General features: G+C 40.6%; 2 protein-coding genes, 1 long non-coding RNA gene, 2 other non-coding genes and 2 pseudogenes across 14 annotated transcripts; 3 read left to right on the forward strand and 4 right to left on the reverse strand.

The window, feature by feature from the left end:
• The first annotated feature begins 30,589 nt into the window (after positions 1–30,589).
• Positions 30,590–38,222, forward strand: Ccn3 (cellular communication network factor 3). Its single transcript, XM_034515957.2, has 5 exons — positions 30,590–30,789; positions 30,895–31,120; positions 32,310–32,561; positions 33,632–33,846; positions 36,688–38,222. Exons 1-5 carry the CDS (start codon positions 30,724–30,726, stop codon positions 36,982–36,984), a joined length of 1,056 nt encoding a protein of 351 aa, XP_034371848.1. The 5' UTR covers positions 30,590–30,723; the 3' UTR covers positions 36,985–38,222.
• Positions 38,223–48,965: 10,743 nt separating this feature from the next.
• Positions 48,966–49,939, reverse strand: LOC143434210 (glyceraldehyde-3-phosphate dehydrogenase pseudogene; annotated as a pseudogene).
• An 11,067-nt stretch (positions 49,940–61,006) lies between these two features.
• Positions 61,007–61,150, reverse strand: LOC117719417 (small nucleolar RNA SNORA48). The gene has a single exon (XR_004608153.1). It is a non-coding gene; the product is annotated as a small nucleolar RNA SNORA48 (small nucleolar RNA).
• Positions 61,151–117,981: 56,831 nt separating this feature from the next.
• On the reverse strand, positions 117,982–232,741 carry Enpp2 (ectonucleotide pyrophosphatase/phosphodiesterase 2). 9 transcript variants are annotated; one of them, XM_076911355.1, is made up of 26 exons: positions 232,319–232,477; positions 200,750–200,849; positions 188,691–188,846; positions 186,013–186,138; positions 180,959–181,019; positions 178,679–178,776; positions 178,239–178,318; positions 176,983–177,102; positions 167,681–167,736; positions 163,399–163,464; positions 162,552–162,624; positions 156,020–156,128; positions 149,901–150,026; positions 146,350–146,381; positions 145,500–145,627; positions 143,595–143,682; positions 143,333–143,420; positions 142,076–142,260; positions 139,579–139,630; positions 130,447–130,521; positions 129,088–129,224; positions 127,271–127,406; positions 126,287–126,364; positions 124,727–124,859; positions 123,602–123,758; positions 117,982–118,609 (listed from the first exon to the last, which is right to left on the reverse strand). In XM_076911355.1, the coding sequence occupies exons 1-26, from the start codon at positions 232,337–232,339 to the stop codon at positions 118,439–118,441; spliced, it is 2,652 nt and encodes an 883-aa protein (XP_076767470.1). In that variant the 5' UTR covers positions 232,340–232,477; the 3' UTR covers positions 117,982–118,438. The 9 variants fall into 9 exon arrangements, with proteins under 9 accessions (XP_076767470.1, XP_034372152.1, XP_034372151.1 ...); XM_034516261.1 differs by lacking the exon at positions 232,319–232,477 and adding an exon at positions 201,071–201,286 and having other exon boundaries at positions 142,088–142,260; XM_034516260.2 differs by lacking the exon at positions 232,319–232,477 and adding an exon at positions 201,071–201,286.
• LOC143434075 (uncharacterized) lies at positions 146,111–156,873 on the forward strand. 2 transcript variants are annotated; one of them, XR_013103268.1, is made up of 3 exons: positions 146,111–146,249; positions 146,776–146,868; positions 156,746–156,873. It is a non-coding gene; the product is annotated as an uncharacterized LOC143434075 (long non-coding RNA). The 2 variants fall into 2 exon arrangements; XR_013103267.1 differs by lacking the exon at positions 156,746–156,873 and adding an exon at positions 150,267–150,371.
• LOC117719457 (U6 spliceosomal RNA) lies at positions 182,670–182,776 on the reverse strand. Its single transcript, XR_004608181.1, has one exon. It is a non-coding gene; the product is annotated as a U6 spliceosomal RNA (small nuclear RNA).
• LOC117718553 (low molecular weight phosphotyrosine protein phosphatase pseudogene) lies at positions 195,517–196,194 on the forward strand (annotated as a pseudogene).
• Positions 232,742–275,230: the final 42,489 nt, after the last annotated feature.

The following is a 275,230-nucleotide window of genomic DNA, read 5'->3' on the forward strand; positions in this document are numbered from 1 at the left end:
TTCTTAATCTGATGTCTCAGGCTAGCAGAGTCAGAGACACATTTTTTTTTTTAATATACCCAGACAAAACTCAAACTCACATTGGCCACGCTCATAGCACTAATATATAAAAGCAAACTAACTGGTCCTGACTCACATTGACCTACATAACATCCAAGAAGCTAAGACAGAAATCACCAAATGAACATAATCAGCACTGTGAAATACAACTGTAATTTTCTTCTCAAACCTTTTGATGTTCTTACAGTTAAATCTTGGATAAAATATAAAATTTGAGTTAACTTCCCAAAATAAAAATAAGTTTATCTTTAAGGTTTTTGATGGAGATTGCATAATTGCTTTCTAGAAAGATGGCATCATGTTTGATACACAATACACACAGTGCATTGTGATACCTCTTTCCCCAAAACTGTGTCAACAACTTACACTGTGAAATGACCACATGCTAATTAACATAAGAGATTATGCTATGTCTTTGTCGCCACATGATTGCATTTTTCTCTTTTGAGAGAAATACTTCAAATACTGTCTTAGCAAATTTCAAGTATACAACACATTAATTATATAATATTATATTGATTGCATTGTTGTACATTACAGTATTACATTATTGTATATTACAATATTATTACATTACTACACAATGCAACATTAACTATCAGTGACAAGAGTCCTCTCAAACTTACCTAATGACTGAACATATATGTTTTGCAACAAGGATATTTTTGGAGAACTTTCCAACCGCAGGGGGAAAAAAACCAATTACAATTCTACAATTTTATTTGTTGTTAGTATGGGGTTATTTGGTTGGTTAGTGAGATCTCAAAGGATGGTTAGCTTTTGCTTTTCTAAGGGTTTCATGCGTCTCAGGCTGTCCTCAAATTCACAATGTAGCCAAGGCTGGCCTTGCATCTCCTGTGCTCTTGCTCCTATCCCTATTTCCCAATGGCTTTTTTATTTTAATTGGAAATTTTAGAATCGCTAATCATGACCTTTTCCCCACTCTTTTATTGGCAATTTGGTTTTCTTCTCTTTAAAAATGTCTCTGCATAAAACGAGGCCATGAATTTGAAAGACAGCAAGGCAAATGCATGAGAAGAGTTAGAGGGTGGAAAGGGGTAAATGATTATACTATAATCTCAAAAAATAAAAAATACAATTAAAATGATTATTTGTGTATTCAGATGACCTTATTAAAACAATGTCATCTTTGGTGACATTCTTAGAAATTGGTGCTCAAGGTCAAATATTTCTTCACCCTTAACTATTTTCCTACAAAATTTGTTGGTTTTACTTTTTCCACAGAAATGATTAATCCATCTGGATTTTATTTACCATATGGTGTTAGATAGAGATATGCTCTATTTTTTCCAAATTGTTAGCCAGTCATACCAACACCACTTACATAGTAAATGAAGAACATCTTTCAGTCTAACATCTCAGAGTTCACACCAATTGTATGACCGATATTTGAATTTTTTCTCCTAGTAGTAGTGTTATTTTGATTTGCCCAGTGTTCTCATGATTTTCTCTTCTTCTCCTAAAACTATCTCTAAAGAAAAAGTCTTACCAAGTCATTTGTAATAAGAACTAATTATGGTAACTCACTTAGTCTCCAATTACAGAATACTTTCTGTAAGCCACACTCTAAACTGGGTTATGCATGAATGATGTTAATTGTCAACGTGACACAATGTAGAATCACCTGGAGAAATACTCTCAATCTTTATTGACTACACTGGGTTGATCTATGAGCACATTTGTGAGGGACTATTTAATTATGCCCATTGATATGGAAGACCCAGCCCACTGTTAGTAGTACCATTCCCTAGGCAACAACAGTTCCTAGACCATGTAAGAGCAGAGAAATTGAACTGAACACAAGCAGCCAAGCAAGCAATTGAGCATGCATTCATTCATTTCTCTCTGGTCTTCACTGTGGCTGTGATGTGACTACTTGTTTTCAGTTTGTCTTGACTTTCTGAAATGGCAAGTAAAAATAAAGCTCTTTTACTCTTAAATTGCTTTTATCCTGGTCTTTTACTATAACAATAGAAGTGAAACTAGATCAATAGGATGGGACTGAATCACAAGAGTTTATTTTGTTTATTTAGTTAGTCTTGGGTTTGGAATTTTTGTTGTTGGTTTGGTTTGGTTTGGTTTGGTTTGGTTTGGTTTGGTTTGGATTGGTTTAGTTTGATTTGGGTTTTTTGTTTTTTGGTTTTGGGTTTGGGGTTTGGGGTTTGGGATTTGGGGCTTGGGGTTTGGGGTTTTGGTTTCTGGAGACAGGATTTCATTATGCAGTCTTGCTATGAGCTCACTATGAAACATACACCAAACTGGGACCTCGACCCACAGAAATCCATCTGCCTCAGCCTCCTGAGTGTTGTGATTAAAGGTGTATACTACCTCACCCAGCTCAAAGTTTACTTTAGATAACCATTTACTTAACTGAAATACATAATTAAATTCAGACAGAGCTCTGGTACAATAAACACATTATTATTTATGACTATTTATTAAATGCATACTGTGTATTTCTCACCTAATTAAGCATAGCATCTCATTTTACAAAGACAATGTTAGCTCTGCATTGATTCTAGTTTGTCAAGACCTACTCATTTATGAATGATTAAAGGAGCATAAAACACTGTCCAGTCCAAGTCATCTGTCCTAGGGACTAGGTAAGACATCTACAGAAGACCATTGGTTTGAGTCACTAGCACACAGAAAGGCAACTGTAGATCATCCTTGCTAATAAGCTCCCATCATGGATATCCTGCATAGAGAGTTTTAGTACTGAAGCAAGACAGCTATGTAGAATATCAAACAGATGATGATGAATGAGGCCCCAACCAATGATCTGCTTATCTGTCTCCTTCTGTTGACTCATATGAACTAGAAGTGGTAGAAAGTCTTCTTGTCCTTAAGTAGAAAATTATCTAGCATGTTCACTCTGGTGCTTTTAGCCAAAAAGGAAATAGCCAAAACCAACCTAAATAGTTTAGGAGGAAAGAAATTCACATAATTCTAAGGTCAGGAACTAATTTCTTGAGCATCAGCAAAGTGCCCAAAAGTGCCCTGTGAATCTGAGAAGAGGGCAAATTTAGAACCAGTGTGGATGCTGGATGTCTCAACCACCAAAGAGAGAAGACAAAAAATCAAGGAGACCAGGAAGAAGAGCAGAGAGGAAATACAATAAATACGTTGTACAAATGCTGTTCATAAGGAACTTGTGGTTATTCAGATGAAGAACACTGGGGCAAGGGAGCAAAGGCAGCTGAAGCAGAGGTGTAACTGGCAGCAGTGTTATCCTTTTATGATGGACATATAATATGGGAAGGAGAGGGAAGTGAGAGCAAACTACCAAAAAATGCAAAAACGCAAGTTAGCAGAGAAAAGACTTTTGAAAAAACCGAAACAGACTTATTAGTGAAAGATTTTTTTTTAAGTGATGACAAAAAAGGCTGACAGGGAAACCAAAGGAGATGAAAATTCTAAGAAAGAAAAAAACAGCCAAAAAAAAGAAAAAAAAACAAAACAAAAAAGAATGTACTGGTATTTTATTAGCTACATATAAAAAGTGACTTATGGCACATAAAAATAAATTTAAAAAGAATTAAAACTAAAATATGAAAGTCATAATTTTAGAATTTCTGAAGGGAAGTAAGAAAACAACTCAATGAATTATGGGTATAAAATTTAAAAAAAAAAAAACAAGGACCAATAAATTTGTCTCAATAAAATAAAAATCACACTTTCAATAAAATAAAAAACAAAAAATAAAATATAAACTGAAGACTAAAAATAAAATTATATTTAATATATGCACTCATAAGTATTCAAAATACATAAAAGTTCCCTCTAAGTCTCTATCACACACATACACACATATGAACAATGCACACACACACAAACACATAAGCACACACACACACGCATACACACAATTTAACAGAAAAACAGTGAAGATGTGAGTAAAATCTTGTAATTAAATTTGAATCTGAACTAAGTACTTGAAGAACCTCTCTCAACTTCAGTAAAGTTAACAATTAAGGTAACAGGTCAAATTTTGCATTCATCAACTTTTATTTGTATAATACATTATAAAATCCTATATGTTGTAATGAAATAAAATGCAAATCTTTGCATTTATTTCTTCCGGCGGGGGACCAGGATGCATGTGTCATGCTGCTCATGAGGGATTTAGCACTTAACATGTGAGAGTCCTGTGCTTTCCCACTGTGTATGTCCCCAGGGTCAAATGCAGGCCACCAGGCTTGGCTGCAAGATTTACCAACTGAGACTTCTCAAATTTGAGTGTCTCTCAAATGGCAAATTATTTTAAATTTTTTTCATTATTTCTTTTATTTTTGATATTATAATATACTGTCATTTTTCTCTTCCCTTTCCTCCCACCAAGCATTCCTAAATACCCCTGCTTTCTTTCTTTCAAATTCATGGCTTCTTAAAAAATATAAATCTCTTAAGCTGGTTGCTGAGTACACAGGGTAATTCAGTGGGCAAATGTGTGACAATTGGCAACTTTTTACATCCTTAATTCTTTTCATTTCTTTACCTGTAAAATAATATGAAATTATGTGCTTTCCAGGATCCAGACTATCAATATAATATACTGACTTATGTCAGAATTAAAATACCTATTTTCAAATATTTAGAGCTAATTTAGAAGATGGTGATTCACTCAACACTAGATTGTTCTTAAGGAGAATGTAAGAATTAATTTCTCACAAGGCAAAATAAGCCAGCAAAGGAAGATGTCTTTGGAAATGATGTATCTACTCTTCCAGAACAATCCAGCCAGAGGACAGATAACTATTTATCATGGGGACTACAGAAAAATGTACCAGCTTGGGAAAGTGAACAACTTCTCCCTGAACTCAAGTTGGCTATGCTTCCATGGAAATATTTTCCATTTAAACTGTTAGTTTAGATGTAACAAAAGAATAGTCAGGATCCAATTATTTTTTTTCAATTGCAGTAGATATAACATTACAGTTTGCAATAGCTGACCAGAGAGCATAAGCAATTTCTTTCTTGTTAATTTGAACATGTAGCCAGAAATAAATAGCATACAGTATGCGTAATGCAATCTTAAAAGTGTTTTACTGGAACCACGCTTAGACTTCATACGAAGAAACAAAAAAAAAAATCAGAAATGTAAATGAATGTGATGTCAGACTGATGAAGCAAGTCCCTAGAGGTTCTTGGAAGTTAGAGGGGGTTTTAAATTTTCATTATGATTGAATTATAAAGTAAATGAAAAACAGCAGGGTTAAATATGAAGTTGATGTGGGCAACAAAGAAAATTGTTTGGATGCCCCATTGCAGGAAGCAAGGCAATCCAAGTACACTTCTAAGGCAGAGAGGAGCTTTCTTCCGTTCTTCTCTTTCACTGTTTATTGTGTACCACTGTGGTGGTCACTTAAACACAAAGTTAAGAAGAGACGGTGTTGACCACTCTGAGGTTCATGTTTTCAAAGGAGAAACAGACAGAGAGGGTTCAGTAAACTAATATTAAGAGCAGTAAGCTGTACTAAACACTAACCATGTACCAGGACGGTCCTGAGTGTGTTGCACATATTAATTTATTTCACTGTCTAATCAACCTCCAGAGAGGGGAATGTCTACTCTACCTGTAGCCCAGATGCTGAATAGGAGACCTTGTTGGGATAAGTGGCTTCAGTCTAGATCTAGAGTTTGTGACCTCAAGATGGCATGACTCATAGGGTTATACTCTTAGCACTTGGGAGGTGTTGGCATGAAGATCAGAAGTTTGAGGCCGTGCTGCATGAGAGCGTGTCTCAAAGCAAAGCAACAGCAAAATCAGAGCCTGTGCTCCTGACCACACACTTTATTGCCTTGTCATGTTGCAGTGTTCCTTGCAGAGATTGCTCTTCTAAAGATCCTTCTATTCATCAATGGATATATGATTTTGATGATAAAGTAAAAATTTCTACTGTAAAGAAGACCTGGACATCCTTTAAAACATAGTTTAGAATAATATGGAAATGTGTGTAGTCCTAATAGTTCAGGTTCCCCCAGATTCATAAGCCATTTCTATTTTATGCTGAAGACACTGCTGGAGGAGACAAGAATGAGCACAAAAAAAGGGGTTAGAGAAAGGACTGAAGGAACTGAAGTTTGCAACCCATAGGAAGAACAACAATATCAACCAGCCAGAACCCCCAGAGCTAAACCACCAACCAAAGAATACACATGGAGGGTCCCAGGGCTCCAGCCCCATATGTAGCAGAGGATAGTCTTGTCAGGCATCAATGGGAGGAGAGGCCCTTGGTCCTAAGAAGGCTTGATGCCCCAATGCATGGAGGCAGAATTGGGTGGGCAGGTAGGTGAGCACACTCATAGAAGCTGGGGGGAGGGAGAAGGAATGGGGGTTTCTGGAGAAGAAACTGGGAAAAGGAATAACATTTGAATGTAAATAAATATCCAATAAAAATATTCTTCCTAGTTTATAATAAAATAATGTATATGTCTATTAAAAAAAAGAAGAAGAAGAAGCAGCTTAACCCTACCAGGTAAGAAAAGGCAAGTTATCATGACGTGGGTCACAGGAGTACAGTAGATGATGAGAAGAGTGTTCAGGAAGAAACTTGTCAATCACAGGGCAGGTGGGGAGATGCAAAAGGCTTCACAGAGAAATGGACATTGTAAGTGCTGGGCTAAGAAGTGAATTTGCCCTGCTAAAGAAAGGAATAGAGTGTAAATAGGTAGAATCCAAAGAACTATGCTTAGTAACACATTGATCTTGTTAATTAGTTGGAGAAAGTGGATAGAGAAGAAATAGTGGGTAAGGAAACTGTGGAATAACCATAAGGACATGACTCAATAATGTTGTGAGGAAAGAGGCATTTTTCTGAGGCTGAGTAATATTCATGTTCATGTTTTTCTATTACTTTATTGTGTCTTTTGTTTGATGTCTCTTTTCATCAAAGAGGAATCCAAAACAACACAGGCTATTGTCATTGCTCTTGGTTATCAATCATACTTACATGGTAAGATCCTATTGATGAAAATACTACATACATTGATTTCAGGACACAGAGAAATCCAACTCAAAGGACCTACAAAACTTCCTCCCTGATGGAGATCTTTCATAGTACCAGAAGGTCTAGGGGTCTACTTGTGGATTAGAAACATCAATAATCTTACCTAGTTCTGGCATCTACATGCTGCATTACCTACCAGCCAGGCAGGATACACTGGTACAATAATGGAACACTTTCTGATTGGATTTAAGGACTACTCCATTGGAGAAAATGTCATGGCATGTACTGTAACCCTAATCAAAATCCCATAGATGGTAGGTCATATGATCTAGAGTAGAATCTGATATTGTTATTTTGTTCAATGATCATCTAATATTTATATCCACAGATTTATATTTCTTCCAACCGTGGCTATGGAAACTTCTTTTAGCAATGGGTAGCAGTTAATGCAGAGACTCATAACTTGTCAAATTGCTCAGAATAACAGACTGAGTACTCAACCCTACATTATACATCTTTAACCACCCTACCACCAACCCCACCTGCAAGGCTTAGAGAACATAGAGAAACATAAGAACCACATGATGGAGAGGAATGCTGTCAAACAATGACATGGCTACAATACTCAGAAACATAAAGCAGCTGATTACTGCACAGGATGAAGCCATCCCAAATTCTGGCATATATGAGAAAGGTGCTCTCCCTGCCCCACTTTTTAATGAGGGGCTATTGGCTTCTGATAGCTGCTGGGAAAGGAGAGAATTGTTCTTCTTCAGGATAGCCACAGTTATGTTTCCCATAATGCATCAGATGGCCCCAAATCTAAACACACATGTTGGCATCACTAACTAAATTTAATGGGTCACCAAGAGAGAGAAAGAGAGAGAGTTGGGAGACGGAAAAGGAGCAGATTGGTAAAGGAAATGGAGTTGGAGTGAGAAAATGGGGTTGATATGATAATATTTTGTTGTATATATGTGTGAAATAGAAGTGACATTTATAATAAAATTAATAAATAGAAATGCAAACCAATAAGTATTTAGTCAAGTATGACAAATGTCTAGTAGAGTGCTACAATGTTAACAAAAGTGATGGGCTTCTCTCGAGAACATAAATGATAAGATTTCCACCAAGGTGTGGTGATGGAGATTCAAGGTGAGCTTTCCAGGATAGTGTGATGGGTGAGCCATTGACATTGATAGAGTGGGAGAAGGGTCATCTACAGGTTTCATAGGATGGCTTAGAAGTAAGATGGTGGGGTGAATTCTAAATGTGTACCTAACCAATTTTTACTTTTTACTGCACAGTTGTTAAACTCTGAAGAATACACTGGGACAACATTGAGTGCCAGAGCTACTTAGTAGTGCTACATCCCTTGGGAATATTCAACACATCTCCTCTAAATTATCAACTATCTTTGGGATATTTGGTCACATATTGGTGATGAATAGCCCTGAATTTCATCTTGCTACAAAATTTTTCAGACAACCAGAGGCCAAACAACCACACTTTAAATCAAAGGATGTGTTTATCTCTCTTCTTTTCTGAGAATTTGATGTTCTTATTTATTTTTGTAGTCTTACATTGACCTTACATTACAATATAGTCTTACATTGAAGAAACAGTTGAGGGGACAAAGGCATGAGAAAGGCTAAAACTAAATAGTTAAACTACGGATGAAAAGGGGCTGCAGTTTTATTGTTCATAAAGTAGATTCAACCAAAGGGGAAGTTTGAATGACATACAAGGAAATGACCATATACTGTGTGGTGCACACCCTATGTTCTTCCTGAAGTAGTCCAACACTCTCTTTACCTCCTGTTTTAACCGAGAATCTTGAAAGAATTCTTTCCACTGTAGGTTGGTTTATTGCCTTGTCTAAGTTGTCGTAAGCTAAGAAATAGAAATTGAGACAGTTTAGAGGTGGTCATAAAATTATTAGCTTCAGTCAGCTCAGATCAAACTACCTAAGGGGGATGTAAAGAATCATCTAAGAGAGAAATCCTGCAAAGCTATGATTTAATAAATAATTACAAATGATATTCAGAGAGATTACGAAGGGGATAAGAATACAGGAGATTAGAAATAAGGAAGGCCAGAGAGGAAAAGGAGGTTTGGAAAGCAGGGGAAAAGAAACAGTGTAGGATTCTTAGAACTGTCAAGACCAATGAGGACATGTTGAGTTTTTCATTGATGTTTCATTTTTGTTTTGGTTTAGCAGCAGGCAGATGCAATGATATGAGTGTGTTAGATCCAAGAGAAACGTAAGTAATAAACTGTAAGATCCAATGGAAGCCATCCTATCATAGATCTCAGTTAAAACAGGAGGTGAAGAGAGAGCTAGAGTCATCTGGGGAGTGTCTGAATACAATCCTTAAGACAGGAACAAAAGCACTGCTCTGAAAGCCAAAGTACACTGGTCTCTTTCCACTTTAGGTCTTGCTTATAAAGCATGTTTCCTGTGCTTATAACTAAATTTCTGAATGAGAGATGTCAATAAAAAGTGTATGAGACACATTATCATTTCAATTGTGTAAGTTAATAAAAAATGTTCTCACTGATTCCCATGTGATCAGATTTACGTAATCCTAACATTATACCTTGTATCAACTCAGTCTAATTGCAATTTATTCATATGAAATATCTATTCATAATATTCTTAAATTACACAGAGAGAGAGAGAGAGAGAGAGAGAGAGAGAGAGAGAGAGAGAGAAGAGTAAGCAGAATTAATATTTTTAGAATTTACAATGTAAGGCTCTGGTGGCTTGAATAAGAATGGCTCCCATAGTCTCATAGGCTTATATGTTTTAACTCTTGGTTCCTAGTTAGAAGGATTAGGTGGTGTTGGAGGAGGTGTGTCATTGGGTGTGAGTTGGAGGATTCTAAAGTTTATTCTTTCTCCACCTCTTGGTAGTTGTCTCAAAGTCTGAGCTCTCAGTGCTACTGGTCCAGTGCCATGCCTGCCTCCTGGCATGCTCCCCAGCACAACGGTCATGAATTCTACTGCCTTTTTAAACCACGGGCCCCTGAAGTGAAAAATTTTGGTTGTATCATGTGATACAGACTCATGTGATGTTTTGCTGAAGCAGACCCATAAGAGGAGATTGATGTGTGGAGAAAATATAAGTAAGACCCAACAGATGGTAATGGGGGGCTTGTGTTGCTAGTTATGCAATGCTTCCTTGGTCTTACGTCTTCACTAGTCTTCTCTTCATTTAGAGAAGCAAAGCAGAGAACTTACTGAATTTCATCTGGTTCTGGTCACTCCCACTGACTCCTGCCAATTCAGTGGCTGCCTGGCTGTTTCTGCTGGATCGTGCAGCCACTGCTGATTGGTGAACTGGACTGTTGGTATCCTGACACTACTAAATTGGACTGCTGGTATCCTGACAACAGAAATTGGAGTTACCCCCGCAAAGAACTACTTCTAAATAGGTCCACATCCCCTTGTCCTATTTGCTATCTTTTCTCTCTTATCTTTGGACAGTGAGCTAGAAGAGGGGTTGAAGCATTTGAGAACCCTTGTTAAAGTAGGCTTTGAAAAATCGAAGCCTAAAGGTCCCAAATGCTTCCTTTTATAAGTCACCTTGGACATGGTGTTTTGTCACAGCAATAAAAAAATAACAGCCTCTGTTACAAGTGTTTCTGTTTTATTTATCTTTGCTTCCTGCTTGTTACCTCTACATTATAAAGGCATGCAAAGAGACTGCCTCTTCCTAATATCTCTTGGAGAGTAACTGGCAGCTGGGGAATCAAACCCAAGACACCAAATCCAGTGTTTTAATCATGATCCCATTATGATTCTGGCTTCTAAGTGTAACTACCATACCACAGAGAAGCACTGCAGAAGGCAATGTTTTGTTTAAATACTTTAGTCTTTGCTGCCTTTCCAAGGCTAATTTCTCCCTCCTGATTTAACTTGCACAATAAAAAAGAAGACTCATCACTGAGGCAGTTGTACCAGTTTTCAGAGGAACTTGGGTATGTTTATCCCTGTGTTTGATGAGGTTCCCTAGCTACTTCTACTCAGTCTCCAGCTGGGAATGGAGGAAGAATCCAACCGGCATGACCAGGTCAAAGCCATGAGGCCTCTGAGCACGACACATAAATAAAAGATCTTAGTGGTTTCTCGTTGTTTAAGTCAGAACTGAGATCCAGGGGGAAAGGTAAAACTTCTTTTGTGTGAAAATCATTTCAAGATTATTTATAGAAAGAAAGAAAAAGGCACTATGAAAGACAAAGGCCTTCCAGCAGACTTCACATCCAAGTGTTGAAATTGTTTCAAAACTAAGAATAAAACAAAGGAGGAGGTACTTCTCTCTGTGTTCACATTAAGTGGGCAGTTTTCAGCTTGACTGCACACATGTTTTTTCGATTTCCTTATTATGAGCTACACAGTTAGCAACACAAAATAATATGAGGTCAAAAACTCAATGAAGCAACATGAGCTTGCCAACAAACCAAAACAGGACAATATACAAATAAGCTGATGTATAGATAACATGGTGGGGACCTAATTCAAAGTCCTCTCTGTGCTCCTCTGAAATACATAATGTTTCCTGTACCATGAGCATTCCTATAATGATCCATAAATATACATCATTCAAAGCCAACATAAAGGTGACATAGAATCGTATAGAGCAAGGACCAAAGTAAAACCCATCATTAGCCATTTTTCATGAGGTGTTTAGAATCTAGTAAAGAAGTCACTCAATACTTTTAATTTTAAAAAATACACCTGCTTGGTGTGCCCTTATGATAAATATTTTGCATTTTAATTGGAGACAGTGAAGGAAATGGGGCCCTCCAAGCTTTGAAGTGTCTTTCCAAGGACTAAGAGCTTCACATGACCTCATGTTTCTCATTGCATATCCCTTGGGAAATCAACCTGTCATTCCCAATTTATGAAGAAAAACTTACGACTCAGAGCTAAATAAATAACTCATGTGTTCACTGAGCAAGTATACAGCAGGGATGAGTTCAGACCCCAGGTCTATCCATCTTCAGATTTCATTCTCCCTCAAAAGTTTTCCCCAAATAATAGAAACCGTGGTCTTTTAAATTTAAAGGCTGTAGAGACACAGAAGATATTAAAGAGTAAAATGTTGAACTCAGCTTTATAATGAATAATAAAATAGATTTGTGTGATACAGTTGTTTCGTATTTAAAACTGAAATAAATCACTGAGAAAAACTAATTTGTACATAGAAATATAATTGGCCTAGTCACATGAGAATTGTAGCATAACTCTTTCAAAAAGACAATGAGTTTCAAAATATTACTTTGGTCTAGAAGTTTAACTTATTCTGAAATAAATATAAGTAGTACTTAATGGCCTAATATCTATTGATTATTCTAGAAATGGAATTTCTACATGAGATTATTAAAAGAATAAATCTTTCTTGCTCAATATAAGAATGAGGTAAAAAAATCACATTTGTAATGAAAATTATAAATCAATTATGAATGCACAGTACGCATAACAAAGTCCTGATTTAACTACTTTAAGCAGTAAATTAAATGTGCTAACTCACATAATGGGAGATCTGGAATGCAGTCAGATTTGTGTAGGTTTGATCCAGGAATTCAAAATATTCTACCCAAGCTCTATCCTCTGTTAGGTCCTTTCTCGGGGTGCCCCTGAACCAGTGGTCCTCAACCTATGGGTCACTATCCCTTTGTGGGTTGAACAACCTTTCACAGGAAAATACAGAGATTTACATTACTGTTCATAACAGTAGTAAAATTACAGTTATGAAGGAGCAACAAAAATAATTTTATGGTTCGGTGTCACCGCAACATGAGGAACTGTTTGTATCGAAGAGTCCTGGCATTAGAATGGTTGAGATCCTCTCCTCTGATGCTTGTTTTGCCTCTCTGAAATGACTTCCACAGACACATATCATGGCTTCACTTCAAATTCTCAATCATATGGAGAAAACTAAAGCTATATATGGTTTCCACAGAGGAGAGGCAAGAGTATTTTCATCATTTAAGTGCTTTCAGATTAGTTCACAATTTCATTACAGATGCGTGGACAAGTTAATCCAGTGTGACCAGAAGGATATAATATGGGCACTCACACACTCTGCAAGGGTCCTATGAGAGACTGAAGCACCATATCCCATTCATATGGATCCAGAATTGGGGATTGTTAGCCTTTCAATGGAGAACTTGTGTGTGATACAATCAGGATCTAAAAGATGTTGGTGCACTCCAAATTGCCCAAGCCCTACTAAAAATGGGAAGATTTCTAGCTAAGACAGTGATGATAACTGTCTAAGAGATTAATAAAGTACATCTTTGGGTATGTCTGGGAGAAGTTTATAGAGACAATTAGAGACAATTGTGAAAACTCTAACCTCATTGGTTGGACTAATAGCAGACCAACCTAGAATCCATACTCAGTAAGTGTAAAGTAAATATTTGTTGAATAACTCTAGCTAGCACTTTTGGAGAAAGAACATCACTAGAATGTGTTCTTGTTGTCTCTCTCCACCCTAGCCTCTTCCTATATCTTGTTATCTGCGTCCTTCTACCAGGAAATGGAGACTATACACCTACAACCAGGGAGCAAACAAGCAAGAACTGGTGGCTCGGAAGCTAGGAGCTTCCGTACATCTGCTCTTGAGTTTTTCTCTCAGGTATTTTGTCTTTGCAAGAAGAAAAGCAGCCAATACGAACAGACAAACTCACGGGTCAGAAGGATGCCCATAGCAATAAATACATAATAATTCTATCGTTAATAGATATTGACTGACTACTAAGTCAGAAACTAAATACTACATGCGTAGAACTTGGTTGAAGCTTCACAAGTACCTATGAGACAGGTATTATTATTATATCCCTGATTTTTCAGAAAGTGATACTGAGACCCAGAATATTTAGACATTTTTAACATAAAAATATCTCAATCATTAAGCTAAAGAAATTGAGCTAGAGTGCTAATTGTTGAAAAGAAAACCATTAGTTATCACACAGATAAGACTAGATTCAGTAACCATATACTTACTGCACCGGGCTATGGCCTGGTCACCACAAGTACTGTACTGAGTGTGAATTGCAGCAAACCCAACCTCAGACTTCATCTTGTACTTAATGGAACCTCAAACTCTCCCAAGCTCTCCTACTTTAGGGAATTTCTCTAACCCAGAAGAATCATCTCTCTGCAAAACTCTTCACCCTTAATACACATGGTCCATCTCTGTTGGAATCTAATATTTAAACCCTTGGTAGCTCAACACTTGGGTGCCACACTCTCTAATCATTTCTGTCTCCATTCAACTGCCATTTCAAAACTTGAAACTCTGACTCTTCATCTTCGGATACTCTCACAGCAGTCCATCTTGTCTATTGCTTCAGGAAAGATAAAGTCATTAAACTATAAATTCCTCATGAATATGCTTAATACAAACCTTAGCCCCAGAATCTTGGCATTTACTATAAAACATCCTTCCAAATCCACCATCAATACTGAAATTAATCTATTTGAATTTTTAAAAATAGAGCATTTAGTTTGTACTTGCTTCTGAAATTATCTTTTCTTCCCATCTCCATTGTCAAAAACTGGCCCAGGTCATTATTATCTATTGGTTTCAATTTCTTCTAAATGGGTTCCTCATCTGCCCTTGTGCTCTGTTCAACCCATTCTTGAAACAGAAACTGGGAATTATACAACTCTACTGTGTAAAATTTTTCAATTCTTCTCCTTTCTAAAAAGGTAAAAACTCTTAACACAAACCACACAGACTCCTTTATCTAGTTTCTAAATACACAGTACATTTCTCATGGCTCATCATCTCACCTGATCTAGAACTCACTGCATCTTTTTTTTTAACTTACTTACTTTACACCCCTCTTAGTCACTCCCTCTCACAATTCTTTCCCCCAGGCCCCAGCCCCCATCTCCTTCTCCTTTGAGTGGGTGGGGCCCCTGGCTATCCCCCCATCCTGGCACATCAAGTCTCTGCAAGGGCTAGACACATCCTCTCCCATTAAGGACACATAAAAATGAATCAGAAAACGTAAAATCAATAAATCATCACATCAAGAATATATCATGAAAACAAAGGGAAGATAGGAGTTAAAATATTTTTCCCAGGCAAAAAAAAAAAAGAATACAAGAGCCTGGTAGTGATAATAAATGCCTTTAATCCCAGCACTCAGGGTGGGGGCAAAGACAGGAGGATCTCTATAAGTTGGAAGATAATCTGGACTACAAAGCAAGTTCCAGAACCAGAACTATACAGATAAACCCTGTCTTGCGGTTGGGGTGGATGGTTGGGGAAGAAAAAGAAGTAGATAGATAGATAGATAGATAGATAGATAGATAGATAGATAGATAGATAGGACAGACGGATGATCTACAGAGTTTCAGAGCAACCAAGGCTACAGAGAAACCCTATCTGGAAACTCATACACACAAAAGAAAAATATAATTTACTAGAAAGAAATTGTTCATATGTATTATACATTTAACATGTTGAAAGTGGTCATAAATATACAAAGGCTAAAAATAAATTTAATGGAAAATACTAACATAATCTTTTGGCACAAATAACATTACTGTGTATAAAGCACTGATACAGAGAAATCTAGTAGCATAAGGGATAATGTTAATTACATATGCTAATTTTAACCTTAGAAAATAAACTTTTCAAATTCTTTGAAAGATAAGCAAAATTACGGGACTCCTTCCCAACTTCAGGGGAAAGATGATCCTCAGGCAAAACAAACTTTCAAAAACTAAGAGGAAGGACTTTCTAATTCATTTGCATAAGATAACATTTCACTTACAAATATGGAGATGATAATTCTAAATATAAAGCTAATACATCAACTTAGCATTGTATCCTGTAAGCAACTTAGCTTTTTCCAAGAACACAAAATTATTTAATAACCAAAGGGTCTGTTGATGTTATGCAGCATAATTTAATGGAAAGTCTATGTAATGCTGCAAATCTACACAATGGCATGCACAAATGGACTTGGTGAGGTGGACCAAACAACATGCACTTACAAGATTTTCTTTACATCAGCAGGACCCTGATTGCAAAGTATTAGAGGAGTTCTCATGAAAGTCTTAGAGAAGGTAGAACCCTCTGCCACTGGTCCAGTAACTAATACTGGTGTGAAAGTGTAATCAATTAAGTGTAATCAATTCATCAGAACAAGGAGAAAGAAACAGGAAGAGCAGAAACCATCCAGTGCAGCGCCCAGATCTGCAGTTAGTAAATGTTCACCTAATGCTGCAAGGCCACAGAATGCATGAAAGGATTGAGAACTGAGAATGAATGTTACAGATTACATATATCAAATAGGCAACAAACGTTATGTTTTACAAAACATTTTTGCTACAGTAGTCAGAGACTATAGTTAGGAACAAATTTAGCCACCAAAAATTAGTCTTTAATGAGGTCAATGTTTACTTTGAAGAAAGACTACTAAAAAAGGAAGTTAAGTCATAGTGTGTTCTTGGGTGGAGAAGAAAACAATCGTAGCAAAATAACAGAAGGTTCTTTTTGTTTTATTTTGGTGTTTCCCATATGCGATGATCCTTAAATTCTTATAAACATTACATCATTTATTCTTAAAAAAAACCCTTGAGGCCATTTAATAATTATTTCCATTTTAAAATGAGTAAACACTTTTTGTCAAGTGCACACAAAATAGTCACCAGTGTAGCTCATAGTTTTGTCCCTAAAACAACTGATAACTGCTTGCAAATAAAAATTTAGCTTTTTCCAAGGGAGGCTCATGGGGGAAACAAACTACTCAAGGGTAGATGCATGCTCAGCAGTAGATGGACAACAGAAAACAAACTCATGGGCATCTTTGTGGGTATCTATCTCATTATGTTGTGCCAAGGCTTTTCCTTTTTTTCTTTTCCTTTTTAACTTTATCTTTTTCATTATTGATTTGTTTGTTTGTTTGTTTTATCCTGCAGATCTTTTGAGTATACATTGTGGCTTCTGAATTTCTATGGGATTCCTGACTACATGAATGAGTGGGTTTCTGTGTCTATATCTGTTTCTTGTGATTTGGGGAGGCGGGAATCTTTTCTTTTGTTTGTTTCCTTGTTGCATCTTATTCTGGTGTGTTAGTTTTTATTTTATCTCATCATATTAGATTTTGTCTTATTATTAACCCTTAGAAGCCTGTTTGTTTTCAATGAGAGACAGTAAAAGGGGTAGATCTAAATATGGAAAAGGGGAGAAACTGTGAGTACAGAAAGAGAAAATAGTAATCTGGGTATATTATGTGAGAAGAAGAGTCTTTTCAATGAAAAAAAATCATTCACTTCAAAATAATCAGCAAATCATGTTATTTATTAATTATGTGAATAAAGAAACTTTAAAATAAATCCATAATAACTGATAAAAATTTAAAAAGTAAAACACACAGAAAAGTTGAAAATAGTTGAATTATACACAGTACATTCTCTAACCATATCTATTTTAACTAGAAATAACTAACAGAAAGCTGTCTGGGAAGTCACCAGGTATTTAAGATTTGAACAATATTTTCTATGTAGGTTATTGGTGAAAGAAATCATCACCAGAGAAATTGAGATGTGTCTATCAAAATATTTGTGAATCAGTTAAACCAGTGCTTAGAAAAGAATAGCATTTAATGATATATTAGAGAACAATGAAATTCTCAAATAAAAAATATAAGACCCACATTAGGGACCTGTAAATGAATTTAAAAAGAGAAACAATGTCATTGAATAATCGATGGATTCAAAGTTTCAGTCTTTGAAAACACAGATAAAATTATAAACTTTTATCCAGAATGATAAATAATTAAAAAAAGAGAAGTACCAATATCAGAAATCAAAGGAGAATTTTCACTATAACAACCAGAGAACTAAAAAGATAGCAAGGGAGTATTATAAAAGGAGGGAGGGAAAGAAGGAGGGTAGAAAAGAAGGAAGGGAGGGAGGGAGGGAGGGAGGGAGGGAGGGAGGGAGGGAGGAAGGAAGGAAGACCCCAGCATGGCTGGAACTCACCAGGATGATGTCTTCCATAAACTCATAACACTGCTGGACTGCAAGTACCCACCTGAGTACATTAATGATGTAGAAAAGTGAATCTAGCTAGAGTGATGCTAACATTGCATCCAAGAAATAAAAGAGAATCTGGTCTGCAGATTCCTTTGGATTCTATGGGGCTTTAAGATTAGGAAAACAACTATGAATGGCCAGAAAATGGCATAGTAGAAGCAATGTTCTATCAAAACAATCAAAAATATAGTTGAGTTGAAGGAAACATCTACTTCTAAAGTTTCTAACTTTGTAGCCTTATTGTATAATGATCCATAATTAGTATAAGAAAATACCGATTAATTATGAAAGAACAGCTTTCTGGAAACATGCGGACATGTCACAGGCACTCTGTATTATATAGCTCTCAAAGATTAATCTCCAGACTTCAAGAATCACAACTTCTTCCATGCAAATAAATAAACCTTAAAGAAAAGTCCAAGTCCAAACAACTGTATCAATAAACTCTGCCAAACAATTACATACAGTCACAGTCAATATCAACTCTAAAATTTCTTCTATAACAAAGAAGTTTCTCATTTTTCAATCTGAGGCTGGCAATTTTCTGCTATGAAAACTAGACAAATTATTAAACTAGAACTGAGAAGAATGCAAAAGGATATTTCTTATCAGTATAGTTATAAAAATTGTCAACAAGACTGGCACATTGAATCCAAAACAGTATTATAAACAAATGAGATTTCTGTTTGAATAGCAGACATAACATTGAAAGTTGAACAAAGTAACTTTTACATAACATATTACATGATTAACATAATACAGGAGAAAATAAATAATAATTTTTCTAAATTCAAGAGAAAGCAACCACATCAGTCAACATGAAAAAGGCTAACAGCCTTTCTGTCCCTCTCAGTTGAAAACTTTGCATAGAATACGAAAAGCAGTGTTCTAAAAACACCTGAAGCTTCACATGGCATTCCAGAAAGGCAAAACTAAAAGAAAACAGAGCATACAAGCGGTGCTCAGGGACTAGCTAAAAGATGTAGAAAAACACTTGGGGTGTGATAGGTCTGCCTTTCTGTGTCCTGGTTCAGTAATGACTACATAGCCATTATGAGATGACGTGGATTTCGACATTAAATTATGTCCATAAATTTTAGTGTGTATAAAATCACCCCAAACTGGGCATGCTGCTGCACACCTACTCCAGTATAGAAGATCCTGAGCTCCAGGCCAACTTAAATTATGTATGAAAACCTTGGCTAACCATAACAGGTAGTTAGCCTGCATTTTTTTAAAAAATTAAAAATCAGTTAGAGTTTTGTATATGAAGTCAAGGTATAGGCTTTCTAGAAAGTAGAGAAAAAAATCACTAATTAATGGAAAAAAGTCTGGAAAGTCCTTTTGTAATTTGTTTGCCAGTATATATATTTCATGTACAGCTTTAAAAGAAATTTGTTTGGTTTTTTTTTTTTAGATAATAGAAATGGGAAATTTATAGCTGGGGACTCAAGTGCTCAGCAACAGAGCACTTCCTAACAAGAGTGAGGCTCTAGGTTCCATCCCCAGCACCACACAGAGTGGACATAAAGATTTCTGGACTGAAGTTTCATCAGATCCTCAGAGAACACCATATGAAACCAGGCAGGTATGCAGATGGGTAGATAAATGATAGATGATAGAAAGTTGATAAATGATGATTGATAGATATATGATAGATAGGTAGGTAGATAGATGACAGATAGATAGATAGATAGATAGATAGATAGATAGATAGATAGATGATAGACAGACAAAAAGATAGATGATAGATGATAGATACATGATAGATGAAAGATAGACTGACAGACAGATAGATGATACCTGATACATAGATAATAGATACATATATACATGTATGCATTTATACATACATACATATACGCACATAGATAAATGATAAAGGAAGAAAAACATGGCTTAATGAAATTTTAGAAGTCTAGATTGAAAACAGTCTTCTAGAAAACTTCTAGAAACATTCAGAGAAGAAAGGAAACATACCATGTAAAAAGATGGAGGAGTATGGGGAAAACTGAAAGCTGGAAGGTAATAGAGAAATTCACTTCATCATTCATAGTTTCCAGTAATGCCATATACTTATCCACCAGAGACACTAGTGAGATTATTCTAAGATTTGTGTGCTCTAGAAAAAAATCTACTTTGCATGCCCACTTGATGAACACTCTACTACAAGAGGCATTTTACCAAAACAAGAGAATAAATTATGAACAAGTAGAACCAGAGTTTCACAGAACAGAAAGCCAGCGCTGCCACGTGGGAATGAGAGCTCCCAGATGCAGGGCAGCCTCAGTAGAACTCAAGGCAGCATATATGGAAAAATGACACATGCAGGCCCCCAAGCAAAACACAATCAAGGAGAGAGAAAAGGAAAGTAGCAGTTTATCAGGTGTCCTTGGCCATTTTTTAAGGAATGTTATGATTTGGCCCTAAAATTTTTAGTTTAAACTTTTATGAATCAAAATAGAATTATATCACTTTTTCCTCCCTTTCCTCCCTCTAAACCATCCCACATACCCTCCCTTCAGACCTTTCCATGCTTCTCAACTCTCAACTCAATAGCCTCTTTATCTTTGATTATTAATGTAAATTATTATGTATGTAATAATAATATTATTATGTATGAAAATAATAATATTACATAACACACACACATACACACACACGCACACACACATACAGCCTGCTGGATCCATTTTTAATGATTTTGTGAATATTGTTTCAGAGCTGAACACTTCACGTTGGACAATCAATAAGAGAGAGGTCTCATCCCTGGAAGAGGCTAACTCTCTTTCTCACAACAATCATTAGCTAGCTGCCTGTAGAAGGACCCTGGGAAAATACCCCTTTCCATGGAAACATGCCATCTGCAATTTTCATTGTTCTGGTCTGGTTTATGCCATCATTTCCGAGAAAGACTGTTCCACAGCACACTTCTTGGTATTCTGGCTCTCAGAATCTCTCTTCCTCCTCTTCTCAATGTTTCCTGAGCCACAGAAACAGGAACTGTCCTGGGAAGCCCACAATCATTAGATTTCCATGTTGTATCCAATTGTGGTGTTGTGTGATGGTCTCCATCCTTGGATGAGTGGTACTATCCACACTTACCTACTTACCTGATTTAGAAATCAGAAAGAAAAAAAACACGCTGGTTTAGCGAAGTAAGAGTAGTAGATGCTTTTCTAAATTCCATAACTCTCCTAACCATGAAAAGCTGCCTAGGTTTCTAGCACCACGCACGATTCTTCTGTTGGTTTGACTTTAAGTCCAATTAAACAGCTGTTGGCTGCCACCTACTTGGAAACGCCACTGGGTATGTCTCTGTGAAAATCTTGACATGCTAGTTATTGATGTCATTCATGGTTGTGGCAGCAGTGTTGAACTTAATCTTTGCTCCCTTGGAAGCTTGCACTTTCTAGAGCCATGGAAGTGAGACTAAAGAAAAAAGGCTATCAAGTCAGATCTGGCTTTAATCATCTAAATCCTGTGTCCTAAGCGTGTGATATTTTCAGCAATATGTGTTCACTCTCAACCCCTGAGAGACAATTAAAAGCTATGTCAATAATCTGTATGGTTTTTGGAGTCACTTAGACAACTATGACCAACAAGTCAAAAGGTAGTTTCTCCTGCTTTATACTGGTGTTTTTTAGTCTATGGATACTGTGGATTGTCAGCCCAAGTATAGATAGATAGATAGATAGATAGATAGATAGATAGATAGATAGATAGATAGATAGATAGATACATAGATACATAGATACATAGATAGATACATAGATAGATACATAGATAGATACATAGATAGATACATAGATAGATACATAGATAGATACATAGATAGATACACAGATAGATACATAGATAGATAGATAGAATTATTTTTCTATTTCTGTGAAGAAAGTTGTGAGATTTTGGTTCGAATTGTGTTTCATTACGTTTGGTAGATTAGTCATTTTCACATATTAATTCTACCAATCCACGAACAGGAAATGTTTTTCATGAGAAAGACACTTTCCATAGCATCTTCCTCAATTCCTTTCCTCAGGGCTTTGAAATTTTCATTGTAGAGGTTTTTCACATACTAAGGATGTGAAAAGGAAAGGTTTATTCCCAGATATTCTGGTGTCTTGGTGTGGTAAATGAAAGTGTGCCCATGGTCTGTTTCTCAGTGTGTTTGTTGTTAGGGTCTAGAATAAATATTGATTTTTATAAGTTGATTTTGTACCTGTCACTTCCTGAAATTGTTGACTTGCTTCTGGGAGTCTTTTGGTGGAATTTTGAGACCTCATGTCATTTGTACACAGGGATAATTTGCCTTATTCCTATTTCTTTGCTTCCTCCTCTTATAATATTGCTTCAGCTACTGCTTACATAGAAAAGGAGTAGGGAAAGTGCTTAGTCCTGTCTCATCCCTGATTTTAATGAGATCACTTCAAATTTCTCTCCCTTTAGAATGAGGTTGTTTGGGAGAATGTTCCCTCCAGTCATATTCTCTCTAGCAGCTTTATCACAAAAGGAAGTTGGAATTTACAAAGACCTTTTCAGTATCAGGAATGATCATGATTTTTGTCTTTGAGCCCATTAATGGTTTATTATATTTATAGGTACATGTATATTTAACCAAGCCTACCTTTCCAGTATAAAACCAACTTGATCGTGTTGCATGATTTTCTTGGTATTTTATTGCATTTGGTTTGCTATAGTAATTTATTGAGGATTTTTGCATCTATGTTCATCAGGAATATCAGTCTGTAGTTTTGTTTATTTATTTATTTATTTATTGTCTTTACATGGCTTGAGTATTAGAATGATAAAGGTTTCATAAAATGAGTATGGGAGTGTTCTTTTTGTTCCTATTTTTTGAAGAGGATAAAAAGTGTTGGTTGTAGTTTTTTGAAAGTATGGTAGAATTCTTCTGTGAATTCATCTGGGCCTAGACCTTTTTTTCTTGTCAGAAGACTTATTACTGTTTCAGTCTCCTTCTTTGTTATGTGGCTCTAACCAAGGGACTTAACAAGGGATGTGAAGAAAAATAAATAGTAAGTGTAGGAAATACAGAGTTTCATAAGAAAGAGAACATATTGCAACACATCATCAACTATAACTTAACAATAAACAGCATTTATTTAACCAGATATTCTTGTGGAAATCTGAAAATGGAGAAATGGTCAGTGCAGAAAAAAAAAGCATAGAATTGTGCTTTGTTATGATGTAAAAGAGTTTAAGCCCCCATTCACAAAGAAGTAAAATGAATGCTAACTATGGAACTTTTGAGGGAATGATGTTGAATGACACAGGAATGGAAACTGGGAATAAGTAGTGCTGAAAAACTTTTAAAAGATAAGATAAAAGTTAATGTGGAATCAGAACAAATCAGGAAAATACCAGTAAGCGTGCTTATGGCGGGAAAAGGGAAAGCTTAGGGAGCCTCAGCCCTAGACAAAGAGCTTCATGAACACAGCTGCAATTTTCCCCTCCCCCTCCCCCTCCCCCTCCCCCTCCCCCTCCCCCTTCCCCTTCTGCTTCTTCTACCCCTTCCCCTTCCCCTTCCCCTTCCCCTACCCTTTTCTCTACCCCTTCCCCTTCCTCTACCCTTTTTCCTTCCTCTACACTTTCCCCTTCCCCTTCCCCTTCCCCTTCCCCTTCCCCTTCCCCTTCCCCTTCCCCTTCCCCTTCCCCTTCCCCTTCCCCTTCCCCTTCCCCTTCCCCTTAAGTTCCTCCTGCTGCAAGACAGCATGAATTTCTGAAGAAAGACTTTCCTCCATGTACCCTGAAATAAGGCAAATGTTTAAACCACAAACTCTCCCACTGGTTGTTGAGAGTCTTTCAATAGGAGATGACTGTGACCCTTTTCCAGTCGTATCTCTTGCTACCTTCATTGGCTTCAGACACATTCAACACTTGCGATTTCTTGGAAAAGTTCTGAATCTCCCTCATCACAACTGTGTTCACACTGTTTATGAGAAACACACATTTCCAAGCTTAATCCATCTTAATGGCATTCAGTCTCCACGGCAATGTTTGTTAGTGGGATGATAATGAATGCAGAGCTGTCTTTTCCAACATTCTCTGCCCAGCCTCCACCATTCTCCAAAGGAATCTCTCTGTCTTCTCAATATTGCCTCACAAGTTTGCTTATGTTTATTTATAGGAATAGTAACATGCTGCCGCAGAGTAGTTATTTTACCTTCATTATCCTGCTAAGTTATAAAATCCTTGAAACACAAAACATTGTGTTCATCCTCAACTTACACTGTGAAATATAAAATGGTTATCCAGGACACTCCAAACACTCACACTGTCAACGTCACCAGAGTTTTGTGGTCATACATCTTCTAGTATTCCCAGATGAAAACTCAGAAATTTGAGTGGGAAACATTATGCTAAGTATTTTCAGGCTCTAAATATAAATAAGAGATCTCTCAAACACAGAATGTAGTTTTTATCTTCATTTTCTGAGGACAATAATGAATTAATTAGGACTTAACCTATATTTAATTATGACTTTCTTTTTTTGTTAAACACTTTGTCGTGTCCCCAATATTTATGAACTGAGTTTCCCATCGACCAGTATGAAGCACTGTAGATAGGCTATCAGATAACCTGATGTGCAGTCCATACATGGGTGCCTTGTCTCCAGTACCAACTCATAGTCTCAGTAGTTCAAATCTTGGAAGTAGGACTGGCTTGACTCTGCCAAGTAGTCCAAAGCTACTTCAGTTGTCCAAAAGAAGGAGAGTTTTTGTAACCAGAATCTGTGAGTGTGGCCTGTACATAAGACATCCAGAGTCCTCTCCAGTGAAGGAAACATTAAAAACACAATTAGAATAGCACCATTTTTCTAAAAGGAAGTCATCCTTAGCTAATGAGAAAAATAATTTATTTTTCATACCTTCAGCAACTTTCACTTGAATAATCTCTTTTCTCACTTTCTGAACATTTTTTTCTTTAAGAATTTCATTAAATTCCATCCTAATTTTTTAGTGTAAGCAACTTAAAAACACTGGTAAAGAGAAGATTAAATGTTAGGGTGTGTGGGGTGTGTTTGACTATATGTGTGTATGTTTGCATGTGTGTACATGTGGGTGTACATGTATGTGTGTATGTGTATGCATGTGTGCATACGGGTATGCATGCATGCACGTGTATATGTAGAGGCCAGAGGTCAAAATTAGGTGTTTTCCTTCATCATGTTTCTTCTTGCTTTGGGATACAGGGTCTCGAACTGAACCTGGAGCTCACTGATTAGGCTAGGCTGGTCGGCCAGTGAAGTCCTGGGATCTGCCTGTTTCTGTCTACTTAGTGCTATAAAAGTAAAGAAAGTTCTCCAAGTGCATCCTAGGAAGATGTATTGGCTAATAAGTAAGGAGATTATATTAGATGAAGAACATATAGACAAGAGCCTCTAGTGTCAAATATAGAAGGAGGGAAAGTGAAGAGAGAAAGAAATGGAGGAAGAAAAAATTAACCAAAGTTGCAGCTTCTGACCCTATACCATGTTGGTTGGCTATCTAGCCCAGCAACTCAGCAAGAATATCCAATAAGGACTTCCCAGAGACCTCAACTCTCACAGAATCTTAATTGTAATAAGAGACCAGCAAGCCATACCGATTGGCTTCAAGGACAACACAAAGCCTTATGTGACATAGGTACTGCCAGATGGTCTTGTCTTCGGGTCATAGTTGTTTCGATTTGTGGATCTTTATTCCGACCTTCTTAGCAGGTCAAAGAATGAAGGTATAGCGTTCTGTTTGCCGGGTTATATCTCTTCCTAAAAAACAGTCCCCCTCTCCTAAGAAACTGCTTTTGCTTTTTCTTCCAACAAACCTCACTTCCTCAGATGATCCCAGAATGATTCTGGATTCCTTTACCTCAAATTTTATCTAAATAGAATCTAAATTGAATCTAAGAAAGGGGGATGTTTCTTCTATGGTGATGCGGCCATAAAAATCAAAGACTTAAAGAATCATCCTTCCCTTTGTAGGGAAGAGGCTGGCCTATTTTGTCGCAAGGCAGAGAAGCTATAAGGAACATTAAAGACATTTGGTCTTGGCAGTCTTCAGTGCCCTGAGACCAAGCTGCAATGGTCCCATTCAGTTACTGTGGAAATATCGCAGCATCCTGTGGGCTTAGAGTTTTCAGAACCTACTTTACTTAGGGTTCTAAAATCCTTTAACCTCCTTTCTAGCTCGCCAACCTGAGGTAACCAAGAAAGAAGGTTAATAGGGAAATGGGATTGAGGACTAGTTTAGTAGTTCTTAGGGGCAATTCCAATCTTCATTGTCAGGATATCAGCAATCCAGTCCAACACCAAACATGAATCAGGAGCAGAGGCTCATTCCGGCAGAAACTGCACGGCTCCACTGAATCGGCACAAGTCAGCAGAAGTAGCAAAAATCACTCAGAATACCATGAGACATTCTTTGATGCATTTCTCTCTACAAAGTGAAGACCAGCAAAACCCAGCTAAGCGTTGCAAGGCATAGCAATGCAAAAGCATCCTTTCACTGTCTGTGGGGTTACATTTATATTTTTTCTAAACATCACAAGCCCTCTCAAGTGTCCTTCCACTCCAGCAAAACATCACATGCCGTCTCACGTGTCTGCTTCAGCAAAACATCCTCTCGTGTGTCTACTTCAGCAAAACATCCTCGTACAAGACAGCTTCCAGAAAAACATCATGTGACACAACTCAGCTCCCAAAGAAACCAGAAATTTTCACTTCATATCCCCCTTTCTGTTAAACAAATTACGTTTTTCTCTAACATTAACCATCTACACACAATAGAAATACTTATAAGAGCCATAAAACCAGAACTTTATGTTACATTGTAAATAAGCGGCTGCGTATGTACAATATATCAAACAGTAGTCAAACAAAACAACCTTAAATTTTTATCATGATACATTAATCCATGCCAAAGTAAAATATTTAAGACTTGCATACTTAATTTTTATTTTAAAAACTTTATTTATTGTTATTCCATTTCCCCCCTCTTTTTCCCCATCATAAGATAAGAAAGTTTAAAAAGAAAAACAGAGGAGTAAAATCCCTGATTTAAAGTTTATTTTGTTTCCTCCCTGATCATAACCAATAACAACCTACCACCCTAGATGATTACAATCATAACACATGAAACGACCAAAACCATTTAGCCCAACTTAAGGGTCAGGGACCACAGTCTTCTTACAATTGCTTCCTGCTGAATTAGGGTGAAATATTTGTGTTTGCGCCCCTCCCCAAAATGGTTAGACTTTAAGGAGCTAGCTGTATCATTTGTTGCCCAGTGTCTGTGTTGTCTGTCCAGTCTCTGTGTTGTCCAGTCTGTGTGATCGATCCTTCAGGGTAGTCTTTAGAAGTTTTGCATTCATATTTTGGAGAAATTCATAACTGAGACAGTCTGTGAGAGTGAACCACCTGGGCTATTTGCTTCGTGGTGACATTCATATCTCAGCTGATAAATATTCATATCTCAGCTGATAAAAGGTTTTCCCCGGTCAGATCTAATCTTTATAAGTTCTGTGAGTAACCACATTTTTTATTCCCTATTGATACATAAGCATAACCATGTCCTCATCTTAAAACTATTGCAGGTTTCCATACTAACGTCAACACATCCTTATAGTATATTGGTTGGCTTACTACCTCAGGTTGTTTTTTTTTTAATAACCCAGTGTCTTTCAGCTGATATTGTTCCTTTTTCACCAGTATTAAGAAAACTTAGAGTTAGAGGAGAAGCTAGGTGATGAGAGAGAGAAAGAGAGAGGGGGCATGGAGGCAGATGTTCACAGGTCTCCACCAGTCAAAGACAGTTTTTATATCTAGGTTGGGTATTGGGTTACGCTTCTGATTGAGCATTACCAAACTTATAAATCCTTTGATTAACATTTTTTTAAAAATTATATAAAAGCAAAAAGGAAAGGGGGCATGGGACAGGGGTTTTCTAGGGAGGGGAAATGGGGAAAGTGGATGGCATCTTAAATGTGAATAAAATAAAAAAAGAAAAAAGAAAAAAAAAAAAAACAAGAAAAGAAAACTTAGAGTTAACAAAGCGTTGTTTAGTCGCCCCCCTGGGGTTTTCTACTCTTCCTTTTTGTTTAATAAGCACCTCTTTTAAGGTACAGTCGGCTCTTTCTATAACTGCTTATCTTGTGGGATTGTGTGGTATACCAGTAATATGTTTTACATTGTAGTATACAAAGAATTGCTTCATCTTATTGGATACATATGCGGGAGCATTTTCAGTCTTAATTTGTACATACCGTCCTACTAAAATCCTCCTTTAGCAAAGCTCAGTCAAGTTTCGTTTCTAGGATTCACCAGCCGGAGTCTTAAACGGGTCAAATGAATTATATTATTCTATCTATCCTGTATAAAAGACACACAGTCCAGGTATTTTATTTACAAGCTATAAGCCTAGATTGGGCACGTTTGGAGCTATTCTAACTTATATCCCAGTCATATGTCCCTTGTTACTTGCTGTTTCTCCCAGCCAAATGTTCATGGTCCATGTCCTCTCATGACGGCTTCTTCCTCTGTCAGTTTCTTTCTTCTCTCCCAGTCTCTACCTGTGATCCCCACACAGGTAACTGAAAACCCACCTGCCTCTATCTATGGCCCAATGATGGGCTTTAGCCTTTTATTGACCAATTAACTTGGGGAACAAGGTTACATAGTATCACTTGGTGTACATGAAGATCTACTCATTGGGTCAACCAAGTCTGGGGGCCAGTATTCAGCATTTGAATACATAGCAGCACTAGGCCAACCACAACATAGAAGCAGTGACTCTGCCACTTCCTTGTCCTTAAATTACATCTTTCTTCCCTGCCTCGCCCTTTCTCAGATTGAAGCCCAACCTCAGTGCTTCGTCTACTTGCTTTGCCCCAAGTTAGCTTCCATTTCATCACGCACTAAAATTCAACATCCCAAGAGCCACCCTGGAGAGGGTCAAGGGTCAGGCTCAGGAATCTGTGATTTTGGAAAACATCCACTCTCATTGTCTCTGATGTGCAGCTGGATGGAGGTGTGACAGAGCCCAGCGGTGTGTGAACCTCACTAACCTGAGGGGCATATGGACACCCTCAATCACATGTGCAAATTAGCGCCCCTACTTCTGCCTAAACTTTGCCTGCTTCTCAGCCAGAGTTTGCCAAACAAAAGCCTGCTTGTCACAGTTGTGGGAAGGCATCCAGGCAATTCCAAGCTCTCAAAGAGTAACCATAAAGGAGGTGGGAGTGATTTTGCCATCTTGGAGCATTAGAGGGACAGCCCAGGCCCGCTATGCACTCTGCCATTGATTTCCCCCCTGCTGAAGGTCACTAATGTAAGGGCGATTTGTTTCTTTGTAAAGTCTAGAGTTATATATTACAAGCCTGTATAATTTTGCTTACCAAGTGTTTTTGTTGTTGTTGTTGTTTTGTTTTTGTTTTTATTTTTGTTTTTTCTTTTGTTTTGAAGTAGCTATCTTCCAGAGAGCTGCGCATAGTCCCCCACCCAGGAGGCGTAATATTGAAGTACAAGGGGAAACCCTGTTTTAAATCTGTGTCCCTTTTGAAGGTGTCAAACTAGTTCTCTATTTCTTCTGACAGAAGGGAAGCACACAGAAGATCACCTTTTTCTTTTGCAAATGAAAGCCAGTTGGAGAGTCAAGTCAAGCAAGAAGCCCCCTCCCCCCCCCCTCAGTTCATGAGGCACTGAGTGCAACCCAGTGAGGTTTCATAGGACCTTGGACCGTTAGAAACAGTTTTACATTTGATGCCATATGGCAGATGCTTCAAGACTTTTCCCCTACTACGAAATGACTCCCTGCTCCCTTTTTAATTTGTGTTCATTTGTTTTATGTTTATTTCTACCGAACATGTAAAACTTGGGTCTTAAGACTTTGCAAATCTTGGCATGATTGCGATCAGAAGAGTTTGTCCATTTCGCCAATTGCATCCCCCCACTCTGACGAAGTGATTCTTTTCTGTTATTTCATTTCCCTCGTGTGTGTGTGTGTGTGTGTGTGTGTTGAGTTCTTTCCTCTTACCCACTCCCTCAAAACATTTCAAAGAGTGCCCCAATAAAGGGTGACAAACTTGCATGTGCTTCCCTTATGACTAAACCTCTGGGCCTCTGACCAATCCCTGCCCATCTCGGATGGCTCCAAACTTTAGGCATCCCGGTCAAGAGCTCCTCATTTGTAGCCCTGGTTAGAACTGCAAGGGCGGAGGGTGCTAGGGAGTAGCGGTGTTGGAGGGAAGGTGAAGCAACCACACTCGGAGGAAGAGGGCGTTTCCTTCTCACGAGCTGTAGCTGGCTCCGGGTCTTGGCCTCCGGGCTCCACCCAGTCCCTCCCTGTGCTCAGGGAAAAGCCAGTCGCCACACACACAGGCATTCTCAGGCAGGGCGCCACGCCCTAAGGAGAGCGGCCTTGGGGCCCATCACCATGGCAACCGCAGAGCTCCTTCCACTTCCCCACCCAGCTGATTTCCCCCACCCCACCCCCTTCTCCCAGCGCAGCCAACCGGTTTTGCGTCCCCGGAGCGCACTATAAAACCTGCACCGGTAGCGCTCGCCGCTCAGCCAGACCTGGGTGAAGGGACAGTCCCACATCCAGCCCGTCACAGACCTAGCCGGCAGAATATGAGCGTCTTCCTGCGAAAGCGATGCCTCTGCCTAGGCTTCCTGCTCTTCCATCTCATAAGTCAAGTAAGTAGCGAACGCTTAAGATGCCCCTGGTCCGTCCCGGGCTCACTCTGCCTTAGTTTTCCCCTGATAACCTGATAAGTTTTCTTGTCTCTCCGCTCTTCCTAGGTCTCTGCAACTCTGCGCTGCCCACCTCGGTGCCCGCCCCAGTGCCCCAGTATATCACCGACCTGCGCTCCCGGGGTGCCCTCAGTGCTGGACGGCTGCTCCTGCTGTCCGGTGTGCGCCCGCCAGCGCGGGGAGAGTTGCTCTGACATGAGACCATGCGACCAGCGCATCGGTCTCTACTGTGAACGCGGCGCAGACCCCAAAAACCAGACTGGCATTTGCATGGGTAATCCTACACCCACCCCCACTGTCCCCCTCCTCTGGTAGCTAGGTGAAACTTTGCCTTCTTTTTTACTTTCCCAGAGAACTAAGCAAAAAACATTTGTAGCGATAGTACAGCACATAAGTGACATGTGTAGAGAGCTTTCAGTATAGGAAGCACCAGGCTGAGAGGAAACGCACCCGGTGCAGGTACGTCACTTGCCGCCTAGAGAAGGCACTAAAGCAGAGTTAAGGGTCAGTGAAATCATTTTATTTGGCCAGCTCCAGAGGAACTCTTGGGGTGATGGAAGTATGAGCTTACTCCCGGGCTTATAGTTCCCCTCTCCCGCCCCTCCCCTCCGCCCCAGCCCTCCCCCACCCTGCAGCAGCCCAGAGCCTTTGTTTTCACACCTGTAATTGTCCTAATTTGAGCCAAAGCAATCCCTTCTCTTCGGAATTCACTCCAGTCTGAGCTGCAGTAAAATAAAATGCAGGCAACTAGCCAACCCAGGCTCATGAAAATTAATCGATGGGAAATCAATTTCCCATCAGGTACACTGATGTGATCAGGGTCATACCTACTACCACCCTTGGTAAGAGTCTGAAGCAAGCGCTCTCTCTCTCTCTCTCTCTCTCTCTCTCTCTCTCTCTCTCTCTCTCTCTCTCAAGTTAGTGATGATGTACTGTGCTTCAACGCCAAGAAAACTTAATACCCCTCCCAATCTGACCAGTGAACCTATTTGGTTTTAAATCCTAAACTACTGCAGAAGATGACTCTTTGGAAACGGATCTTATCTTTAGAGATCAGATCTCTCTCGTGCGTGACTTCAGCGTTTATTCTTGTCTTTGTTCTGTGGTTCTGTCTTAGAAATGAAATCATTTCAGGTAGGTGCTTTCAAAGGGAAGTAGAGACTTGTTAGAAGCCATCCAATTAACCAGAATATGTGTATTAGCGTGTCCAGAGTCTGCAGTATCTACACTCCTCTTTGCCCACTCGTGAGAACTAGGTGAAGAAAGAAGGACCAGATGGGATTGGTGCTTTCTCCTCCTTCTGGAAGCAACCACAAGGACTTAACTTTCCTTAAAATGTACAATAAGCACTAGAAAAAAAGGAACTTCTGACCATGTCCTACCATTTTACAGAGCTTCCAGTTGAATTCTGTTTTTATGTTTCTCTCTCCTCTTCCCCCTGCCTTTCTTCCCAAATACTCTAGCTCCAGACGGAGACAACTGTGTGTTCGATGGCGTCATTTACCGCAGTGGAGAGACATTTGAGCCAAGTTGTCAATACCACTGCACCTGCAGAGACGGGCAGGTCGGCTGTGTGCCCCGCTGCCAGCTGGACGTGCTACTGCCGGGTCCTGACTGCCCAGCTCCAAGAAAAGTCGCAGTGCCAGGGGAGTGTTGCGAAAAGTGGACCTGTGGCTCAGAAGAGGAGAGGACACTGGGAGGCCTGGCCCTTCCAGGTGAGAAACTCAGCAGACACGGGGCAGTTAAGGAGAAATGCAGTCACACACAAAAAGCAGATTTGACTCTAGGATTTAAGATTAGAAGCTGCTTCAAAAGCTGTTCCATTGTGAACTACAGATCACCCAAATGAGATCAAAGGCATCACTTTTTTAACTCTGAGCTAGATTACTGAAATATGCCCACAGCCTCTTTTTTAAAGGGACCCAAGAGAGATAGCCACAGTGTTTCATTCTTGCCTTCTGGGATAGATATTATTTGACTCTCTCTCTCTCTCTCTCTCTCTCTCTCTCTCTCTCTCTCTCTCTCTCTCTCTCTCCTGATGGGCTCTTAATTAAAAAGAAAAAGAGAAAAATCTCTTTTCTTTGATAGATTTTTTTTTAATTTGGCTGGCTCTGCTTACTTGTCAGAATTAAAATGTGGCATTGGGGAAGTGTCTCAGTTGTTAATTACAGTGTAGGTGTGAGGACCTTAGTTGGACCCTCATCATTCTTTAAAAAACAAAACAACAAACAAACAAACAAACCTGCCTGTAATTCTGATGCTGAGAAGGCAGAAATCTGCAGGTCTCTTGGGGTCACTGGCCAACCTAATCAAGTAGCCCCAGATTTCAGTGAATACGCTCTTGAGGAACAGCACTTAAGGTAGATCTGTGGCCTCTGTACGCATGTGCATGCACACCTTCAAACAAGTGGACACACACATATACACACATACACACACCTGAACACATATACAAAACATTAAACTGTTAACATGACCTTTCTATGTACCAAATCATGTATTAAAACATTCAGCTTTATGATGGTATATGTTCCTATGTTCATATAATTACTAAGTTTCTTAGGACAAGTTGCCTTAAGCTTCTTAGGGTTCGATGAGTAAAAATTTCTTGAAATCCTATATTGTGTGCTACCCATTAAGGGATTAAAAATAAACCTAGTCTTGTGCTCTACAGAAACTGGTATATATGAGCTACAGAACTGAAATTCACAGTCTAATGTTTTCTGCAGGACAGCACTTAGACCTCCATCCTTGATTCCAATGACTGTATTTATGCCTCTGATAGCCTACAGACCGGAAGTCACCGTAGGAGTCGAAGTCTCTGACTCCAGTGTCAACTGCATTGAGCAGACGACGGAGTGGAGTGCGTGTTCCAAGAGCTGTGGGATGGGCTTGTCCACCCGGGTCACCAACAGGAACCACCAGTGTGAGATGGTAAAGCAGACTCGTCTCTGCATAGTCCGGCCTTGTGAACAAGAGCCTGAGGAAGCAACAGACAAGGTAGGAGCCTATCCCCTTACAGCAGTGGCCTCGCCTCCTTGGAGGGTGGCCTCCAGAAAGTCACTGTCACACTAGCTGACTGTAAAAAAAAAAAAAAAAAAAAAAAGCATAACCCAAACAAAGAGTGTGGAGTACCCTGAATCAAAATCAGTACCTTCTATCTTTCATTTTTAATGTACACAATGCCTCCAAGCAACTCACATCAGTTCTACAAACAAATAGGAAAGGATGCAGAGCTGAGCAGAAATACTTTATCCCAATGAGGATGCTCTAGTAAATTGCATCCCATACCTGGAGGATAAAGAGTAGCTTTCCAAATGTGAAGAAGAGCTGACCTTAGTAAGGTTAGTTTTTAAATAAACCAGATGTGAGCTGTAGGAAGAACCAGGACAGAGACTATGTCTGCTTTTATTCACTTTATTGTCCGAAGATCCTACTATGTGCCCTGGAATATATTGTGTACACAGTAAACATCTGCCAGTAAATGCATGAATGGATAGCTGGACATTGTGAACAGTATTTTAAAAGCCCGGTAGAAGCAGTGCATTGGCCATAGTAAGGCAACATGAGCCAAATGAAACAACGTGTTTCTTCCCATTTCCTTTTTTTGTTGTTGTTGATGGAATTATGTCAACACAGTATGTTGACTCTAGGTATAAAGTGTGCAGATCAGGAGTCCTAATTGGTTCCTGATGACATAAAAGGTCTTATTGCAGAACTGGATCAGATAAATATATCAGATTAACCATTACATAAATTCTTATATCAGCCTGGGGACAAAATAAAACAACCCCTGAAATTCAAGCTTTGTATATCTACTCTGAAGCAGTATCATATATAATGTTTAAGGGGACAAGACTAGAACCAGTTCAGCCTGGCTTTAAATCCTTTAAACATGACCTAGCTTTGTAATCTTGGGCAACTTACTTTAAATTCTTTCCCCATCGACTGTGACCACTTATATTTCTTCCTGGGAATAGTTGCATACACCATTAATCCCAGAACTCAGGAGGCAAGGACAGGAAAATCTCTTGTCAGCTTGAGGCCAGCCTGGTCTACATAGAAAGTTCCAGGAAAGGCAGGGATACATAGAAAAATTCTGACTCAATGAGAGAGAGACAGAGACAAAAGGGTTAAACAAAATGAATGTATAAAATGTTGGACAGAAATTAAATATTCTGTTAATGTTAGCTATCAAATACTTAAATTTTGTTTCCCTGCTGCTAAAACCAGAGACCCTGGTGATCTCACTGGTTATGTGTCTGTTCAGCTATATGATTTTAAAGACTTATCACAACTTTATGTTGCTTCTGCAAATGCAGAAAGAACCCCTAAAGACACTTTTTCTCCAAAATTATACCCTCATCTTCTGACACTTTAGGAAACTTGTGTGGCTTCACAATGAAAGCTCACCCACGTAAGCATTCATACATTTACCTGTACACACACACAATTCCGCAGTTTCTCATGGCCACTGAAAAGAATATATCTTGAATAGTAACTACAAAAAAAAAAAAGAAGAAAAACGGGACCTTCAATATTTTCATATTTCCTATTACATATTTCATAGTCACTTCTTTATTAAATAAGGCCTCTTTACACAGTACTTTTAGAATCTGTTCTTCTGTGTTATTCTTTCATACAACTGATGTTTCTTTTAGCACATCACTTTTTATGGGGAAATACTATGCTTAAGATGTTTATATGGTATACATATTTTATACAGGTTCTGGAAAGGTGTTTGGAATATAGGACTAGATGTTTTCTTGTTTCTGGGATTTCTTAAGTCCATGACTGAGGCTCTTCTTTTGTAGTCCCCAGGTAAACAGCAGTGTCTTCTGATTCATGGGCCTTGAATCACATGTGCTAAATCCAAAACTCAAGTTGTAAGGACCAAGAGTCTGTCTTATAACAAACCCCTGAAGCGGTGCATATACATGAGAAACACTGACATAAAAAGATTCCTAATCATCACATGCTATGATCCTTATCAGGAAAGTGTGCAGTAGAGAGTTGTAGAAAATTCATGGTGGAATAAAAAATAAAAGTCAGTTGTTTGCTTATTTGATGAAACTGGGTTGGTTTCTTTATTATCTGAACTGGTAGGATACTGAATAAAGTCTCCACTCAATTCAGTTTCTCGGAAGGGATCTTGAATTTTCACTGTCCCAGAATTTCCAAGGTCATTATGTATTGGAATGAACTGGTTTTGCATCAGACAAATTCCGATGCTTGGTATTTTCTGATCATTTCAGTCCTTTGAGACTTCATTTTTCAAATAAAATGGGTCAGTTGTGCCTTGTATAAACAGGTATTCCTTGAGTGAATGAATGCTGTTGAAGTTAAATGAATTAATGCCTGGGGAGTCCTTGAAACATTAACAGACTTTACCAATGCTACATTTGGTCCTTCTCTCAAGAACACCAAAGAATGCATTTATCTATATAAAAACAATGTCCTTAAATAAGAGAGTGATGCTTTCTTCTTCCTGTTCATAGCCTCAAAGACAAAAAAAAGGGAGTTCTTCATATTTGGCATTATACTCAAAGTCTAGGTAGAGAAAGAAAAAGAAATGTAAGAGACGAGTAAGAACTGTCCAAAAGACAGAGGCTTGCCCAGAATTATTGGACTGGTGTCATTATTGGCCAGATTTTATCACAAGTTCCTAGATACTCTGAGGAAGCAATTCAGAGTTGTTAGCTGACAACATTGTACAAATGAAGCTGATGATTTATTTAGAAAGAAGAAAGACCAAAGGACATTGGGTGGGTAACTGTTAAGGTAGTCCCTTCAGAAAAACTGCGGAATTTCCACTCAACATTCTTCTTTTTCTTTTCTTAGAAAGGTAAAAAGTGTCTCCGCACCAAGAAGTCACTGAAAGCCATCCACCTACAGTTCAAGAATTGCACTAGCCTGAGCACCTATAAGCCCCGGTTCTGTGGGGTCTGCAGTGATGGCCGCTGCTGTACCCCCTACAACACCAAAACCATCCAGGTGGAGTTTCAGTGTTCCGCAGGGCAAACCATCACGAAACCGTTCATGGTCATTGGAACCTGTACCTGCCACTCCAACTGCCCTCAGAACAATGAGGCCTTCCTCCAAGAGCTGGAGCTGAAGACGAGCAGAGGAGAAATGTAACAGGTGCCCAGGGAAGCACATTGATTGAGGGAAACTGTTGCTACTGCATGACCCGCCATCACCTGTATATAAGAAACATAATGAAGGAGTTGTCCCATGTATGTTTCTGTGATCATATGAGGTCATTTATATTTGTCTCTTTTTTTTTTTTAATGAAAGATGTTCCAAATGTAAATTTTAGAATCAAGGTAAGCTCAGGATATGGCTTAGGGGGTATCTCGCTTTCCTGTGCTGTTTATTACAAGTGCAAATTTGTGTAAATTTAAGTCATATAGATATCTAGTTGGTAGAATGTATCACATCACACTCATTTTCTGTGCACTAGTTAAATCCCAATAAATGTTACAGAAATGATTGGCATAGTGAAATCTAAGATCATGTTGAACAAATATATATATATATATATATATATATATATATATATATATATATATATATCACCATATAACAAAGTTGACTTGAGGGATCTCTACTGAGCTCCTTGTTGGGGGTAGGTCAACCTTGTGCTTCCAAGTGTAAGATCAAAGGAAACATACAGCTCTTGAACATGAAGTTCGGAGACTGATTGTCTACTTAGTACACTAGGAAATGTGCTATAGCTACAGCAATGGAATGATGTCTCTTAATTAAGTGGGCTGGTGTCATGGACTTTCTGCATTATAGACAAACTGACTCCTTTCCAATAGAAAGAAGCTGAACCAAAAACCCCCAAAGCAGAGATGACAGGGCCTCTCAGGGCGTGGTTTGTATCCCGGAGGCTGCTGAGGCCCACTTTTAAGCAGGGATTCTTTCATAAACAGTACACTGAAGACCAGGCCACCTAATTCACAATCTCTGATGACTTTTAAATGTGCTTTTAGGGCAATTTTGAAAAGGAAGAGCAGAAACTACAAAATTTTATGAAACTTTAGAGTTACTGAAGACCTGTTCAAAATACATCCTTTGGTCATAGTTATGAAAACACAAGATATACATGTGTACCTGTGTATACTTAATAAACAAAAATCACAAAATGTACTAGAAAATACAATTTGTACATCACACAAGTTCCACTCTTCCTTTTAAAGTATTTATGAAAATATAAATTATACATTTTGTAAAATATTCTCTTTAATTTCCCTAGTTGTTACAAACAACTTTAAAAAAAAAAAATACAATGTTATCAGTTCGTGACTCTGGTACTAGATGTGTGTTACCAGTTTAATGTTGTTTACTGAAAATAAAAATCCATGAATTAAGTAGGACATCAATCAGTAGTGTCTGTTGAAAGCAACATGGATATTTTGCGATGAGCTCATAGCTTTTTATCAGAGGAAAATGATCTTCATCACCAAGGTCACAAACATTCTCTGTGCTACTTACTTGAGTCATCATCTTCAGCCCCAGTCAGACATTCTCGTACACTGATTCCTGAATATGTGATCTTAGAATCAAAACTCACTTTACCAAAGTAAAAGACAGCCCAGCCACGACTCCTAATACCCAGGTAAAATCATGAGCATCTTCTTTTCAGTTTTCACTTGCCACATGCCCAGAAAAAGATGCGGCTTGCCATCCAGATCCATCAGTACTGTGCCAAGGATGCAACCAACCAATCTTGTACTGAAGAGATTGGAAGGGGGGTGGGGGGGGGGGAGACAAACGTTGCTTCGTAGCTAATTTGTACCATGTAATTGGCCTTGAGTGGTTGCATGGGTAACAACCGTTGGCACAACATAAGTGTTATGTTGGCCTATTATGAGTCATCCAAAGATGATAAGTTATAGAGGAGGGTGGGTATATGCTTTAAGCAAATACTACTGTTCTGTATGAAGGCCTTGAACATCTGTGAGTTATAGTTTCCACCCTGGACTTTCATGGTCCCTCAGGGATACTGAGAGGCACCTGTATTTCTAGTGATGACGTAGAACAGGATTATGACCAGGGTTGCCATCTGGGTGATATAAGAGCCAAGACACAGTTAATATGAGCTTTTATAGTTTGAAGTTTCTATCTGGTGCAGTATGAACACAAAAAGATGGAATTTTTCCAACTTCATTTCCTCAGATATCACCTCCTTCCTATCCATCTTTACAGCTAGTTTATATTTACCTTCAAGATAAACTGGAAAGCAAATTGGACTTCTAGGTGTTGATTCAAAGTAGATTATCAAGAAGGCCATCTAACATGTATTGCATACTTACATTGGTCTAAGCACTTTGCTTGTATCACTTAATTTGCATAATAGTATAAAGTCAGTACTCTTCACGTCTTCTGACTACTCATGAAAAATCTTTTTTTAAAAAGCCAGAAAGTTAAAAGAAAGAACTATGGAGAAGTCTTGCAATGAGCTAAGTGCTTACTACACAAGTGTAGGCATCTGAGGTTGGTTTCCCCAGCACTCCTGTAAAAGCTGGGTATGGCAGTACACACCTGTACTCCCAGCACTATTGGAGAAGGATGGTGGAAGAAGGATCCCTGGGACTCACTGGCCAGCCAGTCAAGCTGAGACATCAAGATTCAGGTTTAGTGAGAGACCTTGTCTCAAAACATAACCTGGAAAGGAAGAGAGGAAGATGCCCAACATAGGACTTCTGGCCTCTACCTGTGTACACCTACATACACAAACACACAATTTATACAACTATAAAAACAGGAGTCTGTTATTGTTTGAAGATACCTAAGAACCTACTGTGGCTGGGCACCCCTATAATTTGAGTTGAGGCTGAGGTGGGAGGATCACAAGTTCAAGGCCAGCCACTGTTACAGCAAGACCTTGTCTTAAAACATCTATGAACATTAATCAAAAGAGATGTAGAAGAAAAATGTACAGTATAATATTTTGAGTGTAAAAAGGTTAGTGATAATGCTGTTTACATTTTTATGACTGTCAACCTTTTTTAAAATAGGACTACTTATTGTTGTAACTAGAAAAAGAACAATAAGCCTGGATCAAGATGTCCCTTCAAGCCATCCTGTGACAACTGCTTCATGCAGAATTAGCTACACCTTTAAGAATCAAAAACAGTTGCTAATTAATTCATCTTCTTCATCTAGCGAATGCTTAGTTTGCTTCTATGGGCCTAGCATTGTTTTAAATTCTGAAAATATATCCGAAGCCAAAACAGGAATAAATTAAACAGGTTACCCTTCTTTCTGTTATTTACAATGTTTGAAACGGCTGAAGCAAGAAGCAATAAATGCAGAAAATAAAAATCTAGCAGCAAATACATATTTCCTATAATCAAACCAGTGGCTAATGTAGCTTGAGGTAGTATCTTAGTTAGGTTTTCTATTACTGCAATGAAACACCATGACCAAAAAGCAAGTTGAGGAAAAAATGGTTTAGTTGGCTTATCATAGTTCATCACTGGAAGAAGTCAGGACAGGAACCTGGATGCAAGTGCTGATGCAGAGGCCATGGAGGGGTGCTACTTACTGGCTCACTCCACATGGCTTGCTTAAAACCCAAGACCACCAGCCCAGGAGTGGTACCATTCTCGATAGGTTGGGCCCTCTCCTGTAAGTCACTAATTAAGAAATATCCCCCAGGCTTGCTTACAGCCCAATCTCATGGAGACATTTTCCTAATTGAGGATTCCTCCTCACAGATGGCTTCAGCTGGTGTCAAGTTGACATAAAATTGTCTGCCACAGGTTTCCAGTGACAACTCTACAGTTGTTCCTAAAGAGCTGACATTTTGTCTAAGTAACAAAGAAAAAGAGAATGTAACTCTCAGGTCAAAAAGGAGAGAGGGCAGAGGAAGGAGAGCCAGGGAGACCCATACATACATACACACAGAGAGAGGGGGGAGAGAGACAGAGACAAAGACAGAGAGACAAGAGAGATAGAGAGATAGCGAACTAGAAGCATGAAGGGAGGCCCATGTAGTTTCATGTAATTCAAGCACCTCGTGAAGGTAGGCTGCACAACTTCCTTTCAGGGAATTGGCTTGAGGACTCGTCACTACTATCAAAGTTTTAGCAGTATTTTCTAACTGATTCTTCACGCTCCTGTTACAGACACACTGAGTGTATTAGCCGTCATTATATCTCCCCAAGTATCTTATGCACAACATACCTCCCTGTAGACCTGTTGAATGAATAAGCAAATAGACTAATGAATAGTTTCTGGATTGACAAAACACATGATGTTCTTTGAAATAAACGCCAGTATTTTAGACTTTCATTCTTATCACTACTTCTCACTCTCCAACACATACAATTCCTGAAATTATAATTAAAGGTTTGAAAAATGTGGTCTGACATATGAAGTTTTGAAAAGTTCAAAATGTTCTTATAACACAGTAAGGGAACCAACCCTGACTTGAGCCAGTTTAGGACCACAGACAGCACTGTCTTGGGACTCATTCAAACCCGGGTTTGAACACCAGACTTACTTTCTCCTAGCTCTGGCATATTAGGCAGTTTGTGCCTGAGTCTCAGTTCCCAGACCTGTAAAGTCTACATATCAATGAGTGAATCACAGCTTTCCTTTAAAAGAATCAAGACTTGCCATTGTAAACTCAGGCCAGTCTAGGACAAGTCAGTCACTTTACATACTAACTAGAGAATTAAGACAGTATGTGCTCAAAGCACTTGATTGTACCTGCCACGTGGTGAGCTTGTAAATGACAACTGTTATTGTAATAGGCACAGTTCTTTATTCTATATAGTTAATGTATGAATAGATTATTGAGCTCTGTGTGTGTGTGTCTCTGTCTGTCTCCATCTTTTACTCTGTGTCTCTGTTTCTCTGTCTTTCTTTGTCTCTCCCTGTTTCTCTGTGTATCTCTGTCTCTCTGTCTCTTTCTGTGTGTCTCTGTCTCTGTTTCTGTCTCTTTCTCTCTAGTGTTTGGGGGTGGGGGATGTTATAAGTGTTCATGTATTGCTGAATGTGTGTGTTGGCCAGATCAACAAGCTGTCTTTCTCAATTGCTCTCCACTCTATTTGAGGGGAGATGCTCTTGAACTGAACTTGGAGCTCATTGATTTGGCTAAACTGAATGCCCATCAAATCCAAGGATCTTCCTATCTCGCACCCTCCAGCACTAGGATTGTAGGGTACATTGCCATGCCCGGCATTTTTCATGGGTCCTGGGGGTCCGAGCTCAGGTTCTCATGCTTATGCAGCAAACACTTTACCAACTGAGATGTGTCTCCAGCTTCTGTGGAGCTCAGCTTTGCAAGGAGAGGAAGAGACACAAAACACTGAATGACCTATTAAGGACAGAGTGCATGAGATGGGGAGAAATTCAAACTTGGGGTCTGCCTAAGCTCAGAGCCAAAGCTGTTTCCTTTCAAGAGTGCCAGAGACACTGAGGCCAAGTGTATTTTCAGCAACCAAAACAATTCCAACAGTTCTCATTTACTGAGCTATTTTCCCAAACCATAAATGTTCTCTTTTAGAAACAGCATTGCAAAGTAGTGACAGTGTGAGGTCATTCTGGGAGTGTGAAACTTTGAAAGCACTTGGTTGCTGGACTTGTGATAAGGCACATTTCATTGAAAACTATCATCAGAATTTATTTCAGGAATTTTCTTTTCCCACACAAGGATTCAATTAAAGAATGAGGCAAGAACACCCTGACTAGACAAGGGGATAATTTGTCTTATGCAAAGCTTTACTTGATGAAATTTTCAATGAAGTTTTTGATAAAGATTTCTGGGAAGTGATAGATATAGCTCTGAATAGCCTTCATGTAGGTACACATTGCCACGCTTCTGAATGGACCCCCCCACCCCCATTCCAAAATGCTCATTATCAGAAGTCAAGTCACCAAATCAATATATCCTTTTTGGCTGGTTTCTGTTGAGCTTCAGCTGAAGATACTGTTAGACATGTATTCATCTTCAGCATATCACATGGTTCTTGGAGGCAATGCTATGCTGGCTGGACCACAGAGGGTTCAAAAAATTCAATTACCACTTCAATAATACTTCTGGCATCTGCTGAACTATGGATAATGAATAATTCTCTGCAGCCTTCCAGCTGGGGACTGTAAATTACTGTTACATTAAGCCAGTTGTTCAATGGATAATCAGGAGTTATAAAGGGCAATGTTGGAGCACTCTTCCTAAAGGATGTTTTCTCTTTAGATATAAATGTCAGTCTGAAAATCTGCATACAGTGCGCAGCTCCATTCTAACTGCAGGGCTTCATACCAGAGACAGATTTTTATTTCCACTGGAAGGAGTTTAAAAAATAAATACTGTATAATTCAGAAAGAAGATGTTACTTGGACTTATATTTTATTAGCAAAATCTAAGAAGCAAGTTTTGCTTGTAACATTTCAGAAGTTCTTAACTTGGATTAAATATGGGTCAGTGTGCTCCAGACTGACCCAGATTTATCCTAATGAAACAAAGCCTTCTGCTAGGGCCTTGGAGGGTATTGACATAGAAGGACCCTGTAGGAGGTGATTCTAGTTCCTCTGTAAGTTCAACAGTGAAACCTTCTCTGTTCATCTGTATAACACAGCATACAGAAAAGAGGATAGAATTGCAAAAATCAGACTTCATGTTGTCTCATGAAGATATGTTCAGGTTACATAAGATACTTTTTTTGGCCAGCACACTTTTGCACCCAGCTAAACTAACTACCACTTCTTTTAAACAACAACAACTTTAAAGAAAATTATTTAAACACACACAACAACATACTAAATAGAGGTCAGACAATAACCTTCAGAAGTTGATTCTCTCTTTCCACTATATGGGACTCAGGGATCAAAAACAGGTCATCAGTCTTAAAAACTGCTCTTATCCATTTTGCCATCTCACTAGCTCCAGTCTCTTTTTTGTGTTCAATTATTTTTTGTAACAATTATTATAGATCCCTATCTGTTACTACTTTCATGTTTGTCTTTCACTAAACTCCAATCCATGATTGCAAGGGCCAGGTATGGCTTTCTCTTCATTCTTTTACATGGTATCTCTTAACCTTTTCCAGAATAACACATCATACAGAAGAATATGCTGAGCCGTTGCCATCTGAAAATCTCACGTTAAAAAAAAAAAAAAAAAAAACTGTTGAATTCATGTTAAAGTTTGTGAGGCATGTTATGTTTTCTTTTAAATTTCAAGCAAATTGAGATTTCTACTTAGCATACTTATTTAAATAAGTTTGTTTAAATATAAAAACAATCTTGGCTTGAGTACAAAAACATTTCCACCAAAATATTCAAAGGAAATTGGTGCTTTATAGAAATATAACATGTTCACACTGAAGCTTTTGTACATCTCCTTTTGAACCTCATAATGTCAAAACAGCCCTAATTTCTTCCCAAAATATCACACTGTAGGCATCACTGATTTTAAGAAGAATTATAATCCATAGATCAAAATGAAAATGTAAAAGTTCTATCAATGGACACAGAACTCATTATTTGTAAGTCTTCTCTCTCTCTCTCTCTCTCTCTCTCTCTCTCTCTCTCTCTCTCTCTCCTGAAATATAAAGCAAAACATTCAATGTTTATTTCAAGATATGTGAAATTAATAAATAAAATGGAAAAACATATAGGAGAAGAAGTAAGAAAAGAAAATGGGAAAAGATGTAGAGGAGAAGAGAAGCTAATGTATAGCAAGATTATTAGTTAGCAAGCACTATATTTTACATTCATTGCCTCATTTACTTTAGTTTTTCTAAGTAATTCCATCAGACTGATACTACATTCTCACAAAATTGCAGTTAAGGAAAATCAAGGTTTGAAAATATAAATAACTTGTATGAGGTTGTAAATCTATTACATAGTAAAGACAGGACTTGAATCAATCCTCCACAGTCTGAATTTTAAAATATACACATTTAATAACCTGAAAGAAGGAAAGGAACTAGACAGAGGGAGGCAACTGGCAAGTGAGAAGCCGGTTAGAAGGGGAATGAGTGAGGGCAAGGAACAGTGACAAATGTCTAAAAATGCCATGGCGAAATCCATTAATGTCTGTGCTGATGTAAAAAATAAAAAATAAAAATATGTTTACATTTGATCCTTCTGCCTCATTTCCCACATCTTGGACTGCACTTTCTTCAGTCAGAAGAAGCAAACTTTGAAAACGCAAGCGGGTCAGTCAACTGCTACTGAGCTTGAAGGATTTATACTCTAGATATTGATCCCCACTGAAGGAGTTTCCACAACCAGAGGTCACGGAGGCCGCGCATATCCTTTTGGCAAGGAAAAGTGTTGACTTCGGTGAAAACTCTGGCACCAAGAACTGCTGAAGTGGGGGGAGAAGTCAATATTATGCTCACAAAGCCTATGCGATTAAATGACTCTTTCCTTTGTCCTTGATTCACAAGACCAAATCCCCTTGTCATTTTAGCTTTGCCTCTCTCCTAAACGCCATTTGACCATGATCATGGTTGTGGACTTCTTACAGCTAAGCCCAAAAGATCTCTCTGAGACTGGGTAGTCTCTGATCATATGTGAGTCAGCCTCGGACATGAAGCTCCCTTTGAGGCCAGTTTCTGACGTGACACAGCATCATCAGCTTGAAAAGGTTACACTCCTCTCCTACCTGTGACATGCCTCAAAGATTCTAGAAGTGCACAGACAGAGGAGCTTCAGATGATTTCCTTCATTCATGAAGGGAAAGGTATCATTCCAAAGCCATGTTTAGTGGTCTGTGCAGATGCCGTACCTGGTTCAGAGGGTTCCCGTCTTACTGTGGTCACATCCTCTATGTTTTCCACCTAGTGTCCTCCTTCCTCTAGCTTTATGTTTCTCATTCAAGACCAATCCCAAACATCTTCTAGCAAGACTCTCACCAATCCCAACATAGCCCAACTGAAGCAAAGCTATGATCAAAGTACCAATTAGGAAACAATGCACTTAGAGTCAGAAAACTAAACATTTCAAAGTTGCCTGCTGTAAGAGCATTTGTATCTACAAACAAAGACGTTCAATTAAGCAACTTCTGTAGCCCCAATTGTGTTAAGGCTTATGAGGCAGCTAAATGTAATAGACTGTGTATCCTGGTTTCGCTTCAGTATACCCACCAAGATAATATCATTGTCCCACTTATAGATAAGACTAGTAAGGACTCCTACCCAGAGTGCCTGGCTCTAGACCCAACCCCGATAGACTGCCAGCTCCCAAGATCTGGAAGTGCCCTCCCCACCCTGCATCTTGTCTCTATCAGGTACACACGTTTCTAGATTACTCTCCTGTGGCATAGCTCTTTTAATTTCTCAACTAAAAAAATAACCACAATGGCTTTGGGGTGTATTTTGGTCTCTCAAGGCACAGAATAAATGGCACTCATAAAATGACAAGTGAGACTATTCATTAAAACTGTACCATTAGCATCTCCAAAACTGGCAGGAGAAGCTGGGAAAAGTCACTCTATCTTACTCATCAACAAATTTGACCTGTTATTTTTTTATAGGGCCACTTGCTTTGTTGAGGTGCCCAAAGGAGATATGGAGGTACATCGTAGATATGAAGATTTACAGAAAGACTCATTGAATGAGTCAGGTCAGCTTTGGAAATGGGTCGTTATAGCCTAGCAACCTGTGCAGATGAAAGTTATTCATTATTTAATGATTCCCGTCCAATGTATCAAGGATAATTACTCCATTTAGCAGAGCCTCAGTGGCATTTCTAAAATTAATCTACAATATTCACACAAAAAGGCTACAGTTATTATTTATTACTTTCATTCAACCGCTCGTCATCTGACCCATAACAGATAAATTCTTGCATTATATTGTTGGTCACAGATTCTTTGACAAAAGTGTTGCATTTTTATACAAAGTAGGATCCTTATACAATAGATACCTCCAAGTTAGGACAAAAGCAATAACCAATTATGATTTTATGCCTCCTTAATTTTTTCTAATTTTATAAAATAAAGGGATTTATTATGTCATTTCCACAAATGTATAAAATTTATATATTCACCCCTACCGACTACTTTTTCTTATACTCTTTCTTCATTTCCCTTTTCCACATTCTTAATAGTTCTGTTTTACTTTCGTGTCATTTCATCTCTGCTGGACTCTTACTTGTAGAAAAGAATCTGTCATATGGTCCATGAGCCTGGCTTACTTCATTAAATGTGATAATAGCCATGTCCACCCATTTGTTTGAAAAATACCAATTTTATTTTTCTTAAATTTGTGTTTGTTCAGTTTGTTTTTAGTAACAATTTCAGTTGTAGCACTGGCTAGCCTCAAACTTGCAATCCTCCTGCTTCAGCTTCCCATGTGTCCATGTGCCCCTTTGCTAAGCCTTCATTCTTCTTAATGACTAAATAAAACTCTATTGTGTGTGTATATACATATAGATGTATATATGCATAACATATATTTCCTTCATTCAACTACTGGGAGCACCTAAGTTGATCATTAATCTGAGTACTATGAATAGTGACACAATAAATATGAATATACTGTTATCTCAATAGTAAGGTGACTTTAATTCTTTTAGATGCATACCAAGAAATACTACAGCTGGATTGTATAGAGTTTTTGTTTTTAATTTTTGATGAACTCTCATAATGATTTCCATAGGATAATAACCTGTAGGCTCACCAGCTGTTTATAAGGAGCCCCTTTCCTCACCGCTCTTGTCAATATCTGTCACTGATTTCCCTTAGTGGCACATAGTCTGGCTAAGGTAAGATAAAATCACAACGTAGTTTTGATTCGCATTTCCCTGATAGCTAAATATGTTGAAAACTTTTTGGCATATTTATTGAACATTTGCCATTTCTTCATTTGAAAACTGTATGATTCATACAATCTGTAAACTTGAAAGAACTCATTTATAAGTTCATTTGAACCATCAGTCATGTTTTTCACAAATGACTTAAATCTGTAATTATCTTACTTTCCCAAAGGAATAGAAAGGCATCCTTTCGGGTTTTGTGGCACTTACCCTTTTCTAGAAAGCTCTTCAGTGCCCATTACAGAACTTAGAAAAGATGATTACCATTCACTCTACATCAATCCATCATCGTATGCTGGCAACATCTGATTTCTACAGGGCACTTCTACCAAATCTACAAGTCATAACCCATTTTGCAGATGATTGACCTACGCAAGAAAAATGAAAAAATGGGAGTGATATTTTTATTTCCTATAAATCATGCCTTGTTTCAATTTATCCTCAGTATCAGAAGAGAAGTGATGCCGTTTGGATGAGCTCACTGAAACCTGTCAGGTCCTCTCCACAAAGATTGATTAGGATGTGTCAGCTGTGTTGGTGGCAAAGCTATCTTGTTTAAAGACTTCAAGGACTAATATACAGAGCAGAACTTCAACTGTTCAGTCTTTAACATGGCATGCATAAAATCAATATTTCAAGCTCCTTTGGGAGTTACAGTTCAACATGCTCTTTATGAATCATCATAATGACCTCAGCCAGCCCCTCCTGTCCAGTGGGGGAAATGGAATTTCTCAGCCCTTCAGAAGAGACTCAAAATCCGGGCAGTCTGCAGGGCCAGAGGACAGGTTAATGGTTTTCTAGAAGACAAATGTCAGATGTAGGATTTTCCTAGATGCCACTCCATAATCAGTTCCGTGTGCTCCACACTCACAGAGCCAATCTTACTCACTGGAGACAATTAGATACAGCGAAGTTTGGGCATGCTCAGAGGCCATGCTGAAAGACTCTTCACTCTCCAGGATAGTACAAAGCATCCCATGCAGATGAGGGACCTCTAATTTTATCAGTATTTTTTTTTTATTTCTGGCATGTGGGGGAAAGTGAGGGTTAAAGGTGGGGGTGCAAATGGAAGCCAGAGGCTGATATCAGTTGTTTCACCTTCCAACTAATTTCTTTTGTTGTTGTTTTTGTGGGTTTTGCAAACTTTATTGATTGTATTCAAAAGAGTAGGGACTGTATTCAAGGGTACAGGCCCCTCCCACTATTATGGAGGTCTGGGATGGAAACTGTGAGATGCTCAGTGTTGAGGACTGAACTGGGACAGGGACTCCTCAGTAGCCCAGGGCCTTTTTCTTGCTCTTGTGTTCCTGCTAAAGTAGGTGGTCCAGTGTTTCTTATTCCTTGGAGGCCATGTAGGTCATAAAATCCACTATCATGTTGCTATAGTATATTCATTTGCATACTAGGACATGAACTTTACAAAGTTGTCATTGAGAGCAATGCCAGCAACAGCATCAAAGGTGGAAGAGTAGGAGTCACTGTTAAAGTCACAGGAGACAGCCTGTTCCTCAGTGTAGCTCAGGATGCCTTTTAGTGTGCCTGCCCATGACTGTTTCATCACCTTCTTGATGTCGCCATACTTGGCAGCTTTCTCCAGGCGGAATGTCAGATGCATGACAGACACATTGAGGATAGGAACAGGAAAGGCCACAACAGTGTTCTTTCCATCAGCTCTGAGATGACCTTGCCCACAGTCTTGGCAGCACCAGTGGGTTCAGGGATGATGTTCTGGGCAGTCCCATGGCAATCACACCACAGTTTTCCAGAGGTGCCATGCACAGTCTTCTAAGTAGCAGTGATAGCATAGACTGTGGTCGTGAGTGATTCCACAATGCCAAAGTTGTCATGAATGACCATGGCCAGGGGAGCTAAGCAGTTGGTGGTGCAGGATGCATTGCTGACTATCTTACTTCTTGCAGTTCTCACCCATCACAAACATGTGGGCCTTGGCAGAAAGGGCAAAGACAATAACTCTTTTGGCCCCTCCCTTCAATTGGACCCCAACCTTATCCATGGTGATGAAAACACCAGCAGACTCCACAACATACTCAACATCAGCATCACCAGATTTGATATTAGCAGAATTTGGCTCCTGGAAGATGGTAATGAGCTTCCCATTGATGACAAGCTTCACATTCTCAGTCTTGACTGTGCTGATGAACTTGCCATGGGTAGAGATATACTGGAACATGTAGACCATGTAGTTGAGGTCAGTGATGACAACAATCTCCACTTTACCAAAAGAGCTGGTAGCCCTGGTAACCAGGCACCCATCATAGCCAAATGCATTCACTCTGACTTTCACCATCATGTCTAAGGGCCGAGGCTGGCACTGCATGAGAAGATGCAGCTATCTCTGAAACAGGGAGGAGCAGAGATCCTTCAACTTTTTTCTTGAGGTAGGATCTTTCCACGAACCTGGAGCTTATTGATTTGGCTACACCAAGTGGCTGTTAAGCTTTAGAGATTCTCTTGAGTCTGCTTCCTCAGTATTGATACTAAAGGGGTGTGATGGTTTGAATATGGTTGGCCCAGGCAGTGGCCCTATTAAGAGGTTTGGTCTTGTTAGAATAGGTATGGACTTGTTGGAGGAAGTGTGTCATTGTAGGGGTAGGCTTTGAGACCCTCCTCCTAGTTACCTAATAACAGTCTGCTCCTGGCTTCCTTTCAATAAAGAGGTAGAACTCTTGGCTCCTCCAGCACCATGACCGCCATGCTCATGCTTTGATGAGAATGGACTGAACCTCTGAACCTGTAAGCATTCCCCCATTAAATGTTGTCTTTTATAAGAATTGACTTGGTCATGTTATCTATTCACAATAGCAAAAGGCTAACTAAGACAAGGGGCTTACTGAAATACATGGTGTTTCACCTAGGTGCTGAGGATCACATTCTGGTCATCATGATCATGGGGCAAGCATTTTATCTAACCCTAATTGTGATCCTTGACCTTTTCAGTCTTGGAGAGAGAAAAATAAGCTGATGTTTGCAATTTAAATAGTCAATATGTACCCTTTCTTCCATTGGCATCTGAAACTTGATTTCTAACTGAGGATAATCCAAAGAGAACACGGTTGAGGCCTTACTACTCCATAATTCTCTAGCCGAGATGATCTGATAGGATTCCCAAACTGTCATATGGTTCTGTCTGAAGACAATTTTGATCATAACAATGTGAAGCTGTCACTGGCATTAGTGGGTAGGGATCAGATCTGATTCTATCGCTTCACAGAAGGGAACTATTTGTCCCCATAATGTCCACAGTGTCGTTTGTGATAGCTTCAAATTAACATAATGGTAAAAGACTAAATTTATCCAATGGCTAAAGTGTATCTCAATAGATTAAAAAGTGTTTCACATCCTGTTACAGGAAGCAAAGAATAAAATAAAGTAATTGTTCTAAAAGTAAAAAATAAGAAAGCTCTGAGTCCCTGCCCACAACATCTCTCTGTAACAGAGAGACAGACAGACAGACAGACAACTCTGCTAAGTCTAACATGGACTCAAATCCTTAGATGGGTCTGGAGTGCCATCAGAGCCTTGGAGGTGATGGAAATTCTTTGAGGATATTTTATAGTCTGAGATAGTTTGTACCATGTTGGGATCTTGGGGGGGGGCAGGGGGAAATGGGGAAACTTTGGAACTTTCAGATAGTATCGAAACTATTAAAGATTATAGGGAGTTTTGATGTCAGACCCAATACAGTCTGCATTATGAGTTGGCCATGTGTCTATGGGGCTGTGAGGTGGGATGTGACAGTTAACATGAGGAATGTCTTCTATAGGCTAATATATTTGAGCAATTCCCCTGTTGGTGGCACCACTTGGAGGGATTGCAGAACTTTCCGGAGGTGGAGTTGTCCTGGAAGAAGTACCTCACTGGTAATGGGCTTTGAGAGTTTATAGCCTCACACCATCTCCAGTTCTCTCTCTGCTTTCTGTTTGCTGTTGAGATGTGTTCTCTGAGATTCTTATTCCTACCATGTGCTACCATGCCAAGATGAGCTCTTATACCTCTGAAAACATAAGCCAAAACACACAGTTTGATCTATAAGTTGCTCCTGATTGTGACATTTTGTCACAGCTAGAGAAAAATGACTAATGCATGCTCCACCCATGGGTGAAGACATGGTGTAGGTAGTATTTCATTCACAAAAGTGAACATACTAAAGCGAGAAGGTCTTCTTGACTTTGAAGATCCAGATGGAACATGTGTGCTTCTCCCTTGTGAAGATTCCCAACTAACCCCTGATACATCTGAGGGAAACCAGAATCCTTAAGAGGAAAGAAATTACTTGGTCAAAGCTAGTGGATGAGAAGAGTGGATGACTGTATACAGGATCTGAGCCTGGGAAGACCACAGCCTCTTCATACTCCTAGTCCTGATTCCCCCACTGACCTGCACAATCCAATATAAGTTATTTTGGATCAGATGCTGTATTGAAAAAGTCTTGGAAGGAGGAGGAAGGTGATCAAGGAGCAGATATAAGAACCTGAAGGCCAGCCCCAGCTGGCTTTTCTTGGGGAAAAAAAAAAAAAAAAAAAAAAAAAAAGCCTAGTTTAACCAGGGTGCTCTAAAACACTCGACATTTTGTTTGCAGCCAGTACCAAGCAGGATAGAGGAGAGGTTGAGGGGCTAGCCTGGATCTTCCTCTCTGAGAACTGATCCTCTCCTGCTCCACAGCTAACCTTCTCCTACTGCAAACTCTCACCAGGTCTTGACTTTACTTCAGACTTGGAACATGAGACTGAAAAGATAGAAGTTGAGGTAGGAAAAGATGTCACCACTTTCCATAGTGCTCCCCTAACTGTCCTGTAGTCTCCCCATATTCTCCTAAGCTGCTATGTTTGGGTCCTTCACAGTTCACATGAGGTGGTACTCCAGCTGCCCCACCTCTTTACATCCTTTTGGAATCAGGGCCCAGAACAAACCGGCAATGAAAAGAATTACTACCAAAACCACCCATGTGACCAAATCAGACAGACCAAAAATTCAAATGACCTTAAAGTTACCATTATAATTTAGAAAAGTAAATTTCAGACACAACTGGACAGAAGAAGTAATACTGAGAAAACTTTCCCTCCTATGATGCATTGTAGCTGACTTAAGAGTCCCCAAGTCCCTTAAGTGTTAAGTTCAAGAGAAATTGAACGAAGAGGCTGGGGGTTAAGATAAACATCGGCTGTGACTTACTCCTCAGCCACAGTTGAAGAGAGGCCTCCAAACATGTTTTTTTCATTCAGTTTTCTCTTTGTATCTCCCCTATGTGAGAAACATGGCACGCACAATTGGCGCCTATATTATCCCCTGGCCAATACTTTACCCCAGTTGCCTTAGCAACTGTCAATATTTGTCTGGTATGTCACAGCACCAGTTGGCTCAAGGCTGGGTCAGCATGGGCTTTTGTGAAATTTAGGGAAGAGAGACACCCAGTGGTCACGTTCTGTTTCTTGCTGGAGACATTTTTAATAATTTTAAAGTCTAATCCTCTTGTAGTGATCAATAATGCACACAGAAAAAAGTTAGGAAAACATGGAAGGACATGGGTAGACACACTAACCTTCTCTATAAAGGCTTGACAGTAAATATTTTAGATCCTGTAAGACATATGTTATGTTTTAAAACTCCTCAGTTCTGCTGTTACCATGCAAAATCAGGGGTAGAACTGATGTCAACAAGCATAGCTGGGTTCCAATAAAATATTTATGTGTGTGCATGTTCACGTGTGGGGGGGGTGCACCCACATACAGAGTCCAGAGGACAATCATGAATGTTGTTCCTTGGGCACTACCTTTAAGACTAGCCTGGTACTGGCCGAGAAGGCTAATCTGACCTTGCTAGAGGGCCTCAGAAATCCACCTGTCTTCATCACCCCAGCACTGAGATTATAAGTACATGCACTCATGTCTGACTCCTTTAAAAGAAAAAAAAAGGTGGTCTTGGGGATCAAATTGAAGTTGCATGATTATTAGAGAAGCACTTTACCACCTGAGCCATCTTCCCAGCCAGGAATAAAATCTTAATCAACAGAAACATACAGCAGGACAGATTAATTCCACAAGAAATGGCCTCCAAACCTTGCAAGGAAAATTTGAGTCTCCCTTCTTTCAACTTGCACAGGCAATTGTGCCTTCTTCATCCCCAACACTCAAGACAGTTGGGGCATCACTGTGAAAAGATAACATGTCAACATTCAATTTGTAACATGCAGCTATTAAACTTGTCCTAGGCACCATGCTAAGGACCACACTGTAACAATAACGCACTAAGCTGCTGATTTTGCAACTCCTCAAACTCAAATATTAAAACCCGAGCCCACAGTATGATTATGTTGGAAAATGGGGTCATTGAGTCATGAGAATGCATCCCATAAACATAATTGGTGGTCATATAAAATGAGAGGTTGCTGTCTTGTGTATACTTGCCTCTCTGTGCATGATAGAGCACAGAAAGATAACAATCTGCAATCAGGAAGAAGAATGCCTTCACTAGATTCCACATCTGGCACAACTTTGACCTTCGACTTTCTATCAGACCATGCTGGCTACTTTTATGCTAAGCTGACACAAACTGGAGCCATTTTGAAAGAGGAGACCTCCGTTGAGAACTGTCTCCAGTCAGCTGACCTGTGGGCAACCCGTGGTTCATTTTACTGATGGACGACTAATATGGAAGGACCCAGTTCACTGTGGGCGGTGTCACCCCTGATCTGGTGCTGTTGAGTGCTATGAAAAAGTAAGCTGAGAAGTCCACATGGAGCAAGCGAGTTAGCAGTACTCCTCCATGACCTCTGCACTTTTCCTCCCTCTAAGTTCCTGCCCTGACTTCCTTTGATGACGTACTGTGATATGAACTGTACACCGAAATAAAGACTTTTCACCCCCAAATTGATTTTGGTGTTTTACCAAGGCAATAGAAACTCCAACAGACTATGGTAAATAAATGTTTCCATTATTCCATAACAGTGCCCCAAACTAGGAGTCAGTTACCTAATAAAACGACAAACTCTCATTTAACTCAAATGATAGTAAATTATACTGTCAGAAATTTTTAAGGAGAATCAGGCTAAGGAATATTGAATTGAGGAAATTTTCTATTCGAAAGACCACCTAAGACAGAAGTGATCATACAAGCCAGCAATTCCAGCACTCAAGAAACCAAGAAAAGAAGGTCATGTGTTCAAGGTCAGCCTGGGCTACATATCAAGTTTATGACTAATTTCAGCTAAATGGTGAGTCCCCTGCCTCATAAAACCAGAGTTGACAATGTAATTTGGCAACAGAGCGATTGCCTAGCCCTTGTGAAGCCTGGAGTTCCATTTCCAGCTGTAATGTATCTTTTATTTGCCTGATTTAATTGTTGTCTCCAAGACTTACTGCCTCCATCTGCTAACCTAAGCCTCATCCTGGAAGCTTCTAGCTTTCATACAATCTAATCTAAGCCTAGACGTTTTCAGCCTCTGCAAATTGCTACTGAATACACTCACCCTTTCTAGTGCTTTCTGAGCTCTGGCTGGCTAGTTCAAACTAGCTGTCCTGTCTCAAATTCTTCTCAAAGCTGACTGATTCAATCTGGCTTCTCTCAGTTTCTTACTGAATTGTTCTTCTTGGCCTGGCAATACGCTCTACTCTTCTGCCTCCTCATTCTATGGATCATTCTGTCTTCACCTGTGTCTACCTTGTTCTCCCTTCATCCTGTCTCTGTAAAACTCTCCAGTAAAACTGGGAGTTCCTTTTCTCTCTCTCTACACTGCTCTCTTAAGTAGTTTTCCTTTCCTCTCTCTTCTCATGAGAGTTGGGAATATCCTATTCTGTCAGATCTTTCTCTGATTCATCACTTTGACTGACACTCAATTAAATATCACCTTTCAAATGCGAAGACTTCCTTCTACAAACTAACTTTATCTTTATTTTTTGGAACTAAAGGTGTGTGCTAAGGCACACCAGAACTAGAAACATTTCTCTCTTCAGTAAACAGCACAATCTTAGGTTCACAATGTGATCAAATATCCTGCAATATCCAGCACTGAATGTAAATAAATAAAAAATATAAAGTACAATTGTGATGTTATTTTAAGGTGACAGTTACTGACATTACTGTGATGCTCCAAAATACTGGGCCAAATCTTAGATTCAATATTTATAGGCCAAGTCTAACTCAAATTTTAGGTAACATCAGAAAAATAAATTTTAAAAAGGTCAAAATGTATATTGTCAATTAAAAGCGGTCTTGCTTAAGTCAACCCAATGTCTATAGCCTCTTAATCATTCTTAGGCCAGTGTGAAAGCAATGGCAATTATTCCTTTCTTGAGAGGTATTTTACACGTAAACCAAAGGCCTGCAGTCCTCCCAAGTCTAAGGTCCTGTATCCAAGTCTGCTTGGCTTTATTCAGAGCAATGTCTTATCTCAGTTCTGCACAAATGACTCCCTGGATCTAGCCCTGTGGTAACTCAAGGTCACCAGAGATTTCTTGCTTGGAGATAAAAATGAAATGCCTTTAACTCTATAGTCATAATTTCATTTCTTGACCTCTAATTATATCACTGGTGACATGCACAAAAGTACACATGCATACATCCATATGCATGCGTGCCTGTGCCAGTGCATACACACACACACACACACACACCTTTTCCTCATGTTGATAATTCTCCAAAATAAACATTAATATATGTTCACAACCTACTATTAACTACTGACACTGTTTAAAATCTTGCTGGATTTGTTCCTATCTGACCGTGATTTCCCCAGAGTCAATACTTGTCCAGAAAATTACTTGAAATAAGCTTTTCATTCTCACTGTCAAACCAGCATGAGAATGCCAATTGCTTGCTTCAACCTGACTGCTTTGAAGAATCAGAGGCACTGGGCTCTGAACAGAGATGAAAAAGAAGAGCTCAAATATGGATCCTTTTACTCTTCATTCATTCATTCATCCATTCATTTATTCTCTCAACACTAATTGAGCATCTGCAGTGGAGCTGAGTGGTGAGAAGTAGGATTTCAGGGCCAATGTGGTAGCATCCATCTTTAATTTCATTGCTCTGGAGGCAGAGGTAGCAACTCTCTGGTAAGTAGGAGGCCAGCCTAGTCTACATAGCTAATTCCAGGACAGCTAGTGATAAGCAGAGAGACCCTATCTCAAAAACAATAGGGTTCCTCATTAGTACTCCTGGGTCCAAATAATGACTGGTTTCTGCCACCATTTTCAGGTCACTTATGGTGGTTTAAATGAAAATGGCCTCATAGCTTCAAGAGACTGGCACTACTAGGAAGTGTGTTCTTGTTAGAGTGGCTATGGCCTTTTTGGAGGAAGTGGGGTGGTGGGCTTTGAGGTTTTAGAATGTGGGTTTCAAATCCAGTGTCTCACTCTGTCTTCCTACTGCCTACCCAGCTGGATGCAGAACCCTCAACTACCTCTCCAGCACCATGTCTATCTGTGTGCTTTCATGCTTCCCACCATGATGACAATGGACTAAACCTCTGAACTTTAATAAGCCAGCTCCAATTAAATGCTTTCCTTTTATCAAAGCTGCTATGGTCATGGTGTCTTTTCACAGCAAAAGAAACTCCAAGACACTTACTCATTTTGAACAACAGGTTACTTCTCTGTAAAGCAACATTCTAAGCCTACCTCACGCAAATGCCACCAGACTTATATGCGATCAGATGTCAGAACACAGCAGCTTTTGCCCTTAAATTGTCCCACACTGTAGTTCATCCCTGGGGATGAAAGCTGATGTACATTCTGCACATTGCTCTGAACCACCAAGTGCACTTGAGATTACAGCAGGAGCAACCACAGTTCTATGACGTTAAGAATCAGTCTGAGCTCTCTACTCTAAACCACTTCACCTGCTAACCTCAGAACACCTTGTCCTATTTGGTTTTTTTGCATGGGCCTCTTCTCTGTGCCTAGAGCATACTCTTTCCCCATGTTTTCAAATTGTTTGAATAAATACACTTCTTTCCTACTCTTACTTTTACAGACCAGGTGTACTTTGAGTGTTTTTGCATTCATCTCGTTGCTTCCACTCTGGCACGAACATCTCTCATCTGAACTACTTCAAAGACTTTCTAAATAACCTTCCCATTTTCCCTGTCTACACACATACATGTGTGTATGCACTCCCTAATTCTTCTTCTGGAATGGTAGGACCTTCTGTTTACCATAATCTAACAGTTCGCTGTTATAAAAATGCAAGACCATTGATAGAAGGTGAGAAAGACAATTAAATCACTGTTTATTTAAATCCTTCTTTCTTTTTCATAGTAATAGGATTATACCAAGCTACAGATTCAGCCCTCCCTTGAAGCTGCATGTGACCAGTGTTTGCTTAGCTGTTGTTGAATAACAAATCATACTAAAAAAATTGTTTTAATAATTAATTCTTATTTATAAAGTTGATTATACAGTTATCATTAATTTATTATCATTGAACTGTTCCTATAACATACACACACACATGCACATGCACATACACACACAGATTAGATTAAATAAATAAAAGTTTTAAAAGTTGCTAACTTTGTGAGTCTAGAGAGAGATCTGTCAGTAAAGTCTTGAGCTTGTTTGCCAAAAACCCATATAAAAAGATAGACATGATAGAATGCTTATAATTCTAGTACTGATGTGGGGGGTGGGGAGTAGAGACAAGCAGGTTTCTGGGTCTATGTACCCAGATAGTTTAACCTACTTGGTATTCCAGGCCAAAGACCCTGAATCAGAAGACAAGGCATGTGCCACCTGAAGAATGACACCCATGGTTATCCTGTCCTCCACAAAGACACACATGCAGAGCCATACTCTCACTCCCCCATTTCTACTTAAAGCCATACCCACCTTCATAGTGTGCCCATGTTTTTGCATAATCTGACACCAAATCTGTACTTGAGTCACTGGTGCACATTTTAATCCCCGGCAGACAGTTCCTGATTGTCTGTGTCTTTTACCTTCTGAGCTTTTGTGCCATGCATTTTGTTGTCCACCTGGAATGCCCATCCACTGCTCTCCCTACAAGCAAAGTATTCTTCAAGGGTCACCTTCATGAGTGTCTAAACTTTTGACATTGCAACTCAAGTTTGTTATCTACAAAGTTCATACCAGTGAACCATACAATCAAGTTAAACACACAGACACACAGAGACACAGTCTTAGTTATGATTTTATTGCTGTGAAGTGACACCATGACCAAAGCAATTCTCTCATTTTTGGTGTGTGTGCGTGTGCGTGTGCATGTGCGTGTGCGTGTGCGTGTGCGTGTGTGTGTGTGAGAGAGAGAGAGAGAGAGAGAGAGAGAGAGAGAGAGAGATACTTTCATTATTTTCCTTTTACGAATTCACCTCATATATTTTTAACAAGTAAAGACTTTTGGACACTGGGAAAGAATCACGTCAAATATTAACTCATTCTACATATTAATGTATTAGTCTCCTTAGTAGTCTTACCGTGAAAACATTTACTATCTAAACCAATGTAAGACATCTAAAATATGGATTTACATCTATTTTATAAACATTTGCACATAATACCAAGCAAAATTAAAAGTATAACATGCTTTTCTTTTAACAAAAATATTAAATCATATTTTAAAACCCTGTTATGTATTGTTAGGATTTAGATTTTATTTTTTATTGTTTCTTTATGAGTTTCCCATCACGTACCCCAGTCTCCCTCATCTCCTCAACCTATCATATCCACTCTTTGCCTTTGTGCTCCCCCCAAAATAAAACACACACACACCCCAAAGCATCTCATCATGGAAGCTCTGTTGTGTCATGGTTTGTTCCACAGTGTATCCCTCTGTCCACACATCTTCACTTGCAAATGTTCATTGCAAAAAGTCATTGGTTTGTTTCAAGTCTGGTTTCTGTGACACCATCAGTGTTGGATCCTCGCTATCCTGTTGCTGCTCTGTGTCATGGAACTCCTGCAGCTTTGAATCTGTAGGACCCGCCCCTTCACGGGTTCCAGCAGTTACTAGATGGGGTAGATGGGCCTGGGTGGTAGCTGAACTGGGCAGGGCCCCAGCTCTCCCTTATCCTCATCACCAGAGCAAGCTCTCCAGCACTGCTCAAGCTAGGCTATCATTGTGACCATCAGTAAGAGGCAGAATCCACTCTCCTGCGCTCATGCCCTTGGGGCCAGCTCACTGGAATCCATGCCTCTAGAACTGTCTCCACCTTGCTGCCCAGTCAAGGTGTGGGGCCCACTCTCCCAAGTGCTGCAGCCTTCAGAGACTGGGCCAGCTCTCCTTCTCACACCCTTGGGGCTGGCTTACAGTGCCTTTATCATCAGAGCTAGCTCCACTGTGCTGCCCAGGTGAAGTACAGGCCCCCCTCTCCTGAGTGCTACAGCCAGTGAGGGAACAGGGCAAGCTCTCCTGCTCTCATGCCCTTGGGCCCAGCTCTCTCAGCTACCATAGTCGGGGGGAGAGGAACAATACCCCACACAACTCACACCACCTCATGACAGACAAATAGCAGGGCCGGCTCTACTGTACTCATGCCCACTGATCCAGCTCACCTGTGCCCCCCGCACCAGGGTCAGCTCAGTGTTGCCCAAGCAAGGTATAGGTCTGCAGCCAGCAAGAGACGAGGATAGCTCACCTGCTTTCAAAACCCTGGGGCCATTCTCCTGACCTCCACACGTGTTAAAGGATAAGTCCTGGAGGTCATTACCAGTGACATGGCCAGCTCTCCCCAAACTCTTGCCCTCAGGGCTGACTCACCCGTGCCCCCACTACCAAGGTCCAGGCAAGGTGAACTCTCCCAAGAGCAGGGATAGTTCTCCGGTTCTCATGACCCCATGGACATATCCTAAACTTTTCCAACTGCTGGAGAGAGGAAGGAGAAGGACATCACCACTGAGGAGAGAGGTGGGGCCAGCTCTCCAGAGCACCACAGCCAGTGAGGGGCTGGGCTAGTTCTGCACAACCCTTAGACTGTGGTCCCCAACCAGAAATATCCTCATGTTCTCCGGTGATAATATGAGTCACAGACATGACACAGACCCCTGCTGCTGCGTAGCCACATACCTAGACATGGCCTTCAGTGACAGCTCAGGCTGGAACCTCACCATGGCCCCAGGTGTTAGGGCTGGCCATTCACAACAGGCTACCCCTCTCCACCCTGGAGTTCCCAGTTCCATCTCTTTTTATAATGCTCAAGCTGCTCCCACCTGTTTCTCTCCCACCTGTCTATCACATACTAGCACATTGTGGTAGTTGGACTTTCATCCCTGCTGCAAGGTGTGGTGACAAGCAGGTCTATGTCTGCCTGTGCTGTGCACCAGAGGGCAGATGACATGGCAGTCCACAGGTCTCAGTCTTTCTCCTCCCATGTGAGCTGCCTGGATTTGATTTGATTTGATTTGTATGTTTTCTGGCATAAAACAGTTCTGGCCCACCAAACCAGGCACGAAACTAGGATGAACAAAGGATGACCGTCTGCTCTGCTCCTGGCTGATATAAGAGCAAAACCACCAACAAGGTGGTTCTTTGCCCATTGCCAGGGGTTGGGGTGGGGGTGACCAAAACTCTTATAAGGGAAAGCATTTTATTAGGGCTAGCTTACATTTCAGAGGTTTAGTCCATTATCAGCATGAGAGGAAGCATGGTGGCATGCAGGCAGCCCTGGTGCTGAAGAGGAGCTGAGAGTTCCACATCTGGATAGGCAGGCAGCAGGAAGAGACAGTGAGCCACTGGGTCTGGCTTGAGATCTGAGACCTCAGTGACACGCTTTCTCCAACAAGTCTTTAACAGCGCCACTTCCTGTAGAGAGAATATCTTACGTCTGTATGGATGTGGCACCTGTCAATAATAAATCTGATGGCCCACGGCTTAGGCAGGAAATAGGAGGTGAGACATCCAGGAGGCAGAAAGGATTCTGGGATAGAGCCAGGCAGGAGATCCTCCTGGGAAAATGTGAAGAGAAGAACTCATGGTCCCGGGGCACAGGTAACCAGCCACGTGACAGAATGTAGATTAAAACAAATGGGTTATCTTAAGTTATGATTCTAGTCAGAGAAGAGCCGAGCTATGTGGCCAAGGTGTCTGTAAATATATTTTGACTCTGAGTCTTATTTCTGGGACATGGGGCTGGGAGGAAGCACCTTGCCTAACTTCTACAGCTGTCTATGGGTCTATGGGGACATTTTATTCAAACTGTGCCCCCCACACGTACACACAGGACCATAACGAGTTTATGATTTTGTGTTGGGCTGTACATGACCCATGTGCCACAGATGGGACACAGTTTGGTCAGTCTTCTCTACCTGCCACCACTCCCTTTCCCTTTTATGGAAACTCATATTTTAAAGTTATCCCAATGAGGAATAGCTTTTGCCTATGAACCTGTATTTGCCCCCACAATATTTCAAGCTCCTTTAAAACATGGGCTATCCAAATAAAGTTGGTATGTTGGTAGAAAAAGAATTATCTAGACAGGGCGCGCAAACACAGGGACCTGAGCTGGATTCCCAGAAGCCACATAAAACCTGTGCTGGTGCATAGTGATAGTCCCCATCCTGTCCTGGGGCACGGAGAAGTGGAGACCAGTGGATCCTGGGGTTTCAGCCTAATTGCAGGGAGGGACTGTCTCAGAGTACACGGTGGGTGGCTTTCGAGAAACAACACGGGGGGGGGGGGGGGGTTGACTTCTGATCACCACCACCCCCCAAAAAAAGATTTTAATATGCATTTTAAACCATATTTTACTCCTTCAGACAATATTATATAATTTTAGGAGGGAGTGGAATGCGTTCTGGGAGTTAGAGGCTTTCCTGACTTTGTTTTTGCTTACAAAGGCACTGCAGCCGGCAATGATGAACGCTGGTGAAATACCTTTAGTGAATGAAGCCTTCATTTTGTGCTGCTTATGACAGAAAGGAGACACTAGGGGGCGCCTTTGTTACATACTTTTTTGTCGATGGTCAATGATTTTTTTTTTTTTTCGGTAAAATTAATTTTGAAAACAAGAAGGAACTAAGGTTTAGTCATTCTGGCTTTTCAAAAGCAAAATAGAAAATAAAGTCGCTATCCTTTGTGCTCACCTTCACTGCACTGAAAATGCTCAGCTTCTCAAACCTGTGACGACATTCCTGAAGGAACTGAATTCCTCGTTCTCCTTATCTCATTCCAGAGAAGTCGTTGTTATCAAACATCATCTTCAAGTCTGAATGTAATTTTGATAGAAAATATAAAAGACAGAATTTCCAATCATATATGTAGCGGCATATTCCAGAGTTTAAGGGTTTGGGATAGTAGAATAGAGTGAGTCGCTACGACACTCTGTTCATGCGCGAATAGAAAAACGAGAAGTCCCTTTGTGCATCTTACAGAGGTGAGCAATGCAATTCAAAACTGCCCATATCATTGTTCTTCTATTATGGAGACGGCAGCAAAAGAATAATGTGGAAATGACTGGGTTGAATCCTTACAAGTTGCCTGTGCTGAAGATCGAGGCCAACCTGTAGAAAGGCTACGTACAGAGAGATTTAATGACCGGACAAATATCAGCTGTTAAAGGCCTATCTGTTCCACAGCGGTCTGTCCTCAGTAAAACATAAACGTCCTGAATTAAAGGTGTGCTGGAGGGAACCTCCATGTTCTTCCTGTGTAAAGTTTTAAAATAAAGTAAACTTTGCACAGGATGAGTGACAAGTTAGGAGAGGCAGAGTTGAAGCAGAGGCTAAGGCTGAAGCAGAGGCTGGGGCTGGGGCTGGGGCTGAGCCTGAGACATGCCACATACATAGTAACTCACATTTTAGGGGGTACCAGATAAGACATATCACATATATAACACCTTGCATATGTGTAGGTGAAGCCTAAAATGACACATCAAGCTGATTCCAAGTTCAAGCAAGCTCGGGAAAGGTAAATTTTATTCTTCATCACAAAAATACAAGGCAAATACAATATTCCTATCATTATACAGCTCTACAGCTCAAGGGAACTCTGGGACAAGGCTCTGTCAACTTGAGCCTGTGTGTCCCAAGCAGTGGTCTGACAGCCATTGATTCCCACCCAATACGAACACATCGTCTTCTAAAGAAAGAGTACTGATACTGTGTGCACCATTTCGAGAAGAATCTAGCTCAACTTTTGAAAACCTAGAAGATCAGCGAGTCACAACGTAGACTGCTCCAATGAAAAGATAGCATTTTCCATCCTGTCATGTTGTCTCCTGGGGATTTTCTGGAGTTGGCAAGTGTCTGTGAGATCAACAAATGGCAGACCCAGTCGTGACAGACATCCAGAGCTAGAGCACCAAAAGCAACTAGCTTCCTTTTTGGTCTGTTAAATGCTGTGTCCTTGGGACGACCGTCATATGTTATGAGGTCATTCACATAAACCATATATTATGAGGTCATTCACACAAACCATTAGAACTATGTATGTAGCTGTAGCTCATGCCTAGTGTGTGCAAGGGCCTGGGATCGATTCCCAGCAGAGGAAAGAGAAGGATGGAAGAGAAAATATAAACAACATCCACACTAAGCATAAAGGAAAAAACTAAAGACTGGAAGTGGGCTAATAAAATACAGACTAGACAGAGCACAGAGTGGGGACCCTGGAGGCAGGGTGGAGAGTTCAAGGCCATCTTTGGCTGAGGCTAGCTCGGGCTGATTGAGACTCTGTCTCAAAAAGTAAAAAAGCAAAAACAGCTGCAAGAAGCTATAGGAAAATATTCCAAACAAATGTGCTGTGACAAATTACACCAATAAAACAGGTAGATTCTTAGAAATGCGCAAGTCTACCGAACAAAGAAGAGAAGAAAAATGTGCGGAAAAAGTAGAGATTTAATAAATAAAATTGCAAACAACTACCCCCTCCCTGAGTAAAATACCAGGTCCAGATTGAATCACTGGAAAACTAAAATACTCAAATAAAAATTAATACCAAGCTAGGTTGCATGATACAAGCTTGTAACTCGAGCTGTTCAGAAGGCTGGAGCCGAGAAGGTCACAAATCCAAGTCCTGTTTGGGCTATAGAGTGAGTTATAAAATGATACCAAAATAGATTTAAATAACATTCAAATTTTTATATGCAATGACAATGGAAGAGAACAGCTGTTTTAAAAAAAAAAACAAAAAGCCAAGAATACTCTGCTTCACAACGTTAGCAGAGAACACTAGGCTTTGAGCAGAGGATTGGGGAAAAATAAACTGACCTAAATACCCTTGTTTAAAACAATATTTATTCTTACACCATCAAAGACAAACACTGTAAGCCACCCCAAGTTCTAGTTGGAGGATGTATTTTTCACAGGGCTACTCTTCGTGGCTATTATTCTAAAGGTGCTTTCAAGGTGTTTACCAGAAGTGAACAACTTAGTTAATAAAGTGTTCATGACGAGACTCAGAATCACTGTCAGAAAAGGAAATTACAAATAAACATAGGAGAGATGCATTGGAGACAGGGATATCAGCGCCACCTCACGTTTATTCATGTTCATATGTGTGTGTGTTAGAATCTATAAACTTACCTTTATCTATAGGTACCTTTGTATTTATCTGTATACTGTTATATATAAATGGACAAATAAAATGCAGGTACTCACAATGCATGTGTGTTTATATATGTGTACATATGAGTGTGCATGGATGTGTATGTTTGTTTATACGTGCATATGCATGCATGTGTGTATATGTTTATGTATGTTTGTATGTGTGTGTGTGTTTGTGTTGTGTGTGTTATGTATGTGTGTTATGTTTATGTATGTGTGTGGATGTTTGCATGTGTGCATGTGTGTGTGTTCTTCTATTGTGTGAGAGAGCCTACATGTAATGACACTTGAGTAACAGCAAACCCATTTATCTGATGGCCACATTTTGCGTTCTAAATTTCACTCACCCATATAAAGCTTGGATTCTTTACAGGAATGGTCCATTCTGGGCCTTAAATGATGGGTATATAATTTATACAATTTATCCTAGAGAATATTATGACAGTAAAAACTAAGAAGGTGACAAAGAAATAAAAAATAAGTGGGCACCTGCCAAAGGGGCTCATGGTATAAGCAGAAAGAATTAGGTGACCCAATACATAGTGATATTGACAAATAGTAGAATTGACAAATAGTAGAATCATTGGGCTTGTTGGCACAGCCTCACATTATTTTACTGATCATACGATCAACTTAATGTGTCCAAAAGCCTTTAATATTTCTCCATCCAGAGGCAGAACTTCACTGTCCTTGCCTTGAGTGTGAGCTAGACTTGCTACAAAGATAAAATTTGAAGACAGAAAATCTTTACCTAAAAAAGTAATAATAATAATCTACCAGGCATCATATAAACAAGTGGCCCAAATTTGTCTGTGTCATAAACACATGGAAATTCTTCATCCTGGGCACCACGTCTCAGTGCCACTGTGAAGTTCTCCACCAGCCAGTGACCTCAGTCCTGACAAGAAAATGCCTCATTAAAACGTAAAGCTGATGAAATCGAGTAAGAATTTCTACATAACAGTTTGCATCTTTTCTGTAAGTCTAAGTTGTTTCCAAATAAAATGTCCAAAATGCAAATTATATATGCTTATAATTCAATAAATCAAGCTAAGATGGGAGAAGACAATAGCGAAAGACTGACAGATGCAAAAACACGGACGGTTTTTAGAAACGTGTTAAACATGGGGAGCCTGACAGGAAAGAGGGCATAGCGTGTGTTTCTAGTTATACAAACTGCTAGATGGGCAAAGCCAGGACTGAAACAATTTACTTGTGGTGTCCCCAAACAGCGAGAGACTTAGAGCAAAGGGACAGGGGGAGGGGTATGTCCTGGAATAATGGAATATTCCATGTCTCAATGGAGGGGATGGTTACATGGGTGTTTACATTCATAGACTCTCATAAAGTCTCTGTTTTTTAAGGTGAGTTCATCATATGTGAATTCCACCTCAAAAAATAAAAAAAGCTTCTTTTAAAAGAAAGATTATGAAGTGGAGCAATGAGCTAAAAAGGGCTATTTATAAAACTTACAGGGCACAAATAAAACAGCACTACCTTGATCAGGAAAAGATGCAAGAACAGGCAATCATCTGTTAAAGCTTTGAAAATAAGCAAAAACACCCCAATTAACCCCAATGCTCTGAGCACTGAAACTGGGAAATGTTCTCAATTTCCAGTCAAAAACGGGTGAGAGAAGTCATTCCTACACCTCCGGCTATTTCTGGCCCCCATGTATATTTGAGATTAATTTGCAGTAGTAAAGCACTAATAAATGATCAGAACTCATGGCGCCCTTCAAGGGTTCACTCTGAAATTCAAATCCCTTCTCCCCTCTGCTTGGAACCACTTGAAGACAAAGATGGCTGTGTTCTCTAAAGAAACAGGTAAGCTGATCCCCAAATGAGCCTGGGTAAGGTCAACTAAAGGGTTCGTTTAAGTGCAACATGGTATCACCCTACCCACACATCCAGCCCCAAACAAGGCTCTTGGGTGGTTTCCAAGCTATTGACAGAGTAAATTACACAAGAAGGGAAACACTGGAGAGGAGATATGAAAATTACTTTGACCGTGCAACCTTTTTCTGCATCACGAGCAAGAACAGACTAGGGGAGTGGAAAGGAGATGAACCTGATTGGGTAACAGAATCTGGGCTGAGGTATCAGACATATCCCTAACCTGGAAAATGCAAGCCTGTAAGCCATCTGGGCCCCAGTCTCCTAGTAAAAGAATTGATAATATTCATGTCATAAGGAGAATTCTCCACAGGTCTGCATGGAGTGCAAAAGGCTTGCGGTTTCTCTGACTCAGTGATGGCGATTGAATGTGGGTGGGTGTGGTCTGCACACTCACCACTAGTTGACAACTTCTTTGTTACAGTATGCATCCCATCTTTCCCTCAGAATTTGGGGCCTGTGTTCTCCCACCCCCTCGGGAATCTCACAACAAACTCTCAGGATCAGCTTCCCAGGGTATCCGTCAAGATTCTCGGGAGATGAGATAAACAAATGTGTGGTTGGCTTTTTTTTTTTTTTTTTTTTTTTTTTTTAAGTACTTTCCTAGCAGGGAGATATGTTGGATACCTGTAATCTCAGCACTTGGACTTGGCAGGAGAATTGAAAGCTTAAGGACAGCCTCGGTTGTACAACAAATTGAAGGTTTATCTGAGTTATATCACAAGATCACGGTTCATAAAACCATAAATTGGAAATGGAACTTAGCAGTAGAGCATTTGTCTAGGATGTGCAAGGGAATAGTTTCAATTTACAGTGCCATTAAACACACACACACATACACACACACATCCCACACATACCCCATATACATACCCCATATACATACAACAACACACACATACAGCACACACACAGCACACACACACTTTTTTCTCCATTGAGAAGTCATTTGTTATTATGATGGATTTTCCCTTATATGTGACTTGTGGTTTTTCTCTTTCACTTTTCTTGGGGGTGGGGAGCAGTGTCAGGAAAGGGTTTTTCTGTGTAACCGTGGCCATCCTGGAACTTGCTCTGTAGACCAAGCTGGACTCAAACTCACAGCGATCCACCAGTCTCTGCCTCCCAATTACTGGGCTCAAAGGCCTGTGCCACCACCTCCCAGCTGTCTTTCAGTTTTCAATACCCTTTCTATGCTCTATGCTTTTATTGTTTTAACCCACAGTACACCAGGGGGATTTTCCTTTCTCCCCTATTTGCTACTCTGTGTGCTTCCTCTATCTGAATGGGTGTTTTCCCTAATTTACGTAGGATTTCTTCTATTACTGACTTGAAGGTATGGTCTATATAATAGACTTGTTATTCTTTTCTTTCTTCTATGACTAAAATTAATTAATTTGTTCTCGTGGTATCTCAAAGTTCTGATATGATCCTTTTGTATGTTTTCATATTCTTTGACTAAGTGGTCCTATTCTTCTACTTTGTCTTCAAGTCCTGGTGTTCTATCTTCTGTTTGACCTAGTCTACTGCTAAGGCTTTCCTTGGGATTCATATTGGCTTGTTGTGTTTTGCAATTTCATCATTTCAGTTTGAACTATCTTCATTAATTTTATCTCTACTGAATTCAGTTTTTAAACTCTGAATTGTGTGTGTGTGTGTGTGTGTGTGTGTGTGTGTGTCTGTGTGTATGTGTCTGTGTATCTGTGTGTTATACACATGCCACATCGTGTGTGTGAAGGTCAGAGAACAACTTGTGGGAATTATTTCTGGTTCTGTCCTTCCACAATGTGAGTCCTGGGGATAGAACTCAGGTTGTCAAGCTTGGTAACCTGTATCTTGACACAAAGATCCATCTTGACTGCTCCAGTAAAAGGACTTAACAGCTCAGTTGAAATTAGAATGTAAGCATGATGCCTCAGCCTTATTCTGAGTGTGAAATCCTAACACAGAGACACACAGACACACAGACACACAGACACACAGACACACAGACACACAGACACACAGACACACAGACACACAGACACACAGACACACAGGCACACAGGCACACAGACACACATCCTCCTCCAGGACTGCCGAACAGTCATCAAAAGCAGGACGCAGACATGTACAATGATCAAGTTTCCATTAATCTTTTCCCTGTGTCTAACAAGGTTCTTGACACCAAAAGGAATCATCTTTTGGTTTAGCAATGGAGGTTCTTGAGATTCACTTGGGGTGAAACCATTTCTCTCCTTTCTTCCCCCTGGGCTTTTATGAGCTCAACTCTTTTGAGTCTGATATTCCATGGTTTCTTACCTAGTGGAAGCAGATCACATCCTTACTTTGACTCTGTCCTGGATCTTTCCACTTAGAAGCAAGATTCCCTCTTCACTCTCCCTGTGTGTGTGCAACTTTAACACATGCAGACTCCAGCATGCCATCCTTCCAAGGACGATCCCTTCACCAACCTTTGGGTGCCACACCTTTTATAAAAAGCTCCATGAAGATCCCCACATTCCACCTAAACTAGGTTAGAGGGCAAGATAAATAATCAAAATTGAGCATTTTAATTGTTTCAAAATCTGTTAGCATAAAGTCAGCCTGATCAAGGCTCCTGAACTATGTCACAAAAGAAGCTGTGATGGCCACAGTTGAGTCAGCCCTTAACTAAGTCATCAGGTCCTTGGTTTACTTCTTCCTTTAGAAAATGGTTAATGGTTGCCAAGAAGCATATTTATTGTTACCACTGTTACCACTGTGAGTTCTAAGGGGTCTCCAATCAATCCTGCCATCACAATGGTTGACTTTATCACTCTGAGAAAAATACTAATATCTCAGAATTCTTTTATTACAAAAGGCAGAAATCAACTTGCTATAGACCCCATTTGCCGGATTGTAAATAGCAGCCCTTTCTGGGGAAGTAGGAGTGCTGTCTGCAGGCCTCTGGTCCCTGTAAGGTTCCAAGGAACCACCCCAGTTAGACATATTTGCTAATGATGCCTTCTGAATGCCATGAGCAAAAACAGGTAAAAAGCAGGAGCTGAGAGACAAGCACAAAGTGATACTGGGAGTAGCAAGGGTAAATAAATACAGAAGGACTCCGTAACAGGGCCATCTTGCCACTCACACAATAGGTCATTCTGTCACTTGCATCCCTACCATCTGATGCCACCTTCACCTTTCCCACCAGCACACAGCATTTCTAAGCTCCTTCCACGTGTAAAAATCCCTCCTCTATCACATATGACCCTCTCCTGCTGACCTTTACCTTACTTCCTTGACACCCAAACAGCTCTCTTAAGGTACCATTAAGAAAGCTGACCATTTCTGCTTTCTCTCCCCCATTCATTTTTCCCAGTTTCAAGCCAGATTCCCTGTCATCACCCTTAAAGACAGCCATGAGCAAGATCAACTAACACCGTCCCATCATTTGCCACTGTCCCAACAGACAAACGTTTGTTGATCTCTATGTATCAGCCTGTTAAACAGTGTTTGGCTCTTAGACCATCTCCTCCTGCTTGAGATGCTCTATCTTTTCATTGAGAGCCATCCTTACCTCCTGGTTCCCCCACTGAGCTCTCTGACTGCCCTGTATTTATTATTTCTGCATTCCATCCAGCCCATGGTTACACCAGAGCTTAGTTCTCATTCTGCAGTGATCGCATGTGATCATGCCGCAGCCTTTAACAAACACCCAAAGAGCCCCAATCGGGACCTCCTGCCTGAAGCTCTCTAACACCCAGAAAAACACTGTGTTGCTCACTCGATGTCCAAAACCAAACTCTTAAACATCCATTACTAAATCTCAACCATAAACCTCTCTCCACCTTTGGAACCCAGACAACACAGTCTATCAGAAAGCTAGGAGTCTTTCTGGAGCCTTCTCGCCTCTCCTAGCAAGTCCTACTGAGGCCAAGTATCACGGAAGTCTCCATCTCTGTTTCTACATTCACTGTTGTAATAGAATACTTGTCTCTCTTTCAAACAACACTGAGAAGCCTCCAGCCAGCAGGTACTTGTTCTACATCTGTCCTTTTTCCATCAGAAAGGGCTCAGTTTCAATTTGATCATGCTGAAAATGAAAAACTCTACTGTAATTCCCTTTACAAATCTTATTGCCTTCAGAATATGCTGTGAAATCTTTATGAAATATGAAAGCATCTTTATGATCTGGTGCTAGCCCAGCTTGTAAGTTTCATCCTACAAAATTTCAGGTTACCCTCTGTACTGGCTGTTTTTTGGTATTCACTCGACACAAGCTAGAGTATCACAGAGAAAGGAACCTCGGTTGAGAAAATGCCTCCATGAAGTCCAACTTGAAAGGCATTTTCTCAATTAGTGATCAGTGTGGCCCCATTGTGGATGGTGCCATTCCTGGGCTGGTGGTCCCGAATTTTATAAAAAGGCATTTGAACAGGCCAAGGGAAGCAAGCCAGTAAGCAGCACCCCTCCGTAGCCTCTGCATCAGCTCCTGCCTCCAAGTTCCAGCCCTGCTTGAGTTCCTGGCCTAACTTCCTCCAGTGACGGGCTACGATCTGGAAGTATAAAGCAAACAAACCCTTTCCGCCCAACTTGCTTTTGGTCATGTGTTTCATCCCAGTGATAAAACCCTGACTAAGACACCTTGAAAACCATGATCCCCCAATGTCAGCCTTTGGGGCTTGCCTCACTGCATTGCTTTCTACCCATCCAGCTCTGGTCAAGTTGCAGGCCACTTTGTTTAGTAAGCATATTCCAGCCTTGCCACTAGGCTTACACAGCACACAGGCCTCTCCTAGCCAAGCACACAACCAAACTGCTTTATGTCTGCTGTTCTTCCCATCTCCCTGCCCTTGGGATTTACTAAGTGGCTTCCTATACAACGTGTTCAATCCAACGTATATATGTCTTTTATTTACAGAAACACGACTAAAATCCATACTTTAAATCAGCTGCCAACAAGAAAACTCTAGAGATTTTTCTTTGATAACAACAACAGAAGGTGACCTAGATGTCTATTATTTCTGGGACACGGGCCCAGGTTTCATCCTCCTGAACTGTACCGACTTTTCTGAAGTCAAGCCATGGATGCCTCTCTTTACAAAGAGGAATTACTCCTCAAAGCACAGTCCCTATATAACCTCACGGCCTGTCCCCACGTACTTGGCTTTGTACTCCAGCTTGTAGACCATGTGCTCCCTTCAAACATGAATGGCATCTTATGATTTTATGCCTAATGACGCTTAATAATTTCATGTCATTCTCTCTCTTTCCCTGACCACAGATGAGCCCGTCAGAGTGCTCTGCAGTCAATAGCTTCTGACCAGGCAACTCGACACAGGCTGTTGATCCCTTTAACCATGATTACATGAAACCAACCAAGATGACTGTGCCTAAGGCTCTGTAAACACAGGCCAAGTGGGAAAGGGTGGAGCTGGAGACACTGAAGGAATTGTGGAAACGAAAATTAGCCAGCTATTGAATTCCGGCTACTGTGACCCTGGCTTCTGCTTTGGTAACACTGGGTGTTTGGTGAATGAAATCTTGACCCAAAATAAAATGTCTACTTTTCCCCACTCTGGAGAGATGACTCTCTCTCTCTCTTTTTTCCTTTTGCTTTGGAGATGAGACCACATGTAAAGAGATCAGTTTCCTCAAGCAGCTGTAAGAGGGTTTTGTTTTTTTTTTTAAAAAAAAAAAAAAAAAAAAAAAAAAAAAGCTGTTTCATATTGAATCCATAACAGCAGTCTGTCTAACTCATTGCCAAATGAGTGTGAGGCACTATTCAAGAGTGATACTCAGAGCTGTGGTTTGCTGGAGGAGAAGTAAAAAGCACTCTGAAGAATAACAAATTAGCATTTGAAAAGAACAAATGTTGATCCAACAACCTTCCACCACACCAACTATAGACTCCTGCTGTGCACTTGGCGGATCTCACCAGACCGAGCATTATCCAGCCAGACTCTCCCTTTTCTGGCAAAGTGGAAGACTCCCTACATCCAGAATGGCAACATCGCTGAGGCCTTCATTCCCAGATAAAGAAGATCCTTTGCTCATCCTTCCTCACCCAGCTGGTCCAGGCATAACTCATCATTTAAAAACTTTCTTTAAACCATACTCAGCACACACAGATACAACATCATCGCCATATTACATCAAACACAAGCACACAATATCCCTAATACCACACAGTACTCACACACACACACACACACACACCTATCCCTGGTTGAGAACATCCACAGTTTTAGGATTATCCTACAGGATCACTTTTTATTCATTGTCTCTGTAGTTGAGAGATAAGGATTTCAGACAGCTAAAAACATGGTCATTTCCACTTCTAGACAGTACTCCATTAGTGCTGTGAGCCTTGAAATCAAAGATAACTGTGTGATGATTATAACTTGGTGCTCAACTTCCTGACTGGCCTAAATCAAGTCACTTAACTGCATCAGAAGTGAATCATGATGCATTGGTTTGGAAAAATACTGGCTATAGGAACAAACATGAGAATAAGTTACAAACATAAAACGTATTTCATTATGATTAAAAATAACATTAGTAAAATGTTTCTAGTATGTAACATTTTTTGTACATGTCATCAAAATCAAACAACTCTTCACCATGACCTCTGCAGGGTGATGCCATCCACATAAGTCTACCTTCACAGGTTGGGAATCACAGATGACCAAGAGCAATTCACTGACGGTTATACACTAAACAAATAAAAGTCTGGACTGAGACTGCTTAGCCTGTGTGATGCTTTTTGCTGGGGTCCAGAGATTGTCTCACAAACCACACAAACCACTGATCTCAAGTCACATAGACCTTAACATCTAGGCCTTAACATTCCATCTAGGCCTTAACAATCCTAGATGGATATCTAGGCTTTAACACTCCATCTAGGCCTTAACATTTTACCTAGGCCTTAAAATTTTCCAATGTCAAAAAGACTTAAAAAATTTAAAGGCTTAAAATTACACCAAGCCCTGGACTGTCAAAAATAACAAATGACTCCTTTGCCCCCTCCCTTCCATCCATTACCCAGGATTCTTCCCCACCGTCCCAGTTTCACAGTCTTTCTGTCCCCTCTTCCACAGTCTTTCCTGAGCCTTGTAAGAGTTGACATAGAATGCTCCCTCCCTTCAGGGGTGAGCATTCCGCAGTTACTTATTCTTACCATTTTAACCACTTATGGAACTCTTCATTAACAACTACAGCAAGAAGCTTCTCTGCTTCTCTAACTAAGGTAAAAAAAAAAAAAAAAGTATATCAAAATAAATGTTTAGAAGGTAGTTTGACAAGATGACTGTTTCTTAGAACAGTAGTAGGCTCCTACTTAGGATCTAAAACACCACCCTCTTCCAGCTATGTTTTCTTAACCAGGTTTATAGTATGAAGCATGAGTTTCCTCCTAGGGAGCAGACCTTAAGTCCAGTTGGAAAGCGGTAGGTTACCCCAATAAGAGCTATGCCATTATTGTATCGTCTGGCAGACTGGATTTGTAGCATAAAGAATCCATACTGGGTAAAACCATTGATTGATTTTCTCCATCAATGTCCCACACAGCAACTACTGGTACTATGAGTGCTACCATGAAGAATATTTTTTCTCATTCCAAACTGACTTTTCTTTGTCTTGTAACCAAAGTGACAGCAGCTGTAGGTTCTTCCCAGACAGTTTTCAAACTCCTTTTTTTTTTTTTTCATTTTCCAATTATAGTTTTCAAGTATCTTCTAAAAGAGTAGGTTTACATGAGGCTTTTTGTTTTACAATCTTTTGTCTTGGTTAACCCACTACAATACCCTCTTCTCCTCTGGCCAATGAACTACATGCTCATTTAAACCTCTAACCTCTGTGTATCATGTGTCCAAAACTTTTAAAATTGCTTTTATTATTTCTACCCCACAGCTCTACCAAGAGCGCGCGCTCTCTCTCTCTCTCTCTCCCTCTCCCTCTCCCTCTCCCTCTCCCTCTCCCTCTCCCTCTCCCTCTCCCTCTCCCTCTCCCTCTCCCTCTCCCCACCTCTCTCTCTCTCTCTCTCTCTCTCTCTCTCTCTCTCTCTCTCTCCATTAGTTCTCATACCTCCATATGCTAATATATAGGGTAGGGTGTGGTTCCTCTAGTCTTTTGCTTTAACTCTCTGTTATCCTTTGTCCACATTCTTCACAGAGAAGAAGGGACTAAATATGATGCTATTTAATTTTTCCACACACTTCCAATTTGTTCCATTTTTCTAATTACATTAACTTTTTTCTACCTATACAATATAAGAAACAAAATTTATCAACCTACTGACAGGAACAGAAATCCTGAGCTAGGGAAGGGATGAACTTGCTGAATGCATACAGCAGTCTCTCACACTTGGAGAAGTGAAAATTTCTGAACTGCTACATGTGCCAAACACAAGGACTCTCTAAACTTTAATTATGTGTAGTCTGAAAAAGCGACTATGTCCCTAAATTCTCATCTTCGCAGCTCTCTATTTTCCGCTCAGTCTAACCCTTGGCCCCTGGGTCTCTTCCTGTTTTCCTCATATTTTAATTTCTCCTGGCTTTGCTCATCTCCTAACTTCACTATTTCCTTCCAGTCCAAAAACCCCTGTTTCTTCAAAGTTCGCTTCTTTTTCTTGCAAAGGCTAACAATAAAGGGGATCCAGATTGCAATATTTTTAAACCCGTGGTTAAAACCTTGTAACATTTAATCTCTTTTTTTAAAAAAAAAAATTATAAATGTACACTATAATGTTGTTAGCTAGGAGCACAGTACTGTGTGGCGCTCTCTGGAGCTTTCTCACCATGCATTACTGCAGTTAGCAGTTCTCTCACCTCCTTCCCTCAGTATCTGGCACCCACTGTCCTATTTTCTGTTTCAACAAGTATCTAATTGTATGTACTTCATACAAGGGGAGACAACCTAAAGATCTACTGATGAATATATGTATAAATAAAATGTGATTCTGAGCAGGATATGAGTCCAGCCATATGCGCGTGTGCATGTGCGTGTGCGTGTGTGTGTGTGTGTTATCTTTATCACATTACTGTGATAAAACACTCTGACAAAAGCAAGGGAGAAAGTGTTCATTTTAGTTCAAGGAATAGCCAACACAGTACAGAAGTCAAGGCAGCAGAGCTTGAAGAAGCTGGCTGTACCACATCTGCTGTAAGAGAGCAGAGAGAGATAAATACATGCATGTATTTATCATATTCAGCTCAATTTCCCATCTTATATATTACAAAATTTCCCTTCCAGGAAATAGTTCTGACCACAATTAAAATGAATCTTCTCGTATCAATTAACACAATCAAAATAATCCCTTGCAGACATTCTGGAAGGCTAGCTTTGATCTTGGTAACCCTTCACAGGTGTGCCTTGAGATGCATCTCACCAGTAATTCTAGATGCTTTCCAGTTAATGATTAGTGCCAACCATCACACCATCCATAAGGGATTCCTTATTAACTGTCCACAACTACTCTAAATCTTTCCCACATGCCACACTCTCGTGACCACTTCCTCTACCATCTGCACGATGCTTTTAGTCAGCTTGTTCTCTCCTTTGAAGCTATCTGTTGAGAACAACCTTGCATGTAATTATTCAAGATTATGCCTCCCAGTCCCCAGCTACTCTCCAGAGTTTTGTGCTGACAAAAAAAGAAAACAGAAGAGAAAAGAAAAAAAAAAAACTTTTCCAATCACACTGTCATGATTAAGTGCACACTTTTCCTACTAAATGTTTCAAGCATATTCAAACCACATGGAATGGTTTTGAAACCCAGTGTTTTATCACAGAAGTCTTTATTTCCCTCTGACTTTACCAGCCTTCAAAATGTGCTTTATAGGAAACTGGGAAAAGAAAGAAAGAAAGAAAGAAAGAAAGAAAGAAAGAAAGAAAGAAAGAAAGAAAGAAAGAATCAATGGAACTATATGTACCTAGGTCACTCTGTAGATACTTGCTTCTGAAAGCCTATCAGTTTCAAAACCAGGTCACTCTATAGGATGACTAAATTCAATTGTCTTTTTAAAAATTATTTCATTTTAATTAATTTTAAGTTTTCGCAAAATGTGTATAATACACAGTCTATTCTCTCTCCTACTACCTGCCCTTTCTTTTCTTCCCCTCCTCCTTTTCATCAGTTGCTTCTACACCCCCACACAGTTCCACTTCCATGTGATCCATATATGCATACATTATTTTATTCATCTATATAAAACTCTAGAAACCACCAATGAGAGAAAAAAAAAACATACTATGCCAGTCTTTCTGAGACTGGCCTATTCACGCGTTATGATGACATCCAGTTACATCCATTATTCCACAAATGGCATGATGTCATTATTATTCCTTTTGACAGAGGAGGCTTCTCTGGGTTTCAGGGGTGGCCTCACGAAGTGCAAAGCCTCTCAAAGATGAGTAGCAGCCAGAATCCCAAGATAATCTGTGAGTCTTCAACATTGGAAGGTCAGTTTGCTTCCTGAACCCAGCCCCCAGAGTATTCACTTTCTTATTCACTTTCTTATTTCCATGGTTGGGGGTGGGGGAGGATAGGGAAAGGTGAAGATCAAATTAAGAAATACGTGTGCAAGTGTTTGGTGACTCTAACGACTTAATCTAAGGGGACATGCACTCTATTTCTGCTAGAATCTTTGTGATGTCATTATACAAAACACCTTGAAAGAAATAAAAATTGACCTATAAAGGCTATGTTCTATCGGGTTATTCTTGTTATGGTTAATACATATTCCAAAAAAACCCATTTTCTTTCTAGACACAATTCTTTAAATGCAGTCACCATGCTATTATTGACCTTTGTCATTCTATCACATAGCCTTGATTTTCTGTAAAGCTAAGTAATGGACTCATCCCCTCCGTGATCCCTGGGTGGTAGGCTCCCTTTCCTCCCATATACTCTTCCTGATTTGAGTCTATTTCCTCCCAAAACCTGACTCAAAAGATTTTAAGAATTTGAAGTCAGCTAATTTTTAGGAAATAGATATAACTGGAAATTGTTGTTGAAAAGAAGACAAGGTCAAATATCACATGTTTTTTCACATATGCTGAAATCTATAATAAAATTATATGTGTGCATACACATAATTGGATATGTTTACGTATGTGTGTCATAAAATTAGAAGTGTGGTCACAAAGTAAGGGAAGAGATCACAAGGAAAAAGAGGGAAAAGATAAGAGTGTACATGTGACTTGAAAGTAGACAGGGTAGGACAGATCTGAGGGAAGGAAGAGAACCAGTCAGAGGAAAAGAGAGACCCTATAGAAGACAGAGGGAGAAAGGCATGAATGAGGCCTTTTGTTTTGTTTTTGTTTCTTTGTTTGTTTTTTTACTTTTTATTCATTTTTTGTGTATTTCACATTATGGACCCCAATTCCACTCATCATCCCACCTTCCACCCTTACAATCGCCCCAAAGCAAAAGAAAAATCTCACTGTAGAAGCTGTAGTGTACAGTACACCCTGTATCCACACATCTTTTCTTTCAAATGGTCATTGCAATGAGTCATTGGTCTGGTTCAAGGCCCCTGGCTTCTGCTTCATTATCAATACTGGATCCTCCTCGAAACTCCTCTCGGATATCTTGTTGCCTTGTGTCATGGAGATCCTGCAGCTTTGGATCTGTAGGACCGGTCCCTTCATGGACTCTAGATGTTCATAGATGGGGTAGATGTTGGAGTGGACCAACTCAAAGCCCTGGATCTGGGCTTAGGTGGTAGTTGAGCTCGTCACCTTGCCAGCTCTCCCACGCCCACACCACCAGGGCCAGCTCTCCAGCACTGCCACAGCTAGCTCACCCAATGCTGCAGCCAGAAAAGGGCAGAGCCAACTTTCCTGTTCTCATGCCTTTAGGCTCTCCTGAGCCCACGCCAGCAGAGCCAGCTCTATTGTGCTGCCCAGGAGAGGTGCAGGGCCCACTCTTTCAATTACTGCCACTGGTTAGGGACAAAACTAGCTCTTCTGCTCTCATGACCTTGGGGCCAGCTCTTCCCCTGGTATAGGTAGGGGAGAGGGGGACATCTCTAACTTGCACTTAACCACCAAATGGCATACAAGTAGCAGAGCCAGCTCTCCAGCACTCAAGCTGTTTGGGCTGCCTCTTCCCCAGCTCTCAAAATCAGAACCACCTCTACTGTGCTTCTTGGGAGAGGTGCAGGGGCCCACTCTGCTGAGTACTGTAGCTGTTGAGGGTCGGGCCAGCTCTCCTACTCTCATGACCTAGATCGAGGCCATGATGGCCAGGCAAGGGGTGCACACTAGCTCTGCACAGCACTTAGACATCAGTATGGCTTCAGTCAGCAGCACAGACCAGAAACATCTATGTAGCCTTTGGTTGTAACATATCTTCTCTGCTGGAAGGCCACGAACACATGGTCTTTGGTGGCTGCAGGAGCCAGGATCTCACCGTGGCCTTAGGTGGCATCTCACATCTGGCTGTTCCTCACTACCCTGGAGTCTCCAGTTCTGCCTCTCTTCACTATGCACACATCCTTCTGCTTCTCTTTCTCTTCCATCTCACCACCACTCACTTGCTCCTCTTAGTGGCACCCTGGGTGTCTGGGGTCATCTCAGGAGTGCTATGCTCTGCCATTCCATGTGGTCATCTCTAGTGTGGTCCTATCCTGACCCTGTAGCACTGGGTGGGTTGATGTTGAGGTTGTTCTAACCTCCTTGGCCCCCACCAGGCTGGGGTCAGCTTGAGAGTGGTCTGCTAGCCTGGGGACCCTTGTTGAGAACCAAGTCTAATGACACATATGTACAAAAGAATGCCATAATAAAACTGTCATTTTATATATTGGTATAAACATTAATTTTAAAAAATAAATATCTTAAAACAGCCTGTAAAAATTAAAAAAAAAAGGGGAGCCAGCAAGTTAGTGCAACAGGTAAAGAAACTGGCTGCCAAGTCCAGTGATATAAGTTCAACCCACAGGATAGGGAAGAACCAGAATCCATGTGATGCAAAGAGAGAATGACTTCTGTAAGTAGTCTAGTCACACACACACACACACACACACACACACACACACACACACACAAAGGAGGAGAAGAAAGAAAGAAAGAAAGAAAGAAAGAAAGAAAGAAAGAAAGAAAGAAAGAAAGAAAGAAAGAGGTGGTGCTGTTTTTTTATTGAATATTTTATTTACATTTTCAAATGTTATCCCCTTTCCCCATTCCCCCCATCTCCACCCAGGAACCATTTTAATTCCAACACTCAGGAGGCAGAGGTGAGCAGATCTCTGTGAGCTGGAGCCCAGCCTGGTTGGTTTCCACATAGTGAGTTCCAAGCCAGCCAGAGCTGCATAGTGAGACGATACCAAAGATAAATAAATAAAAAGTCCCTTCATGAGCTGCTCAATACTTTGTTCATAGAGGCATGCTCGAGGTCAATGTTACAAAAGAAGAGTAACTGAACAAATGTTTATTTAGCTGCAGCTAGGTAACAAATATAAGATTACTGATGAAAAAAAAAAAAGTCATCCCACAATGCAGAAGAGTAGAGGGTTATATTAGTTATATAAGACTAAGTAGCACTGTTTACAATACTGGAGCATTGAAAATGACTTCAGTCTTTAGCATCAGTGGAATGGCTGGCTACTTTTCACATTGTATACACTGGAGGTCTATTAAGTAAGTTATGTCAGCAGCTATAGACAAGAAAGATCAATGGTACATTATTAAAAAGACATTTCTGATTAGTGTGAGTGACTTAATGCCATTTTTATAAAGAAAAAAAGAAATAGCAAGATCTATCTATATATGCATGTGTGTGTTTGGGTATAAATGTGGAAAAATGTTAAAAAGAGGTATTAAATTACTTTCAACAATTACCACTTGGTCACCAGGGGAAACGGAATTTTATTAGTAGTCACATAGCTCTACAATAGGTCAGTGGAATGTGGAGTGAGATATATACATCATAGAAAAATTCTGTGAGGAAAATGCAAAGAAAAGAAAAGAACAAGATATACCCCCAAGTCAGCAGTGCTCCTCACAGCTTTTGACTAGAAATTGTGACCCAGTTTATGTAAATTTTCTCGATGCTGCGTGGAACATAAAGAGATTCTAATCTAGTTTAACAACTAGGAGCACAGACAGCATGCAAACAGAACTGAAATGTCTAAAATATTGTACCTAATTTTATTTTCTTAACTTATTCACTTATTCTCTTTACATCCTGATCACAGCCCCCCTCCTCCCAGTCCTCTCTTGAATGGCTCCTCCCCCCATGCCTACCTCCCCTTCATCTCTGACAGGTTAAGGTCTCATCTGGGTACCAACTCACCCTGACACCTCAAGTAGCTGCAGAACTAGGTACATCCTTTCTCACTGAGGCCAGCCAAGACAGCCCAGTTTGGGGGACAGGATCCACAGACAGGCAAAAGAGTCAAGAGAAGCCCCTGCTCCAGTTGACTGGGACCCATATGAAGACCAAGTTGTGTATCTGCTGCATATGTGTGATGTTGAAGTAACTATTTAAAAAACGGCCACCAGTCAAGCCTAAGCTGCGGTGGCTCTGGCTAGCTCATCCGCCATGTTCAGTGGCTGGAGGCCATGTGGGCACAGCAGCTAGAAATGACCAGCCAGAAGCACCAGCCCTGCCACCCATGAGATGCCAGTGTGGGAGATGGCTCTGCCAATCTTCCTCGCTGTCTCCCCAAGGCTGGGCATTGCCCAGACCATCCTGCCAACCACACGGGCCCAGTAAGATCTAATGCTTAAATATTAATCAATGGCTTTATAAGTTTGGTAATGCTCAATAACAAGATGCCCATACAATCAGAAGTATAACCCAATATCCAACCTAGATATACCAACTACCTTTGACTGCCAAGGACATGTGAACATCTGCCTCCATCCCCCCCTCCCTCTCTTGTCTTCTCTCTCTCTCTCTCTCTCTCTCTCTCTCTCTCTCTCTCTCTCTCCTAGCTCCTCCTCTTCCTTCTCCTTACTCTTCCTCTCATTATGCCTCCCACCCTAGCTCCTCCTACAGTGTGAGACCTAGGTCCAGCCCTTATAGGTTCTTTGGTTGATGGTTGAGTCTCTGGTAGCCCCCAAAAGTCCAGGTTAGTTGACTCCGTTGGTCTTCTTGTGGAGTCCCAAACCACTTGAGGTTCCTCAGTCCTTCCCCCAAATCACCCACAAGACTTCCCAAGCTCTGTCTAGTGTTGGGGTGTGGATCTCTGCATCTGTTTCAGTCAGCTGTGTGTGGAGCCTTTCAGAGGACAGTTATGTTAGGCTCCTGTCTGGAAAGTATCATTGTCAGGGATTGGTTCTTGCCTATGGGATAGATCTCAAGTTGGGCCAGTAATTTGTGGAGCATTCCCTTGGTCACTACCTCTTTGTCCCTGCACTTCTTGGAGGCAGGACAAACTTTGGGTTGAAGGTTCTGTGGGTGGGTTGGTATCCTTATCCTTCCACTGGGAGTCTTGCCTGGCTACAGGAGGTGGCCACTTCAGGCTCCATATCTCCCACTGCTAGGAGCCTTAGCCAGAGTCACCCTCAGTCTCCCACATCCCAGATCTCTGTCATGTCCTAGAGATGCCAGTTCCCACCCCACTGCCCTCTGATTTCTGTTCTCTCTTGTCTTTCTCTACATCTGATCCTCTCCCTTCCACTTTCCATGCCTTTTTCCACACAGTTCTCTCTCCATCCAACTCTGATGACAATTTTATTTCCCATTCTAAGTGAGGGTCAAGCATCCTCCCTTTCCCAACTCCTTGTTACTTAGCTTCTTTGGGTCTATGGATTATAGCACTGGCGTAAGTGCAAACTTGTACAACCATTCTGGATATCAACTTGACCATTTCTCAGAAAACTGGGAATATTTCTACATCAAGAGCCAGCTATACCAACTCCTGGGCATATACCCAAAGGATGTTCCACCATACCACAAAGACACATGTTCAACTATGCTCATAGCAGATTTATTCATAATAGCTGGAAACAACCCAGATGTCCCTCAACTGAAAATGGATAAAGAAAATATAGTTCATTTACACAATGGAATATTACTCAATTGTTAAAAACAAGAACATCATGAAAGTTGTAGGCCAATGTATGGGGTTAGAAATTATCATCCTGAGTGAGGTAACTCAGACCAGAAAGGACACATATGGTATGTACTCAGTGATAAGTAGATATTACCCATAAAGTACAGAATACCCATGCTATAATCCACATACCTAATTTTCTTACATAAAAATATTTCTCTGGGTGATAAAGAATTTAGTGCTTACTAAAAGAATGTATTAAGTCCTGAAACATGTGCTATTGTTGGCCATTATCCATTCTCCTGGAACCCATAAACAACCATTACCAGCAAACAATGGCTTCTCTAGCCTGGTATAAGCTTGCTCTACATGTCCAATCTTGCACTGATCATGGGAGAAGGGAAGTATGATTATGCTAACTAATTTAAGCAAATGACCCACACTGCAAGACAGAATCAATAACTCCACTATAGCACATGACAAAGGGGTTCATTGGAGTCTGTACTCTATCCTGTCTTAAGCAAAGGACTTCAGTTTGATAATGGGAATGAGTGTCTGTCTTTCCTTTGGAAGATAAATAAATAAGTTCAATTGAACTTTATAATCATGGACATTGATATATTTAATTTATTGATTATACCAGTTTATGCTAAGTTTTTCTTTGCTATGTACCACCATAATATCTGTTATGCAACCCCAAGTCTGTAAAAGTCATAAAGAAGAAGGAGGAGAGGGGGAGGGGAAGGAGAAGAAGGAGGAGGAGGAGGAGGAGCAGGAAGGAGGAGAAAGAAGGAGGAGGAAGAAGGAGGAGGAAGAAGGAGGAGGAAGAAGGAAGAGGAGGAGGAGGAGGAGGAGGAGAAAGAAGGAGTGGAAAGTTGCATTTTTCTATATCTGATGCATTATTGAGAGTGCACTAGCCCTTTCTAAATTATCTTAATGAAAGTATCCACACACAATAGGCAAAGGAAGAAGCCATGGACCAGCAACCAAGGAAGATAGGGAAGAATAAAGTGCAAGAAAACTATTGTGCAACGTGGTATTTAATAGTTAGCCCTGCCTGGCCTGCAACTCCATATGGTAACCAGAGTGGCCTAAAAACGAAGAGATCCACCTGCCTCTGTCATGTTTAAAGACATGTGCTACCACATTCTCTTGGGAATTACAAAACAATGAACCTTTATTACTCATATTACAGAAGTTAATATATGAGGTAATACATGTTAGTTTTAGTCATCGTGTGTGTGTGTGTGTGTGTGTGTGTGTAAGTCAAAGGATTTTATTGTATACCAACAGTATATGTAATTTTTATATGAAAATTAAAATAGTATTTGAATCAGGGTCTTAATTTTGTATCCCAAGCTGTCCTTGAATTTGATATGTAACAAATTTGGTCTTGAATTCCCAAACTTCCTGCCTCAGCCTCTGACCTGCTTAGATTATACCTATGCATCACCAAACAGGCTTTTAAAAATTATTTTTAAAATTAGTATACATATTAAATAAAATTTTAAAGCCCAGTAGAAGATATTTAGATGACCTAGAATGTGCTCGATATCAGATTTTACATTTTATTGACTCATATTCTGTTCCTTGGCACTTGTTTCTTTCAGCAATAGGAAGGGCTACAGGCACAGGACTGCTTTGCTTTGCTTTGCTTTGCTTTGCTTTGCTTTGCTTTGCTTTGCTTTGCTTTGCTTTGCTTTGCTTTGCTTTGCTTTGCTTTGCTTTGCATTTCATAAAACTCTTTTCAGCACAGTACATCATTGTTTCTATTGCTAACAAATAAGATGGCGGTCAGAACTATCGAGAAGTAGGGAGTGTCTGTTCAGGAAACTCTTCACTGTTTTCTCAGTCTCACACCAGATTTTGGCTAAAAGCTCATGGGTGCCAGGCAAGTGCTCCCAGAAGGGATGAGAACCATGGCTGGATAGCTGGAACCTGCAGACAGTTTGAAACATTCTCCTCAGCAAGCAGACACCTTCAACAGCTTCAACGTGGAGACATTTAGTTAATTGAGTGTTAAGTGCCTTCTCTGGCATCAATGGCTTAGTTTTTGTTAAGTCCAGAACAATGGACACCTGTGCATTCTTTAGCACCATTGTCTTTTAAAATCGAGATGACAATTAGTACCCACCTTAGCATTTTAGCACTTTGGCTAAATGAAGTCCAGAAACCTTTTAAGCAATGCCTCACATGGGTAGTGGGCACTCTGGAGTTGTTATATATAAAGATGCGAGAGAAATTGGTTAAAAACATGAGTGACTGACAAGGAAGTGGGCAGAACAGATGTGGGAGAACCAGATTCAGTCTGCATAAGGGGTCCACAATGCTACTGCATTGTCTAATACTTTGCCAATTTTTCCACATTATCAATAATGAGTTTGCCCATCACATCTGGAAACAATCAGACCAAGGGCAAAACTTTCCAGCCAAAGACACAGGCACTTTCCTGCCCCCACCATGAATCAATTGAAATTGCTTTTCCAGTCTCCAAATGCCATAAACACACACACACACACACACACACATACACATGAACACACACATGCACACACACATGCACCAACACCAACATACTGAGATAATTTTTGTGCACGGCAGTGGGCAAAAAGAGAAAAGAAAGTGTTCCCAAGATCAAACATTGTTTTCAAGTCTAGGTTAGGATTCCTGGAAAATCCATCCCCAGTGTTTTTCAGGCAGGTTAAAATTTCTAAGCTGTGATCAAATAGTGCGCCAAGAACGTGGCTAGACATACAGGCTTGGAAAACTGGAGAGGAAGGCTTATTTCCAAATGAAAAGCAGAGCAAAGTCATGCAGACAACTCAGCCTGGAGGCTTCAGTGTGGAGGACTGCTTTGTGAATGATTCTGACCTGCAGATGAATCACTATCTGGGAGCAACATCAATTTTTTTTTTTTTGAGAGATGGTCCTTTATAATCTGGGTTGGTCTTAAACCTGCCATATAGCTGAGGATAGCCTTGAATTTTAATCTTTCTGCCTCTACCACTGGAGTGCTGAGATTACAGGAAAGGACTATCATGCCTAACTTGAGATGCTGAGGATCAATCAATACATCCGATTATACATACAAGGCAAGCAATCTACCAACGAAATAAACCTCATCCTAGCAAAAAATCCACACTAAAGTCAGTAGAGGTGGTACACTTTGGTACTGTTACTTGATTTTCTTGTTCCTACCTTAGTAGTTAGTTCATTTGAACCTGTGATGAAAATTGTTCCTAATATGGAAACAGTCCCCTGATGCAGGCCTGCTTCAGGCTTTCAGGAAAGACTGCAGAGACAGTCTGCCTAGAGTCTTTCTCTTCTTTAAGCCATTTGAATTACAACTTAGTCCTTCCTGGAGGCCAAGGCCACAACGAACAGTCAACAACTAATCCAGTCATTGGCGGCAGCATGATTGGAGCTGGGTGGCACAGATTCAGGCAGAATCTGTTGAGTCAGTTCTTTAGATGCAAGAAAACTCCCTCGTGCAAGTAGAGGGTTTATGAAAAAGAAAATGAATGCACTCCCTCTGGAAAGTGATAAACAGGCCCAAGAAACAAGCAAAGAACTGGACAAGGACAGCAAAGACAGGCATTGTCTAGACTTACTTAGCTAAGACCTAGAGCTGAGATTGGTCCGAGCTGTTTTTTGGTTTTGTTGTTTTATTGTTTGTTTGTTTTGACCTGGAGACACTAGGTGCTTCAGGGATGAATTCTGAACCACGCCCTGTGACTACGTAGCACTGTGTCTCCAATCAGGCCATAATCTGATACCACGGCTTGCAAGGCTGCCAAGGCTGCCAAGGCTGCCAAGGCTGAGGATAAGAAGACGTTTGATGGCAGGCTTCCTCGTCAGGAGACTAAGGTCCTGACACCGAATCATGTAAAAGACAGTTTTCAAACAGTTTTCAGACAAGAGTTTAGACAGTGGGGTGGGGTGTGTGCGTGTCTGTGTGTGTGTGCGTGTGCGTGTGCGTGTGCGTGTGTGTGTGTGTGTGTGTGTGTGTGTTTAGATTGACATGGTGATATAGACATAAAGATAGTTGCCATATTTATATAGACTTCAAAAAGTCAGCATTTAAACTTGGCTTATCTCTAATGCTGCATCATGTATGTTGTATCACATATGTATGCAAATATCCATGTGAAACGATTTAAAAGGGTTAAATGGGGGGATTTATCTGAGCAAGTGATTGTAGAGATTTTGTCCATACTATGTGACTCTATTGCTGCTGGGACCAGACATCATGATGGGGAGAGTATAGGAGACCCGCACAGGTCGTCTCATAGTAGACCAGAAGCTAAAGAGGGACAGGAAAATCTTTTGGGCAAGGAATGTTTCCAGGCTGTCTCCTGACCCACCTTCTCTAACTAGGCCCTAGTTTTCATCATGTCCCAACATGCTGTCTTATGAAAAGATTCAATCATTGTGAATATCATAGCTCTCATGAGCAAATTACATGGCAATGCCTGGGTCCACCAGCTAAGGTTCATACTTTCAGTGTACAAGTCTTTTAAAGGACATTTTATATCAACACCGTAAGTAAAGCACACTCATGGGATGTGATTAGTCAGAACTGTGCAGATGTCAACGCCTTCTGAAACAAAGACATTTATATAGTAGGTGAAAATAATGAAGGTGGTGAATGATCCCTAAAGACCAGGCCACTGCTTGCATTCCACCTCCATGAGAAGGGGTTCATGAAAGTTAGGCAGGTGCAGTATCCGCAGGAGGTTCCAGTCTTTACAAAGCAATTGAAATTCATTCAGGAAACCAAGGGGGAGTCCCAGTCAGAAGCTGGAGATGAGAGAGGAGCCAATGTCCACGGCCCATTCCCAACCCAGTATTGACCACAATACTGCCCATGGGCCCTTATGATTTAGCCGGGACTGGTGTGGGCACTAAGTGGAGATTGACTCTTGAAGTCGAAATTTTTCCTCTTCCAGCAAACAGGTGTGGTTAAGAAGGCAAAGCCAGGAAGATAAATGACACAGAATGAAGCACTAATGACTTTCGTTTCTTCTCTCTCACCTCCAGAACCCTGCCCCAAATAAAGAAACAGACAGGCAACATTTCTTCTCTGCCAATGGGCTAAACACTGAACTACTTGAAAACCTCAAAAAAAAAAAAAAAAAAAAATCCGTTGACTTCATTTTCCCACCGCAGAAGCTGACTACCCAAGATCTTTTTTTTTCCTTCTTTTATTTTTATTAGATATTTTCTTTATTTACATTTCAAATGTTATCCCCTTTCCCGGTTCCTCCCCCCCTCCCAAATCCCCTTATCCCCCTGCTTCTGTGAGGGTGCTCCCCTACCTACCCACCCTGGCATTCCCCTACACAGGGGCTTTGAGCCTTCACAGGACCAAGGGCCTCTCCTCCCTCTGATGCCCGACAAGGCCATCCTCTGCTACATATGCAGCTGGAGGCCTGAGTGCGCCCCCCATGTGTATTCTTTGATTGACCACCTGAGATCTTAAGTAACTTGTGTTGAGTCCTACTGATTTTAGACACAGATTCATGAGTGTGTACTACCTACGATCAGTCTTACCCCTCCTTTTCTTCTAGATCCCTTTATCTGCATCTTACTCTGAAAGGTACTTCCTACTTTTTAGAATGGTTTTCTTCTTGGCTAAAACACACATTCTCATTATACTGTGTCAGGTAGTATAGGAGGTGACAAGATTAGAATAAAGTACATTATACAGGGGCAATTTTATGTGAAGTTTTTTAAGGACTGGGGTTGCAGGTTAAAGCCAGAAAGGGCTAATTTAATTATTCAGAGATTGCAACTTTTTGTACTAAAGGAATGAGATTCAAGGTTAGTTATAAATGGATGGGACAAAACGTATGTTGCCAAGTAAGTGGAGAACCATTTTGACCTTCCCCACGAATCCTCCAGATAGCTTTTTATCCGTCTCTATCATTAGAATACATTTATCTCAACCTGTTTTGTGCGCATGCACTCATCCATGCTCGAGTGTGAGTGAGTGAGTGTGTGTGTGTGTGTGTGTGTGTGTGTGTGTGTATGTACATGCGTGCAGAATCATGGAGTTGATTTTGAATGTCTCCCTGGGCAGTATCTACTGAACTTATTTAGGCACAGTCTCCTGCTGAGCCTGGAATTTGCTTCTTGCAGCTAAGTGAGCCAGCCAGCTTATCCTAGGGATTCTCTGTCTCTTCCTCTCGAGATCTAGAATTACAAGTGGCTACAATGCCTATTGAGTTTTTGTATGTAAGTTTGGGGTCTTCATGCTTTGGGGGCAAGTTCTTTATTCACTGAGGTATTTCTCAGCCCTGAGAATCACAATGCTAAAAAATAATACGAACTGGAGAGCTAAGTCAGCCAGTGAAGTGACACTCCCCTCCCCACCCCCCCATGAATATGCTAGGTGGTTTGCCACCTGCTTATAATTCCAGTTCTGGGGAGTAGAGACAGGAGCCTCAATTACCTGGTGGGTTAGAGGCTAGTAAAAGACTCTGAGTCAAGGTGAGGAATGACCTGAAATTAACTTCCAACTTCTATATGTACACACACACACACACACACACATCTTATACACACATGCATACATGCATACAAAAAAATTGTAATTATGAAAGGGGAACCATGAAGAAAACTCAGCTAGGCTCATTTGGGGCTCTGGACTCCGGGCTTCACTCTTCAGGTCCCCAACATAAAAGCAGATGAAGATGTAATGACCATTTAGGACAGCACGGATGGACACTAGGGAAATTCCGATGGAAAAAAGTCCCTAAAACTTTCAGAGTTTTTGAAAGAATGGAAACTTCTGAAGCCAGAATGAGTCAGAGACCCAAGAGTATAAAGGAGGAAAAATAAGATAAAATGGCACAAAGAAAAACTTGAGCTCGGAGTCAGGAAATTCCCAAGCTTGGGAGAACGACTAGGTGACTGACTGGCAAAGAACTGTGGAGTCCCTGACACTTGGCTCATCCCACTGGGTGATCTCCATGTCAGGAGTGATTGTACAACTCCTGAAAGGAAGGTGACCATGCAAGTCACCTTCAGCTTTACTTTCAAGCTCTCCAGAGAACATGGGTGATTCATACTGCATGCCCTTACAGCCATTCTTCATTTACATGGCTCGGATTATTTTAAGGTGTCATGTGACTGGAGTCCTTGTGACAAAACAAAGCTCTCACAAAGTTTGTTTCTAACCCAACTTTCTTATCTGCGCTCTACTCTGCATGTCAGGCCATGTACTTTCTCTTAGAACTCGAGCCAGCACAAATTGGATTGATGTAGTGTTGTTTTGTAAACTGTGAGACCAAAGAACAGAAGGATAGGAAAGCTCTCACAGTGGGCCAGATCAAATTGCAGGGCAGCCCAAAGTTCTGCATCTGACTTTGGTAACTAGGGCCATGTGGTAAAGAAACACATCGGTTGTTGTTAACCTCAAAAGGGCAAGGACCAGCCCTGAGCAGGAAAAAAAAAAAAAAAAAGCATCTATCTTGTGCACAGATCTTGAATGGATGTCTTACTCCATCTCTAGAATGCAATTGTGAAAGGCTGGGCTACAGAATCAAATATGGATGCTGAGTCCCCATGGGATATGACGAAAAGATGTCTTCATCTCTGAAATGAATACTGTGAAAGCTGCACTTAGGCAAGGTAAAGAAAGCAAATGTGAAGAAAAGATAAGAAAGTGGAAGAGGGGCTAATTGAGAAAGAAAGAGATGAACAGGAGGAGGAGTGGAACAGGAGAGGAATGGGAGGACAGGGAGGTGACAAAATGTGCTACAGCCATGTATGAAAATGTCACAGTGAAACCCATTGTTGTATATAACTAATAGAAAACTTAACATTACCACATATAAACATGAGATTGGTATTCGATACAGGACTACTTGAAAAATAAAAGAGAAAACAGAAAATATGCATGCAGTACAAAGCACAGTGGCTGGTACACAGTAGGTACTGCATAAATCATAATAGTAATGGGATGGGGGTTTGTTCTAAAGTATTCACTGGTGCCTGCTCAGGTATGTGTGAAACCCAAAGGCACTGTTCAAAGCATGTCTCTTTAATGAGTAATTTCCCACTGAACCAAGAGAGGCCTTAGCTGGAAGGGGAGGTTAGTATTTAACTAACATTACCTCAAGCCCAGATTGCAAGGAAAGCCCCCACTCTATTCACTCTTGCTCCCTGGGACACACTTGACCTCTGACTTCTTCTCTCAACTCTTTCCTGGCCCCTCAGCAATTAGCCTATTCCTTGCCTCCCAGATGCTACACATTAACCTTCCTCTTCGATGGGTTTATTTAAACAAACATCACACTCACTAACATCTGACAACCAGCAAGAGATTTATTACTCTCTTGTTGCAATGAGAATGTTAGGAGAGTCAACAAGGAACAAGCAACAGCTTGTAGTGGCCTTGGCAGTGGACTGTGGTTTGCCAGGCAACCTCTTTACCTTCCGTGCTAAGGTATTTGTAGATCTCTCATGGAGTCTTGAGAGTGCATCTAAACGAACATGTCAGAGAACTTCACTGACAGAGAGGCCTTCACTCTATAGTGCCTGCTTCTGTTGATAATAATTCTGTCACGTAATTATAAAGAGGGCTTCAGAGATTAGCCTGGACCACATTAATCATTTAGTCCAAGTCTATGCTGTCTACACTCCTATGAGTCCTTGATATATTGGGAATTACCAATACAATTAGAGATTTGCTCAGTGAGAAGGGTTTTTATACAGTGAGAAATATCTGAGTCGGACTAGTGATAAAATAGATAAAATATCCTGGTATCACCGATGGATATGGAACCTAGAGACTCCAAGGAACACAGTGGGGAACTCGGACAACAATAAGTGCTACTTGTTCATATTTGCTGAACAATCACGGTGTCCTTGCCCTCGCTGCAAAGGCCCCGGCTTTGCAGAGCAAAGAACGAGAATGCTATTTTCTATGGGAGTCTCCATAGCAAAACTCTTGTTCCTTTCGGCTTCCATCTACAGTGCACTGAATTGCCCTTGAGTTTAGTTGCCAGCCCCATCAGGTCTATGTAGAGCTAAGATATGAACGTCTCAGAAGATCTATAAATTAGAGTTTGGTAGAAAATTCTAGAAATAGATATGCAACGACTCAAGTGGAAGAGAGATTGACTGCACAGGTGCCGGATATCTTACTGACCTGGCAAAAAGATGTGACAAGCAGACTCGGCAGAGACCAAGGGAAACATTACCAAGGACTTTCTAGAAATGGTCTGCCTAGAATGCCAACACTGTTTTTCAACAAGCAGACCACAACACCTACCTTATGACTTTGCTTTAGCCTCCAGATATTGAGTGTGTGTGTGTGTGTGTGTGTGTGTGTGTGTGTGTGTGCACGCGCGCGCACACACCATTACATATGTGTGCATGCATATAGGGGCACACAAACATGTGTATGCGTGCATATGGAGGTTACAACTCAACGTCATGTGTCTTCCTTAGTCTATTCAACCTTATATTTAGAGTCAAGGTCTTTCATTGTACCCAATGCTCACCAATTTAGCTACACTGGCAGGCTAGTAGGTTCCAGGAATCTGCCTGACTCTGAAGCTTCCCAGATGCAGGAATTATAAACATGTGACACAATACTTAGCTTCTTACAGGGATTCTGAGGGCTTAAGCTCATTTCCTTACATTTGCATAAAAAACCATTGTACTAAATGAAGCATCTCTGGAGCTCCCAGAAATAACTTTGGACTGTCTTTCTTGCCATATTTCTCAGCAGTCAGTCTGACATACGTAATCTGATTGGCTACGTGTGGAACACCACGAAACTGGACGGTTGAGCAAGGCTGAGCCTTCAGCTTCTATACATAAGTATCTTCCATGGATCTTAGAATTTTCTTCGGGACACCAAAGATATTTTTCTTTTTCTGAGCAGTCTGAGTGACTAACAATGATCACCGCCGACCCCCTTAGTTGATCTCCTTCCAAATCTTCCATCTTTCCTTAACATTGCCAAAAACATTTCTCCTGTTTGACATAATGAAACTTAGTACCTCCCCCGAATAGAAGTCAAGCAGGGCCTCATCTGCTACTCTTACCAGCTCAGGGTATGATGGTCATTCTCTTTCCTGACACCCTATCACTTTAAAGAAATGAAAACTTGGCACCAAACAACACACAACACATCCCTACATGCAAACACATGGTAGAGAAAGGCAGCAGAAAGGCAAGGAGAGCGACCACTTCCAACCAAGGAAAGAAGTCTGGTTCGAGCCTGGACTCCTCATTCCTTTCTGTTCCTGAAGTGAAGCTGCAGCTTGAGCTAGAACCTGGGTACTTCAGCGTGTGTAGGCCTGAGGTGAATGATAGCTTGTACCAATACCTTCCTCAAGAGAGGCTCTTGGAATCAATGTCTTTTAGAGTAGTAAAGAAGGACCTAGAAAGAAAAACAAAAAGATTATTCAAGTTACAGTGTTGGCCCAGCAGCCTGTCAGTCCCCAAGGGCACCTTAAGGGCTATCGTGATATTTTGGAGTTCTTCCAAGTTGCGCTAACGTGATCAGGCTTTTAAACCCTGCACCGATTAGTTACTGTATCTGTGCCAACATAAAGAAATGGAAAGAACCTGTGTGAAGCAGCTGTCCATAGGTGAGCCAACCTGGGTAAGGATTGGAAACTGCAGGGTATCTGCCATCTCTCGTCAGCTAGGCAACATTTTTTTTTTTTTTTTTAATGAAGGGTAACCTGGATGCTGATCTTATTCTGCAGCATAGCTAGTATTTTTATCTCTTGCTCTCTTTTTGGTTCCTTTTACCTTCCAAAAGCACTTCAGTTAGCTGAGATTATATCTCAAAATGTTAAGTTTAAAATCTCACTATTTTTTTCCTTGCAGGTACAACTGAGACTTCATAGCATGGTGTATAAAACAATTATTTATTTGAGGTGGTAAGGAGATGTGGCCTATAAAATTCCTTGAGGATCCATCTTCTGACATCTTTACACTTACGTGCATTGCTGGTTGGGGACCACAAGATGGTGGGTACATTCAGAGGTTTATAAATACCTTTTATCCTGTCCAAGGAAAACAATGTTTTCTCTATGGAGAGTTCAAGTTAGTCAGCATCCATTAGGGTTCAGGGATAGCCTTTGATGCCAACAAATCTGGCCATTGGTAGTGATCACCAGCTTACCCATGCTATACTGGCAGGTCATGTTGCCCAGCTTATATATAGGATACATCCCTAACCCTAGTCTTACACCCTAAGAGGCAGCCGCTTCCACCACTCTTGAACAGACCTGATGTTCCGCTTTGGCTCAAGCTCCATATTAGTTATCTTTTCTTATTATGTGACAAAATAAATGACAAAAACAACTTAAAGGAAGGAACCATTTATGTTTAATACACCATTTATGAGGTCACAACCCTAAGAAAAGCATGGTAGAGCAGAACAATTCACTTCACAGAAGATAGGAATCAGAAACAGAACACAAGTAGAGGCCAGGCCAGATCTAACCCCCTCAGGACATACTCCCTAAAGTCCATCACCCTCCTTTGTTGGTGTTTTTCAACCCTGCACATGATGTTGTTAACGGACATTTGATTAAACTCTTCACATGTCCTGTTGGAGTCTACCATCTCTTTCCTACTGAGATTACAGCAAACACCATCTTCCCTTCAAATTCTTGGAACACTCGCCTTCACACTAAAGTCCTTTATGCTCTTCCCACCCAATGGAGTCATACATGGGAGACACTATCAAATATAATAGTTTAATTGATAAATTTCCAACTGTGAGCCTTGAACTTCTAGATTTCCATCCCTGAAAAAAAGAGGCCAAACTTAGCCTGAAAACTGCCTGTTATCACTGGTGGTGTTCCCGTAGACTAGCCTATGCCATGATTGACAGAACAAGTATCACTAAACTTGGTCTTCATTTCTTCACCAGTTGCAACTCAAGCTCACAGCAGTTGTCCCTAGTGACTTCTAACTTCATGGCAGTTATTCCTCTAGACCCCTCACTCTAGCATTTTCATATCAGTCACAAACTAATCTTGAAATTACAGCAGCAGTCGGCTTAGGCTCTTTGTCCTTCTTTGGACTCAGAAGTCCAGTGTTTTTTCCCTGTCCCTCATTCTTTCCATTGCCTTCCCTCTAAAGCATTCATTTGTAAGATCAGTCATACTGTTTCTTGTCTCTGACAGCGGAGCATAATGCAGCTTTGGTAGGATTTAAAAGCCAGACATGTAGTGCTCGCTTCGGCAGCACATATACTAAAAGCCAGACATGTATATAGGAATAAGCTAATTCTTCCTTCATAAGTTGTTAGACTTCTTTCTTAGTCCATTCATAGTCGCAAATGCCAAGATAAGAAATTCTCCAAACATTTATGACACATTAAGTCTTTCTATATTTTTTTTCAATAGTCTGGGGCATAGGCATGTCTAGGTGCCTGAAGAGGCAAAACATTAATTCATTCTTAATTTGCTCTAGAAAAAAATATGAAGGACATGTGATCATTCTTGACTTCTCAGTTCCTGGAAGAACAACTTAAGATACCTTTCTTGGACATATAAAGGCAAGGCAAGTGTATATGCATTATAGTGATTTGAGGACACTTGCTGAAGCTTGCTGCTCCTGAGAGTTTCTGTTATACCAAAGATTGACTAGATGAAAAAGTTTATGTAGAGAATAAAAAACTTTGGGAGTGGTAGTGACTCCATGGTTTCCATTCTGATATTCAACATTAGAGCTCTTTCATAGATTGAGATGACCTTACAGAACATCACCCTCAGCTTTCAAAACGGGACTCATAATGGATAAGGTAGACCACAGAGAGATGACAAGTTCAAAGTCCTGGTAGCTAATGGAGAGGGCTAGATTCCAACTGGGTGTGGAGTTAAGCTCTTCCTGACTTGGTGATCATTATGGACACTTGAGAATAATGTATGTTAGGGGAGTAAGTTAAGAAGATATAACCACAAAAGATTACCCATGAAGCATCTTGGACTTTAGAAAGCAATGAAGACATTAGTGCTCTCTACCTTGAAGAATTTTGTGGCAAGTCCATCAGTCTGCCCCATGCCAGCAACTTGGCATGCAACCAACTTGAGTATCACGAAAACTGAAGACAAAGCCTTTAGGTCTGTCATTAGACTTGTCAGACACATCATCTTAGATGAACAAAGCATATAACTCTAAAATATTTGTATTATTCAGACTTCTAATTATGTTTTAATATATTTTTATTGAAAATAATTTGTTTCAGACAATATATTCTGATAAAAGAATCCCACCAACTCCCTCTAGATGACCCCCCCCAACTTTACCACATATCTAGTGGGAAGTTTCTCTCTCTCTCTCTCTCTCTCTCTCTCTCTCTAAAAGAGAAGCAGGCAAGTAAAATAAATCAAATCAAAATAAAACAACAACAATAAAAAAAAAACAAAGAAAAAGCAAGTAAAATACTTACACACAGACACATATAAATCCATAAAAACACAAAATAAAAAAACCATAATCTACAAGAAAAAGACCAGTAAGATTAAAAATAAAATGCCCAAGCAAAGCAATATGAGACAAAAACAAACAAACAAACAACAATAAAAAACACTCCACGCACGCCACAGAGTTTGTTTTATGTTATCCTTCTACTACTGGATGTGGGATCTGCCCTTCAGTGTGGCATGTATCCAGTGAGACTCCATTGGAGAAAACTAAGTTTTTCTTTACAGGTGGTTGTCACTTGGAGATGGCTTCTTGGTTGGTTAGAAGTGGTGGATTATGTCTGCTTCCTTCTCAGTGCAGGAACTCTGCTTGGGTGAACCTGTAAAGATCCTGTGCACCCTGCCACAGTCTCTGTGAGTTCATATGTGTGTCAGTCCTGTTATGTCTGGAAGACATTATTGCCATGGTACCATCTGTCTTTTCTGGCTCTTAGGATCTTTTCACTTCTTCTTGTACATAGTTTCCTGAGCCCAGAGAGGAGGGTCTTGATGAAGACATCCCTTTTGGAACTAAGTGTTGAATATCTCTATGCCCATTGTCCAGTAGTGGGTCTCTGGGTTAGCTCCCATCTGAAGGAGGAATCTTTTTTATTATGGCTCTTTACAGACATAGTAGGAAAATGCTCCATTCTTAGATTGTTATTAGTCTGACATTGGAGTTGATGGATCCATAAACCCACCACCATGCTAACAGAAAAAAAAAAATATTCTGAAGTTCAACTCTTAAAAAGCAAAGCTATTGATTTTGCACCATTTCTATAGTCATTGTGCCAGTCAGCCTAAATCTATAGGGCGAACATTGTCTATTGCGAAGACTGAAACACCATTTATTCAAAAAGTATATTTAAAAGTTTTACCAGTAAGACCTCATGATTAACTTCAGACACTAAACTGGGAATGGGTGGACCAACTTGATTCCCAGACCTCATAAAACATTTAATTATCTGTGTAATTATGGACAAACAAGTCACTTTCTTTAAACTTAGCTCATCTATAAAATTCATAAAGTGGACAAAGCAAAGAAAAGCTATCTTGATAGCCCGAGGTTACTATGAAGTGCAAGAGAGAATAATGCATGGACTATTGCATTGCAAATTGGATTAAGCAACGTATAAACGTGAGAGATGATGTAATTCATCTTAAAATTTTAACTGGTGAATTTGGACTTGGCAAGAACTCATTTGAAATAACATTTCTCGGTGGAGTTCAGGACCTCTCCATCATCAGTGCCCCAAAGGTTTTTTTTTTTAAAAGAGAATCACAAGGCTAAAACTCCACTACCACATTCAGAGTATGAAAAGCCCATTTAACTGTCATCCCTCGCTCTTGGCTGACTCTCAGGGAATGCCAGCAAAATATCTGAAATTGGAACAGCAACCCACCAAGTACATCCAAATCTTTCATCAAACTGTGCCTAGTTTAGAAGTAATATTATGTTAGCATTACCCCCACTGTGGATGATTTCTAATGAAACCAGTCTGCCAAGGTGAAATGAGAACATGTGTCACAGAGAAGCATAATTGGGTTGACCCAAGAACTAAGCCGAAAAGTAAATATCCTGTCAGCTAAAGATGAGCAAAAAGGCTCCAGAAAAGAACAAACCTCCCAAAGCTTGTCAATCAGCTCCCTGTCCCCCAGACCAAACTATAATTGTATCTTTAAAGTTTCTGAATGCACTTAGAAGATAAATCTGTAAATCTGTTCACTGAGTCAAATTCTCTTGAAGTATAAACTCCCCTAATTGTTGACTAGTAAAATTCAAATGCAAAATATAATCTTTTTTAGACTAGCAAGACAGCATGCAGGATGTGGAGGGTACCATAGTCTTTAAGTTCAGCCCTGCATTGACATCATAGCATTGTCAGAATATTTCTTCCTCCCTTTCTGGCCACCTCATACTAGGCTCCAAGGTTTTGTCCTTCTTCTGTCCTCTGGGTCCTGGAAATGTAAAGATAAGTAAAATGTTGAATTCTCTGTTTTAATTCTGAACCATCTCTAGTCTTTCTTCCGGTCTGGAGCCACACAGTTCCTCTGTCATGCTTACCCACAGCTACCGAAGAAAGTTCAAAGGTGCTCTTTATGCTGTAACTTCCCTTGGAACACACATCAATTTGAATACTTATGCTGCCATGTTATAATTACTGTTTGAAGTTGGTGATCTAGTCTTTTCGCCTTTCTAGTTCAACAATCTCTATAGTATCTGGCTCAAAATGAGTATTAGAATACTTGTAGAATAAATGATTCCCCAATTCAGTCCTTCCTTGGGCACCAAACATCTTCATTTCTACCTCCTTATTGTTTCCCTTCTCCAAATCCCTTTCCTTCAGGATGGACACTGCCCAGGTATAGTTCTCACCTTTTACTATGTTTGTTTTAAGTATGTTTCTTATTTAAAGGTTTGCGTATTTTTAATTTATGTGCATGAGTGTTTCGCCTGCATGTATGTATGCTGACTATATGTATGCCTGGTGCCTGCAGAAGCTACAAGAAAGTGCTGGATCTCTTGGAAATGGAGTTGCAGATGGTTTTCAGCTGCTGGGTGGATGCTGGGAACTGAAGGCAAGTCCTCTCAAGAGCAGCACGTATCTTTAGCCACTGAACCATCTCTTTAGCATCCCAAATGAGATTCTTACATTCTATTTTTATGAATCTCTGATGTATTTCCTGATCCTACTAGACTTAGCTATAGTACATGCCAGACAACATCATTCTCTTCTTCAAATGGTACAGCTGCTCTAATTTGTCTTCTTAAAGCCCCAAATTTCCCACACTATTAAGTAGTTTGTGTACTTTCGATGCCTACATTCATACATACACCCATTCTCTCTATATATAGACAGATAGACAGACAGACAGATAGACAGACATGAATATGTGTGTGTTTATCTGTCCTTGTCCTAGCCATTCAGCTCCAGGGGATTTGATACCCTCATTTTGACCATGGTGAGCACCAGCACTCAATGCACTCAATATGCATGCAGGCAAAACACTCCTATACATGAATAAAAATTCATAAATAATTTTAAGAAAATAAAATGAAAAAGAGCCCCATGAGGGGTACAAATGAATAGCAAAGGGTGATGGCATCCACTGAGGAGGAGAGGCCTTGAATAATATCATCGCCAACAAATGAAGACATGGTAGATGGGGCCTAAGAAAGCTGCAGTTTAAAGCACCAATTGCCTCTGATAATAAGAGGGGAGTCAGGATCTCAGAGTAAAGGGGACATGAACGATGACTAGATGCTGACACTAGGTGAGTGTGGTCACTATTGAAAGTGTCAGAAGGAGCTGATGGACCTGATACAAGGTGTGACCCTGAAGTCATTGTGATGCTACTATGGCTCTCTCTAGCATAACCACACAGTTTAGATACAGGTCTAAAGAAATAGCAAATAAGGGTCATGATGTGTCAATCCCCCAAGTTATGCAAACAAGAAAGCTTTAAAGAGAGAAGAGCAGATCTGAGACGTTCCACTAAGGTTCTCTTATTGCACATTTGTATAACAGGGTACCATATTGCCTTTTTTTTTTTTTTTTTCCCCACACTCTTGCAACTAAAACCAAAAGCCAAGAATCAAGTTGCCAGGTACAAGTCACATTCTACAGGAAGCTTCTAACAATGGCTGCCTCAAACCAGATCTAGGCTCCTGCCTCTCTCATGCCACCAGGTTTCACCAAGAATGTGTGGAGTCCATCCTACAAGCACAAGATTCCATTCAACTCCTCCCGTCACCACCAACCCTATCTAGCATCTATCTATGCGTATCTTAGAAAACATACACAGGTCTGAAAAAGGCAGACTTTCTGGAGGATGTAGACACAAACAAATGTATGTGTTGGGAGAGCATGATGTGTGAAAGGATAACAGTGGAAGATAACTCCTGAGCGACAGCAAGGATGGACCACAGGTGATGGACACCTGACACTCTGCCTGGGAGTCACCATGGAGGTGTTGGGAACTGAGACAGGGTCTTCTGCAAATGTAAGAGGATGCAAAACTATGGTTTTTTTTTTCCAGTTTTTGGAAGTGTACAAATGCATAAAAGAACATTTTGTAGTGGATATAAGTTCCAATACAAAGCTCTCCAGTTTCAGAAGGGCTGTTGTAACAGCACAGATGTTCATGGTTCTGGACTGGTTAATTTAGAGGTGTGCCTTTCTTTATTTGCAAGTTCTTTATAAATTAAAAAAATAATAAGAAGAAGAAATGGTCAGAAAGCTACAAGCCTTTGACCCAGATTTCTATAAGGAATGAACAAAGAAAATGGTCAGAGTCTATATTGAGAAGTCAGACATGCCGTCTCTTGCTTGACATAGTAGTTATGTTAGCCGCAAATGTCGCCCGAAACATGACTTCATATGATGTAAGTGTACATAAGGAACCCTGTTCTTGGCCAAGCAGCCCTGTCCTATTGCTTCTCCCCTGTCTTCTGCTGCTAACTCAGCAGTTGTACTTTTTCCCTCCCCAAAGCCAGATAGTGGTACAGAGATAAGAGCCTGGAGTGGAAAGGTCTGAAAAGATTCTCCATTGCATCTGTATTTCTCCCATAGTTTGTCTTTACCCAGAGTAACCAAGCAACAGATCCTCTTCCAGCTTCACTTTTCCCAGTGTTGTAGGACAGAGGCAAGGGTTGTCTCCTCCATGCCCTAAGGGAATTGAGGCTTCACAGTCCTGAGTCGATGGCATCTCTCCCAGGCTTGGAAAAGAGCAGGGAATCCTTGCCAACTTTTCAGACCCTCTGCTGAGATGAGATCTTACCTTAGTGCAAATCTATCACTGGGCTCCAAAGCAGTGACTTCCTTTCCCTTTTCCAAAAGCAACACTCCACTATTTGATGAATCATTGGTTCCCTGACATTTGTAGAACACACTTGACATGATCCCAGAGGGAGGGAAATTATACCGTAATCAAACCGCACACACTCCCCCACTGGCCCTCCCCTTTCTCCAGCTCTTGCAAGTGAGGACCCTATGAGCTTAACCACAAAAGCCTCTGCAGCTGTGGCCCTTTCTCATGCAGCTCCACTCTGTGAAATGGTTATTCAGGTGGCAGAAAACAAAAGTGAAGCAGGTCTCCCCTCAAAGCTTCAGTACCCATGTTTTTCCTTGGAACTGAGAAGGCTTGGGAGAAATGACATGACCAGGGTTTTGTCATGGTAGAGATTCAAGCTGGTTTTGTTGAGAAGCCGGAAGTCATGAGCTCAATAAAGACCTCCAATGACCATTTTATTTTCATTTCTGCTAAGGATTTTTATCTATAATGATATTGACTGTCTTAGAAGGTAAGAAGTGAGGCTAGTCAAGCACTTACTGTCCTTCAGTAGAACCAAATCTGGGCTAGGTTTTGCTAGTTTGAATGTGAAATGTCTCCCAAGCATTGACGAATTTGAACACTTGGTCCTCAGCTTGGTCCTTCAGCTGCTTGAGGAGGTTGTGGGCCTTTTCCAAGAGGAAGCAAGCCTTAGCTGAAGGACGTTAGGTCAGAGGGGTGAAGAGGTGCTTTATGGACTATAGTCAAGTTCCCAGTCAACTTCTCTGCTTTCCTGTCCACTGACGTATGAACATACTTCTGCCTCTGTGCCTTTCCAGTCAAAATGGACTACACCCTTTCATAAGGTGAACCAGAACAGCTCCTCTCTTCCCTCAGTTCCTTCTCATACAGCATTTGAACAGTGATAAGAAAAGTAGCTAGCACACAGTCATTGTGCAAAGTTCTATGATGAGAGATGGAAAAGACAAATTTTACCACTTTAGAGATGGAAGACATGAACATATTGAAGTTAGTAGTACTTACTACAGGGGGCTCAGGAGATGGTTCAGGGGTTTAAGAGCACTGACTACTCTTCCAGAGGTGCTGAGTTCAATTCCCAGCAACCACATGGTGGCTCAGTAGTAATTACTACAGTGATAAAATCACAAAGGGAAAAGGTGTGAGGTAAATAAAACTGACAGTGAAACTGTAAAATCTAACATGAAAGCCCTCAGCTTCAGAATGGCTATTGGAACTGTATAGAAGTTCCTCAAGATGCATAGACTTTGGGTCTTGTTAATTTTGGTGTGTGATGTTTCTTTGCAAAAAAAAAAAAATTATAATAAAGTTTATTTAAAATTTTGTAAAGATCCAAACAATTTTTTAAATTAATTAATTAAAATGATAATGTATTTTTCTGGCAAAGCACTAATAAAAATGGGAATTAGTACAGCTTAATTAATACTTCATCCTGGTTTATTCAATATTCTCACACATTTTTGGTATTGGGTTTAAAAAAAAAAAAGATCTATTTATTTCATGTATGTGAGTACACTGTCACTGTCTTCAGACACACCAGAAGAGAGCATCCCTGTTACAGATGGTTGTGAGACACAAGGTGGTTGCTGGGAATTGAACTCAGGACCTTTGGAAGAGTAGTCAGCGCTCTTAACCACTGAGCCATCTCTCCAGCCATTGGTATTGTTTAATCTTTGGCTGAACTCGAACTCACCATGGAAACTAAGCTGTCCTCAAACTCACAGAGATCCAACTGCCTCTACCTCCCAAGTACATTCAAACTAGCAAAGATAGGCTTCCCTACCTTTGAATGTTGAAAATCTTTCACTCCAGGCAGTCAGAGATGCCTGGGCATCCGTTATGAGAATCAAAATCAAATGCCTAGAGGCAACTAAGGTAAAATTAACAAAGCAGGGAAAGTAGTCAATAAATAAACATAATTTAAAACACAATGAAAAACAGTGACTTACCCTCCACTAGGAGGAAGCAACTTGACTCAAAACTATTTGAATAAGAAAAAAAAAGAATTTTTTTTTTTATTTGTCCTTTAGGTGAGGAAAGCACAGGCAGTGAGCAGGTGCAAAGGTCCACATTCACACCCAGATGGCCAGCTGTTTCTATCTGTGCAACATGTGAAGAAGAGTCGTTACTTTTTTAATATTTGAAAACATTAAAGAATAGCAAACACTTTACTATCTACCCAAGAACAGCCTGCTTTTTTTGGATGGAAACTTGCATTTACCTGCCCCCAATCTCTAAGAACCCAGAGGAAGCAGGGCTCCCAGAGCTCTAACCTGAGCAGTATCCTGTTTGCTCCTGAGCACTGAGCAGATTTTGGGCCCCAGCTCTTACCCCAGTTGTAACACCCACCCCACACAGTTCTGATACAACCAAGATAAAAGGAAAGACAGGCTTCAGTCAGAGACAGGGCAGGTAGCACTAAGGAGATCCAGATGGCAAAAGGCAAGCACAAGAACATAAGCATCAGCAACCCAGAGCACTTGGCATCATTAGACCCTAGCTCTTCCACACAAGAAAGTCCTGAATTCCCCATATCACTAGGAAAGCAAGATTCAGATTTAAAATCACTTCTAATGATGATGATAGAGGACTTTAAAAAGGACATAAATAACACTCTCAAAGAATTTGAGGAGAACACAGGTAGACAGGTAGAAGCCCTTAAAGTGGAAACACAAAAATCCCTTAAAGAATTACAAGAGAACACAACCAAACAGGTGAAGAAATTGAACAAAACCATCCAGGACATAAAAATGGAAGTAGAAACAATCAAGAAATCACAAAGGGAGACTACACTGGAGATAAAAAACCTAGGAAAGAAATCAGGAGTCATAGACACAAGCATCACCAACAGAATACAAGAGATAGAAGAGAAAATCTCAGATGCAGAAGATACCATAAAAAATATTGACACAATTGTCAAAGAAAACACAAAATGCAAAAAGTTTTTAACACAAAATATCCAGGAAATCCAGGATACAATGAGGAGACCAAACCTAAGGATAATAGGTATAGATGAAAGCGAAGATTCCCAACTTAAAGGGCCAATCAATGTCTTCAACAAAATTATAGAAAAAATTCCCTAATCTAAAGAACCAGATGCCCATAATCATACAAGAAGCCTATAGAACGCCAAATAGACTAGACCAGAAAAAAAATATCTCCTGGCACATAATAATCAAAACACCAAGTGTACAAAATAAAGAAAGAATATTAGATGCAGTAAGGGAAAAAGGCCAAGTAACATATAAAGGCAGACCTATCAGAATTACATCAGACTTCTCACCAGATACTATAAAAGCTAGAAGATGCTGGACAGATATCATACAGACCCTAAGAGAACACAAATGCCCAGGCTACTATACCCAGCAAAACTCTCAATTACCATAGATGGAGAAACCAAGATATTCCACAACAAAACCAAATTTATACAGTATCTTTCCACAAATCCAGCATTACAAAGGATAATAGCAGGAAAGCTCCAATACAAGGAGGGAAATTATACCCTAGAAAGAGCAAGAAAGTAATCCACTTTCAACAAATCCAAAAGAAGATAGCCACACAAAGATAATTCCACCTCTAATAACAAAAATAACAGGAAGCAACAATCACTGTTCCTTAATATCTCTTAACATCAATGGACTCAATTCCCCAATTAAAAGACATAGGCTAATGGACTGGATACATAAACAGGACCCAGCATTTTGCTGCATACAGGAAACCCACCTCAGTACAAAGACAGACTCTACCTTAGAGTAAAAGGCTGGAAAACAGTGTTTCAAGAAAATGGTCCTAAGAAACAAGCTGGAGTAGCCATTCTAAAATCTCCAGCCAGAAAACACAAAGAGAGGAACTCATGGCTCCACCTGTATAGTTGAGGGTGGCCTTGCCAGGCTTCAGTGGAAGTGGACAGCCTTGGTACCTAAAAGTTTGGATACCCTAGTGTTGGGGAATTGCAAGAGCAGGGAGGCGGGAATGAGAGGATGGTGGGAGCACACCCTCATAGTAGTTGGAGGAGGGGGCATAAGGTAAGGGGTTAGGCATCAGTGGAAGTGGAGGGCCTTGGTGCCTGAAAGTTTGGATTCCCTAGTGTTGAGAAATTTGAGAGCAAGGAGGTGAAAATGGGAGGATGGTGGGAGCACACCCTCATAGCATCTCCCAGAATTCTATGGATTAGACATGACAGAGGCAGGCCGCCAGAAGACTACATTCCAGAATTCAGACAAAAAATTATCTTGATACTAAAATTTGTTTGGAGAATTGTATATTGCAGAATACATAGCCTAGGTGTATCTACTCATCAGGCAAGCTGAGCAGACCTGTTCGAACCTCTGATGTCCTGGAATTCCATCTGGATGCAGTGAAGACACAGCATCAGAGGCTTATCAATTTACTCTTCCCCCACCCCTCTTCCAATATCTCAACACCCATAATCAGCTTGAAGAAGTTAATGACGAATCAGCGCCCCTATTCCCTGGGCTTGGGGACTGAGGTGCTTAATATCGGGCTGTCTTTCTAGGGAAAAGTAGTGGTTTTTTTGGAACAGGGAGGATTACCTAGGATTTATTGCAAAACCATAACCTACTGGTAGAAATATGTATAATTGTTATTAAGATGAAGTTATAATTTCTTAAATGGTACAAAATTTACTTTGATTTCAAATTTAAGGTTTTCATTGGTACGAGCTTCTTATTGATATAAAAGTGAGATGAATATTGATACTCTCATAGGTATTGTGTCTATATAACACATTTAGGAATACAAGGCTTAGACCCAGTCCTTCTTTGACTTTTTTAACTGATTTGAGATGGTTAGACTGTGAGTTAAGGGCCTATAGAAAATTCATGGCTTTGAATTTATTGTTAGAGTGTTTTCTATATTTTATTTAGAAATAGCTGAGAGGAGTTAACTGACAACAGTCCAGATTACCTTACATGGATAGTTGGTTTTCAAAACATCAGAAATCCACAGAATTGACGTTACAAACATTTCTGTATTAATGTTCATTTTGATTAGAGACCTGTTTGCTCCTGACAGTTTTCTGTTTTGGATTCTAAGAAGAAATTGAGCATCTTCAGAGTTATTCCAATTGTGGTGAGACAGCCACTAGGCAAGAATTGCCTCTTTCCATCTACAGACAAATTACTGTCCAGAAAAGGACACACTTGCAGAATAGTCAACTGATTATATCTGCCAAGTCAGAGTAATCAGCCCTTAATAATTCTGCATCACTAGGTCTGTCAGATGATCCTGGACCAGAAGGCTGAAGATCGGATGCTCCAATGTTCTGTAGTATAGAGACTGTCCAGGTGTTCAGCGGTCTATAAATTGGCTAAGTTTTAGAAGCTATGCTTTGTGCTTCCCATAATTTCAGTTAACTCAGTCATTCTGGATTTCTGATGGGGTTGAAAACTTACAGTCTCATAGCCAATCCTGGCTATTTACTTTGAGAGAAAAGATTTGAGAAGATAGTTTTCAGCTGACATTCATTCTAAAGCCAAGAAAAAAAGCCAGGTTCAGAACTAAGTCCTTTAGTTAGGAGAGATGGACAGAGGTTCTGCCTAGTAAACAAAATGATGGACTGGGTATTAGGTCTATCTTGAACCTTACTGACATAAATTGGTATGGTTATGCTCTAATTGTATTTGAGAGAAAAGCTTTATTTTAACAGGAAGGGTGATATGTAGGAGGAGCTAAGGTGGGAGGAGTATGGAGAGGAAGAGGAGGAGTAAGGAGAGGAGGAGGAGAAGGAGAGGAGGAGCTAGGTGATGAGAGAGAGAAAGGTGGGAGACATGGAGGCAGATGTTCACATGTCTCCACCAAAGATAGTTGATATATCTAGGTTGGGTATTGGGTTACACTTCTGACTGATATTGAGTATTACCAAACTTATAAAGCCTTTAGTTAACATTTTAAAAAATTGTATAAAAGCAAAAAGGAGAAGGGGGCATGGGATAGGGGTTTTCTAGGGAGGGGAAATGGGGAAAGGGAATGACATCTGAAATGTAAATAAAATATCCAATAAAAAAATTTAAAAAGAAGAGATAAATATTTTTAAAAATCATATATATATCATATACATATATACACACACACATATATATATATGATTTTCTAATTCAAAAAAATATGTTTCATTACAACACCTTTACAGCCAATATCCTTGTACTCCATCCTATTAGTCACTTACACACATCCTTCCAATCATTTTTTTGTATTTTAAATCTCTTCTTCCTCCTTTATAGTCACCCTTCTTCGCCTTTAACCACCTCATGCATATATGCGTATATATGTATTATGTATGTTCATATAGATATATGTATTGTATGTATTTGTGTATAAACATCCCTTGAGTATCCATCCAGGAGTGCCAGAGCTAGGTCATACAATAGCACTGGTTTAGTTTTACAAGGAACATCCCCACTGGTTTCCATGGTGACACCACCGTTCCCACCAGCATGCGTAAGCACTGCTCTTTGCCCACACTGCCTGTATGTATTGTTTGGCGTTATCGATGATAGCCAGAAATAGCACCACTTTGTGACTTTAAAAAACATATGAAAGTCAAGTCTGTGCAGATAAAGTTTATTGGAGCACAGCAAAGTGCGTTTATGTATTGTTTATAGTTGCTTCCAAATGTTAACACAATAGCTAGAGACTATGGCAAAACCTGAAGAATTTACTATCCAACTCTTTAGAGGAAACAATTGTCAGCCCTGATATAAATAGCAGCAGCTGAGGCTCCCATTGTTTGTAAGCCTATCAAGCAATGCCTAACATTTTCAATCATTGGCATCTTAAGGAAGGCAAAATGTGAGGTTTCATTAGAAATTTGTTGATATATTAAAGTATTAATAGCCAACTTAATTTTTTGAATATATAAGCTCAACCAACCAATCATCATTTATGCCTGGTCTACAGGGAACCATTTGAGAAAGTCTAATGGCGATCATATGTACTTTAATAATTTTAGCTAATGAGGTACAGATACTAGAAGCAATTTATTATGGCTGAGTCTTCATCTGCTGCTTTCAATTTCAAATTTGTTTATAATTCAGTTTCCTAAGATGTTATTTTTTTTCCTCTCAATAATAGCCTGTAAAGCTTTTCCCATCCTAAAGAAGACAAAGCCTTCTTAGTGTTTATCTCCCTCTCACAGCCTCTCTCTCTCCTGTGTCTTCTACTTCCTGCCCAAGTTTCTCCACAGGGTATCCCACACACTGTCTTCATTTTCTCTGCATGGCAGCCCACTGTGGCCACTTTTCAGACCAACTCACTGAATTTACTTCCAAACAGTCCAGGTAATAATTCAAATTCCAGTCTAATGTGCCTTCTCTCTGGAATTTAATTTTGCTGATGAGCTCCAATTTTGTGAAAGTTTTTCAGAGTTAGAAAGACGAACTGAGAACCTAAGCTCTGATTCCCAGAGGGTCTGCCATGGTAGCTTGCACCTGTAATCCTAGCAGTCTTGTGGCAAAATAGGAGGAGGGGGACAAGAGACTAGCTAGAAGCCCTTAGGCCATACACAGCAGTCAACAAGAGACCCTGTCTAAAACGAGGGCAGTGTCATCCATGCCTCCAATATTAACTGACACCTACATGCCTGGTGCACCACACTGTGGTTTGGATGCCCTCTTCACTGATCTGCTCATAGTCTTCACAAGCATGATTTACTAACACTCCAACCACAGTCTTTTAAAACTGACTTACTAGCTTTTTCCTGCCTTCCAGCTCTGCCTCTCTTGAAGTCTTGCTTAGACTCCATTCTCTCACCACCTACTGAATGTAAAACCAAGTGACTTGTCCTTATTCCTTTATTTATTGTGTCATTGAATCTCTTTTTTACTGCTTTCCATCCTCAAGGCTAATGGAACTGGCTGGGTCTTCATTCTTCATCCAGGGACAGCAAGATCCTTCATTGCCTGCCTAGCTAACTGAAGTCAGACAGTGCTTTCCAACATAGTTCATGTTAGTGTCCAGCAACAAGCAATGCAAAATGAACAGAATAAAGTTTGAATTCTTTCCACGAGTTCTTTTGTTACTTGAATTCAGCCAACCCATTCTATCTGGACTGTAACCTCCCAGTTCCAAACCCAGCATGAGCATGCTTCAACTCCTTGGGTGTCCTGCAACTGCAGAATACCAACATTTGCAAGCCTTAACTACACTAGCTTCTTCGTGTTTCTCCAGGAAGGACATCTCCTAAGCCTTCACTTACCTTATTAGGATTCACTTCTCATGTTTCCTCATCCATAGCTTCTTCCCTGAAAGGCAGCCTAGCTGCTTCCCCTTATCTACCTGACCTTGGACAAGAGATTTTGCCCAAATAATCTCTCTCTCTCTCTCTCTCTCTCTCTCTCTCTCTCTCTCTCTCTCTCTCTCTCTCTCCCTGTGTGTGTGAGTGTGTGTGTGTGTCTGTGTGTGGAGGGGGTGTGGGGGTGTGGGTGTGTGGGTGTGTGGGTGTGTGTGTGTATGAGACCCCTTTGATCCCGGGTTGTAAGGGGTTATGCGCCACACCTGACATGGGTGCACTGGACACTGGACTCAGGTCTTCTGCAAGAGCAATATGTTTCTCTTAAGCAACTAAGCCATCTCTCCAGTTCTGTCTTTTCTCACTTGTAAAATGAGTTTAATATGAAACTCGGAATTTTTGCGAGTAATGAAAGAGTTTACATACCTCTATATTCAATGGATCATATTAACATCACCTTTAATATCCTTGTGAAAGTGTGGTAGCTCTTTCTGTTCTCATTAAATGTAGTTTAACACATATTCATGACCCAGTGGAATGTGTGAGCCCTGAAATTAAAAGCTGTTTTCATATTTGCAACATATAACTAAATCTGAGCACTAGTAAATGTTCGACTAAGTTTGCTATTTTATTTAATATTTGATTTTATTATTTATTTGATTTAGGGAAAAATTCTGTACCCATCATTGTGATGGCTAGCCTTGGTAGTCAGATTGACTAGATCTGGAGTTATCTAAAACTCAAACAGCTGGGCACACCTGTGAGAAATTTTCTTGATTGGATTGTTTTAAGTAGGAAGACCCACCTAAGATCTAGATCATTTTTGAGTAGAAAACCTAGTCTAAATCTGGGCCACACCTACTGGATAATGAAGCACCAACAGCCCCACAGGTTGCTGCAGAGAGCCGCTCTCGGATGTTCAGGTGAATATTTATCACTTTGGTTCTCTGTCAGGAAAACACTTAGAGCTTAGGAAGAAGAACCTAAAATAACTACAGGGGCAGTGCGCAGTGAGGTGAAGTTATTTCTCTGTCAGTATGAGGGCCAGAAGTTTAGAACAACTGAATCCATATAAAGTCTGGGTGGATATGGCACCTAAAACACCCTTAGTTCAGTGCATTGTAGGTAGACAGGGACTGGGTTCTCCTGGGCAAGCTGGCTAGTCAGACCATCCCTAAATGACAAGTTCCAGGACCAGCTGAGAAACTTGGCCACAGTATGTAAGGTGTATATTGTGTGTATCACTGGAGAAAGACAGCTAATGTCAACCTCCAGCCTCTACTTGTACCTACATACCTGTACACATGCCCACACACACATGTAAACATACAAACACACATACATGAATACCACACATGCATCTGCATACAATGCTGAGAACAAAAAATGCTAAATGGATTTAAAAGCCTTTTAAACTTCAGGTTAGCTTTAAAAGCAGGAGGGGTAGAGAATGGTGAGCTGGAAGACAGCAAAGTAAACTGAGATGAAAAAAGATGGCCGATGGCACATGCTCATCAAACCAGAAACATGTACAATGTAAGTCCCTGAAATAAACCAGAAAATCTAAAGAGCCTTATGTGTTCTAAAATTGATGAAAACTGTGAACTCATGGGTCTCTAAGCAAAATAAATAAATAAATAAATAAATAAATAAATAAAGTAAGTAAGTAAGTAAGTAAGTAAGTAAGTAAATTTAGGCCCATCAAAATCAAGTTGCTTAAAACTGACAAAAAAAAATTTTTTTGTTTTTGTTTTTTAGAAGCAGCTGGTGGAAAAAGAGGTCAAAACCCAGAGTGACAGCATTCCCATCAGAAATAATACATGCCAGAGGACAATGAGGCAATATGTCTCGGGCACTGAAAGAAAGAATTGTCAACCTAGAATTCTTCACCCACTGAAAATATCTTTAAAAGTCAAAAAGTGAAATAAAGACCTTTCAGTCAGACAAAAAGCCACAACCATCATTGGAGAAATGCATTTTATTCATCGGTCACGATGCTCCAGATAACTTAAGATGTTAACTCTAAATAATATGATGGATAGAGTCAACAAAAAATCCAGTAAATTTTTTTTTCTTAAAAAAATGATAAGCTGGTTTTAAAGTTTGCATGGAAGCACAGAGAACTCCAGCTGACTGGGTTACAGCTGACTGGATTACAGCTGACTGGATTATATCTGACTGGATTACATCTCACTAGATTATAGCTGACTAGATTACAGCTCACTAGATTTTAGCTCAGTGGATTATAGCTCACTGGATTATAGCTGACTGGATTACAGCTGACTGAATTGCAGCTGACTAGATTACATGTAACTGGATTACAGCTGACTGAATTGCAGCTGACTGGAGTATAGCTGACTAGCTTCATAGGAAAGAAGAGAGCCAGTAGGCTGGCAACGCTTCCACTTAAAATTATTACGAAATCATAGTAACTCAAGTAGAATGTGCCCGAGTAAACAGCAGGCAAACAGATCAGTGGGAGCAAGTGAGTGAGGAAGTAAAGGAACATTTACACTTATGACTGGTTTATGACCAAAGTGGAGAAATGAAGATGAGAAGAGTGAATTGCTTTGGGGCAGCTACAGCACTCCTCCAAGGCTCGGGGAACATCCTACAGGAGGAAGCAGAGAGAATGTATGAGCCAGGGGAAAGAGGGCATTGTACCCAAGATATGTCTTTCAGACATAGCCGTTGCCTTCATGAACTCTCTGTAGATCTGAATGACGCTCATGCACGACCCAGCTTTTCAACATCTCATCATGGGTGGGAAGAGACCCACCAGGGCCTGGTCCTACCTGACGAAATAGTGTCAGGAGAGGGTGTCATTTTCCTCAGTGATGTAGCCACTGATAAGATGCTCTTACTCCCACTAATAACTCCCACCCATACTTGGGCAAGGAAGTCTGTCTAATCAAATTCAGTGGGCAACACACCCAAAGAAAACTTAAAAGAGGGAGGGGGATTGGTAAGAAATGTTTCAGGGAAGAAGAGGGGTAAGAGAGGAGGGGATGGGAATGTGAAAAGAACAATCTCAAAACGCAGCTGAAAACATATGGCTATTCACACACACAAAATAAAAAGGGCTTATGCACATAGCTTGGATGACACCAACGTACCAAAGTCATAGGAAGTGACCCATAAGTCTAAAGTAAACTAAGCAGACTTCAAACTCCTAGAATAAAACAAAGGGGAAATGTTTGGCCATGTTGGGTTAGGCAAATATCTCTTAGACACTAAACCAAATTAGAAAATTAGAATTTAATAAAAATTAAAATAATAAATTACACTTCATTACATGTGTTTTAAAAAAAGAAAAACCCTTTAATCTGAGGCTGGAGAGATGGCTTAGTGGTTAAGAGAACTGACTGCTCTTTGAGAGATCCTGAATTCAATTCCTAACAATCACATGGTGGCTCACAACCATCTGTTAATGGTATATGATGCCCTCTTCTGGTGTGTCTGGAGACAGCTACAGTGTACTCGTATACATAAAATAAATAAATAACCCCCCCCCAAACCCTTTAATCTTCATAGTTTAATATAAAAAGTGGAAAGATGAGTCTCAGACTGGAAAAATAATTCTTGCAAAATATATGCAAGAGACCTAAATTTCAGCTAAAGACCTCTTAATTGTCTTTAAAAAGCAGCTCAAGTTTTCTCACGGCCACAATCCTCTAACAGAAATCTCCTGAGTGAAAAATGTGGGGCTGGAGAGATGGCTCAGTGGTTAAGAGCACTGACAGCACTTCCAGAGGTCCTGAGTTCAAATCCCAGCAACCACATGGTGGCTCACAACCATCTGTAATGAGATCCGATGCCCTCTTCTGGTGTGTCTGAAGACAGCGACAGTGTACTCATATATAATAAATAAATAACTCTTTAAAAAAAAATGTGAATGATGAATGATCATGTGGCAAGATACTCACCACTGTTGGTCCTGAGGAAGAGCGTAAATGGCTGGGCTTGGTGGTGCATACCTGTAATGACAGCACGTGGAGCAGAAGCAGGAGAATCGTTGCAAGTTCAAGAACAGCCTAAGCTGTACAGCAAGTTCTGGGCCAGCCAGGCTATATAGTAAGGCTCTCAAAAGAAAATGCCAGTGAAATACTGCTATTAACCTATTAGAATTTCCAAAAGTAGACTATCCATACCAAGAACTGGAGACATGAGACCATGAAGCTCTCAAACACGGCTCATGGGAATATCAAATTCAACCACTCTGGCAGTGAATTTGACACTTCCTTAAAAGAAATTAAATTGTATCCATTTACCACAGGATCAAGCCACTCCACACCTAAGTTTTTCCTGAAGAGAAATAAAAACAAATCCCATATGCAAAAAGTTATACACATGTTCTTAACAGTGCAGCTATTGTGCAATAGCTGAAATTTGAAAATAATCCAAGGGTCCACCAACAGATGACTAAAGCCAACAACGAGTTGCATCTACAGAACAGAATGCTGCACAATTAAAAAAGAATAGACTCAGGTTTGTTTAATAATCTAAATGAGTCTCGGAATAACTTCACTGAAACAAACCAGGTACCGAGCCGTGACTACTTAAGTATTCCATTAGTAAAAACAGCTACATGCCAACTGTTCTATGGTGAAGGTCTGAGAGTTATGAGGGGAGGTGGTGAGGTTTGAGATTGAAAAGGTTACTACTGTGTGACACAAGAAAACATCTGGGTGTTGTTCTAGGTTGCTTTCTACGACGGTGATAAAACACAAATCAAAATCAGCTCTGAGAAGAAAAAGGCTTATTTTGGCTCACAGGTCACAGTTCATCCTCTAGGAAAGCCAAAGCAGGAACAGAAACAGAGACCACAGAGGAATTCTTACTAGCTTGCTTTATTTATTTATTTTTAATACAACCCAGGGCCATGTTCCCAAGAATGCCATTCCACATCAGTCATCAAGAAAATGTCCCAGAGGCTTGTCAACGAGAAGCCAATCTGATGGAGGCAATTCCTCAGTTGAACTTCACTCTTCCCAGGTGACTCCAGCTTGTGTTAGGTTGACTGACTGAATAAATAAATAAATAAATAAATAACCAACCAAGCAGCACAGGTATGGTGGATTATACTTACTAACTTGGGGTCAAGGATTGTATCACAGATGTACGTATGTGTAAAAGTTTATCAGAATGTATTCTTTACATGTGTGCGGTTTATTTGTGTCAACCCTATTGAGGTAAAACTGACATTGCAATGAAGAAGAACGAGAAGAAAACAAAAGAGGAGAAAAGGAAGAGGGGAAATGAATTCAAAAGAAAGGAAGAAGAGGTGAGGGAGGAGAAGGAAGGAGGAGAAAGAGAATGGTGAGGAAGAAAGAGAAAAAGAAAAATGTCTGTCAGAACTCACTTTTTCCACATTTCACTCCAACTAGCTCCGGTTGCCAAGAGAGGTCAAGAACTCCGGCTTCCTAGAAACACAGCCCAAACAGGAACCACTACCACCCTAGGTTGGACCTCCAGCAAAGCTCTCTACCCCAGCTCATAAACTTGAACATCTGAATTGTGTTTGTCACTGCCTCAAACAATCGCTGGTTTAGAAGCCACAGGAGATTACCCATTGCCATCCCTACCTCCCACCCACAGGGCAGCCCAATCCTAATTCAGCAGGGGAACAGAACAACAGAGTTGCAGTGAGAGAAGTGTAAACAAGAGAGGTCATCTGGGTCCCCCACAACCACCCTCTCCCCAACCACCACAAGGAACAATGGTACAGGAAGCTGGGGGTTGCGGTTCTCAGGCAGTTACGCAAACCAAGTTGGCACCCAGCATGGCTTTTGTTCAGAGATTTTTTTTTTTTTTTAAAGAGTCAACCCTCTTAAAAACAATTCAGAGTGTTTTCTCCCTTGGGAAAGCATGTGGCAGCTTTCCTGGTTTACCCTGTTTTCAGTGAAATCATTCTAGAGAGGCAAATTCTGAGCCCATCCGCTGGGCTGGGACCACCATGCTAGTGAGTGGCTAGCAACTTGCTCAGTGGGAGCATGAATGGACTAAGGACTCCATATATTAAAAAAAAAAAAAATCCAACTTAAAATAGTCTTCTAGACCTCATTTTTAATAGAGTCCCTGTCCATCCAGAGACTCTCATAAATAACCCCACAATTAATGGCATGTATTTATCTGCAAAGCCACTTACTTGAAATATACAGGGGTTGAGTTCTCTCTGGGCATTAAATTTGTTTGTGAGAAAGAAAGCTTTGATCTAAGAATAAAAATAGAGCAGTGGGATTCAAGTAAATTTACCCTGCTCTCTCCAGGAGCCTCAGGTTTAAACCATCTTGGGAAGAGTTCAATCTCAGGTGACACAGAAATCTATCTTCACAAGCAGCTCCCAACTACATTAAAAGACACAATTAACCATTGTTCCCTTCAGTGACACTTTGGGGAGATAAGCAAAGCTCTCTAAAGTGGACCCTTTCGTTGGGTTTATTTTTGTGTGGGTTACTATCCAGAACACATGGTGTAGTTACTACCTACTCAGGTCAATATGCAGAAATCTTTTAAGTCAAGTCTCCTCACATCCTGCATGAGACTTCGCAGTTATTCTCCAGTGCACAGCGAATGGGATCAAGACACCTTCTATCAGAACTCTTTTGGAACCTGACCTGTACCCTGCCTAGCTAGATGCCACTGTGTGCGTTCAGGGACACCTTTTTCAGATTGTCATCATCCTTCAGATCTGAGACTTGTCTTACCATCAGTATTTCCTTCTCGTCTGTTTTCCTCAAGGCCACCTCTTCTCACCCCCCTAAACTAGAATGTTCTCTACAAGGTCATTTTCTTTCCACATCCTTGACACTCACTCCCCTTGCATGTGTACTACTAAACTTGAACACTTTAAATAGCATCTTCCACTTACTTAAAAATAAGTTTTATGGGGTCAGGAACCTAGGTTTTTATTCAGTGTTTTATCCCTACTGGCCTATGTAAGTGCTGGATAAGAAACTTATTACATAATCACCGAATACAGAATGGATGAAGAACGGAATTCATGCTCATTTCCACTCTACTGGTTCTCTATTCCAAACTCCACGCCCACTTACCACTCACACCTCATTCTTGCCCTGTCCATAAAAATCTTCCCCAGGCTTCCTGTTTTTCAAGGAAGGCATACAATACAAGGCATACAAAGTAGGAGAGACATGCCTGCAACAGTGAGTACCCAATAAATGGAGGGCTAAATTTGGTAAGCACACAGTCACTTCTTCCAAAGTAGACTTAGAGCTCTGTTGCTCAGATGTCAGTTCCTCTATCATTTCTGAATTTTCACACACTACTGGCACCACCTTTTGATGCAATGTCGTTTTTCTTCACATGACATGGTTCCTTCTTTCTTAAATTAATGCATTTTAAAGAAAGACTTATAAAAAAATTTTAAAACTCATTTCATCTACTGAACGTCCAATTGTGATGATCAAGACAGTGGAAATAGATTTAAAAGGGTCAGTTGTGATGACCACCACAGTGGAAATAAAGCCATATGCTTCTATTTCATTAAAAAAATATATTAAGACCAGCAGTTGTTGGCAATGTGACAGTATTATTGTTGACATTAACAAGATAACTTCATCTTTCTCCACCATATGATTAACAATATTTAATGAACTCTTGGCATTGTCCATCAACTACGTGCTGTACATAGTTGATGTACATCTATATGGTTGCACACTACCATAACTATGTGCTTTTAAATCACCCACATCCAATTCTTGCTCTTCTGGCACTGTATTGTGACTTGTACTTGCCTTTGGCATTTCTTCTTTACCTTGGTTGATTACATACATGTTTACATCTAGAACTCAACTTACTTTCTTCTCTTTACATTCTCTATAGTTGCTGGGTGGATTTTTTTTTTAAATATTGATTGATTGATTGATTTTTATATGAGTGCTCTGTCTTCACACACACCATAAGAGGGCATCAGATCCTATTACAGATGGCTGTGAGCCACCATGTGGGTGCTGGGATTTGAACTCAGGACCACTGGAACTCAGGACCACTGGAAGAGCAGTCAGTGCTCTTAACCAAGAGTCATCTCTCTAGTCCCTATGTGGATGTTTTGTATAGAATATATGATTAATAAAGTTTTTATTTTTGTAGGTCTGGGAATTGAACCATGTCTTCCACATGTTAAATCAACTAATGATATATCCTTAACTCCATAACACAATTGAAGTTGAGTTTACTATTGAGAATTTTGAACTGAATCAATCAAGAGACCATTTTTTTTTTTTTTCAAAGTTGAAATACCTAACAAAACAATTATGGTTTCCCTGGCTCTAGTTTGTTTTAACTCTGCCCTTCTGATTTCCTGTATGTATGTACCTATAGCATCACCTAGTTAAATATCATGGAAGCAGCTGGGGAAAAAATTCTATGCAAGAAATGTGTCCCTCATGTGCATGCACACACCTGAAGGAAAGCCCCAGATTTGCAAAAGAAACAAAGGCCAGACAGAACCAGGGAAAATCTGAATGTGTGATTTATTATATTTAAGATTGGTCTATAAGGTTTAAATATGTCTGTCAAAGTTAACAACAGATGAATGCACCTTTACAAAATCAGTCTTTCAATACAGAACAGGACTACACGTGGTGACTGGGCGCTGGACAACTAGTATTTCCTCAATGCAAATATTCAACCTGCAGCACCATGTAGAAGCTTCTACTTGGATCACAAGCTTCAGTGTTCACTATAAACTCTGCTCAGAACACAATTTTGCCTACACCAAAAATTAGAGGAAAACCATAGCACAGTCATTCAGGCTTAATATGTCAGGTTTGGTACAGGATTAAAATACTAAGTGGTTTTTGTTTGTTTGTTTGTTTGTTTATGTCCTGGCTTCAAATTAATAAATACAAACACAATATAAAAATATACACCAGTTGCTAAGACTACACTGCCCAGGCCCAGAAAGTTAAATCTCGCTCTCATACGTATGCAGGTATGTCTTGAGGGTGAGAATTTCCGAATAGCTACGGCTAGTCTTCCGGTAGAAATCCAAACCGGTGAGATGCTCAATGTCCCGCACCCGAGCTGTGTGCATCTTCATGAGTTCCTCTACCCACTTCGACTCATCCTCAGAGCTCTGCAAGGGAAGGGAAGCAATCAGGTTTTTCTAGACAAGGTCATTCTCTGCACACAGACCCAAGCATATTCTTCCCACCTGACTCTCCTACCTCTACTGAATTCTGTCAGGAATGCACCACAAATATCCCTCCTTGTCTGTAGACATTCTCACAGCTATAAGAGGTACCCGAACAACTGAGAAACGTTGTGTGAAAGGGTGTTGTTCTCACTAGATTCTCAGAACATAAATCAAAGTGAGGAAAATCGTTGACCCTGCAGAATCTGATCGTGTTGCTTTTCTTCTCAGCCATCCAATGTAGGGTTGGATTCCGCACACACTAAACCTGAAGGGCTCTTCTATCTCACAAAATAAGCAGAGAGTCAGTTCCTAACACAGGAAACATGTGTATTCCTGCTCAGAAGAGCCATCACACCCATCACTTATCTAGGAGATGACAGTTAGTTGCTATCTGATAATGAGTTCAGTTTGAAACAGGTCAGTATGGCACTCTGGGGCCCAAAAAGTCTGAGTTAGAAGGGAGACGCCAACATTTCCTTGCTTCTGTGACCTATTGAAGCTACTGACTTCACCAAGCTTCACTGACTGACAAGGGCATTAATGCTACCGTCAACAGCTTGCTGGGAGGTAGGAAAAAAATTTAAAAGGAGAGGAAATTTAGACAATAGTAAAGCACCCAAGAAAGGAAGGGAATCTCCTTTCTGTCTTAGATGCTCATATAAAATGGCTTTGTTGGGGGAAAACTCCGGGCTAAAACCATACAGAATAACAGAACAATGTTTTTTATGTCTCATTTGAAACTAAAGGATAATTCAGATGAAGAAACCCTCATGTCTCAAAAATATTTCAATGTGGAGGAAACATTGGGGGAAATAATAAGAACGAGTGTCCTATGAATTAAGTAAAAGTGCCTTCCATTAGTAGCCAGGGACAGGAAGACCTTCACAAATAACACTGCTACCTAATGACGCTGAATCTAAGTGTCCAGAAAGAGTCTTTAGAGAAATTTACAGGGTGCTACAGAGCCCAGGACCAAGAATGTTCAGACGCCCTTGCCTACCTCTTGACCACTAGTAATCTCAATGAACCAACCATTGAGGCCCATGAACCTGCAAAGGTTTTCTCAGAAAGCTCCAACCCACACCGACCTGAACCAAGAATGACAGTAGCTCATGCCAAGTCTAAATATGTATCATGAGCTTGTTGGTTCAGGAAACCAATGCCTGGCCATTCCAGGCAAAGTGTAGAAATGGCTTCGCAGGCAGAAGAGAGGATTCAGGCCTTTCATAACCTCCTGCCTAACCTAACCAAGACTTCTACAACTCCCAGTATAGACGAACCTAAATTTAGCTCTACCCACAATGCTACTGAGCAGTCCTCAGCATGACCATGTAATTAACAAAGTAGGAGGTCTCCTGATGGGTCAAGACCTCCTCAGGGTAAGCATGAGGTTATATTTTGGGAGAATTTTCATATTTTGCTCCTTTATTGGAGTTTTTCAATGGTCAGTGAGTCCAATGCTTCCTTTGTAAATGCAGTATGTGAATGTGTGGACGAGGTTGGAAAGAGTTTCCTAATTCAAAATCACAACAAGTCAGAATGATAAGAATTCAAGAGTGAAAATCTGTCTCTTTCTACTTCTTTCCTTGAGACATAAATTGCCAGGAGTATTCTCTTCTGCTTTCCACATGCTAAAACTTCGTCTCTAATTTGTCTTAAGGCAATTTATGATGCACTGCATGTAAATAAAATATAATTTGCCTTTACACTATGTGTAACAAAATATATTTGCTGATAATCTGTGGAAGTTATTACCGATGAAGCTAGTAGTACAAGGTATGAAACTAGTAAAGTTCATACATAGTTCTTATGCACCAAAATAGGAAAGAAAAGGCTTTAAAAAATAAATAATAGAATATTAATACAACCAAACCCCACAACCCATGATTATTTTTATGCTATATTTATTCTTTTTAGAGTTTTATTTATTTATTTTTATTTGTATGTGTACGAGTGTTTTATCTGCGTGTTTCAGCACCACCTATGTGTGGTGTCCACAGAAGCCAGAAGCATCCAGTGCCCTGGAACTAGAATTACAGTCAGTTTGTTAGCTATCACATGGGTGCTAGGAACTGAACCCCAGTACTCTGGAAGAGCAACCAGTGCTCTTAATCTCTGAACAGTTTCCACAGGTTATTTTTCTCCTGTCTTTTCTCCCCAACTTTCTCCCAAAGAAGATCTAAGATTCAAGCCTCAGTAGTCTTCCAAGTAAACTTAAAGAATAAGCAAGGTTGCTAGTGGACTTAAGATTCTTAATTAAGAAGCAAGCTGGCCATGATCTCTCTGGAAGAACTTGCAAGCTTTCTGTAGCTTCAGGAACCAGTGAGCAGAGGAAGACTCCTGGGGACAGTGGTACAGATTTTGTTTTCTAGGTGAAAGAAACCCTGTGTCACCTAGAACTTGCTTGGCATTAAATTTAAACCAAGCCTTTCAAACTCACGGTTGTCACATCCCTGCAGAGACTAGAGAATTCCCAAGTACTGAGATGTACTTTAAAAAGCCTACCATATGTGTAACTGTCTATATAACCTTTATATCTTTAAAATTCATAGCAATTTTGAGTTTCATTTCACACATGTGTAGTTTATCTCTCAACTAGCTTTTAGTAGGACTGAGGTTTTCTTGAAAGAGTTACGGTGATGTTATAAGGGGCATTATATTCCCCTATGAACAAGCACGGCTCAAACATCATGCCAGCAAACCTACAACAGCTTATCTCTCACTTTCAGTTTTCCTCCTTCCTCCTCCTTTCCAACCACATACAGGGCCCCAGAAACCCCCTGGCCACAGCATTTCTGCCTTCCAGATTCCTTAAGTGTCTAAGATGACACCTCAGCTCAATTTCTGTGCACCTCATTCCTATGCATCTTGCCAATACCTTTTGAACACCATGCTCAACCTCCTCCAATGTAATTTATCTCCTTACAGCAAAATCTAAAGTGTTTCTCTTTTGATGAAACATTTTGTTCTTGATTATCTAATTGCACAATAAGAAAAGCAGCCAAAGTTCTCTACAGATATCTGCTGATTATCTGTGGAATTTAAAATTCCTTATCCTACCAACTAACCGTCATCTTTTATTAAATATAAGTTCCTCAGAAGTTAACACAAAGGCAGGAAAAAGAAACCTTACAGGGCAATTAGATGACAGGAGCCATATATGTTGAGGACCTATAGAATATATGGATTATACATGAACTCAGTACATGGTAACAACTACTGCTGCAGCTATTACAACCAGCACTGCTATGACTACCTCTATAGTTTAAATTTTTTGATTATACACAATTTTTAAAACATCACTCATCACTCTGTAGCCTTTTGGCAAAAATCAAGTGTAAAGCATTATCCCCCATCAAATCCACATGTTTTAGGTAAACATAACTAGCTTCCTATACCATAGCTCACTGTTTCATTATCTCCCGAAGTCTTTATTTTGCTTTGAACATTCATGGCCTAAATTCTTCATCCATAATTGAAGCCATTGTCCAAGAGTCACATCCCCATGATGATGGTGATCTTGACTGAACCAACTGTTATGGCATTTTGCTTCTTCTTTTTTTTTTTTTTTAATATTTATTTATTTTTATTTATATGAGTACATTGTAGCTGTCTTCAGACACACACCAGAAGAGTGCATCAGACCCCATAACAAATGATTGCGAGCCACCATGTGGTTACTGCGAATTGAACTCAGGACATCTGGAAGAGCAGTTAGTGCTCTTAACCACTGAGCCATCTCTCCAGCCCGTGTTTTGCTTCTTGTTGTGACTATTTCCATTCATGTTTTATTTGCAGCTTCATACGGTAGGCTGACTAGGAGTTTATGGCCTTTGTCTAACACAGTATTTTCTCTCCTAGAACACTTTAATACAATTTAGGAATTTGAGTGTAATTCATTGACTAAAAATCCTTTGCTATAGATTCCATGCCTATTCCTTCTAGTAAGTGACATAAATATATATCAGCTATTAGTTCTAGACTCAAGCTTGCAGCAAAAAGTTTCCATCACAATAAAGGTACATGTAGAGATTATATGACTTGTCGCTGAGTTTTAACTTTGTACACACAGCTTGGCTCCTGTCTTATTGTTAAGGACCTTTCCTATTTAACTTTAATATATTTTAATTGTTTTATAAGTATGGGTAGTTTGCTTACATCAACATCTGTGCAGTGTATGTATGCCTAGTATCCACAGAGACCAGAAGAGGGCATTGGAATCCCTGGGATTAGTTCCTGATGGTTGTGAGTCATTATATTGGTGCTAGGAATTGAAGACTAGTCCTCTGGAAGAGCAACCAATGTTCATAACCACAGAGCCACCTCTCTTGTCCCTGCTAAGGGCCTCTTAATTATACTATTCTGCTTTCCCCCTCTATGTGACAATAAATGATACAGGGGTCTTCTGTGCTTTGGAATGGCTATCATAGTTCCCATAACCAGTAGCAAAAGATAGCCTGACTAATAAGTGCTACACTTGTGTGTACATGTGTTTTTATAAGCTTTTGTTGTGAGTATTTTCAAGCATCTACAAAAGAAGAAAATAATATAATAAATTCCTTTGAACTCTTACTGTACCCTAACTATTATCAAAATTTTGTGATTTTCCTTTTTGGTGCAATGTCCTTTTGTGAAGCTGAAAACATTCAGGTACTTCATCATTTGTCAAAATTGAACATATAAATAGAACTGTGTTAAACATGCACACTTATATGCATATGCACCATACACACACAGAGTGATAAATACAAAATTATTATTATAGGATACCAGGTCCCTATATATTCAATAAAGCTCTGCTTGGGTCCTTTCCCCTTTCCATTCAGCTGGGTGCTCCTAATGCTTTATAATACATCTGGTTCAATGCTGGGGATATACATTAAGAAGCTAAGTATGAAAATGCATCCTGGAGGACTCTGTCTCTGAACTCACATTACAGCTCTCATCATTGTCGGGTCGGTGAGGAAGGATAAAAGAAGACACAGAGAGAGGACCATCACACTTGTCTGCAGGCTGAGTGAAGTCCAGGCAGCTGGTGATGATGCCGTAGTAATGAGTGGGAACAGGTATGGAGCTGCCTTCCACATACCTGAGCCAGGAAATGAAATAAGTTACAAGGCACATCAAAACTCTCTCTTAAAAATGCTTACCCATCACTGGCGTCTAAGACACTCTGCTAGCCCCCTAGCATATCTTTAAACATGATTGATGTTCTCTTTGCCTGGAACTGTCTACCTTCCTCAGCCTGGTGAGAAGAGAAAGAGATCCCAAGAAAATCAAATGAGCTTTCTCCAGTAGAGCAAAGTTCACACATTTAAATTCCTCAGGAGACTTGGTGTTATTATAATTTTAATCATTTTCTAAATCTTGTAATTATGAGTGAACTTAATTTTGTTTAAAAAGTACCAAGTGGCCAACAATATGTATATAATTAAGATGAAATTGCTTTTGAATTATTGAAAATACTATTAATTATCTGTATTTCAAAATAGCATTTTATCCACAAAGTACCCTTATTATTTGATCACTGTGCTTATTTCTGTTTATTTGTGCATGTGTAAATGTGCTAGACTACGTACTCCTTGTAAGCACAGTGTTTACCTTATCTTTTTATATCCCAAAAAGTACTGAGGGAAGAGAGACATGAATGGCGTCATCCAAAGCCTATATGCAACTTTCTAATAAGACATACTGGCTCAAAAAGTAGAGAAGAGTCCAAAAGTCTCTAAACATAATGAAAATGAATTTAAAAAAATCACTTAATACTTAAATACTTAAGAGTATGAACTCCTCTCTAGTTTATGAATATCCTTGATTGGTGTCTTAGAATTTAGGCATCTCGCCGGGCAGTGGTGGCGCACGCCTTTAATCCCAGCACTTGGGAGGCAGAGGCAGGCGGATTTCTGAGTTCAAGGCCAGCCTGGTCTACAGAGTGAGTTCCAGGACAGCCAGGGCTACACAGAGAAACCCTGTCTCGAAAAAAACCAAAAAAAAAAAAAAAAAAAAAAAAAAGAATTTAGGCATCTCACACAGAACAGGGAAAAAAAAAAAGCTCACTGTTTGATTTCATCTTCAGTGTCACGTAAGCCATCGTAATTGTAGTCAAAAATCGGTCCACTTAGTACGTTGACCCCATTCCTTTCTGAAGCGTATTTCTTCACCAAAACCCTTTGGAAATAAGCCCAAATACCTGTGCAAAGACACAAATCAATTCTTCATGCCCAAATACACTGAGTCCAGACAAACTCTATGCAGGATGCCTTCTTCAAGTGCAATATCAGGAACCACGAGCCGCTGTGACTCATCAGAACCTGTTCTCAAGTGTTCTCTGTGTGGTGCACTATGAACTTGCAAAAGGAAAGATAAGGGGGGGGGGGGGCGATGCTGGGGAGGCAGGAAGCGTGACCCAGTGAGTCAGGGAAAGTTCCCAGTGGAGGTTAAAAGAGCCAAGTTGTGAAAGCGGAATGAGCTGATATGTCCCAGGCAGAGAAGTGGGGGGCAAAACATGCCAGATAGATAGTTACAGTGTGAGCAGAAGAGGAGTATTTTAGCCATTAGGCAAAATTAAAAGAAACAAACAAAAACCTTTAGAGGTCAAATAGTAAAGTTTCTTAAGTTTGAAGGCTAGGGAGTATAGTTCAGTAGGCAGAGTATTTTTCTAGCATACACAAAGTCTTCTTCACCACAGCACTGTGTCAACTGCATGTGGCAACAAATGACAGTACCCAGCAGCCAAGAGATAAAGACCATAGGATCTTAAGATGATTCTCAGCCCCATAGAAAGCTCAAAGGCAGCATTGGCTCAATGGACTACTGTCTCAGAAGGGGTCAGGGGCTGAGGATTCAGCTAGCTAAGTGGTAGAGGGTATGTATGTCTAGTGCGTCTGAGGGTCTGAGTTCTATGCACAGTACTAGAAAAAAAATGGCATTTCCTTTTTTTAATTGCATAGCCAATGGTCACACTCCAGGGATTAGAATTTGGTTTTGAGGACCAGAGTTTATGGTGCTTATTCAATTCACAGAATCACTATCAATCAAAATTACTTATCCTGTAAGCAAATAAATTTTATGTTCAAAGAAGTTAAAATGATAAATTGCATGACCCTAAAATCATCTGAATTAATATTTTGATAAAGAAGAATATTTCATAATCTTCTTCTGGGCCATAGGGTCAATATTCAGAAAACATAAGCACCCTAAAGGAGAAGGGTGCTCACGGCCTCTGCAGACATATTCAGTAAATAAATATAGATGTTGGGAAGTGGCAAGTGACCTCTAAAATTCACTAAGACTCCATCATAAAAATAATAAACATTAAAATAGAAAGAACTGCAGGGTAGAAAAATGCAACTGTGGTTTAGTTTGACTCTAACACTTCATGACCTGGGTCAATTCTTATGAGGGCAACTTCCTCATTATAAGCAAAAGCTAGATGACTCACCGGCTTCTTGCCCAAGTAGGTCATCTACAGAGAATTTATATGAAATATCTTCACAACGTATAAGCTGAACAGTCGCAAGGTATTATTAAAACCAGCACGGAGGTAGAAAAGGTAAATGGCACATTTAAAGTTTTTATCTTCTAAGTAACAGTTTATTGGGTAAATAGTGTACTCACGTTTGAAGGCGGGGTACATTGGAACCATGTTGGTTACGAGGAATGCATCATATTTAGCTTCTGGGGAAGAGCTCAGGTCTAAACATCAGGTGGGAGAGCAAAGAGAGCCCATTGCTTACCAATCTCGACATCAACAGAAAACTCAGTCTTCTAGGCCAACCCAAAGAGTTTGAAGCCAGCAGGTCTATTCGTTTATTTCCCTTTATCAGCTTCATCAAACCATCCCTCTCAGTAGACTTGCATCCCTCAACAGCTCTCAGGAAGTATTTCTTCCTACCTAGTTCACTCTGTCGTTCTCTGATTTCATTATTATAACCTAGACTCTTTAAAAAAATGCCATTAAGATAATGAGCTGTAATTGTTTTCAGGAAATCACCTCTTCAGGACTGGACCACTTAATAGCCTCCCTCCCACGCTCAGGCAAATGTCTCTTATTAAACTCAGTGGGTCACACACAAAAGACAAGGACATGGAAATAGGAGCAGAATGTGGTGAGAAGGGTTCTAGCAGGGGACAGGGTGAAAGAGGCCAGTGGGGGATTAAAAAAAAAATGACAAATACTCATCATATAACCATATGGAACCGTCAAGTGGCACCTGTCTTAAAAAAGAACTAATCTCCCAATAACCTATTTCTTTCCGATTCCCTTTAACAATGTAGAGGGAAAAAGTTTCCCCTATCTATATTTTAGACTTTTCCAGAAGAGCAGAATATTTGAAATCTGTCATTTTTAAGGCTTATTTGGGGGAAAATCTCATAGTCTCACAAGTACTTCTCTATGAAGAAACCCCAAAACACTGAAATCCTAACCAACATGCTTCAAACCCCAGAATATATCTCCCACCCTGACAAATACATGAATGCACATGCACACACACACACACACACACAAACACCAGAGAAAGAGAGAGAGAGAGAGAGAGAGAGAGAGAGAGAGAGAGAGAGAGAGAGAATGTGATCAAAGCCCCACATGCTGCAACTTACAGGGAGGAAAAAGGAATCCATATGACATCTGTTTATCATTTTTATAGGCTAAACAATTCTGACTGAATCCTGGAGACACACGGACATCAGGGCGAACACAGTTGGTCAGATGCTCTGGGATGCTGGAGACCTCAGCCTGCATGGGGGAATAGAGACTCTCAGTGATGCTATTCAGAGATGAGATCAAATGACTTCAGCAAAGCTAGAGCTTCTACTTTGAACTGCTCAAACCCAAACTCACTAGCTTACCATAGTCCATGCTCTGGTATTCTAGCTTCTTTTTTAAAGCCCTTTGTTTTAAATACAATAATTTTCAAACTCTTAGTTTCCTGCAGTAGAATCTTTTTACCGTCTAAAGTTAAACAATACATAAAGTGGAAATCCTACTGTTAAAATGCTGGGGAAGCATAGACAGGCTGCTATCAGCTGTTGGTTATCCACCCAGCCTAGCCTACTTAGCAAACTCCAAGTTAGTGTGAAGACCTGGCTCATTAAAAAGGGGATGCATGGCATTCTTGAGGAACCACACACACATCCTTTTTTAGCATATATACCTGTCTGTCTGTCTGTCTGTCTGTCTGTCTGTCTGTCTGTCTGTCTGTCTCTTGGTCTCTCTGTCTCTGTACTCTGTCTCTCTGCCTCTCTGTGTCTCTCTGTCTCTGTCTCTTTCTCTCTCTCTCTCTCTCTCTCTCTCTCTCTCTCTCTCTCTCTCTCTGTGTGTGTGTGTGTGTGTGTGTGTGTGTGTGTGTGTATGCATGTCTGTGTGTATGCACTTGCAGGTATGCACACACAGAAATAAACAAGGTTGTTGGGAAAGCAGTATTCTTGTCATTTACATTTACAAATTGAAAATAGATCTCTTAAGAATATATATTTGATATAGATGATATAGATAATATATATTAAAACTGCAAAATAAATCATCCTAATTCCTGACCTTTGTATCTCATCCTTATGAAGTCGAAGCTCCAGTTAAAACCTTTTTTATTAAAATACAAACAGAAGGCTAGAGAGATGGCTCAGCAGTTTAGAGCACTTGCTACTCTTGCAGAGGACTTGGGTTCAGTTCCCAGCACTCACTTGGTGATTCGCAACCATGCGTAAATCCAGTTTCAGGGGATCCTATGTCCTATTACTTCTAAGGCATGTGCAGCATTTATGTACACACACACACACATATGCAGGCAAAGCACTCACACATAAACTAAATAAATCTAATAATTATGTTTAATTCTTGGCAACTTTTGAAAAGTTAAATTAAATAAATACAAAGAAAGTGCTAGCTCTGGCTCAGCACCTATGTATCTGGGGACTCTCTCGTTTCACTAAATCCAAATTGCTGTAAAAATTAATATCCATTAAAACACACAAACAAACAAACCTTAGTGGTCTCTGTAACTATTGGGCAAGATGGAAACAAAGAAAAAAAACTAAAAGTGTTAGTATGTTCCCTTCAACACTCCACAGTATTACAGTGGAACAGTCAGAAAACTGAATGTAGTTTAAAATATCTTGCAATGAAGCAGGAAGAACTATTTCCTCCAAGACTGACACTTGAGTTCAATCCCTGGACTTACAGAATGAATAGAGAGAAGCAACTCCATAAACCACCCTTTGAGTTCTAAAGGCATGCATGCATGCCCACACACACACACACACACACACACACACACACACACACACACACACAAATAATATTGCAATGGATGCAATAGAAGTTTTTTTTTCAATCATGAAAAATTAAGGTAAAATTCTATTATTAATCAAAACACTCATTGTATCAAATAAAGAGTATCATTCCCAATTTTCTCAATAACCTGCTTAGCAATGGTATATGATGTCCAGAGAGGCATTAAGAATATTTCACTGTAACCACTTTCAAAGTCCGTATGGTATAAGATATCATAGCTAGTCCGATAAAGCACTGCAGGTCGTCCATACAGGAGATGTCTCTCTAGGAAAGAAAGAAAGAAAAAAATCTATATTCAGTGCATAGTCAACCTTACGTCAAATGTAAGATATTGGAAGAGGAGTCAAGTTGCCTACAGTTTGCTTGCTTACTTATTAATTAGACAGTGACTTCTCCTTAATTTGATCAAGTTAGTTTCTGTGACACATCTGTGATTTATCTTGACCACCTTACCAAGGGTCAAAACCATAATGCTTTTGGAAATTGTCAGATTTACAGGTCAGTATAATAAGGAAACATCTAGTAAATTCTAAGATGAGTCAGCTAAATGAAAAGCCAATAGGATTGGATTTTACGTAATTAAATGATTTGACCCCTGAAGAGATATATCAGGTTAGTCAAGGGTTCAATTAAAAATAAGACTCTCTCTTATAGTGACTTGCAAACTGCAACTGAAATATGCATTATTTCAGCATAAAGAAAGAGTAGTTAGCAGCTGTATCTTTAGGCATGGACTTAAAGAAACATGTATAGATAACATTAGCAGGGCATTTAAGAGGGCCCCTCAAATACAGATGAGAAGTTCATTTGTTAACAATGAACTCATGTAAGACCCCGGAATGCAGAGTTGGGCTCCTTTAAGAAGACAGTCACTGAAACCTTGCTTACTCTTTGAGGTGAAAGATGAGAGTTCAGTACTAGAACCTTTATTTCAAGCCCCCCCCCCCCCAGACACAAAAGCCTGGAGCTTGGCTCACCCACTGGAATAGGCTAAACGTCCATAAATTTATGGAAACTGGGGTCCATCCATGCCCACATATTTAGAGATTGAGGCTTAGCAAATTCACAATTCCCTAAAAGATTTAGAATAAAAGCTGCTTTTACTATATTTTTTTTATTAGAGAAACTCTGGCAGGCTCTTATTAAATTATATATACATGTTGCTTTAATTAAAGTCCAACCCCTCTATGCAAGTAGTGGAGAGAAAAATGTTCGCACAGTATTTTATAGAACCCTCCCAAGCAAAAGTGCTGATTTGCGGCAGAGTGGCCCACACTATCCCAACGCAAGCAACTTCTGGGTTTTCTGGCTTCCTGAACCTTGCAGTAGATGTGGAAGCCTCATTTAAGCTGCCAAACTTAGGGGTCTGCCCCTAAGAATCAGAATAAATGAAATCTGATAACAAATTAAAAGCCAGCAAATCCCAGCAATAGTACTTGGGGGCCATTAAACCGACCCAGACTTTCCTTCCAAACTCAGACCAAACCTTTTCTAGGTTCAACATTTCCATTAAGGTTTTTCTTGTGTTCATGTTTGCTGCCTCTGAGTTTCCCGGTTTCAGCTGGAAGCAGAAGTATCAAGATTCTTTTGAGAAGCTATTCTGTTTTTATCAGTTAAGTCTTAAAGCTTACCAAGTGTGGTGGTTTGAATATGAATGGCCCCCCATACACTCATATATATATGCATGCTTAGTCACCAGGAGTGAGAGGATTTGAGAGGATTAAAAGGATTAGGAGCTTTGGGCTTGTTGGAGGAAGTGTGTCCCTGGGAGTGGGGCTTTGAGTTTTGAGAAAGCCCATGTCAAGTTCACTTCATTCTATCTCCTCTCTTCTGTCCTCTCTCTCTCTCTCTCTCTCTCTCTCTCTCTCTCTCTCTCTCTCTCTCTCTCTCTCTCTCTGGATTTAGCTCTCAACCACTTCTCCAGGAATGACTGTCATGCCTGCTGTCACATTCCCCACAACGCTGATAATGGACTAAGCCTCTGAAACTGTAAGCCAGCCCCAATTAAATGTTTCTTTTAGAAGAGTTGCCTTTGTCCTGGGGTCTCTTCATCCTGGGGTCTCCTCTTCATAGCGGTGGGACAGTGACTAAGATACCAGTGGTATTTCTCCAGACTCATCCTGAAGCCTGTTCCTTCATCTGAGCCATTTGGAGGCCAGCAATGAACAGCCATTTTTCACATGTGGCGCCTCTCCTTAGAGAACCCATCAAACACTGATATGGATGATCTAAATCTCTGGCTCTTCCTTGCTCCAGACCTTGTGAATTTCTCACTATCTTCCACCATATCTCTTCTTTCCCCAGGGGCTGGTCTGCTGGAAGCATACTCACATGCTCACAGCTGTTGTAAACAATTCTATATGTTACATGTGGTTTTTTTCTTCTCTGCTAGTGATAATTTATATTCTTCCCCAGCACTCTTATTATTTAGAATATGTGTTCATGGTGTATGTGGTTGGGGGCAGGAACATGTGTCCTGTCATATCCAGAAGTCAATACCAAATGTCTCTGTCTTTCTCCACCTTATTTTTTTAGTACAGGGTCTCTTGCTAAACCTGGAACTCACTGATTTGGCTAGAATGGTAGACCAGTGAGCCCTAAAGGTCAGCCCGTTTCTGCCTCCCCAATTCTGGGGTTACATGCAGGCACTGCCATGCCCATTTTTTACCTAGATGCTGGGGATGCAAACTCAGGTCCTCACACTTTTATGGCAGCAACTGTGCTAACTGAGCTACCTCCCCAGGCCCAATTCGGGCATGTATCTCTTGCATATCCCTCCATTGAAGAACAAATATGGAGACAAAGTGTGGGACAGAAGCTGAAAGAGGGGTCATCTGGAGACTGTTCCCCCTGGGTATCTATCCCATGTGCAGTCACCAAAGGTAGCCGCTGATATGGATGTCCGGAAGTGCATGCCGACAGGAGCCTGATATAGCTGTCTCCTTAGAGGTCTGCCAGAGTCTGACATATACAGAGGTGGATGCTCACAGCTAACCATTGAACTGATCATGGGGTTCCCAATAGAGGAGTTAGAGAGAGAGAAATTTAAGGAGCTGAAGGGATTTGAAGCCCCATGGGGAGAACAACAATACCAACCAACCAGAGCTCCCCAGGGTCTAAATCACCAGCCTAGGAGCACAAAGGGAGGCACCCATGTCTCCAGCAATATATGTAGGGGAGGATGGCCTTGTCGAGCATAGGTGGGAGAGGAGGTCCTTGGTCCCATGAAGGCTGGATGCCTCAGTGTGGGGGAATTCGTGGGTAAGGAGGTAGGAGTGTGTGTGTGTGTGTGTGTGTGTGTGTGTGTGTGTGTGTGTGTGTAGGGGCACATCCTCATAGAAGCAGGAGGATATGGGGTGGGATAGGGGGTTCCTGGGTTGGGAGGAAATGGGGAAAGGGGATAACATCTGAAATGTAAATAAAATATCCAATAAAAAAAAGAAAGGAAGGAAGGAAGAAAAGAAAGAAAGAAAGTTTAAGATCCTTCTTTGTGCCTGTCCTTGGGCTGGAGAATGGAGATACTGAGCAACAATGACTTAGGGCTCTTGTCCTCAAAGAGCTCATAGTCCAAAGACAATCCTGCCACCTATAATCAGCATGTAGCACAGGTTATACTGTCTCTGGTATCCGCACAGAATGATGGTAACACAAATGAGACATGTTGCAAATAGGCATAAACTGGCAAAAAAAAAAAAAAAAAAAAAAAACATTCTAGGGCAAATAATATTAAACCAGTGTAATCTCCACACCAGTTTACATCTGTCACCCTTGGATATTTGTTAACAACCAACAAAGTTCCTGACAAACAACACAGTCACACAGTTCAAACAAGATGGAAGGGACATGAGGAAAGGGACAGATGGGGCACAAGATTGATGGGCCAGCCTTCGAAGTCTCCCTGGGAGGCCTCCCCATCTCTGTCTGCTCTTCAGCTAAGCACACAAAGATTAGGCTTGCTTCAGAAAACAACTCCACAGCTTCAAGCTATTGACACAACTGCAGCTTCTAGAACACAGCCAAGCACAAGCATATCACTGTCTCATTTGCTTTCTTCCCCCAATTGTCACTGAGCGCAAGGAAAAATGTGCAATTACATCATTCTTCCCAAACTCCAGCCTAAACCCCCACCTGGCTTCCCAGAAATCTACCTAGCTCTTTGTATGGCTTAATAATTTATGCAAGAAAGAAGAGAAATCATTTTTGCAGTAGGAAAAATAAATTTTGAGATTCGGAATCAGGATCTAGGTTTTGCTTTATCATTGTGTCTGTGAATTGCAGGTCCAGTCACGGCCCAGTTCTGTTAGTCTTGGACATCTTGGGGGAAACCACAAGATGTTGTATTTCTCTTTAACAAAATGCTCCTACTCAGACCACAAAAGGGATTGGACTTTCAGTCTTCACACATGCTAAGATTATTTGTCTCAAGGGCAGGCCACAAGCTCTGTTTCTGCAACTTATTCTTGTGGTTTCATTTTGAATTTTCCCTCCTATGATTTCTAATCTATGGAAAGTACTGACATTTTAAAATACCTAATTAAAAAAAAGTTATTAGAAAATTTTTATAGGTACAATTGTTGTATGTATTTATGTGGCCCAATTCCAGTAAAAAAAAAAAAAAAAAAAAGTATATTGGTCAGATCAATCTAATGGGATAGTAACCAGCTTAAATATAATTTTTTGTGTGTTGAGACACTCAAGATTTTCTCTACTAGTAGTACTAAAATATACAATAATTAAATTTGCCCAACAGTTGTTACCCTACTGTTTTAGAACTTTTGAAGTACTTTCACCTGTCCAAAAGTATTTTAGCATCCGTTATCCATCGTCTCTCATGATTCATACTGTGTGTGTGTCTGTGTGTATGTCTGTGTGTGCATGTGTGCCTAACTTAAGTATGTACCTGTTCATGGTTGTGCACACATGCATATGGAGTCCAAAAGTTGGTATCAGGTTTGTTTTTTTGAGATAGGTTCTCTCACAGAGTCTGGAGCTTACTGACTGACTGGCTGCTAGTCAGGTCTAGAGAGGAATCTATCTCCTCCTCCCCAGTGCAGGGGTGGGGGTTACAAAAGCATGCCAGGCCCAGTTTTTTTAACATGGATGCTAGGCATCCAAACTCAGGTCCTCATGCTTGTGTGGCAGACACCTTACAAGTGAGGCATCTCCCTAGGTCCTTCTTCTGATTTCCTGGTGTGGATCTAGTGTATTCCATGTCTTCCCAGGCCGAGCTCCCACCACACAGAGTTCCAGACACAGCCTTCCTTCCACACCCAAGCTCCGTGTTTACAGTAGAGTCTCCGGCGTTTTCTCGTATGCCAGAGTTCCCCTTCCAGATACCACATTTGGCAAAAGACCGTGAGACGAATCTTTTTAAGTGGTGTGGACTTCCCCAGAATTCACTCTTTTTGTCTTCCAGAGTTTAGTCATGCAGACTCAAGTTTGTGTTTCTTCTCCCCCATCTGCTTCCTGATTCATACTCTAGCAGATGGACTTGGAGCCACATGAAAATCCTTCTCCCTTTTTGTTTGCTTAAACATTCACTCCCACAATAACATATCCTTAAACCTTACCACAAAATCTCTACCAAAAAAAAGTCGATGCTTTTCCCTTTCCCGTGTCCTCACAAGTGCCTACTGTCATTCCCTGCTATTTCAGCCTCCACCTTGGGCTTTCCAATTCCACCATTAACACATTCTGTTGGAGTTCATCTGCTTGCTAAACCTTGCAACAGAATAGCAATCCTATGAAGACAGGGCCTTAATCTGTGTTAGATATTCTGTCTCCAATGATACCAATCACATGTCTACTTGGTAATCAGTTAACAAACATATTTAAAAAAAAAAATCTGGAATTTTAAACGTGGCCTGCCTAATAGAATTTTGAGATAGACTGGACTCATCAGGATCACCTCTATTTTATTGATGAAGTAAAGTTGCACGTATGGCCCACCCGATATCTAGGCCCCAACTTCTAGTTCGTTATTCTCCTCCCTTGTCTTTTGCGTAATCTCCAGTCAGAGGCTGCCTGCTGTATTAGTCTATTGAAGGTTGTATTGGAAGGTCTACTCTTCCTGAGCATAAGCTCTGCCCGAGTAGTGCCAAGGCATCTCCATTGGGAATCTCCAGTGAAGACAAGAGTTTGCATCAAAGCATCTATCGGCACTTCAGAAACAGCTGCAGCCTGATACCGTCTCTCCTAACACCCCCAGCTGCATTCTTAGACAAAACAAACAAACAACAGCTCATTTCAAATCTCAGCTCAGCTCTGCTTACCTATGAAACTCTTGCCACTTAACCTCCCAATGTCTTCTATCTTTCGGAAGTGTTACATTGTTGAGAAACAAAGACCATAAAATGCCAACTTCGCTCTTCCCCCAAAGCAGCTATGGCTATAGTTATAGCTGGACAGTAGAGAGTCCATGCTCAACTTCAATATCAGCAAAGAAAAGCAATAGATAAAAGTTAGTGTCTGGCATCAGTATCTTGAATTCGACTCTAAATCATAAGCACTGTCAGTGCTAACTACTTTCCAAATGCTTTCCATAGCAAATGCAGACACAACTATACTGAGAACAGCAAGTGTGCCACCTTCTTCTTTAACACCCTAGAGTCTTCAAAACCTAAAAGAGACAGGAAACATTTCAGGATTCCAAAAGAAAGGCCTCCAGAGGTCTCCAAACAATAGTCAGGATTCCTTTACCCAGCTAGCAAAAGTTATTAGGATATATATATATATATATATATATATATATATATATATATATTTCACATGGTATATAAAGTGCCAAGCATACATAGGCATTAAGATGATTTGAGTTCCTTTTTGTATAAAGGTGACCGCAAGTCCTTGCTTAAGAAAATGCAAAGAATTTTGTAGCAATGGAGAAAAGACTAAGATGAAAGTAACTAGTATAGTTCTTCCCATTCTGGCTATAATGCCAGAGCTGCCTGTGCAGAAAGTCTCCATTCTCCATGCCGTTCATTCCTTCATCCGCAGACTCATTGTCACAAGGAAATGAGTTTTCATTGCATAGCCAGCCTGCCACTATACCAGCTATTTGTGACCGAAAAACAACAGCCATTACGCAACACAGATCTAGAATTTGCCACCTACCTAGAAGCAGTGTGACTTCAGCAAACCATTTCTGAAGACCATGTTTTTCCTCCTGTTTATTTTATACAGACCTTGATTGTATAACAATGTAAATATTGGTAGCAAAACATCACATAAGACTAATTTAATACTTTTTTTAACCTCAAATAGACTCCAGGCTGTTTCATGACTGGAATATGCAGCTTTCACATGTGCTTTGCATAAACACCTAGCTTACTTCATAGTGTAGGACAATAAAACAGCGACATAGAAATGCTGCAATATTACATGTGACTCAGTGCATAAAGTATCAGTGACCTGCATCTCTACTTTAAACTAATATCCAGAACCAGAAATACATTACATCTTCATATAGGATATGAGCTTTATAAACTGTTCAAAGTCTCAATACATATGTAAAGTCAGAAAGTCAAAGTAGTTACTTCAAATATAATGAATGTGTGTGTGTGTGTGTGCATGCATACACAAAATTTGATTTTATAAGATTCTACTTTAGCAGACACTGGATGTTTTGAATAGGAGCCTGAATGTATACTATATAAAGAACTCAGACACAGAACATCCTGTCTTGTTGTTATAGAAATGAATGAGATAGAACTAATAAAGTGATAGAGATGAAATTCAAGAGACATAGAAGAGGGAACACTGATATGTACACAAATTCCAGAATCTAACCAAGGAAATGGTTTTCACATAATGCAACATTGTTTTGGGTCTCTCATGTTTTTAAGGGTTGGTCCCATGGGCCATGACCAGACCTAAGGCATAGGCTACTGTCATGAGTGGAGTCTGAAAATATTCCACACACAAATGGCATGTGAATGTCTTCCCTAACTGTTGGTGCTGTATTAAGAGGACAAGGAACCTGTAGGAGTTGGGCATCTGACTGGCAGAAGTAAGTTACTAGGGGCAGGCCTTTGAAGGTGATAGCCATGGCCCTGGTTCCAGCTTCGTTCAAAGCTACCTCTCTGCCACATGCTCCAGCCACTACCACGAACTGGTAGTTTCTGCCATGTCTTCCTCCTCAGGATGGACTGAAAACATGAGCCAAAATAAATCTTGAGGACTCAAATTGGATCTGACAGGCATTCTTCACTCGACATAAAAGTAACTAATACAGCTGCCATGATTATCCTCCAATATTTTCTGCTATCCTTTTGAAGCTGCAGGTTAAAAACCATCAGTGGTGGGTGGTGCTGCTTCAGACACACAAGAGTCAGTTCCAGTTAAGGCCTAACAAACAGTGAATAAGGACATATAGTTTCCCTCCACAAAAATGTCCACATGAAGCCCCTTCCATGATACATGTACAACTCCTATGGACAGCTCTGAGCAAAGCTGCAGAGAAATAACGTTACTAACTACAGTTCCTTCTAGCCCTGGCAGCTGCAAATTCACCACACCAGAGCCTCTTTCTCTTATGCTTGAGGGGTCTGTGCTAGATTACAGGAGTGACTTTCTCACGTGAGCGCAATGCCTACTCACCAACAGACTAGATGCAGATACTGCAAGGCAGGTGGAAATGTTTTAGGACCAAGAACAGCCAGAATTTAAACCAGCAAATGTACAAGAATCCATGGAGAGTGGTCAAAACGAACAAACTAACAGTCATTTTTAAGGAGCATCTTGGTGCTATTTCTGTGAGACTCCCTACCCCACCACGCTGGGAACTTGCGTTTTTGCTGTTGCTCTTGTACATTTATGATGATACTGCAGTACACTAAAAGTTGGGTGCCAAGCTTTCAAGTGGCTTGTACAGTTTGTGGGAGATATGTCAAGCCTCAACCAACAAAATCCCGCCTTTAATACTATGCTCTCCCATTACATGCCAGGAGGCCTGTGTGTTCTATGATCAAAGGGAAGAGGGAGAGGGTGGTGATACAGAAGAGGAAGAAAGATGAAACTCTTTTATAGAAAAGGAAGCACAGCAAGTAAATAAAACCTGCTGCTGCCTTCCTTCCTCAACCTCTGCTTAGTCAGATGGGAAACACACATCTGATAAACAGGACCACATGGAAGCTGATGGATGGAGTGATAGCCGTGGCGGATATGTGTGCATCTTGAGCACACAGTGAGGAGCTGCTGTGCTGTTCTGCTTCTTCAATTCACCCCCTTCTGTCTCAGAAAGTCATCCCATCTACTGTAGGGAACCTTCAGAGCAGCTTCCTACTATCTCTTCTTCTAATGTTCCGGAACTCCAAAATCAAAAGAAAAGCGAGGCATGGTAGTGCATGCCTTTGATCCCAGCACTCAGGAGACAGAAGCCAGTGAATCTCTGTAAGTTCAAAGTCAGTCTGGTCTACACAGTGAGTTCCAGAACAGCTGAAGCTACACAGTGAGATGCTGTCTCAAAAAAAAAAATAATAATAATAATCAAAAGAGAGGGTTTGCCCAATAGATTGTCTTATTGCTCCTAATTATTTTCTGTCTTAAACTACAGCCATGTGACCTACAGGACAGAGTCCCAGTGGAAAGAATAAACTCTACATCATTGGTATCATGAGTCTGATTTGGGTTTGTGAGCTCTGAGTAGAAATGACATCACTTGAATGCTGATATATAGTACACAGTTGTCTGTGCTGCCATGAGCATGGCATGCCCCATAAGGGGCAACTCTTCAGTGTAGATTCCACAATAATCGTAGGAGACTGCATTAAAGCTACATTCCACATAGTAAAATGTGAACAAGACATGTGTCTTTCTTCTGTGGTAGATAGCATCGGGATTCTTGGTAGGTGTGGCTTGTGGGTTTTGGTTTTTTGTTTTTTTTTTTTGTTTTTTTTTTTTTTTTTTTTTTGTTTTTGTCATATCACAAGCTTCCACAAGTTTACTATCACGGGCTTGCTACTGGGTCCGGGTGGGGATAACTCTGAGTATGATAGAGGAAATCTGATTTCCTCTAGGCACCTCACTCCATTACAACTTAACCACTGATCCTCAGGCAGATCAGCTTTGGGATAAGCACCAGGAGCTAATGTTTTATCACTATGAGGACCATTCTCATCACAGAAGGCGTCGTTATCACCTTCACTTGTGACCCATCAGATACCCAGTAGACCTGTTTCCTCTTTCTTAGAGCTTTAATACTATCAAAATAAAATCAAAACACTATTAGAATTTCTCCCATTAGATAGCTGGCACATTATATTCATAGATATAAAAAAACAATTTTCAATACATATAGAAAATTTTAAAAGTCTTTTGCTCATCACATAAGATAGGAAGTCTTTGCTTTTGTTTGTTCATTTGTTTTGTTTTATGTGTGGGGGTGTTTGGCCTACATGGATGTCTTCCAACCATATGTGTGCTTGCTGGCCACAGAGACCAGAAGAGGGCATCAGATCCCCCTCGAACTGGAGCTGGTTCTGAGTTGCCATGTGAGTGCTTGGGATAGACCCAAAATCTTCTGGCAGAAGAGCAAGCATCTCTCCAGCTCCAGTCTAAAGTCAATTTTCAAAACCTAGAAGTCAAAGCTCATTCGGTTGGTTTTTGAGCGCTCCCTTACCTTCTGTAGATCCTTTGGTATGAAGGCGCTTATTGAGTTCTTCCAATTTGTTCTTCACATGTAGAAACCAGAAAAAGAAAGAAAGCAAATCAGGGATATTCTTTTTTTTTTCTCCTTTCCCCTTCTTTCTACTTAGCTTCTTGCTAAATCCCAAAGAAAGGCCCAGAGTCTGTCAGTGTGGTAAACATTCCTGGGGAACTGCTGTTTTATATCACATTTGTATTCTAAACTTGGCCTATGTGTCTGTGAGGACCTTAATCAATCTCCCCCTACCCAGTTCCCTTCCCTTAAGACTGTAATCTCCATAGCTTGCCAGGCTGCTTAAGGGTGGTTATTTGGCACATACATATATGGGAGTGACAGTAGTGTCCCATAGCTCAGATTAATTCCTGTCTACACTAAAATGATCCAACAAACAGATGTATAAAATTGCTTTTTATCAAATCCAAACAGTCATATCTTGCGGAGAGGAGTGACTGAGCAACTCTGAAAGCCCCACTGCTCAGCGTCTGCACCTACCACCTATCATGGAGACTCTCGCACATTAACGATAAAAGCCCATTTACAGTAATGTCCACTGATGTGCAGCTCATATTTGAGAGGTACCACATGTTCTTAGACAGTAAGATGAATAAAAGCAGGATGATCTATATCTATGTATCGAAGGTAACTAATTACTATGAAAAATGTGAGCTACAGGTTCATATAGTAATACACAAAAATGTAGCTTATCTCAGAAATAATGAGTCAGTCACAGAATCCAGAACCTACAACAACAGCCACCTTAAAATTATACCATAGGTTACTTTCATGTATATATGTGTGTGTGTGTATATATATATATATATATATATACACACACACACATATATACACATACATACACATATATATGTGTGTGTGTGTGTGTGTGTGTGTGTCTGTGTGTAAGGTAAATACACAGAGTCAGGCATGAGAATTACACACTACTTTCAGAATCCCAATTAATGCAGTGCTGTAGAAGACGGGGTAGGGGGAGGAAGGAAGGGAAGCTAGATATTTTGAGAAATCCTTTAATGCAAAATTTATGTAACATACTTTGTCAATACGTTCAAAATGCGTCTATACTAGAGGCCACGCAGACAACAAACGTAACTATAGCATCCTCTAAACTTATCTGTGATCTTCTTGGTAAGCTGGTTTTTATTGGTTTGAGCAGGCTCTTTGAGAAGCCCCTAGCTTCTGAGTGTTGCCTCTCCCTTCATTCCTTAACCTCTCGGATTCTTATCAAGAGCAAAGGTAGGAAGGAGGTGAATGCAGGAATGGAGAGGAAGAGAAAAAAATGTATTCCTCTCACTCTAGAGCCACCAAACTGTAGCTTCTATGCCCCTATGAATTCTGGGAGGAGATAAATGGTAAGAAAAAGAGACTGCACAATAGGAGAATTATTATTCACTTTTCTGAGGCTACGAAAAAAATTCATCCTTTTACCTATAATTAAACAGCATATAAAAATGAACCAACACCTTTGCTTTGTACAGGCATCTTTTCAATTCTGTGGAAGCGTTGGTTCATTTCTGCTGACAGGAGCACTCGATGGTAGATAGAAAAATCATAACTTAGAAAAAAAATCAATAAGCAAATTATTGCTTAATACTTTGGTGTTATGCTTTGTTTTGTTGTTTTGTTTTGTTTCGCTTTTGTTGTTGATGTTGATGTCTTGTATCTAAAAAGGCCAGTGGTATGTTTTCAAGGACACGCCATCCTGTACCTTCCTCACCCTGCTGACCCAGAAAGGTGAGTTTTAGGGACTGCAGTAAAGAATAACCTTGTCTTTGGCTTATGGTCAGGCTCTACCGTGGTAGACAGCTGGAGCCAGGTAGAGGAAATAGAGCCTAGTGTTAGACTTCTAAATCACAGGCCATGGTGTTTAGGCTTCAGTCTTCTAACAAACACGATTCTCTCTTTCCTCCCCTTCCTCCTTCTCTCTCCTGCCAATCTCCCTAGTAATTCTCTATCTGCCCTCACCTTTCAGGCTTTAGAAGGTAAGTCTGCTAGCTCAAAAGTAATGCCCATTTCCCAGTGGTTTCCGTCTACCCTGCCCAGGTTTTTCAAATAGTTCTCCCAAATCCCTTAAAATATCAAGTGTCTTTCAAAACCGTTTTGACACAGCTACCTATGAACAAATCATTGATATTCATGGCCCACCATGAATCACTGGAAATCCACAATTGCGTAAAAGAGCCTGCTTCTGACTACATATAGTGAATTTAGAAAATGACATGTTTGACCCTTCATTCTCCAGACCTGTACTGTCTAAGATGTTAGCCACATATCATATTCAGCATACTAAACTTAAGTTTAAAACAATAAAGTGAAATAAAGTCATAACCAGTCACTGGCTCCATTTTAGATAGCGGAGTCAGAAATCAATGCTACTGTCACAGAAAGTTCTACTGAAGAATGCTTTGCACACCAAACAAACATCTCCATGATAAAGCATAAAGTTTATCTCTACCTTTGGCTCTACCTTATCATCACAGGTGCAGCCGAGGTCAAAATCAGACTGAAGGTACATGATCCCTGGATAATTGGGTCTGCTGACTTCCTCGGGTATGGTTGGCCTAAAGGTATTTGTGCGTAGTAGGTGATTCAAACTTCCATGAGTTCCATTATTGGGAGCTGGCTTCAAGCCCAGGAGATCTGATGGAAAGAAAAGGATGGAGTGTTTCTTATTTGTTCTCTGATGCGCTACGGTAAGAATCAAAACCTATCACATTCCAGGAGCCTATAAACATTGAACACAAATCACAAGTGAAACTAAACTGCCACATCAGCCATTCCTTCCACATCTTCTGAACCATTCTGACTTCACAATGCCTTGCCAACACTTCTAGAAATAACACTTCTCTTCATTGCTAGAGCATGAATAAGTCATCCTCAAAAACCTGGAGTAGTAGAATGGTTCGCTCAGCCATTTTCTATGTGTGTGACCATGTTGGTACCATTGCCCTTCTAGACTTCTTCGTGACTTTTTAAAACCAAATTTTGAAATAAGACATAATCAATAAATACCCACAGCCTGCCCTTTAATGCACTCCACAAAAGTGTGGGGACAAGAAGAGGCTTTGGCAATATGCCTTGATGGGCCACCAAGGGATAAACGGGCTGATTTCACAGCAACTGAATGGTTGCCAAGTGGGCACACAGTGACTTGCCTAAGCTAAGAGACAGGACAGTGAAGAGCTAGCAGCCAACCTGGGAAAAAGAACCCAGGAGACCCGACTTTCAGACTCCCCCTCTAACCACCAGACTGGCACTCCCTTACTAAATAGGAAAAGCTGTCCTCATTCAGCAAGGAGAAGCTCAAGGAAGAAAAATAATTAGGAGCATAGAAATAGCTGGCTGGGATGCAAGCTGGCAAATTTTTCACTGGGCTGCAATGTAAGAGAGGGAGGTGGGAGAACGTTCTGTCTGCGTGGAACTCTTGCTTCATCGTGTCTCTGACCAACGGTGTCAAACTGTAATGCTATGTTAGATCAGCCAAAGGCTGCCAACACCAACACTATGAAAACTCCCCATTAGTCAACTGTTGAAGGAACACAAAGAAGCCTTAGAAGGGGGTGACATTCTGTCCTTTGAACCAATGGGCAAGTTACTTTTTTTTTTTTTTCAGGGAGAGGTCTTAGAAAATAGACACCTCATTTCTTTCTCTAGCAATAAGGAAATTCACTGACCAAAAGTTTCACCAGGTTTGATTGAACAAGTGACTTACCGCACATAACATTATAAAGTTCAATGTTTTCAAATGGAGGCACTTTAGTCCTGTACTTAAAAGTTGGTCCATAACCTACAAAAACAGTCTTGAAAAGAAAAGAAAAGAAAAGAGGAAAGAAAAGAAACACAGTTAACCATTTATGCTTCCATGAATAGCATCTCTTCTGTGTCTGAATTCCCTATAGCTTCACAAAGCCCATGATTCCCATCCCGCCCTGAGAATTATGAAACTCAATTTTAGTTCAGTTGTGTAGACGTACCTGCATGCTGTTGACCTTATTATCAAAGCCATGGTCACCCTGGAAAAAACATTTTCCTGACGGCTTCTTATAAACGTCCAAAGGTTTCCTACATTAAAACAATTTTAGGATTAGTTAGGATTTCTGCTCCAAAGCTTGCTGATAGAAAGCAACTTTGGAGGTACACAGGATCCCTGAAAAGATCTGAAGCCAAGTGTCTCTGTTTTGATTACATCATTCCCATGGCGATGACAAGGGACATCTGTTCATTTCTCTAGTGTCATGGCTTTGCTTATTACCCCAGGTTAAAGGGAAAGTTCTGAAAAGGAGTCAAAGTCCTCTCTATGCCTCACGCTTGGACTGAACAGAATATCTCTCCCTGCTATGTGCTCACAAGGCTCAGTCCCAAAACACAGGAGGCATTTTAAAATATTCAATGTTAAATCAATTCATAGAGATCTGCATTCTGTAAAAATATTTGTATGTAAACTTAACCTGGTAGGATAACAAAAACCAGAGCCCATGAAGTAGTCAATTAAACACTAACCATAGTAGAGTTAACAAAAGCCTGGCCTCACCTACAAAATCTATTTAGAAGTGGGGAGAGGATGAAAATATTGCTTGCAAGACATCATGACCATTCACTCTTACCTTTGTGACAGAAAAACCCCTTTATATAAATGTTTATGGCTCCTCTACCATCAAAAATGTTGATGCTTATTAGTATGAATATTGCCTAAGGATAGGCAGGGCACATATCACTGAAGAAGAGCATTTGGGGAAATTAAAGAAATCTAACAAGTTGGTTTCTACCCAAGAGTAACTTGGACTTAGGTTAGTAATATATATGTAAAATAATTCAACAATGCAAGACAGAACTTCAAAGGATTTAGTACCTGCCTTTGCTCGCCACTAAACTGCTCAACTAGTATCTCATTTAACCTCTGATCCAAAATGCCTTTCCATTTAAACTAAACAACTTCAAGTTGTTTTTTTTTTTTTAATTTCCCTAGGTGCCCCCAGCATTAAAAGTCCTTCAGAAGACATAGTCAGTCAAGCTATTTACAATATGTCTTTTATGAAACATTTCTATGTGAATTTTTGTTTATTATATGTGGTTCCAATAATTTCTGGATTTCATATCAATCTTTGCTTCTTTTACAGTACAGTAGGAGATTACATGCTGTGTGTGTGTGTGCGCGCGCTTTATATTGACACATTTCTAGAAGACCAACCTTTTCATAATCTTCTTGTGCTTAGCTATTAACTTATAAATTGTTGGCAAGCTCAAGTACATATCATAATTATTCAATTAGTACTACAGGCATACTCATAACACTTGCCTTGTAATCAAAGTTAGAAGAAGAATGACTGAGAAAACACTACTTTCAGGTCTACATAAAATGACTCAATTTGTGGCAGTTGACTCTGTACAAGTATCAGAGCCCCCAGACATGCTCTACAGCCGATTCCAAAGGAGAGAGTGGTCACCTGATCTAGGAGAGACTTTTGATGGAGGCAAACACCAGTCACATTTTGAGCAAGGCATGTCCACAGCAATAGAGGTTTCAAGATTAGCATTTCCAGAGGCTTTCCACAAACTCTGCTACATGCAACCACATCAATCAGGACCACATCAGCAACACCCTACCTGTATTTCAAGTTGTTCAAGGAATAAAACTTCTGCACAGTGATGGATGAAAAACTAAAAAAAAAGATGCAGGAACTAGAGATGTGGTTCTTTCTATTCTCATCAGTTATCTACTACACACACACACACACACACACACACACACGTACACACACACACCATTTAAACAATGAAATTTCCAGCCCAGATTTCTCTTAATGATGACCAAGAACCTTAAAGGATTTCCAGGTGCCACATAGGTACTTGCAAAGACGGAGACAGCCTCCTCTTGTTACCTTGCAACATGCCATCTGCGGTCGACCAATAAATGAATATCCTCAATTCTCCGGTTGTTGGCATAGTGCAAACGTTTGGGGAGGTGCTGTTTCATGTAAGGCTTAAAGTGCTGATCTGGTTTTTTACACTGAAATATAAGTGAATATTGGTCTTATGGAGGGAGGTTTTCTATCAAAAAAAAAAAAAAAAAAAAAAAAAAAAAAAAAAAAGTCCTAGTCTGTCTCTTGAAAATGGTGTTGGCCCAACAAAAGGATGGTTACTAAACAAATGAAACTTGTTACCCCTTATTAAATAATGTATGCTAAAAAGCACATAGGCTCCAAGGGACTTAGACAACTTTAGAAATAAGTCATAGGCTATCAGAGGGGTGAGGAATTCTTAATATAAAAATTCCTGACTCTTGAGCCCAAGACTGAGGACAGTTTAAAACTCAAGGTCTGTCCCAACTGCTTCAAATCCAGGAGTGGGAGGCGTGGTGGGAGGAGACGGGTAGACATGTGCAGGCCTATCTGATGATAAGCTCAAGGGCTTTGAAGTCTCTATCTGGGACCAGGGGGAAGTAGAAGATGGGGGAAGATCTGTTTGAGAGTAAGGAAAGATTTGATTAATCATGAGCAAATACTGCTCAGCTTAATAAGAAGAACAAAGCCTCAGTTTGGATCATCGCCAAGACCATTGGGGAGAGGCTACAGTTGACCTCGGTCCAGAAGTTTTGAAAGATTAGGAGAAACAAATACACAGGACTGCAGGTCAGTGAGTAAAATGTTCCTAACCACCCACCGGGAAAGCAAACATGGGAAGGTGATCGTGTGGAAGCTGCGCCAAGGGCAGAAGCCTTGCAACACTTACCGTGAGGTTAGCAATAATGACTTTAGGGTCATCTGTGCAGAAAAAGGGAGAAAGATTTCAAAACATAGTAACAGAGAAAAGTGATTTTTTTTTTTTTAACAGAGACTCGGTGCTTCCACCCCTTTGACTGTCATTTTGAACAGATGTGTAACTGGGTATAGGTATTTCATATTTCAATAACAGAGAGGTAGCTAAACCAGTGGCACTAAGCCCGCAGCAATCTGCACTGCACGATGCCAGGCTCCTTGTCTAGAAAGGAAGTCTTCTCCCTTCCAAAGCTCAAGAGTACTGCTAGGTGACTTGCTTCAACTTTTCCCCAAACAGATCCCTGTGCGGGCCTCCCATGAATTTATTGGCAGTTTCATGCCAGGAACTGAGCTGGTCATTTTTAGGGGTCTTTCATCATCCCTTCCTGTTTCTCTGCAGTGCTTTGGAACAAGCCACCAATCACGGCAAGATGAGATTCTAATGCAGCAAGTAAGCAGTTTCTGTGGTGACATCATAGGTATAATCACATAGGTGAGCACTGCTTTGCACCTGTAGGCTCACGTGTGTGTGTGTGTGTGTGTGTGTGTGTGTGTGTGTGTGTTCACTGCCAGGAGACAAAGACTATTTCAGCCTACACTAGGAACTAGACTAAAGTATGGTGAAGATGTCTGTGTGTGTACTGGATCTTATTTGTCAAGGTGCCCCTCTGTGGGGATTGTATGGAAAAAGAGATTGTAGGCTGTTTGTTTGCAAAATAATTATAGAATCAAGAGAAAGGAAAGAGTTATATTCAGAGGAGACCCAGCTCTCCCAACGCAGCTTTCCCTAGCCCAGAAACATTAGTGGAACTGCCCGTGTGTGTGTGTGTGTGTGTGTGTGTGTGTGTGTGTGTGTGTGTGTATGTGTTTCACTGCTCTAGTCTCTGGGGCTTGGTGCTTAGTAAGTACCACATAAACATCTGCATTTGTTCATATTTGTGGAAAATGTACCATCTTTAGAAATTTAGTCCTAAAGCTCTGAAATGCAAAGGTAAAATGTAAACCCCACTTCTACTCAAAGTTTGATAGCTGCATTTAATGGGTAGCAAGCAAACGATCATGGCAATGATATCTGAGTCCATGCTGTGCACCCATTTCTCTCTAAGAGCTTTGGAGGCCCTTCTATGATCATTCATTCAAAATGATACCAGGTTACAGGATGACCAGAATCTTCAACCAGCCAATTAGTTTTAAAGGTAAGGGGGCTTACACCCTGGAGCACAGTACACAGTCTCACTGAGCTGGCCATGCTCTGAACCTCTACACTCTTTGGCCTTGTGAAACACAGTCTTCACAGGGACTAAACAGAATAAATCCATATCTTTTGATAGTTTAGAGCAGCGGTTCTCAGTCTTCCTAATGCTGCGACCCTTTAATACAGTTCCACGTGTCGTGACCCCCAACCAAAAGATTGTTTTTGTTGCTACTTCAAAACTGTAATTTTGCCACTGTTGTGAATCATAATGTAAATATTTTTGGAGATAGAGGCTCATCAACCGGGTAGAGATGAGAACTGCTGGTGTAGAGAAATCAAAAACACAGGGCCACTTCAGCCTCAGACACTTCCCAGAGAATTCTTAGGAAATGCCAAAGGCATTTGTTTGAGACATCAGTCCTTCAAATGTAAACTCATCATCATTTCCTGCTACCCAGGCCACTGTGAGTGAGGAAAGGGTGAGGTGATTAAGAATCAGCTAATTGAGGTGGACCAGTTGCTTCAGCCAGTAAAGTACTTGTCACCGTGCCTGACAACCTGAGTTTCATTCCCAGGACATAGTGGAAGGAATAAACTAACTCCCATGAGTTTTCCTTGTACCTCCATACATGTTATGGCACATAGCACTATTGTGTGTCTGTGTATACATACCTATGAACAAAATAAGCAAATGCAATATAATTTTTATTAAAGAATCAGCAAATCAGGGTTCCAGTTGGAGCTCTGCCACCTACTGTCACCCTCTGAGCTAGCTCCTTCAACCCTCTCTCTGCCTTTAACTTCTGTCTACAAATATAATGACAATACATATCCCATAAGGATACTGGAGGAATTAAATAAGATTGTGTCTATATTCAGCTGAAACAATAATAAGGCCAAGACCTCATCTTTGTACTCAACATATAGCATTGATTACAGATTAAATACAATGTAATTATATTTGCACAGTCTCTTATTTAATCATCACCACAGTCCTTAGTCTATGCATGAGGAACCTGAGGCACAGTGTGTTAAAGTTGCTTCTCCAGTGTCTCAATGGGAGCTTAGAAGTACTGCAGTATGGACAACAGTATATGGTCACCATTGTGCTTTTCATGGACCAGCTCACTGTCTCTCAAAATGAATGGAGAGCATAAATATTTCACTATAGGTATTATGATTCCAAAGGCCCCCAACCAAGTTTCTCATCTATTCAATCTCCCCAGTAAATCTACTCAACTTACTGATGTCAGAAATTGTTTTTCAGATAGATTTGCAAATTTGCCCATACACCTTAAAATGCAGGTGCTAAAAATAAAGAGGCTTGTCCTCCAGTTCAAGGGAGCAAAGGTACTGAGGCAACAAAGGACAGAAAAGTACATGGAAAAAGAGGAAGAAACACCAATATTTTGCTGATTTCCCAACATTGACCCTGGAATGTGTCCCATTTGTGTCGACGTAGGAATATAACTTTGTCAACTTAGGAGCATAACTCGGGAAAAACTTAAGTTTCCAAAGCTTTAAGCTTCATGTCCATGGTTTATTATTTTGAGGTTCTGTTTTAATATAGCATGTCTCAAGTCAAACTATATATATGCTTATAAATATAAAATATATGTGCTCATATGAAAATGCCCTTATATAACATAATATCAGGTATAATTAATGTGTATGTGCATGATGAAAAAGACTTTATGAAAATTAAAAAGAGCTATGTAATTTTCACAATTGGGATGACAACAAGACAAACCAGAAGTTTGTGTTAGCCGCATCTCATACCCTAAACATGCTAAGCAAGTTAAAGCAAAGGCTCATAATTTTCTAGTTAATTTTTTTCAATTTCTAATTTTTCAGAGTAGTTAACAGACTGTAAGAACATAGTAGTTTTCCTCTCATCCACTCTGTAGATCACTCTGACAAATAAAAAGAGCCCTCCTTCCAGGAGGTACATAGGAAATCTGAGGGGAAGGCCATTGGTTCTGTCAACCCAGAGACTTACCTTCACCAAAGTGACCAGCCTGCCCTTGAAACCTGAAAACTCTCCCATACAGATAGATCCTTATATTGTAAACAGGCATAAAATTAAGTGCAATTTCCACGTGATAAAAACAAATGCAAATGTTCAGTAGATGATGCTCTGCTCAGAACCACTGTAAATAGTACACGTTGATGTGCACGAAAGTCTTCATAGGTAACAAGTCTTCTATCGACAGATCAGGAAGTTGAATGAAGCTCAACTAGGATTTCTTGCCCAAGCTTTCTAGCTGCAGAGAACAAGTCTTTACCTCTTCCATCATTAGTTGAACTTAATATTTTCAGGACCAACTTACATTTAGGATTATTGACAGACTTGGATCGAATTCTTCCTAGAGTTCCAGGCACTAAAGTAATATCATCCACGTTAGTCAGATAGTTGCTCAAGAACTCAGTTCTGTCACATGTCACATCTTCCATTCCTGTGGGGATGAAAAACATAAACACACACACAAGTACTGTCAGGCAGTATTAAAATTTAAATTCTAAAAGAAAAACTGTACACCCACTAAAGATTGCATTGTAACATTTAATTAAATCTCTAATTAGATTCCAGCAAGTTAGAGAAAACATCACAACTGAGATTGTTCTGATGTGACGTTTTAAAGTTGTATCTATATAATCTTTCTCCAGAACACTCATTTAATCATATCATCCCACAGGTAACAGAGGTTGAAAGTGTGTCACCTCAATTATTACTTTGAGTTACTGAGCAAGAACAGCAACACCAAAAGCCATGATTAAGGTCCAGTGAGACAGCTCAGTGGGTAAGAGTGCTTATCCCCAAGCCTGACCACCTGAGTTTGATCCTTGAAACCCACTATGGTACTGAGAAACAACTGACTCCCAAAAATTCTATTCTGACTTCTACATGAGTGCTATTGTCTCTGTCTCTGCCTCTGCCTCTGCCTCTCTCTCTCTCTTTCTCTCTCTCTCTCTCTCTCTCTCTCTCTCTCTCTCTCTCCTCTCAAAATAAATAAATAAATAAATAAATAAATAAATAAATAAGATAATGTTTGAAAACCACAAACTATTGACATAATAAAAGAGATTATCCTTTAATTGCTCGAATCTGTTGCCATTAGAATAAGGGACAGGGTGGCACAAATGACTGGAACATGCACTTCTACTTCTATTTTGCAAAATGTCATTTGTGGGACTGGAAAGATGGCTCCGTGGTTAAAAACACATACTGTTCTTGGAGAGGAATCAGAGTTCACTTCCTAGAAACCATGTCAGACCAATTTCAGCTGCCCATAACTCCAGCTCCAGGGGTATCTGATGCCTCTGAACACACTCACACACACACACACACACACACACATTTAAACAATGCTATTTCCTGCTCTCTTTCTTTCTAGAATGTCCCCTGCCTTAAGGATATAATCACATCACGTCACCATCTTCACTGGTGGCCTTGGGTGTTACTGACAAAACAATACTGGCAAGAAGAAATGGGGGAAAGAAAACTAAAGTCATCCCAAATGACCACCCAAAGGGAAAAACAAAACACTGCGGAAAAAAAAAAGTTTTAAACAACATAATTGGAACTGGAAGGGTAGCACCTATCACACAGAAAAGGTCTATTGAGAAAACAAAAAATTAATTGGTCAATATTCATTCCTAACCCTAAATTTGGTTTTTGTCTTCTAGAGGAAGGAAAATTTACAATATTTTGAAAACTAATTTAAATCCCAAGATTATAGACTCAATCAGCTCTACAGATCTAAATCCCATAGAGATTGTTAGAATTCACAAGTTGACCCAGAACAGTGAGTATTTACAGTGCAGAGGTCATTCCCCACCCCCAACAACTGGTGACAACCCATTCTTATGGCCTTACTCTCTGAAGCTCTAGCTTTCAAGTAAACAATCCAAAACTAATTAATAGAAAATTTCAAAAACAAATAATTTATAAATTTTAAATTTCCATTCTAAATAAGATAATGAAGTTGATTGCTAGCCTGTTCCATTTTATTCAAGATGAAAGTCTCCATTTAGCCAAGGTATCCACACAGTAACTAAGAACAGTCGTTATAACTCTTAATACAGCATACTCTGTTTAAGAGCAAGGAGCCATCTCGAGTGTCATGCCAAATACCATTGGATTTGTGTTATTTCTAAAATTTACAATGATAGTCATTATAATTAGAAAAAAGTTTAAAGACACTTGCAGTGTATTTGGCATAATTCTAACACTTCTCTGGATGTTTAGCTTTACATAGTGAGCTTATGAATGCAAAGAATGCTGCTCTGCTGAGCATTGATGTGGCAGATACTGCTAATAAAATTGCCTGAGGTCAGTATTTCTATTTTGGTCAAGCTTCAAGAATGGCATATATAGCTTGAGCATGCTAGCCATTTTTATCCTGGGAATGCTTTTATTCCTGCCCATCATGTTAAAGCTTGTCTTTCACAACATCAACATGTTGGCAGCTAAAGTGCATGACTTGAAACTGAAAATGGACCCCCAGACAGAGTTATTAATTTAACAGGCTGGCAAGCCAAGGATGGGTAAGATTCTGCACAGAGCCTTACCAACCTAAGACAGAAATGCATTGCTTTTGATAATGCATATTCCACAATGGATAAGGAAGGCATTCTTGTCAGAATGACCTAAGACAGGGTCAGTCTTGTTTATAAAATAAAAAAGGGGGAGAGGCAGAGAGCTTTGGGGGCTGCTTGGCAAGAATCTGACATTGGCCAAAGACAAGAAAAAAAAGGCTTCAGGCAGGAATCTGACACTAGGCTAGAACGAAGAAGTAATTTCAAGCAGGAATCTAAATCTTAGACTAGAACAAAGAAATAGGCTTCAGACTAGAAAATTACTTTGGACTAGGACAGGGAAGTAGGCTCACAGATATTTTGGTCATCCTGATAAGCCCTTAGAAACAGTGATCATGGGAGTGATCACAGAACTTTGTTTATTGCCTTGCTGGTTCCTTGACTATTTGCATTTATCGTATTGCTAGTTCCTCAACCTAGAAATGACCTTAATACTTGCATGTAATTAAAATGGTATAAAAGCAAAATGGAGGAGGGGAGATGGGATAGAGGGTTTGGGGGGGGGAAGGGGATGACATCTGAAATGTAAATAAATAAAATATCCAATAAAAAATATATCACACTCTAATTGATTTTGTATCATCCAAAAATATATTTTTATCACTATGGATTATTGTTAATTTCTTACTATGTCAGATTTATAAATGATATTTTATCACAATTACAAATGTATCAGAAATGATAGATACACAGTGTTTAGTACTATCTGCAGTCTCAGGCGTCTACCAGGAGTCTTAGAACATATTTCCCTTGGATCAAGAGAGACCACTTAATTGCCTTGTACAATCTAGTATGCTAATGTTCTCTAAGACGGAAAATAAATGATTTTGTAAAAGGTCTTAAGGTTTTAGAGTAAAGAAATGTAATCCAGGGTGGTTGAGATCTGCTACAAGTCAAATTACTACTTCTGAGGATCCCAGATCAATCTATTTTTTCTTTCTAAAATTTTATTTATTATTGTTGTGTATATTCATAATAAAGGGTGCCACAGTACACATGTGGCAGTGAGAGGACGACTCAATGAACTCTGTTTTTTTCTCTGTACCATTTCAGCAATTCCAGGGCCTGAACTCTGATCACCAGGCTCACATGGCAAGCATTTTTAATGACTGAGTCATCTTAGTGGTCTTCCTTTTCTACTTCTTAATATCAATTAGCATGAAGAAAGAGCAAGACATGTTTTAACATAACAAAGTCATGTGTCTTTTCTTTTAACATGGAAACTTTCCAGATGAGAAAGTTAAAATAAACAGTTTTGTGTTCTAGTAAAACATTACCCCAGAAAGGGAAAAAAATCTCCAAAAACAGATGAATGGAAGATGGAAATAATATTCTATTTGTGACATTTCAACACTGTAGCTTCTGCAGTTCCAACATTGAGCAATGGCCCTTGCCTACAGCGACCATTAGGCAAATGTGCCCAGGGTTCCTCTAGTATCTTCTACCCTCCAGGCTGACTTCTCCTGTGTGGAGCCAGTGTTTTCAGTCTGCAGATGAAGGACTGAGAATTGCTAAGGTGGATTTCATACAATATCCAATGTACTCAAGTGTCATGGTGTGATCTGAGGTCTACTGAAATTCATAGTAGGCAACCTACCTTTCAGAAAAAAAAAGTGCCTTGGCTTTCCAAAACTAATGAATCTGTTCATTTTAGCAATCTGCATATTAAGAACGGGTTTTAGTTTGCATGTGACCTTTATGGTGCTCTGACATGTGACTCACTGGGACCTTAGATGTCTGCTACTAACATGTGAGCTAATGTTCTCCACACTTCTGGGCAACTTAAATCGAATTAGTGTGTCATATGCTTACCATTTCCACCCAGTCTACAACTTTCCACTAAGCCAAACTAGTAGAGAATGATCTTACAGAGGGTATCATTTAATCTACTGGGGGGGGGGCAAGTTAGCATCCACAAAACCCACCCCTTACCCCAGTTTCTCAGATCTTCTAGAATGCTCTGGAAATAAAATCTCAGGAGCCAAAATAGAGCTCGGAAGTTTCACTATTATTAGCAGAACTGTCAGGAAGTCAATCAATATTTTTACACTCTACTAAAAAGGAAAGACCTCAAATTCCAAGGTCATTATTATAACTTACAGTTTGATAGTTTCAGAACTTAGATGACACTCTCTAGAACTGAATCTGCATGTCTGTGAGTCATGCATGTTAAATGCTCTCTGAAAACTCAGTTGGTACTGAATATGAAGTTCTCTCTCTGTTAACTAGATTTCAGAGTACCAGAAGGTGCTATGTAGACTACTAGGGAGAAAAAAAAAAAAAAAAAAATCAACAGTCTCACACAGCTGTGAATTCTGTCAACCGCAAGGAGCAGTGTGGCAAGACAGCCCCTGGATGTAATAGTAGCATGAACAGTATGAGGGTAATCACTCTGCTTGGATTTCAGGCCTGCTCGATAGGAGGAAACACATTTGATAATATCAATCTGGCCACGAGAACATGATCCAGGGGTAAACCAACTGTTATTATTTAGCTAAGAGAACACAGTGTACAACTGCCTTCTACATTTGTATTTCTATATCTCAGATTAGTGCAGCTCTTAGACCTCATCAGGGTTAGTTTGTTTGCTGTGCAATGAACAACAATTAATACAGAAACTCACAATCTGACAAAATGCAGAAACTAAGTTTCTGGAGTGCTCAGCTATAAAGGGAACATTTATATCACAACCCTTTCCCAAAGACTCAGAGACTAATGCAGAAGACAGGGTGAAAGTAACGTCGAGCTAGAGATGGAGTCAGGGCAAAAGAGCACCAGTGATGAGTGGGGAAAGAAACATGAGCCCCCATCTAACTGAAGAGCTACTGACAGTTTGTGAGTCCTAGGGGAGGGGGAATCAGTTTTCTGTAAGAATGTAACCCCTGGTAAGTCTACCATGTTCCAATCGATGGCCCCACAGTCTTGGATATATGAGTAGCACAAATTGGACTTAGGAAATTATTTTTTTAAAAAAAAGACACAAGGATGGGAGAAAGTGGTAGAGATGGGGAGGCTGGTTAGATCTGGGAGGGGCTAGGGAGAAGGAAGGAAAGAGGAGGGAAAGAGGAGGAGGGACAGAGAAAGGGAGGAGGAAGAGAGGGAGAACAGGCTACTTCCTACACTGATTCTTTCCATTAATAAGTTTCCTATGTTGAGTCCTTGATTTTGGCTTTGGATTCCCTCGGAGAGCTCCAGAAAACCATTTTTTTTTCTTTTCTAAAATGCTATATTTTTGACAAGACCTCTACATCTCTAGCTTCTTTACATATTTAAAATTATTATTTTAGCTACACAACTTTGTACACTCCTTCTGGAGATATGGTTCACAGAGGCAGGAGTCTGTCACCTGCCACGTTGACTTCACAGAGGAAGTCATTCCTACCACATGTAAACTGTCTGAGAGACTTTAATAGGAGACAGATTTTTGCAGCAAGGCCTCTCCTGCAAAGAACATGAGGATGAAGAAATCTCCCCCATCCCTGTGTCTCTCATAAGTTATTATGTGTTATGACCTAATTTCTTTCCCTATCCTGAAGCAAAGGGGAAAAAGGAAGTTAAGAACAGAATTTTGGATTCAGAGAGCATGGGTTCCTTTGTTCAACACCCTGGGAAACTTCTGTCTTTTCAGTTTACTTGGTTGGTTGGTTGGTTGGTTGGTTGGTTGGTTTTTGGTTTTTGAGGCAGGGTCTCACTGTGTAGCTCTAGTTGTCCTGGAACTAACTCTATAGGCTGGCTTCAAACTCACAAGGATCCTGCCTCTACCTCCCAAGTGCTAGGACTAAAGGCATATACCACCACCACCACCCTGTGAAGCTTCTGTCTTAACAGCAAATTAAAAATGAATCCTTACCATGGTCTCCAACAAAGATAACATTCACACAACGGTGCAGCTTAAGTTGTTTTAGTCCGTCCATTAACTGCCCCACGGTCTTGTCAATCTCCCTCAGAGGATTTGTCATCTGTAAGAAGCAAGTCAGTCCTCACGTATTTATTTATGTATTTTTACCTTACAATTTCCATAGTTCTTCTACCCTTAGAACATTCTAAAAAGAAAACTTCTGGCTCAGAGGCAGAGTTTTGTCAAGGAAATATTTTCCTTTTTTTTTTTTTTAATGGTAATAAGCTATAAGTACCTTGCAGTCTCTTTTGAGAATAAAAAGCTCTCCTTATCCCATCCCTTTTGAAATATTTTGATATGAAAATATCACAAATTACTGATATAAATCCTTTTTGAGGGCAAAATGGTTTTTCCATAAGGTAATCATATTCTGTAAATCCAAGAGTTTTAAGAGTGAGTAGAAAGTCAGATGAAGAGTGTAAATCCCTTTTTCTCTGTGTAAAATCACCAGACTTTGAATGATGGGAGGAGGGAGGGAGGGAGGAAGGAAGGGAGAGAGAGACAGAGAGAGAGAAGAGAGAGAGAGAGAGAGAGAGAGAGAGAGAGAGAGAGAGAGAGAGAGAGAGAGAGATGCTGAGGGAACCAAAAGCATTAACACTGGAGGATAAAATCATCACCTCCTGGGAAATGAATTAGAACAACGTTAATAAAACAAGATTCGTGTCCCTTGTTCCACAGACCATAACTGCCAACCTCAGAGAGCAACCAATTGTGGAGCCGACCTCAGGAGAAGCTACTGTTTCTCAACTTCATTGTTTTCATGCAGATTAAATAAGAATGGACAAGAATCCTAACAAACAGAAATGAACCTCAGAACTCCTTCTAGTTAGACTAATGAAGTACAAATTTCCAATTCTTATCCGAGCAACATTTCCAAAGCCCAAGAAACACAATCCACCATCTCTCACTTTAGCTCCAACGGGAGTCATGGGCGCTCACACAAAGGATTGCCTTCGGGGTCTCATCTCTGATTATGAAACAGAAAGTTTTAAGAAACCTCCCTCCAGACAAACACCGTACACCGGTTTAGATAGATTTCACAGCTCAGTTAACAACCACAGACATATATCCAAGATAACCAAGATGGAAAGAAGAAGCCTGAGTATCATTTCCAATCAAATGCATCATGGCATCTGCCATGTGAATCTTCTCGGATGAGCTATGACCTTTCCTTCTATCATTTCATCTTGAGACAAGGTAGAGAGGCCTCTTTTCTTCTCTGGCATTTCAAATCACAACTGAGAGTTGCAGAATGAGATGTGCCACAGAACCTGAAGGGACTAACAGATGTGCGTCTAAGTGGTATTTGTCTGGGAAACACACTGTCCTCTAAGATCCATGTCTAGACATAGAAACACGAAATGCATAACACATGTCTATCCTTGGCCCTGAGTTATTTTCCTTCATTCAATGGGACAATTCAGGTAAAATCCAGAACTTAGCTTTTTGGCAATCAGGTTCACAATGAAGAATCTGCCTCACAGGAATTTGAAGGTTTTGAGAGAATGAATAAGCAAAGATTCTTTTGAACGTAAATGTTAAGAGTAAATTCTTTTACTACCACCGTGAGAAAAAAAAATGCAGCTCTGTCTGCTCATAGTTTTCTCTTGTCCACACAAGACCTCTGCTGAACTCAGAAAGTATACCCCATTAACATACGTCAGCATTTTTATTGAGTTCTAATCTGCATTCTTTTAAAAGACTTGCCTTACCAGCTTCTGAGATTCTTCTCAATAGATAGCACAAGAAATCACAGTGACTTTTTTCTTCCAGGCAGAATCAATAGCTCTCTAAGCTGTCACTACAGCCTGAATGGCAACATCCGTTGATTTTTTTCCCTCAGGGTCAACTAACTTTAAAGAAGATCAAAGACCCCCCTTTTTTCCCTATGGTACTGAAAGTACAAGATATCTTCACATCACCGTTAACCTCTAACGCACCAGAGGATCCTAGACTCAGAGCCAAGGAGAACACAACAGTTCTCTTAAACCTTACCCAGACGATTTTCAAACCAAGGCACCAAAGGCAGCCTTCAAGCCAGACCTGCCCGCCACAGAGGTTTGGAACAGTAGATAAACTTACTTTGTCCTGACGAGTTTCCGCTGCATAATGATCCATCCTATGTAATTTTCTTCTTCTTTTCTTTGGAGGAGCAACTGGTCTTTCCTGTCTCCTCTTAGGGGCAACTTTCCTCTTAGGTCTTTTAGGCGGAGTAAGAGGTGAGCCATAACTAATCTCCTGTACTGGCGGATAGAGATGTCTGTACTCAGAAGTCGCCTGTCCCTCTGGGACAGATAGTAAAGCTCATACTTTCCCATCTGGGGTCAGCAGAGTCTGAGTTGGCAAAACTAAGTTCTCCTTAAGGGAGAACACATCGGAATGAGAGGTGACTCTCTATAGAGAGAGGCCTTTAACCTGGGTCTCAATGTGGTCACAGCTTCATTGCTGATACTAGGATACGACGTAAGAGGATCTAGTCAGGTGGACTGCCCTTGGCTGAGAAGCCAGTATATGGGTACATCTGAAAGTGACATTAGGCAAGCTCTGTGATTCCTGCACTGGTGACAGACTGCTTCTTGGTTACAAAAAGCTCTCTGTGGATAGAGTACTAGCTTGTAACCAGAGTCAAGGTTACTTGGTCACTTCGAGGTGAGAATGAAGTTCATGTAGGTGGCTCCAACTCAGCAACTGATGGACACCTATGTGATCATACCACCAAATGTATCAGAGGGCTCTCGGCTTGCACGGTCAACCAAGGACAAAATAAAACAGGAATGATAAGCCGTCTCTGTTGGTCCCGAATGAACTCATACACATCAGGACTTTTGGCGGGGAAAGAGGAACACACGTAGGACTACGTGCTTAGAAATCCTCTTTGAAAGACTTCGAGCAGACGCTTGCTATGGGAAGCTAGCTCGCTGGCCGAGGCAACAATGGCTCTATAAGTATTGCTTGCAAATCCGGAGAGCAATAACATCTAACCATCAAGTGAAGAAGAGACCCCAGTGCTAGGGAAAACCAGCCCCTGATTTGCTAGTGGTGTAAAGGTGAATTAAAGCAGCAGGCCTTGCTGTCTACCTAGCCACCTTATCTCTTGGCAGGACTGTTCCAAGAGCCATTGGGATGCAGGCAGGGGCAGGAAGAGGAACAGTGTTAGTGTAACCAAGGGGGATATCTGCCATGCGGTTGCTCTGTTCGCAGGGCAAGCAGCTGCAAGAGCTTTTCTGTTTCTATCTCATCCTCTCTCTCCGGCAGAGCGATCAGAAGTCACAGCCCTGTCGACTTTGCTTTGGTTTGCTTTGGTTTTAATGCTTCTAGTTTAGGCAAGTCTCCATGAGAAGAGCAGGAAAAAGGAAGAGGGTTTTTCCATGTCATGGTCACTGAGTACATTCTGCCAGCGCTCGAATCTGCCCATCAAACTCTAAGCCATTTGCAAAGAAACTCCAACATTCCAAAGACGCCCAGAGAACCGTTCCAATTGCAGCAGGTTAGAAGAGCAGAAGAAACGGAGTGTAAGCAGATGGACTTTTCATCCAGTCATTACAAAGGCATGTTTCTCCTTCTTCGGATGTTAGGGGTAGACCGAAAGCTAAGTTTTCACTGTCCAGCCATACTTCAGCCTGAATTTAGAAGTTTTAGCCTGAGGTTATTCAGAGAATGGGAGAGGGGCGGGATGCAAATTTCCCTGCCTTTCAGAAGGATTCTTTACCATCTGAAGGTAGGGACTAGCCAGCCAAAGCTCTGCCTCTAGGCCCAGAAGAGCAGCCGAACAAGAAGTCATAGAGAAAGCATAGATCAAAGAGAGAGAGAAAAAAAGATTGTGCCAATAATCGAAAGCAAGCATATTTTGAACATTCACCATTACACTATGAAAGCAGGAGCAGTACACCATTTCTCCAAACTGTTAGCCCCGTGTTTGGCCATCTCAGTTAAGAGCCTTTGAAACTCACCCTGAAAAACAAGTGTACTCAAATATTAAGCAAATAAAGCACAAACTTCAGTTGACTTCATCTTACTGTGCCATATAGCTCTTCGCTACTTACACTCATTTCAGTTCAATTTCTAATGCAAGTTTTTTTTTCTTGTTCTTTGTCAAAAGTCACGGGTTTTAGTGATCTTTCACCTAGTGGGTACGGTGCCCTCGTGCACACTTACGATCTCTGATGACACATCGATGTTTATTCATGCACATAGAAGTTTATGATAAACAGTTTTACAAGCCAGTCAAGCTCATCACACAAGAAAGGTTTTTTTGCTGGCTTGCTTTGGCTCTAGTTTAGCAGAACAAAATGATTTTTTTGCCTTGGTTTCAGTAGAAGTTTCTTAGAACCATGAGAAAGAGTTGGAATCTGAAAATGTCCTTTTCTTTATGAGGCATGGTCAGGCTATGAGATTCTGCAAGGCATATAATCAATAATGGTTTCCCAGCAGCTAGGGAAGAAACCCCAGCTGCAAGAAGTATTAATACTGGGGGAAAAAACATAACAAGAATACTTACAATTCTTAACTCAAAAACACTATGGGAAGAAGGTGTGTATGTTTATAAGCAATTATGGACATAGAAACCATCATTGTACCAAATTAAAGCATTCTGCACCTTGCATCATTTAGTCATTGCTCAGCATTTTGAGACAACTGGGTTGTTTCTTAACCAAAATGCATCTGCTTTCACAAGGTAGCTATAACGAAACCACATGTATCACAAAGTGAGAGACGTCCCTGAAAAAGAACATTTACTGCTAAGCCATGGGATTTAGGGTATCAAATGTGTTATAACTATTGTGTATTGTTAAGAGCCAGTTCTTGCCCCATAGGTGATGATTCCTATAATTTGACCATAGTTATAGGTGGCTTGTCTGAGTCCCCTGTTCTGTGGGAAAGCTGGCTGGTTCTGTGGGAAGGTTCACGGTCTAAGAGTCTAACACGAATCCTCCACTTACCAAGAAACTTAAACAGCCTCAAACCTCTTCAAGTATCAGCCTTGACTTTCAAAAGAATGGCTATATATCAATACAAATTCCTGGTTTTTTTTTTTTCTTTTAAAGGATACTATTCCAACAAAATTGTACTTTTTAATAGAGCACATGGAACTAGTTAGCTGTTTATGGGGTTTATTTTTTTTAACATTTAAAAAAAAAAAAAATCTGGCTCCTTCAGTTCATTTTAATCTTAAAGAAAGTCTTCCCAAAGATAAAACGGCCATTCTTGCTTTTTTGTGTTTCATGTATGCAGATGTTTATCACATTTTATCATTTGTATTTCATAATCATGCAATAAAGCTTAAGCATCAAAAGGGTAGAAGAGCCTTGGAGTTATACGATTTCCGTGATCCAAGACAAACTATGAACAGTTTCATAGTTATCAGTTTCTACTACTTAAAAAAAAAAAAAAATCACCTGCCACTGAATGGATGTTGGAGCATTCAGAAATCCTTCTGTCTTCTTAGTATTCACTGTGTTTGTTTAGACACGGGGCAATTTGTTCAGAACTGCTCTAATCAAGATACATTTATCTGCATCTTTAGCATATCCCTATGCTGAACGCAGTGAATTTAGTTAGAACAACTGTTCCAGCATGGGCTTCCAGAGAATTGGAGATAGTAGCCGTCAACAAAGACTCTTTAAAATAATTTCCTCAGCTCAGATTACCATTTACGTTGTTGTAACGACCTCTGTGTCCCATGACAAAAATGAAAAGCATTTAAAATATTTTAAAAGTTTGACTGGCAGACTTCGTCATACTGCAAGACTAACTGAAATGTTAGGAAGGATTCCATCCTAAATCAACAAAACCAATAATATGCCACTGTTTCCTGGACATGACACCTGAGTGAATTGTACCTTACGGTCTGCTACTGGGGTGGCTGAGGGCAGCCAGAGCATCACCTGCATCCTTAGCCTCCTGCCTCCAGTGGAGTATCTCCCTCATTTAAGAGTGCGTTTTATTTATTACCTGCATCTCTGGAGTGCTCATGGCTTCACAGTATGAGCACCTACGTTCAAATAGCCCATAAAATGTATCTCCCCTATGCCATATGTCTGGTTAATCATGATAAGGCTACTGGGGCTGATGAATAACTTCCCCTCTGTGTAAGCATTTTAAAGGAGTTAAAATTCAGTTATGGTATCATGTGTATCAGGAGTTTCAAAAATTCTTTCTGTCCTAGCCAATGGTAGCCAAATCTCTGCCGATGGCTTCCTTCATGGCTACATTTTCCCCTTATTTCCCATAGCACCATGTTTAGGATATGTTTTTATATTAAACCAATCTGAAATAAAGTTTCTGTAAGAGAAATAAGTGCATTTAAGGGTTTTTTTTTTTTTTTAAGGTTTTAGTCTAAATTTTACACATTATTTGACAATGCTCATGCCTTTTACATATGAAAATTCCCAGACTTTGTACAAATCCTAAAATAAAATAAGTTTTTGGAAGGTAGGTGACATGGGAACACCAGTTCTCCTCAGGCAGATGGTAAACTACTAACCTCAGGGCCAAAAGGGCCGTACTTGTGTCCAGAAAAATCAGGCTGCTCTGAATAGAAGGCATAAACTGAAGGCCTGTGGGAAAATCAGAACTAGCATTAATCCCAGGCTACACAGAGCAATCCATAAAACAAACAAACAAACAAACAAACAAACATGTCAAGGGGGTTAGTGAGCACACAGAAAGGCAACAGAAAGGAAATAGGAGAAAGCAAATCATAGTAACACACAGACATGCAAATGCCATAATGAAACCCATCACTGAACATTAACCTAAAAGAATTTAAAAACAAAATCCTTCCAACTGAATGAGTCTCCCACCCATGGTTAGCAGTACAATAAAAACTTTTACTTCCTATTACTTTTACTTCGTCGAGCTACACGCTTCCACGCCGATTCTCACTGTGGTAAGTGGCAAGTGTTACTTCAAGGCATTAAAAGTCACAATGAAAATATTCAAACATCACTGGGGACTCCTTACAACCTTCCATAACAGAACATGGTGGTCACAGTCTGAGAGAACTGACTATATTCAAGGGGATGGACACTCAGGCTTAATGCCTTTCAGCCCTTGAGATGCTGAAGATTGATTCCTTTATCAAAGCCAACCACTTGCTTCAGGTCCTCTGAAGTCAGCTGGAATAACCCATGTAATTAAATGGTCCCCTGGTAACTGAAACCTTCTTAGGGAAATAATGCTTAAGGTTAATAAGCACAAAATTTTTAATAACAGCAATCCTTGGCTGTGCTTCTATGTCCCAGTCCATTCATCTAGTGCTTTGTCCAGCACTTGAACAAGATGGAAAGGTGCTGAAGAAGGAAGATTAAAGGAGACAGGAGAACTAATACCTCTCGTTGTCTGGCAGGGAAAGCCACTGAAGAATGGTTAGGATTCTCCGCTCATGAGGGATACTCCTGAAGGGGCATAAAAACAAAGCAAATCTATCAAGATCAGGCACACATAATTATAAGACTGACAAAAGGGGTATAATCTTCATCCACAATGGCTTTTGTGTTTAAACTACCATTCCTCTGTTGAATATAATTACCCTCGGCCTGGTAATAGCATTAGGAGCTCTTGGCTAATACAGGACAGGATGCTAGCAAGCTAAGTACTATCTTGACTTGAGAAAAAAAAATCGCTCCCCCTTACAACAAGGAACACAAAATGTTCTTCTGCTCTAAGAGCAGACCATAGAGGCTAATTCATGTTGAATCCAAACTTGCACTAGTTTTATCGTGGTGAGGAAAATTATTGGGTAGACCATTTAAACCCTTAGTCTCAGGGAACATCAACAAGATGGCTGGGAAAAAGATAGATCCTCACAAACATGGCAAATGACTAGGGCTAGGGACCCTCTTTCTGTGCCTGCCATCGACACCCATCCCCCCAGCTCCACTTAGCTCTACTCTCAGGATCTGATGCCACCCCAGAATCCTCTCTGTCTAAAGATGACCTCCAAGACCACAAAATCATGCTTACTATAAAATAAATCCTATTGTAAACACATTGCACTGGCATTGAATAAATGTGGCCCTGCTTATTATGTCCTATAAATGAAATCAAAACAGACTAAGCAAAGCCAGGTTAATCACTTAAGGAATTTAATCCTTTTAGCCTTAGAAATCTGTTGTATCAGAACAAAATAAATTTAATTGCATATTTTGAATTCTTTCCTCACTTACAAAGAAAAAAAAAAAAAAAAAGCCAGTGCCCCAGCCTATTCCTGTTACTTTATTTTTCTATCTACTTGAAAGCTGCTTTGTGCGTGTGTGTGTGTGTGTGTGTGTGTGTGTGTGTGTGTGTTGTCACAGCGCAGATATGAACACCTGGCATCAGTAGAGAAATACAAGGTAGCAAGCAGAACACATGTCAAGTTCAGAATATTCACCCTTTGACAAGGTTTCTATCTTTTGCAAAATGCTACAAGCAGTACCTATTCATAAGGTTTTTAGAAGGATCCAAAGAGATATGTAAAGTTCTTGAAATCATTCCTGGCTCATAGGAAAATGCAAGTTTTATAAAACCAAGCCAATCAATATTCTAGAGTGGAGGTGAGGAGCTACTGATAGGTGACAGTTAAAGGAGAGAGTCAATTCTCTTTGAGGCTCTGGCCTCTACTACTTCAACAATGCTGGAATGGATGGCCTCACACCCATGAGTATATGGGCAGCATCAATAGCATCAAGTGGACTTGGTGGGTAAGATTTTTAAAACATAAAAATAAAAAAAAAGTCATGAAGTCGGGCTGCTGAAGAGATGGGGTGGATCTAGAGGAGAGGTACGAGAAGGTGTGGGAAGTAAGTATTATCAAAACATAGTATAAGAAATTATCAAAGAGTTAATAGATTCGTTGAAAATTCTAGTTTCTATAATCATGTGCTGGATTTCTAGTTCTATAGAAAGAATACATTTATTCATGAAATGTATATAAAAGGTACAATACAATTAAGGCCTGTAGGTATACAAACACAGATACAAGATTCTCCCACCAAAAAGACTATGGTTGGAGTCATCCTCCTCTACTTGGAGTGGAAAAGCAGAGGAATATTTTATCATTTCTTGAGTTATCTGTGCAACAATGAAGACTCTGCAGCCCATCCTGAGTGTGAGCTTGATTTCGACATTTAACAACCTCAGCCTTAATACTCTGATAGCTAAAACAAGGAGTTGGACGAGGTTGTCTCTAAAGTTTTCAATGTGGAAATAATCTCACAGATAAAAAAGGCATGAGTGTCTTAAACACAGGGCAGAGAATTGCAAATAATATGACCAACGGCCAGCAAGTGTCTATGCAGCAAGGAAAATAGAGTGTGTCACTGTCTCCAGCAGAATCGACTAACAAAGAATCAATCTTGAGATCAAGTACATAAGACACCGTCACAAACACACACAAACACACACCACAAACCTGAAAAAAAGCAAAGATAACTAAAAACTAGAACATGAAGGGCTGACTAATGAAGAACTTGGTGGTGAGGGGCTACATTGTCTAGTCAGTCCTTAAAGAGATAATGAGAATAAAAAAAAAAAAAAATACCAGTTATTGGCTGTTCTCTCTGTACCAAGGAACCTAATAAAGCACTCTAAAGAAGTTAACTCACTCTGTCTCCACAGTATCCTCATTATAATTCCTATTTAAAGATGAAGCTATTGATTTGTTGAGGTAGTCAGTCGCATGCCCAAGCCTTACAAGTAGCAGAACTAGGATTCTATTCAAACTAAACACTTCTATATAATGGGAATTACTGCCTCTAAGAATAAGTTGGAACAAAGGAACGAGATGCAGGATGCAGTGTCAGCTGGGGATGATTTTGAAATGAAACACTATCATTTAAGAGCAAGAATAAATTCTAGACTGCAATAAGAAACTGTGTGTGTGTGTTTTTTTTTTTTTTTTTTAAAGAGGACCTTTAAAGTCTAAACCTATGGTTTGAATCTGGTTTTATTTAAATTTAAAAATTTTTCAAAATGGACTATATGTAGATTCCCTTGATATATATTCTCCATAAAAGTGAGAAGCCTGGTCATGTTTTATAAAGTTATAAAAAGCTTCAAAGGGGTCAGAGTTGGAAGTAAATGAGCCTGCTCACTTCCAGGACATGGGGATAAAAGAATGGCTGGAGAGGCAAAGACATCGTGGGAGCACACAAAAGCCACCTTCTTATAAGTGGTTTCAAATGGGTGGAGAAAACTGTCATTCAAAGACAGAACACTGGGCCTTTTCAAGGAAGCTTTGCAGCAGTTCCGGGGGGGTAAGGGTGAGGACTAAGTATTAATTATGTTGTTGGCTCCTCTCCATTCTTCAGAGCACAACTCCCATATGCATCCATGAGAGCCAAGGGTTAAAACCTGCAAAATCTGTGGGAGGTTAACTTGGTAGACAACAGACCATTTCCACTAAGCAGCATTGATTCTAACCTAGCCACACCTACCTCTCAAGTCTGGGTCTGCTTTATAAGGGAAAAGAAAAACTACTTCTAAAGGGGCACCTGTCTTAGCTTCAGATCACCCGAAATTATTTCAGCTGAACTCCTTCAAATCAGAAGAGGCTACCCTCCATTCCTGAATTTGAGTCTAGAGAAAGCATCATTCTGGATTAATCTGTACCCGTGTGTGTGTGTGTGTGTGTGTGTGTGTGTGTGTGTGTGTGTATGTGTATGTGTGTGTGTGTGTGTGTGTTGTCCGAGGAGTCAAGGAAAGCCAGGTGGGGGCTAGTAGCATGGTCACCTCCCAGAATAAATTCGGACAGAGCATAAAACTACGCACAACAGATCCCAGCACACTGCTGCTAACAGACCAGTCAGATTATTTTGTTAAAGCCTAAAAAGCCAATATGGGAAAGCTGCTTTAGGTTGGAAAAGACAAAAGCAAAAGATGGAAACATCAATCTGGGAACAAAATCCCCATGAAAGTTGAAACGGGTCCCGTTTCTTATTTAAAAGAAGCTTAAAAACAATCAACATGTTGACCATTTTATCAGGTAAACTTCCTTTGAAGGCCTGAAAATGTCAGTTATTAGCCTCCAGTTACTTCTGAAGGGATGAACAGTCCCATAATCTCGCTGGGAAAATTTGAGAAGTTTGGTGGGAAATGGACTAAAATGGACGTTTCCCCAATCCTGATCTACTGTGTCAAATTTCCAAACGCTATACCATGAGCCTCCCAGCTGCCCCACATAGACTACACTCTGTGTCTAAAGTTGAGAATCAAAATAAGTAAACACAAAATAACCACAGTAGGTTGTAATATATTTAAAAAGAATGATAACAGAAACTGTAGTAGTCATCTAAAAGAATTACACGCTCCTGGATGAAAAGTTGACAAAATAAAAGATTAACAAGATAAAAGATGTAAAAGGCAGGTCAAGGAGAAAGGTGTCCTTAACTAAAAGATGGGAGGAGAGAGGAGAGAGAGCAGGAAGGGGGAGCGAGAAAAAATAAAAGTCAAATGAGGCATGGAACGAACCTTGAGAAAGAAAACAATGCCTGGAAAGTTATTTTTAAATTGGTAAATTCTCATAAATTTGACATTTACATTTAGCTGAAATGAAGTTCACTTAAATTGATGTCTCATCAATTGACTCACAACCGTAATTTCATAAACATTGACAAAATAAAGGTAACTTACACAGACCAAAAGAATGTTCCAGCTCTCACCCCTTGCTTGGTGGCTGTAATCCATAGCTAATGAGGAAAATATAAGAGGCTGTTTTAATACATTCTGAGTTCTGGTCAAAGAAGAAAAAGATTAAAATACATTAGTTCTGATATGGTATACTCTACTCATGCCCACCATAAAATTCACAGTATTTCCAACCATTTTTCTTTCACATCTGGAAGTCAGACTCATTATTTCCATAAATGTTACTTAATTCGTATTCTGAAAAAGTTCTCAAAAGCTTTGCTGTGATGCCACCGACTTTCAAAAAATATATTTCATCCCCCAAAGTCTCTCTTTTCTATACCTGTCTTTTCTGATCATTGTTTTAAGCGTTACTTATGTGGCAGAATTCTGATCATCAAAGGATGCAGGGATAGACCATATGTTTCTTTTACAACTGTCGGCCTTATGGAGTAGAGTCCCAATTTGGTACCCAGATGTCAGAATCCTTAAATCTAGCTTGTCATGTTTGACTTTAAACTAGATGAATCAGGGGAGAGGGGAATGTGTGTGTGTGTGTGTGTGTGTGTGTGTGTGTGTGTGTGTGTGTGTTTGAAGAACTAAAAAGACTACTTTCTAATCTATAGTTTCTTCTATATTTCTCACTTAGCTTTTTTTTTTTCTTTTTAGTGAATGGGGCTCTAAGTGAAAGCTCCTAGGATAGGCTGGGTGAATGAAGCATTTCATGAAGAGTATTTTTAAATATTCTCTATGAACCAGCCATTGATGCCTGCCTACAATTGCAATACCAAGGAGTCTGAGGCAAGAGGACAATCCTAGGATAAACAATGAGGTGGGGTTTCTTTTTTGTTTTTGTTTGTTCATTTGTTTGTTTTTGGTCTTCTGGTTTTGTTTTGTTTAGTTCTTTCTAGCTCATGCTGATGAGAAGCGAAAGACGGAGGCATTCCGAAGCCAAGCTTCGAACCTTTGCAACCTGGACCCTGACCCTTACTTCTGTCACCTAACAGTTGCATGGGCCTCCAGAAAGCTACTTCATTATTTCATGCTTTGGTTTCCCTCCTAATGCAGATGGACTTTTCTAGTGCGTGGAATGATGCTCTATTTTAATGAGTTAATTCACTTAAAGTCCTCAAACCAGTGTTTTAGCATTGGGTAAACAGTTCATGTCAGTCTTTTATTATTACACAATAGTGAAAATCAATGGAATCCATTTACTTCAAGCATTAAAAACAGCTTACGGTGGCAAGTGTCCCACTAGAAGTCTGTGGGAAGAAACCCTCTCAAATGAAGAGAAAAGGCAATACATGAGGAGAACTGTAGCCCAAGACCAAAGCAAACAGGATCCTTTTCACATTCCATTGCATCCAGACTTTGGGAGTATCTTATGACTCTGATAGATATCTTTATTTTATTACTTATTTGTTTATTGTAGAAATATGTAATTGAGAAGCATAGGGATCAAGGAGTTTGGTTAACCATTTCAAAGACGCCTAGCTCGAAAACTTCTAAAAGAATCCTGGAGCCCCTTGGAGCATCTGGAAATCTACTCCCTAAGGATTCACAGCTATTGTAGTTAACAAGTGAGCCATAAAGTAGGAGAGTATTGACACCTGTGGTTTTCTGAGTGAGCAGGAGGGAAGAGGCCTCATCTCAGTCTCATGGCTTCCTCTGATCTAGAACATCTGTTTCTCTGGGCGGGCTCAAAGATTTAGGGATCTCAAATTGCTGTAAGTATCTCTCTTTAGTCTGGTCCAGCACTGGGAAACAACCTTCCACATTATAGATAGCCTCTGCTTCCTCCATCCAGATTTCATAATGCATGCTATACTTTAAATTACCCTCAACAATCCTACCAACAAGAGATGACTCAAATTAAGCCATCTTGTGGCAGCCTCTAAAGTGTACCAGATCCTAAAGAGACCTGTTCCTCATAACATAGGACCAATGTTTATACTTACTTTATTTCCAGTGACACACACTCACTGCATTCATATCCAAACAACTTCCTGGAAAAGCAGCTGCCTTGCTGTTTCCAAGGAAACTGTATCAAATACCAAGTACTATTTGATATATAAGAAATATAAGGTCAACTTGGAGCTTGTTAGAGAAAAAAATCATAACATGAACATGTCAAATAATGACCTACATTTTCCAAAATTATAGTGTGGTGTTCATGCTGATATATGGTAAAATTTTAGGTATAATTTTTAGCTAACCAGAAGGAGGATTTGCAGGGATAGAAGGTTGCAAATACGGTGTGAAGATGACAAGGAACGATGGTGAAGTTACTCTGATGGCCCTCATGGAAATCAAGAGTTAAGGATACAGGAGGAATGACTGGAACCCCTGGGTGTGGGGACTGCTCAAAGGAGCTGCTCAGGTGCCTGGCCTGGCCCAGCTCCACCCTAAACTAAGGATGACCAAGATATCATTTGAAACATATTATCATGTGAGAATGTGTTCAAAAAAGCTTGTTCAAATACGGAATACCTTCTCAATAAAATGTTGCTATGTACACTAAACAGTATAAGAGAAGTCATACCTTTGGTATATATAAAGGAAAACACCAGAGGGCTGTCTTCACATGCTATACTGTCAGGACACTCCTAGCCCTCACCCTAACCCATGGCCCTCCTCAGTGGACTGGCAAGCCATTAATGTATGATATTAAAGAATTTGCGATAAATCGCTTGTCCTGGTGTCAAAAATCAGAATCTATCTTTTTACATAGAGCCTTTTAGAGACCAGACTAGCCTTAAGCTCATCACATAACTGAAGAGCCTGGTCCTATCCATATGGTCATATCCTTGAAACTTTTAACACAGTTTTCTGTGAGTTTTCTGTGTTTTCCAGAAATTATCTGTGGGACTCATAATTTATATCTGAAACATCACAAAATATAAATTATTAGGACAATTTGAAGATCAAGAAGTGTGTTTCTAGCTAGGCATGTTATTTATTGTACATCTGTAATCCCAGCAGTAGGAGGCTAACACAGGAGGATTACAAATTTGAGATCAAATATAAAAACAAAACAAAAAAAAGTGCCTTTCTTCTGGAAAAATAAGAAGGCAAGAAAATGGTCCCTCCTTCTTGGTAGCTACTACACTGACTATATTTCTAAAAGGAAATGAGGGGCCTAATTGGAAGAGAATAAAAAAGTAAATATCAGAGAAGATAGGAAATTAAATGCATATTTACTCATGTAAACAGTATTCATTAATTACAGTGATATACATACATATACAAAAGACAAGAAAGAAAAAGGAGTCTAGGTTGGAAAATTAAAAAAAAAAGTTTAATGGGTAATGAAGGGCAAGAGAGACAGACATGGGGGGGGAACATGAGCTAGAATACTCTATCAAAGATGATATATAAAGTTATTCATACCAATGTAAACTTTTCTTTTATTGTTTAGTGTACATAGCAACATTTTACTGAAAAAGTATTCCGTATTTGAACAAGCTTTTTTGAATACATTCTCACATGATAACTTTTTTCATTTTTTTTTTTTTTTAGACCTTATAAAACTAGGGGGTAAAACTTAAAAATCTCATAGCATGTCAAAGTTCTGGGAGACTGAAGCCTAGAAGAATTTCTTAAGTCAAATTTTAAGCTCCCAGAAGAGCGTGTGTAGAGGCCATATAGATATCTTCTATTTCAGGGGTCAGAAGTGTGGGAACTGTCAAAACTGAAGACACTAAAATGCTGGGTCTCCCAAAAAAGAAAGAAAAACAAAAACAACACTTTACTAATTTTTTTGTTAAGTAGAAAGAGAAGTTCCATGGTTCCTTATTAATTCAGAGAAATGTAAGTTATTATTTTTCAGAACTTGAAGCAAACATACATTTCCTTAGAGGTTGTTAAAGCTTTAAACAAATAAACTAAGAAGATACTAAGTGTAGATCTTCTATCCCTTAATCCTCATAACTCTGTTGGTTTTTCTCTAGAAGCCCAACATTTGCTGTTGGTGCCCTAGAAGCTGTAGCTTGGAAACCAGGCAAATGTGAATATGATAGTAAGGTCTTGCTGTGTTGTCAGAAATGCTAAGAATCAATAAAGCTTCCCCACAGGAACCAGAGAGATCAATGTGAAATTCAACACTTGCTGTAATTAACTATAATATGTAAGTATGGAAACAGGCAAGCTTTAAAAAAAAAAAGGAAAATAAGCTGGAAATATTTTTCAAAAATATAAGCAAACAGCTGTAATCCTTTGAGCATTTCTTTCTTTCTTTTTTTTTTTTTTTTTTTGTTTGTTTGTTTTGTTTTGTTTTTAAAGACAGGGTTTCTCTGTGTATCCCTGGCTGTCCTGGAACTCACTCTGTAGACCAGGCTGGCCTCGAACTCAGAAATCCGCCTGCTTCTGCCTCCCAAGTGCTGGGCTTTGAGCATTTCTTTGCAAAGAAATTGTCCTGTATAGTCAAAGTCACAGAGCTGGGTAGGTAAGAGTTTTGAGTGACCAGAGGGGCATGTAGGATTGCCAACTCTATACATGAGTACGTTGTAGATTTTTGTCAACAATTTCACACACATATCTGAGGTATTTTGATCAGATTCTGCCTCCACCGCACCCCAGCCCATTACTCTCTTGCCCTCTGTCCCTAGCTTAAGCAGAAGTAGACAAGCTCCCGAGAATCAGGGGGTAGTGAGAACCTGAAGTGAAGGTTGTAGGAGAACAGATGATGGACAGTGTGCTACTCTCCAGATAATTACAGCCAATGCACAAGCCACAGGGCTGTGGACACGCAGGCCTGGGGCTGTCAACACTAAGAAAATGGAGCCCTACTACCTTGTTTGTTTGTTTGTTTGTTTGTTTGTTTGTTTGTTGTTACTCTTATTTTGTTTGGGCTTGGTTTGTTTTCCGTTCTTTTTCTTTTCCATACAGGAGATATAAGCTGGGAAAGTGCTCTACCACAGAGCTACCTCCCAAACCCACTTTTTACTTTTTTACATTGAGACGGGGTCTCACTAAGTTGCTCGGGCTGACCTTGAACTTGTGTTCCTTTTTACCTCAGCCTCTCAAGTAGCAAAGATTACAAGTCTATATCTATAATCTTATCTCCCACACAACCCTCCAGTCCCCAGGAGCTATGGGTTGAACCCAGGACCTTGTGCTTACTGCGCAAGCACCATATCGCTGAGCTAAATCCCAAGCCCTTGAGTCCCGTTCTTAAGGACAAACTTCCTAGAAAAGAAAACTGTCTCAAACTTCTTAGGTAAAATCTGTCTCAAATGAAGTGCAGAGCAGATCAGCCCCAAATACAGTCCATGGGGCAACAAGTGAAGCAGGCTTTTGATTTAATCTTTAGACTAGAGATGAATAAGCCAGTCTCTTTCCCCATGCAACCCACAGACCAACACAGATGAGCATTTTCAAAAGAAGTTTGTTTAATGTATGATAGAAAAAGAAAACTAGAGTGGAATCACTTATCTTTGCCAAAGCAGGCATCCTGGGCACAGATCTTGTCCTGGCTACTCTTCCATCAACTTGACACAAGCTAGAGTCATCAGAGAGGAGGAAGCCTCAATTGAGAAAATGCCTCCACATATCAGATCAGATATAAGTAAGCTTATGGAGCATTTTCTTAACCAGTAATTGACGTAGGTAGGTCCACCCCATTGTGGGTGGAGCCACCCTTGCACAGATGGTCCTGGGTTCTAAAAGAAAGCAGGCTGAGCAGGGAAGCCATGGAAAGCAAGCCAAGCAGCACCCTCTGTGACCATCAACTCCTGTCTCCAGGTTCCCTCCCTGTTGGAGCTCTCATCCTAACTTTCTTCAATGTTGAACAGCAACATGGAAGTGTAAGCCAAATACACTCTTTCTTCCCCAACGTGCCTTTTTGGTCATGGTACTTCATTGTAGCAAGAGAAACTCTATGACAGATAGTTCAACTGACGTTCGGAATGAAATTAAGAGACCAGTGCCTAGTTTGCAAAGGAACACTTCCTGGCTAAGTACCTCACGGGGAGTAGGGGAACAAAACTTATCCTGACTAAAGTAACTTCAGATAGTGGTTCTCAGCCTTCCTAATACTATGGCTCTTTAATACAGTTCCCCATGTTGTGGCAACCCCCAACCATAAAATTATTTTGTTGCTGCTTCCTAACTGTAATTTGACTACTCTTTTGAATCATAATGTAAATATCTGATAAGCAGGATATATGTGACCTCTGTGGGGGGTCACGACGCCCACGGCTTGAGAACTGTTGCCTTAAGAGCTAGGACAAAGCTGCTGGGATGTGCTCGGCAGTCGATCACACGCTTCATGTGCAAGGCCCTTGGTTCAATACTCAGCAATAAGAATAAAAATGAACACAAGTCGTGGGGGAGGGGAGAAGGGGGAGACCCTGTAGACTTGTATCAGCGTATGGGAAAGAGGCAGGAGGAAAAAGCATAAGAAAAGCAGGTAATAACTTGTAGTTCCCAGCAGGCCCATCTCTCTGGCCTGGAAATTCACTCAAACACTGTTGTGTGGCCTTTTGCCCTCTCTTTTCCGAGCGTGCTTCCCTCACTTTAGACTGCAATTCATTCATGAGGATGGGCACTGCCCCACCCATAGGGGTGAGAAGAAATTCAAAGCCACGCAGTTTGAAAAGAGCAATGCATCTACTCCTCTTAAAAACACCCAGAAAGTTTGACTTGAGAAGACTTGAGTCAGGGAAGTGAGCTCGACCTGTTTCTTCAATGTGCAGATTGAGTCAGTGCCCTGAACTCACTCACACACACACACACACACACACACACACACACACACACACACACACACGTGTATGTGCATCCTGATCTAACCTGAACACAGGAGTACTCCACTGACCTCTTCATCAGAAGTTGCAGGACTGTATCAAAGCATTATCAAAAAGGAGAACACCCCAAGGAACTCCATTAAAACACAAGTGAGACGCACAGCGTCGTGAGCAAGTGCATGGCAACTTCCGATAGCACATCCCAGAGGTGAGCATGTCGAAAGAGACTCCGGAGTGAGAGTGATCATGTCGATTGATTTTTAAAGGTGAAATTAAGTTGTAGAAGTGATATTTTGAAAACTTACTGTGGAGCTTCAAAATTTCACATGCACCCTTCCCAAATCTTCATTCTATCTGCTAGGTTTTTAAACAGGAATGAGAAGTGGCTTTTACTCAGCATTGCATCTGACCTTGGTGCTATTTAGCCAAATGTCCTACATGGTTTCATCATTCAGGGAAAAAAAATAAATGAAATTAAATTGAATTGCCAGTCTAATATTTTTATAAATAAGTTTGCTACTCAAGTTAACTTAAATTGTATTTTCACTGGGAACCTTACATAATGTACAAATCTAAAAGGTTTATATATGTGCTTCTAGAACATAGACAAGCTATTCCTTATAGTGCTTAATGCTGACATGTGTCTATAATATATGCAAATCATTTCTGATAGTGCTTCACTCTCTATATGCTAGTATACTTAGCAAATAATTACCTATGGTTTTTGTCTGTATGGTCTTCAGATAGGTCAAATTTCAATACAATGAGTTTTAAAAATATAGCTACGATGGTCCTTAGTATTCTCATGGTGCCTCTCTTGATCAAGATAGTAGAAACAGATCCGTTTTACCACAAATCTTGGGGAGCATTAGGAGGCTTGGTCAAATGTGTAAACTGGGAGAGCTAGCAAGGAAGCAGGCCAACAAAGTAGAACAGAGAATTTACTTCATGGGACAGGTTAACAGATTCTCTCTGCTGTGTGTCTGCAGAAGGTAATGAATGTGTGGACTTTTCTGCTGCTGAGTCATGTTAGCATGACTTCCCAGAGGAAACTTAATGTCAACCCCAAGTGTAAGGTGATCCAGTTACATCAGATTACCGTTTATCTCCACATAGCCGCGTGGTTCCTCAGGAGAGTTGGTTTCCATGATCAAATTATTACCAAAGGCCAACTTGAGATAGTCAGATAGCGCTCACATTTGAACCATTTTATTTGCTCATAAAATATTCATTCCTCTATCATAAACTTGTGAAATCAACCCTGTCAACTACATTTCACTGGGATCACAAACTAAGTCATCACTGACTTCTGGGAATTCAGCCTGAATAAAAACAGTGAAGTCAGAACATCTATTATAAAGAGCCTTTTCTACGGGCATACAGGAAGTCAGTCAGTGTTTATTTAAAAAGGAAAAAAAAAGCAACCCACATTTATTCTTGCATAGTGATTTACTTATTAAGTGAGATGAATATTTTGACAACAGATGACCTTCTCTCAGAAAGTGATACCTTATAACACATGTCTAACTTACATTCCTTATGCTGCCCATCTGTGGCAGCCAATGCTCAGATTCAAGGCCGTCTCAGCATGTCAGCTGTGTGGGGCAAGGGAGGATGCTGCTTCCCTCTTTCACACTTGGACAGACTGTGCAGAGGTCTAATGAGCTATCTCCCTGACCACTGCTGCAGAGACCTGAGATGCAACGACTTTCCACTCTCCTGCTGAACATCTGACTGACTGTGCCCTGGTCTATGTTTCTGTGGCACTTCTGACCTGCAGTTTGTACTCTTAAGCCCAGTTCTAGACAGTCAACAACCATGGCTTTATGTCAGTGCATTTCTCATGTCTGACCAAAGCAGGTTGCCTAACCATACGGTCACAGGAAAAACACCAAGGGAAGCTGCCTGGAGCCTCTTGATCTTCTGCCCAAGTGTCTGAGATACACTACAGGATCTTCCTCCAAGTGTCAATCTCTGCGTCAGTACTAAGGTAGGATCCCAATTACTATACCTACCCTGTATGATTGAAGGGGATTTAATAAAATAACCTATAAATTTCCTGTGAATATTAATTCATTCCTTTTCTGCAGAAACCATTCTTCTTGCTGCTTATGATATCACTGGACATCAAAATATTTGGGAACACATAGTTCTTTTTCTTTTTCATTGTATCCCCAAATTTAATAAATCAGTTATATTTGATTGTTCATTCATTTAGGAGCTCTGACATTCAACCACAATAGATTTCTGCCACTGTCATCCTGCAGAAGAAATTTATCATCTCACACTTTTATCAGTATAACTTATGTTCCCACATGAACATACATAGATACATATATGTGTGTATATATGTATGTATACATATGTACATATTATATACCCACATGTATATAAATGTAAACATACAATACAAATATGCTATATATATAGTCACATATACACATAGAAAATGTACACGTATTTGAACACATACATAAAATATCAAAAGATGAAAACACCTCCATTTTACACAAACTCTTTCAAGGTCCACAGGTCCACGGACACAAAGACCTCAAGACTTACCGGTTGGCCTCCCCACCATCTATGATTAAACTTCTCTCGCCCTCGAAGATGGAAAGTAGCATCAAAGACAGGATCATACATTGAATTGCCAACAATTCCATGGGATTCTGGATATAAACCCTTCATGTAAGAGCAATTTTATTGTTAAAATAGCATTGTAATAATCTACATATAATAGTTCTATTATCAATTTTCTTATCGTAGAAGGTTTTATAACAATATTGAATTAACCAAATCAAGTAGGATATGCAGAGCCTTTGTTTTGAGTCCGTTTTTGCACACATGAGTCGTAACTAATTTTAAGTCATTTTAGAAGTTTAAGATGGTGGCAAGAAATCTAATATTTTTCTTTTTGACTGCTGAAATGTAACAAAATGGACTTCATTATTAGTTCATTTAAAATGTATACATATCTCCAAAGAGGATTCCATTTATCATTCTATTTCTTCTTCAAATCAATAACTTAAATAATCATAAGAATAGAAAATTATGTTTGAAACAAGAAAGTAAGGTAGAGTTTGGAATGTTTGAAAATAAAAACATAGAAGCCCTGAAACTGACATTCTTATTTGAAAGTTCAGAAGACAGAGGATAGACTTCTCTGAAGTTGACAGTTTAATGGGAAGCTAGGCTTGAATGATGCTTGAAAAAGCTATAATTTTAATTCTGCAATTCAGTTCAGTCATTCACAAACTTTTAGTGGCTCTCGCTGCGAATGACCCAGGCAAATGGAGGAAAATGGATTTTCTTTGAATCCTGAGCAACACGCTCTTAAATTCCCCTTTAGGCCATCCAGCTGCATCAGCTAGTAAGAAGCCTTCACCTCGCAGCCTAAATGTCTGAGTTTCATCCCAGAACTCATATGGAGAAAGGATAAAACTGACTCCTCAAAGTTGTTACCTGACTTATACACGCACATGTGTGCACACAGGCTCCAAACAAATAGGTTTGATCAACACAAGTCAAACTCCATATTTTTAAGTGACTTTTTCTTTTGTTTCCATTTTTTGCTTTGTTTTCTTTAAGAGAGAACGTACATAAAGTTGGGGGAGTAGGGAATGAGGAATTGTCTGGGAAGAGTCAGGAGACAAGAAAGGATACGAGAAAAATATGCTGTGTGAAAGCCCCAAATAATATATTAAAATAATTTTTTAATTAAAGGATGTTCTATATTTAAAAAAATTAACCCCACCTTCATGTAATTACAGGGTTAAATTAGACCTTTGGATACAAATTACTCAAAAGCAAATACTTACAGTGGCCAGTGTATACAGGTTAGGGAAGGTTTTTGTGGGGTACACAGGCCTCATGTAGGGAGCATGGGTGCCACAGGACCCTGGAAGTAGAAAATGAGTTATCAGTTATCAGGACAAGAAAACCATCTAGAACCACTTCGGGTATAAAGTTTATTTTCTCAACTATGAAAAACACACTACTTTCTTTTATTTCCAAAAAATGAAATGAAATTTATTAAGGAGAGGAGAAAGAGGGGGAGAAAGAAAAGGAAGAAGAAGGAGGAGGAAGAGAAAGGGAATAAAGGGACAAAGGAAGTAATGAAAGAAGGCAAAGGAAAGAAAGGGACAGACAGACAGACAGACAGAGAGACAGACAGACAGACAGTGCCTCTACACTCTGGAAGCCTATAGCAGAGCAATGACTACCTTGGATGAGAACATGGAGTGAGGAAATGACTTACGCAGTTTCTCAATGTTGGGCATAACCTTGCTGCCTTTCTTCATGTATGATGCACGGAACCCATCCACAGAGAAGATGATTAACGGAGGGCGAACAAACCTTAAATAGTAACAGGGTGAGTCTCAGAGAAACTATTGCCATAGGCATTCCACAGTATCTAGTCACACTCAGTGACTAGGGCCAATCAACACTAGAAAAACACAAGAAGGGAGGACAAGCTTAGTCTCCCAACCACATAGCCTTTGAGGCAACCGAGTTCAGAGTTAAATGGACAAAGTCACCATGGCCAAAAGAAAGTAGTTGACTCTGCTGTTGTTTCCCACCTTACAAGCAAGGGTCGTTGGCAATTAAACAAACAAACAAACAAAGCAGCGTCTGCCAAAAGTATGTATTTTATCCAACTTTTAATCTGGAAAGTTCTTACGTACTTTTTAAAACTCAGCTCAGCGTTTACTTTTCTATGATGTTAGTTGCCCATGCTTCTGAATTCCTTCATGATGTTGAGACACACCTACCTTCTTTGTATTCATAGATACACTATTGTATATCTGGTTTTCTAGTTATCTGTTAATGGCTTCCACCCAGGAACCAGCTATATAGACTAGGCAGCCTCAAAGTCATAATTCTCCTGCTTCAGCCTCAGTGCTGGGATTATAGGCATGTGCCACCATGCCCAATTTTAATAAATACTTATCAGATAAATTAGTAAATTAATGAATACGTGAGTGAGGTATGATTAATTACAGTAGCACTCTTTCCACTAAACCTAAGCACCATAAAAGCATTCCTTCAAATTTATTATAAAGCTGCTTCCAAGGGGATTTAAATTATTAAGAATTTTTAAAAGGACTCATTGATCCAGGTCAAAAATGGAATTTTATCATTCTAAGGGTGTAGTTGGTCAGTCATAAGAGAATAGTGAACTATGTACAGAGTTCTTTCTAATAACTTGAAGCTAAGTGAGAAACTCTTAGCTTGTGTCTATTAGAAGTCATATTATAAGTAAAACATATTTTAAAGGGGTCCTACATCAACAGTCAGAAATTATTTCATCCCATTCCATACATCGAAATTGTTGAGATGTCTATTTCTCCTTTTTTTAGGCCTAATTAAGATTCTTAAGAGGAGGAAAAAATAAAGATATCTAAACACTTAAGTTCTGCATCCCAGGCTGCAATACATGTATACATAAATATTTAAAGACTAAATACTTTATGAAAACCTATTTGTTGAGAATGTATTTTCTGCCACGCATTGTAAAGGCCCATGGAGTCTCACAGTTTCCTGGAAGGCATAAGTGTCCAATTTCAGACACACTTCAGCTGTTAGGTGTCACTCAATGTAGCTGTCGCCCTGTAAGTCAGCCTTTTAGCTGAGAAGTGGGTTTTTGCCAAATCTGTTGAGAGCTACCTTCTTGGATAACAACTTTAGAAATTCTAGCGTCTCCTTCTTCCTTTCCCCTTCCTCACACACTAATGAAGGCAAGAACAGAACTGCTGTGGGGGAGGCACAATGGTGGGGCAGAGAATGGTGGCAGGAAATGAATCCTCCAGAGATCAGCAGATGCACTTTGGTGGACCACAGCAGACACTGAGACTTCAGCATGCTCAGTAGTGATAGGAAAAAATTGAAGGGAAAAAGAACATCAAAGCTTCAAAATAGGACTGGCAGCATGGCTCAGCAACTGACTTGCTTGCTGACAAACCTGGTGATTAGAGTTGGATCCCTAGAAGCCACGCAAAGGTTGAAAAAGACCATCAACTCCACAAAGTTGACCTCTGATCTCCACACACATGCTATAGCATGAGTGATGGCATACACAGTCTACACACACACACACACACACACACACACACACACACACACACACACAAATATTACATAATTGAGTTTTATTTTGTTTTTTATTTTTTAAAACCCTCAACCCTCGAGATAGATTGGCTGGCAACGTATTTATAAGAACTCACACAAAGTTACGTGGTAAAGGGGATTCCCATCTTAAAAAGTTTGTAGTCGCCGGGCAGTGGTGGCGCACGCCTTTAATCCCAGCACTTGGGAGGCAGAGGCAGGCGGATTTCTGAGTTCGAGGCCAGCCTGGTCTACAGAGTGAGTTCCAGGACAGCCAGGGCTACACAGAGAAACCCTGTCTCGAAAAAAAAAACAAACAAAAAAAACAAAAAAACAAACAAATAAAAAAAAGTTTGTAGTCATTTACCCTTTGTGATGGCTTATCAAGGGATGTGGACTACTTTGTAATATCCGTGAGACAAAATACACTCACCCTGCAGGGCATTCAGGAACTCTTATTTCTTCACAGTCATCATCTACCCAGTGTGATTCTCCTACAAGAAAAAAAAAGGGGGGGGACATTTATTGTGAGTCTATTTATAGATGCCGCTCAGAGAGTAGAAGTGCAACGCCAGAATCTGTGTCCTCTTTGGTACTTGTTTATGGGACACCATCTACAAAGAAATTCTGAAATAAAGTCTAGTGTCTGCTCTGGCTTCTAAAGTACACCCATACATGGTGGGAAAGCTAAGATTTAATAACCTCAAATGGTGTTTATTTCAGCTTTCAGCTCCTCAACGGTTTGTAGATTTAAAAAAAAAAAAAAACTTGTGGCGTCAGTGGACAAGATTTCATGTTTGTGTCCTTCCAAAAATAAACTGTTTGGTCATTCGATGGAACATTCTCTCCCCTGCCACTAAAGATCTCAAAGCCATAGAAAGCATGACACAACTTCCCTTCTGGTGGAAAAAGGCTTATGTTGATATAATAATATCCAAGGATAACCAGATAAAATATTACAAGAAAGACTTTTCTGATGAGCATGTGCAGAGTCTTGAATTTACAAATCAACACCCAAGCTGTCTTTCCCTATTACCTTGCATCAAGATCTGAGAACATAAGTTCTTCGTGTGTGGAGGCCACAGGTCTATGGCAAGTGTCTTTCTCTGTCACTTATCTGTGGTAGTTTGAATAGGTTTGGCCCCAATAGACTCGTGTGTTTGAATGCCTTAACCCATAGGGAGTCGCACTATTGGGAGGTGCGGTCTTCTTGGAGAAAGTGTGTCACTGTGGGGGCTGGATTTGAGGTCTTCTATGCTCAAGCTATGTCCAGTGTGGCACACAATCTCCTCCTGGCTGTCTGCAGATCAAGATGTAGAGAGCTCTTGACTTCTCCAGCACCATGTCTGCCTCCATGCTGCCATGCTTCCCGTCATGACGATAATGGGTTAAACTTCTGAAACTGTAAGCTGGCCCCAGTTAAACGTTTGTCTTTACAAGAATCACCTTGGTCGTGTGTCTCTTTACAGCAATAAAACCCTAACTAAGACACTATCCATCTAATTCTCTGAGTTGTCTTTCAATGAACCCGAAGTTTGTGAATTGGCTAGATTCCAACGAGACCCCAGGATCTGACTGTCTTCCTCTATCACCTTGCCTAGCTTCTTTCTTACATGGATTCTAGGGGACCTGAATTCAGGTCCTCATATTTTCACTGAACCATTATTTCCTCAGCCCAATGTTGATATTAAATTAAGGTTCTGCTGTGGTTTATACCCAGATATCCAGAAACAACAGCATCCATCTCTAATGTGGTAGTGCTTGAAGTAGCAGAATCTTTAAGAGGCAGAGCCTAGTAGAAAGAAGCAGACTTGTGGGAGCACTATTCTCACAAGGAATTGAGGCATGTCTCTTGGGACTTCGTTGGAGCCCACAAGAAGGAAACATCTTCCTTCCTTGTGATAGAATCTGCCTTTTTACAAGGTAGCCCAATAGTCATCTTCAGAGGTCAAACAGAAGGGGCCTCCCAACAGGGGACTTTTGGCCTCAACACTGTGAGTGACCTTATCCATAGAAAAGATATTTTCTTTTCTGACATTTTGATATAGCAACATAAAAGATATGGAGATGCTATTCTTTTTTTTAAGGGGAGTGTAAACCAATATACTTTATTTAATACTACAGACAGATATCAGTCAAGATTGCAAAATATGGAACGCTTCACAAATTTGTGTGTCATCCTTACGTAGGAGCCATGCTAATCTTCTCTGTATGGTTCCAATTTTAGTATATCTGCTGCCGAAGTGAGCATGGAGATGCCATTCTTTGGGGAAAAATTATCCATAAGAATTTACCTTAAGTTTCTCTAAGACAGACAAAAATTACATATTGAACAGACATAAAAATTGTGACCAATATCGAGCAGACACTTTTTCCATATAAAGAACCCTGGAAGTCTTCCACAGTCCAGAACCATTCAGCTATTGGATGACGGGGCAGGCTAGGAAATGAACTAAATTAGCTTTACCAAGCACGAATAAGCTGGGGCAGCCACATGAGGCTCACTAAAGTATTGAAATCAGAATTCAAGCCACCAAAAATGGCCTTAATCTGTCACCATTCAGTGACGAATGATATCCAGGGCTTTTCTCCTTGTAGCCTTTGTGCTTTCCTGTTTTATTTATTGCATGAAGATTAAAAGAAAAAGAGAAATAAATTCTTGATGAATGCTACATTTCAAAATAAAAGTATAATTCTTAAGAGTAGAGGAAACTTCCCAAGGCAATAGCAAGAAAGGAAGGTTTCCAGATTCATTTATACCTTACAAAAACAACTTCCCAATCTTTTCTTCCTTTCTTTTAAAAGTATTTATTTATTTCTAATTTCATGTGCATGAGTGTTTTGTCTGCATGTGTCTGTGTGAGGACGTTGGAACTAGAGCTCTTTGGAGTTACAAAGAGTTGTGAGCTGCCATGTGGATGTTGGGAATTGAACCCAGGTCCTCTCAAAGAACAGCCAATGCTCTTAACCACTGAGCCATCTCTCCACAAACCCCCCCCCCCTTTATGTCTTAACTAGGAGTTTAATCCAAGGTCTTACACATGCTATCTTCCTGGCCCTTACCTGAAGTCATTTAACAGAAATGATTTATAAACATCCTGTGCCAGGAAAAGGACTAAATTGAGGAAATAAGAGATGATATAATCTACAGATTAAAAGCCATGGTTTTTTGCTTGAATACCTCTAAGTGGCTGTTGCGATTCCTGAAACATTTTCATATCAGGAACCATATCTTTTATATTTTCTGGAGGCCACAGATCACTAATATCATAAAATTGTTGTATTCTACCATCAATACACATACACATACATACTATACAAGCAAAGCTTTTGGTGTAATGTAATCTGTCGGTGCTTTAGTGTCTTCACTAGCAAGCACACGGAGTCCTGGGCTGCTGCCGGGGTCTTGGCAAACAGCTTCCATGCACTGGGAACAAAAGTCACGCTCCAGTGCTTCAAATGACTCTGTGATTTACTCTTCGCCACAGAGTCTCTTTTCCTGCTGCTGTGATAAAATAGTCTGAAAATAACATCTCCAAGGAGAAAGGGTTTATTTCAGCTTATGGATCAAGGCCCAGTCTGCTGTGGAAGGGAAGGAAGGCAGCAGGGGTTTGAAGCAGGGGTTTGTTCACAATTAGAAAGCACAGAGTACTCAGCTCCACTGTATACAGTTCAGGAGCCCCTGCCCAGGGAATGTATCAGCCCACAGTGAAGACGGGTCTTCCTGATTAAATGTTCCTACCACCCTGTCTAGATCTCAAGGAACATTGTGGAAGAAAGTGTGGAAAAAAACATAAGAATATACAAGATAGGGAGAAGAGCTGTAAAATGTTGTCCTCTGAGCATGGCATGGCCAGTGCAGTCATAGGCCCCATGTGGCTGCAGTTGCCTGCAATGGGTCTGCGCAAGACTGGACTGGCAACAACTAAGCATCAGTCTGAGAGGGAACAAGACTGACCTACTGGCTGCCGCTGAATTCTAGGGGCAGAGCAGGTAAACCTGTCACAGAGTTGGACATGGTTTTATTCAGCGGGACCGAAAACAAAACAAATTGATGTAAATGTGGGAAATGTCCTTCGGGGGGTGGGAGGGGGAGAATAGGAGTAGAAGGAGTGAAAATAGGTGGAAGATGGCAGAAAACAGCTCTATACACGGTGCATGAAACTATCCAGAAATTCTATACACATCATTTTAAGAATACGTGTCTTGGTTAGAAGCATACACTATTCTTGCAGAGGTCCAGAGTTCAGTTCCTAGCACCTACATGGTAACTTACAACCATCCATAACTCCTATTCGAGAGGATCTGACACCTTCTGCTGACCACCATGGTAACAAGGCATACATGTGGATCACATACATGTATTCAAGCAAACCCCTTGTGATGGTTTATAGATGCTCGGCCCAGGGAGTGGCACTATTAGAAGATGTGGCCCTGTTGGAGTATGTGTGTCAATGTGGGTGTGGGCTTCAAGACTCTTATCCTAGCTCCCTAGAAGCCAGTATTCTGCTAGTAGCCTTCAAATGAAGATGTAGAAGTCTCAGCTCCTCCTGCACCATGCCTGCCTGGATGCTGCCATGCTCCCCCATTTTGATGATAATGGACTAAACCTCTGAACCTGTAAGCCAGCCTCAATTAAATGTTGTCCTTTATAAGAGTTGCATTGGTCATGGTGTCTGTTCACAGCAGTAAAACTCTAACTAAGACACACCTCAAATACATAAAATGAAATTTAAAAATCTAAGCAATGTTTTTTTTAAAATATGGGTCTTTCTACATCAATTAATGTAATCGCAGAATCAAATTAATTCCCCCTACAAGCATTTAAAGAGACCTATCTCCCAGGTAATTCTAAGCCATGTCAGGTTAGCCATCACACAAGCCAAGGCAAGACTCGCCTATGAAAGCTTGCATTGCCAATCCCAATCCTAATTCCCTGACCTTCACACATGGTTTTTCTATGGAGTATTTTCTCAATAAACTTCATGAACCAAATTCCAGGCTCTGGTGCTAAGAAACCTGATATTAACCAGGGCAGAAAGTTTAGAAACCTCTTTAATTATTTATCTAATTTTGAAATGTTGATTTGCTTTTTGTTGCTTTGAATCAATGAAATTCAGAAGACAACTAAGAAAGAACGTTTTAAAAATTAGAAAGTAGAATTCAGAAGCTGGAGAAATGACTCGGTGGTTAAGAACACTTGTTGCTCTTTCAGAGGACTTCCAGCATCTACATGGTGGCTTATAACCATCCATGAGTCTCATTCCAGACAATCTGACACTCTTCTGACAGCCACAGGCACTTCACACACATGATGCACGTATATATTCATGCAGGTGAAATACTCTCACACATAAAAGAAGAAAAAAAACCTACAATTCTTTCTGACCTTTAAATTTCAATACCCAAGGTGTCATAGCCAGAGAATTCAGGATGCTTGGCACATGCCCAGTGTTTAACTTCTCAAGGCAGTCTAAAAGCAAGTACCTTTGCAGACCACTTGGTAGTTGGTACAGCAGTCTCCCCGGGACAAGCAATCTTCTGAGCAGTGACAGGCATTTTCCTCGTTTCGTACTTCCCCACATCTGTCTTTGGTGCACTCCCAGCCTCGAGCTGAAATCAACACAAGGAAACGTTCTCACTGCCACGCACAAACCAAATGAAAGAGGCCACAGTTGCTTACAGAGGCTTCCAACCAAAAGAGCCAGAAGCCCACATCTTTGAATCTGTTTGTGAAACTTGAGCCAGACAGAGGCCAAGAAGGCATTTGGAGAACTTACAGATAGGATGAATTTCTAATTCTTCAAAGCGGAGGGGAAACTCACAGCACAACTGAGTTCTCATACAAAAGCAAATTCCAGAAAGTCAAACAAAGGATCCCCACCCTTCCAGAATGCCCCAGTACCACAAAGAGAAAGAGTATAGAGAAGTATTAATCCCCTCAAAATCCTACTAACCAAAATGGCTGTCTACATAAGGCCTCCTAAGGAGGTAAATGGAGATAAAAAAGGAAATATCATTCCCGACTGAGTGATAAGTCAGGGTTCACTTCTTCAAAGAAACAATCAAAAAAGGAACCTTTTCACTTTTATCAGAGGGCTAAGGTCGTATTTTTAATTAACTTTTTTAAAAAAACAGGTCAAGTCTTAAGGAAAAAATTGACAAAAACATTATCAGTCACTATTCTATTTCATCTCAGACATAAGACTGTGAGATTAAAAACCACATTTCAATGAATATTTATTAGCTGTCTTTAGAATGGTGGTAGAGGACAGGGGTGTAAAGAGCTTTCATGGATTATCCACATATTTAGTTTTCCCAATTCCCATAATCAGTCTGTCTCATTGTTTACCATCCTCTGGGTGCTAAGGGTATAGCGAGGTGTCAAAGACAAAAGCTCCATCTTCCTGGAGCTCATATCTAAGACAGAAAGACAGACGGCATGCATGTAACCAACAGGCACCATCATTCAGCCATGGGAAGGGAAGCAAAGGCAGGGATGGAGCAACAGAAGGCTACTGGCAAATTGGTGAAGCATCAAGAAGAGCATCTCTGAACTGAAGTACACTCAGACACTTCAAGCCTTCATCCTCTAAGACGTGTACTCAGTAGAAGCAAGGACATTCTTCTAAAACAAGGCTGCTCCCTCATGACATTCTGCCAAGAGGAGCCCTTGCTAGGTGATGAAATAGACAGAGGTGGAACTGTCAGTGAATTCCTTTCCAGTTATTTTATAGAATGCTACTCTGCTATTTGAAAGTATAGTGTTTAAAAAGATACTGCCTCCCACATAATTGTAAATACACACGTAAGTACACATATGATACCCAGACACCCTAAATAAAGACAGAGAGTTTAAACTGAAATCTTAAGCTTGCTTCCTGTATTGGCATAGGAGAACCTTAAGAACGTATCTTTTCCCCCTTCGATTTTTTATTGTTATTCGACATTTGAGTCTTCCACATTCAATACATGTTGGCTTTAGACATCAGAGAATAATGAGCTTTACAGAATGTTGTTATAGTCTGTATTAAACCAGGAAGAATGGCATGAGCTATATTCAAAGAGAACTAAGCTAGAATCACAGACGTATTAAGTTTTGCAAAGAGTTTTCAGAGCAGAATGTTGGCCTAACTTACTAGGGACAAGATGCTCAAGGTAAGGCAGAAACATAAAATGTTCTAAAATACTCAGTGCATGTCAGACACAGATTGCAGGTTTGCACTTATGTCTTAGGGTCAAAGAGCTCTGAGGGATCCATTCTACTCATACACTCAGTATACAAGAGCCTCAGCTCCAAGCTTGCAGAACAACAGCTGAAGAACCTGGTAAAAGCTCCACAAGAAATCCATACCGAAAATGTGTCTGTATGCTTAGAAAATGGATTATGCAGAAAAGTAACCTAATGAAGCCCTTACACTTTGCAGACTGTGGGGAAAATAAGTCCCAGTTAGTAAGGGAGTTTATGTTGATTTTCAAATAAATCAGGAACTAAGGTTTAAGTAAAGGCAATAATGTCTCATTAAAAAGATCAGACAAATAGCAATGATAAATTGAGCTTTCCAAAATATGACCCAATCACAGAACTAATAACTTGTCAAGGGAGCTAAGAAATCAGTTTCCAGTGTTCAAAGCAGAGATTCTTGCCACCCTTCTTAGGTAGATGGCATGAGGTTGTGCCCAGGAACAGAGACATGGTAATGACTATGCAAGATACTCCAAAAAGTCCTACGTAAAACTGTTTGGCTTTGAAAAACAGAGTAAGCATGATAACAAAACCCCAAAGCTTACTTTTTCCCTTGACTTGTGAGCATTCTTTCAATGCAGGATAAAAAAAAATCAGGAAATTTTTAAAGAAGATTTCAGAGCCACCAAGAGCACAAGACCCCAGATTGATTTCATAAATGTTTTCCATTTGCACAGAGAATTGGTTTTAAACCTAGTAGTTTCAGTCTACAATACCTGCAGATAAAAAGTGCCTTCTCTGACTGGGCCAAAAATGGTTGAGCCAAGCTATTCATACTAAGTAAGTTCTTCATGCAACCATCAGTCATTCAAGAAATGAACTAAAACCCTCTATGTGAACAGGCCAAAGTGGAGGTGCATAACAGCAGGATGTCACTGAGCCTTTTGCTAAAGGTACGAGGCATCCAGAAGTCACATACCTGTTTTCAAACAGAGCTCATCAAAATCATGGCAGCAGCTGCTGTAGCTCTTACATAGGTTGTCACACCGACAGTCAGGAGGTCCAACCTCTTGAAGCTCAAAGCATCGACCTTTGCAGGATCCAGATGTGTTGGTCCATGGAGAGTCAGATAACACTGCCATTCAAATAAGAGGCAAAAGACAGACAACTTAGGGACTAGCCATGTCACTAGCGCAAGAGTGGCACTTAGAAGCAATTAGAGTGAAAACACAGTCAAGCTCTGGATGAGAAGCCTGGCTTCAGTGCCTGCTCCTGGGTACCTCAAGCATGTCACTCAACTTATGTAAACCACAGTTTCCTTATCTGTAAAATGGGAGACTCATAAAACCAATTCCAGATTGAGATGAGAACAGAATGAAATAACCTGTGTGAAATGTATGTCAGCAGATAACAAACGTTGGCTCTACTCGTGATTACAGTTATTAGTACTATACACATGTAATGGTGAGTGCCCCTATTGAAGTAAGATTTCATTTCCTATTTTAAACTCCATACTGCTAGCTGAGCTTGGGTATGGTACACCTATGAGCAAGCACTGAGGAGAGACAAGAGGATTCAAGGCCAGCCTGGGCTGCATAGCAAGACTTTGAATGAAAATCGGTCACCACCACCAAATGTGTAAGGAAGTGTGAACGTGAGTGTTCAAAACCAGTCTAAACACATGTGATCAGAACAGAGCACCTGCCCGATCTCTTCTAACCATAACATCCACGTCTATCTGGTATTACCAGAACCCAACTGCCACTTGGTAAAAACAGACCCCATATCACTGTTTGCCTATGATATAATCTAAAAATCTCAAAAGCCAACCAAAGTTTAATAAATGAAAGAATGTGATATGATGAACATCGGTCTAATTTATCATATGGTCTAATTTTTAAAAAATCAAGATATGAATGTAATAATACATATGCAGAACCTACCATAAAGAATATAGGAGCTGAGGTTGACTCCTTGCCTCCTCAAAAATAAATAAATAAATAAAAATAGGTGCTTAAGATTAGATGGTTCAATGACTAAGAGTACATACTGCTCTTATAAAGAGCTTAAGTTTGGTTTGAAGCAACCATTTTAGGTAACTCGTAAGTCAGTTATAACTCCAACCCCAGGAGATCTGACTCCCTTTCTGGCCTCTATGAGCACTGCATTCACATGCATGTACGTGCACACATACACCAACACACACACACCAACACACATACACAAACACACACACACTGCATTCACATGCACACACACAATTAAAAATGTAATCATCTCAATGAAGAACATACTAAAGCTTTATGAAAAACACAGTTCTAGAAAAATCTAGATAAGTCACTGGGTACCCAACTTTAAAGAGAAAAATAATCAATACCAGAAAAAGAAAAATACTAATTCATTCTAAATCTAAATATCCAATATACTCACAGAGAAAAATACCAATAATTCTACAAAGTTGAGAAGACATAAAATCTGAGAAATAAACATACGAAAATAGAAAGGTGTTCAAAGGAAAAAGTAATTTGGTGACAGGATAGTGTATTCTGGAGATAAATAATTGTCGTTGGTATTGGGAAATAAATTAATCAATATTGTGGATGAGGCCTAGAAACAAAGCCAAATATATAAAAGTTTGATTTATTTAAAAACTGCATTTCAAAAAACATCCCCTAGTTTGAAATTTGCAACATTTTATAAACTCAGATAATTGTCTGGCCTTTCAGTTTATTGTCTTCTATTCTCCATGTATATAGTTGGATGAAATATCTATCACAATATATATACATATACATATACACACACATGTATATATATACATATATATACATGTATATATATATATGTCTCAGCACATATGTTACAAATATAACATATTTGTAAATTCTATATTTAGAAAATTACTATTTTTTGCAATGCATATATAATCGTGTTTAAAATCAAGAATTAGCAAGGTGCCCGAGAACAGATATTAAATGACAGAAATAGATATACCCATGCCATTTATTAGAGTATGTAGTTCATCACTTAGTTGTCCCAGTAATCAGAGTAATCAGAGTCACCCAATTCTAGCCTTTATGGCATCAGATCAGTTGACACTAAGCAAACAGATTCACTAGACCGTGAGATATGAAATGCTTTCTCACAGTTGATTCAGGGATCTTGAAATAAATACAAACCACATCAATTCAGTTTTAAAAAATTATGTCTGTTTGCAATGCAGCGTCTTACCTCTGCTCCGCAAACCACATTTTTCTGTTGGTTTTGGCCAACCTATCAACTGTACACGCTGAGCCATAAGAAACCATGGCAGACAAGAAGGAAAAATAGAGGAAAAAAAATCTCATAGCAAAAGGGAAAATAATGAAAAATTTGTAATTGAATAAATGTTCTTTGTCTAAGGGTAGTACTTAGATATAATCATCTGAACCAATGTCTAATAAATTCAAACAGTGATCACTCCCATTAAGCTGAGTCTGTAAACATGCCCAGCAATTCTAATTGCTGAGACAATAAACAGATGCCTTTGCTCATCCTGTCTTGTCTTCTTTGTGGGGTCCCAGCCAGTATTTGAAACATTCCTATTGTTTCTGACCCATGGTTGTGGTCCTCACTAAAATCTCTTCCCTAAAGTTGGCTCAGATATTTTGGTCATCCTGATAAGCCCTTACAAACAGTGATCACGGGAGTGTTCAAGGAATTTTGTTTACTGCCTTGCTTTTTTTTAAAAAAAAAAAAAAAAAAAAAAAAAAAAACTATTGGTATTTATTGTCTTGCTTGTTCCCTGACTATTTGCATCTATTGTATTGCTAGTTCCTCAACCTGGAACTGACCTTAATACTTGCATGTACTTAAAATGGTATAAAAGCAAAAAGAAGGAGGGGGATAGAATAAGGGGTTCTAGGGAGGGGAAATGGGGAAAGGGGATGACATCTGAAATGTAAATAAATAAAATATCCAATAAAAAAAAAAATCTCTTCTCTAGATCTTTCTTTACCTCTAAAATACCTGAATGCATCCTAAGCTGGGTTGTGCTCATCCTTTGCCCATCTTTCACAAGGTGATTTTGTAAATACTTTCTTACAGTAACAGTCATTCTCTCAATGTGCCTCCTTGCTATCTTTGGAAAGCATTGAATCCCACTCAACGGTTTGCCTTATGAGGTGCGGTCCTTGTGGCCAAGATTTCCACTGAAGGCAACTATCAGCGCTGCATCTATACTGCAGAGATACATCTCTGTAAAGATGTACAAGGTCAGGCTATTGGCAGCTCCAGTGAGGAGTGAGCTCCTGTGTGAACTAGGAGAAACATGGGCCAAAATTCATTCACAGATGACAGTGGCAAGCTAAGCTGAGAATGACAGAAAGAAAAATCAAAAGATAGTCTAAGCCATGTAAGAGCCTTTCTAATCTAATAACCCCAAGAAACTTAAGCTATTGTCCCTTTAAAAACAAACAAACGAGCAAACAAAAACAAAAAAGAGTCCCAGACACTCCTTTAGTCTCAGCACTTGGGAGGCAGAGGCAGGCGAATCTCTGAGTTCAAGGCCAGCATGGTCTATAGAGCAAGTTCCAGGACAGCCAGGGCTACTTAGTGAGACCCTGTCTCAAAATATCGAAATCAGTAAATAAATAAAACAAACAAACAACAACAAAAAGAGTGTGCTTGAATGAGAATTGCCTTGGCCTTTCCAGGGTCTATTCCACCCCACTTCCCTATGGTCAGAACAAGCATAGTCCTGGTCATTCTGCAAGTCACCTTCTGTATATTGGCTTTAAAAAAAATTCCTTGCCCAGGGCCTGTGCCCTTCTCCCTACCTCCAGCCTAAGGAGAGACTGTTTTGTTTTGTTTTCTTTGTGGGGAGTTTTACTTATTATTATCGTATCCACGTGATGACATGCATGTGTGCAGATGCATGTGCTGTGGCACACGTGTGGAAGTCAGATAAAACTTCATGAAGTTGGAGAGATCCTTGCACCAGTGTTTCATGAACACTGGCCATTTGGGCTTAAGTGGAAAACATCTTCCCCTCTGAGGCATCTCACTGGCCCTACACCTTTTGAAGACTTGTCTTTTTATTAGAACTGATCCGACAACAAATATGGAAAGGGCCTTCCGTGACATTTTCTAGATTTTCAATGTAGACCCTCCTTTATTTGACCACAACCAGAAGAACAGCATAAGCACTTCAGTTCTCTAACCCACTGAGGAGGAAAATGACACGGCAGCGAACTCTTGCCACCTAGAGTTTCTACTGTTGCTAAGGCAGCCATAAAAACCACAGAAGAAGGAAGACGGAAAAGCAAGCCAACAAAAAGCATCCACAGGTCCCAAGTGAGACAAGAGAGCATGTGGTGGACGCACTGCAGGCACTCCTATGACATTCAGATTATAAGTTGCATTTTTATGGGCTGGAGAGATGGCTCAGAGGTTAAGAATACTGGCAATTCTTCCAAGGGTCCTGAGTTCAATTCCCAGCAACGACATGGTGGCTCACAACCACCTGTAATGGAATCTGGGGCCCTCTTCTCGCCTTCAGGCACACATGCAGGCAAAAATACTATATACATAATGAGCAAATTAACTAATTAATTTTTTAAAAGCTACATTTTCACGTGATGCTATTTCCAGTTCTGTATAAATTAATTCGGAGGGACTTTGAATTTTAAAATGGACATGCACACCAGTGCACAGAACTCCAGCTCACCAAAGTATAATTTTTATAGTTTAACCAAGCGCAAAGGTAAATTACAATCTTTTTCTTTCGAATCTGTAATTCAGATAGGAATGGGTGAGATTATTTCAAATTGTTAAGTAAAACCCCTTTTCTAGGATATTTACTTTGCTGTACACACACACACACACACACATACACACACAGAGGTGGGGGGTGCTGTAAGCCTCTGGTACTGTTTGTTCTACAGACATATAAAAACCACACACTACTGACAATTTAATTGGGAAGAGCCTAGCTGATGACAAGGGCTGTCATCAAAGCCAACTATATCCTACACTCTCAATAATACTTTCCTCATCATCTTGTTAAGTGGAAAGTTCAAGTCTGGAAGATGGCCAGTAAGGGTGGTGACATTTAAACGTTCAAGTGTCTTAGCCTAGCTTAAAGCTGGAGGAACTTAAATTTCTTCTACCAGGTTGGTCCCACTGGCAGAGTTGCATGCTGATCCTTGTCAGTCACTGCCTTCTGCTCTTGATGCTCAGCTTGATGCTTAGATTCTAAATCTAAATATCCAATATACTCACAGAGAAAAATACCAATAATTCTACAAAGTTGAGAAGACATAAAATCTGAGAAATAAACATACGAAAATAGAAAGGTGTTCAAAGGAAAAAGTAATTTGGTGACAGGATAGTGTATTCTGGAGATAAATATAAATATATATAATGTCTGCTGAAAACAAAGCCCTGAAATGGGTTGTGGGCTCTTCTCATGCTGGCTTCTTCTCTCAAAAGCAGAAAAACAGTTACCCTTCTATCTGCTATCCGGTCTCAAGTATAGCCTGCAAGCAAAGACTTGGGTTGGGGCATGTGGACAGCATTCAGAACGCCACTCCGCCACTCCGCCACTCCGCCACTCCGCCACTCCGCCACTCCGCCACTCCGCCACTCCGCCACTCCGCCACTCCGCCACTCCGCCACTCCGCCACTCCGCCACTCCGCCACTCCGCCACTCCGCCAGAAGCTGGAATGCTGCTGCCTCCTTCTTCCGGAGTACCTTACTCATTCGTTCTCATCATCCTTTCTTGACTGCACTTCCCCTCACACCTTTTTCTGTAGGGTTTCACCTCATCCCTTAGCAAACGCCAGTTTCTACCTAGATCTCTATGTCAGCTTTCACTGCTTCTGAAGTATAGAACTTTATAGTCTTTCCTCTTCATAGCTGCTGGACCAGATCTCATATGGTCGGGGAGATGTGATATAGAGGTAGGGAAGAGAGACACAGAAACAGAGGCAGAAATGGATAAATGGGTCCACCTGGCAAGTTCTCAAACATCTGTCCTCTGGAAACACTGTGCCAATAAACACAATACAATACAATATAATATGTGAATATAAAAAGCACAATATATTCATATGTAGAAAGACTTCACAAACTACAAGAAAACAGAATTCTGTCATTTAAAAGAAAACGTAAAATTTTCAAGTTAATCTCCAGACCTTTTAAATAGCTTTCAATGTAGTTAATCACAAATCTGAATAATTTGCAAGCCTGCCAGCAAGCAAGAACCTGGTCACTTCCAATCAGGTGCTGTTGACTATCTACTACAAATGTAGACACCAGCCTCATCCCAAACAGAACGCAAAAGCTTCATCATACACCTTCTCTGACATATATTACGCTCATCAGTCTTATGGGATTTTGCTATAAAAATTTATCTTCTAACTGAAGAATCAAACCAGTGAGTTGCATATCAGCCAGCTGTTGCTCAGCTAAGATTTTAGATCTTCACAGCACAACCGAATTGTTTATCTGACTAACAGAGGAAGGTTATTTGTTGGAGTTGATTGATTAATACAGGGTCTCTCAGTGTTGTCCAGAATAGCATCAAACTTGTGACCTTCCTGTCTCGGGCTCCCAACTCTTGAGATTATAACCATTAACTAAGTTAATTATAGCCATAAACTAAGTACTATACTCATTAATAAAGCACTAATTTAACTAATTAAAGAGGATCCAAATTTTATAGAGGCTGCAAATTTTAGGTGTTGTTTTCCCAATCATGATTTTGAAAGATTGGTTGATTTTTAATCAATTTAAAAATCTTGTGGGGGGTCTACACCGAAACATGGCAGATGTTGGGTCCAAGTCAGTGAGTGCTGTTTTTGTGTCTCGGTAACATTTGCAGGTCACCCATTGCAGAAGCAGTGTTCAGGAAATTGGTAACTGATGAAAAGATTTCAGATAATTGGAGGATAGATAGTGCGGCTATATCCACCTATGAAGTGGGGAACACCCCCCCCCCGACTATCGAGGTCAGAACTGCATGAGAAAACATGGCATCCACATGCAACACGGTGCACGGCAGACGACAAAAGAAGACTTTGCGGCATTCGATTATATACTATGTATGGCTGAAAGCAATCTGAGACATTTGAATAGAAAAAGTAATCAAGTTAAAAGCTGCAAAGCTAAAATTGAGCTACTTGGAAGCCATGATCCACAGAAACAACTCATTATTGAAGTTCCCGATTACGGCAGTGACTCTGACTTCGAGCTGGTATACCAGCAATGCCTTAGGTGCTGCAAGGCCTTCCTGGAGAAGACTTACTAGCTGGTCCTAACCACCACTCATTACCATTGAGTAACTCACTCATCCTTGCTATGCCCAAGGGTGGTGGCAGTCCTCACTTAGCTCCATGTCCCACCTCTCTTTCCAGCTGACTTACTGTATATTTTTAAATAATTGTAGGCAGAAATTAGGCATATGTTCAGAAGGATAAAAACATTTGAGTGAGACAGTTTGAGGTATGGCTAAGCATTCTTAGACTAACTAAACCTCTGACCTTGCCGTAATTACAAAACAGTAGAACAAATAGTGGAACAAGCAAATACGGAACAAAAGAAAACCCAATAAATTAAGAATAACCTACAAGGTCTAGGTCAACCTCTGAGCCCAGCAAGCCTTGGTAGTCTGGTCTAACTGGAGTGTGTGTATGGCCAGCACTCAGTGTGCTGTTTGCTTGCCTTATTAAGAGTCTATTCTAGACTCGTATTGTGACAGTATTTCCATCCATGGCAGCCTTCCATTTAACACTGGAAGAGTTTAAACCCAGACACACTGAGGGTGTTCAGGTGTTTGAGAGAAGAGGAGCTGGATGTGATGATGGGCCTGGAACTCCAGCAGGTCGTCCTGGGCTATACAGTGACAATCTGTCTAAAAATAAACAAAAATAGTAACAGACAGGAGCAACAGATTGGTGACGTTAACATCTTTAGTCTTGCTTGGTTTTTGTCGAGTTTCTTGAGCTCTGTTCCTACTTGAGCCACTTTGCTTCTTTAAGAAACAAAGTAAGTGTGGTTAAATAGTGGTATGTGTTTGTACGTGTCCTTTCATCAACAGTTTACAGTTGCAGGCAAGCATGAGTAATTTTAGTGTATTTTCAGAAAAGGGACCTCAAATGTATATAGATGTATGTCAGAAAGGGATGTGACTTCAACTGGGAAGTTATCAAATACAATTGAAATACAAATCTGTTGTCTGCCTGCTTCTTACTGACAAATGAACGAGATACCAAAGTGTTAAAAAAAATTAATAAACAAATTCTGTGAATTATTATGGGATTCCTCTGTGTGTGTCTATGTGTGTGTCTACGTCCTTATGTTTCATGTGCTTCTTCTTTGTCTCTTTTTCTTCTGTTTGTTTGTTTTGTCCTATGCTTGTTTTATCTTCCTTCATTGTTATTATTTAAAGGCTTCTTTGTTTTCTAAGGAAAAACAGAAATACTGTGGATTCAGATGGGAGAGGAGGTAGGAGGACTTAAAAGGAGTTGGGGAGGGAAGCCATAATTGGAATATGAGGTATGAAAAAAATCTATTTTCAATTAAAAAAAATCAAGGAAAAATAAAAATAAAAAAAAATACGTTGAACAAAGCATACTGAAAGTTCAGATACAGAAACATTATAGAGAATTCTCAGCTGTATAAAAGTAAATAGAGAAATCACCACCCTGAGCCCCACTCCACAGAGAACTGTAAACTCAGTGGGGTCCCTAATCCTGACTTAGGTGATCTTATTCCATTGGCTCAAACTCCCCAAATTCTATGTTCAGTCTAACATAAAGTCACATCGTGTATTATACCCCATCTGATCACTGTCCTCCCAGAGTGATAGCCAATCGTCTGTCAGTCTTAGGTCTTGCTGCAGTCTGCTGGAATGTTATTTAAAGTGCTCTGAACTGTACACTGAGACACTAGCAACCCTTTACCTTTTCTAATAAACTTGTTAGCCGTGCTTTTCGTTTCATATTTACCCACAAATTCATCACTCATGTGCTCTTAAACTTTCCTTCCAAGCCAATATAAATGACAATAAATTAGACGGGAGTTATCAAATTTTTATTAGCCAAGTATTCACAAGGTCAAAAATCCCATTTTGTCAGTCAGGTGTGTCACATCGCTCCTATTTCAAAGAATACTCATGGCTACCTGGGGACTGAAAGAGTATTGAAAGAAGTATAGCTTCTGTAACACAGACTCCTGCATAAGCCCAGACACGCCACATCCGCGTGCAGGCCTCTGTGCAGACAATTGCAAACACACACATTTTCATTCCATTTTATAGACAAACAGAGTGACCACGTCCGATGTTTAAACAAAGATATCCAACTGCACTTGCTGTTCCTTTAAAATTCTATTTCTGCCACCCTATTGACCTTAGTGTCCCTTTCCTAAGCTTTATAACTCACTTTGGTTATTTCACACGTCCTCCACATCCCAGGATCTGGGAGGGCTCTAATCACCCCCTGCTTCTAATAGATCATCAGGTTCAAACAATAAATCCAGCTAACAAGTGTACTAGCTAATTAACTATAAGTTTCTTTGCATGGTCACAGCCTTGGAGCAGACACCTCAGGTCACAGTGTAGCAGGAAGAGTATTCATGCATGTAAAATGTTCTCAGCTGTTACCCTGGAGCCCCGAGGGGCTAGCTAGCTACCAGGACTAAATAAGAAGTTGCATGCTTTTGAATGGTGGTTCTTGCTCTGGCCACATATAAATGAACAGTCTTTGTGTTTCTTGTTTGTGAAACACCTGATGGCACCGAATTTACAGGATTTCTTTGGAGGCTGAGAGTGTTGTAAAAACAACAACAACAAAAACCTAGGGTGCTTCCTATCTTGACTTTTATTTTTTAAAGTGTAGAAAAATTTTCACCTGATATTCTCTGACGCAAAAGTTTTGCTAATAGTGAGAGCTGCCTATTACTGTTTAGGAGATTCCCCCTTTCAAGTGTCGTTAGCAGTTAAAAAAGATATAAAAACTGTCTGCACTCTGCATTTCCTGGTTTCTAAAAGGAATCTTTTGTCTTTTCTATTTAAGACAAACAGAAATGAACCCCAGTGTGTAGACAGCAGGTAAGCTGCAGCAAAAGAATAAAAGCCACATAAGAATACCACTGGAACTCGGATATAAACTGTGTGGTGCCCTAAAACTAAGCTTCATGGAGGTGAAATAAGCCATCACTATACACCCTAAAGGCTTAAAACACTGACTCTATTAAACAATTCAAGAAGTCGTATTCTGTAGTATGTTTAATGCTATCTAATTGGTCAGTAGTACTGTAGCTGAGACTGGTGTTCCAGAAGTAATATTGACATTACTTGTCTTGTATCTATTCCCTACAACATATGGAAGTAATTTATTATATGAGCAATGTTTTTCAGGGGCTAATACATTTAATCCATACTTTTCAAGTTTTCGGGTAGAGATCACACACATTTAATAGGAGATGAAACAGGGTGGAGGGAACGGTTTATTTATGTATTTATTTATTTATTTATTTTTAATAACCTAGAAAATAAAGTCTTCTAAACTGATCCTCATTGCTGAGGGCTGAGACATTACAAGTGACTTGCCTGTGACAGGAGCACTTGTTAATATGGACTCGAGGTCCCAGCCTGGAACTTTCATGATCCATTTCCCAAAAATTGAAAATAATGCAGTCATTAAAGTAGCAGCATCGGTCCCTGCCACTGTCATTTAAAGAAAGCAGAAAACCAGTTCCTTTTAGGCACTGTGGAAAGACCTACAGTGAGCTGTCAAAGCAGCATGCTCAGGCCAAGGGCCTGGTCGCCTGTCACAATCAGCCTTAGTGGGAGTGAAAAAGAAGGCTTTGAAGAGAGCCTTTGCCTTCAATAAAAACAGCATTCTCTTCTGACCTAGCAACCCTTCTCCTCTCTCCCCAATGAAACACAATGAAGTTTTGTCCCTTGGGCTCCCCGGGGCCACAGTTTATTAAGGTCTGTTTTCTCATTCTTTCCCCAAAGTACAGTGCAGCTCCCTCAGCCACATCTCCTACTATACCTTCAAACTTCTCAAGCCTAACTCAGATAACTTACTTGCCGTGTGGAAGACTCAATATTCCATTTCACCTCATTTAATAATACATATTTATGGTGGTATAAAGACAGGTGGGGTTTCATCGTGCACCAATCAAGAAACACCAAATTCCCAGGGAGTCAGAAAGCATACTGTCATGTCAGAGAAAGGGAAGAAAATATTGCCCCCTAGAGTACCTGTCATTTCAAATGCAATTTTTAATTCTGAAACCATCAGCAGCTCCAATTTCCAGGAAATTAACCAAGCCATTGCTTAAGACCAGGTCAACTAGGCCCCCTCAGCCTGCACAAACGTTCCTTTATGAAGCCCCACTCTGCTCGGTACAACCCACTGCAAAGGAGCCCCATTCACTCCAGCTGTGTTAGTTAAGCCAGCTCTGAAAACACTCACCTTGCCTTCTTCCAGAAGGAAACACAGAGAGTGCACATCTACTCTCAAAACTCTCTAAAGAACTCACCTTGAGGGTTCCCCTAGTCTCAAAGTTCTAAATTTCTATTTTTATTTAAAAAAAAAAAAAGTTTATTGCCTTTTTAAACTTCCTTTTTTCTCACTCCCAGGGTAGAACTTTCTGGTAGCAAATACTGTACTTTATACGAACACATCAGTCTCAGACCTCTGTACCACACGAAATCCAAGAGCCTCATCCTTCTCCAACACTAAAGCGATACCTATTCTCACTAAAATTAGCCCGGATTTGTTTATGAACCAATGTTCTCATTTTATTTCAATATGTATAAACTTCAGGATACAGAAATGTAAGCAGCCAGTTGTTGAGAATCGACAATAAAGGTCTCTGATTAAAACGACATTCTTGACACCTAAATTATAGACAGAACTGGCTTTATGGCAGAGACACCTTGGGCTAAAGGTGTCTGAAAGATGGACCGGGGTTGCCGGTGAGGATTGCTAAATGCACAGTACTATTAAAGAAACAAAACTGCTAATAACGGCTGCTCTTACCTGTGGGAGGTCCTTCCTCCCATTCTGCCCTCTTAATTCGACTTGCTGTGAATCCTAAGCAGATATTGACGCCGATGGCAAAAGTGAACAAGGATATTACCTAAGAGAATAAGAAAATCAAATTGTCAAACACAGCTAGATTTGACGGATTTAAAGTGCATGGAAGCAGTTCAGATGACCCTAACACCCCAAGTCCTGCCAAATCCGAAAGGCTTTCTCAGATGATGTCTGAATTTGAACAAGGAGGAAAAAAAAATCGAATTCAGATGGCAGTAATCCGAGAGATTCAGCACCTCACTAGTCACCATACCATCTTCCTACCTGGTATGACCCGAAACAGCCTTGTCTTGCCATGCCGAGGGATTCTTGGAAAGCCTCTGCAGGGTGTTCTCTGCTTGCCCTGAATGCTCGGCTTTCGGGGCTCTGAGTTCAGGCTGTTAACTCCAAGCAATCCCACCTGGGAAGTTGACAGGCGCATCTGATTCGTGCAGAGCTCGATTTCATCACACTTGGTTCACAAATTGCAACTCTGAGCATAAGAGGCTTAAGGCAACATCCTTCTTGGCCCCACCCACCCCCCGGTCGGCCCCTCCCCTCGCACAGACACTTTCATGTGGTATCCTTTGGCAACCGGAGGACTTCTTGTGTAGCTGTGGCCAATAACAGTACATGTTCGTTTTTTTCTCCCCTCACAAATACATGGTTTGTCAAAAGAGAAACCAAATGTATTTTATCCGATAAAAATGAATCAGAGCTGCCCAGAACTTCCCATCAGCTCGAAGCGTTTGCTAAGTAGTTATTTGATTCCCTCAACCCCAACCCCCCAACTTCAGGGATTGGGTTTGTTTTTTTTTTTCACAAGAAAAAAAGTACAATTTATAAACCAAACAAATCTCTCTGTCTTTACCATTTGTTTATTTTTCTGGCAGTTGGAATGACCCTGTATCTATATAACTACATTCCCAGCTACTTCTGATTTCTCGGGAGTTTCACACAATGGGATCTTCCAAAATTGCAACTCACACAAGAGATAGCATTATTTTCCCTCCATGTTGTTAAATTTTACACTAGTAACTTTTATCAACATACTGACACTGCCAGCTAAGCCGCATAAAGTCCTTCTGAGTATGAAAAAAAAAAAAAAAAGAAAGACAATATCATTCCAGTCTCTACCCATTCCTGACAAAAGTAAGCTTGTTTGTGGGGTGGGGGTGGGGTAGGAAGCAGGCATAAAGGACAGTAGGAGAGGGAGCTTCATCAGCTTGAATTAGCCTTGAATTTAGCTTGAAAGTGGCAATGGCTGCAAGAATTCTTGTCAAATGCTCATCTGCTTTGAAGAGACTGTGTCCTGTGAGGCTCTTGTGTGTGTGGAAGCTTCTATCCTAAGCAATTTTGCAACTTGGCAACCACACCGTTTTTTAGAAGTCTCTAAATCGGAAAGTCGTTTACATATTATATGCCTTTAGGATTCAAATGAGGGAAGGCTTGTTTTGGCTTTTCCCTGCCAGGCCCCTTGACTATCATTCTTACAGAGGACATATGTGCATACGTAAACAAACAGGAACCTTCCAGGCAGCAACTGCTAAAGGAAGCCCCCGTGGCTCTGCTCGCATAAAACCTGATAGCACAAAAGCCAAGGCCTTGTTTACGTGGATTGCAGGGTAAGCCTGGGTTTCATTATAAACTCTAGAATTTAGTAAACAGCTCATTGAAAAGAAGAGACACTGCCAGACACTCAGTTGCTCTTCTTGGATCCTCTCAGCTTTAGAGTCTCACAGAGGGGGCAGGCTATGAATTTATCTACAAGCCTCTTGCTTTAGTCTGTATGCCAAGCTAAACTGATCTGGAGTTGATTATTTAGCAAGGCTTCTAAGAGATGTTAACCCCATGTAAGGTTTTTCTACTATATATTCAGCCTCAAGATGCAAACCTGCTGTTTTCAGGGAAATCTATAAACCAAGAGGAAATCATCGGGTCTGCACTGTTATTTCAGTGTACACTGCGTGCTACAGAGGATCTGAAAACAAATGGCCTCCTTTTCTCTCCAGCCTCCCCCAGCCCTATAGGTCCCAGCAACTTGAGACTTTTTCTGATACAGAAACTCATCTCTATGAAAACCTAGGCTCTCCTTGGGAGGAAAAATGGGGCTTGGAAACTGAAGATCATTTTTATTTTATTGTTTTATTTTATGGCATGCAAACTAGCTGTGCAGGAGAAAGGGGTGATGGTAAAACGTGATGGCAAGTTGGTGGACATACATCATGATCTGTAGAGCACTGGATTACCTGTTTATCCAAAAAGATCAGGATCAGGCACTGTTTCTGTTAACCATTGTGCCAAAGAATTGTATTTCCAACAGGTTACTGTGCATCAGGGACTTGTCAATACATACACACATGTGCATGTACACACCTACATGCGCATGCATATATACAAGTATACACATGCACACATACATGTATAAACACACATATACAAACACATACATGTGTATCCATAAACATGCACATACATTTATACACATATAAGAACATACACACATGTATAAATACATACATATAACTAGCTATATTGTGTGCTTTATATGTGCATATGTATATGAAAGTATATGTGCTTTCCATGTGTACATGTGTGGAAGCCAGAGAAGAGCTTTGAGTGTCCTGCTGTAGTACTCTGCCCCTTATTCCGTTGAGAAGCCAGAGCCAGGCTAGCAGCCAGAAATCCTTAGCAATCCTCATGTCTCTACCCCCAACAGGGCTCACTGGGCAAGACAGAAGGCAAGCAGATTTTTACTGCAAGGTAATCATTATAGATTAGGCAATCAGGGGGATAGCCCTATCTTGGCATCAGATCAACTGTAAAACACAATTAACTCTCGTTATCTCAAAAAAAAAAAAAAAAAAAAAAAAAAACCTCTGAGCCTGGTAGTGTAGGCAATGGGTCAAAAAAAAAAAGTCACCGAAAATGACTAGACTACAGTGAAAAATCTTTCATAAGAAATAAAGTTCACCTGCTATTGTGTTTAAGATTTGGGTAGAAAGACATACATCACTGGTTGGCTGAATACAGCAGAAAGAATATGAGGGGGAAAAAAAAGCTGCAAATGTCCTGTGTGGTTTATTAACCCAGCCATATTTCAGAGAACACTGTCTTCTGGCAGAGAAAAACCTAACCCCGTAAACATCTTGTAAGCAACTCTGCCTTAAAACTCACTCTAGTTTCCAACTTTATGGCATATAAGGATCCCCCCTGAGGAGCAGGTATTAAAATGTGATATTTATGCCTTGTCCCCAGAGATTCTGCTCTCTGCTAGATCTAAAGGGTAAGAGAAGAGGGAAAATTTAGAAGACAGACAAGAACTGGCACAATGGGTCATTCTGATACAAGCCATGCAAGGACCACATTTAGGAAAACATAAGAATAAATGACAGTGACTTAATTTACCAGTGTCCCACATGTCGAATGGCTGGACCTAATTCATAACACAACTTTAATCTATTAGTAATAGTGTGCACTGTTCACTGGACTTTAAGTTTCCATCTCTCAATGGCAACAAGCTGGGCGCTCCAGCAGGGGGGTCATCCGGATGCTGGGAACTTCAGAGCAGAGACATATTTGCTTTGCTGTTTATACAAAGCAGCAGTGTGTTGCTTGATTGCAGTACAGCCCTTACATTTATAGAAATGCACAGTCTATCTCTTCATGAAAGGGTTCTATGGCTCCTTGTTCTCAAGTCCTGACCAAGATAAGAAGGGTTTGGGGTGACCCGTGAGGTTGGAACGCTGTGTGATTGACACTTGTCATTCTCATTGCCAATCCTGAAACTGTCTGGAACTCACTCAAACTTTGTCCACGTCCTGTTTCTCATTATGCTGAACTGCCTTGAGTTGGCTTAGTATTTCTCCAACTGTAACTACAACAAAACACCATGAACATTAGAAAATGGCACTCCCGTGTATTTCCCCTAATCTAGTTGAAAAGTCATTACGTCTTGTCTTTTAAATTCTGTTTTGGCTGAGAACTACTAGAAAATTCAGAATTTGCAAAATGAACAACAGTCTTTGTTTCCCAACCATTAGGGCAGAATGCTTTGACAGCTAAAAGAATAACAAGCTGGCTCATTGCTTCCACAATTCTGGACTGCAGATGGGACTTAAGATGCTAACTTGCAAGAGCGAGGTTTTAGGAATAATGTATGTTCCAGGCATTAACCAGTAGAGAAATGGCAAGCTTCAATATAAATGACAAGAGGGCTTGTTCTCTTAATTATCACACAATTGAAAGCTGAAATCAATACTGTCATGTTTCTCAGGGGATTTAATTTATGTTGTAACTGTCTATGTGTTACACAGACTGTCTATGTGTTATATATCTAACAAGAATTGCACACAAATTGATCTGTGAATAACCGTTCACCATTCAATACTCACTAGCTCCTATGTGTACTAAGCATTGTTCTCAGTACATAGGATGCTGAACCAGACATCATCTATGTCGTCTGCATTCAACTAGACTCAAAAATAAGCGTAAAATAAAGCCTGTGGTAAGTGCAGACATGTAGAAGTCAGTGGTCCTTTGAGAAGACAGAATTTGGACTCTGATCTAGTTAGGAGGGCTTGCAGAAGACTGTAGGGTCAATTGAGCTCTGATTGGAAGAGTAGGGCCAAATGATAGGATTCAGAGAGGAGGAAGAACTCTAGGCAGAAAGAATCCACTGTGCAAAAATTGTGTGTAAGATGAAGGTAAAATCCATGAAGACCAAAAATCAGCCAGCTTGAATGAGGATTGGAGAACCAGAGTGGGCAGGAGTGAAGACAGAGTGCAGACGTTAAGGGAGGCCAGTCATGTGGCTTCTCGAAGGTAGCCTTAATGGCATTCATTATCTTTACCCTTAAAGCAACTGCAAAGCCCTTAGAAGGCTTAAGAAGGTAGAGATTTAATCAGATTTCAAAGCTAATCTCTTTCTGGAGTGAATACAATTTGCAAGGAATCAAGAATGGATACAATCGCTGGGCTTAAGAGAATGGCATTCAGCCAGCACCAGGGAGGCTCTGGTTGGCTGGCATGGACAGGAAGAAAGGCTAAGAGTGAGGGGAAAGATCTAGAAATAAACCAGATGGGAGAGTTGAAGGGCTAGTGGGTTTTAAGGATGGCTTTAGAGTTAATGAATACTTATCAATTACCATGACCACATAATCATCTCAGGAAAGTCATTTATTGTCTTTTCACTAGAATATATAAATATGTCTAAAAGGAAAGGGGACACACACAGAGAGAGTTGGGAAGATCGCTCAGTGGGAAAACATGTCCTCATAGTTGTGAGAAATTGTATTTGGAGCCCCAGAACCCATGTTAAAAAATGGTGTTAATGATGTGTCTATGACTCCGGTGTTCCTCCTAGAATAATAATAGAGAAAGGAGAATCCCCAGGAACCCATGGGCTACCCTTGTATATACAGCATGGAACAAAAAAAGAGGCCCTGCTCCAACATCCAAAGTTGTCCTCTGACCTCCACACGTGCATCTTGACAAATATATGCCCATACTTACACCTGTGAACACACACAAACACACATACACACACACAGAGGGGGGGCTATCTGTTAATGCCTTAGGATTGGTTAAAATAAAGAATACACACAGCTGGTAGTTTTAAAACATTTGTCAAGAATTTTCAAACCCATCTGAGGCAGCTGACAGGGAATGACATGATGTGAGGTCTTGAACCTAATAAACTCATAACAAAAGAGGTTTAAGAAGATTAGCCTCTGGAAACAAGTCAGCTTTGTTCCTAACAATAGTTGATAAGAAAACATTTTAAAAGTTAAAAAAAAAAAACTACTTAACTATATATTATATAAATATGTCTAAAAGGGGCGGGGACACACACAGAGCTGGGAAGATGTGTTTAGTTTCACCTGCATGTTCAAGAGTCCAGCAAACAGAAAGACTGTGCCTATTTGGAGACCCACAGGAAACCTTTCATCTTGGAAGTGACTTTGACATTGTGTGCTTGGGTGGTGAGCGAACAGCCATTCAGAAGTGAATACGTCACTCTAGGATGTATTTAAGCTAGGCCGCTTCCGGTTTCTTCCATCTTTCCACTTTACCGTATCAAGGAGTAAAGTCCTCGTTTGCAGTATACCCGATTATTGCCTCCTGTCCTTATTCGAGGGCGAAAAGGGATTTGGGGGACGCGCGTTACAGTGTGCCATACCATTAAAGGATGGATAGGAAGATGACCGCCGAGCATCGTTTCTGGCTTTCTGTTTTCTTTGAACAGATTTTTATAGTTATCTCTCTTTTTACATTATATACATTTTAATGTTAGTACTTTCCTTCCACCCCCCTCTTTTTTTGAGATAGGGTCTCACTCTGTAGCTCTGGCTGTCCTAAAACTCACTGTATAGACGAGGCTGGTCTCAGACAACTGCCTCCTGAGTGCTTGGATTAAACGTGTGCATCACCGTGTCTAGATCTATTTTTTTGTGTGGTATGTTGGGAGTGGTGGTGGTACAGCTGCTGCTGGTGGTTTTGGTGCTGGTGTGTGGTTGTGTGTGTGTGTGTGTGTGTGTGTGTGTGTGTGTGTGTGCGCGTGCGCGCGCCACAGCACCGGTATGAAGGTTACAGGACAACTTGAAGGAATCTGTTCTTGCCTTCTAACCTGTGGGTCCCAGGGATTCAACTCAGATTAGCAAGGTTTAGTGACAAACTCCTTTACTCACTGGGCCATCTCGTTAGCCCAAGGTAACTGGTTTTTCAACAGTTTCAACATAGGATTGACAATTTCCTTCTAGTATCTTTAAGCAGAAAAAGATACTATTATCTTCTCCTCCTGATGACGGAAAAAAAAATGATGTTCAAAGAGTACGTGACATCTCTGAAGTGGAAGAGTAAGTGACTAAGTCAAGGCTAAACATCAGGTCTTCTAAACCAGTACACACACACACACACACACACACACACACACACACACCTCACTAGAGCCCAACACCTCTCTGTTGCACCACATGAGGGCCTCAACTCAACATATCCAAAATTCAGCTACCTAAGGAACCAGCTTTCCCTGCCAGCTTCCTCCCCTTTCAAGGAAACACGGGAAATACTTGTTCTATTACAATACTTGCTTGCCTCGTTCCTGATCAGGAATCACGTCTAGAGACTCAGTTCATTGAATACAACTATTTTCATTGTTTCTTGGAGCTTGCTGATTTAGTTCCCTTCTTCTGTGGCAACATTTCTTTGCATCCCTCATCTTCTTTGAGACATACCTTAAGAGGTTCCATCATAACTTCCTGTGCTGCTTTCCCTCTCCTCCCTTCAGCACTTCATCAAACCCTCGTGGATCAAATCTGTGACTCAACCCTACAAATTACCCAGAGAGCCCTAGATACATGCTGACAACCTTCCTCTGAAACTTAAAGCCTTCCCACGGCCTCTCTTCATAGCAGGTCTTAAAGTATGATTCCTGGATCAGAATGTCCTGGAAGCTTTTGAGTAACACCCATCCTTGGAGCTATCTCAGATTAATTAACTCAGGACACTTAGGGCATCAAGCACATCTGGCTACTCTGGTGGAAGTGTGAGAACCGCTGAAACCCCGCTGCTCACCAGCCGCATAGCACCCTGACGCCCACCTGTCAAGACGCAGTCTCTAGATTCAATTCGAAACTCTTGCCCTGTTTAACTGTGAGACCTTATGTGACCTCCGTACTTTTCTATCCTGAGACTCGGTTTTCCCATGGGTATTCATCTCAGGATTCTTCAGAGTATTATGGCAAGTAATCCATGCAAATCACCAAACACAATGCCTGGCACAGAATAATGCTTAGTAATTGGTAGTTTTCTTAATAAGAAAAATGCATGCTATTTCTTGATTAAGTTGTGTTCTTGCACACCTCCGATTCTTAATACAGGTTGCTGCTTTGGCCTAAAATGGCCTCTTCACTTAATCTCCCTGGAAAGCCCTAATATATTTATGAAAACTTGAATCACATGACACTATGACCTCCTCTGACCTACTCATCCAATGGAGAGCAATGGGCTTCTTTTGCTCTGTTCTCGGATTTTCTTGAATTTCTTACACAGCTCTATCCCTTGTAGGACTTCAGATGCAGATATCTCGTATCCACATACCTCCCACAGCTCTGCAGCCTGCCTGGGATGTAACAGGCAAATGATAAAGCATTGCTGGATGAACCACTGGGCACCAAGAACCTTGAATTACAGGTCTCGCTGTTACTCTAAGTTCTAGTTTATTGATCTGTAAAACAAGTTTGTTGGACTATCGTTGATAAATTTTGGCTCTTTCAAAAACAGTTAGATTTTTTTTTTTTATTAAGATGAGACCTTAAAACAAATAGTGAGATCTAAATCTGGAACTGCCTGACTTGAGATAGGGATGGGGAGGCAGGGTCTCATCTTACGAGCCAGCACTCTCACCCTGTGACACCTCCTCAGATTCTTGAAGGAGTAAGTTGAGAAAGCAAACAAAAGAAATCAATATATGCTCTCCATCATTCAAATGGTGTTGTAAACAATCTCCTATTTAAGGTATTCTGATTTCCAAACCCAAGCCTAAATCTCATCCTTCATGGCAGACCTCTCACAGATGACTGGAAGAAACACCTCAGACAGCAGCTTCTATAAGGAGCCCAAGTTCAGGTCTACTTACATGGTTGTGCAGCCCAAGGTCATCTTCTCATCATGCTCATCCAGATCCTAACCCATAACTATCTCCAAGCCTCAGCAACTGCAGGAAAACACACCTCACTGAAGCACCCACTGTGCAACCTTCAAGAACCCGGAGAACATACCCATCATAGGTATCTGCTCTCCAGAGTTTCCTGACTGTTCGATTGCTTTAGTATCTCTCATTAATAAAAGTACAATCCCTCCCACACTCCAGAGAACAAGAGAAACAAACAATACAGCTAAGAATCTGAGTTCTAGAATGCAACAGAATCCCAACTCTCAAGATGAAGCTCAACTTCTCTAAACAACTCATTTCTGTAAAAAGAAATAGTTCTTATCACATAAGATTAAAATGAAGACCAAGTTATACAATAGATTAAGCAAGTGACCAAGCATTTTGAAACATAAAGCATGCATGCACTCACACATGCATGTGCACTGCCAATTATTCAGTTCAGGAGAATAAGGTCTCCATCACCTCCCCAGACATTCTCAATGTCTTACCAAGTACTGGACATAAGATAGGTGCTTAGCAGTAACATAGGTTCTAGGAAGCATAAGATCAACTTATAATGTTTCATACCTCCCATTCCACTTTCTCTCAGCCCCAAGAGATAATGTGCAGTCCCTGTTTGGCAAAGCCAGGTTGTTTCTAGACACAGCTTTGAAGGCATGAGGTCAACCCCAATAGTCAATACTCATGTGGAAAGTGCTCACTGAGTTTCTGCTGAGGAACGGTTTGAGTTCCGATCTAGAAGGACGTTTCCTGGAATGCCAAGGCAAGTGTTCCTAGCACAATGGCCTCTCTGGAGAGGAAGCTCAGCTGTCACTCTCGTGGTTCCCCTTCTAGTAAGCAAGACTTTGTGAGACTCAGCAAAGTCAGAGCAGAGGGGACCTTCCCTTCCCTAATGAAGAGGCAGGGGAGGGGGGACCACACAGCTAACATCACCGCAACTATTGGTGAGACTGGATGACTGCTTTCCCCCAGGATGAGGAGCCAAGAAAGGATGAGCTCTTTTGTCAGTCTCTATTCTATTAACCATTGTGCTGCCAAAACAAGGAAGCAGGCACATACCAGTGGGGATGCTCCTGAGAAACATCACACCAAGTGAAGGAAGCTTTTTACAAAGCCACCTACTATATTGTCTGATTGAGAAAGAACATCCCCAGTAGGAAACGACTTAGAGAGTGGGGGTTCAGGGCTGTGAGACGGTGGAAGAGGGGTTGCTCTCTAATAGGAGCTTGGAATCACATATAATGAAATACTCTAGAATTATGTACTGATGATATTTGAGCATTTCGCATTAGAAAGGCTATATTGCCATCTGTATGCATTTACAGATGCTATCTTTATGTGGGTCTCCTCACCCTCGTGAATCATCTGCCTTATGGTCCACATGGGCAGTGGGAGCAGAGACGTTGAGTGAAGGGTTCAGCAGCCCTGTGAGTATGTATGGTGAATAACCACACCAGGACCAGCTATCGGGAGGCACATCAACTTTACTTTGGGAGATTCAAGGCTTATAAAGTTTTGGAGAACTGAGGGTAGGAACATCCAGGAAGGGTAAATGCCATTTGCTGGGGGTTTAGGTTACCTGAAAACGCCTCATTAGCATGGGGATGCATTTCAGGAATTTCAGGTGATAGCTAAACAGGTTTTATTAAGACAAAGGAAATTTACCCTGCAATCTAATTGAGGCTGCATAATATTTCTCAGGTAGAGTCATATATGGAGGGTTAGAATTTCTCAGACAAGGTCAGAGAAGGAAAACTCCTGTCAATCACGAAGTCTCCAATATTGCACTGAACCCAGAGGCTCTCTGGTCATGATGGACTTCCACCTTAATTAGCAGAGTTTTCTTTAAAACACACACACACACACACACACACACACACACACACAAACATACACAAACACACACATACACAAACATACACGCAAACACACAAACACAAACACACACACAAACACATACACCCACAAACACACACACACAAACACACACACATACACAAACATACACATACATACACACACACACACATGCACACATGCAAAGGAAAACACACATAAAACCAGTGAAAAAAAGAAAATTTCAAAGCAATCTATCCACAGAGAAACAGCATTAACTTTTCTCTTAGCTCTGAGGTCTGCATCTTCAGTCATCTTCAGGGTCACCCCACTTACCCTGTGTACCTGACACCACACAGGAGGAGTGGAGCACTTCAGCTGTTGTCTGTACCTCTGTACCTAGGTCCTGCCTGTGAGTGAAGTCCCCGAGGCTCTGTCAGAGCCTTTTTAGCCCTTTCATCCAATCCCATGTTTCCTGTAACTGTCAAGGATAACAACCTATAAGAGAATCCAGTTCTTGTCTATAGAACTTGAACCTTAGTGGCAGTGAACCATGAATAATGGGAAAGACAACTGTGGGGATTCACTCACTTTCCCCATCCTATAAGTAATGGAGCAAAGGGTTCCAAACCACCTGTGACTGGAGATGAAGGCAGTTCATGCAGCATCGAAAGATTTAATACAGGGCATTAAAGGTATATATTTTTTAAAGTAGATAAATACATGAAGAACACAGGATGCAAATGAACCAGAAGAAAAGAGTAGAAAATATCAGACAAAGGGCAGATATGATATGATCATTGGAATGGAGCAAACCTCATATATGGTAGCAAACCTTACCTTCAGTAAGGGTGTATATTTTCCCAGACAATTTACACAGATCCTCTTGCTTTATGTTTGTAGAGCTTTTATGATATTATCATTGGCAATATGTGTGAAAAACATCAAATATATCAGACAATATTCCTAAGGCCCAGTTCCTTTCCCAATGAGGATTAGAAAACTAGCAAACTCTCACAGGATGGGACTCTCTGCTACAAGGAGATGGAGCTGAGTCTCTGCAAAGCAGAGTAAGTACCAAGTGAGTGATGAGCATAACAGAAACCACAGAGAAACCTCTGATCTAGGCTGGCCTTGTTCTGACCCCAAAATAGAACTAGCCATGAGCAAGTGACGGGGATTTTTCAAAACCCATTTCAAAACTCCCGTGCCATCAAAAAATGATTCTGGTCATTGTTAGATAATTTCTGTAAACTCAGGAAAACCAGCGTTTTACCAACTTATATTATACTGATTCAACATAGACGTAGTAAGTGCCCTTCATAATGTTAGCTAACGGTAATGAAAGCTTGCTTGGTATCAGGAATCCTTGGTTTCAAGAATAGCAAGGTTAAATAAATAAAACACATTTTATTTATTTGGGAGAGGAAATGCATTAGCCACTATGGGGCAAGGCAACAAATACCAATAAGTGATAGGTTTGTGGATACAAGAAATGTATTGTTCAGAAGAGGAGGGAGGTTTAGCATCTGTGCTGTGGTAGACAGCATCTGGTCCTCATTAGAAGGCTAGGTCCTCATTAAAGAGTGTCCTCTTCCAGTGGCCAGCACATACAAGGAAGGAAGTTCATCTGAGAAGTCCTATTAGGGGATAGGTGGTAGCTTCCTGGTTCCTGACCATAAGCTGAAATTTTGTTCTTGGAGTTGTCATTACCATGAGTGGCTAGCTGCCATAGACTGGGTTATCTTAAATGTATCTTGGCTAGCTGCAGTGGTGCCTGCCTTTAATCCCAGCATTTGAGAGGCAGAGGCAGGCAGATGTCTCTGATTTTGAATTCAACCTGGTCTCCATAGGAGTTTCCAAGCCAGCAAGGGGTACATAGTGTGACCCTGACTCAAACAACAATAACAACAACATCAATAATGATAATAATAAATTTAAATATATCCTGGTAGTGTGAAATTAAGAAAATAAAAATGAGACAAAGGCAGAGATTAATCCATCTGGAAGGTTTTCTTGAAATGTACATTCTTGTTTATATGTCCATGCAAAGAGAGGCCCACATTAACAATTACTTTTCCAAGAGGCACCTGTGAGTTGTATGAAAAGCAAGCTCCACAGGTATCCATGCTTAGAACTATAGTTCTAAGTGACTCTGCCTGATTTTAGGCTCCTTTAATAGGTGATGCCTGCCCTGATACCTCTGGGTATGTTGTGTTAAGAAATCACTACAAGGAGCTGAAGAGACAGCAGTAAGCAGTAAGGAGCACTGGCTGTTCTTCTAGAGGACCTGGGTTCAATCCCCAGCACCCATACAACAACTCACAATTGTCTATAACCCCAGTTCCAGGGAGTCCATTGACACCAGACATGCATAGGGAATATATATATGCATGGAAGAAAAATACCCATACATATAAAATAAAATAAATCTTAAAGAAAAAGAAAGACATCATTACAAAACTAGGAACCCTAAGAACCCTAAGAGAAGCATGAAAGGATGAAGTGGAGAGGTTTCTATTATACTCTCTACTTGTTTAGTGACTTGTTCATGTGTTCATCCAACAAGCTTTTATTGAGTGCCCAATATATATGTCACACTGAGGATACAGCTTCTGCCACTGAAGTGCCAAAATGGGGAATTTTGGTAAGAGAAGAATTATAATATCAGGTGGTTGGCAATTGATAAGGAAACTAGAACAGAGGAACAGTAACAGTCAATTAGACAGTGACACATGTCTCTCCCTGAGGATGACATTTGATCAGAAGCCTGAAAAAAAAATTAGGGAAGGTTCAGGGTTTTTTCCAGAGAGATGGTAAGTGCAAAGGCCCCGCGGTAGGGGCAGCTTGATGTGTACAGGGAAGTGGGTATGGCTGGGTGGAGTGCAATGGAGCAAAAGCAAGAGCCGGTATCACAATGGGTACCGGTCCCTGCAGGACTTTGAAGGTTATACTGTGAGCCTCACATTTCCTGTTGAGTATGATGGAAGATGGGGCTGGTAAATGGTGAGATAGCTCTTCCTATAACAGCAACAACAAAAACCTCAGGGACTGTTCAAGAATTCCCACATAATACCTCAATTTAAAGGACAATTGTTCAACACCATCTAAGATTCTTTCCAGCTCTAGGTACCTACTGTTTCCTCCTCTGTAAAACCTTCTCAAGAAACCCACTTGTCTCATTGTAATAACCAGAAAAGAGTATCTACAGCAAACTAAGCAAACAGAATTGTTTCTTTTTCTTGGTGAGTAAGGAAGAAAGTAAAAACTCCTGTACCTTCTTGTTCCAGATACCCATCTCTTGGGATAAAACCATACAGAGACTAGAGTATGCATGAATCCATAGATAACTGGCATGGTCTATTAACTTATGTCTGCAAAGGGAAAGAGCTTAATAAAAAGGAGAAAGAAACACCTTTCCCAGAACTTTTTGAAGGGGAGAGATAAAGCAATATCTTTCTGGAGTGATCTAGAAAAAAAAGCATAAAACTAACTGACCTTGCACTGTCTGCCCCATTCGTATAGCTCTTTCACTATGCCTTGTAAACAGTAAGCCAGCATACTTATTAAAGCCAACAACTTCAGATTGCCAGCAGAGAATTATGCAAGAGGCTGCAGAAGTTCTGGACCTTCCTCTGTCCAGCTAAACTCCTCCTGTTTGGGGGAGAAATGTTATACAACTTGCTAATTACTAAAATCCTGAGCTGTCAGCCTTGGTCAGGATCAGAACTTGGATGCTTCCTGACCGTGTGGTCTGGAGTGAGTTGGGAAACCTCAGTAGACCTTCAGGTCCTCATATGAAAATGGAAAGAATCACAGGGCCTTCTTTATACTGTTGTAGAGATCGGATCACATGATCTGTGTTGTGTCAACTACTTATAACAACGGCGGCCATAAATGAAGCCCCTAGAATGTATCAAACATCAGACAGAAATGATCTCACTAAGCACTTTCAATGATCCTGCAAAGCCCATCACGGATTGAACTTATTTTCAAAGGCACCGAGAAGTTTAAGTCACTTGCCTAAGTTCACACACCCAACTCTAGACAAAAGTCAGCATTCAAATTCGGGTCTGCTTAACCAGAGTCCAGCTTCTGAGAATCTCTCTGTACATTATACACTGCACTGCAACATGTTAACTATATTATCTTTAACAAAATTCCCCCGCCTTTCGTTAGGAAGGGGCATGAGGGATTGTTCATGAGGACTCTTGACAGTTTGGAAACAGAATTGATTCTGTCCTGGGTAATTTCTCTTTTACTACCAGAGCAGTTGGGGTCATTCTCCTGGCATGCTCTTTCCCTCTCATCTGACTGATGCAGCTGGTTTTGGACTCTTCCAAAGTCTGAGGCTTGGGTAAATGTCAGTCTTAGACTGGTAGCCATGAGCTCTGGTAACAAAAGTTATGTTTCTCTCCTATCCATAGTCCACTTTCTTTTTCTGTTGCTCTTTCTTTCTTTTTTTAATCCTGAGACTTGATCAAAATTCTAACACATGTATTTTTGCAATCTACCTCATGATCCTACAATTTATTGATGATGACCTTGTTGTTTGACTCAACCACAACACCGTTCAAGTGAGACACCAGTGCTGAGAGCCAGGGTTGCCAACAGTCAGAGCTGGGACTGACCACTCAGTGTGGCCTCATAATCTAACCTCAACAACAACACCATGCTCAGGGTGACCCTGTGTCATAATTGTTGTTGGAACTGTTCTAGGCTCCAGTGACATCAGCAAGTCACTAAAGACCCCACAAATACCTGATCATAGAGCTTTCTTGGCCACTCTTGCTGGCTGAGAAAGGAATCTATATAAATAAATACAGCAACTGTTGCTCAGAAGAATGACTAAAGAATAGAATAAACTGTTAAGAATGACGACAGCCTGGAGTCTGCTCTAGAGTTGTGGTGGTGAGCCCATGAGAATGATAATAACTTGTAGTTTGAGTAGCTTGCCCATTGTCATCCAGTCAGTGACAGAATGTGACATTGCATCTTTGTGCAATAAGAGGAAGAAATACATCAAGAGTGACAATGATGTCTCCACGTAGTAAGTTAGCTATTTCTATGCATTATCATATACATTTTTATTAGTGAGGAAATAAAGAATCAGAAAGATGTTAGCACAGTTATATGATGGTGGAGAAAGGATCTGATCCCAGCCTGAATGAAGAGCTCAATCCCTCCTCCTCACCACACTTTCCCCACTGCAGTGATTACGTTGGCAAGCTTCTTCAAGACAAGGATGGATTGTACCTCCATCCGTTACAAAAAGTTTAGCAATGTCTGGCACAGAAAGAATTGAGCTTCTGGACAGAAATCCAAACAGACAAGAAGATGACCACTGATTCTAGCTTTCAGCTCTGGTCGTCTTTCTCTGCCAGTGGAGAGATGAGAAAACTGACAATGCCACCAATACCGTTCTCGGTGCAATGACAACTTATTAGCATCCGTCTAACCTCAACTCCCAACCAAATCTGTGACCTGGGCACACATATCTGTTAATTTATTAGACTCTTGCTTGCCAAAGAATGAAAGCAATCAGCAATTTGTTTTTCTACAAATGAAAGCAATCAGCAAGTGGTCTGTGTGTGCCCTGCATGTTAATTGATAGCTGCCCTGCTATGGAGTAAAGGGGGCATTGTAATCACTTTGATGAGCTTGGACACTCTTGTATTATCCCACCTCCAGCCGAACAATGCTTTTCTCAGCAAGGCTGGACCCTGGTGCTCACAGCTGCACAAAGGGTTTTGGATTCAGCATTTCCATGCACAGCATGGCATCAGAGAGGGCAAGTAAAGATGTGACTGTTTCTCCCCATTGTTCAAGCTGCTACACAGATAAATATAAATATTTGAGAGTGTTTATGCTTATTTAAAGATGTCATAAAAACTAGCCAGTTCTTAAGAGTCACACAGACAGAGACACTGTGACAGCATGCATAAGGCCTGTACAAGTTCAAACCAGACAAAATCCCAGCAAGGGGTAGGGGAAGTGGACACAAAGTCAACCCCCAGACCAAGAACTGTTTGCAGTTGATACCTGCTAGGAAAGAAAAAAATCAGTGTTCTCCAATAGCATATTATTGCAAGCCAGGGAAGACTCCATGCCCAGGAGTTGTCAGCCAACACAAACAAACCCCATGTTTTCTTGTATGTTCTTTGTATTGTTTTTGTGCAATTTGTCTAACGAGGTTTTCTTTGTTTGATTGGTTGTTTTAGTTTGTTTTGATTTTCATTTGGGTTTTTTTCTTTGTTTACTTTCTTGCTTGGAAGTTGGGTAGATAGGGAGGTGGGATAGCTGAGAAAAATTGGGGAGAGGAAAAACATGATCAGAATATATTGAATGAAAAAAATTACTTAAAAAATAGTTAATTTTTTAAAAATCAGGTAAATCTACATCCCAGCTTCAGTGTCTTTGCTTACTAACTGCCTGAGTTTGGAAGCCATGGCTTATTTCTCTTCTTTCAAGCCCTCAGGTCTAAACCAACAGAGGCCTTTCCTGACCACCCTGTCACCTCTGTCATATTTTGGTTTTGATGTGCCCTGCCCACCCCCATGTTCATGTCTTAGAGCATTTACCTACTTCCTGACTTGTTTGTGTCCCCACTGGACTGAGGAGAGTCAGGCTTTGTCTTCCCCCTTACATCCTAGGCTTTACACAATACTTGGTGCACAGAGACATACAGTAAACACTTGTTGGATAAATTAATGAAGGAAGTATATGCTGAAGGAGGAGAAGGAAAAAGGAAAATGTAATGTGGAGACTTGAGGCACACAAGAAAATGAATCACGGGGACTGTCCTGCAGGCTTGATTCCTATGTCCCTTTAAATGAGAATGCCCCCATATAGCTCTGGCATTTGAATATTTGCTCTCCAGTTGATGACACTATTTAGAGAGGTTTAGGAAGTGGAGCCTTTCTGGAGGAAGTACGTCACTGGGAACAGGAAATGAGAGCTTAAGGTCTCCCTTTATCTTCAGTTTCCTTTCTCTGCTTCATGATAAGGTTGAGGGTGAGTCCTCTCAGCTTCCTACTTTGAACACTGTGCCTACTGATTGCTGCCACTCCTCCCCACCATGATGGATCAGCCTTCTGGGACCATAAGCTGAAATAAACTCTTATTCTATAAGTCACACTTGGTGTTTATCAGAGCAGAAAAAAAACCCTAATACAGTCCTTGGGACATGCTGCAGAGCTGTCCCTCCGTCTCTCTCTACCCTGCTCACCCTTGCTCTAAACCTTGCTCTCATTTAAACAGTTCTCAAGTATTTTCAAGACTCTAGAGAGATGCTGGGCCCAACCCCAGAAAAATAATCTATTTTCTTATTCTTGTTCCTAGGAATCCAAATGATGCAAAAGCCCAGCTTCTGCTTCACTTCAGCAGAGCCTCTGGGCATCATAATTGGAACTTGAGTCACTTCATATTAACTATTCATTTGCCAGTCTATACACCATGTCTCAAGGCTTCCATGCCCATTCTGCATTGGTAACAACCATGTCTCCCGATCCCCTCAGAAGATCAGTATTTTTTTTCACGGTGTTTGCCTTTAAATGTCACTTTGCACAACCTAGAATCTTCAGAGAAGAGAGTCTTTATTGGAGAATTACCTAAGTCATGTTAGCCTGTGGAAGGGAGAGGGGAAGATCATCTTGATTGTTAATTGACTCAGGTCACTGTGGGCAGCACCATTCCCTAGGCTGAGCCATGAGTCATGTAATGGAGAAGAAAGCTGGGCCTTGAGAGGTGACTCAACCTTTAAAACACTGCTGTTCTTGCAGAGGACTGGGGTCTGTTCCCAGCACTCACTTGTAAACCAGTGTCAGTAACTTTAGATCTAGGGGGACTTGATCTTCTCTACTAACCTCCGTGAGTGGGCACACACATGGTATTCAGAAATACATGTAGAAGAAATACATACACACATAAAACAAAGTAAACCGAGAGAGAATGAAGAAAGGTAACTGACCATAAGCAAGCAGGCAGCATGTGTGCATTCATGTCTGTGTTGTGACCACATGTCTCAAGCTCCTGCCTCGTGCCTTCCATACAATAATGAACCACAATCTGGGATTGTAAACTAAATAAACCCTTCTTCCCCTAAGTTGCTTTATGTTAGGATAGTTTCTCACAACAACAGAAATGAAGTTAGAACAGCTTGCTATGCAACACGCAATCACTACCATTCCGAGCACATAGGAGGGTGAGGAATACTAAGACAAGTTGATTGCTTTTCCTATTTGTAGCTCATCGTCATCAAGTTGCAGATTGGGGACAATGGCATATCTTATATTATTCAGAAAAGTTCCTCCTGAGCATCTCTGATGACATCACTTAGTCAATTTGGAGACTCTAGGAGCTAATACTGAGACTATAAATATCAAAGATGACCAAAAAAAAAAAAAAAAAAAAAAGGCCCAGGCCCAGCCAGGGGTGGATGAATGCTGGTAGCACCTCCCAAGAGTCCTTTCCTATGCACTATAGGCTAGACGAGACACTGAAAGATGTGGTCCAGCCAAAGTCAGTCCTTACACAGAACCTGGAACATTTCCGTGCTTATCCCTTACCTGACAGATGGCACCACTATGCTCTGTGCACTTTCTGGTTGAGATGTTCTGACATTATGGGAGGTGTTTCAGATACAATCGATAACTCCAGTTTCAGGAGATCTGATGCCCTCTACTGACCACCATGGACACCAGGCACACGTATGGTGGATATACATACATGCAATGAAAATATTCACGCATATAAAATAAAATTTATAAAAATAAAACAATAATTAAAATCATAGTGATTTGAAATAAATTTAGGAAATGTCTTCTGTATTGCACATCCAGTGGTCACATGATTTCCTTAGAAATGCAATCTCATTTAATCATGCAAATAGCTATTATTGTTATCATCTATTTTCTATGGGGGGCAAGAAAGGTACAGAAAAATTAAACGACAGAGCTGCACTTTAGACAATGTGGCTGCAGAACCTGAGCTCTTAGTCACTGCTCCATTCTGTCCTGTTTATCTGAGAGATGGAATCACTGTTAACCACAAATCAGTTTCTTCCTTGTCAAAGTAAGGACAAATTAAACACACACTCTACCTTTTACATGGTAACAGTCTGGGAAGACAGTTTGGTGTCGGTGGGATTTTACTGTGAATTCTAAAATTTACTGAGAATTTTTCCAAAGTTGCTTATTCTTTTAGGGGTCCACTTTGTTCATCCTACACATGAAAATAACAATAACACAGTCAATAAATGAAACAAGAGTATGCTTGAAGAAAACAATATTGTCGGGGCTAGAGAGATGGCTCAGTGGTTAAGAGCACTGGCTACTATTCCAGAGGTCCTGAGTTCAATTCCCAGGAACCACATGGTGTCTTACAGTCATCTATAATGGAATCTAATGCCCTCTTCTGGAGTGTCTGAAGAGAACTAGTGTACTCACATATTTAAAATCAATAGATAAGTCTTTAAAAAAAGAAACATAAACAATATTTTCACCTTAAAATCAGAAAGCACATAAACAGATACATAGACAGGTAGATAGCTTTGTTTAGATCCCTGAAATCAACCGCATGGGAATTATTATGTGGGAACTAACTAGAAATTTACAGTCAACCACACAGCAGAAATTCTCAATTAGGAACTCTGGTACAGCTAATGTGTTAGATTAACCATTATTAAAGAAAAATAACCATCATTTTCTTTAAGTTTTAATGTTTAATTATTTTATGTGTATGGCTGTTTTGCCTGCATGCATGTCTGGGTAGTATGTGCTTGCCTAATGCCTAGAACCCAGAAGAAGGCACAGGATCTCCTGGAGTTACAGATGGGTGTGAGCTGGCATAAAAGCGCTGAGAACTGAACCGGGGTCCTGTGGATGAGCAGCCAGTCCTCTTAACCAGTGAGTCATCTCTTCAGCCCACTTATTTTCTTGTTTATGTTTGTTTGCTTGTTTGAGAATACATCTCTTTCTGTGTCCTAGACTGACTTGTAACAATCCCACAGCATCCATCTTCCAAGTGACAGGATTACAGTTAGGAGATAACAAGCCTGACATTGCTTTCTTAAATGTCTTTATTGGCATATATTAATTATTCATAATATAATTAATAATATTCTCATACATATGCATGGAGTACTTCAATCATATCTATACCTCACTCTCACTTATCTCTCTTATGTTCTCTTAATCTTCTTCCTCCTTCAAACTAGACAGGGTCCCTTGTGTCCAAGGCTGGCCTTGAACTCCTCATGTGGCTGAAGTTGATCCTTGAACTCTTGATCCTCTTCGCACAACTACCGCTCAAACTGGAGGATTATAGGCTAGGATTATAAACCACTTTATGTGGTGCTGAGCTTTGAGCCTAGGGCATCCTTATCCTTTGTCCTTGTCTATTAAAAAAAAAAAAAAAAATAGAAGCCGGGCGGTGGTGGTGCACGCCTTTAATCCCAGCACTTGGGAGGCAGAGGCAGGCGGATTTCTGAGTTCGAGGATAGCCTGGTCTACAGAGTGAGTTCCAGGACAGCCAGGGCTATACAGAGAAACCCTGTCTCGAAAAACCAAAAAATAAATAAATAAATAAATAAAATAAAATAGAAGCTCCTTTTTTAAAAGTTGGCATTGTAAGAAACTTTCTTTGTGCTCTTTTCTATTCTGCATGTGTGAAATAAACTTGGACTTAGTGCTTTAAAAAAGCAAAACAAACAAGCCAATAAGATTTGACTAGATTTGTCCCATAGGCCATAGTTTGCCAACTCTTGGTTGTTTGGGAGTTTAGATATATGTCTATATTTATTTTTAACAAACACCTCTTCTAAAATTCTCTCTCTCTCTCTCTCTCTCTCTCTCTCTCTCTGTGTGTGTGTGTGTGTGTGTGTGTGTGTGTGTGTGTGTGTGTGTGTGTGTTTAGGTCAGAAGAAAGTACAGATCCCCTAGAACTGGGATTACAACAGAGTGTAGACCACATTGTAGGTTCTAGAAATGGAACCCTGAGCCACTGAAAATGCAACAAGTACTCTTCACCATTGACCCATCTCCCCAGCCCTGCTAAGCCTTGGTTTTGAAGACCCCATGAGATAACTGATGTAAGTACTTCGCATGACCCCTAGAAGACAAGTCATCAAAACAGCTAGCACACTTGTAGTTCAAGTGCTTTCAAACTGGACACAAAAGGTAAAATAAAACTCCAACTAAAACCAAAGGCATTTGACCTTGTCCAAAATCTCTGAAGTGTTACTAAAATAAATGTACAGTTTCCATATAGACTTTTTTTGTTGGTGGTGGTGGTTTTTTTTTTTTTTTTTTTCCGAGACAGGGTTTCTCTGTGTAGTCCTGGCTGCCTGGGAACTCACTCTGTAGACCAGGCTGGCCTCGAACTCAGAAATCCGCCTGCCTCTGCCTCCCAAGTGCTGGGATTAAAGGCGTGCGCCACCACCATATAGACTTAAGAGATATTGGCATATTGAAACATTATGACTCTACTCTCTTCTCTCTAGTTCCTTTCAGATACAGTTGGTATATATGCTTTAAAAATATTTTTAACAATGGAAAAATATTCTTTAAAAGTGTTCATTGTTTATACTGAAATTAACTGGAGCATCTTGGTGTTTTTTTTTTTTTTTTTTTTTTAAATATATTTAGCTTTCACTAAATCTGATGTCCTATCTATAGATCACTACTGCTCACGGCTGTGAAAACTCTGGCTTTCTCACACAATGGGGACAGTCAGCACAAGCAGCATTTTGTTCTCAAAGGAAGGAAAGGAATTGCATTCTTATGGAATTAACCCCAAGGTTCAGAACTAATAACTCCCCTGGGTAGACGCCACTGAAACATTGTGTTACACACTCATGGGTGCCAAGAACAAGCTTAGGTCACCCAAGGAAAAAGTTCAATAATCTTGCATTTGTTCCTGCTGATTAAAGTCAAGCAGCTTCCAGGAAAGTGTTAGGCACCCCCTCATGTCACTAAGTTGAATTAATATGTGAACAGTATTAATGATGGAAAAACTCAATTATATCCAATATATCCAAAGGTTTATGGCAGGATTTGTCAGCAATCACATTGTATACTGAGAAAGCCTATCCTGTCAGTCATCAAATCCTTTGAGTGGAGAAGAAATAATTCTTATTGCAAGCACTGTCAAGTTCAAAGCATTGTGGAGATAAAAATCCTTTACAAGTTGTAAGCCCCAAAACATGGACGTCTTACATTCACATTTGAACATCAGAATCTGGGGGTGAACATCAGAACATCTGGTGACTGAAGACAAATACTGAGTGTTACCAGACTAAACACATGCAGGGAAGGAGGAAATTAGAAAATGTGTGTTGGTCACTTACAAGTGCCATAGCAAAGTATCACAGGAAGAGATGGAACCAAAAGTGAAGAGAAAGTGACTTTGGAGTGCCAAGCTTTATAGGATAATCTATACCACTCCCTCAAAGGCTCAGCTAACATCTGGTCAATAGGGTAAAGCGTGTTAAGAGCCAGAGGTTGGAGAAGAATGAACCAGTGTCTTCTGGACAGGACACAGCCATTGCAGCCATGAGCTCACTGTAACTGTGGCCCCTGCACAAGACCTTCACAGGTCTGTGCCCAGCAAGTGTTCATTATGCTTGGGGAAGGGTCTCCAAATGCCTCATCTCCCCCTGAGGGACTGTGGGCATTTAATGGGTGCTGGAGTGGGGGTGTTGTTTTTTTTTTTTTTTTATATAGCCACTGTTAAGTTGTCGTGCTCTAGTAAGTAACTCCCAATTCTCCCAATTCATGTTCATACAAGGAATAACAGTAAAACTCAGAGAACCAAGAAAAGTGGAGAAGATGAAGGTCAGAGGGGACTTTTTCTTTAGAAAGAAAAAGGAGTCTCAATAGGAGAGAAGGGGGGTGAAAGAAGCCAGTGGGAATGAAAATGAGCAAAAAAGCATAATTAATTAATTAATTAATTAATTAAAAAGTGGCTGAACCAATAGATTTGCATTGGCACACATCCTGAAATGTGGCAGCGTAGGAGTAAAATGTCATTCAACAGACTGGTTTCATCTGAGGTCTCCTTCCTTGACTTACCATCACCTCCTTTACCTTGTGCCTCTTCCTATCATCCTCCCTCTGTGTGTGTCACATTTCCTCATTATAAAAAGACAACCGTCCTACCGAGTTAGGACACATGCTCATGACCTGCCTTAACGACCCGTCTAAAAACCCTGTCTCCAAATAAAGTCACACTGTGAGGTTGACAGGTCTAAGACTCCAACACATGAACTTGGAGCACCACGGATACAGTTCAACCCACAATAACATTTTTCATCTAGTCTGTTGAAAAGTGACCACATAGATTCACAGTACTTTCCATATAAGTCTTGTTTCTCCTCTGATGAGAGCATCCCACTCTATAATGGAAATGCTCTTGCTTATTGAGTGTCTGGAATGATTGTTTATTTACTTCACAATAAGGATCCAAGTCCATGGCCTTCCACCTTCTCCAAACATCAAATTGCTGACCAGTGTCCATCTTTCCAGAGAATTACCCTTATTCTACAGCAGCTCTGTCTTCACTTCCTCATCCAGTCAGCTTATAAGCATTCATCCATTTCATACTATTCAGCCACCAAAGTGCTTAGACTTCAAATTCAATTATTTGTTCATATAATTTACTAGTTATCAATCTTTTCCTTCCAAAACCCACAGGTTGTCGATACATTTCCAGATCAGATGCTTTCAATGTGGGTCTACAAATAGATGCACAGAAACTCATATATGTAATAAATATATAGCAAAATTAATAAGCTAAAATTTTCAAAAAAAAAAAAAAAACTAAGTAAAGAGTTCTTAAAAAATTGTGTTTCCTTAATGCTCAGCCTTCTCTCTTTAGTCATGAACTGGATTGGTTGTTTTAGAAACTGTCAATGTTTCATGTAGCATGGTTGCAGAGGGTCATATTACGGAGAGTTAATTATAGCATTACATGTTGCATCAAAAACCCACAAATAGTCTAATGCCCAGCTATGGAAATTCACTGAAGAAACCACGAGATAGCTATAAAGTGGGATGCAATCTCACTTCTGTTTGTGAAGAACTTATAACAGCACAGGGTTTGTTTTTAAGAGCAAAACAGGTTACGGAAAATTAAGCTTGACTCCAGTTTTAAGATACATACACACACACCAATATAGAAAGGTTATTCGCCCATGCCATGATGCTCATCTCTAAGAAATGCAATTTTAGGTGATCTTCTTTACTTTTTTTTTTAATGCTTTCTTTCATTCAACTTTTTCTAGGCATTGTATTTATCCCCTATATACCAAAAATATGTCTATTTTGGATTTTTTTTAAAGATTTATTTATTTTATGTTAGTACACTGTAGCTGTCTTCAAACACACACCAGAAGAGTGCATCGGATCCCATTACAGATGGTTGTGAGCCACCATGTGGTTGCTGGGAATTGGACTCAGGACCTCTGGAAGAGCAGTCAGTGCTCTTAACTGCTGAGCCATCTCTCTAGCCCCATGGATGTTTTATTTTATGTGCACGAATGTTTTGCCTGTGTATGTCTGTGTGTATCACATGTGTGCCTGGTATCTGTGCAGGTCAGAAGGTGACAACCTGAGCCATTGATGATTGTAAGCTGCCATTTGGATGCTAGAAACCCAACATATGTCCTCTACAGGAGCAACAAGTCCCCTTAGCTATCTCTCTAGCCAAATATAACTCTTTTTAATAGACAAAACTTTCCCTATGAAAGACTATTGCCTTAGGCAAAACATCATTCTCCCCACTGGGTTAGAGAAGTGATCACAGACTGTAGCACTGGGCTTCTAGAAGATAGTAATTTAGAAAGATAGTTTAAACAAATATAAAAAATAATTATATACTAAGTAAGATAATGCAACTGACCATGTTTAAATGGGCTTAAGAAGAAGGAGGGGGAAGAGGAGGATAAGACAAAGAAGGGTAAATGTGAATCAGAGAAGAAGAAGAGGAGCAAGGCCTTCTTCACAAAGGGTGTGGTGTGACACAGGGTAGGACTTGAGGAACGTACAATACGGAAGGAAGGTTATTCCTAGCGGAGGATGTGACATAGGTGAATGCAGTGGCACTGAAATGCCAGGTCTACAGATTATGTCAGGGAGACAAATGCAAGTTTTGGAATCTTGAGTAAAAACAGAAACTGTGGTACCTTCCCGCCTACCTATCCTTATCCGTGATTACCTAACCGTTTCTAGAATAGCTGTATAGCAAGGAACTTGTTGCCTTGGGAACAAGTCAGGAAATTCTTTACTAAATTTATTGAAGTTTAGTTTCCTGTATCCCCCACCACATGACCCAGTGCTACCATCTCCTAGACAGTCGATGCTAATCTCCCTTCCACATCAAAATGAAAGGCACAAAGACAGGTATGGTCACCTTCTAAGTCTTCTTTTTTTTTTTTTTTTTTACAGATTAAATGGACTGTGCCCACCCTTCTTACAGCATCCCTGCAGTCTGTCATCACTTTTTGTCTCCAAATGACCCATTTATCAATTTGTTATTTTTGAACTGACCCATTTCTTTTTATCTCCCCAGCTACCATTTTGGTTGGGGTCACCATTTCTCCTTGATTACATACTACGGTGCATCCAATGTGACTGCTCTGCCATCATCATCAGCATCATTAACATCATCATCATCACCACCCCCTTCCTTTTCCTCTTCTTCCTCCTTCTTCTCCTCCTCCTCCTCCTCTTCCTCTTCCTCTTCTTCCTTTCACTCTCTCCAGCCTATTGTCCCTTCTCTAGTCTTTGCAAAGCGTAAAACACATTACAGTGCAGCCTTGCTTACAGTTCTCTGGTTCCCATTCTCCTAATGATTAATTGCCATGTAGTAGCTTTATATAGCATCCCTCGCTACCCCTCCTAGCCTAGTGTCTCATCCTCTACCTCTCCGGATTATTTCTTTCAGTTTCTTGGCTCTCAGCCTGTTGAGGGTGCATCATCTTGAAACCTTTTTTTCCTCTATCACCTTCATTCTGCTTTTCTCTACTGGGCTTCTGCGTCTCGGTGTAGACAGACATCAATTCTTTAGCTCATCCTGTCCTATTAAGTCTGGATTAAATACTCTTTCTTATGTAGCTCCATCTGGATTTAAGTCTCCTCTGTCAAAGAATAACGTCAAATTAAAGCCACCTGTTCCTTGCCCAGACCTTCTTTACGCTGCAAACTTCATGAGATCTTCTCTGCCTTTTACAACACAGTGGATGATCCACAGTGGGTGCTCAGACAATAATTGCTAATAAGTTAATGTGTAGCATTCAGATTGAGACACGATGTTCTAAAGGTTGAACAGTACAGAGTAAAATGACTCTCATCTTCTAAATTTGCTATTCTAGACTTCTTTTTATAAAAACCTAGCTTTAATTTTAGAAGCAATGTCTTATGGTTGATCTTGCTGCCAGATTAAATCTTTAAAAATTAAACACATGAAGCCACCACTTCTCTCCTGAACGATTCTCATCCATTCCTTTCTCCATCTCCTCCCTCTCTACATATCCCCCCTTCTCCATCCTCCTCTTCTTTCCCCTATCCCTTCTTATTTTTAAGTATAGCACAGCCCACATGCTTTCAAATGCTTTCTTTTCGCTAAAGTTTCAACTATCCTTTTAAAAATTGGATAATGAAGTAACCATTCAGAGCAAAAGTTACACAACTAGTGATTGCCAGAGTAGAGAAGTGAGCCCAGGTCCTGTGACTCCAAGTTCATGGTCATTAGCACACATTACACAGGATCCTCTCAGAAACAGAAAACATGCATAATTTGATTATGCTGGCTCCTAACCACCACCTACTCCCTTCTCCCAAATACCCACTGAATTAATTAGCCCTTTGATTAAAGATATTTTAGCCAGAAGCCCTTAACAACTCAAGGATATTGAAGGACAGACTTGGATGAATCCCCCTACAAGTTTATTCAAATTGCTGTGTGTAGTCTTTTGTACAATCTTTTTTCTAAGAAGAGCAGTATGCATCCAAACCTCAGAAGAACCGTGGCCCCACAGAGCTTAAGAACAGCTTAAAGTTTAAATAACTCCCTATAGAACGCAATCACTATTCACCTCTCAGAGTTTCCAAATGCATAGTTCTCTCATTGGAAAATCAGAACCACATTTTCTCTCTTGTAGTCTCCCAGGGTCTCCATCACTCTCTAGAGAGCTCTTGGAGATTTTTCTCCATGACCATTCAGAGGCCCCAGGTACCTTTTCTTTCTGTGTCCTTCTCTCCTGCTGGGCTGCAGTCCAAGGAGGATTTCTTTGCTTTCATAAAGTCAACAGAAGCAAAACTACAAAAGCCCTTCTTGCCTGGGGATAGATAAGCTAGATGCTGGGGTAAGAAAAGCCTCCAGAGTCAGATGTGGATTATACAGTAGAGACTTGGAACATTAACTCAAATATCCAGAAATTCTAAACCCTGCCTGCTGAAAAATAATTGGAAGACTGTGACTTTTCCTGCTAATACAATGAATCTTTATTCTCTACCCTATTGTAGTTCAGAAAAAATTTCTCATTCACTTTTATATCTCCATTTTTGAATCCAATCCCTGAACAGAATACTCATTCTTAACCCCTGCATATGAATCCACAAAACAGCTGCTGGTAAGATGACTCCTTGCTATACAAGCCTGATGATGGGAATTCAAGTCCCAGACCCCTAAGAAAGCAGGAGAGAATGGACTCCACAAAGTTGTTCTCCTGTAAACGCACATATACACTCACACATACATACACACACACACACACACACACACACACACACACACATACACACACTTTTAAGGGTTTTCCCCCCCAAATGAATTCACAAGCATCCTTAGCCTAGGGAATATATCTCAGTTGGTAAAGTGCTTGCTTAGCAAGCATGAAGCCCTGGATTCAATCCCTAGTATTACATAAAACTAAGTGTAATGATGCCCACCTGTAATAAATAGCAGGTGTCAGGAAGGCGAGACTGGAGGATCATCTCTCCTTGCTATATAGAGAAGTTCATCATCTATATAGCAAGTCTGAAGTCATTCCGGAATACATGAGACCCAGAGAGGTGAAAAGAGAGGGAAGGGAGGGGGAGGGGAGGAGAGAGAAGGGGAGGGGAAAAGGTAAGGGGAGGTGAGAAGAGGGGAGGGAAAAGAAAGGGACGGGAGGGAAGGGGAGGGGAGAAAGTGGAGAGGAAGAGCAGGCAGGAAAGGAAAATCAATCACAAGAATTGATGAACCATCTCAATTGAGACAGGGAACATTAGAATCTAAAGATCCTAGGACAGGAATGATAGTGAGACAAAAGCAGTTGCTCTGTATCATCTGAGAGCTGCCTGCTGGGGGCAGATGACTAGAACTTTGTAATAAAGAATTGGAAGGACAGTAGGAGGGAAGAAGGCGGGAGAAGAACGGGGCAAGGTTGCTAACCCATTCTAGAAGAGGCATGGATGGTCTGGGAAGTTCCCAAGGAAAGGTGGCTATCAGCTGAGTCATATTTTTAAAATGAGGCTGGTGACCAGAGAGGGGATAGTTTACTATGCCTGCTTTGTGTACAGTGTGTGTAAAATGTGCAAAATGACTCATGAAATGTGGCTAGGGAGTGGATGTGGTGGTGGGGGGAGAGCAATAAGTAATGTAAAAGGCTAGTCATTATGGCTGGAGAGCTTTTAAGAGAACTGGCTGCTCTTCCGGAGGACCTGGGTTCAAATCCCAGCTCCCACATGACAGCTCAACTATTTGTAGCTCCAATTCCAGGGGGGCCTGGCACCTTCACAGACATACATGCAGGAAAACTACCAATGCATATTTAAAAAGAAAAGGCTAATTGTGGCTAACCTGTACCTACCACCATCACTCTTAAAAGAAAAATATAAAAATTCACTGGAGACATCTCACAAAGCATGTCTGTGACCACACTGCACTTTAGGAACACCTGACACAGGATGGAGATAAAGTGACGTGATGACATTGATTGAATTTAGGATCACCTGAAAGGTCCACCTGTGGATGTCTGTGAGTGTGTCTCCAGAAAGTACAGAAAACCCACAGACCCACCCTGAATATAAGCATCGCTAGCCCACGGGATGTGGTCCCAGACTGAAAGCAATAAAAAGAAAAATCTAGCTGAGAGCCAGCGTTCAGCTGTAGTATGACCCCCACCCCCACCTCTACCCCACCCACACGTGGGCTTCGTGACTTCAGATACATGCAGTGTGACCAGCCACCTCATGCTCCTAACACCAGCTCATTAAATAATGGACACGATCCCTGCTAACAGTAACCCTCCATCCTGCAGCAATGAGAAAAATAACCAATATAGATAAAAGCACAGATTGGGCAGCAGTGGTCCCAAATGAGATGAATTTGAGACTGTGTCCAGAATATCTAAACTCAAACAATGAAGGAGAGATGGCACATAACACGAACAAAAAGATGCATATAGGAACTTTATCCGGTGGGAAGACAGGAAGGCACAGCATGGAAGACAAGTTGCCTGGGCTCTAGTATGAGGAGGATGCCATCCAAACAGTGGAAGAGCAGAGCAGGAGAAAGAACGGAGAAGACAGATTCAGTTTTGAACATTTTGACTTCAAGATGCTTTGTGGAACATCTAATTGGAGATGTTTTAGGAGAGAGGCTATGCTCCAGACACCGAGTATGTCTGCAGTGGCTGAAAGCTGTTAGAATGAATGAGATGATGTACTCTACTGGATGGCAAAGGAAGAGAGTCGAGGAGAGACCAGAGGGACACACTGAAAGATCTGGTGTGGAGCCCTTTAAGGCATTAAGTAGTGACTCAGAAGGGCAGAAGAGAAGAAGGAGGTGTGTTCTTACAGACTCTAAGAGTTTAAACACACGGGAAGGAATAGCCAGCTATTCAAAATGGCCCCAGGAACCTGAAGAAGAGGACTTTCAAATTCTCTACAGTTTTTGGTGACGGCCCCAACAAAAGATGGTCGTCAAGAGTGGTGGCCCAAGGCTCCTGACTACATATGAAGGGACAAGTAGGGAATAAGGACAGTGAGATGTTGTCCCTCACTCTTTCAAGAAAGAGAAAACTCTGGGTAGCAGCTGGAGGTGGCCCTCAGGAGAAGATCAGAAGTTCAGAAAACACCTGAAACAATGCAGGAAACCTAGTTCAGTGGAACTGGGTGTGTGCTAAAGGCATAAACAAATCCCAGAAGGTCTTTTGTTTTCTGTCCCTTTATCAGTGAGAAATGGCTCCCTGCTTAGCCTGTTAAGATGAAACCAGAGTGGAAACACCGCGATCTCTGAAACCCTTTATCTACCGGCTCCTTGCTGCCTATCTGCTGTGCTCTAGGAGACTTCAAGTCCAGACCAAAAGCACCCGAGATCAGATGAAGAAACCGGCCCTCTATACTTAACCAAAATTGGCCAGGTCCATCCGAAGGACTTGTTCAAATGAAAAAGTACAAAGGGGCAGAGGCTTGCTCCTGGGATCTGGCTGCAGGGAAGGGCTTTCCCCACTCAGAAAAATGATCTGTCTCCTTGAGGCGAGTGTAGGAAGGAGCACAGAGAACGCTACTGAAAAAGATCGTTCTACAGTTCCCCAGCCTTGCCAAACGCTTGTCCAAGGAGTCATAAACAAGAAGGCCAGGGAGGCTGGCTGTCCCAGGAGGACAGAGCTCACAGCCCCCTGTGACTGGCTCTGGCCAAAGGGGCTCGCTCCCTCCACTCCCTCGCCACAGGCTCGAGCTATGCTGAACTGAGACTCGTCCCTAGCCCCTCTGCAGCTTTCACTGGCTTGTTTTCCAGAAACGAGATACGCATTTGCAAAGCCAAACAGACTCTGGCAACCACAACTCAAAATTAGCTCCGCGTTTGTGAGCCTGGAACCCGGTCCAGCTGAGGGCACGGGAAGGCAGCCCAACCCCGGACGTTTTTCCGGCTGCTGCCGAGGCCCCTTTGCAGGGTTTGCCCGGGCTGCACCGTGCAGCCGCTGTGACCCGGGAGCCCCAAGCCGTGGAGCACGCGCAGAGAGGGGTTGCCTACCCTACCCGATCGGCGTGGCGACTCATGCTGCGGCGTTCCGGTGCCTCGCTCCAGCCAGGGCGCTGCGGACACAGCCTCGGCTACGGCCCGGGGACCTGGGAGCAGAGCCCGGCACCGCGGCTCCTGACTGCGCTTGTTTGCGCTGGGCCGTTTGCTTTTGGGATTTCTCCAAGGCAGATGGAGTCAGGGGGCCCGCTATCCCCGGGGGACAGTGATTCCATTGGAAGCTGGCCTTTGACAGGACACACACATGACCTTTGACTAAAATGGCTTTAGGGAAGGAAAAGTGTCCGGACGTTGAAGACCCAGCGTCCAAGTACCACCATCCACACTCACTTCCACCCCCAACCGCGCCGGGTTAATTTTTCATCTTTCAAGCAGAGCCTGTGAAGTTTGGTGTGCATTTCCCCTTCTTTTCTCTAGGATTCGTTCCTGCTTCCTGAAGCGCTTGCTGCCAGGACTTTCCTGTTGTGATGTCGGTGGACCCCTAAACTAGCATTTGCAGGTGAACCTAACACAGTGCACATTCTAGAAAGTTTCTGCAGCACCCTGCGGAATACGACCACCATATTTCCACCCCTTGAATGTGTCACAATTTTAAAGGGGATTTTCACAATCATGCTATTATTTGACACCACTCCCCCCTCCTCCCCCCCCCCCCCCAGAGCTTATGGGTCTTTACTTCTTGCTGCTATTTTAGCTACAAAGAAATAGAAGCAAGAGATGTGTCCTCAATCTTCTAACCAGAGGGTAAAATCTTGGTCTCGGCTCTGAATGACTAGCCTTAACTGAATGATATTACGACTAATATAAAGCAACTGTGTAATTGTTTCAGTTCGGTATTTATAAAAATATTAGAATTTGTTTTTTTTTTAATGGCAAATGGGTCACTGATAGCCACAGATATTAATTTATTGACTACATTTAGAACTTCCTGTACATTTTGCTCTTTACCAGAGACTGAAGATTCTCTAAGAATAAGATCTGGCTTTAGAAGTATAAGGGTGAAACGAAGGTCTAGCTATCACCAACACTATCAGAACCATTGTCTGTCTGTCTGTCTGTCTGTCTGTCTGTCTGTCTTTCTTTCTTTCTTTTTTTCTAAATACTTCAAGATGATAAGGGCTGGAGATACAGCTCAATGATAGAGCACTTGCATCACACATGGGAACATGGGAAGGTTCAATTGCAAGTAGTTCCAAGTAATGCAAGAAAAAAAAAAAAGTCTAATTCCTCATTTAGGCAGGCATGGACGATTGCCACTAGTCTGAGGCCAGTCTGGGTTACAGAGTGATACCTTGTCTCAAAAACAAACAAGAAACACGAACCCAGACAGACAGGAACTATGGACTTGTGGAAAGAGCCCTGGTCAAGCAGTCAGAAGCTCCACACGGTTCAGTGCAATCGGAAGTGCCATAGAGATCTGCAAAGACAAGATGCCTCCAGGTCCTCATTTTCGTCAGCTTGGAGAAAGACTCAAGTGACAGTGAGTGACCCTCGGCTTTGAAGGACTTGAAGGAGTTAGGCAGGAAGAGAAATGGAGGAAGGACATGCCAACCCCCAGACAGCCCTGAACACAAAAGCTGCCCTGCTGCATTCAGAGAACTGAAAACAGTCGAACCCAGCAGGAGAGCTTGGTGTGGGAGTCTGTGTCCACAGAGGAAAGTGTGGGTTTGGACTCTGACCTGCCTCCTGAGTCACTGTAGGAAACTTGGACTTCATCCTGCAAGGCCAATGAGTTGACAGAACTAGCCCCGGGTTATCAGCCCATAAGAAAAGGATGCAGGAGTCAAATGTTGTTGTACAACCAGCATAATATTTATATCAGTGTGGGGTTTAAGCTTTACTGGCCACATGCAGCTTCCTTTCTTTCTTTCTTCTTCCTTTCTTTCTTTCTTTCTTTCTTTCTTTTTCTAGTCTGAAAAATGTAAGCAATGTGTTTAACTTCAGGAAGCCTCAAGTTTCTCCTCAACAACATGGGATTGTCTTAGCCTTTCTTTAGGAAGAGTCTGTGAAGTAACAGGTAGCTGTTGTTGCATTGTAAAGCATTCTGGTTTGCACAGTGCATGACGACAGAAGAACTAGGGAATCTCTTCACTAGGAAATTCTCCCCACCCTTTCTTCCCAGTCTTCTAGCTCTAGGCTCATTGGAGATTTGTGGCCTCGCTCCCTTCTCCCCTTATCTATTTAATTTATGTATATCCACTGTTGCTGTCTTCAGACACACCAGAAGGGGGCATCAGATGGCTGTGAGCCACCATGTGGTTTCTGGGAATTGAACTCAGAACCTCTGGAAGAGCAGTCAGTGCTCTTAACAGCTGAGCCATCTCTCCAGCCCCACCCTCCTCTTCTCTCCTTATCATTGAACTCCCTCTTGACCTCCTTGTCAGTTTGTCCATTTCCTCAAGCTACCCACGCAGTACCCCTGTGAGCCACCCACATGGGATGCTACCTGCTAGACATCTATACCATCCCACAGCCATGGCTGTTACCATAGCCTCGGTTATGTGGTATCCAACCTTGCCTGGGTATGCAAACCTACTACAGGCCTTGCAAGTCTCAGCTGGTTGTGTCTAGCCATCTTTCGTCAAAAGGCCTGCTCTTCTCCAACAAAGTCCTCAGCTATTTGGAGGGGATGCTACTTCTTCTACCTGCTCTGGAAAACTTAGTTATTGTGTTATCAACTTCTCTGTGGCTCAGAGGTGCCTCTTCTGTATTTGTGAAGTCCTTGTTCATTTTCTCAGAAACATTCAGCAACCCCTCCCTTTCGATTTCTCCCCTATTGATTTTATTTATAACACAACTGTTAAATGCAACTCGGTTTTCTTGATGCTGAATATACAGGGATCAATAAAATATCACTGCACAGAAGGACATTCAAACACTTCATGTGTACTGAACGTGTTTTTTCTTAATGTGCCATCCCCTTCATATCATTTACCCCATGTAGGCTTAGATTTTTTTAAACCTAGTTTTAATAAAGGTTCTCAACGCCCCCTCCCTTATAGCCTACCATTCAAAGGTAGGGGAGAAAAGATGGTAAACAGGACAAGGAGATGTGGACCTGTTTAGAAGTAGTTCTTTGGAGCGATTCCAGTCTCCGTTGTCAGGACACCAGCAGTCCAGGTCAGTAGTGTCAGGATAGCAAACACAAACCAGCAGCAGTCAGATGATCCAGCAGAAACCACCAGGCTTCCGTTGAATGTTGAATGTGCACAAGTCAGCAGGAGCAAGCAGGACACCAGAAGTTCTCTGCTGTGCCTCTCTCAACGAAGCAAAGATCATCAAAGACTTGAGACCAACAAAGTGTTGCAAGGCTAGCTATGTAAGCGCCCCATCTCTATCCATTGAGTCCTATTTATACTCTCTCCAAACATCACATGTCCTCCCACCGGTCTTCCCTCAGCAAAACACCCCAAGAGTCTGCATCACGTGACATATCCAGAAACTTCCAGTTCCACCCCAAGTCATTAAGTGTCTTCTTACTTCTATTGTTTCCACTATCTCTTCCTTGAAACAACAATGCATGTGTGTACAGGAAGAAAAGGGGCCACACACACAAACACACAATGCACACACACGGAGAGAAAAAGGAACACACAGAGAGGACACACATACACACAGGGGTGGACACACACACATTGCCAAGAATGTTCTTCCTATAGATTCCCAAGGCCAATTCTTCCTCAGGCTGCAAGGCTTGTTTTCACCTCCGCAAAGAGACTTTGCCTACAATGGCCCCTGTAGGAAGCTTTGGGACTGGATATTGGTTCACCTTTATTGTTGCTTTCAGATCATCTGTTCTCATGCCATAACGAGAATCTCTCTCTTCTTGGTCCTTGCTCATTCCTCTAGGCTGAACCTAATGGCATCTGGGACCCTTGCCCTGTTCAGTACTGTACCGAATCCTCAGTTACCAGGATTTTCCTTGTAGGGTTTTTTTTTTTTTTTTTTTTTTTTTTTTTTTGAATCGGAGTCACTTGTAGCCCAGATTGACCTCAAACTTAGACTGTTCCCAAGAATGTTTTTGAACTTCCCATTCTCCTAACTCCACCTCCTGATATCTGGGATTGCAGGCATGTGGTGTTATGAAAGTTTAGAAAGCATTGTTAATTTATACTCCCAAAGGCCAGAGCCATTTTTACCCTTTAAAATTTGTTTGTTAATAGAAAATGTAAGTCTATGTTCCTTTCCAAGAGGAATCTTCAGCAGAGAAACTGGACTCTTCTCTAGAGAAGAGAACACATACACAGAGAGAGAGAGAGAGAGAGAGAGAGAGAGAGAGAGAGAGAGAGAGAGAGGGAGAGGGAGAGGGAGAGGGAGAGGGAGAGGGAGAGGGAGAGGGAGAGGGAGAGGGAGAGGGAGAGGGAGAGGGAGAGGGAGAGGGAGAGGGAGAGGGAGAGGGAGAGGGAGAGGGAGAGGGAGAGGACAGATGGAAGAAAAAAAAAAAAAGAACCCAACATGCTCAAATTTTAGTGGACCACTGAAGCATCTTTTGCTGAGAGAACCACCAAGAGGAAACAAAAATTGTAAGTTAGGAAAATACCATGAGACCAAGCTTACATGGTTGCCAGTGAATCAGAAGAGGCTAAGCAAGTGTCTAAGAAGATAGCAATGGCTGCTGCTGGGGCCCCCAAATGACAGTACCTAAGAAGACACCGTGATGCCTGAGTGGGCTGGAAGCGCTTGCTAAGTAGGTAGATCAGATTCTAAAATAGCCATAGGCATCGGTTATTCTAAAAATGAAAACCAAATAAGCAAATCCTGATACCAAAAGCACTAAGGACAGTTATCTGTGGGATAAGTTCCAGGTGATTCTAAAAGCCATGCTTGAAAACGATTCACCTCATCTCTTCACGACACAGAAATAAGGCCCAAAGAGGAATGAGTAGTATCCCTGGTGTCTGCTTGATTTTCAATCTTTTTCTTCTTGTTCCTTTCACACATGATGGACCTTCCCAGCATACAGATGAAGGCCTGTTTTCTCATTTCTCCAAGTTTTCACCAGCTCCTATCCCCACCTCCAACACCCATATCTGGCTCAACTCTCTCATGGGTGGTCCCCCATCTATAAAATTATTTTCCTGGCTACGTTGTAACTGTACATTTCTACTGCTATGAATCCTAATGTAAAACTCTATGTTTTCCAATGATCTCTGGGGTTTGTGACCCACAGGTTGAGAATCACTGCTCTAGGGCCTTTCTCCACTCAACTCCCATGAGTTTGGGCTTAAAATAGCCTCCTCTGCTAGACCAGGCTGGCCCCTTTTCTCTGTTTGCACAGAGAACACAGCACTGGCTGCTTTCTCCTGCTAATTCCTGCTGATTCCTGACTCAGCAATTCTCCCATCATATCTCCTGTCTAGCAGAACACCTAGCCAAAAAATTGAATTAATAAACTAATAAAGCCACATGCTAAATGATTTTTAGAGAGATGTCTGCTTTAGTTTTTATTTGCTTTTTTTTTTTTTTTTTTTTTTTTTTTTTTTTTTGCTTTTTTAAACAACTTTATTGAGGGGTACTCTTGATTTGTAATTCACTGATTTAAACTGTGCGTATCAGTGACTTGGGAATGTTTAAATAGATGCACAACCCACATCATAATTGATTACAGAACATTTCATCACACCAAAAACAAACAGCATATTCCTTATCTGTCATTCCTCATGTCACCCAGACTCCTGATCCTGGGCAATAACCGGTAGAGACTGTTCTGTCGCTATAGATTTGTGTATTCTAGCCATATCCTATGAATAGAATCTTCTAATAACTCATCGTCTGTGATTGGCATCTGCTGACACCTTCGAAGATGCATTTGGTCATAAGCTTCCATCCTATATCGATGTATGTGAAAGAATATGGTAGAGATATTAGAAGGTAAATAGAGGCGGTGTCCCTTAGACAGAATACACTCCAGCCTGGTAAATTGTTCAAATTCCTGAGCCCTGGGATGACAGTGAAACTCGGGCAGCCAAGAGGACTAGCTGTATCTGTCACCACAGAAGAACAGGAGAAAGGGGTTGAAATCCAATTCAGGTAAACTACCGCACCAGCCCTGTTCCAGCTGGACTACTGACGCAGGATCTCTTACACCACCAGGACCCACTCAGAAAACAAAGTTACTGGGTCAAACTCTTACTTAGCCAGACTTAGCTGCTGATCTTCATGTGTCACTGCTTCATCTCCACAAAGATGATAAAAATAATTCTTGCCTTCTAGGCACCTCATCAGAGAACTGAAAAGGCTTTACAGTGAAGTAAGAGACTGCACGGAGAAGTGTGTAGTACAGACTTGGAACATTGTAAACGCTTGGCATGTGCTTTTGCTTCTTGTTGATTGGCCACAGCTCTTTACATATTGCCCTGTGCGTAATGAAACATGAAAAGGGGACAATAATGAATTTAGGGACGTTATCAACTATTTTCATTGCAAAATTTTCATGTTGTATTTTGATAGATGTTATAAATCTTGAGCTGATTCACCTGAAGTCTAAAAAAGACTCACTAGCTGGGTGAGGTGATGCATACCTTTAATTCCAGCACTCAGGGGAAAGAGACAGACAGATCTCTATGCATTTGAGACCAGTTCTAGACCTGCCAGGGCTACACTGTGAGACTGTGTCTCAAAAAGAAAACAAACAAACAAAAAAATAAGCAAGGAAATTTAATGGAAAGTGAGAGTCACTCCATGTCCAGAGTTTAAATGTGAAGGAAGGCATGGAGTCTCTCTATATTCCTCAGTCCCAGGAGCAGAAAGAGTACATTGGCTTCCTGGACTTTACGTCATACCTGTTCCCCTACAGTCTTCTCTTACAGTTCCTTTGCTTTCCTGCTACTATCCCTAGGCACCAGACCTGTGTGTGACACCCTCTGCTTAGCCTTCCTGGAACATCTGCTAAAAATATGTCAGAAATCAATCTTTGGTTTTCACTCTCCAGACAGACAAAGCCAACATTAGGATAAAATCATCTCTCTGCGTCACACACAACTGTGAGTGGCCAAAGACTTATTGGTGTTGTCACCAGCAAATCAGCCAACTATCCAGAAAGTTGGAGTCAGGGGTAGCTGGTGTCATTGCATGCCAGCCTATAGAAGGTGATTTGAATTAGTGGTCCCTCTCCTAGCTTCCCCTGATTGTCTTTCCTGTGCATTAGACACTGCTCAGATTCACTCCCTCACCCCGCTTCTTGCTTCTGTCTCCTCAGCAGCTCCACATAGGAACCACTAAGCATGGGCTTGAGACGGCAGCTCCATGCATGACCATCTCTGATGCTACATCACAAGCAGCTACAGAAAAGAAGCCTGTCTCATTTATCTTCTTACCCTGGAGTCAGGATTAAAACGCTCATTAGTCTGTTTGACAAATATTTATTGAGACTCTAGTGTGTGCCAGCACTGTTGAATACAAACATTTCACAGATATAGAGGATTTGACTCTGAAAGGAATTTTGAGAGAATAAAAAGAGACTCAGGGAAAGAAACACCATAAAGAGATTTCCAGTGCCTGGGTAAGGAACACTCTGGTGACAGATCTTGTTTCACTATGTCAAGGATTCTTCTTTCAGTTAAATATAACATGGGTGTAGCCAGGTGTGGTGGTACACACCTTTAATCCCAACAATAAGGAGACAGAGACTGGTAAGTAGATCTCTGTGAATTCAAGGCTAGCCTAGTCTACAACAGTGAGACCCTGTCTCAAAAACAAACAAAAACTACCAAATAAAAGCCACTCACAATCATTTAAACTTGGCTATAAAGCCAGAGAAAATCCAAATGGTTGTTTTGTTCATTACAGGTTTTACAAAAAAAAAAAAAAAAAAAAAAAAAAAAAAAAAAAAAAAAAAAAAAAAAAAAACCATAAAGCACCCACAAGTTAGCACTCAAAGATGTTCACAACTATCCGTATTCCGCAAAGTAACTAATACCACATGCCCCACCCTCTGCACCTCTCTCACCCCGACCCGGCTGGTTCATGTCTCGCCCACGCTAGGCTGACGAAGGTCTTGTAAACGTTTAACTCAATGGGGTTGCACAACTTTGAAAGTTTGAATTGCTACTCAGGCTAATGAATGAGATTCTTCAATCACCTCATGAAGATGTTCCCAGTGGGAGGAAAAGTGGAACAGGCTGTCACAAACATGTCCTCATCGGGCTCAGGTGAGGCTTACACAAGTAAATGAAGCAGGGAACACTCACCTCTGCCAGGTTCAGTACAGACATGTCCCAATGTGTCTTTGTGTCCTTTGTGAAATTTAGGTTCTTAAAAGTCCTGTTTCCCTTCCTGAGGTGATGTAGACGTTTGACGCCTCCACTGTGGTGATAGTTTCACAGGTGTTTGTGTATCTCCAAAGACAACAAACTGCACAGTAAGGATATGGAACTCTGTGGGATGGTTCTACCTCAGCGAAACTTAGGAATAGAAAGCAACTATTTCCTCACTGAGCCAAAATCACAACCCACTTAATACATTGTTGCATGTCTCTTGGGAAGTAGGCTTAAAGGAAGCAGGCTTTCGGCTAGACTGTAACTCTTCCTTTACTCCTTAAAGGCTGCTGATACGTTTCCCTTAATCATCCTTCATGGCACTGACCCCGACAAATGTCACTCTCCACCTTTTCTTGGGCAGCCATCCTCTATCATTTGAACCATTGACCATGTCTTCTAATCACTCTCCTCAAATCTAATGTGAGCCTATACCAACCCTCCCTTCCTTGCTGGAGTCAGAAAGATCTCCCTAAAATCTTGATCCACCACTTAACTTACTGCTTCCTGCCCTGCAGGGTTTCTCAGAAGAGATTAGCAGTGATCTACTCAAGGTGGCTGCACACAGACAAGAGCTAATAGCAGAACACAGGGCCCAAGCAGAGGTTCAGGGAACCATCCACTTTTGTCTAAGACCCTGCGAGAGCTAGAACCACCCAACAGGAGCATCTTTTACTTCTTGCTGAACTTCCTAGATAGTGATATCCCTGGCTTGTCTTAAAGTCAGCATCAGAACCCCTCCCCCCGCCTCATGTTAGCACCACAGAAGTCCTGTCTCCCTTCAGACCTCCTGCCCGTGCTTTCTTCTGCTGGAACCTCTTTTCTCTTTTCATCATGGTAACTTATACCTTCAGATCTGGACTCTTCGAACCCAATCTCCCCTATCCTCTTGCATTGGCTTAGGTTAGGTTTAAAAACCAGGGTGGGCTTTTTTTAGAGCAGTGCTCCTTTTCTGGAGTCTTAGTGTAGCCTCTTATTTGTCTGTTCTTGAGAGCAGGGGTTGTATTGAGTTACTTTGTAAACTCTTTGTCTAGATATTTAATAGGTAACCTGGTGATCAAAGAACCAAAGGAGTAAATGGATGGACAAATAGATACGTTAAGAAATAAAGTCTGTGTTTCTGATTGCCTACTGCTGTGTGTTTCCCGTAGAACATCTGCCTTCCTAGAATACACTGATAGATTTCTAGGAACTGGCTATTTGTCATAATAAAAAGCAACAACAACAACAAACTGAAAACCTTTTGGGTTATATAAACTAAAAATGTCAGGCTTCTTTCTTTTGTTCTTGGAGTCTGTGAATAAAAGGATGCTGGTCTTTCTACAGTATTTTCAGTCACAGGTCTGCCCACCTTCTTCAAACATGCCAACCAAGACTACAGACTGGACAACATTGATTGTCTTCCTGAGGTTAGAATTTATCTTGGTTGTTGTTTTTTTTTTCCCCAGTCTCTATGATAAGGTAGAGATGTGAGTGCTTGGGTCCACAGAGGCCCTGGAACTAAATGAAAATCTACTGGAAAGGTCCAAGCAGGCAATGATAAAGGTCGCAACACAGAAGAGCAGTGCACACCATGAGTTTGCAGAATTAAGAAATATTTGGAAGGTCAAACCTACTGCATGTTTAAGAAAAGAAGGACATCACTACAGAGGGAAGAAGGGGAGGTAACCTCAGAGACTCAGCACCTGGAACTGGGGGTAGCACCCTCGGAGCTCATGACCGAGAGAAGACCATGAGCTCCTTTGAGATTCGTTCAGTTTAACTTGTGGACTTTCATAAGAAATAAATGTAATAACAATCTCTCTATATCCATTGGTGTGATGCCTTGCACATAGAGCTTCGACCTTTTCTGGAACTGAATCGAGATTCAATGTATTATAAACATTTTTAATTTTTAATTATGTGTATTCATGTAGGTGGCTATGTGCTCATGAGCATAGGTGACTGTGGAGTCCAGAAGAGAGCACTGGAGTGACAGAGCCATCCAGTGTGGGTTCTAGAAAACAGACCCAAGTCCCCTGTAAAAGTCCTACATGGTCCTAATCACTGAGACATCTCTCCGGCACCTCAATTCAACCCAGTTATATAATTTCAATCAACCCAATTTGTACTGTGAATGTAGGAGAGGAGAAACATCGAGATAGGCATATGAAAGAAGACAAAGGACATAAAAACCGGAAGTCCCTCCCCTCAGCAAGGATATGGGCGGAGCACTAGTGAGAAAAGCTATACATACTTAGAAAAGTGTAGGTGGTATGCAAATGATTCAAAGAGGCTCATAGCTTTCCTGGACCAGTGCCATTTGAGCACCAAAACGTGCCCAACCCTGGCCAGTTTCCATGCCCAGGAGTGTTCTCGTTTTTCATGTAATTGTCCTCATTCCTACCACTATCCCTATCTCCCTGGTCCAATACTTTATTCTGCGTCGCTGCTCTCAATTTTTTTTTTTTTCTGTTCATTCACTTCCCTGTTCAGCTTACACAGCCCATCGTTGACAAAAGTCAGGGCAGGAACCCAAGCGGGAAATGAAGCAGAAACCAAGAAGGAAGGCTGCTTGCTTATGCAGCTCAGCTCAACCCCCTACAATTGATGAAGGGCAGGTTACCCAGGCGCTGTCCCTGTCCACCTGTTTGTCCATCTGGACTTGCACCTGCTGTTTTTGCTCTGGGTCTAGTTCTGTCCTTTCACCTCTGCAGCTGGCTACATCTCTCGAAACCCTGACCTTTTCCAGGTTGAATCTATTACAGCAGCTGCCTCTTCCCCTGGGGCTGCTTTGGTTTTGTTACCAAATACAGACTTTGCGTTTCTATCGGCCCCCTTCTGAAACCTCTAGAAGTCTGCGATAGGCTCTAACTTGTATTTATTTTGTAAGCCCTTAAACGCATGCGTAGAGAGATGGGTGTGCTGTGTGTGGTGAGCGTCAGTATGAGTAGTTACCAAGGTAGGCAGGATTATTGGGCAAATTGTTGTGATCGAAACAAATTCACCTTGTGACTTTATTATATTTACTGCTATTTAATAAATTCTGACATTATGAAAAGACACAAGCATATTCACATGTTCCTGGCATACCACATTCATGACATCCATATTTGCCAGGGCTGTGTGTAAGGAGAGCTCGTGGAGGAGAAAGATCCGTCACCTACAAATATAAGGCAATGGAAGTGTTATATAAAAATGACTTATAGATTCATCCACTCTCATAACCAGTAGATTTGAGCTTCTAACTTTTCCCAGATCCTTGGGCCTCTTCTGTTGTTAGTAGCACATTTTTTTTTATTTCTACTTTCATTTCATCATTATTGATTATCATTATTATTAATGTGTGGGAGGTGTGTGTTTATGTGGTTATATGACTCTCTATATATGTAGAGGACAAATTGAGTGTCTTTCTTAATTATTTTCCACCTTTTAAAATGGTTAAATTTTTATTTATTTATTATTATGTTTGTGTATACATGCATATACGTGTAGGTGCACATACCATGGCATATATGCAGAGGTCAAAAGGCAACTTTTTGAAGTTCGTTTTTCTTCCCTCTCTATGTGGATTCTGGGGGGCTTGAACTCATGTTGCCAGGGCTCTGCAGCAAGCTCTTATACCCACTGGGCCTTCTTCCTGGCCCTCCACCTTAGCTTTAAGATAAGGTCTCTCACTGAATCTGGAGCTTCTGAATTCAGTTAGTCTATCTGACTAATGAGTTCCAGGATCTGCTTAATCTTACCACTACACTCTCCCCCAGAACCCTGAACTAGATTAGAGATGCACATTCCTGCACCTGGCTTTTTATGGATGTGCTGGGGGGTCCTCATGTTTATCCTCCAGGGTGGGTCAGCAATTCTGTCTGTTGGTCCTTGATGCACACATGTGGTGGATATGTTTCTGGCTGAGCTATAACCCCAGATCTTTCTCTTTCCTCATGCACTGCTACTATTCTACCACTACCCATGTGTCCTCCCTGATCCAGTTCTTTTTTTTAAACTCACAAGAACCTATGGAAATTCCCATAGGTGTCTCCAGACTGTAACCCGTGCCTGTAACAGTAATAGTTTCTCTTTTGTACTGTCTAATGCAAAGCCACACCCAAATATATTGCTCTAACATAGTATTTGTCCTTGTGACAAACTGAGAAATTCAACACCCTGGAAAATATGACTAAGAGGTCTTACTACAATCATAATTGTCACCGGGTGGATGAGGGACTTAGAAACAGGGACGGCTACTATAGCAACCTCAGAGTGGTCCAAAGCTACATTTGGCTTTCGAGTTCACTCACAATTCAAAGAAACCATAAAAGATTCGAGTGAAATCTGAATGGTTGATTAGAAACACGTGAGGAACGGTGCTCGGGCACGTGCTTCGAATTTCTACCTCCATGTGTGCCAAAAATTAATAATTATCATCTGCCTTGTGATTTTCCAGGAAATAGAACCGCCTCAGCCAGCCCCCGGAAGGACAGAGATGGGGTCAGGAAAGCACTGGACCAGTCTAGTTGGGAGAGGACGAACACGTGACTTCCACATAGAACGGCCATGGCTCAGGCATGGCTCTCCTTTGCCTCTCTTCCATCTCTCAATGTGGCCTTTCTGGTCTCCACCTGCAGCCTAGTACCCAGTCACAGACCCCTACAACTGTTGCTTTCCCCTGAACACATCCTTTCCGAAGCACAGATTTCAGCATGGAGCAGACACAGACTTTGGAGCCAGGAAGCCACAAAGTGGAGTCCACAATGCCATTTAGTGTGAGGAATTCACAGAGTGTCTTTGAGCCTTGGTTCTCTTTATCTACAAAGCAAGGATGTCAAGGCCTCCTTTGAAGAGGAGTTGTTGGCCGAGTGGGTCAGTTTTGTGAAATGGATACCTGTCGAGGATGCCAAAAGAAGTAGGCAGTAGCTCTCCTGTCTTCCTTTGTGAGGATATTCTTGCTCTTGGTACATTGGAGCCCAAATGGTCACTAAACACAGAGCCCTAAGTCAGCAGTGTCCAGGAGATAGGCAATACACAATGGGCCTGGTACCTGAGTACCGAAGATTAAGTTAGGGTGCAATAAAAAGGTCTTAATGTCATCCAGGCTTTCTTAGATTGGGAGTCAATTAGATGACAACCAAGCCTCCTATTAATGTGTCATAAAGAGAAGGGGACTAGAATACTCATATCAAAGCTCATACATAGTCCAGAAAAACTTTTTATAGGAAGACACTAGTGGATGAGACATTTTATACATAAGAAGTAGGTGAGGGGACTAGAGATACAGCTTAGCAGTTCAGTGCACTGTTATTCTCCCACAGGGCCTGGGTTTGATTCTCAGCACCCACATGGCAGTTTATAACCATTCATAACTTCAGTCCCAAGAGATCTGACGGCCTCTTCTGGCCTTTGTGGGAGTCGGGTGTATGCATGGTACAAAACACACATGCAAGCAAAGCACCCACACACACATATTTTTAAAGTAGATGAATAAATATTCCGAGGCCAGGATAAGCTTGCAAACCTGATTAAGTATGGCTACAGACTAGACAAAGAGGAGACATGCTGAGAAACTGGGCTGGCACAGTACCTAGGCTAGTTTATCAAAATCTCACCACGTTATGGCAAAAATTTTAGACTTAATATTGAAACTAAATCTTCCCATCTCTACATAATCCTGCCCCCTTATTTTAAATAGTTGCATGGTTCTCACACACTAGACTGATCATCTTATGCTTTGCGAGTCCACAGTTGGTAGATTCCTTTTTAGAGGTTGTTCTCGTTTGTTTATTGTTTTGACTTTGAAGTGCCCCTGTAGGAGAAATTGCTAAACCCAGACTCGTTGGATCAAAGGCTATGCGCTTTTAAAATCCGAGGGTTATTTTCAATTCCCCCGTTAAAAAATGTTATGTGCTTGTACTCCAACCCCAGTATGATTGCATGCATCTCCACAGACCCATTACGACATTTCGTTATCGTGCTTTTAAAACTTGGCTGATCTGATAGTAAGCACTGTTCACCTCCTTACTTACCCTACCTTGCACTTCTTTCACTGTGTGAAGATGATGCTCACATGATCATCAACCATGCGCACTCCCTGACCCCTTCTCTGAGAATAACTTTAAATTGCCCTTGCCAATCCCTCTGTACCCTCGGATCCTTTTCCCCAGTGTATTAAGAAAATGAACATATTGACCACTATTTAGTTCATAGTCTATGGGTTTGAGCTCCATAGAAGTCCCATCCACGTCAAAATTTTTATTACATGTGTCTGTCTGTTGGTCTGTCCGTGTATGTATGTGGGAGAGAAGCACTCATCCCACTATCTGCATATGGAAATCAGAGGACACCTCTGAGAAGTCGCTCTTCTCATAGGATGTGAGTTCCAGGGACTGAACGCAGGTTGTCAGACTTGGCATCCATCTCACTGAGACCCACTCCAATATTATTTTTTTAAAGTCCACTTATGTTTCTATTCATCATTTTATGAATTAAGTCACTTAATGTCTATAATGCCTCTTTTTTCAGCATATCAAGAAATTCTTTTTCTGTAGTGTATGCAAGACAGGTTTTAATTTATGATTATATTTTTTTTCTTTTGAGAGATTGTTTTATTCCCATTAAAATTTGCTACCATGATATATATGTTTGCTTCAATTCTCTTCTATGTTTATCACGTCCCTTCTTTTCTCATCTTCAGTTTATAATCTGTTTTTATCTTCTTTCATGTCTGATTGTTTGTTTGTTTGTTCTTCACTGAGATCTCTTAGGTGAAGGGCAAAGAGGCACAGGCGTCTGACATGGCTGAGTATTTCTGCATGGTGCCCCCACAAATTTCTCAGTGGACTCTGATGTGCTCCATTCACCCTGATGGACAATCACAGCGACAACTCCTCCTCAGAGCACACAAACTCAGAACTTCCTTTCACTGCACTTCCCACAATGCCCATGGTGTAAAGCAGGACCTTGTCCATTGCTGGCATGGGTGCCATTTCCTCAGTGATGTTTTGCCTCTTTTTGGAGGCTTCTAGTAATACATAAGTTTATTCTCAGTCTGTTCCTCTAGTTAGACCCAAAGTATTACCGTGCTGATGAACATTTTTCAGTGATTTGGGATACCATGAGGTCTAAATTCTCTAGAAATAAAATTTCTTTTATTCTATTGGTTTTAGAAAATAACGGTGAAACAGAAATAAGTTTTCTCTAGAATTTTTCCATCTAAGAAACTTGAACAGAAGACAGTGGATTGATTAATTAGGATTTTGACTGAAGGCCTAACGAGGGGAAAGATGGAGCCAGGAAAGCACTAAAAACCTGTGTGGCATCCAGAGTTTGGCAGAAATGAGCAAAGCTCATAACAGTAAGCTTGGAGATGAAGAAAAGCCAGACAGACAAGCAGACTTTGAAAAGATGACACTGAAAGAATAAAGAATGCAGTAACTTGACAAATGGCCACTCATGAACTGAATTTGGTTTGTTTGTTTGTTTGTTGTAGCAAAAGAAGAAAAGAGCTAACTTTTTCAGCATGTTGAAGTTCCTGGGCCATTCAGTATATGTGCAGTTTAGCTAAATTAGCAGCTGTCACAAAGCCAGTGGCAAAGGGACAACTGTGCAGACCATTTTAGAATTCCTTTGCATGTTATTTTTCAAATGCTTTTTAAGGACATATTCATTATACATAACAAGAGGCTTTATTATGGCATTACCATACACATATATAATGTATATTGTTTAATAGAAAAATTCCCACGCTACATTGTCTACTTGTCTGCAGCTAAGTTGGAGAGAGATGGATATACAAACTTCTTGGGCTGGGCTGGCTCATGCTTCTCCTGCCTCTGGAATGCTGGGATAAGATGCATATGCCCGAATACTAGATTCCCATTAGTCTTCTTTTTGTGTTTCCCATAAGCTCTCAGTGTGACTCTGTGTTCAGTGCTCGCCCACCACAGGTGTACAGTGTGTATTTATTCCATCAAGATGCTTCTTTCCAAGCTGAAGTCACACAGGTGGCTCTGTAAGCACTTTGCCTATTTAATAATTATACTAAAAGACCAAGTTCTGGATAGTTAGAACTCAGTGATGTTGGCTGTACTGGAGATAGTGGCTTAATCAGGAAAAGAATAAGTCCTTACTTGGGCTCTGTAGTGACTGCAGCCTAAACTGCCATCCTGCTGCGAATGGTGCAATTCATCCTTCAGTAGATATGTTTTTGGGGGCATAAATCTTTCCAACAGGGAAATTAAGGGTGAGGAAAGGAAGAGTTAATACCATTATTTATTGCACACTACACATGATCTGAGGACTTAAGTCTTCCAATAATCTTCTGTGTTGAGGAAATTAACCAAAGTCACATGCAGGGAATTGTCAGCAGATCCAGGGGATAATCACGTCTGTTTGTTATTCAACCTGGGAACATAATCATAACACCAGAGGCTGGGGTACTTCCATCTAGTTACAAAGGAAAAGCTGAAATATCAACGGAAAACATTTCCTTTAGGAACTTGGTGTGCCAGACCCCGCCAGTTTAGTCTCTGGCCTTTCCTCTCTATTCCTGATTTTTTAAAAAAAACGACACTGAGACAGGTATGTGGCCTCCCAAAAAAAGACAGTATTTCCCGGCTTCCTTGGTAGATATTTATAAGCATGACTAACTTTTAACTAATTGGATATAAATGTAAGTGGAATATATAATTTCTGGAACTTATTATCTTTTTTTGTGGTTTGATTTTTGAGATACAATACATGTAGATCAGGCTAGCCTCAAACTTACTACATTGCTGAGTCTTGCCTTGAACTCTCATTCCTTCTTCCTCTGGCTCCCAGGTCCTGAGATCACAAGCAGGCACCATTATGCCTGACTCTCTGGGAATTATTCTTCAAAAGATCTCGAACCTGCTGTGTACCTGAGAGTGATGACTTTGAACTTCTAATCCTCCTGCCTCCGCCTCCCAAGTGCTTGGATTATAGCCATGAGCTACCACATCCTCCTTCTAATTGTCGAGAACGTACATGTTACTGCTTTATGTATCAGACATTTGGCTATAAAAAGCTATCTTACTTCCCTTAGTGTTACTGTAGCAGCACAGCCCTAGGTGGCCATATGAGGATATAGCTCAGCTGGCAGAGTGCTTGCTTAGCAGGCAGAGAGCTGCCACACCATATAGGCATGGCCGTACGTTCCTATAATCCTTATTGCGATATTGGCAGGAGAAAGAGAAATTTGAGGTCATCCTTGGCTACACAGTAAGTCTGAGTCTGGGCTAGGCTCCATAAGAACCTGTCTGAGAAAAAAAATCAGAGAAATAATTTTGTTTCAAAGTTCTGGAGGCTGGGGAGCCTCATTTCAAGGAGCTAATATCCAGTGAGAGCTTTCTTACTGTGTCATAGCCTGACACAGATACCATACAACACGTCTGCTAGAATTGGTAATTTTAGCTCCTTTTTTTTTTTTTCATAAAGTCACTGATCTAATCAAGGGGCACCATTCTCATAACCTTATTTAACTTACATAGACATCAAATCTAATTAAAATTGGTCTCCAAATACCAAATTAAGTTTCCAGTACATAGATTTTGGGAAGAAAGAGCAGAAGCCATACATGGCAATGCAGTAAGGAAGACAGTATCCAGGTCACTTAGGCCACACAGCACTGACAACCATGAATGAGCATCACCAGAGTGGGGACAGCATGTTTACTGCTGCTGTTGACTTACCGTTTCCTACGATGTGTTTTCATTCTAAACAACGTGGGAGTCTTAATGGTATCACATCACATTTACATGATGCTTTTGTTGTTTCATGGGAGTTTTCTAAATTAACAAACTGATACTGGAGACATTAAATGCTAAAGACAACAAATGATGAAGATGGGGAAGATGGCTCAGCAGTAAAGTACCTGGCTCTCAAGCATGAGGACCTGCATTTAGATCTCCAGCACCCAAGTCAAAGTCAGGCATCAGGCCAGAGCTGAGGGACAGAGACAGGTACATGAACTCAATGGCCAGCTAATCTACCTCAGTTAGTGAGCTCTGGGTTCAGTGAAAGCTTTTGTTTTAAAAAATAAGGTGGAGAGACATCAAAGACAACAGAGATGTCTTTTGGCTGACATGCACACACACACACACACACACACACACACACGACTAAGACTGGCAGATGTTGGGGACATGTCTATAATCCCAATACTTAAGAACTGAAGCAAGAGAATCAGAAGTTCAAGTTCAAAATTCACACTGGCTACATAGAAAGTGCAAGGCTAGAATACAGACGATCTGATCTCAAATAAAAGGAAATCAGTTTTAAAAAGACAAGCTAGAGCTGATGTTATGTCTCACATCTGTAATCTCAGTCCTTCCGGGGCGGAAGCTGGAAGACAGCTGCACGACACTGGGAAACCCTGTTTCCAAAAATGAAAACAAACAATAGAATAAAATACAGTCTGTCTTAAAGGAAGGTTTAACTTAGAAGAAGAAAACAACAGGGCAACAAGATTGCAAGAAAAAGAACAACTGCTGTGTGAGTTGGTTTATGATGTGTGTGTGTGTGTGTGTGTGTGTGTGTGTGTGTGTGTGTGTGATGGAATTATTTATTCTAACTAGCCTGTATAAAATACACAGAAATCTGGTATTTTATTTACAAGATGTAAGCCTAGATTAGGGAATTTCTATACTATTCTCACCTATATCCAAACTATATGCCCCTTATTACTTGTTGTTTGAGTCTTGCCCAGGCTGCCTCTGCTTCATTGGGGTCCTCAGGGTGCATTTCTCCTGGCTCATGATCCATCCAGACTCATGGCAGCCTCCTCCTCCTCTTCCTCCTTCTCCTCTTCCTCCTCCCCCCTCCTCCTTCTTCTTCTCCTCTCCTCCTCCTCTTCTTCCACCTCCTCTTCCTCCTCCTTCTTCTCATCTCCTCCTCATTTTCTGCTTCCTCCTCCTTCCCCCCCTCCTCCTCCTTCTTCATCCTCTCCCCCGATCTCTCCTGAGATTCCCTCAGTCTGTCTTCAAGTCCTGCCTTTCTCTCTCTACATCCCAAACACAGGCCCTAGCCTTTTATTAACCAATCAACTTTAAATCAGTGAACAGGGTTTATACAACAAAGGCCGGTTGTGTGTGAGAATGCACTCATCTGGATAGCAACCAGATCTTGGGGTTCATAATTTAACATTGTATAAATAGCAACAGACCAACCTCCTAACGTGTGTGTGTGTGTGTGTGTGTGTGTGTGTGTGTGTGTTGTACACGTCTGTATGATAGTACATACACTCATACATGGAGGTCAGAAGTTGATGAAAGGTGTCTTTCTCTCTCATTCTCCACCTTAGTTTACTTTGTAATTCTTTGACAATTTCTTACCTGTATGTTTCATATGTGAAATACACAATATTTCATAATTGTGTATATTGGATTTAGGGCACTTCATCCCCATTATCCTCTCACATCTCTCCATCCCCACGAAAACCCTTCTCAGCATTCTCCCTCCTGCTTTGATGACTTTTTTTTCACATTCTTGACCCACTGAGTTCAGCCAAGGTCATCTTCCTGAGCACGATGGGTGGGAGATATCCACAGGAACCATGCTATACCTCTGAGGAGAATAACAGTCCCTCTCCAGTGGCCACCAACTGCCCACAGACCCTTAATGAGTGCTGGAGCCTCACGAGACCCTTCCCTCTGCCCGGCAAAATCTCAGTGGGGCCAATCTTGTATAGGTCTCATGCAGGTAGCCACAGCTGCAGGCATGCAAGGAGCTTCATGAGTGCAATGTGCAATGGTTGTGTCATGTGCAGAGACGGTGTTTTATAATTCCCCTCCCCCAACCTCTTGCTCTATCTTCTTTCTGCCCACCCCACCCCCATTCTATCCTGTTCCCAGAGTTTTGTGAGTGGGGTCTACCTTTTTTTTTTTTTTTCAGAGTCTTTTACTGAACCTGGATCTTGTATTTTTAGCTAGCCTGGTGGCTAGTGGTCCCCTGAATTCACATGTTCCTCCACCTCCCACTGGAGTTGATAGGGGTACACTACAGTGCCTGCTTTTTCCAAAGGTGCTAGGCATCAGAACTTGGGTTCTTATGCTTGCATAGGACTTTATCTCCTGAGCCAACTCCCTGAGTCTAAACCTTTTCTCTGCCAGATGGGTGGTCGTGAGTGTGCACCTTTAACCCCGGAACTTGAAAGCCAGAGGCAGGTAAATCTCTGAGTCTAAGACCAATGTGGTTACAGAGTGAGTCCCATGACATCCAAGGCTACACACACACACACACACACACACACACACACACACACTAACAAAAAAAAATCCTGTCTCAAAAAAAACCAGCTTATGCATTCTTTATTTCTTATTTTTAAGTATGATTTAGTGTTTGTGTCTGATTTCCCTATATGCACAAAAGAGAAGGACACAAATAAAGGGCTACAATTTTTCACTTCATTTGGGCTTATTTTTTTTCCTCACTTACTAGCAGATAGCCAATGATTAACCAATTTCTATTGGTTATACAATATATTGTTTAACTGGCCCATGGCACTTTACTAAAACCAGCTTTGACTAATTTCCTGGTAGAACTTCCAAGCTCCACTCCACCCTTCTTCTTTGTGAGAAGAAAACACTAATGATGCCGAAAATGCACCACAAACCTTATGCTTTCTTCCAGTGTAAGATAAAAATGCAAGAGCTGCCGTACTTATTAGCTCTGGGGTCACTCATGAAAGTGTTATAGCTCTGAGGGGAAAGGCTTTGCCAATGGAAGGATTACAGCTCTGTCCTGGTGGGAAATATTTCCCCAAAGTGTTACAGATCTGAAGGGGAAGGTATCCTGGCTGTCAGGAGCCAAGGAACACCACAAAGTAACACTGCACAACAAACCTCACACAAGAGATTTATTGGGAGATGTAGGGAAAAAATGGCTGGGGAACTGCAGGGTTCCTCACACCAGCCACGCTGTGTGTAGTGCTGGGAACACCCTGGGTTCCTCCAGCTGGAAGTTAGGCCCGGCTGCTCACTAACTAAAGGCCTCTCCAAGGCTCCTCAGTTCCTCACGGCACAGCCCCAACACACGAGGAAGTCCTTGGGTTTCCAAAACCGGTTTATTGGCATGATGGATGATAGATGGATCTGGATGCACACCCCCCAAAACCCAGGGCGGACCTGAGTTAAATAGGGAGGGGAAGAGGGGGGAAGGGATGGGGAGGAATGCTTAATTGGCTCCACCCTCTGGCCTTCAGGTACCTTATTAGTATGTAAATCTCTCTAGGGCCTGGGGCCTGTTCATCACACCCTCCTATGTACGAGACTGAAGGGTGAAGATGGAATGGAGATTAGACCTCAAGTCAGGCCCGACAGGGAGAGAAAAACCCAGGAGTGTTGCTGCTGCCGCTGCTCAGACTAGAAGCAGCAGAGAACTCAGCAGAAGACATGGTTTATATAGAGTTTCCAGGGTGGAGCTTTCCAGGGTGGGGATTAGTGGGTTTTCAAGTCCAGAGTTCGGATTTTTTTTTCCTCTGTAGGGCAGAAGCTTTTGGGCAGTTAGAGTGTTCTATGGGTAGAACCTGGTGGTTGGAGGTCCTCAGGGGAGGAACCGTTCCACTAGTGTGCCTTGAGGGGCTAATGATTCTCAACCTACTAGCATGCTGGAAAGCCCAGGGAGGGTTCTCAGACAACCAAAGAATAACTTGTAAATTCAAACAAACAAACAAAAAAAAAAATCACACATCACATACTTCCAACATACAGTGGCAGAGAATACACATTACCATTCTAAAAGGGAGAAAAGAAAGCATAGTGAAAAAATGCTAGACTAAAGAAAGACTGAAAACCTGTAGGGTAAACATCAAATTCTGCATCTCCGAGTCTGATATCGAAGTGCTCTTCAGATCTCCGACTCATTTCAGCTTTGGTGATTTCAACATACTTCACTCTCTTAAGCTGTTTTCACATCCTGTTAACAGCTCTCCTTGGCAGGTATCCCATGACTCTGGCATCTCCAATGCCTTGGGCTCTCCATCAGAATCTAGGCTTCCTTTTCACAGCTTCCTGCAATGGCCTCTCTGGGCTTTCTTGCAGGGACACATGTCCTGGACACATGCCTGCCTCAGCAGCTTTCTTTAGCTATGGAAGAATAGTCTACAACCCTTGCTTATATCCTTGATTCTAAAACCAGAACCATGTGGCCAAAGCTTCCACGTTCTGATACTTGATGGGGGCTAGAACATGGCCCCCTTGTTCAAACACATTTGTGCAAGCTTTCTGTTGTTGATAGTTTTCTTTATGGTTTAACAGTACCTTGAATTTCTTTTCACAAAACAAAACTTAGCTACTGTTTTTATTCCACTTAGTGCTAGGTTTTCTTTAAACTTTTTATCTCCTTCAGCTTTGACCTAAATTCTATTATACTCCCTGGTACTCCTTTTCTCCTCAAAATGTATATTTTGTATTTTTTCTTGTTTAGCTTGCTTCTTTTCATAATAGAGCTGCACAATAGTGACCACTAATAACCACATGGCAGAGTCAATAGTAGACTATCTTGAAATCTCCTTTGCCATGCTATTACTCCAAAACTCTACAATTAGCCTCAGGGAGATTTTTAAAAAGAGGGCAAAACCTAGTCACATTCTTTGTCAAAATGTCACAAGAATGGTCTCTAGGCCACTTACTAATATTCTTCCTCTCTGAAACTTATTGAGCTGGACTTCCCACAGTTTGAACTAGCTTCAGTGCCACTGAAGTAGGAACTAGTATGGCTCTTTAAGCTCTGTTCAACTTCGTTCCTAATCCAGAATCCCAAAGTCCATATTCATGGTCATGCCTGTCTCTGCAATACCTTAGTCCCTGGTACTAACATCTGCTTAATCACTCTTGCATTGCTATGAGCAGACACCATGACCAAGCCAGCTCTTACAGATGAAAGCATTTGATCGGGGCTTGCTTACAATTTCAGGGGTTTAGTCCTTCGTCATCATGGCTGGGAGGAGGATGGCAGGCAGGTGTGGTGGAGAAGTAGCTAAGAGCTACATCCTGATCCTTAGATAGAGAAGCAAGAGAGAAAGAAAGAGAGAAGAGAAGAGAGGAGAGAGAGAGAGAGAGAGAGAGAGAGAGAGAGAGAGAGAGAGAGAGAGAGACTGGGCCTGGCATGGGTTTTTGAAACTTCAGTCCCCACCCCACAGTGGCACACTTCCTTCAACAAGGCCACACCTATTCCAACAAAGTCATATCTCTTAATCCTCAAATAATGACATTCCCTGGTGACTAAAGCATTCAAATATATGAGCCTATGGGGGCCATTGTTATTCAAACCACAACAATGTTTTATGAAAAATTATTTCTGGTAGAAAAAGATCAAGTTAGAAAGAAAAGTGGTTGACATTACCAATCTATTTTTTAATACTCTTGAAATACTCCTTATGATAAATTTCAGCCTAAGGCCAGCAAAATATTGTGGTGATGGTGGTCGTCTTCTTCTTCTTTCTTTCTTTCTTTCTTTCTTTTTTTCTTTCTTTCTTCTTTTCTTCTTTTCTTCTTCTTCTTCTTCTTCTTCTTCTTCTTCTTCTTCTTCTTCTTCTTCTCTTCTCTTCTTCTTCTTCTTCCTTCTCCTTCTCCTTCTCCTTCTCCTTCTCCTTCTCCTTCTCCTTCTCCTCCTCCTCCTCCTCCTCCTCCTCCTCCTCCTCCTCCTCCTCCTTCCTTCTCCTTCTTTTCCTCCTTCTCCTTTTTCACCTCCTTCTCCTCTTCCTTCTCCTCCTCTTCCTCCTCTTCCTCCTCTTTTCCTCCCCTTCTTCCTTCTCCTCCTCCTTTTCCTTCTCCTTTTCTTCCTCCTCTTCCGCCTCCCCTTCCTTCTCCTCCTCCTCCTTCTCTTCTTCCTCCTGCTCTTTCTTCTTCAAGAGCTTGTACAATGTGTGCATATTTCCAGAGCAAGGCATCACTTAAAATGTGAGTTTTACCACATAAAATAACCGCAAGCCAATGTTGCCCAGACAAACCAAAGACATCTATGTGTGCATTACCACTACCACCACTACCACCACTACCACCACCATCATTTTGCAATGCAAAGGATCTAACCCTGAGCTGCATGCACACTAGGCAAGTACTTTACCACTGAACTACATTTCCAAACCTTTAAACTAGGATTGTTTGGAAAAAAAAAAATCACTGTCCTGTGGTAATACCAAAATTGGCACATAAATGAGATTCTGCGTTCTCTTTCATCATTTCACCAGGGTTTATATAGGTCAAGCCCAAGGTCAGAGATGAAAATGCCCCCTACGGAAACAGAAGTATCTTTAATAAGCTTGTGATTTTCTGTTAATAAACACAGCCGGTAACCTTAAGGTCATGTGGTTCCCTCTGACCCCAAATCACATTGTTTCCTTTTATTCAAGTCCAAGCAATTCATCTATGTTCATTACCAGAAAATTGGTCAACATTACCCATCCCTTTTTTAATACCCTTGAAATCCTCCCTATAATAAATCTTAGCCTAAGGCCAGTAAAATATTGTGGTTTTTTTCTTTCTTTCTTCTTCTTCTTTAAGAGCTTGTACAATGTGTGCACATTTCCAGAGCAAGATGTCCTATGTCAGCTGCAGGCTGTAACTAAGGACTTAGTAAACAAAACAGACAGGGCTAGTTAAAACAGCTTAGTGAAAAAAAAAAAAGAAGAAGAAAAAAAATCACAGTTTTTATCAAACAGCAAAATCCTGAATGAGTAGGGGAAAAAAAAATCAATGTTTTGGATTTTTTTAAATTGAGTTTCAATTTGTTACAATATTTATTAATCTATTAAACCTAGAAGAAGGAGGAGGAGAGAAAAACCAGCTTTAATAAAGTATGAGCATCTCCCCTTTGTGAATCAAGTGTGCATTGTGGACTGAAGCCACAACCCCTCAGCCCACAGCACTCATATATTAAATTTCCTTAGGGCTGGGGATGGAAGGTGGATATGCTTGTGTGTTTGTAAGCCTCAGGTTGGAATGTCTGCTTCATAACTACCCCCACTTATTTTTTGAGATTCTCTCTCTCTCTCTCTCTCTCTCTCTCTCTCTCTCTCTCTCTCTCTCTCTGAACTTAGGCCTCATGATTTGTTAGACTATGCTGTCTTTGAGCCCTGGGAATCCTCCATTCTAAGGTTACAGTGTACATGACCATGTCTAGGTTTTGTATAAGTGCCAGGAATTGGAACTCAAGCCTTATTGCTTGTTGGGTCCTCATGGTTGACTGAGACCATGTGTGCATATATACCATGCGTACTCCAGCCTCTTGTGTATTGAATATCTAAACCCTGGTACTTTAGAATACAAGTAGTCTTGGAGATAAATATCTTTTTAAGAACTAAGTAAGGAGAGAATGTTAAGAGAACTTGCTGCTCTTGCAGGGGACCCAGGTTCAGTTCCCAGCACCCATTCGATGATTTGCAAGCCTCCATGACTCTAGTGGGATCCAGTGCCCTCTTCTGGCTTCCTTGGGAACAATGCATGCAGTACACTTACATAGGAGCAGACAAAACACTTCTACACATAAAAGTAAAAATAAATAAATCTCACTAAACGAAAGGCAACTAAGATAAAGTAAGGTCATATGTATGGAGTCTAGTTAAAGATGGCTGGTGTTCTTGCAAGGAAAGGCTAGAACTTGGTGAAAAAGTTTGCGAAGACAGAGCCAGCTTGTGGTGGCCCTCATCTTTGATCCACAAATCTGAGTTTGAGGCCAGCCTGGTCTACAGACTGAGTTCCAGGACATCCAGGGATACACAGAGAGACCCTGTCTTGAAAAAGCAAAGATCAAACTGAAAACAGAGAAGGCTGAGCAACAATCCAGAGAGAGAAGCCACAAGAAAGCCAACTCTGTGGCACCCTCATGGGAGGTGTCTAGAATGGTGGGGAATTTACTGCTGTTGTTTAAACTATGTAGTCAGTGGTACTTAGTTATGGTAGCTCTAGTAAACTTGCATACATCGCGTATTCTTGTTTATGTTTGCATAAATAATGAGTCCCTGGGGTGTCTGGGAGCTTGGCATAGTACTTTGGACATTGTCAGCTCATGGGTATTTGTCAAACAGGAGGAAAGAAAAGGAGGGAGGGAAGGAAGAAAGGAAGAGAGGGAGGAAGGAAGGGAAGAAGGAAGGGAAGAAGGAAGGGAGGGAGGGAAGAAAGGAGAGAATCCACTAGCTTAAGAACAGAACCACATTAAACTTTATCATGCTTAGTTCTCTGTGATGTAAAACAGAAATGATAAGCAAAGCCCATGTTTCTTTCACTTTTATCTCAGACGGCACTGCAACTGCAGTTGTCAGATCCGTGATGAGAACTAATGTTCCCCGATCCTGAAAAATTAGACGTACTCTTACCTGTAAGTCAGGAAGTGAATTTTAGATTCTTATGTACAGCCTTATGAGATGCCACAACCATGGTGAGAACAAAGAGACAGTATCTAAGTCCCAAGGAAACTGGTCCACACTAAAGACTGAGGGAGAGAAGTCCCCAAACCAACAAGTAAACCATTCCCTGTGGCACTTGAGACTATACTTGTTCATTCTGTCTTCTTTTCATGGAGCTAAGAAGGTATTTGAACTCTTCTTCTGGCCCTTTCAATTTGGCCGAGACTCACTTTAATTTTTTTCCTGACGCATTCTTCATTTGCATTTAAGATATTTATAAGTCGACCAGCGGGGCGATGCGAGGGTAACACAGAGCAACTTAGTTCAATCTTAAGATTAAACAAGTCAGCTTAATCTTTGTATGGAACACCTGATCCCCTAAGAAGTCAATAGAGATATCCTGTGTTCTCGCTAATGAACAATCAAACATCTTCAAACTATAGAAAGTATATTCACCCAATTGTTAAGTGCACCGTGAATGCAGGCACACTCTTAAAATGTGTTTAAGACATAAGTGTTGACCAGGGTTCTCAAACCAAAGGAAGGGCTCTAAATGAATAATGATGTAATGTGACTTTGTACATAATTTGTGTGAAATACTAAATAGAAACATAGTAACGTGAAAAACCACCTCTCTTCTTGGGGAAAGGGTTCCTCTGTAAACCTTCGCTTTCATCTTTTATCTTCCACTCTCTCAGTACTCAGGTATAAAAAGCACAAACCCATCATGAGAATTTTGAAAGCTCACCTAGACCTAACTCTGTTGTGATCACCATGGAAAAATCTTTTCTGAAGGTACTAGTGTGTTCTGTCTTCCTTACAGTTCACATTCACTTGGCAATGACTCAGAGACATCTTAACCCAGGCGGTGGTGGTGGTGCACACCTTTCACACCAGCACTCGGGAAACAGAGGCAGGCAGATCACTGTGAGTTCAAGGCCAGCCTGGTCCAGAGAGTGAGTTCCAGGATATCCAGGACTACATGGAGAAATCCTATCTTGAGAGAGAGAGAGAGATAGAGAGAGAGAGAGAGAGAGAGAGAGAGAGAGAATCTAAGTCAGTGAAATCACACCCTTGAGTTTGTGGCTTGCCTTGTATATTGTTATGTCTGCTGAGAGACCAGAGGCTTCTGGACTGCAGAATCATATACGCTTTCAGAATTCTAGAAAGAAGGGTTTTTCAATGCCATTTAATCCATTTGGATCTCTTACAGATGAGAAAATAGAGTGAAGGTCATGGTTACGTGACAGTGATAACACTATTGGTAGAAGAGCAAGAGAAAACTAAAGACTAACATGATGTGAAAGTATGTGTCAGATTATATGGAGAGAGAGTTTAAATTGGAAGTCCCCAGTGGGCTCCGCCACTCAGAGATTGGGGGACCCTGCAGAAACAGTGGTAGAAGAATTCTAGGAGTCAGAGGAGATACAGGACACCAGGAGAGCACAGCCCACTGAATCAGCTAAGGGCTCATATGGGCTCATATGGGCTCACAGAGACTGAAGCAGCATGCATGGGGTCTGCAGGGGTCTGCACCAGGTCCTCTGTGTATATGTTATGGCTATTAGCTTGCTGTCTTGTGAGATTCCTAATGGTGTGAACAGGTATGTCTTTGACTCTTTTGCCTGCCCTTGGGACTTTTCTCCTCCTGTTGGGCTTCCCTGTCTAGCTTCGGTGTGAGAGCTCTTCACTTGCTTTATTGTATCTTGTGTTGTTTGGTTGTTGTCTCTTGAAGGCCTGCTGTTTTCAGGTGATAGATGGACAGCAGTTAGTCTGGGGAAGAGGGAAAGTGGCAGGGAGCTAAGAAGAGTGGAGGGAGGAAAAATGGTGGTCAGGATTGATTATGGATTATATGAGAAATATATATATATTAATATATATATTTAACATATATATATATATATATATATATATATATATATATATATATATATCCCCTACATTAAATTACTTCTCTCAGAGAATACTTCTGAGCACCACTTTCTGCTTAGACGTTTGAGGACAGGCATTAAGGTACAGCTGCCTATTCCTTATTTTGATGCCCTTACCATTTTCAAACAAAACCAGGAATCAATTGCTTTCCCTTCCAATATCACTCAGCTGATCTGACTGGTACTTCTGACTGTGTTAAGGCCTTTGGTCAGTGACATCATCATTTCCTTCCTCCAGGATGTAACTCTCTCGGAAGAGAGCATTCAACATACTGCTCTTTTTCTTTCCTGGTGGGTAATTAAAAGTTTATGGTAAAAGTACTGAAAACAAGCTCCATTGTAGTTTCCTTCAGCTCTGTCTAAACAAAAGAAAACAGAACAAAACAAAAACAGGACGTTGCCACAGAACTTTGAGAACACATAAACCATGCTTGCAAAGTTGGAAGGAGAGCTGGAGAGATGGCTCAGTCCTTAAAGGCTGGCAACCAAAACTGGAAAGAGGTTGAAGTGAGTGTCTGTGTTGAAGCTAGGGCTGAAGGTCCTGTTGCTCTACTGATGAACTTGTAGAAGCTGCTGAATGCCCCTTCTATCTTCTTTGAATGCAAAAACAAAAAAACCCATCTGCTTCAGCGAGTGCACGGTAGAGATCTGAACAAACCTGGGACCAAAGGATATGAATGTTTCCAGTGAGAATCCATGGCTCAGTGAGAACAGAAAAAGAAGTAGGTGGGGAGGGACTAGGAAAGGTGCCCTAGCTTTGGTCTGCCTGCCCCTCTCAGACAGCAGGTACTCCTCACCTGGTGCTGATGAGAAGAACCAGGATGTCTCTACTGAATGAAAATATACAAGAGAAGCGCTTTGCCTTCAGAGTCAGCCAGTACTCAAACAAATATAACAAATATGCCAATGGCTTGAACTGCCCACAGCTCACCCTAGAGCCCCCATACCAAGGACTCTCAAGATTTTTCTGATATTGACCACTAGAAGAGCAAATGCCCAGACACCCTTGCGATCTTTGAAAACCTAGTTAGGCAAAATAGGGCTGATGCCTAGGAACTTGAGTATCTAGTAACTGACCCCGCAAGGACTGTGCAGTAGGTGCTCTGATCTTATTTCCAAGGTACTGTGGATGGGAGGGAACCCAGTCCCTGGTTCACACAAAGCAAGTGCCCTATGATGAACCACACTCTTAGCTTGGATGACACATGTTCAAAGACTTTCCATAAGAGCATGTCAAGCACCAGTCATATGCCTCTCCTTTCAGAGCTCACTAGTCCTCTGTCCTCGCAGTCACCTTGGCTAGGAACCGGAAACCAGAGGGAGAAAGCGTAAAGGAGGTAATTATCAGGAACCTTGTGCCCCCCAAAAGAAATGTATTCTTCTCAGTGAAGGTGAAAGAGGTGGCTTGTTTAGAAAAACATCTGCACATGGAAAAGATAGGCAGACAATGAGGAAATCATGCCTGAGCTCAGAGGTTGGGGGAGCATCTGCCAGGCTACCCTGACCCTGTGGCATTTCTGCATTTCTTAAGTTTCCTTTTCTTAACTCTCAGCGAAAATTTCCTAAGAGATTTCTGCCACCCCGCCACCTCACACCAATGCTCTCTCTCTCGTAGCGCTGTGCACCAAGTCTGACTTTTCTGCCATCAACAGTTATCCATTCCTCCCCAGTGTTTGTTATTTCTATTTTCATTCTTTCATTAGAAAGCAATGCTGATCACCAGAAAGCCCTCAACAGTTAGCACCATGACAGCCTCTGTTGCCTGGTGAATTTTCTCCAGCCCTTCCAGTCCCGTGGAAACACCCATGAAGATCGGCCACTCTGAACCAAACTCACGAATTGGTGACTCCATGTTCACAAGTGTGATTTGTTATTTTTGTTCGGTGAAGCATTGGAGAGTGGAGAAACGGGGTTGTTGAGAACACCTGCTGAATCCAGACACCGAGGACTCTGACACCCACTAGAAAGTGTAAAGTTAGGAGCCTGTGATCACGACCATTCAGCAGACTTGGAGAGACTGAAGGGCTGTGTTAAAAGTCACACGCCTGAAAAGACAGCGAGGATTTGAATCTGTCCCTCTAACTTCAAAGCTCACATTCTTATTGCTAATGACAACATAATGCCTCCCACCACTACGTATATTCAAAATCGTTTAATTAGAAGGGTTAATAGTATGGACCTGCCCTGCCTGTGCCCTGAGTAAACTGAGTGAGTTCTCTACAAAAGCTTATCCTTGTACACACCCAAAGCCCAAACTGTATGACTATGTCAAGAACAATATTTCCCTAAGACTGCGAACATAACTTAATCAAAACCATATTAGAGGGAGATCTCAGTCAGCAGAGCACTTGCTGTGCAGGCATCAGGACCTGAGAACTCATGGAAGAAGCCAGGCATGGTGATATGTGCTTGTAACCCTGGTGATAGGGAGGTAGAGACAGAAGCACCCGTGGAGCTTGCTGGTCAGGCAATCTAGCCTGATTGGTGAGCCCCAGATCAATGAGAGACGCTGTCCAAAGAACAGGATAAATGGCTCCTGAGGTGCAATATGAAAGATTATCTTCTGGCTTCTATGTGAATATGCATGCGAGCGCATGCACACACAGAGACGGAGACAGAGCATTCTATACTCAAAGAAGGGTATGGTGCAGTAAAATATTCAGGCAACATGTTCTGCACTGCAAAGGAATCTTGTTTCCTTTCTGAACCAGGATGGCCTTTTAACTGCGGGCCATCCATTCATATTTGTTCTGGACTTGAATTGACAGAAGGTTGTTCCCTCCTGACAGCCATTGGACACCGGTGCTTATTCTTGGTAAATCGGTGCTCCCAAGAGTCACCATGCCTGTGCATAAACTGTTGCCACTAGCCTCTGCTGAACCACATGGCAGAGTTAGGGGAAAAGCTGAAGGAAATAAGAGCTTCCTTTAAAAACATTCCCTAATGGGACCCTCACTTAAGGAAAAACAGCTGCTCGAAGAAACAGATTCGGGCTGAAGGGAAGCTTGTGCCTTGCTGCAAACAATCCCCTAAATCAAAGCATCCTCTCCATCATGGTTCCAATTTGAATCTTCTTTTCCACATCTTAGAAGCACAACCAGGCACATGCATGAAGTTGAGGACCAGAAGTGCTGTGGAAGGCTTCCTTATTATAACATCTCAGGACGATAAGAGTATGCCAGTTTTGCAGCCACTGTCTGTGCATGGCCCATGCACCAGAGGCAGAGACACCTACCTATTGCTCAGTGAACTCTAAGTGTACAAGTATATGGGCCAAGTAGTTCCTGGAGATACATGCAGTTGTGGAGATGGAAGACTACTGTCCTAGTTTCTGATAAAAAAAAAAATTTTGTTGTTGACCAAATACTACTTGTGTGAGGAAAAAGATTTATTCCGTCTTACACTTCCAAGTGACTGTGGACCATTGAGGAGTCAGGACAGGAGCTCAAGGCGGGAATTTGGAAGTAGAAACTAAAGTAGATGTCATGGAGGAATGCTTTAGTGGCCTGTTCCCTTTCAGCTACCTTTCTTATATAGTCCAGATCCCTATGCCTAAGGACCACACCACCCACAGTGAGCCAGGCCCTCAGACATCAATTGACAATGAAGAAAATGGCCCCACTGGTTCATCTGATTGAGGCAATCCCACAATTGAGGTTCCCTCAGATAATTCTGTGCAGTGTCATGTTGACAACAGAGGCTAACCAAGAGAATCACTGACGTCACTATGTTTAAGACTAGGCAACTGTTCAGTGGTGGTTCCATGTTAAAACGAGGTCAGTCAGACTGTAAATCCCAAGCCCCAAATCTCAAACTCAACGACCTCTCTGTGGTGCTTTGCCTAAAATGTACTCCATAAGTTTCAGGCATTAGAATTTATCCATCCCCTGAGTGCATCTTTGGGGAGGACTAGGAGGTTGTGGCTGGGCATTGAAGTTTCAAAAGACTGTAGTTCCAAATGCAAACTATCAGCTGTTCTGCCAATGTGCCTTCACTTCACAATCGTGGACCCTAGGACAGTGGTTCTCATCCTTTCCAATACCGCTACACTTTAATATAGTTCCTCATGTTGTGGTGACCCCCCCAACCATAAAATTATTTCATTGCTACCTCATAACTGCAATTTTGTTATGGTTATAAATTATAATGTAAATATCTAATATGCCAGATATGTGATATCCCCAAAGGGTTCATGACCCACAGGTTGAGAACCACTGCAATCAAGGACCAATTAAATACTTCTTTTTTTTTTTTTTTATGCTTTCTTGGTCATGGTGTTTTATCACAGCAGCAGAAAAGAAACTAATACACTCTCCATAGTGACTCCTTTAAGTTGCTTATCTGTAATGGGTATGTAGAACAAGTAGGAGATTTCAGAATGTGAAAGGAGAGCCCACAGCACTATAAATGTTTGTTTATATCCTTGAGTTTATCATTGTCTGCCAGTTACCGGCTGTTGATTGGATTTGACTGCTTTGTTGCATGTCCCCACTGTCTTCCTACTTTCGGCTTGTTCTCCCATTCTTCTATCTACTTGACCTCTGAAGGCATTTGGCCTTAACCCCTGAACACTTTGAAAACATTTCTTTCAGTTGTCCTATGATCTCTCCACAGAGACGCTGAAAGCTATAGACGCAGTTATGAGAGCAGGGCAGGAATAAAGCAGGAAAATCAAAGGGAGAAATGTTGAACAGAACTGAGAGCCTTGTGAAAGCCTACCAGTGGGGCTGATGTCAAGAATGAAAGACACTGTTTTAGATGAAGGACCAGTTCAGATCCTCGGTTAGTAGAAGAATGGAGTGGCATGTTGAGGATTCCGAGACGGCATCTTGACACAGCAGAGGAAAGAAGAGAGAATGGTTCATGGGCTTAATGGAAGAGTGCACAGGACCCTAGGTTTAATGCCTAACACCACAAAAGAAAAAATAATCATTGAAAAATTGTATTTTTAGCATCTGAATACTACTTATGAACAATAGTTTATAAAGAGCCCCTCAATAGGAAGAGGATCTGATAGTATTATAAAGCAGGTGACATCCATATATAAATGGATAAGGAAGTGAAAATGAGAATATATACATGTACATACATAATATAAACCAGAAAGAAAAAGAAGCAATAGCTAGTTTGATGGCGAAGTTGCTTTTCACTATAAATAAACCAGCTTATTTATTTATTATTTTTGCTTTTAGTGTTAGAAATATTACGAGATTCTTTGCAATGATATATTGGAAATTTTTAAGAAGAAGACACAAGTTTTGCAGTTGCTATGGTTAAAACAGAGATGAGGAAATAGGAACATTACCTGTTACCATCCTTTAATCTGCTATAAACCCTGGTTCTTTCAGAGATATCTCTGGCTCCTGAAAAAAAATAATTTAAAATGATTGACAAGTTCTTAAATGTTCATTGGTTCTTGGAGATATTTGAATCCTTTAGGTGCAAAAATCCTTTATAGACAATTAAACCCATCCTAAGAAAAATGAAGGCTTTTGCTTAGTTTGTTTACCCATCTTGATACATGGCTAACCCATCACAGGCCAAGACACTTTTCCAGTTTTATCATTTCTATCCATCAAGCTGAGATGCTTCTGCTGTATCCTCTGGGTCCAAGATGCCTTCTCACCTTGCTGATCTCTGATCCCTCATCCTTTCTTACCCACCCCAAGCTGAAACTGGCCCTGATACTATTGTCCATTATCTCACTTCCCTGGCTCAAATGCAAACTCCCCACTTCACTTGGAAGACAATTGGTCCTCATCGAAGCCAGTAAGTTCTACTTGTACTCCTGATGGTTTTCTTACCTACTCTCCCATCACTTATGATGCCCAAGACAACAATTCTCAAACTACAGTTTCTGGCTCCCCTTCAGAGACCCAAGAAGTCAAAAATGCTTTATTTCCTATTCATTTTATCTGGGCACAAATGGTTTATTGGTGGGACTTCAGATACCACACTGTACCTACTCTCTAAAAGACTGCCAGCGGTTGAGTTCCGATGGAGTTTTAAACAATAACTGTAAATATCTAAAAAGCTTATTAAAACACTGGTCCACCTTTCCAGCCATAGAGTTGTAAGTAGACAGCTTCCTTCATATTCACTAGCCTGAGATGGGCAGATGTGGTCAAACAAATCTGAGATTTGTACACAAATAATGCAAGAGAAGATCTTTTAGTCCAGAGGTTGCTAAGCTAGAAATTATTGACTCGTGACCACCCATCCCATCCTACTGCTACATGAAGTGAATCCTTTCTGTAATAGGAGGAATCTAGGGTGACAAAGGCAAGCAGGTCTGCTACAGTATGAAGGAGATGTCACTAGAATTCTCTGACCAGATGGGCAGTGTCAACAGCCACAGTACTCTGAACCTGCCCCATCTCATCTCACTGAATTGGACATGAAGTTCAGCAATCTGGTGTCTTCTCCAGTTTCCACTTAAACTGATTTGTTTGTTTGTTTCATTTCTGGTTTTGTTGGGTTTGTCTATTTGTTTGTTTTTCTGTTTTCTGAACCTCAGCACTGTGATCTCAATTTCTTGGCCAAAGTGCTTATTACTAGTGTGTTTTCTGCAGAACGCACACAAGAATATTTATCATTAAATAAAGATAAGATTCTTTGGAAGATTAGCTATTATTTGGAAGATTATATATCATTAAATAAAGATTAGAAAGGAGAGAACGCATACCCTTGTTCAGCTGGATCAAGCACCTCTGACTTCTGGGTTACCCTCCTTTGAAAAGCCATCGCTAATCCATCGCCCTGTCCACTCTTCCTGCCCACTCTGTCTTCAGGATTCCTCTCCATCCAGAGCACAAGGCTTCCATCTAGCACAGTGCTTGGCATATTGCTTTGAAACACTCGGTTTCTATAAAGATCTATCCTTGTAGATGCCAGACATCTTGAGGACTAGGTATGCATCACCTTTGCGACTAAATCTCTAGTGTTATCACAGGTGCCGAGTGTCTAAAATGACCTCGTGAAACTCTGTGATACAAATGCATACCCCAAAAGTCTAAACTGCCCTTCCACTTCCTTTGGAACACATCAATCAAATTCCAGGTCCCCCTGACAGTGAAGCTACAAAACCAAAGGGACAAACCATAGTCTGATCACTGTTCAAGTGAATAAATTAAAGCAGAATTGCTGAAGGATTTTTAAGCCAAGCCCTGCCTTAAAAGAGTAAACCAATACTGTTAATCTTCAATAAATCTCAAACAAGGTCAAATTATAGTAATATGTTTAACAGATAAAATTTGATTTACAGTTATAAAATTTCATCATCTTTCATCTTGCATCATAAGAAGTTGGTTTTTTTCAATATCAGATTCACTTTGCTTAAAAAAAAAAAAAAATGGTTGGAGGCCAGTAAGTTTCCAGTAGTTTCTCTCCTTGAGGTGAAAAGCAAGGCCTGGTGCAATCACAGAGCCTAAGCAATGAATGCTTCCAACTGGCTCTGTTTCAGTGTCAAAAAATAAGCTTGCCTTCAGGGATACAGGCAGACAATAAATCAAGGAAGAAAATTTCCACTTAGTACAGAGGGAAACATGCAATTAAAATTACTGAGACGACACCAACCAGGCAGCATACACTAGCTGGTCCAAGGACTACCGGGTCTGGCCTCAATGAGAGAAGATGCACATAACTCCTGAGAGACTTGAGGCCCTAGGAAATGCAAAGGCCTGGTGGGGTGGAGGGTCGGGGTGGGGTGTGGGGACATTGTCTTGGAGATGGGGGAGGAGGAATGGGATGAGGAACTGTGGGAGTGTGGACTGGGAGGGGGATAATGACTGGACTGTAAAAAGAGATTTAATAATAATAATAATTACTGAGACTACATGAAAACACCATGAGTCCGTAATTTTTCACTCTTAGATCCCCAACATTTAGAAACGTCCCCGCCCCGTTATTGTGATTGGGATCCCTGGCTGTTTGTGAAATTCCTAATCCCATTTCTTCTCCTATACACTACTGACTTTCTTCGAGTCCATTGTCCCAGCCATTGACGAAGCCCTCCCCAGTGCCTCTCTACTGTTGCCTCTGCCATCTGACTACAATCCCTTCTTAGCATCCCCTCATCCTGCAGTCCCAGATATATTCACACACTGTGCGAGTTACTCACTTAACACATAATCTGCTTGCAATTTCAGAGGTGTACAGCCAACTGTGAACATTTCTGATCCCAGAAAGAACTCCGAGCCCATTAGCAATGACCCCTCATCTCCTTCCCAACCCAGCCCAAGGCAAGCACTTTCTAACTCTTCACATGTGTTTACTTTTCTTTTTGAAACAAGGTCGATTGGCCTGCAGTTTACCATGTAGACCAGGCTGGTCCTGCAATACACCTTCCTCAGCCTCACAAGTACTAGGATTGAAGACATATACAACCATACAAAGCCATTTACCACTTCGTACTGCTCCGTTTGGAGCTGTGTTCTTCCTTGGCAAAAATGTTTTCAAGGTCAACCTAAGCTGTAGCTTTAATCAGTACTCTGCCTTTTTATTATTGACTAGAGTTCCATTGCGTTGATGCCCTCCACTTTCTTTACCCACTCACCAGTTGATACACATTTGACTTCAAGTTGCTTTTTCAGTTATTAAATAAATGTTACTTCTTGACCTTATGGCTAAGATCATATATGTTATAAGTAAAGCTGTAACATATTCTTCACGTTTTTGTTTCTGGGTACTTTGTTTTGTTTTTATGCATTTCAGTGCCCTATCTGAATACACACTGGCATGTCAGAGAAGGCTATTGGTCACATCCTAGATGGCTGTGAACCACAGTGTGGTTGCTAGCAATTGAACTCAGGACTTCTAGAAGAGCAGACACTGCTCTTAACCACTAAGCTGTCTCCCCATCTCCTTTGTTCCAGTTTTCAAGTGAGAGATTTCCATTTCTCTTAAACATGTTACCTAAGTGCTGGGTTATATCAGAACTCTTTTGATGTGCTGACAAACTGTCTGCCAAGGTGCATGTATCATTTTATATGTCTATGAGCAGAGCATGAGGGTATAATATCTCCTCGTCTTTGCCCATACTTGCTATTGTCTGTTTTACTTTAGCCATATTAATGTGTGTGTGTTTGAAGTGCTGTTACACTTCAATGGTTACAGCTTCAATGGTTAATAATATTGAGCTCTCTCTCTCTCTCTCTCTCTCTGTCTCTCTCTCTCTCTCTCTCTCTCTCTCTCTGTGAGTGTGTGTGTGTGTGTGTGTGTGTGTGTACTGCTTTAATGGTCATTTGTATATATTCTTTGGAGAAATATTCAGAAAATTTGTCCATTTTACATTTGGCCGGTCTTTTTCTTATGAGGTTTCTGGACTTTTGGAGTTCTTTATATAGAGCATATATAAGCCCTTTTACAAAAATCTTATTCCACTTTCATATGTAGCCTTTCTATTCTCTTTGCATGTTGTGTCCTTTGAAGCATGAGAGTTTAAATGTGTATTTAGACTTTTTCTTCTTGAGCTTTTGTTATCATATAATTTTCAAATGAGGTTTCAGAGATTTAAATATATATTTTTAAAGAGTTTTGTCGGGGGGTTTTTTTTTTTGGTTCTCTTTTTTATTGGATATTTTCTTTATTTACATTTCAATTGTTTTTCCCTCTCCAGGTCTCACTTTCAGAAACCCCCTATCCCATTCCCCCCTCCCCTGCCTCTATGAGGGTACTCCCCCACCCTCCCACCCATTCCTGTCTTCCCACCCCAGCATTCCCCTACACTGGGGCATAGAATACCCTCAGGTCTAAGGGCCGCTCCTCCCACTGACGTCCAACAAAGCCATCCTCTGCCACATAAGCAGCTGGAGCCACGGGTCCCTCCATGTGTGCTCTTTGGTTGGTGGTCCAGTCCCCTGGAGCTCCAGGGGGTCTGGCCAGATGACACTGTTGCTCCTCCATGGGGCTGCAAACCCCCTCAGCTCCTTCAGTCCCTTCTCCAACTCCTCCATCGGGGACCCTGCACTCAGTCTAATGGTTGGCTGCAAGCATCCGCATCTATATTTGTCAGGCTCTGGCAGAGGCTCTCAGGAGTCAGTCATATCGGGTGCCTGTCAGCAGAGCTTTGTTGTTTTAACCCTTACATTAAAGTCTTTGACCCAACTTGAATTCACTTTTACACATGTTTTAAGGCAAGGGTCCAGCTTCATTACTTTGCATGGGTTATCCAGTTGTCCCAGTACCATCTGTTAAAACTGATGTTTCTGTTATCTCTGATACCAAATAGTCAGCCCTGAGATCATATACATACAAATAACTTTACACAGACTAAGTTGGTTGTATTTATATACTTAAGAATAGATAGATAGATAGATAGATAGATAGATAGATAGATAGATAGATAATAAATAGAGACCATAAGTTTTGAGAGAAAATAAGAGGGTGCATAAGTATAATTGGAGGTAGAAAAGACAACACAATATAATTATATTTCAATTTCAAAAAATAAAAATTTAAAAAGATGATATTTTTCCCAGTGAATTGCCACCCATAATAAAAGCAGTTGATAAGTTGGTAAGATAGTTTATGGTTGGAATGTTAGTTTCATTATGTTGAATAATATGTCTAAGTGCTTGCTTGTATTATAGTGCCTTGATATTTGAAGCTTGGTAGTATGCTTTCAGAAGCAAGGGTCCTTTGATTGATTAATTGATTGACTAATTGATTGATTTATAGCTTGTTGATGTTTGCAAAGTCAGTTGTAATCCTGGTGGGGGGCTATTACACCTGTAGATTAACTTGGAGAGAAAATTATGGTTTTCGCTAAATTTCAACTTGACAGAATCTAGAATCTCCTGAAAAAGCTGTCTATAGGCATGTTTATAGGGGATCATCGTGATACATTGATTGATGGAGGCAGACACACCTTGACTGTGGACAGAGCCATTCCCCAGGCAGGGGACCCTGGACTTCACAAAATGGTGAAAGTATGCTGAATGTGCATTCACTCTTCTGTCCTCTGTGGATGCCATGTGACCACTGCTTTACACTCGTACTACCTGCTCCATGCCATCACCGTGATAGCCTGTACCTCGAATTATGAGCTCAAACGACAACAGCAACATCAACAGCAACAGCAACAACAACCCCTCCTTTTTCCCCTTAAGTTCCTTTTGTCAAGGCATTGTATCACAGGAACAGGAAGAGAAACCAAGAATGAAGATGTTGTCCCTTTAACAATGATACTATTTAACTGAGTGTCTTCCAACCATATTGCATAGCTTTCAGTATTTTACATTGACTTCATGAAGGATAGCCTTAAGTACTTCATTCAAATGGTCATCTTCTTACTATCGTAATCTTTATATGATACTCTTAATGTCATCTTCAAATCATTCATGGTGAAGCATATACAAAGAACTGAATTTCTTATATGATCTGATTTTTATAAATTCCAATAGGATTTACTGAATTCTGTTAGATTTCCTATACAGCAGGTCATATCATCTGCAAACAGTTAGTTTTTATTACTTTCAATCTGAATATCTTTTGTGTCATTTTCTTGCTCAATTGGGTGGAAACTGTAGTAGATGTGGAGAGTGGGAATCTTCTTCTTTTTGTATGTTAACAGGGAAAGCTTCAGGCTTTAACTATAAAGAATCGTACCATGTATTGGTGTTTACTAGGCAACTTAACCTGACCTTTTATTCTTAGTTTTGTGGTGGTTTTATTTTTTTTTTTTTCATTTCTTATAGGCATTTTTTTCCCAAACAGCAAGTACATGTTTAATCATTCAGGACAATTTTTAAAAACTTCCAACATGATTATACATTTAGTCTTCTCTATGCCAGTGGCTAAATCTACCCACTCCACAGCCTCAACAGGATTCTACATTGCCAGCTAAGAGCTTTATTCTAGCTGTTGCAGTGTGTACAGATAATCTGTCATTTTGGTCTTAATTGCACTTCCCTAGTGAGTAATGACACTGATTAATTATCCTCCTTGTACCTTCTTCTTTGTTCAAATATTGCCTTCCCCCCCTTTTTAAAAATTTTTTATTATCAAATCATAATTTTTATTTTTTAACACAGGGGTTATAAACACAAAAATGCAGGATGTGGTGAAGGGGATGACACAGGAGCATAGCTGTTCAGGGGGAATACAGATATCTTTCAGAACAGGGTATCAGCCGGGTGAAGGTTCAGGGGACAGGTCACTATGACTCTGCCTATGATTCACTTGTCCTTACCTAAGTTGGTACTATCCACCAAGGTTACCTATTTACAAAGTCTATAACTACTCGGGCTGGTAGATTTCCACAAAAGCTGCCTGTTTAACAATAGCTTGTGGTGTATTTTTGCCCATGAAGAAGTGTTGAGTTTTATCAAGTGCTTCTTTTTATTTCCTTTAGTCAGCTGATGTGATGTGTTACATGGTTGATCTTCATGTGCTAAATATGCATTCTATTCTTGGGATAAATTCGTGGGTTAGAATTCTCATCTTGATACTGAATACATTTTGTATAGTGCTGGAACCAATTTGTTAATATTTTGTAGAGGATTTTTCATCTCTATTTATAGCAAATACTTATCTGTAGTAACTTATTTTATTATCTGTATGTGTGTGTTAAAAAAAAATACTCATCTCACAGAATAAACTGTGAGATATAACCTCCTCTTATATTTTGCAGAATGTTTTAAGATTGGTGTTAAAGGTCTGTTACAATTATGCTGGGCATGGAGGTGCACAATATTAATTTCAGCACTCAGGAGGCAGAGGCAGGTGGATCTCTGGGAGTTCAAGGCCAGCCAGGACTATAGACTGAGTTCCAGGACAGCAAGGGCTACACAGAGAAAGCCTGTCTCAGGAAACAAAGTCTGCTAGAATGCCCTTGTGAAATCATCTGGTCTTGGGCTCTTCTGCGGGGCACTGTCTTCATTGCTCATTCAATTATTATTATTATCCATTATGATTTTTTTGTTTTGTTTTGATTTTCTTGGTTATTTTGAGGGGAGGACAGGGTCTTTTTTTGTAGCCCAGGTAGGCTGGGAACCTATGTAGCCCAGAATGGCTTCACACTAATGGTGCATCCTTCTCAGCCTCAGTCACTGAGTGCTGGGAGTCCGGGCACCAGCCACCATGGTTTACTCAGAATTCTCTTTCTTTTGACTAAGCTTAGTAGCCTGTGAATTTCTAAGCATTTTGTCCATTTTTACAGGTTATTTAATTTGCAGAGAAGGCAGTTATTTCTGGTATTCCCTTGTAATCTTTATTATTCCTGGAATGTTTGGTAACAATGTGTCATTGTCCTTTCATCACTGATTTTAGACTCCCATTTTTGGATTGGTCAACCTAGCTCATGGTTTGAGAATTTTGCTGACCCTCTCAGAGAACCAACTTTTGACCTCATTGATTTTTCTCTACTATTTCTCCATTTCCATTTCAATAATTTCTACTGTAACCCTCATTTTCTTCTTTATGTTAACATGGGTTCCTTCTCGGGTGTCTTAGGTTGGAAGGGTAGGATACTGACCATAAATTCTTCTTCAGCATTACATAGCTACAGAGGTAAATTGTCCTCTAGACAGCATCCCACTGTGTTCCACAGATTGTATTGAGACTTCTGTTTCATTCAGTTCACAGCATTTCAGCTTCCTGGGGGGAACTTCCAGCATTTTTCTGTTCTTTGATTACTAGTTATTCTTGGTGCATGAACCTATGTGGGAAACCTCTGTTATTGAGTTCTAAGTTCAACTCCGTTTCCAGAGGATGTCCGTTGTACTGTCTGATCCCTCGTAAACTTACGGTAGCTGTTTTATAGCCTTCCTTGTTGCCTAAAAGGAGTGTGCACAGCTTTATTTGGATGACACATCCCTGGGATGTCTGTTAGCTCGCTCTCGGTAGTTCATAATTAGTACTGGTCTACTTGTTTGGCTTATTGATCTGCCTATTGTATTGACTATCCTTGAAAATGAGTTGTTGATATCCCTGTCTTAGTTAGGGTTTCTTTTGCTACAAAACACCATGACCAAAAGGCAAGTTGGGGAGCACCATGTGGATGCTGGGAATATAATTCCAAGTTCAAGGCCAAGTCTCACAATGAGCAATTTCTACAAAGGGCCATGTAGGTTTTTATGGCCTCTGTGGTTATGCTGTCTAGATTCTTTCCCATGGTTCTAAAAGCCAAGCAGAGAGCCCGCTCTTCATCCTCCCCAGCCTCATGGCCATCTCCATGCCTCATTCTTGAGAACCACATTTGTTTCGTTTATAATGGAGTGATTAGCTCTGAGCCATGGGGATTGGTATATTCCCCAGAAAGAGAGGTTGAAAGTAAAACACACAGATGAGACAACAGATCAGTTCCAGGCCAACAGCACAGGTGGGGAATCAATGGCCTGGCAATGCTAGAGGGGCAGGAACTGTGTCACACCATCCCTTATGTAGCTATAC

The sequence above is a fragment of the Arvicanthis niloticus genome, chromosome 13, assembly GCF_011762505.2.
Source record: "Arvicanthis niloticus isolate mArvNil1 chromosome 13, mArvNil1.pat.X, whole genome shotgun sequence".
In the NCBI taxonomy this organism is placed as follows: Eukaryota; Metazoa; Chordata; class Mammalia; order Rodentia; family Muridae; genus Arvicanthis; species Arvicanthis niloticus.

Bases quoted from the DNA above. Each gene is read 5' to 3' on its own strand.
- Ccn3 (XM_034515957.2), top strand. From the start codon at position 30,724: ATGAGCGTCTTCCTGCGAAAGCGATGCCTCTGCCTAGGCTTCCTGCTC. The intron at 32,562-33,631 runs GTGAGAAACTCA...TGCCTCTGATAG, and splicing joins GGGAGGCCTGGCCCTTCCAG to CCTACAGACCGGAAGTCACC. The intron at 33,847-36,687 runs GTAGGAGCCTAT...TTCTTTTCTTAG, and splicing joins CTGAGGAAGCAACAGACAAG to AAAGGTAAAAAGTGTCTCCG.
- Enpp2 (XM_034516264.2), bottom strand. From the start codon at position 201,103: ATGGCAAGACAAGGCTGTTTCGGGTCATACCAG. The intron at 167,737-176,982 runs GTAAGTCTTGAG...TTTCCTCATTAG, and splicing joins GATGGTGGGGAGGCCAACCG to CTATGGATTACAGCCACCAA. The intron at 150,027-156,019 runs GTAAGGATTCAT...TCATCCCCACAG, and splicing joins TATCTTTGTTGGAGACCATG to GAATGGAAGATGTGACATGT.